At 40.8% G+C, this 204,799-nt stretch overlaps 1 protein-coding gene across 7 annotated transcripts; it reads left to right on the top strand.

Moving 5' to 3' along the window:
• The first annotated feature begins 20,204 nt into the window (after window positions 1-20,204).
• Window positions 20,205-201,075, top strand: DYNC1I1 (dynein cytoplasmic 1 intermediate chain 1). Of its 7 annotated transcripts, none has more exons than XM_090142776.1 (17): window positions 20,205-20,425; window positions 35,614-35,728; window positions 37,582-37,696; window positions 40,365-40,506; window positions 57,142-57,201; window positions 61,569-61,684; window positions 117,882-117,971; window positions 125,695-125,857; window positions 126,986-127,085; window positions 131,513-131,638; window positions 151,474-151,620; window positions 155,829-155,942; window positions 158,705-158,838; window positions 160,851-160,995; window positions 175,799-175,939; window positions 181,499-181,624; window positions 200,171-201,075. In XM_090142776.1, the coding sequence occupies exons 2-17, from the start codon at window positions 35,621-35,623 to the stop codon at window positions 200,279-200,281; spliced, it is 1,938 nt and encodes a 645-aa protein (XP_089998902.1). In that variant the 5' UTR covers window positions 20,205-20,425; window positions 35,614-35,620; the 3' UTR covers window positions 200,282-201,075. The 7 variants fall into 7 exon arrangements, with proteins under 7 accessions (XP_089998902.1, XP_089998901.1, XP_089998903.1 ...); XM_090142775.1 differs by having other exon boundaries at window positions 35,611-35,728; XM_090142778.1 differs by having other exon boundaries at window positions 20,206-20,425; window positions 35,611-35,728; window positions 40,449-40,506.
• The last annotated feature ends 3,724 nt before the right edge of the window (window positions 201,076-204,799 follow it).

Genomic DNA, 204,799 nt, shown 5'->3' with positions numbered 1-204,799 from the left:
GTCATTATTAAAATATATTTAAATAAGTTTGAATACTTGGTGATTTTCTCATTCCTAGAAAGATCATAAGCTTACTCTCTGGTTCATTCAATACTGGGGAAGAGTTATGAATTTTTCATAACCCTCTGTGTCCCATGCCAGACACTCTGTTGTGAAAGCTTCAGAACCTGATCCTTATTTGCAGCTGCCCATATGCTGAAACTTAAGAAACAGCAGAAAGGAAGCTATCAAGAAATGCATGTATAGTTCCAGCAAGATCAGAGCAATAATTTGAGTAAGATATGCTGATACTGTAAGCGTGCTTCTACACTGAAGTAAATGAGAATAACTGCATTTATTTCTACAGGTGTTTTAGGCTGTCTTAGAGTAGAGCATGCACATAAAGTGATGTAAGTGTGAGTCTTCTCTCATTCATGGGAACATAGAGTCTTTAAGTTGTACATATTAAATCAAGAAGTAAAATCCTTGCTGGATTAAAGAATCAAAATTGGAATGTGACTTTACCGAAGGTGACCTTTTTGAACGGCTTGAAAACAATCAGATTGTGTAAAAGTGAACTAATGGAATCACTTCTATCACATTTCCCATTGAAAAAAATCTTAGTCAAACCCTCAGTACATTTTTTACTCTTGTGAAATACGGTATGTGTAACATGATCTGCACTTTCCATGAGAACAGCTCAGATCGGAGAACTGCATTTTCCAAAGCAGTCTGTAATTTTGTGTGACTCAGCTGTGGCTGCCTAACAAGGGCCACGAGACCCCTCAGCTCTAGAGTCTCAGGTCAGATTGGTGAATGCATTTCACCTTGGAAAATTATGTGCTAGGCTTGACCAACATCCTCAATTTCATTGCATTTTGAAAACGTGGGATACATTTCTACCCCAAGTCACGTGTGCAGATGAATTGCAGCATTCTGACTCCCAGTTTTCTTTTTCTAATAAAAAAAGGGGGGTGTGTTCCACGTTTATCCATTCCTAGAGGAATCTGTCTGATACTATACTTTTGAAACATCCAGATAATTCCAGCCCTTTATAGTCAGTTCATGTTTCAAATCTTGTGCCAAATGCTCGAAGGCCTCGGAGTAGAGAAGACCCAGAGGGAACATATAAAATTATATAGGAAAGGCACCAATTCACTTTTGCAGAGCAGTAATTTGGTTTGGTTTAGTAACCTGTGAAGTGGTTCACTAAAATGATGAACTTTAAGGAAACTATAAAGAGTGTGATTATTGATATCGGCTGTAGGTGACCTTTATGTGCTGAAAAGATCATGAGGTAGTCAAGACAAAAAAATTACAGCTTCTCTTTCTTCTTCTCTTTAATGGTCTGAAATTGAAAAATTGGATCTATTGAACCCCAGTTAAAAGTTAGGACAGCCAAATAAAACAAGGCTACAACCTGCAACTTGCAGTTTTCCAAGTGTGTTATTTGTACACCTTAGAGACTAAATGCTTCTGCTCATGGAGCCACAATTCACCACCCTCATCTGAACACAAATCACTTCAGGTTATTTCCATCCATCCACTCTGCCATTAACTTTCTCCTCTGGTGTAAAGAAACACATTCCATCATTTCAAAGGAATCAATAAAGGCAAGGATACAGATCACACAAAGCATTGTCTCTTGCTCTTTTCCTAGCACTGTGATAAGAACTTTTGCCTTGCTGTCTTTTTTATGTCTTTCTGGATACATTTTTATTTTTTTTTTACTGCTTTTATTAAAGTAATCTGAATACCTGTCAGCATTGTCAAATTTATTCTTGTATTGATCAGCTTGCAGGACATGTTAACATTTCAGCATCACATATCCAGCGTCCCATCGGTACATAGCAGGTACCATTTCAGATTCATTAGCTATGCAGGTGACATTTGGACTCTCCTTAGGAGCTTCTCTCACAGTCTGACACAGTTAACATGCTGACTGCTGCAGCACTGAGGGTGGCATTTTGAGTGTCACTCATGATCTTGATAAGGGACCAAAAATGCAGTAGCATGCCTTTGGAAATACTCCATGACCCGACAGTGCCTCTGTATCTTAGATGCTGGGAACTGGTGGAGAGAGTCCAGATCTGAGTTAGAATAGCATCATCTTTCTTGATTTAAATGACCCCATAACAATTCCCCTGCAATCACGTCAGTTGAATTATTTTTTCCACAGCTCCTATCTTGTCCTGTCCTACTATTCTGGTTTCAACAAACATGTTTTCCAGAAGTACACTATATAATTACCTTAGTCTTCCAATTCTTTCCATTAGGAAAGTGACTAGTTTGTACACTTCCAAAAACAAACTTTTATGTCTCAGTTATAGTTTACAACACAGCCAAAAAGTTGAATTTTTTGGTTCCAATAGAAATGTATGGAGAGTCAGATCCCAGCTGCTGTGTGTTTGTACTACATAGCCCTGATGTAGCCTATAAGAAAGTCTTAGTGCTTATAGTACAGATTTGCTCTGACCAGAACTGCGCTGTCACCAGCAGTGTTCAACCCAGACTTACAAATTCTTTGCTGAGTATAGGGACACCCGATAGCTGTGTATCTGAAAATAAGTTAAGGAGAATTTATTTACTGGAAAGGACAGGCTTGGTGTACTCGCTATCTACTGCACTGCTGTGCAGCTGCTGCAATGTTCTGTACTAGTCAGAGTTCAGATAATGACTGACGCATTCATGTATGAGTAAAGCGTATGATTTTCAACTGGATGGCATGAAATCTTGCCAGCTGCAAATAGTATTAAGTACGATATATAGGCATTGCAACACGTTGGATCACAGGGGATCACTGGGACATCCCTGAAAAAATGGGTTATCATCTCAGCAGGAGGAGTTGTTTATCTGTTATTTCCAGTTACTAGGTGGTGCGTCAACGACTGTGAATGAAGTCCTAACCCAAAGTTCACTGCATTCAGTGAAGTGTTTCCAATTATTTCACCTGAAGTCTTCAGTGAGAACTGGATCAAACGCCTCTTGAACATGAGAGGGTAAAATGACTTGGGAAAGGAAAAAGATAGGCTTAGGTTTCGTTTTGTTTTGCTTTCTTTATAAGAAAATATAAAGATTTTGGTATTTAATTTGCCTTTTCTTCAGCTTCGTATATCAAACATAGACTAATTCCATGAGTTGAAAATTATTTCCTTATGACTGTCTAACATGAGGAAAGCAGTGACCTGGGCTGCCTTTACAGTGAAAGAAAATAAGATGGACATTAATGTGCTAGCTTTAAAATCCCTTTCTGTATATGCTTTGTTCTTTATGCCTAAAATAAGAAACTCTTTGTGTTTTTTGTAATACTTTATTTAAGAAGTCCAAAGATTCAAGTCCATTAAGGTATCTCTCTTTGTGAGAGCCACAGTAAGAGAAAGCTCTGGACAAACAACTATTTCTGTTTGACTACTTGGATAGGTGGTAATAGGGTGGCTTTGCGTTTGAGAAAAGGTCTAGAGAAGGAAGGACTGGGCTTGGAAAGCACTGGAGGAATGTTTCATATGAACCTCTGCGTCAGAGACTTTTCAGATTGAGCAGTCCATAATTCAAATTTATTTCAGGAAGTGCAGCGAGTTGTGTTCTGAGGAGCATCTCCTGATGCTTCCAGGCATAAAGATAGCAGTGATACCTGCGGTATGGTCCCCAGCTACAGCGTAGCTCTTGGGGTCAGGTCTTTCATAAAATCACAATTCCTATTTCCAGGATGGCTGGAAGAGTAAAACTTCCATGCCAAGGACTGACCAGCAGAAAAGCCATTTTACTGCTCATGTTGCTGAGACCATTAAATACAGTTTGTTCCCTAATATTACAGGACAAATTAGAGATTTTTTTTTGCACTTGTTTAGAAATTCTGAATTAAAATACTCCAGCTGCCCCTCCTAAACTTGCTGCTACAGTGTATCTTTTTCAGTTTCTTCAACTGATGGATAGAGTGCATACCTTCCTTCATAACATTTTTCTGTGCTTAAAGATGATCTTCCAGTTGATTTTTATAGAGAAGCTTCTACAAATATGATTACAAAGAAGCTTCTGAACTGCTTTGGAAATGACAGATTTGTGTCTGAACATAACTTGTCCAAGGGATGGGATGGAAAAGGGCAAGGGAAAGGCAAGGCAAAAGGCAAGGAAAGGCAAGGAAAGGAGAGGAAAAAGGAAAGAAAAAAGGAAAGGAGAAATGGAAATAGAGAATCATATGTGATCTTCCTTACATATTTTGGTCTTGTTTATCTGAAGAACTGAGGAGAAAGTTCTTTTTAATGCCGTGAATCTGGTTCAAAACCTTTCAGAGCTTAAAAAAGAGCTTAATAAATATTTACATGTGTTTTAATTTTATTTTTCCATAAAAGAAGCAGTTAAAATGAAGGAGGTAAAATAATTATTTTTACTTATGCTCATTTTTCTTTTTACACCAGGGAGCCTTGTTTTAAAACACATTTTGAGTTGCATTTTTTTTCTCTTAATTCCACAAAAAAAAAAAAAAAAAAAATCCTTTGTCTCATGATGGAACATGTCTTATGGCTCTTCCTTGTCTGGTTTTTTTGTTTTTTTTTTCAGAATAAAAATATCTGCCTGAAATGTTGCATGCAGAGACACTGCTGAGGGTGAGTGTAACCTCCAGGGTGAGACACTGCTGCCACCTATGTTTATTTGCTCTCCAGCAGTTCCAGACCTTTCCTGAGCCTTCTTTCAGAGAAAATTTACCATCGCCTATTAATGTTACAGTCAGTGAAATTAAAAAATAATAATGTTAACACACACACAAAAAAAAATTCTCCTATGGATCAGCAAGTATTTGCATGCAACCTGTTTGTCCATATCAGGTGAACAGAGAGGCTATTCTCCAAAAGAGTTACTGCTCTGGGAACAGGGAGCATCCTCCTGCCCAGGGAGTTGGTGGGATCACTGTCCCTGGAGGCATTCAAGAAACATGTGGGTGTGGTACTGAGAGATGTGGGTTAGTGTACATGGTGGGAATGGGTTGACTGACAGACTGCATGATCTTAGGGATCTTTTCCAATCTTAAGGAGTCTATGTTTCTATATTTTGCCTCTACAAAGAACCTCAAACCAGTCAAGACCAAGCAAGCCAAGACTGTAATTCAATCACAAAATTTCATCATTCTTTATACAGTACTTGTGTTGACTCCTCTAGCATATCATATTCTTCCAGTGGGCAGAGAAACAAACCATCTTCCTGATTTGGAAAACAAAAGTTTTTGTGTCAGAAAGGAAGATGACAAGCAAGTACATAAGATCTTCATAATTGGGGCCAGATTTGAACTACGTGGGATAAACACTGGATTTCTGATGATTTCTATAGGACAGTTTGGTAGGCTCCACTATATGAATATAACATAACATAACATGATAAGCAGCATCTAGAAGAATAACCTAAACAAACAAAATCAAACAACAACAAAAAAACCCTCAGATCTGGAAAGTTTGAGCTTCTATGGGCTGTGAGCAAGCTTTGATGTAGACGGATAGTTTCTCCAGCTCAGGTTCTGTGCTGCTAAAAAAAGGCAAATATGTTTCCCCGCCTGTTCTGAGAACTGCAGTATTTCTGAGGATATCAGTTTTCTGCAAGTATTAAGCTCACAGAATATTGGTGTGAACTGACCCTAATTCTGTAAGGACTTTCATTGCAATTCTACACCAGCAATGCAATGGGGCTGGGACAATAAGCACAATAGTATATTATTATCTAGTTTCCACACAAACAGGCTGTGAGCGTTTGAACTAAATATAGGCTGCGTTACAGCCTGGATTACATCTGCTGCATGACATGAACCCAAAGCTACTAGCTCAGATACATGGAAAGTATTTAGCTTAAGGACAGTATGAAAGAGAGAAACATACAGTTCAGACAATCCGTTTCTGTTGGTAGCATGGTGGTTCTAGGTGTTAATCCTTTAAAAATGTCCTACTGAGGAAAAATCTGAATCAATAAAATTTTGTTGCATTCCTATTTTACACAGAGAGATGGTATTTAAATATCGCCCTGCAACTGAACACAATAAAATATAAAATAATCTTTACTAACATTTCATGAACCTTTCCCCTCCCTATGCCTGAAATCCTTGAGGATGCCTTGTTTTTCCCATTGGCACAGTGTCAGCATCTCCCTAATCCGTCACCCTTTTCTCACCTCAGAAAGAAGCAGTTCCCATATCTGTGTTTGTCAGGGAGCTTGGCATGCCTGCATGTCACAGTGTCCCCATACACCACAGCTTATGTTTTGTTTGGTACTCACGCAGAAATGCTAAGAGAAAACATTACCTATGTGCATGCCAACAGATACATATCTAGGATTTTAAAAAGTCATTGTGAGATCTAGACTAGGCCTCTGGTCAAACTGCATCTTCTTTTCTCTCTTAAGACAGTGAAATTCTATAACATTTTGAGGGACAACGCTCCTGAATTGAAAATCAAACCTTCCATGGGAATTCAATATGATTTCTCTGAAATTATTCTATGCATTTCCTACCTAAATTTTTCAAATCTGTACCAGATCTCGCTAACTGGAAGTCTATCCTTTTGTTTAAACAGACACCAGCTAAGCATTTAGTAGGGGATAGTACTGCCACTAACTTCTACATAGGCACCTTATCCAAAAAGAGAAGGACATGTTGTTAGTACTGACAAACGTGTTTTATATGCCCAACTTTCTGGAAGCATAACTTAAAGCATTTTAAACAAACAACTAATCCTGCTTTCAAAATGTTGACTTCCAGAGTTAAATGAGCAATGAAACACTATCGTAGACCCACATTTAGGGGGCTGAAAATACTTGTTAGGGAAGCTGCTGCTTGTTCCTCTTGACCCAGAAAACTGAGCTTCTGCTAAGTGCATTTTAGTGGAAATCATTCCTGAAATGTGGAAAATCTTGGTATGCACTCTGCAGGTATGGTGTAGCTGTTGCAGTCACATGTGTGTTGTAGCCTTTCTTGGTAAATAATCAGAGAGAAATCGTGGAATTTGACTACCTCCTGAAGTGAAATTAGTTGCATTTTAATAAAAAAAGAAGTAAAATTTTGAGGAAAACTATTGTACAGACAGAAAAAGGGTTTGAAACTACTGCAGTAGAAAAATTCTATCTCCTGTTCCACAAGACACCCCACACTCAGCCCTGTGTGGCAGTGCATGATATCGTGACAGCTAACCCAGCCTTTGTGGAACTGCCTGAGCTCAGGTCTGCTGCTTGCTGAGATCCTTATTATTCTTGATTTATGCTGACCCTTCATGTTGCCCGGTTGCTTTCAGCTGTACTAAACACTCTGGTTTCCAGATTTTGTTTCCAGTGCTTATATTTGGTCATTGGATCGTCCTTTGGTGTTCACTAAAGAATTTATTTTTTTTTTAAGTTTCTCAGAATTTTATTTGTTGATTTCTGAGTAGAAATAACAAATAAATTGTCAGGAAAAGTCTTCAAGCTGCTTTAGTAGTCCCTTAGTTTTCTAGTTTGTAAATTCCTGCATTGTGTGTCACAAAATACACAAAAAGCAGCTTATCATATCATTGTTATGTATGAACAAGAGGCAGCTCTACATTGTGTGAGGAAGATGACTTGCAGGTGATTTTATTTCAAACTCTGGAGAAAGAATCTTTCTTTTCCCTGAACATTTTGTCCAGTGCTTCCCTTATTAGTTGCAGACCAGCTCATGTTTCTGATGGTGGCAGCAATGATTTAAAATAAACCAAGAATCCTTCGCTACAGCCCACATAATATTAAAAATATAGTAGAAGGGCTCCAGCTGCAAGTCCCTTCACCCACACCCAAAGAGGTATTAACCTTCAAGTAATTTGGCAAATGGAATCTGAGATAGTTCTGGAGCTCTATATGTAGGACAAATTCAGATGGCAACATCTGCAAGAAAATAATGATAATAGTTAGTATGTTAAATATCCATCTGTAGAAATCATCTCTTAAATTCTAAAGGTATAGTAAATTTTACATCCTTTTACTTGCTAGGAAGGTCACTTAGCTGTTGTGCAGTGCATAGTCCTGATGTATCCATGTGGTCAGTTTTCTTACATATAATAAAACAAATGGGAAAATTTAGGAGGCACATTTGGTAGTCATTATGAATAAATAGTACTTACTTTTGAAGAATTATAATCTAACAGATAGTGTCAAATAAGATATTTATGACAGTGGCACCACATCATATAGATAGACAGGTGTATGCATCAAGTTCTTCTCTTCTGTATTGTCAAAATACTATCAAATAGGCTTTTGAAAAAGCCTGAAAATTACCTATGACAAATACGATCAAGTGTGCAGAATCATTACAGTATTCTTCAAAGGGAAGAAAAACACTAGACAGAATCACAGCATTTCAGCACGGCTGAGGAGGGCAGGAGCTCTGGGCCCATGTGGCTCACCCCCTGCTCAGCAGGGACTCCCCGAGCAGGATGCCCAGGCCCATGTTCAGGTGGCTTCTGAAGGTCTCCGACGGGATCCCACAGCCTGTGGGTACTTTCTGTGCCACCCACACAGCACAGCAGTGCTCCTGGTGTTCAGAGGGACCTCCTGTGTTCCACTTGGTGCCCAGTGCCTCTTGTCCCGGCACTGGGCACCAATGAACAGAGCCTGGCTCCATCCTCTTTACACCCTCCCCTCAGGTATTCATACACATCAGTCAGATCCCCTCAGATCCTTTCCTTCCCCGGGCTGAACAGCTCCTGCTCTCTCATCGTCTCCTCACAGCACGGATGTTCCAATCCCTCCATCATCCTTGCAGCCCTTCATTAGGACTCTCTCCAGTAAATCTTAGTCTGTCTTGTACTGAGGAGCCCACAACTAGATACAGCACTTCACATGAAGCCCCACCAGTGCTGAATAGAATGATCACCTCCCTCAGTCTGCTGGCAAAATTCCTCCCAATACAGCCCAGGATACCATTAACCTTCTTTGCAGCAAGGACACACTGCATCATGTTGAACCCTATATCCATCAGCACCCCATGTTCCTTTTTGCTCTCCAGCCCAGTGAGTCCTGATGCTGCGGTGGGTCCATCAATCTGTGTCTCAGACTGCCCAGGTCCCTCTGGGTGGCAGCACGGCCCTCTGGGTGTATCCCCATTGTTCCCAGTTCTGCCACCTCTGAACTTGCTGAGGTCTGTCTTCCATATCACTAATGAAGATGTTTAACAGGGCAAAACTCTCCTGCTAGGCCTTATACCACCAACCACCATCTGAACAAATGAGCTTAGCCAGTTTTAAATCTACCCCACTGGCCAACATGAGGCTCTTCTGGGAGACAGCATCAAAGAACTTTCTGTAGTCCAGGTTGGCAATACCCACTGCTCTCCCTTCATTTTATAGATTTTCTAGGAAGCTCCCAAGTATGACTGATACGAACAAGTGTATAATTCTTACAGAATCATTTACAATTCCATTGCAGTTTTAAAGGCTTTAAAAGACAGATGTGAGGTAGCAGACAATATTATTAATAAATTTTTGAAGGTTTTTAGTAGAAATTTAAATCAGCTAACTCCTTGCCCTGGCAAAGCAAATCGTTCTGCCGCCTAGTGGCAGTAGCTCACTATGTAGCAGTAATTAAGTGTTACACTTCAGAATTCTCACACTTCTATTATTTTCTCATAGTCATTTATTTTTCATGCATTAGAACTTCTTTCTAGTAAAAGAAGATTAATCGATGTCAGAGACTTAATGGACGTTCTTATATATAGCAAGAAGCCTGACTGAATAGGAAAATCAAGAGTATTGAATAACTGTATTTTACTAGAAGTGCAGCAGTCCCATCAAATCAGCAGTATTTGAACACACAATAATAAAGAGGAAAAAGTACTGCTCTACTGGTTTTGTAATCGTTTATAGCTGGTTTTCTTATCTCCTGTTTTAGACACAAAACTCAGTTAAACAAGAATTTAAATTGACAAAAAATAAAAAATGACTGGTGACTGTTCCAATCCTTTTGTTCCATCATGTATATGCACTGATCTGGAATATATCCATGCTGCTCACTGAAATTTTTTGCAGCCTGTTTCACAGCTCACCAGAGGTTTGGGGACAAGGATAGATATTCCCTGGATATGAAGCAAGCAGATAACAATCAAAATGTGCACTATAAAAGAGCTGCCTCAGCATACTTTGAAATTCATTGAAATGATGTTTACTGCATACACAGAGATGTGTAGGCAAACAGGAAAGATATGATATGAAGCCTATATTAATAAAGCAGAATATTAGATGCCTTTTTTTTAGGAGAGACATCAAGAAAGTACATGCACAGATGAACCAGTGGAAAGCAGAGTATGTGGGCACCCCCAGAAGAGATTTTTATTTGCTGGAGAAAGATGAATGTATATTGTCTAGTGACTAGTGGTGATTATGCAGGAGCAGGCTGGTAGAACTGAGGTGGGTAGAGGTGAATCTCTCACGACACGTATTTATGTGATCTTTTACAATAGACAGAGTTGATGTGCAGCTCATCTGATTAAAAGATGTCATCTGCATTTAGGCTACAGGCATCTCCCAGCACCAAGGACTGCACTCACTCATGCAGCAGCTATCCAGCTGCTCTGCTTGCTCAGAGGGAGGCCTGGAGGCTCTGAAGGAGGCAAGTAGAGCTGGGCAGTGCTGCAGCCTCCCTGAACTATTTGCCAAGGCCCCTCAGCCTCTCCCACCGTATCACTGCCCATGCTGTTCTTCAACAGATGAGACCCCCATGTAACACAGTGTCCAGGAGATGCCAGCAGCACTGCATGGATGAAGGACAGCTGTGCTTCTAGGGACTGTTGGTCTCCAGCCTCTAGTGCATTTGTAAACCTCAGTGTTCTGCAGCTTCCATGAGTGGCAAGGAGGAGCAACTTGTCTTGGGAATGGGTGGGGTAGGGTGGGCTCACAGTAAGGCACCTTGGGAAACAACGCAGCAGTGTCAGGACAACACTGACAGATTTTCTGGCTGACACAGTGTTTCATGGACAACAAATCTGATCCTCAATCGAGGTTAAGAGATTGTCCCTCCCAGCTGGCATCACGCAGCCAATGAGACCCACAGCAGCTCTGCACCACCCTGCTGGATGATGCTGAACAGCCCTGCTGTAAGTAGGTCAGACATTCACACATGGAATCAGCACTTGTCTTAGTCACTCTGAAGCATGCCTTCTGCTCCCACCACTAGGATAAAACACTTTTTGGAGGGCAACAGCATGGTGTGCGGCCTCTGAGATGACACAACCCTGACAAGAACTCCCTTTCCTCCTCTATAGTGGGCATTGTGAACAGATAGACTGAGGATTGTCACATTCCCTACATTATGTTCATACTCCTGCAGGGAACGTGGGTTCATGGGGTTCCTGCTGTGCACTGGCCTGCATGAAACAAGTTACTCAATACAACCAGACTGTACAGTTTTCCTTTCTCTGCATGCTCTGTTGTCAGATGTCTCACGGGCCACATGGGAATATGGTCTGGGGTTGGGCACTTCCTTGATTTGGCTATCAGGGAACCTCACCACCCGCTAACTGTCCAAGAAGTAACAGAGTTATATGTACAGTTCTCCACCTCCCTAATACTCATCCCTCCCTATTCTCCACTGTAGCCCATCTCTCCTAGAAGCAGCTTTCTAGCAGAGAGAACTCTTCCTTAAAGATGACTTTCGTCTTAACTTCTCAGTCAGCATCTCCAGTTTTGTTTTCTGAAGATGCCCAGTGTACTCCAGGAAACAGAGGCCAGCAGCTATTCTTCACAAAGCTGTGTGGGATCAATCTGGCACTACAGAGCACTACTGCAGCAGATATCTGCGACAGATATCTTTCTGTCCATCTATCCAGGATTACTATCCCAGGATCCGTCCAGTAATAAACTTTGTTTACCTGCTGCGTGGAAGGAAAGTCCCTTCATAGTCCTTGCTACATTTGATGACCACAGTTCCAGAGGTAAGACAAGCTGCCACCCCCTGGGGCCATGAATTTCATGCTGATATCTCCATTTTCTTGGGTGGAAACACAGATACAATTCTTTCCTCCTTCTGTCACTGATTTGACATCATCTGGGCCGTGCTAGAGGGATGCCTCAACCTGACATCACAACAGCTTCATCTTTGACTGTCACTGTCTCTCCTTTCACTGCTCAGAGAATGATTGCACTGTGACTGCTGACATTTATTCACAGAATGATTGCTGTCTCTGCTGCTTCAGGGTGGCTTTTTCCACCCACAGTCATAGGAGAAAAAGGAGGGGTGCACCAATCCCTTTCACACCCTTCTCACTTTCCAGCCCTACTGTTCTTGGACCCTTGCATAAATCTTGCAGAGCCACGTGTTCTGACCCCGTCCAGTCCTAAAGTTCATCTGGGGCCTTAACTCACCTTAATCCCTATTTACTTTAAAAAATATTAGTTTCATACCAATCTAGTGTATGATGTCCTAAACAGCCCTGCTTCCTCCATCTCTTCTGTGGTGTTCACAGACCTCTAGGCTAAGCAGAGTGGAGCAGGAGTTTTTATTACCAGTGGACAAAATTCATTTTTGCCCCAAGGATGTTATTCTAGAGATGCTTTTTTGTTGCAGACATAGCTGGGTTATGCTTGAGGTGGATGGACAGGCAGCCCTTGAGAATGGCACCAGGCATGAAATGCCTACATCACAAGGGGTGGCTTAGAGGATACTTGTCAGTTATATTTGTGTACATGAGGGAGATATAGGCATCCCTCAGACCAAAAAATGTCTGAACAGACATCTCAATGCACATCAAGAACAGACATCTCAATGCAGGAGATGGATGTGCAGTACAGTTGTGGGGAAGAAGCCAAGTGTAAGAATTGCCATGTACTACAATGTCTATAACAGCGCTAGAAGCCTGCCTACTTTCAGATCCGCAATTTGAGGGATCCCAAATCACCTCCCCTTTTTATGCTACTGACATGCAACTCTCTGCTTGGATGTGTATTAGGATAGGTAGGTTATTAATTCTGGCTACATGAGGCAGCCACCGAATCCCAGCCTGATGTGCATAAGTGATTTGATTTTGCAAAGACCTGGGTATGAAGGCCACTTGCCTGCTGAATGTTAATTTGCACTGTGTTGGTGGAACAATGTGTGCTGCCCTATCTTTTCCCTGAGGCTTCCTTACTAAGATGGTTACTGTGTCTGAAAGCTCATCATATTCAGTAGTAATTTTCCCCAGCTCCTCCACTATTTATTTTTAGAATTAAGTAAGAAAAAAATATCCATCTACAATCCTAGATACTGACAGCAATTTGGGATCAGAAGCAATGCAGAAATAATCATGCTCACACACAGCAACATTAAATTCCCTTAACCAAGCAGCAATTCAAAGCAGCACAACAAGCTCCACCCCAGAACTGTTTTATCATCCATCCGCTTTTAAGAAGATTAAGTTGTTATATTTCTCTGCCGCTTTCATCTTCCCTCTGTGAGTGCCATCCAGGCCTCCAGGCAAGCATAGCTGCTTATCCTCATCTGGAGACTTCAAGTCAGGGAAAACAAGAGAGAAAGCAAAAAATGCAGACCTACTTGTCAACATGCTGCAGGTATGGATTAGAAGAGCTATACATAAAAGACATATTTTAATGCTATATATAGCAAAAACTCAGGGCGCCTCTTGAAAACTTTTGTCAGGCACTAAAACATTGATAGCCAGTTCTAAAGAGATCCTGATCACCTCTATAGTTAGTCCCTATTATTGTCTCTGTAGATGGGATATTAATGCTAGAATTTCTGATTAACTTACACCAATAGTCAGTCCAATTCGTGGTTAAAGCACAGTGGAGAGGCCAGTAATGTCTTGGGCAGAAGTACGAAAAATAACAAGTATTTCAAAGAGACATTTTAGATAAACACTTTTTTTTAGGATCTTCTCTCCAGAATGCATTTCTGCTTCCTTCAATCACAAGAATTATCTGCCATAAGTTTCAGTTTGTTGTCAAAAATACCATTTACCAGGTTTCGTACCTTCTAATACATCTCCAAGATATGTTAAATTCATGGAGCACCTTGTATGTACAGCAGATTTTAACTTGGACTGGTAAGGCTAAGCTTTAAGTTAATATTTAGTATATCTCTGGAATTGTACACAGAAATGTCGTACCCTTTCATATCTGTATCAGTGCAAGCTGTCATTTTAATCAAAAAGGACTGGATTTTAAACCAGGTAATGTGGGGAAATTAGTCAGGATTTGCAAAAAGAACTGAACTACTGTAGAGATCTATGAGCTGCAAATGCTTCTGTAAATTCAGCCATTTTTCCTCCTTCCTTTGACCAAGTTCTTGAGTCATAAGGAACTTGACACAGACCCAAGTGGACTTATCCATTTAGTTCTTTGGTTTGGTTTGTGTTGTTTTTTGGGGCACTTCAGCCTATTTCACTTTTGAGTCCTTTATACAAGCTCTATAGAACTCTCCTTTTGCAGCTCCCTCAGCAGTTCAGAGCACAAACTGTAACACAGCACTGCAAAACCCTTCCAGTCTGAAGTCCTTCCTCTAGAGGCCACTGAGTTCCACTCAGGAAAGTGTCGTTCAGAAACTCCCAGTTCCTTCCCAAAGTGCCTGGTTTACTGCTAAGTTTCCAAACTCTTCCCAGCACACAAAAACTTTTCAAATAAAATGAACAATTTGCATTACATAGCAAGCATTTGCAATTTGAAAAGGCAGTAATTAAATTTTCAGGCATTTCTTCCTTGTGTACCATTTCCATGCCTCAGTTAAAAGTGCAAAAACAGAAGCCTGGGTAATGCTGTGTTTGAATGGGCAAAGCCTCAAACAGGAAGCCATGTCCACGATTCCTATTTCAGATGTGCTGTACTGCTCAGTTTTAGGATGACATGAAAAAGAATTTCTTGGAGAATTATGGTTATCTTTTATGGAAAGAGTAAATTCCATAGGATGAATTTTACCTTGAGAACCAGGTTTAATCCACAGTCACACTGCTTGGCATTTTTCAGTTAAGTTTCTTTCATTAATTTGCGGAAATTTAGATCTAACTTCCACTTAATTGCTGTTTTAGTTGATGCTTATTATCACTTCACGTTTATAGTACAGTTTACCAAGTCTTTTCAATCACAGTTGACAGATGAATCTGCTACCTTCTCTATAGGTAGGTAGACTGAAGAATTTATAGTTTCACATAAAGAGCAAATATAGGGCATATATCAATCACAGTGTATGGTTAACATTATGAATGCAGCTTGCTTTTCTATTTTTTGAAGGTAGAATGGAAAGAAGAGCACTCATATGCAGGTTTACTCTGTAGGAAATGCTGCTCTTTCTGAGCATAGATATTTTTCCCTCCTGCAAGTGTCATTCTTTGTGTTCTTAGCTCTCCTTCATTTCCTGTTCTGTTGCTCAAAGAGCAGTAAAAATAAAATGATTTGTTGCAGCCTTGCTATTCCTGCACTAGACACCCAATGCATCTCATGGTCCACTGCAATCAGGTTGATTTGCAAATCCTGAAACCAGCGCCTTATCTTTCAAGTCCCTCAGCTATGTGCACGTACAGATGGGTGCCCAAAGTCCAACTTTGTTAAAACTGTTATTACCTGTCCTTCTAACTAATCTCTTTGGTGACAGAGCTGTAGGAAAGTGAGGAACGAAATACAAAAAGAGGCTTAGAAAATATTCTGTCACAAAAATCATTGTTTCTAACCAATATGTAACTCACTCATCTACCAGAAATATCCTTGTACCTTCTACTTGTGTACCACATTTCACAATTTTGCCATTCCTTTCTGAGGGAAAATTTGTTCTTTTTAAGAAAGTTAAGGTTTTTTTTCATCTTTGCACATGTATTTGAGCAAAGATCTAGGAAATGGGAATCTATCAATTGCAAATCAACTGTTAGAGGAACTATTACTGACTTTGTGCCAGATATCTTTGGATTCATTGTTTGTGTACTAGAGCCTATTGTGAATATTCAGACTATCGCATCTTGCAGAAATTTCAGCCCAAGACTCAGTGATCTGCCTGGAGAACTAAGTGCTTTTAGCAAACAGTCAAGAAAAGCTCTCCAATGCCCTCTCTTTAAACTACTTTTTCATACTAACCAACTGCCCATGCATTTCTTGAAAGACCAGCAACCAGATCATCTGTGAAAAGATTTCTAAAGCCATGTGTAATAGTGCCCTACAGAGACGTTAGTGCCATAACAATAAACCTGACTTTAGAAGTGATATTCTACATTTTTTCTGAAGGGTGCTTTGATTTTTTTCTTTCTGTCTTTTGATCCTTTGTTTAATCCATTGCCTTTGAAAAGCTGCAAGGCATTTTTTAACATCCTCAATTATCTGCAGAGGTCTATCATGCAAAGCGTCTGAAAAGTAGGTAGCATCATTTGCATTAAGCTCTGCAAATATTGGCTTTGAAATTAATTTTTAATCTTCCTGTGGCACAAATTTCCAAAAGGGTTTGCCTACCTCTGTTATACTCTGTTACTGCACTTTGTGAAGCAGGAGTTGTTGGTGCCTAAGGGAGGGAAATACAATGCACTGATAATCGTTTGTCTCACGTTACACCATAAATGGTTACTGGCTGTCAGAGCAACTTAAGCCAATCTTCATTAGTATCTTACATGTGAATAACTCTAAATAAAGTAACTTCAAAACAAAATGGTGTCAATTTGTTTCCCTTGGACATTTCAAGTCTAGTAACCAAATATATTACACAAAATGTTCACAGAAGCCTCTAAAATTTACTTGTGTTTCTGTAAGTTGGAAGAGGGGAAACAGGCAAATAATGTGCTTTTGTAATTTTATGGATAGACTTTTTTCCCATGCAATCAGTAGGCTGTGATGAGTTCCAAACTTCCCCTTAATTTCCAGTTTCTCTTTAGATGATGCCATGTTTAGTGTGTATGTGTACAACTGACCTTTGCTGGCAAGAAAGCTGCTTGTCAGATGTGCGTAATTGCTAATTATTTTGCTCTCTGTTGATCTAATTATGTAGTCTGAAGCTGAAATACTAGCTTACAAATTCACAGAGCAAGAACTTCAAATTTAAAGTTTTAAAAATAATTTTAACTTTGTCCTACTGCACATTCACCTGGTAATTAAGCCTGATACGTAATCACGTAACGCCTGCTGGCAACATATAATGAGTTGGATAATATTATGGATTTGTGTTTGATGAGAAAATGTAAAATTAATACATGTCCTGTGGTGCACTGAAATGACTGAATGTTTTTCATGAAGTATTGTTAAAAAGACATCATTGATTATGATGATTTTTTGTTAAAAAAAATTATCTTCTAGAGATGTAAAGATTTTATCCCATTTTGTAAAATTAGTAATGATACAAATTACTTCCCTAGAAAAAGAAATAAACAAAAATGACAAGAGCTTATGCTGTGGAAAATTACGGAAGACAGTGGTGGGAATGAGGTCAAAGAGAACAGAGCATTGCTTGTAGGGAAATTAGATATTCCTTCAGATAATTATTTAATGGGACTAACTGCATATTTTTCTCATGTTCCCAAATTCTGCCAATTCTGGGATCACCTATTAGAAATACAGAGCTAGACTTGCTTCCCTCCAAATCTCCTCACAGTAGATAATTTTGAAGAGAAGCCTTGTATTTTTTTTGTGCTACAGGGGCCACTAACACTCTTTTGTACACGATCTCCCACCACTCAATGAGCTTTTGTCTGGACCTATCATTGTGTTTCATGAGCGTTGGTTTGTTTTCACTTTTCCTTTGACATTGCCATTTTGATGTTCCATTTCTATACTTGAAAAACATTGGACCACCCCAGCAAATATTGCCACTTTTAACTAGTATCAAAACTGTGTCCCATTGGACAGGGTTTTACAGTGTGTTTTAAATAAATTCCTATGTGAGCTGTTAATAGAACATAAAATGCTATTATTTTTAACAAAAACGTGGGACTCAACAGCTTTACAGACCTATTTATGATGTACAAATAGTACTTAATAATGCTATTTTAATGGCTACTAATAGCTACTATGGATGTTTAACATGAAATAGTTGAGAAAATGCTACAACAGTATAGGTTTTTGACCTGCATAGTCAAAAGGGCAGAGTTAAGAGACGCTGTACTCATTCACACTCAGTAAATACTTGATATTTTCATATTGCACGACAGCATTCTGTACCATATGATGCCATGTTGTATGTATATGATACCAAGATATCTTTGTCACATATGTAAGATATCATGTTAACATAGTAAATCCTCATCAGACCTCATCAGGAACCAATCTGATTTGGAGATCAGGAGTACTAAATGAATCCAAAGCCCTCTTAGAAACCAGACAGGAATAATTTAAATGACAGCTAAGTTTGAAGTGTATCTGCAAAAGACATACAATCCCCCAAAAAGCTCAGACAAATCTGAGGAGATTTATGTTCAAGTTAAAACCAAGGCCAAGGCTTTTGTGAGCAACCAGCAGTTTCTGAATTTGGATTGAGGATCTGATTTTGGAAGGGCTTTACTTTCAGAAACAGCTAAACTGCCCCAAATGTGCATTTAAAAACTTTCCACATGCCCCAGGCTGTACAAGCTGAAGATGATGTTTTTTAATGAATCTTACAGGAGAACAAGACAGGAATCTTCTCTGCTTCAGCTCCAATTACACTGAGAAACAATTATTTCACCACCATGTCTTCATCCTCAGTCGATGCCATTGTTCTCCAAGGCTCTTCATTTCCTGGCCAGGTGCAGTCCATCTGGGTCTGACACGAACAGGATGAGATGCAAATCCTTGATGGTTTTCCACTAGCCTGAATATACCACACACTTCTCAGGACAGGCCCTGGACCTGGAATGACAGAGGCTGGTTTTGGCACATCCCGCTAAAACAAACAAGTGGTGACCCTCAGGGGTCAGTACTGCAACCAGTGCTTTTTAACATCTTTATCAATGACATTGGCTGTGGGATCAAATACATCCTCTGCAGTTTGCAGATGACATCAGGCTGTGTGGTACAGTCGACATGCCTGAGGGATGGGATGCCATTCAGAGACCTAAACAGCTGAGCAGCAGGCCCAGGTGAATCTCATGAGGTTCATCAAATCCCAGTGCAAGTCTTACACCTGTGTTGTGGCAATCTGCACTACCAGTACAATCTGGGGAATGTTAGGAGTTACCAGTACAGCCCTGCTGAAAAGGCCTTAGGGGTACTGATGGGTTGTAGCTGGGTATGAGCCAGCAGCGTACCCTTGTAGCCTAGAAAGGCAACTGTATCCTGGGCTGCATCAAAAGAATAGTGGTCAGCAGGGCAAGGGAGATGATCCTGCCTCTCTGCTGTGTGTTGGTGAGGGCTCATCTGGAGTGCTACATCCACATGTGGAGTCCTCAATAGAGGAGAGATGTGGGCTTGTTGGAGCATCTCCAGAGAAGGCCACAAAAATGATCCAAGGGATGGAGCACCTCCCATATGAAGACAGGCTAAGAGAGCTGGGGCTGTTCAGCCTGGAGAAGAAAAGGCTCCCAAGAGACCTGAGGGTGGCCTTTCAGTATCTAAAGGAGAGCTGTAAGAAAGAAGGGGGCGGACTCTTTAGCAGGGTCTGTGGTGATAGGACAAAGGGATATACAGATTGGATATAGGGAAGAAGTTTGTTGTAATAAGGGTGGTGAGGCACTGGCACAGGTTGCCCAGAGAGGTTATGGAGCCCCAACCCTGAAGACCTTCAAGATTAGGCTGTATGGGATTCTGAGAAACGTGATGAAGTTGTAAGATGTCCTTGTTTGCTGAAGGGGTGCTGGACTAGATGACTTTTAAATGTGCCTTCCAACTCAAAGGTTTCTATGATTCTGTTGATATGGTCATAATAGGGTTGATAGCCAGGCCACCATGGAGCTGATGCCAAGGTGGTAGAGGGGGTGGTGGAGTAAGCAGGCACGGGGCGATATCTAGATTACTTTAAGGGTGATGGATAAGCTGTGGTAGAGCTGCTGGCTAAGTTGGTGTAAGGGATACATGAAGGCAGCAATGGGGGGTGACAGCTGGGCTGTGCAGGAGGTGATGGCGAGGCACTTGCAGGTGTGATAACAAGGCTGCCACGGAGCTGGTGGCTGAGCTGTGACGGGCCGAAGGCTGCGCCAGTGTGGGAGGTGACAGTGAGGGGACCTCGGAGCAGCTGAGGGGGCTTCTAGAGTGGGGAACCTCCGAGCGGGCCCTGGGCCCCCACCCCGCGCCGCCACCTGCCCCACGGCCCCTCCCCGCCCGCCCCCCGGGGCTGCCGAGCGGCGGCGGTGGGGGGTGTCGCTGCCGGGGGCGCGCGGGAGGAGGAAGAGGAGGAGGGGGCGGGAGGAGGAAGGCGGCAGCTCTCGGGAGGAGCCTGTCCAGCGTGAGACAGCACATTCAGCCGGCGGCGGCGGTCCAGCCGCAGCTACGGGCGGCACCGCGCACCGCCGCGGCGGCAGCGGCCATTTGGGCTGCGGGGTTCGGTGAGAGCTGCGCGGCAACGGGAGCCGCTCCGCATCACTCGGGCGCCGGCGGAGGTAAGGCACCGCGGGGCCCGGCGGGGGCCGCGTTGCGGCGGCGGTATGCGGGGCTCCGCCGGCAGCCGGAGGACGCCGGGGTGCCGCCTTCCCGCCGGGGTGCCGGGCAGCCGCTGCGGAACGCTCTCGGCCCCGGCGGAGGATGGGCGAGGTGGGGCCGGGGCAGCGGGCAGCACAGCGACCCGCCGCACCTGCTCGGGTCCCAGCCCCGGCCCGCGGTGAGTGCGGCCGCCGGGTGCCTGCTCTGAGCCTCAGCGCCGCGGAGGTTAACGCAGAGGGAGGAAAAGCAAAGTTTTCCGTCTTTAATTTGTTTTTAGCACTGCGTGAGCAACAGAGGGTTTGTTAAAGTCCACAGCGATAGTAGATGGAGAATGAGATCTTTTCCAGTTCCAGAGACGATTGGCAGACAGGGCCAGAGGATGATCAGTGAAAGGCCTTTTTTGCAGGCGGTCAACTATACAGTGTCAAAAGGGTGTGATTAGAGTTACGTCTCCTGGAATGCCCCAGGTCAGCAGATAGCCGAAGGCCCCATTGCATCTCCTAGACAAAGCCCCTCTCTCGTTAACGGGAGCAAAGCAAGTTTCTGCAGTGATGTTGACATTAGCAAAAAGAAAAAAAAAAATCAGCTGTGAATACACATAAAATAAAGCTTATTATCAGACTGAGCAATGCAATCTCCTAATACAGCAGGCATGAAATGCAAAGACCTGACGTGAAGTTGGCACATGGCTCTGGCACTGTGCCTCTTAATTCACCCTGACACGCTGGGTTTTGTTCGCTCCTCGCTTCCGTGTAAAGACATTGAATTGCCTTTGAAATTACTCTAAATGTTATGAAGCACAGTGCTGAAAAATCAGTTTCCAAATGGAAATGCAAAGCCCAGCGTGTGCATCTGTCTCCTGGTAGATGGTGTTATCAGAGCCTCTGGGAGGAGTTTCACTGCTGTTGCTATGATGTGCTTTGGTGAAGTGCCTCACTTGTTCTCACTGTGTTAATGGGATGAAGTTGTGTTTTCCTTTCTGATTCAGTTATGTTTCTCTTATTACTTTCTTTACACTTATGAGGACTTCTCTAGCAGGACTCTCATGCTTGGAATGAATTTCATCCACCCTCACTGTGATTTCCTTATAATTCTTAGCAAGAATGTCTTTCTTCAGTGCAACTGTATTAATTCCCTGCCCTGGGGCTGCACCCAGGTCTCTACCTCCAGGAGCACTCTATGTATGTCATCATCATTAGCTGCTCTGTGATGTTTTCCTTGAAACATCAATTAGTAATCTATGACAATATAAATGTATTGCCCCTTCCACTCCTCCTTCCCTGTACACAGACTGCTATGAGCACTGTGGCTTGCTATCCCCTTCCTTGTTATTCAAAAGACTTCTGAGGACCTTGTGTTATAGCACAAGGAAGAGATTGCTTAAATTGCTCTCCATGTCTCTTCTCCACCATAGCATACCTTAAACAAGCATTACCTGCAGCTCTTCCTATGTACAGTTCAAGAGAAGAATCGTCCTTCAAGGAGCAGCAGTAAAGCATGCCCTGCACACGCAGTGATTACCAAAAATCTGGTTACTCAAATAGCATTCAGGCAAACACTTTTTTTGCATCCTGCAGGTTTTACAAATCTGATCTGCCAACTCTTTCCATAGAAGTAAATTTTCTGTAGAAGTAAAGGCAGCTTGGTGCGTTTCATTGTGATAGCCTTTCTGTAGTTGGTTGGTTGTTAGGTTCTTTTCATTGAAATATACTTGTTTGTTTTCCAGTCTGTGTTTTTCCAGCTTCTGGTTCCTATTTATGTCATCTCTCACAGATAAAAGCCTTGGTTGAGCAGGTGCCTTTTGTGTTGGTATTCAAGGTGATGAACCAGGAACTCAGCTGCTTTGATGGAAGTGATGCAGAGTGCCTTGGTGGAGGTCTCACTACTACAGTGTGCTGAGCAATGGGTGGAAAAGGAGAAAGATAAGGGAGCAAAACTGGGAAAAAAAAAAAAAGATAAGAGCGTAGAGGGAAAGGGTGTATATGCCATTTATTTATTTATTTATTTATTTTTGGAGCTTCATCAACTTACAGTGATGACTCAATACTCTATATAATATACTCTAGGACTGCTCAGGCTCATAAACTGATGCTGTGTCTCTAGAGCCTTGTTGAGTTCCTTCAGCATGGTCTGACTAACAGCAGAGATGGTAATTGGGATCTTTCAGAGCCTCATGCTCTGCCAAAGCAAGCTGCTACTTGGAGGTGGTGGTGGACTCTTCACCCTAAGATCCTCTCTGTATATCCCTGGGCTTTAACTTCCAGAGAAATTTAAGAGAAGTCCCCATTTAGGTACGTGGCAGTATTGGCTTCTGCAAAGTTATGGTCTCATGCTTTTTTGCAGCCACAACCAGCCATTATTGCCTTAGTGCATTGCTCATCTGATATTTTTGTATTTTCACTAAATAAAAAAAAAAAAAGCCACAATGACCATAGATTTACTTTGTGTATATATAAACTTCTGTGTATATAAAAGGGACATTTTCCAGGAAGAGTACTGGTAGAGTGTGCTAGCAAAGTGCATCTTGTACATATGTTAGCAAAGCTGTGCTAAGATTAGCCAGTGTAGCTTATTTTAGTTCATTGGAGCAACGCAAGTGACACAGGTGAATATATGCTTATATGTCTATAAGGGAGTTTGCTATCCAGATGAGAGATTGTGTGGTCATCTGCATGGCTGACCTATATAGGCAGGAAGAAATGGTAATGGAGAAATGACACAGCTTAAAAACAGAAAATTTCAAAAATCTGGGGGAAAAAAAGTGTCTGCAAATCTGCAAAGGTTGCCTGAGGGAGACACTGGCTCTGTCTGAGTCTCATATAGACACAATATGTCCCTTTCACTATTTGGTAATTATCCATCTAAAACCATGCAAGCTCTTTTTACTCAGACATGACATTGGAAGCTGTTGTTCGCGTGGCCATCTGTGAGCACTCAAAATAAGGCAGTATGCAGCATACATGAGCCTGCTCCTCCAACACTGTTCATTTTAGGTGCCATAAGCTTGCCAACTTTTCTGAGAAATGGCTACTTCCAGGCAGATGGCAGGAATGTCAGGAAGCTGGAAGCAGACTGACATGTAGATCTCATGGAGATGAGGCATCTCTCACCATGTTCAGCCCTTCTTGTTCACTGCTTTGAGGCAGAAGCATTGTGGTGAGTGTGTGGCAGTGCCCCACGGCAGCAGAAGGCACAGAGCTGGAGGTGTTCAGTGGACTGGGTCCTATCAGGAGCATCTCTGTGATTACCTTGGGGGTGAGTCTGGCCTCCAGAGTGAGGCCAGGAATCAGCAGTGCACCTTGTTTGAAGGCCATGAAGTATCTCCATGCTCTTACTGAAGTCAGCAAGAGTGATTGCACTGACTTAATGGTCATTGGAAGAGGTCTTGTGTAACTGCTGCTTCCACCCATATGCAAATAACTGTGTTACCAATGAATGGGCACTGCTCAGATGACTCTTGTGATTCTTGGCTGTTAATCTTAGAGTAAAAGGACATGTTTTCATGTTTAACTTGCTGCCATGTCTGTGGTTCAGCTTGCCTGATTTCAAGAGTGTGGTATACTGTCTCAAGGTGCAAACATCCCTTACGGACCTGGTTCAATTCTGTGCTGCACCTTCCCTGGGAGCTGTCTGACTGTCCCCATTTGGCCCTAGAATAATTAATGAGTAATTCAGCAGAGAGAGAGGGCTCATTTACTGCCACTGAGCAGAAAACAATTACACGGGCAATCTCTGAAGGATATAGGTTTTCTTTTCCATTGATATCTTTTCCTCTTTACATTTCTTTGCCCTCTTGCTAATACTGCTTTCCTCCTCACTGGTCTTCCCTTCTCTTTTGTCATCTCTCCCTGGGAGAGAACTGGTTTTAGTTCCTCATCCTTTCTTCCTTCTTTCTATGGTGTAGTACGAGTAATTCCAAATCCTGCTCGTCAATTATTCATTTTTCAGTTCAGTCCAGAAAGACATGGTGTGTTTTGTGCCCAAACAATGGGGAGTTACAGTACTAGAAAACAGTTCAATGTGATTAAATATATAAATAAGTGTAAAAGAGGATATATTCATTATCTATGTATCTCCAAATCGTCAAGCCTGTTGTAATGCACAACTGTAATATTTTTCAGGCTGAATTTTACAGCAAAATCTATCTCCCAAACAAATGCTATGTGAGTATTGAGAATGACTCACTGGAGGTCCTAGACCACCTGCTGGGAAAATATGGATCTCTCTTGCTTTAAACTGTTTGGCCCTTCCTCTCTGTATCCATTAACACAGATCTTAGCTTTTAAAGTGTATAGAAAGTGGTATTAAATCCGTACCATTCAAGGCATGTCCTTGTTTCATGTTTTGCACGTTAGGCCACCACTGTTAGGATCAGAGTGGTTACCAGGTCAGTTGGTAATTGGGGCAAAGACACATCAAATGATTGCTATTGTATATTTTGAGGAAACTAAAATATGTAGCAAAATAGAGTCACAATAAAAAAAAAAAAAAAAAAAAAGAAACCTGGGCTGCTATCTGGTGTGGCCCCTTGTATTTGATACTGTCCATATTGCTTTAAAGACTGTTCCATTGACTGAGCGCTTCAAAGGTTTTCTTCTCTGATTCTCACAGCACAGACAAAGTTGGGGGATTATCTCAACTCCTGTGACTAGTTTCATAATGTGTTTGTCTACTCTTGAAATAATACAAGAGAATCACCGTTTTCATTAATCATGTTATTCAAAGTCGTATGACATTATGGGTTTTCTTGTGAATTTGTTTCTCGTTACATTTTGAGCAGTTGCTGAACCAGAAAGTGTTTTGTATTATAATCCTAAAGGATTTCAGATCTCCATTTGCCCCTAAATGAATTCCTTTTACTTTGCCCTTTTTTGAGCTCCGGGTACCCATAAAGCTTTGTTACAAGCATAGCAGTTTGTTACAGACTATCAACTTCTGCCTGTCTTCATTGCCTGGGAAAACAAATTACTTCTGGAAAAATCTGTGAAAAGATATTTCATGTTCTGTGTGAGCATGGGTGCAAGCTGTGTGGTGCATTAAACAATGAATGGCTTAAAAATCTATAACCTTTTGGAATGAAGTAAGAAATTTGACCTAAATCATACCCCCTAGTGTGCAGTTGGCTATTCATGTACGTAATCTGCTGCGCTTGGCACAGCCTGTGAATGTTGTATTCCTGCCTTTCAGCATCTCCATAGTAGTAATAATAATACAAAAAAATTGTGCTGATGGGGTAGGAGGGTATTGTGCTGGAGACAAAAAAAAAAAGAAAAAAAAAAAACAGTTATGCCTTTCTCTGTTTGTACTGAAAGAGCCTGTGGGAAAACTGTCCCATTATTTCCCACAATATTTTTCTTTTTTCACAAAAAAAATTGATTAATAGCAAAAAAAAAAAAAAAAAAGGCAAGCCTGATTTGTCAGCCTGCATGGGACTCCTCAAATATATTAACCGTACCCTGTGCAAATTCAGTACTTTTTAGCTGATAATTATAAGATGCTGCTCTTTAGGTCTTTTCTCATACATTCAAAGTTAAAACTCAAAAGACAGCAGTAGATTATGTTCAGCTTTACTGTTAATGTTCCCCACGCCTCCCACAGCAGCCCTTTATGTATGAGGCTGTTTGTTGTTTACTCGCATTGTATCAATTAATCAGAGGACAGGGAAGTAAAGACTATCAGACAGTGACTGTGAAATATGAATCTTTTCAAACAAAGTTGTAATATAGTTTAATACTAGGATTAGTCAATACAGGTATTGACTTTAAAGTTGTCACCATCTGATGTGGCAAATCCAGGCATGGCAACCAGGCTGATTGCGACTGCTCTGCACACCAGCAGTAGTCCTGTATTTTCAAAGGCATTAGTAAAACTGGATGTGTTTTCCAAAAATATCTACTGAAGCACTGAGCTACTGAATTCTTCCTTTGAAGATAACTGGTGGCAACTGGTGCATGGGAGAGAGGAGTTGATTTGCAGCCAGCCTTGCCTTGGTAGGAAGCTTGGATTTAAGTGCAGGCATACAGTATCTTGAACCTGGGTTGTTTACCTGAGTTCCTCAAATTCAAAGTTGTTACAGTGCCTGAGCACCAGGTAAATCAAGACTGACAAAACAGTGAAGGAACAAATTCCACGCTGCAATCCTCAAAATTTGTTAGATGTCACCTAGCTCTAGAAGTAGATGGAGTCTTTAATAACTCCTCAGATCTCCTCTTCTGGATATGTTCTTATCCTCGAACCCCCAGACTCTGCAGGCTGAGTATCTGCAGGCTGAGTATCTGCAGGCTGAGTATCTGCAGGCTGAGTATCTGCAGGCTGAGTATCTGCAGGCTGAGTATCTGCAGGCTGAGTATCTGCTATCTTCCTCTCATTGACTCATTTCTTGAGCCCATTTATCAGACTGTGCTCCATGTGGAACTCCAGCCCATGGCACATGCTCCCTCTTTCAGTATGCCCTAGTTATAGGGAGATACACCCAAAGGAGTGTCAGGTAATTTTTGCTTAAAAAGGTTGTTGCCTACATCTGTCCTCTAATCAGCAAGCTATATGCCTTCTTCAGAAGGTGAACTCTGAAGCTGCTCCATATACGTGTTCAGGATTATTTGGACCTGAAAACACCTGTGGGGAAAAAGAGAAATGACTCTTCACTTCCTTGCATCATGCACCCAGCAAGAGAAGACTTGGCCTTCAGATACTAAATATAGTGTTGTACTTCAAACTAAACAGTCACTGGGTATGATATAAACTTACCCTGAAACAAAGACTAGAACCCTGGGGCCTCAGTTAGGGGCTAATATTTGCTCTCTTGTATCTGCTCCTTCTGCTGAAAATAAGCTACTAGAAAGTATCTTCAGTGGCTGAGAAGGCACTCTCCATACCTGTAGCAGCCTACAGCTGCCCTAGGAGGTGACTTTTGGTCTTCTCAAGGGAAACAAACAAATAAGCAACAAAAGATGGATTCTCCTGAAAATAAACTTTTCCTGCTTTTGGGTTGTATTGCTTCAATCACTGAGAAGATACAGAGGTTGGCAGACTCTTTCTTGTCAATGTTTTCTAAAACAGAGGGGTAATCTTTCTCACCTTTGTGAAAGAAGCTTTTGTCTTCTATTGGGAAGGGTTTGTGCACCAAGCATGCTGAGTGTAGGCAGGTGTCCTCTGGCAGGGCTGAGTAATGAGGCATGGAGTGTCCAACCATCTTCATGCTGCCAGGATAGCTTGCTCATCGAGATGACTTCTCAGTCCAGGCCATCTGTAAGAAGCTGGGGTGAAGAAGGGATCTTTATGGGATCAGATGCCCTAAAATGGCCTTGTTGAGCATTGTAGTTAACAAGCCCTTGAGAGGCTTTAGCCCCTTGGCCTTAATTTGCCTTAGTTCTTCCTAGGTAAAACTGGAATGACTCATCCTTCCTCCACTGCACTCATTGAATTAAAACTTCCTCAGGACTGGAAGTATCTCTTCCTATTTGTCTCTGTGGCACTGAGTGCAGCATCCCTTTCAACTTGGCTGAATCTTTTAAGCACTCCTATCATAGTGAATATCACAAAATAATATTTCTCTGGTTTAATATCATGTTGTATATTCTTCGGGTCAAATATATTAAAATACATTGACTGTTTTCAGGTCTGAACCTTAAATTTCAAAGTTTTCTTACTGTCAGTGACCTCAAAGAGGGTCTAAGCCTTCCCAGTGCTGGACTTGGTTCTCTTTGCAGTTCTTATAAGTCTTTTGAAATATGCTGTTATATATCTGCATTTATACCCTTTTCTTTTTATCTTAGCCTATCATTTTCCCATGTATCAACAGGGATGACTGGCTAAGACTAGCTCTGGTCATTCATGTTGCTATGTTACTACAGTCGGAGAAGTGACACTGGCAAGTACATGAGGAGTAGAGTGCTGTTCCTTCCACTTTGTTTCCCTAGAAATGATGACAAGTCGTGTGAAATAGACTACGTATTTCTTACAGCCAGAGCTATTCCCTAAGTCTAAATCTTTCTAAAGATTTAGGTGTATTGCTTTCAGAGATTAAATTGGTGCATAGTATTGTTAACATAATTATATACTCACAAACATCACCTGCAAAGCAAAGTGTTTTAAGAAAGAGCTGATACCTGGGTAAGTCTTCCAGAAAACCTGCATGTCAGCAGCATCCCTTCATCTTTGATATCTATCTGGCCGTTGTCATAACGGGGTCCAGGAGCAGAGACTAGAATGTGTATTTTTCATGTCTAGGTAAATGGCTTTAAGTATCAGGTTGCTGGACATAAACCACTGGGATTATTTCAAGAGGAGGGTAGAAATGTCAGAGAAGTCACTTCTATTTCCATTTCTTGCTCCTGTTTTACTTCCATTGCTCAATAAGGAGTAAAAGTATGTGTTTTAATATCTGAAATGTTTGCTGGAAGGAGAAAATGAATCATCGTTCCGCTCCAGGAGAGACTAACAGACATCTTGAAGTGCAGCTCTACATTAGGTGTTGCAATCCTCCTGGGAGGCACTTTGGTGCCGTTATGATGAAGATTTGTGTAGAACCAAATATTCTTTAGAGGCTGTGACAAAATGGAGAGATATTAGCAGCCAGTATCATTGAAATATGAGTGTTATATAAAAAGACATACAAAATGAATTGAAATTACTAACATGAAATACGGGGCTTTTCTTCTTTTAAATCTAGGCAAGTGATCTTCAGCCTGTGGATGAGAATTTTGTCATCTCTCTCATACATCTCTAAAATCATACCAATTTATCACTTGTGTTTGGTTTTCTTTGAATATCAAGAAATTTCTTGAAGCACCTTGCCAAGTTCTCCAGTTTCTTTCTGAAGTTAGCTGGGAAATTTGCAAAAGATAGCATGGGACAGTTAACATACAACCGAACAATAGAAGATAACAAAAGCTGATAGAGGGGAAAATGACCAAAAATTCCCCGAAGTCTTGTATTCCACAAGATCAAAATGTTGCCATGCATGCAGCTGATGGTTTTATTTAAAAACTTTACTCTTTGTAACTAGGGCTCTATTGCTGAGTTGGATTCTGGGAGGTACAAATCAGTATATGTTGGATTATTGAGGATCATTTCCCAGCACACCTGAGACTGTTGTAACTGTGCTTTTAATGTTTATTGAGGGAAGATATAAGATTTTTAAAGATGTTTTTTACAGTCTAGTTTTCTTTGAGGTGGTATATCCAGTGAGTTCCATGGTACTCAATGAAAAGGGAGGATATTTAATGGCAGCTGTGAAGCCACTTTATTACATCTTAGTAGGTAGTCCTAACAGTGACTTGTTAGGTGGGATTCTTTACAATTCTAGCTGGAATGCTGTGTGTTTCTTACGTACCTGCAGAAGTTGCCAGCAACTACTTCTCTTCAGAAGAGATGACTCTTCCATGGAACTGCGCTTGTTGGAATTGGAAAGGTCATGGTAAATTTAGGAGGATAAGGAGGCACGAGAAGGAGGTGATGAGCAGATGATGTTTCATGGCCACTAAGGCCTGTGCCTGAAGAATAGGCAATAGAAGAGCTTTGCTTATATGCTGCTGTGTAGAGACCCCATAATTCTGCTGTAACGGAGTTCTTTTTGTAGAAAGGCCATTGTGGAAGAACAGGAGCAAGAAAATTAAATGGTAATAGATTATAAGGGAAGTGTAATTAAGCAGCTGTGGGCACATATCTTATATTCTGTCAGCTTCAAAATAAATAGGCTGGAGATACACTGACCTGTTGCATAGCAACCAGGAGGAAGCACAGTACCAAAGCTCTGGATGCTGTAATTGCAAACCTTTACAGAACAAAGTACAAGACCTTTGCCCACCTGCTAAAAACCCATGGAAAAGCTGAAGGATAAAAATGGTACATTCCCTGAAACCTAACACTTTACAGCCACTTTTATTTATGGATAAATACACAGATATAGCACTAAAAGCATGTAGTGCTTTTCCTCAAGGTTATGTAGAAAAAAAAATCTTCAATTTTACTTAGAGTTTCTCTGGATTCATCATATAGGACACTTCTAAAAATACTGCAAGTGCTGAGATTTTGCATCTGCAAATATTTGCCCATTGTTGTGATCTTGTAAACATTGGAATGTCTATCTAACAAAAATATTTGGGTTATGTGACTGATGTTAAGTAGAAATTGTAATGCATGGTGAAATAGGTGCTCTTGTATTTACTTAAAAACTGCTGTCAGGAAAATATTTCTCACCCCTCTTGCCCGTTTGAAGCATGTTTCAAACATTATTTTCAAATGAATACCATTGATTAGAATGCATTTATGCTAGAGTAGCAGCTCCCTCTGGTTTCTTGCAGACCAAAGAAGTTGATCTGCTTTGTACAATTGAATACATATTTTCCACTTGTAAAAGTAACATTTAGATCCCATGGGAATGTTTTCTACTGTAAAAATGTATAGTACTCATAACTGTAGGAAATGTGTTTGTTTCTACAGAAGAGAAATGAATGTGGTCCATGCAGGATAGAAATGAGTAATTTCTTCCAGTAGAAAGCTCCATTTTTAATAGTTTCAATAGCAACAGTACTCCTACTCTACAAAGCTGTTCTTTAAAACCTTTCTGTTCTTTAAAATTAACTGGGTAATACATCTTATTGTGCAACATACTTTATCTTTCATATGACAGATATTTTGCAGTTTTGGACTTAAGAGTAACTGGCTTTTTATTAGGCATTTAAGTGTGAAGCATCTGCAGGTACTGTAGCTTGCTTATTTATTTTAGAAAAGCGTGTTAATCAATCAGTTATGATTAGTTGTATGTGCTTACCAATGCCATAGGTAACAATGTTTGATTAACCTCTTTGATAATCAGAATGGAGATAATCACAGAGAGAAAAGACTTTTAGGCTCATGAAATGGTGAATATTGTTCTGCAGTGCAGCCTTCTGAATGAACAGTGTGTAAAAATCCTCTTAGTGCCAAAAAGCAATAAAGTCTGTAGGCTTTTTCATCTATTAGCTTGGGAAACTGAAGTTTCTTTTCAGATGAGCTTGGCAATGACATACAGATGAGATGCTCTAGGAAAAAGGTACCGGCTTTAAGAGAAGGGAGATGTAATACTTGTTTTCTTTTTCTGCTGATAAAAATTTTCACTGTCCTCATCTTTGACTTCTTTTTCACTCTATTCGTTGTGTTCTCAGTACATTTGGTCCAAACTACAGACCGAGTATAGTTGGCAAGCCCATGAATTTGTTCCTCTGTATTCATATGTTAGCTCTGCAGTTATAGTAAACTTCTTCAGATCCTGTGGCTGTTCTTGTGTTAAGTGTTCATAGAAACGGTTCATAAAACATACCAGCTCAAATACTATGATTAAAGATTATTAATAAAAACCCTGTTGTTTGCTGTAGAACTGTAATGGCTACTGGCTTGTACCCGTACAAGGCTTTACATGGCTTTTAGTCAGCTCAAGTGTAGAACACTGTTATTTGCACCGTCCATGTTTACATGCTTACTTCTGTCACAGAGGAAATAGTCATGAGATGTTACCACCTGTGTGAGAAGTGGATGGAGTCATTCTGTGTATGTTCTGTATAGCAAAGAAGTTTACACAAACACCATTATTATTTAAGATTAACGTAATTGGCCTTCAAAAGCTCTTATTACATGTACGACAGGGTAGCAAGAACTGCTGGGAGGATAGAAGGAACAGGATTCTTCTCAACCACTTTGAAACATTTACAATGGGGTTTTCTAAACTTAACTACTAACCAAGGGCCCTTTATCACCACTGGGAGGAAACTGTTGGCTTTTGGGCCTCATTTAGAAATCTGCTTTAGGCAAAGCAGAATCATATTCTAGGATGCCTGGTTTCTCTTTTTCATCCTTGCACTGATAGTAAGGATACCTCTATATCTATGCTGTGGCCATGCAGATGTAGCAAGAGGAGCACGATGGGTGGTGAAGGCCAAGAACGCTGTTCTCAAAGCCTCAGCATTGCATTTGCATGTGCCTGGGTGCTGTCCCAATGAGGGGTCGGGTGGCCCTGTCATATGTAAGTGCAATTGCCTTTATTTCCTTGCCTGAGAGAAAACTCTGGGGCACACATGATGAATGCAGGGAAAACAGACATTTTGAAATACAACAGCCAGGTTTCATTAAAAATCATACCAGGAGGAGCAGACTGCTTTCTCCAGTGGCTCAAAGAAAGGATAATTCCCTTTGGGTGTGGGAAGTGCAGGCAAGTGCTCTGTACAAGGCAGCTCACATCCAGCCACAAATGTGTCTCAGCACTTGGGCTGTAAGCTGGTAGAACTCTGCATTAGGAACTGTGTCTTTTGACACAGTTACCTGGGCCACATAAAATAAAACTGGATCAAAGATTATGTGCTTCCCTCAAGGAGGGGAGCCCTGGGCTGCTGCACTGCCGTGAGAATTATTTCTACAGTTAATGCAGTGCTTGGAGTGTTCGATCCTGTGTGTTCCTACTCAGATAGATGGTTTAATGGCTTTGCTACAAAATGTGCTCCTTACTGTTTCCCTCTGACCAGCTGGGGAAGCTGAGGTCATCCATAAGCCTAGGCTGTGGTTTTGCACCACAGAGAATATGAAAAGCAAATCCTTTTTTACCGCTTGCCTTCCTCTCTCTTCCTGTGGCATGCCTTTTGGCACACAGAATGACAATTATTAGGAATTTATTCCTAGTAATGAATACAGAGTGCTAACTCTGTAGTTGATGCCAAGCAGAGCAATGAGTGCATCGGCATGCTGCCTCCGTGCTAACTGCTGCCTTGCTGACATCTGAGAAAGGTGGTTCCATATGCGTGGTGCTCCATTCTGCTGAAACTGTACATTTGGCAAGCTGGCAAGTTTGGAGGTTGATAAGCTGCTTGGGGCAGCTAAGGAATGGCTGCAGACAGGAAGAAAGTATCTGGAGATGAATTTCTTTCTATAACTCAAAACCGGCAGCGTTCTTTGAAAGAAATTTAATACATCATCTTTGTTGTATGTAAGCTCTGTTTTGTTAAAAATAGGGCAAACTTATAATAGAATTTGATCACCCTGACTGGAGCATTGTGAAGAAGGGGCCAGGCACTAAGTAGCTGATGCCTAAATCAGGGGAAAAGCTAGCTTCCCTGACATTAGGGGAATGAATTTTTAAAAGCTATTCATTGATATCTGACAAACAGCTTGAAAGGGATGCCAAACCCTCCGGGTCTCTGCTAGGAGCTTTAAAATATATTTGCATATTTTCTGCATAGAAACAGGGTTTCATTCTCTGTTGCTAAACTGCAGAACTAAAAGGATGTGAAAACTCTATCTAGTCCAAAGGGCTTGGAGGGGAAACTTCATAATCGGAATTCAAATGCGCACGACAGATTAGGAAAATGACTTCAAATGGGATTTCAACAATATCCAGGAGACACCCATAAATCCTGAGCAGGCTGCTAGGCAAAATACTGCTTGCACCGTTATTAAAAAACTCAGTTTCTTCTCCTGGCATTTATCACCTGCAAAATAGCTTGCTGATGTCAAGTGATCAGATTAGAGTTGGTGACGGTGCTGCCGCTTAGTTTTATCCATATCAAATACAAGTTTTCTGAAAATGTTGATCTCTCTTTCTCAGATTCAAAACAATATCTGAAATATCATTGTGAATAGAATCAGTGGTAGAGGAATAAAAAAAATGGTGGTCCTCTGCGTACAGCTAGTGCACCCAGTGTGTGTACAGCTAGAGCACTCCATGGTCCAGCTTGTTGGTGCTTTGATGTTCATCTTGGCTGTGCCATTTACTGTGCTGTAGGTTGAAACAGATGGCCCTGGGATGGGAACGGAAAGCAGGTCCCTTGTGGGAATGAGCAGCGAGCTGCAGTGGATGTAGAACCTGTGGTGACGTCTGTAGGATGGATGCAATTCTTGCTGATAGGCTTCAGTTGGGTGTTGGACTGTGGAGTGGTGTGTTTGGCACACAGTTAACCCTTTGGCATCCCTCACGCTGCTCTTATGCCTGCTGTTTGCATTCAGTGTTTTCCTCATTCCACATTTTATCTGTCTTTTCTGTTAGAGGAAAATACTTGTCAAGAGAACAAATCATTTGGGGCCAAGACTGCACTTAAAATGCAGGTGGTGTTTTGTTGTCAGTGTCCTTCGTATCACAGGCTAATTATGCTTTTGTCATTTGAAGAGAAGGAAGCTTATGACTGCAGAGCAATTGACGACGAGTGAAAGTCCCACATCATTTTTACTGTATGGGTTTACTTTCTGGTTGTCATCCCACCAAGGCAGCAACGTGGATGGAGTTCTTATTAGTATTAATGGAAAGCTGCCATTTAATTTCCCATGTGTCGAGCAAGCAATAGGCTTCCATTGCATATATGTGATATTGCCATCAACATGATTGATTTGAGTGAGATAATTCTCACATCCAGTGGTGGATGTGGTCAAGGGCGGAGTTAACTCTTTCCGTGAATGCCTGTAATAGTCAGGACTGCCTTTGAAGTAACTGCTAAGAAGAAAATCAGTGTTCATACAGTTTAGATGACAGCCTGTAATGATTATGATATAGAACAATTACAGTATCTGTAATTCAGATTGTGAATTTTTGCAGTGTTGGTGAGGCTCAAGGACTCTAGTAAAGGATTGGTATCGTATGTATCCCGCGGCTGCAAAGGGGCTGGTGGCCTGTGCCTGGCTGTACATGGGATAGGAGGGGGTGCTGGGATGGCAGCCTCTCAAGACTTGCGCAGAAGCAAAGCTACCAGGTTTCCAGTTTTTGCCAGTTAAACTCCTAGCTGTCTAAGATACACAGGGCTGCTTGGGGCTGAGATCATTCAAGTACATCTTCTTCTACTGTGGATCTGTAACTTACGGTCTGGCAGAGATGCTGAAGCTGATGAAAGTTGAAGGACATCAGCTTCAGTGCATTAAAAGTATTAAAGCATTGTTTTGAACTTTGCTCCAAAAAGGAGGCTTTCTAATAAAGACAATTTTGAAATATATTCCATGATTGGAGATATTCTGATCTAATTTCTTGAAGTTTAAAACAAATATCCTGCCTCTTCCAAGGGCAGCAATTATGTAGGAGGATATTTGTAGCAATTTTATAAGCATTATTTTTTATATCATTGGGTTCTGTTTTCAGTAAATAGGGAAAACTTTTAATTCTCTTTTCAACCTGGTTTCCCTGTTTTGTTTCCAGCAGAATCAAAATGTCGGACAAAAGTGATTTAAAAGCAGAACTTGAGCGCAAAAAGCAGCGCTTGGCTCAGATAAGAGAAGAAAAGAAACGGAAGGAAGAAGAAAGGAAGAAGAAAGAGGTAAATATGCAGGAGTGCCTTTTAAATAGCTCATACCTGCAGAAGGGTCTCGCTGAGGTTTTGACATCTCAGTATTGTATACTTCAAGGTAACTGTCATGTGGGATGAGATCTCCAAAGCCACATCAATCTAACCTTAAAATCAAAATGCTTATTTTTAGCCAAGAAAGTTGGGGTGAGGGAATTGCTTTTAAAACCAACATGCTGTCAGATGACAACAGTTGAGACAACATGATGTGTATGTGTGTGTAGAAAGAAGAATTGATTTGCCACAATGATTTTTGCTGGGCTTTCCTTCAATGGAAAGGGAGTGGAGAGTGCAGAAAGACAGAAAAAGGTCTTGGGTTTTTTCGAGCTATTACAATCTAAATATGTATTTTCTTCTCTGAAGACCAGCTTGATTACTGGCTAAGGTAACAGATTTACAATTATTATTCTCCAGTAAAGTAAAACATAATTGCAATTGCATTTTCATCTTCTGGCATGGGTGCATCTTTCAGTTCTGTTAAAGTTTGATTGACATATTAGTTTATTTGTCCTTGACAATATGCATTAGATTTTTCATTAAGGGATTTGTACTTCTTTTTATTCATTCACTTAGTGGAACAGAGGTGAGAATTGACAGGGAGTGGATATTCATTTTCATGCAAAGTCAGAGAAGCATTAAGTGATTATGTTTCCTTTCCTTCAAATGTCAACACTTACTATTGTTTAAAGCACCTGTTATCCTTTACTAATAACTGGTTTCCTTTTAAACTGACACTTTAATATTGCACATGAATTTCACAGAATTACTGTGGAAATGTGATGTGATCCAAGAAATCCATGTTTCAGTTTTGGTCGTTGTTTTTTGTCTTTTTTCATCTGAGACATTTTTGTGCAATTACCAGCACATATCCCAGTGAGGCTCCTAGAGTCACTGTGTGAGTCCTCTATAAGCAAAACTTTAGATGTTAGTATTTTCAGTGTTCAGCACTAGCCTGTTAATGAATTAAAGAGATAGGAGGCAAGCCAGTGGCTAGAGGAAGCTACTGAGTTCTTTTCTTTGTCTCCTGCCTGATTTTACATCTTGTGGAGATCCTGTTGTGGTTGGAATGTTCCACTGTCCCCAGAAGCCAGCTCTAGCCACTGAGTCTAACCTGTGGAAGCTCCAAGAAGCGTCCTGCACAGATGCCTTCCAACCAGTACCATTCTGTGATTCTCTGAAGGTGTAGTTGTTTAAGCAAAGAGGAAGGCATCTGGTGGACCATTAATTTTGGCTGTCGGTGTCAGGGGCTGCCAAAATACTGTTTCAGCTGTTAGTCCTCTTCTTTGCTCCTATTTGATGCTGAAGTTCTAAGACAGTATTTTCACTGCCTGCAAGTGCTTAGGACCTAATGTAGGCCCTCAGTCTACATCACCAAAGTCCAATGGAGTGTTATTTCTTGATCCCTGAGGAAGTAGGGATGGGGTCATTTTTAATCAGGGTCATGATATCTGTTATTTTATGGTCAGTGTCCGTGTTAGCTGAATAAGTCAGCACACCAGCATTTTCAGTCTGTCAGGTTGTGGTACGTGGAGTCAGAAAAATGCTTTGGCTTTCATTTTTCTGCAGAGTAGCTGCATCTGATATGTGAGAGACAAAAGATGTCCATTAGTGTTCCGTAAAATATACTTGCAAAGATCAGTTTTCTCATGTAGTCAGGGGAAAGTATTGTAACTAACATATAAACAGTATAAATTAGCTACCTAAACGTTCTAAGTGAATTTTGAAGTTTTCCTAATCAATAATGCATGTAAATATTCTTCACACGCTTAATTGCTAGAGCTGATTATATGTAGACAAATTTTTATTTATTTATTTTTTTAATTGAGGCTGATCTACAGCAAAAGAAGGAGCCAGCTCAAGAAGATTCTGACCTAGACCGCAAGAGAAGAGAGACAGAAGCTTTGTTGCAGAGCATTGGCATATCCCCAGAACCACCTCTAGGTATTTAAGAGAAGCATACTGTAAAGCATTCAACTCTGCCACAATGAATGCATTCTTTCTATTAAAGCATGCTTTGCTTTTTTTGATTTTTGGCTGTATTAGTGAAGTGAACTCTTCTGTTTGAATGCCTACCATACCATTTGCATATACCAGCTCATGGCATTTTGAGTACTTACCATTGCCAAAAACATCTGTTTCATTTCTAGAATAAATTTTTGCATTGCAGGTTGATTTTGCATACCAGTAATGATTTCTTTTCTGATGGACTATTACGTCTTCTCTCACACCTGATGACCCACAAATAATATATAAATAATAAAATATATATAAATAAATGCTGCACCTCGTTAGCCCCAATCTTTGTTTCATAAATGCAAGCATTTGCTAAGGAAGGTGGAGCATAGTTATGTGGGGACTCCTGTTTATTTTCATTAAAATTCAAGCAAAATGGAGAGAGAAAATAAAAAGGCAAATCACAATGATCAGAAAGCTTATCAACAGATTATTTTTGTGTTTTTTTGGACCTGGTTGTTCTGGTATTTAAATTATAGAATCTGGAGTCCTCAGTTTAAGAAAAATACATGGGAAAATAGAATCTGAAAATACTTGATTAAGTTCTATCTGATGTATTAGTTGGCCCTAAAGTGAGAAATTTCCTTCCTTGCTTCCTTCCTTTTTTCCCTTTTTCTCTCCTCCCTGCCTTGCCCTGCCCTGCCCCTCTTCCTCTCACTTTCTCATTCCTTCTCTTTCAAGTGCTTTCCTCTCCTTTGAATACAGAATCACTCTAATTGTTTTAGCTGAAATACTGGCATCTCTGGAGGTACCAGGCTTTGTCATTAAGTTCTTTGGCATTGAATCTAGGATTTTACCCCTAGATATTCTTGCCTGTAATATTTAGGGAAAAGAAAAGAAAGCAGAAGCCTTGGTTTCAGAAAACACTTGCATAGTTCCTTATGAAAGTAGATGGTGACATTCTGAATCATGAATTGAGGAATTCAGTCCCTACCTTGCATCAACCGACATTTTCTGGGTCAAGTTACCATTTTAATAAGTTATAATCTACTGATCGGAACTTTTAAACCCACTTCTCAGAAAATATGTCTGCCGAGTAACTGTTGGGTTATTTTAACGTATCATAAAATATGCTTTGTAAATAATCTAGTGGTGTATATACAAATACATCACTTCAGTACATTTTTAATATTTGTGCGTTTAGAATATTCATATTTATCTTAAAAAACGTGGATACATTTCCTTATATAATAAATGAACACTTATTGATGTTACAAAACAATAGTTCTTATCCTAGTTAACTATTTTCTTTGTGCTATCGAAAGAACATTAAAATTCACATATAAGATGATCTTAATTAAGCAGTAGTATTCTGTCCTCCTTAATTCCCTTTTGCATACATTGACTATTAGTATACAAAGGAAAGCTTAATTCTGCCTTCACATATGATGCCCCGATCCCACTGCGAACATGGAATACATAAACTGCCATGCCATACCTGTAACCTGCCAAAGGGCTGTCATGAAGATGAATTCACTTTCCATGCTGCATTCATTTCTGTGACAGCCTCTAGTATGAATCTGCATGAAATGTTTGACCACATGGAAAATCCAAGTCTCTTGACAGGTCTGTCATTATACATTATAGAGCGTAACAAAATAGTTTAAAGTTTCACTCAGTTAAATCCATAAAAAGAAATGCACATGATTTAAACCAAATGGGAAACCTCACTGTTGCATTAGAACTCCTTTTTGTGTTTTATTCAGTGTGGCTGCTTTGAAGAATACTTGTGCTAAATCTTGACTGGAGCCATTCCTGCACTTCAGATGTTTTTGAGAAACCATTTTAAAAGAAATCAAGATATTTCTACTTTTTTATTTGTTATTCCTTGCTGAAGAGCTTAAACTTGGGCTGACCTTGAGCTGTGATCTTCCTTTCCTGTTAAAGGAAACAAAGCTGGATTTGCATGAATATGCTTCAAAAGCCCCAGCAAACCAAAGGGAAAATCATTTCAAGAGAGTGCAAATAGTATCTAAGCCAAGGGAAATATTTCCTTGAGTGTGGAAATCGTGTCTCATCCAAAATGGCAATCTAATACAACTTAAATTATTTAAGAAAAGATGTTTGCTAAGCAAATTAATGTGTATTCTCACCATCTTTGGGAAATGATTTTAACTTAGCTGGATTTCCTTATTTAACTTTTATTTTGGATGCCATTTCTGCACTGCAGTCTTAGAACATATCTAATGAGCAGTGGCTTTTAATTTAAATGGAAAAATTGAGAAGTTTGCTTGCTGTTTTGCCTCCTTGGCTACCAGAAGAGTTCACTTAGATTTCTGACAAGACAAGCCCCTGGTATTTCTTCATACATTTAAAATCTTTTGCAAGTCAGCTTTAAAATACAGCCAAGAAAAAACTTCTGTTTCTGCAGATATCTCCGCCACTGATCAGTTATGGAATCATATTGGGCTTTTAGTCCTGTCTAAATTCATGTCAGTTTTAACACTTCCAGAAGACTTAAAATTCACTTGACTCTCTTCCTTTTCTTTTTCTTTCCTTTCCTTATTTGCTTTCACCATTTCAAACTCTCCTAATCATTCATCCACTGTCATTTTGGTCCATTGGTTTTGATTTGTCTGACACTGCTCTTCATCAGTGCAGTCGCTGCATGTGTTAACATGGGATACCTGTTATTTTCATTATTTAGTCCCAACCCCTATGTCTCCCTCTTCGAAATCAGTGAGCACACCCAGTGATGCAGGCAGCCAGGACTCTGGAGATCTGGGACCCATTGGAAGGTAAGACAATGGTTTTGAATAAATGTGTTTGTTTGCTTCACTTTTACTTCCCCATTTTTCCTTCTGCTTCCATAAATGAGAACGTGCTCTATCTGAAGTGTGCTTTTGTTTGTGCGTTTTCCACTGTGTGTCACCATCCAGTCAGACTGGTCTCAGATGTGAGGTAGATAAGCACACACAGCAAGCCGGTGATAAGTGATAGGTGCCAGAAGACATGTACTGGAAACAAGAACTGAACTGATGTGTCTAAAGAAGCCCACAGAAATCTGTCATTCTTTGTGGATATATGCTAAAGATAGAGGAAGTGCCCAGTTGTAGACCCTGTTATTCATGTGAGTAATCTTTGTGCATACAACCAATCCCTTGTGAAGTCTTGTTAACTGTTCACATTTTACACCAGGTCGTCTTGGGTTCTTGTACTGCTGCTCATTGTTGTGTGTGGCACTGACAGCGGTGGGGTAGGGCTTGTAAAGAAGCAGGCTGAAACCCCCCAGCACCTCTTGGCAATCCTCTCTTGGAAACTGTAGTTATCAGATTGTTTTGTGTAAGGTGGGAGGGAAGCAGCTCTCTTCTTTGAAAAGGATGGTGTGTGTGTAAGGGATGGGCACAGGGGCAATCTTCTTATCTTGGTTGATATGACTGAAATTGGAAATGCAAGTGGCAATCTATGAATAATTTCTAGTTTGGAGTAAAAAAGTAATGAAGATGCTGCTAAAAAAGAAAGGAGGATGCTGGTGGTCACAGAGGATATGTTCAAGTAAGACGAGTTCCAAGCAATTATACTGTGTGTTTTGAAAAATGTAAAACACAGGTCGTAATAGCTCTTTTTGTATTAAACTGTCTCAAAATAAAACCAACTCATCCAAATCTGTGAGTTAAAACCTCTGCTAATAGCATGAAAACTCACTGATTTCTCTCTGCAGTATACAGTTTTCAGTACTCTGCTTTTACATGCATAGTCAGGTGCCATACTTCTACATACATAACCAGTAATGTTACAGAGCTCAGATTACTAGATTTAATTCCACACCAGCCTTCTGGTTTAAAAAAAAACACAGTTTGGTAAGCTGAAAGTACATTGTATTCCCCTTCAGCCCAATGCAGACACCGTCCATTGAGATGAGGAAGTTGCACAACTGCTGCTGAAAGCTGCTCACAGCTGCTCAGTCCTCCAGAAGGGGATGGAGGTTGTTAAGTAGGAAAGCTCTAGCCTATAAAATATGGCAGTTCAAAACGTGTAAAATAGTGTAATGCTACATTTATAAATAAAAGCTGACTCCAGTAAGCAAGAATACTTTGAGGAGATCAAAAATTGTTTTTAAGCAAAGTGTAGACTGCTGTTCAGGATAAAGTTACTTTCTGCAGCCCTAGATGCAGCTGTGACAATGCTAACTGGACATTTCTAAGTTCCTCATGATGTGGTAATGGTGTATTTTTTTTGATGTTAAGACAGTGAAACGTATTTGAAGGAATTTATTTTAACATGGTCTACACTACCACTTCAAATCTCTGCCATCAACAAGCAACGACAGCATATGATCACATTTCTCTAGAGAAGAGAATTGAATTTGTTCTCATCTTCAGAGGTCATGATGTACTATGTTATAAGCTATCCTTCTGGATAATTTTCTGGATTGTTGTGGTCATACTAGGAATTCAGTGCTAATCCCAGGGTCTTGTTTGCTGTTCATGGCTTTGCTTGCCATCCTCTCTGTTCAAAGTGTTGTGTTTTGCATCAGGTTGGCCATGGGTATTTGCCTGGCATGACTGACTTGTGGTAATGGCAATTCCACAAGCTACTGTCCATGTCTCGGGAAGTCTCTGTAACTGGTGGATAGTACTGGATGGTTGTTTGTCATTGGGTGCAGAAGATGTACTCAGTGTGTGTTCGGGTGCATCAGTACACTCAGGCATGCATGCGTGTTAGAGTTGTCCAACTTGAAGAGGAAAATGTTAACAGAGCTGTCATCACAGGATGTAAGCAGGATAAAATCATCTTTGCTGTATTCTGCCAGAGGAATGCCTAGACATTATTTCTGATTTATTTTGATTATGTGCAAATGCCTGTTTATCTGTATAAGGAAGGTTATTCTTCCTTTTATGTGTCCCTCCATTTTGCTGTCTCTGTAAAGAGGGTACATTGGCCATGTCATCTCTTATGCCTTAGTTCTAGAGGAGATTCGAGTAGGATATTGGGAAAAATTTCTTTTCAGAAAGAGTGTTGTGACACTAGAAGAGGCTGCCCAGTGAAATGGCAGGGTCACTGTGCCTGGAGGTGTTCAAGAAGCATGTAGATGTTGCACTGAGGGACGTGGTTTAGTGGGCAGTATTGGTGGTATGTGGACAGTTGGACTGGATGATTGTAGAAGTCTTTTCCAACGTTAATTAATGATACTATGGCTAAAGGACTGTTTAACACAAATAGCTACCCTAAATGAAGAATCACAACCAAACCATGAACTCCACCTTTCTCTAGTGTGACCAACCTTCCATGGAAGTGTCATTTGGGAGTGTGTAGATTTGGAACTGAGCGTCGTGGTCAGTGGGCATGGTGGGGATTGGTTATAGTTGGACTAGATGATCTTAGTGGTCTTTTCCAGCCTAAATTATTCTATGATTTTAAGCATGTGAGATCTCCCCCTTTTTATCATTCTGCTGTAAATTGGCTGTGCAACTGTAGACTGAGCATAGACTCAGGAGGAGAGCAGATTAATTCTAGAGCTGCTAATGCTCAGTCTCAGAGATCACAGCTCGTCTGTTGCTGTTGCTGCTGACACTGCTGCAGGAAGAACTGGCACATACAGGCTGGCAGAACAGAGCTACGAAAGGCTGGAGGCAGACTGATTATTTATTAATGAAGAGATTTCCAGAAGAAAATGTGGATATTTAAGTAATATTTTTTTAAAAAATCTGTAAAGTCGTAGGTTTTGGTTTGGTACGGAAGATAATGCCTTTGAGAGTAGCCCTGCTGAGAGCTTTGAGGAAAGCAAGAGATGTTTTTATGTGAAGCACTGGTTCCTGGTGCAGAACTAGGCTGTGTTCACACTTTGATGGCATATGATAGTAATCAGACTGAACCTATTGGTCCTAGTATCACAAGTATACCTGAGGTTTGTTTTGATTGGCAAACACCTGTGATTTCTTACAGACCAATAAGCACTGTGGAGCTAAATCTAGAAATCCAAATTTCTGACATCTGCTTTTTAGGAAGTTAGTTGATAAGTAGTGAGAGTTCAGGCAGATGGTGCTAAGTAGTTGTTGTCCTGGTACCACGGATCTAATTCTCCCCTAGTTAAGAAAATGAGAACTAGCTGGTAACTTGCTTTCTATGTATAGAAATGATATGAGGAGCAGAAGGGCTCGTGTAGGCAGTGCTTAACAGACAGCAAATGGTTTGGCATTGGAGCTGGCCAAATATAAAACAAGGAAAACTGTAAAATTTTAATGACAAGACAAATTAATCACTAAAGCAATTTACTTAAATACTCTATTGGATGTTGTATCACTGGGCATTTCTCATTCAGGATAATGTGCCTGGCCGACAGGCAGATAATAGCTCTAACAGTAATTCATTCAGAAGAGCCGTACAGCTTTTTGTTGCACAGGAAGAAAAGCCGCGTGGTCACAATGGTCCCTTTTGGTATAAGTTCTATACACTGGTAGTGCTGCCATCCAGCAGCACCATTGTCCATTATCTCCAACATAATAGCTAGAGCAGTGCTGCTTTTTCCCTGATGCCATTAAGCTTATTAGGATAACGTGTGGGGCGGGCTGTGTAATAACACTAAATTATGGAACCATTTCTGTCCTGTGTAGTACAGGTTTTTGTGTGTTTTTTTTTTTTTTTTTCTGCTTGATCTTCAGTACCACATGGCTATTTGTCATAGCCTTTTCACCAAAGATGACGTTAGGTTTCGGGAGCGTTCCAACTTCTGGTACGTGACAAGACATTATGATAGCAACAGTAAGAATGTACAGATGTTAGATAAATAATGCTTGAAACTGCTGGCAGTTTTCTTTGAATGCGTCCATTTGGACAGGGCAGCTGATATTTTTGTTTATCATTTTTTGGTTGTGGTGGGGATAAATTCCAAGTAGGCAGAAATGTGTTATAAAATCACTGAATATCCCAAGAGATTGGCATCGAGTCCAACTCCTGTCCCCACACAGGAGCACCCCAGAATCAGACTGTATGTCTGAGAGCACTGTCGAAACACTCCTTGAATTCTGACAGCTTGGAGTTGTGACCCTTGAAGTCGTGCAGCCCATTCCGTGCCCACCGCCCTCTGGTGCAGACCCTTTCCCTGACCCCCAGCTGCCCCTCCCCTGACACAGCTCCGTGCCATTCCCTTGGGCCCTGTTGCTGTCACACAGTGCAGAGCTCAGCGCTGTGAGGAGCTGCAGCTGCCATGAGGCCTCCCCTCAGCCTCCTCTGCTCTGGGCTGAGCAAACCGAGGGACCTCAGCTGCTTCTCATATGTCTTCCCCTCCAGACCCTTCACCATCATTGTACTTTGATTCTGGATCCATACCTGTAAAACTTAAAAAATAGATTATGCATGTACTGCTCTTAGTTACTAGGCTGCTCTGAACAATTCATCAGAGCCCAGTTGTTGCACAGAGAGCAGCTTGCCTGTTTCCACATATTTGCACAGGGTTGACTGTGTTGCTGTGCTGCATAGATAGGAGTATTACATCACAGCCTGAACTCTGGATAGATAAGTTATTAATTCACAGGACTTTCTGTTATGGCATGTTCAGACATGACTCATTTACCACAAGACAGCATTGTCGGATCCCATTGAGATTCTGTTATAATACAGTATACTATGCTTAGCATGGTCAGAGTGAGTATTTTGTTCACGTTCTTTTGCTAATGGTCAGGTTATATAGCTGTGCATACCAGAAATGGAGTTTTTGGCTAACTATGAGGGCTGCTCTGACAGTGATGTCTCCTTTTTCATTATGCTATGCCACAACATCAGAGGTGGATGTTGGTGGTTGGGCAGTAGAGGTTGAACCTTCCTACCAATATCCCATTACATTTTGTTGCCGTGTGACAGATGGTAGCAGAGGGACAGTCTGACACAATGGCATCTGAGATGGAAATGTATGTGAAGCAAAGTGTGGAATTGAATTTCTCTATGCAGAAAAAATGACACCCAGTGACATTCGTTGATGGTTGCAGAATGTTTATGGACACTAAATGTGTCGTTTGCTTCATGAACGTGAGCATAGTGAGGTGGTGGTTCACCTCCACTGGTGCAGATGCCTATAAGTGCAGCACACAGGTCCTTGTTCATTTGCAAAATGCATAGCAATTTGTGGTGACTACATTGAAAAATAGTGTTTTGTAGCTGAGAATTTGCTCTCTCAATTAGTGTTATTATGCTGTTTGTTGTAGTTTTCATGGAAATAAATAGGAGGAATTACTTTTGGAGTGACCTACATATGTATTCCTGTGTCACCTGTAGGGTGTGTGTGTGCTCACCCTAGTGTATTGCACATGTGGATGAGTTCTATTTGTGGACCAAAGTGTGACTTAGCTGTGTGGTCCATTTTTCCTTCTCTACTTCACTACATCGCCCAGTTGGATTCATTACCATACAATGGTAGGTTTGTACAGTACCCTCTTACTGTTGAACTGGGTTTTGTGTATGTGTGCAAGTGCAGTGAAATTGCATGCATGTAACACTTCCCCATGTACATTTTGCAGTGAAACATGAGAATCTCATTAGGCTGTGTATAAGGTTTCCCTCCTTCCATCTGCTCAGTAAAATGCAAAAGGCTGAGCTGGCTGGGATGTGTATAGGTTAATGATTGCCTTTCTTTCTGTAACAACTTCATCTGTGCTCTTTTGATTTCTAACTTGCATACATTGCTGCGTGTACATTTAGATACCTGATTGTTTCATGGGCTACACTAAAGACAAAGATGACAGAAAGTATTCTTAGTCTTCTGGTAGTTGCTGTCAGAGAGTGGTTATGTCAGTGTGGTGTTTTGTCTGCTGTAATGTAGTGCAAGCATCCAGGTACATTATTTCATAGTATTTCTCTCTCAGTCCATTGGTTTTGGTATTTTTGTCTGGCTACAGCTACTCATACTGTTGGATTAGGGGACTCTATTACACTTAGTTTAAATGAGTCTTACCTGAATTATGCTATTGTTCCATTGATACCACAGTTTTTGAGATGTGTTTGATGGACTAAAGTTGTTTGGCTTCCATCAGTGAATGGATCTTATTTGAAGTAAAGCTTTGCAGGGTCAGTCCTTATTTAGATAAAGCCATATGTGAATATTTAATGAAAGTTACTATGAAATGAATTTTAAGTTCAATATTGCATAGCAAAAGAAAGCAAAAATAGAAGAGAAATCGGGTTTTTCAAAGCGATTTTGAAGCAGTAACATTTCTTGTAGAAGCAGAGGCATTTCTTGTAGAAGCTTGACTGCTATGGAATCTTGACTGCCTCATCATTACTGCAGATTTTTATTTTTAAGTAAAAAGTTGCAGCCATCCTAGAAATAGAACAGCTGTTGGTAATGCTGGATGGCTTTTCTCTGAGGAGCAGTGTCACCTTTGGTTTTGGCTGCTGGCATGCTTTTTTGTCCACTCTGTCAGTTCATCTTGCAGTTACTGTGACCTCTGAATGCTTTCCCAAGTTGAGTTCAGAGAACACTGTAGCAGCTGTCACATCAGCTTACACATGTTCTTACTGATAGCGAATCAGAAACACATCTTCTGCTCTCTTACGCTCTTTGGAAGTTCAGAAAACATTTTTCTCCATTTGTGTACCTTTTCATCAGATGTGATTTTGAATTGTTCCCATCTGCTTTTGAGCCTTTTGGGTATAAAAACAAATTCACAGTGATATGTTTTCTTTCATTGGGTTGATGTCCACACTCAGTTTGCATTGTCCCACTGCAGGGAGAGCAGAAGCCCTTTTGCTGTGTAGTATGTTCACTCATTTTTGTATAGTTATTAGACGATCTGCTTTTTATGCAGTGCCTCAACATTGGGCTTGTCCTACATTGTTGGAAATGCAGATGTGAAGCACAAACTTTTTCTTTCTCGTATAACACACTCAAAGGGAAAGATGTAGCTCTGGAGCATCTGGGCACTGAGTCAGAGTGTGGCATTTAAGTAATGTATTTACCCTTTTACAGCTGTGTGTGTAAATCTTGCTCACTGTCTGTCACGCCAAAAGAAGGTATACCCAGTTAAGAGATGTCTCCAAATGTCACCGAAGTCTTTATGTTGTGCTTTCCAGGCTTTTTGCCTGAGGAAAAAAAATCAGACCTGGCAACTCAGCTGTTATTTCCACTATTTCGTTTTTAAGCAGCACCTTACCTACACAGTAACACGCTGACAAGTGGAAGAAAGGGTATCAGAATGCCACCTTCCTTTTAAAATATCTCCTTTGCTGTTTAATTAAATGCATACAAGGGCAGAGGAGGAGGTTAGATCCTGCTCTCAATTTCAGTTATACAGGAAGGTTAAATTATTGCAGTAGATCATCTTTTACTGTCCATGCAGCATATTTCCTCACTTTAGGCAAAGGGAGGCACAGAGCAATGTAAAGACTCTAAGAGAACTTCAGGAAAGACCAAGGGAAAATACATGCTTCACTTGAATGGTGTTTTGTTCAGAAAGGAAGGATTTTAACCCTAGGGACTGTAGTGTGCTGCAGACGTGAGTGTCACAGTGAGGAGTTGAGAAGAAGGTTTGCTTGGTGGCTGGAGGCATACAAAATAATCCTGGGGCGTGCTGAGTTTGCCCCTCTGGTTTTGATGGGTTTGGGATGGTATGGTAAATCTCTCAGGCTTCCCATCCCCCACTCACTTATGGGATGGTGGGTCTGTGCACGAGGCTGGAGGAAGGTGGATTTCCCACAGTCTGTTCTCTCCTTTTGTGCCTCTACAAGAACGACCGTGGTTCTCCTCCTTTACATTCAATGTATATTTAGCACAAGATATTTGAAGCCTCTTTGTGTCATATATATTTTTTTAGCCTCTAAACATAAGCAGACACCTTAGGGACTGATACTTGGCAGTTGCTTTCAAGTGTCTTTACATCTGACCTAGAAAGCAGGGAATGTTTTTCAGTGCATGCCGATTACAAAGTCCATATTAATTAGAATCATCTGCAATGCTTTTACCATGTGAGCCTGTGGCATCATTAAGGAGTTTCGTGCTTTCATTCCTAAAGGATGGATAGTGTTCAGTTCTCCAGATCTTTGATTATTTTTTTCATTAGCAAGCATCTCCATGCTATAAATTAAAGGAAAGACTGCCATTCCCAGGGTACTTCATAAAATGCCTTGGAAACCTGAGCCGCAGCTGCACCCTGAAGAAAATAACATTAATGCATAAAGCCCCTCTTAGCCGTTTAGGTTATCAGCCCAGTTGTAGGTATTTTTCTGCATTTTTTTCCAGACATATCATGAATATATTTAGTCAGACAATGAGATGATTTGAGGTTTAAAACACCAGTGCCCTTAAAACAAGTCAAGTCAGTTTATTCTCCTTTAAGAACAACTAACTTGGTAAGGGCAGCTCAAATTCAAGAGAAGTTCTCTTGCTTAGAATCTCTTCCTGATTTAATTAAATTTTGTGAGATCTCCTCTTATGTTGAACTGTTTAACGTAGTTAAACTGGTGCCATTTTTTTGCAAGTAGATGTTTTCTGCCTCACTTGAATATTGTTCATACCCGTAGGTACACTGTCACAAAAAAAAAATCTTGTGTAGGAAGGACAGCACCAACTTCTCTCCCAGCTTGCAATTAGTGAATTGTTGCTCTGCTGTGAATAAGCTGCTGGAAATTTTCAGCTTCTTCTTCAGTTGTGAAGACAATATTGCAGGTTCCAGCCTTGCTTTTATCCGTTTGACTCATTGGAAGGCCTATGGATTGCCTTTATTAGACTTGACTAATAAATGTAGCCTTGTCTCTTATGGGACTCCTTCCAACCCCCGTAAGTTTTTTTGGTTTTTGGACATCGGATCAAAGCGTCCCGACATGAGTGCTGAAGTTCCTTCAAATTGTCTACAGGACCTGATGACATTTTGGATCATCCGAATTCTGTTTTGTCACTCAGGCTTTCTCTTGGTTTAAAAAATACAAGATTAAAAATGTAATTTCTTTAAAGAATTTTCAAACTGCTTCAGGATTTCCTGCAAGAACAAAGCAACCTGTGCCTCCCTCCTCCTGAACATGGTTTTTATTAATGCACTTTAAAGATGGCAGTTTACACTCTCCAGCACTTACAGTAAATCTGTGTGGTTGCAGAGGCTGAGCAGAAGCTTCTAACTGTGTTGACCTTCTGTCCTCTCAGAGACTGCCTGCTGTTCCCAGTGACCTTCTGGTAAACCAGTGTAGATTCCCAGACTAAGATCCCTGTAGCTATAGCATATAAACTGTGAGAAGGACAAGGTTCATTACATTGCCAGAACGTCATATTCTATGATGTAGACCTGAAATAAGGACAGCTTTAAATATAAGAAATAAGTTCAGCGGATTGGATGAATTTTACTGCTGATTTAATTAGTGTTATTCTGTGAATCAATAAGGTGTTCATTCCATTATATATCAGTCCTATAAAAACCACGTCAAGAATTTTTCAGTCCAATTTAAATTTCAAATTGATTTTGAAAATTATGAAATACATTTAGCAACAGGGCCTTGATTTAAGAAAATTTTTGAATATACAATTTTTAAAATGCTACCCCATGATTTTTAGAAATATACCTTTAAAAAAAAAAGAGAGTATTTTAAACTTATGCCTTTCTGAAAAATGCTATTATGGTTGCCAGGCATCTGAAAGACAGTGCTGTGCTCTGAGGGAGGTCATCATTGCTCTTTTTATTGGTGAAGACTGGAAGTCAGAGGTGTCAGCCTGCTTGGAAACGTAACTTTAAACCCAAGTATCCAGCTCTGCTCCAGCAGTGGTGCCAAACCACTTGTTCTCTGAATGTTTGATGGCATTTTATTTTATGATTACCAGCTACAAAAACATCACCCACAGTGATGTCAGACTGTTCTGCTGCACAAGTGAGAGTCTTGTTGAGAGGCACAAATCCTCCCTAAAGGCTGATAACCATCTTGCTTATAATGTGCTTCAGAAAACAAGTAGCACAAGGAAGGTATTTTCTTTTTTGCCAATCCTTTCAAAGTGGAACAGATCTGCTGAACAGAGCACAGATGGCTTCTGAATAGTGGCTTAAATGCAAAGCACCAATTGAGGCAAGTGATACTTTTCCATCTTTGAGTAATGCCTTTGAATCTTCTTGTTCTATTTTGTTTTGGAAACACGTTTTAAATGTATGACCAATATCAGAAAGTGAAAATTACAGAGGAGAAGATTGAGATTACAAAAATCTACAAAAAACAAACCACTTGTCTATACACATATATATTTTCAAATGTCTGCTGTAACTTCTTGCAATTTCTATTTCAGATTTTCTAATTAATCAATGTTAAAATAGGAGCATTGGAGAAACTGATTTCGACTCAACAAATTAGGTAGAACTCTTAAAAATTTTATAGCTAATTATCTGCACTTTTTTTTTTTTTTTTTCCTTTTTGTCTGCTTTTTTCCTAATTCACTTCTTATGTAAGTCAGAATAAAAGCAAACCAGAACCAAATGGAGCATTGCAGGCTTTCAAGTAGCAGCTCTCCTGTCACTGCAGAGGCAGATAGCTCTGTTCTGGCTCTGCACTGTGGGGAGATGAAGGGGAAAGCAAGGAATCACACAACCACAGTGGCTGAGGTTGGAAGGTGCCATGGGAGTCTGTCTGGTTGAACCTCTCCACTCAAAGTGGGCTTCCCTAGAACAAGTCGTTCAGGCCCTGTCCAGCTGGACTTTGACTATCTAAAATGAAGGGATTGTTTCCTCACCACAGTGAGGTGAGGCTGGCTGGCTTGGAAATGCCCAGACCCTCCTTTGAACCCAAGTTAGATGTATTCATGGTGCCACTACCAGTGGCCAGAAGGTTATCTTCTTGATAACAGATTGGCAGAGTCACACAGGCAAGGTACCCAGATCTCTCCAGTATGGGAGTGTCATGTAGATGATTGGGTGGGTTGGTAACCAACCCAAGTTAGTTGATTTTTTTTTCCCCCAAAATTCTCTGTGGACAGCCACCTTTGACACCTATTCACAGCTGGAGACTGAGAACTCCTGTGTGGAGCAATCCCTGCCTTCCTGTTCTAATGCAGAGAGCCAATGATGACTTGCTTCTGTACCAGAGTACTTCCAAGGTGCCTGAAGTATAAGCTTGGCTGCTACCTTGGACAGGGGAAGGGGCAGTAGTCATTTTTTTGTAACATTTGTAGAATTTTAGAAGCATTTTACTCTGGCGCAAAACAGAGGTTCTTTGAGGCTTTGTATGTTTTGTATGTTGTGTCTCCCTCTTCATTAATTAGTTAATTAATTAATTTATTTATTTATTTTGGCAGTGGTTAAACAGTTTGTGTTCTGTTTAATGGGATTGGCCTTTGAGCTCTGAAAACTTCAACACACTAAATCTGTGGAGTCATGATACACTCCTTCACTGTATTTTTGGTCCAGAAGAGCATAGTTAGTTCCCACGCAAGGGATAATTTTAGGATGTTTCTGTTACCACGAGAGAAGATGCTGGATTTGGAGTGTCAGGTTGTTTCATTAGAGACACATATAAATAACTCTGTTCAGTGGATACCTCAGAACAGTGTCAGTGTGGTTTTTCTCTTGATCTGGAAAGAACAGCAGCTTGTGGTGACAGGAGATGACACAATGTGGTGTTTGCTTTCCTCCGGTTCTGCCTGAAAGAGTGATTTGCAAAGCAGCAGAAAGGTTTCTACCCTGCGAGAGGCCCCTTGGAAAAAAGCTTTGCTGTTATTTCTGTGAGTAGCCTTTTTCAAAGCATGAATTTTCAGGCCTGGTTGCTCTTGACCTGAGAAGGGAAAGTAGGGGAGAAAAGAAGTCGTGTGGAACACATGTTCTGGAGCATCCGCAACAGATGAGGGAGGATTTGATTTCAGTTTCAAGGAGGAAGAGTTGAAACAAAGCCACCAGCATGTTGGATTAGGGCACTTAGCAGAGCTGAGCTCTGCCACAGTCTGACCATGATCCAGGATATTTAATATCCTTTTTTGATAGTATTTTAGTAGGTATGTTTGTTGGCACTGGTGTCTAACTTGTTGTAGGTACTATCACCAAAGTTTTCATTATCAGCTGAGAAGTCTTCATGAATTTCAGAGAGCTTTAGATGACAGAATTTATGCTTCATTCATGCATTATGAGACTGGGATTTTTCTAAAAGAGTTCAAATATTTTCTTTGTAGTTTGTTTATTTTGGGTTTTTTTCTGCACTTTTAATTGATACAAACAGCATAATGCAATTAGAATAAAATCGTCTGTAAGTTTCTGCAGGGCACCGTAACACATGGCAGAGTGCCTGCTTTCCTTTCTAATTATAGTACAAAAAGGGAATCCTTCTGTTTGAATTCCTTTTCTTCCTCCCTTAAATTTTGAAATAGTCCCTGTCCTCTCGGAGTTCTGCTCTAAATATCTTTCCAATGCTGTCGATGTGAATTCAGAGTACAAAAGTTAACAAATTGCTTTACCATCTGATCTTTTCATAGATGTGTGATGTCTTGGTCTCTTTCTCCCCTTGGTTTTTTTCTGCAGGTTATTCCCCCACTTGCTTGAGAGAAAGAAAATGCACTGTATCAAAATGAACTGGTGGTACCCTTTCAGTACAAATGGCTGAAATAGCACCAGCATTTAAGATTGCTTTGCTAAACTCCTAAATTGTTGAGATCATAACACACAGCAAATAAGGAATAGTTACAGAGAGGTATCTAAAGAAAAAATATGAAAGCAGATCATTTTAAAGAGAGGTGATAACTCTTGTACTTTGTCTACTTAGTGCAAGATCTACAAGTTCTCATTCCCTTCATGCTGCTTTAGACCAATCTGTTAATTGGTAGTAGTTACAGTTTTTTTTATCCTACAATCACTCAAGGGCAGCCGTTTTTCACCAGACGTGTATAAGGAAGATTGATAGCAGGGCTATTGTTTATCTCTGTGTGGGAGACTCATATAGCAACCAGCTTTGAAACAATGTTGGGTAGTTCTCATTAAAAGAATGTCTGTGCTTTCTGGGTGATGGAACAGCCTGATCCGGCTTAGTCCTGACTGGATCTCATGCTCAGTGAGTTCCCATCTGTGGAGTTTCCAGAGACTCTTCCCATGCTGTGTGCACTCACTTCACCCGCAGGAGGCTCAACTCACATGGTCTGTAGGAGATTTATGGATAGACTGCAGTGTGGGAGGGAGTACTGCTTTTTCCTCTCTGTCTGATGCTGAGAGGCTCTTTTCCCCATTAAAATGTTGTGACGACATGCTTTAGGTTTCATTTACATGGATCTGTGCCAAAGTCTATTCAGGGGGGCTTTCCCCAATCTGCAGTCTCTGAAAAGTCCAGAATGAAAGCACCCGTGTGCGGCTGCTGAGCTACTGGTCACACAGGCCCACGTACTTGTCTTTGGGGTCTGCTGCATTACTCCCTCTGTCCCTCTCTTTCGTTCTCTTGAAGTGCCAAAGCCAATTTCAGTTTTCTTTTATGAGGAAGGAAGACAAAGGGAACAACATGAAATGCTTTTCTTCATGAAAAAATCTCTTGGGAAAGAACTTGTGCACTAGATTTGAAAAAGATTGGCACTGATTTTTCACTGCAATCCAGTGGCATTTCACAATCCCCTCTGAGAACTGTCTGCAGGAGAACAAGCGTAATGGTAATGCTCATCCCAACAATCAGGGAATGTCATGCAGCATGCCTTCCTGTCACAAACAGATTGGCTGTAATTTCTTAGTTTGGATGATAGAATAGATTAGTGAACATCATGTTTGGGTTACGAGTTCATTAAGAATCTGTTTATTTCTTCTTTAGTGTTACTGCTGTAGGAGCTGGCTAAATTATTATGTTTTCACTGTTCACTCCCTTTTGTTTTCCTCTGCAGGCACTCTTCAGGTAGCAGGAAGAGGCAAAGGGCAAACCAGTATTGTCCTTTGAAATGTGTAGTAGCTTCCTTTGCTCACCACTCTCCCTGGGGTGTGTGTAGCCATTTGTGTTGTGTCTCCTAGGTGGGCAAGACTGGAGGCTGAAGGTCTGCTACCTCCAGCCTTGTTGTCTGCAATAAACAGTGGCCAGCTGAGTTTGAGAATACAACACACCAGATTGCTCCCTTCTGTATTTTTGAAGCCTTTGCAAGTGGTAGCATGGTTATGCTGAATAAACAATTACCATTTGGAGCACAAATCTAAGAATTTTTTTTTACAGATGCACTCAAACTGCTGAAATACAGGTATATTCAGGAAACAAGCAGAATTGTCATTTAAAGTATACATCAATATCATGAATGTCTCCATGCCATAATCCAGATTATTACATTATAAGAGATGTTGCCTTCACTACGTGTATGATCTGCATATAACAAACAGTGGCCAAAAAGTGGCTGTGGGGTTGAATTAACTTTTTAACATGGAGAATTCCATCAGTAGGTATTGCTTTTCTCATATCTTGAGGATTTGAGTGCTGACTTGATTGTGTGAGATCTCTAAACCAGCTCAGTATGAGATAAATATGTCCTCTTGTAACTTGGTCTGGATTCTCAGAATTGCTCAGAATTGGAATATAAGGGTTGTATCTCTTTAGAGACCTGTTGTTCCTGTTTTAATCAGATGACAATACAGTTTTTCTTTTGGAATAGTCTTTAACTCTTGGGAAATTTTGTATGTTTGGAAATAAATGGAGAGGAAAAATATCTGAAATGAGTTATGTATGTTTTCTTGTAAGTGTTTTGAAAATCCAGATGTGTGTGAACAAGTAGCCCCTGGGTAGATATTACAGTGGGAATGGGCATATGCATAGCAAGTCCTCTTAGACATTAAGGACCTTGGTTCCATCAAGTCATTTTCCCACAGATAGCCTTTTAATAGTGTATAGGTAATACATTAACCACTGATGCTTTTGCTTTGCATCTGCCTTCAGATCCTTGTGCCCACTTTCATTTCTGTTGTACTTGAGCCACAGTCAAGTAATGGGAAAAAAAAAAAGTCTGTTCTTTCTTACTGTATTGTATTATCTCTGACCATTTTGTAATACTGTTTCATTTTGGAGGAGCCTTTCTGTATCACTGTAGTCTTTTGAACCAGTACACATCACTACAGATCAAAAGAACTTGAAGCAATGCACCCTTGCATTGCTTGGGAAAGCAGGTTCGCATGAAAGTTCTTCATTCTTTTTGTACATGCAGGGTGTCTAGAGAGATTTATCATTGACATTGGTAATAGTTTACTGAACATAAGACAGTGTAATTATATGGCTTTAAGAAATCTATTTCTAGTCAATTAAATAACTTGTTAGTTTATGTGAGTGATTCATTGTCAGAATTTGCTATCGTTGCAGAAAGGTTTGTGTAAATTGAGCATGGTTGGTTACGTGGCTGTTCTTGGCTGAGTGCGGTCAAAGTATATTCTCTGTATGCTCGAAACTTGTATTCAAAAGAAATGAGTGGAGTTTTAAATTTTGAGGACTGATGTTATCTAACGTGCCTGTATGATTTATTTGTTTTAGTGGAAGAGTGCTTTCCTTTGCTTTAGCCTCTACTAGCAAGAACATTGCATAATTCAGTGCTCATATCAAAGGAAAAGGTGTTCAGGAGCCAACCTTGTACTTCTGATGCTGTCGTGGATTCTGACAGCTCTCTTCTGTATTAGATGTGGCTTCATTAGGGAGGAAGAATAAAGTAAAATCAAGAAATGGGCAGGCATTTTGAAAAATGTTGATTTGAACGTATCAATTTTTGCATTTCTAAACCAGGGGATTGGAAATATTTAATAGGACTCCATAAAGGCCCTGTGAGCGTTTGCAGAGTTTAAGAGTTGTAGCTTGACAAGTTGCATTGCATTGCAAGGAACAACATCTTTGCTGGAGACCGCATCTCTGGAGCACTCATATTATGTGTGTTAGATCCATGTGACAGTAGGCTGTGAAGACACTGTTAAAAGCAGATTTCCCCAGAAGTTCTGCTCCCCTCTCCTCCATAATTTTTATCTGGGTTAAGAGAAGAGGAATTTGTTGATTTATCCCAGGTGCCTCCAGAATGTGGCAAAGCTGGTGTCAGCATGTTCTTTGTTGTAGGATGTTTGTGCCCGGAGCACTTTTTACAGGTTGTTTTCCAGTCCTAGGACTATAAGAAGGGCTAGACTACTACTTCTCAGTGGATTTTATGGCAAATCCATCTTATCATATAAACATGATCACAGTTAATTTTGCAAATTGTAAAATTGAAAATTTGTAAATTGTGCATACTGAGTGCATCAACCATAGTTAGAGGGTTAGAAATCTTTTAGGAAGAACAAAATCGTTAACCTATATCTGAGAGGAAACCCAGCTTCTCTTTGTTTACTGATAATATGCAATTTTAATAAGTTGCCTGCCCCGTCACAGGCTGACATCAAACCTTGCACTTAGAGATTGAATGTACAACATACAGCATGTAAGTAATGAGATGCGGTTTTGTTCATCCTTTCAGTTAATTCTATGTGTTCTTTTTTTTCCCCCTTGTGCTGCACGGCTGATTACCACCCTAGGACCTTGCAATGGGACACAGACCCCTCAGTGCTGCAGCTCCAGTCAGACTCTGAACTTGGGTATATGTCTGCTCTTTATGTTATTCATTTATCATTTCTTTGCAAGAGTTACGTTGCAAATGCTTCCCAGATGAGCTGTTTGTATGTGATTTTTATTTGCTTTGTTGACTCAGAAAGACCATAATTTAAGTTTCCTTTTTTCAGTTTCATCAATAAGAAGCTTCAGTAAAGCCATCTTTGTGGAAAAAAACTACTATTTAAAGAAGCTTGTGAAAGATAAGCTGCTATTTCTGTTGCCCGAAACACAATACAAATAACTATTTCATTACAGATGAAATGTTATTATTGTGGCACTTTAATGTGCATGTACAGTTACACTGGTCTTGTTTGTACCTATTGATTCAGACTTCTCTTTCTGAATCATTTGCAAGGTACTTTTCCCCCTTCCTTCTTGTTTTTGTTGTAGTTACGTTCCACATGCAATAACCCACATGAAATAACAATTTCCCCCTTTTCCATAGGAGCTGTCTATGCATTAATAATTGTATACTTAAGTACAATCATAGTCCACTAATTGCCATTTAAGTTGAGTTCAGGTCAGTCAAGCATTACCTAATTATACTAGGGCTAAAATTAATATTCTCCAGTTTGACATGGAACTTCTCTATCTTAACCATCTGAAAAAGTTGTTTAGGTAGCAGAATATAACTAGTGTAATTAAGAAGAGTACCAAATATGTTTATATTTTAAAAGGTCACTATATTAAGGAACAGAAGTTCACGTTTGTCATGAATGTAGTTTAGCATCATCAAGGGAAGTCTGACAGCATGAAGAGGTTCTCTCTTATCTCCCTGCGATCAATCAAGGAAAATCAGAAACAATGGCTTTTCTAAACATTATCTCCAGATACAACATCAGCACCGTGTTATTGCTGAAGCTCCAAGTACATAGTCATGGCTTGGTAACTACAACAAAAAAATGCTTTAATAATTTACTGAATTCTTTGTGGCCATTGAAGTTATCAGAGTGCGTTGGCAAATGAAAATGCTGCTCACTACCATCTCAGACTGAATTTTACAGTCTCTTCTAAATGAGAAAATTGGGTGCTGTATTTTCAATGTAAGAGGCAGCAAAAGGAGAGAAAATAAATAGTAAAGGAAAAATAGCAAGACCTGAAGACATGAAATGCCCACCTGCAGTGATATTTAGGATAAATTGTTCCTCTGAAAAGGAAAGGTAACTGTCCTTCAAGTTCTTCAGAACTTGACTCATAAGCAAAACCAAATCTCTGCACTGAATAAATTTTTCTGTCTATGAACTGATGGGCTTTCCTGTCTGAGTTTCCAAGCAAGTATCTTATTCTTCTGAAGTTCTTTTTGTTTTTTCCCCAGCAGTTCAGGTGAAATTCATTCACCATTCTCCAGGCTTCAAGAAAAGAAAACAGTTTTCCTTTAACGATTAATTGACAGTGCTCCCACCTGCAGTTAGAGATGTTAGTGCTATGTACCAGGAATGGAAAGTGTCTAGAGCGCTTAATAAATAGGCTTTCTCTACATCCAGAACGGTTAGGAATGCATTTATTTCCACCTGAGTGTGATATCAGGTAGATCTAACTTCTACAACATCACCTGGGTCATACAAAAGGGGAAGGGTTTCCTCACATCAAAACAGCTTTAGAAACTTTTTTGAAATCTCAGCTGCCCTTCCCCAGAAGCTGGGATTGAAAGATGAGCACTCTCAGAAGCAAAGGTCCTCAAATGGCTGTGCAAGGCAAGGTGGTTTGATTCTCATAAAGATAAGCCTGTGCATAGCTGCAAGTCTTCAGTCTTTTAGGAGCAGTAAAGACAGAAAAGGAGAATGCCAATGAGTGAGCCCATGAGTATGTTTCGTAAGTCCTTTGTCTTCTACAAGACAGAGTTAGACAGAGGACCATGTATTTCTCTGCTATATGGCTATGAGGCTAGATAAAAACACCATCGCAAAAGAAATCCTGCAGTCAGTATGCAAATAATGTGTGTAGCTAAACACTTCACATCTTTCTTCTCCTACAGACAGAGGAATCAATTTTAATGCATAGGCTTTAATTACTGTCTTCCTACTGACATCCCATAGGCAGTTTCGAAAAGAATCCATCAAAGTTTATGTGCTCTAGAAGCTGCATATCCAATAAATTGTAAATGAAAAGAATGATGAGTGTCTCAGAGTGTATGGGAAATGAGACATTTTAGTGCTGCCCTAAAAGGAATTAGACCAGAGTATTATAGCCCATATTTGGCAGAGTCCATGTACTGAAAGGATGTTCCAGTTCTCCCTAAGAGCTTGGGACCAAGGGTTAGGTTGGCTTTTCATCACATAAGGGCCATTACAGGTTGATTAGCAGGGTAAAAAAAAGGAAGACCATATTCCTTCAAAGGAAGACTTCACAGTCTTAAGCAGTTAGAGTGACATTATGCATTTAGACAGCCATCAGCAGTTCCTGAATAATAAATGTTTTAGGTGAAAAATTAAACATATCTCTCAGCACAGTGTTCTGGGTGGTAGCTCACTTCTTAGCAGTCTAGACAGGAGCTAACCCAACAAGCAGTTAAATCCACCTCTACATGAGGACTGATATTCCCCCATCCCTAACCAGCGAATAAGATATGGAATGATTTCAGGTGAAACTGTTGTTAGAATCGGGCGAGGTTCTAATTAGCTCTAGATTAGACACATGATTAATTAGAGCTGATACTTAACAGAAGCTCTTACAGTGAAGGAGGCTTAAGAATCTCAGTAAAAGGAATCAGACTGAGTCGATGGAGGACCGATTGTGAAGGAAAATCTTTCAAACTTGATGTCAAAGGATGGAAAAGCATGTAAGATTTTTCTGGGGAAGATATTTATTAAAGCTTAAATTCATGCATACTCTCATTTAAAGCAGCTACACGTGTACTACTGAAGCTTTTGTTAGCCGTTACAGGTTCTTAAAGTGTATCACAAGCTACAGAAGTTTTTCTGCCTCCCATAGAGAGTTTTCAGGGAATCCATGCTCTTATTCATGTTGGCAGAGTTAGAGGTGTTTGTTAGAGGATGGTGAAAAGAAGAGGTTCAGAGATGTAACAACCATTACTGCTCTAGCGGTCTGTTATGTGACGTGGTTGATTCATACTGATTCCCCACTGAATCATATTGCATTCAGCTTAATAAAAACTCAGCCAGTAAAACCAATTAGAAATATATATAGCTGATTCAGCCTTAACAAGCATAAGAGTTCAGTAGGTGTCATCCAATGATGACAATTTTTTTTCAATACTCATTTTCTTTCCGACATCACTGTTAACTGAATATCTTAACCACTGTAAATGAATGAGATAAAAAATAAGTTTGAACCTTGTTCTTCTGACAGTCAGGAAGACAGAGAGGAAATGGATAATGCATATGAATTTTCTGCTTTTCCAAATTGCTCTCCTTAACAATGTGGCAGTTCAGAAACATTATGTCTGAATTTATTTCCTGTAAATGTGTAAGCACTCTTGCACGTGTTGATCTAGGCATCTGGGCTTATTTAGCTCATCCATTTATTATTTGCATATATATATATTTGTCTGCTGAAAGTTGGTGGTTTTTTCCCAGTATAAAAAAAAAAAAAATTGACATCTTTGTTTATTTGCTTATTCTTCATTCACTACAGTCAAATAATATTCAGGAAACAAATTGATAATTTTTTTTTCCCTCCTCTTTTGGCTGAACTGTGTACAACTAAATGTGTTTGTGATCGTGCACAGCCATCTCTCTGTTTTCCCTTACCCAGTTACATTGTTGGTTGGCTCTACTGATTTAGTTCACATGGCTCATTTAAAGTTAGGGGAGTAGTACAAAGAGAAGGCTCTATCTGTTCCAGGTGTGTCTCAGGGCTCTACTTTAACCCTTGCATTAGGACTCTAATGATCATGAACCTACAGCAAGTCCACTGCTATTAACCCCTGTGGAAGGGAGGATCTCTTTATGGAAATTATGCACCCTGCTCTCTTACAGTCCAGCGTATTTTACACCCACTGTGCCTCTTGCGCTGTTGATTATCTCAGGCTGAGGAGTGAATCTCTTGAACAGGCTGAATGTTGTAGTAATAACTGTGTGAAGGAGGAGGCAGGTTTATTGCGTGCTGTGAGGGACGCAAGCAGGTCGTACCTTGCTCCTATTTACGGTTCCTCTCAGCAGCATAACCTAGACCCAGACAGGTTTTAGTAACTATATTTTATTATGGCAAATGATTCCTGAATTAATTTTCTTCACTGTAATTAGGTTCTTTTCATACATAGTGTGTTGTGTTTCATCTTAGCAAACATTGAAGTATTTTTTAATCCTGTTCATAAGAGCAAACACTTTTGCTCCCGCTACTGACTTACACCTAACATAACTAACCTTTTATGTCCTGTGTTCCATCTTAGACGCAGACTGCACAAACTAGGGGTGTCAAAGATTACCCAGGTTGATTTCTTACCTCGGGAGGTGGTGTCCTACTCCAAGGAGACCCAGACACCTCTTGCAACACATCAATCTGAAGGTAAGATACCTTTTTTTCAAAAGCATTTACATAAAAAATAAATGTTCAAGTAAGACTTTAAGAATGTAAGAAAATTAATGCTAAATCATAATATAACCACTTACCCACGTATTTTCTGCAAGCCAGGTATTGTTTACGTGATTAATGGCTGTACTGGTGAGAATAATTATAATAATGACTTTAAATTCAGGTGGAACCAAACTGCTTTTGCCTCACAATGGATAGTATAATGAGAACATATTTTAAAATAAATCATTATGAATATAATTAAAACTGTGCTTTATCCCAATTTTCTTGCATTCTCAAGGAAGTTATTCATTCCATGCTTTGTAAAGAGGCAGTGATGGAAAGTTGCCCTTCTGTATTTGGCCAGTGTAATTGTGTCACCCTCCAGAAGATGAATCTTAGAAGTTAGTTTCACTTCATGCACTGAAAAAGGAGGCTTACATACTTTCATGTGGACAGTCCCATTTTTTTTTCTGCTTACAGTTGTGCTATCTGTACTCATGGAGCTGTTTGTTAGCTGTTTGGCTTTCCTGTTGATAAACAACATGGAGGTTAGGGATGAATAGAGCATTTATCTAACTGTACTTTGCAACTAAACTTGCTAGTGTTGGACTACTGAAAACTGATTGCATATGAATTGAAACCATTTAAAGTGAATATAAATAAATGAGCCTGATATAATTCTCACATTATTACTATCAGGTAAAAGAAGAAAAACTGTTGATGGTCTTGGTTATAATTTTTGCTTAAGTTAATCAGATAAGACACTGTAGTGATAAACATAGTCAACTTTTCTTCTGCAACTGGATTGCCAGTTTTGCCCTTAAGATTCCTGAGCTAGATAAAAAATGTACTTTTTCAGATCATGAGTTTACGTTAGTCATCTGTTGACTGATATGGTGCCTTCATGCATAAACAACCCAGTTCATTGGTTGCAGCTTCTTGAGCAGCATCTCATGACAGTTTTGCTTATCAGAGGGAAAGGCTGTCTCAGAAGCCTCCCTTGTTCAGTTTGGCTTAGCTCATCTCTCCTTGTCAATCTGAGAGCTGCTGAAGCCTGGAGTGAATGGGACTTGTCAACTGAGGCCACGCTTTCCCGACTTGAGAAAAACAGATTCTCAACTCTGGGAGTCATTGGGAGATAAGATGGAGGTGATACCCTTGTTTCCTAATGCAGTACCTTTATCCTGAACAAAAGCTTATGGGTACAGGGAGTTGAAGACATGCCCTTGTGTTGTACCTCTCCCAGGCCTGCTACTTCAGTCCTCAGTACCTGACCTGACAGGTTGATGTCTCTTAAGTATAGAATGAGTTCACAGAATCATAGAAGATCTTCCTGGCTAGCAAAACCTTTTTTCCCAGGAGATCTTCAGTTATTTTGAAATCCTTCTGTTGGTTGGACAAGAGGCCAACCTCCTGCCCAAGAGAAAAAGACAGTACATTGCTATGAGAAGTCAAATGGTGATAGATGGTTTTGGTGATTAGATTTATGCCTTTCTTGTGTTCTATTATATCACAGTCAAGTAGAAACATTCAAACGTTCAAAGCAAAAATATCACCCAACCACTTCTCTCATGTGAGTGGGTGAGGAAGTTGATCTTATTTTCTTTTCAGTCTGCTGCTAGGGAGTTCTGCATGCATGAATTGGCATGAATATCACCATGCATTATTAAAGGAGAGTCAGGAAAGTTTGATTATTCAGTTGAAATGCTACTTAATTGGAAATTTGCTAGAGGATAAATAAGCTTTGTGATTTTGGTCTACTTAGTCCAATGGAAATCAGTTCTTAGGTTTTCAGTCTCCTAAACCTCTTTATGAATGCTGAGCCCTACATGCTGTCACTCTAAACGTGAACAGCAAACAGAGCAGTTCCTCAGCAGAGCAGTTTTGAGAAGTCTCTATGCTGTTCCTATGCATTCATGTGATAAAATATAGCCATTATCTTATCAACAGAATGGTTCAGCCATTGCTGTAGTTACATGCTCAGTTATTTGGTATCTGAAGCCTTAAAGTTTGAGAAAAAGAAAAACAAACCTCTTATTTACTAAGACATGTCTGACTTCAGCTTTCAGAATTCACTCTTTCACTGCCTGTCTCGGACTCTGGAAATCATGCTGTATTTTAGAATGAGTCTGTCATACATTTGATTCTGGCTTGAAAGAAGAGAACTAACAAAGGTACAGCTGGATGGAAAAATCTTGCCTGTATGATAAGTCACCAGGTTATTTTTAAAATGTTAATGTCAGGTTTCTGCACCTTATTTTTCAAAGAAAGAAAGAAACTCTGAAGTGTCTTAGACATACGTGGGGCTGAATGGATGTAGGCCTGTGTCGTAATGGCTGCTCCTCACCAATCTTTATAAAGCTGGTACAGGAAAGAAGGAAAGCTTCACTGTGATAAGTACAGTGTGGTGCCAGAGAGCCAGATGCTCTAAGCACTGTAGTCTCAGCTTGTCAGCTGCTAATTTTAGAAGAAATAATGTGGCATTATTCTTCACTGTGTAAAAACAGATTAACTCCTCTTTTCAGAACAGGTAATTTTCTTTATTTCTGAGGAATAATGACATGTCATTTTTCCCGCCCACTCTATTATTTAGAGAGATGTGTATATGCATCATTCAACCCTTTGATCACAAGTACCTAATTCTTTTGCTTTATTTAGGTCACAGTAAGCTTCAGCCTTTTCTTTTCTTCCTTGTAGGATGACTTCAAAAACACCCAGATCTTGGCTCTGGAGCCTGAGAAAAAAAAGCACTCCTTACTTTCCCCTCCTCCTTTTGTAATTGGATTTGAATTTAGGTATTTGTAGATGGAGACATTTCACTTGTGCTGCCTTTTCCATTCTGGAGTCAATTAAGATGTAGACTATGCCAGATATTGTCTGAGAGGTCTCTGGGACACATTCCTTCACCCTGCAGAGGCGTTCACATTGTGCCAGAATGGCAGCCTTCAATGGCTGGACCCTCCATATCATATCACTGCAGAGCTGCCCTTTGTGAAGGCACACCTGGAAGAAAGCAGCAACAGAAGAGCTGTGTTCTGACTGCTGCCCAGGGTGAATCTCTCACTGGTTTGAAGGAGCTTTGTGTGTTTGCCTGGAAGCTAATTTTTCAGATAGTAAAACACTCAAGCTCTGCTGCGTGCCTATCTCAGCTCCAATCCAATTTTCCTACTCTCTGATGGGCCAGGAGATGTAGTCTCTGAGGGAAACTGTGCACTGTCCCCACATGAGAGGTACTCCTCTCACCTGCCTCCCATCTCAAAACAAGGTCGGGAAGCACAAAGATTTGTATAGCTGGCCAGTATCAGGAATGCAGTTATTCTTCTTTCATTGAGTTGAAACTACTTCTTCATCAGCTAAATGGGATGTTTTCAATTTCCTGACTTCCTGGACTATCAATGAAAGTAGATTTGTCTGAAATGCATTTCTAGTAAAGGCTAGATCCCTTATAAAGGGGAATGAAGTTTGAATTTCTAGTACAGTGGATCTCCTTTTTGCTTTGCATCTTTAACAAGTGCTTGTCCGTGTGAGAAAAGCTGATGTGTTACCATACCCACTTCATGAGCAAGATAACCTCATCTTATGTCACAAAAGCTTGCCCAGTTCTGGCAAAGAACACAATTCAGACCTTTGCTCCAGCTGTTTATCTGTTGTATTCAAATAATGAGGATATTTTGGTTGCAAAGGAAAAAATAAAATAAACTCTCTATTCTGTTCGAACATAGACCAGTATGAAGTGTCAAAGCAGGGGAAATTTCAGAGGCTGGGTTAGTTTCTGCATCTCTTTAACACTGTAATTTCCTGAACTTACATTCCAGAAAGCTGTTCTTTTTAAAGCTCTGAAGGATGAGAAAGGGAATCTGCTCACAGTCTAAGGTTCAAGGACTGAGACGTGTGAATTTAGATATTTATGTGGGAATATGACTGGTAGGATGGAACCAAAAATCTCTTTAGAACCCAACGACTGCTTTGACTAGGTCTTCATCGATGAGCATAATAGCAGAGAGCTACGTGGAGCCATGTTAGTGTAGATTTCTCATTTCCACTCACTGTTGAATAAATTACATATCACTAGAAGTGTCATACACTGATACTATATGAGGGCTTTGTCCTATTTTGAGTTTTGGAAATCAGACCAAGAATGACTTTGGACTGACATGCCGAGTTGCTGAAAAAATGAATCTGGGAGTTGGGCTGAGATTCCCAGGTTTAAGTAGCATGGAACTTTGACTGTGTCTGTCCCATAAGGCCGTGTGCGGCAGACTGTGCGCCATGCATGCTGCACCAGTGACTAGCTCAGCTCTAGCTTTGTGAATGCATGCTGGACTTAATAAGTGCCAGTCTCAGAACTGAAGAAGATCATACCTGAGCCTCCCATGCCCAAGCTTTCTCGAGCTCGCAGATCAGCAGCTAGGGGTTAAGTTAAAGAGCTTACTTTGTCTTTTCCCTTCTAGAGAATCTTACAGCTCAGTCCTGTCTGAAGAGTGCAAGGCAAGTCTGTACCCAAGAGCAGCTTTGAACTCCAAATTTAATGTGAAATACAGACGCATTTCTGCATTGCCATACATACAGCATGTGTGTCAGGATTGATGAAAATATGCATAATGGAAAGGCACTGGACGTATCAGGGAAAAAATCAGAGACCCTCTGTTGTAAACAAAAGAGGGTATTGGAAAACAGAGCAGTACTGGGACAGAAATAACTACTTAAAAAAAAAAATAGGCAACTTGAAAATGAATGAATGCTACAATTGAGTGTCTGGTTTTAAAGAGACAGAACCTGATTATTGTACTAATGGACTCTGATTTTATAAGAAAAATATTATGATCTATTGTAGGCCATATCATATGTCACTGGTGGTTTTAGCTAAGTATTAACATCTAGTTTGCTTTTTCTTCTCAAACCTCAGTCCATCAGAGTCATACTGTGGATCTCAATAGCTGACCTAAACACCCTAATTCAAAACTGCTTTGTTTGATTAAATCAACAAAGCTTATTTTGTACTGTTGTGCCAGACAGTACAAGATTGGCTGTGATTAAAAAGAGGCAAAGCAAAGATTTCAGGCATTGTGCTGTACAGCAGTCTTTCAGTTTCTCTTTCATTCTGTCATGACTGCATCCCCTTTTCTAGACAATAAGATTTCAAAGGTGGGACTATTTTTTTTTTTGGATTTAAATTAGTCATGAAGTCTTTCAAAGGCATTCAGGCAGCTCCCTCTGGTGGTGCAATGATGAACCAACGCACCGAGCCTGAGGGATGCTGGAGGAGAAGGGGTACCAGTGTTGCTGGTGCAGAAAAAAACATCTGCCTCATGTTTGAGGCAAGAATTATATTTATTAGAAGGTGCATGAGTGTAACTGAAAAGCTGCATGACTGTGAGTGATGATGAACAGAATGTGAGAACAGACCAAATTATTGTATTGTATACAACAGCCACATTAGGTTAGGTAGGACCTACCAGGTGTGGCGGGTCTGTGTGCTACTCCTAGCAAGCCACAGACAGTATGTGAATATCTCTAAAGCATTTCTTCTACCAGCAGCTCAGCGGAATTTTCTGTAGTAGAGAAATAAAGTAGGGCTTGGCTTTGGAAAATGTTTCTATGTCTATTCCTGTGCAGAATAATATACTTGACACTGACAAAGATTTCTTCTGGGAGGAAGAATGAAGAGGATGGGATCATTTTCAGGCTTGGCATTTAGTAGCAAGAGGAAGCATCAGATATTTAATCTCTTAAAATATACAATACATGGGCTAAAATAGGATGTTGGTAAGACAGTCCCAGTCCTTTTGCAAAAGCTGACCTGTTGCATGCATGGTCTATTGCTATCTTTATTAGCGATAGTTGTGCAGTATTTGCTTTCATTCCCTGTATCTTCTCCCCTGTCCTCTCTAAAGAGTTCTTGAGAAGGGTATTTCTCACACTCAGAGTGGTTTTCAGTAGAGAACCCTCTTAATGCTGAACTGTTTTGATCAGGCAGATTGGAGAATTTATTAAGCATTAGTAATTCTCTGGGAGGGAGCTATCTAGTAAGAAGTGATTTAACAGAGACAAGATTGGTTCTGGCTACACACAGTAGGAGGTTTGTGAAGGGAAAGCTCTTTTAGGGATCTAAGACTTCTTCCTGGATCATCTCATTGCATGGGGACACAAGGGTTATTTGACTCTTTGCAGCTCCTCCACAAAACCTGGAGTCAGGAACCAGTTGAGAGATTATTACTTCTTTGGAGGGGACAGTTGTGTGACTGTAACACTGTTTCTGAAAGAAATACTGCTACATAGTCACTACAGGTTGCATGGATCCTGCTCTGACACCCTAAGATCCTGCTTGATCTTAAAGGATGATGCATGCTGTGTATGCTTTTGAGCAATTGGATCCCATCATCTGTACAAGAGATGGGAGGCTACTGTATCCTAGAATAAAGCAGAAATACTTTAGTCAGTCCCCTTGTGCAGAACACAGTCTGCTCCCTTAGCTTCAGTGGAAAGTGTGTAATTTAATGAGATTCTGGTACATCTGGCGTCACTTGGTGGAAAATGAGCTCTGCTTTTAGCAGTCTTGACCTTAAACTCCTTTAACTAGCTGCAAGTCATCTCTCTGTGCCTTTGACCCATCTTTTTGTCCTGACATCTGAAACTAGCAGTAATCCATGAATTCAGAGAGAAGCCCAGTAACACCTGTATGCAAATTGCATCTTTTGTTGGCTGAAAAGGAAAACTTTCCTCTAAGTCTATCTTCTCTGGAAAAGATCCTGGCTGTGTTTTACATGTAAACAGCTGCTGATTTGTTAGGTGTTCTCCTCAAGCAACCAATTAGTTTTAAACTTATTTGCAAATATATAACTATCAATATATTAGAATTGAGAGCTCTAAATGGGAGAACAGAAGGAAACTATCCCACTAATGAACAGCACCAAGATTTGTGGAGTCAACAGTCAGTGAAAACACAGAAGATGCTTTTTCTCTATTTGCCATTTTCACATGTTTCTAGTTCTCACTTTACCATATTTCTGATTTTAGTAGTATTAGACTTTGCTTTAAATTAAGTGTGTTTACTGTTAAGATTGTAAGTTATGTATGTGGAAAATATAAAAGTGGGGGGAAAGTTGGGTTAATAGGGCTTCCAATATAACAGCGAAGACACAGGTTTTCATTTTCTTCAGAAACAAAGTGTGCTTATTTCTACCATCCCTATAATTCTTTCTTTAGCATAATGGATTGATGGCTATTCAGTATATACAAGGAAATTAATACCGGGCACCTTCTATTGCATGTTCACTGAGCTTTGGCAAACCCTGGACCAATTCCACTGGAATTAAAGACAAGATTAAGAAAAATGTGCATTGCAGAAGTAGCAGTTATTAATCCTCAGTGCTCTAATTAGCACTTAATCTTTCTAATCCCATAAGTAGATACAAAATCATTGCTGAAATAGACACAGGCTGTAATGTAGAAAGCCCTTGATTAGTAGTGTAAAAAAGAGGTACTGAAAAAAAAAAGCACTGTTCTGTTACTTCACACTACTCAGTTTGTTTCTTGGCACTTGTGGGTCAAAGGAACGAAAAAGATTCACGTGCCAAAATCCCCTCCTCTATTTTAACCCATGCTACTAATGCACTGGATCAAAAATTATGCAGCTGAAAATTCTTCTGTTCATCGGCTTTTCGTCTTCAATTCTATAGCCAAGCCACAGCTTAAAAAGCTGGCCGATTGTGCCCCTTTATAGTTCTCCTTAATTGGCTCATTTCCATAGGAGAGGCCACCTGCCCTGGATAGAATGTCAGCTGCTTGCTTTCAGACTAACCAGAGAGGGAGCCAAGTGGCTGGGTTGGGTGAAATGAAGAGGGTTTGCCACGCACCACGTTATTACCCGCCATAAAGATAAATGGGGATGCACTCCAAGCTGGGTTTTTGCTCACTAAGTGCATCTTCACACCTGGGTAGAACCCTCCAAGGGCAGCTCTGGGTCTCCCTTCTCCCTCCCAAAAACTTCTTTCAGGGCCACGCAAAGCCATGCTTTATTTATTGTGATGACAACTTGTGGATCTTTTCTGTAGTATCTGAGAATTCCTCCTTCAAAGTCAGCAGTCAGCAGATCCTTTCCTGAGAATCCTTTGACTTTCTCACTCTCAAGAGTTACTATGAAGACTGAAGAGACTTATAAAGAAATGGATGTGTCAGTGAAGTCTCAGTGTGAATTCTCACTGGTCACTGTTTATAGAAGATGAAATTCTCTTTTGTTGCAATACAATAGACTGTCTCCACAAATAACATCACTTTTTAACCAGACGCTAGCTGTTGCTTCCTCATCTATCTTAAATAAACTTAACATAAATTCACATTAAGCCAGAATTAATTGAGATGTATGTCCTAACCATTTTCCTCTGAAAGAGTGCTTCCTTCTTCCTGCAATTTAGTGTTCTACTGAAGACCCATAGAAAGTGAATAAATAATGATTATTTTTCTAAAATGCTTGGCATTCAAGCTATGAAGCTTCACAGTTATTTAAAGTCTACAATTGCATTGTTGCTGTGGATACTTTTTTCTTTTCCTCACCGCACTTGTCATGTAATGCTTACCACTTCAGAGCTCAAAATGGGTTCAGTTCCTCTAAGCTTGGCAGGAGCAAACCCTTGCACTTATGAAAAGCACCACTGGTCTTAGTGGTAACTGTTGGGTTTTGAGGACTCTTGCAAATCTCATTACTTGATTTTGAGCTGAACTTTTCAGAAGGTCTGGCCCCCAGCTGTGGATCTCAAGAATTTTTTAAATTTTATCCCTTTGTCATGGTTATTTCTTCTTTCATTTCTAGTTACCTCTATCCAGACAGTCAGGTCCTACTCTTCTTCTCCTAGGCACCAGTTATTCAGCCATAACATGCTTAAAACAACCACTCATCTGCTATGAGACTCAGAAGACACTGAAGATTTTGCCTTGTGGTCTTCCCTATGCTTTCTGGAGCTAGAAAATTTGGTGATAGATTCCATTCTTTGTAGGACTTGCATTGCTGAGGGTGCTGAGAAGTAATAGAAGCTTGCTTGCATCTGTGGTAGCAGCTTGCCTTTTTATCAGATCAGCTATACAGGCCTTGTTTGTGGTGATCAGTCTAGAATTGGCCTGTGCCAAATAGTATGGACTGGGTCATTATATCCTATATTAAAAGCTTAGAATCTTTTGGAGCAGTCACTTATTGCTTCTCAGCAGGCAATCTCATCATCTTGTATAATGAACTGTTCCTGCAAGTGTGAGACATACTTGGTGGGATCATTTGGTTGGATGATTCAGGCCAAGAAAGGGGAACCCAACACAACTTGATGAGGTAGGGCCTCAATCCAGACTGTCCTTCAGTCTTTGCTCAGATTTCCAGGCCAGTGAAACTACTTGGATTAGTTCAGATGTGAACTGGGCGGGATATAATGAGTGTAATTCATAGTGGTCAGGAATAAGAGTTTATTCTTGTTTGCATTTTACCTTTTGCTAGATCAAGTAATGTGGAAAGCTTGGATTTAGGGCTGAGCATTTCAACAGGTAGGTAGAATTCCTACAAGTTAGGCACTGAAGTGTTTGCATACATTTTAAGAATGTAGGAATTTCTGCTTACACCAAGGTACAATAGATTTATGTCTAAGTCTTGATGCAGTCATGAAAAAATGGCCAGTGGAAAAAGGGAACTTACATTTTCAAGGATGGAATTACACTATAGTATGCAGGCACCAGTGCATTGTTGATAATGTGTGCTTGGGAGGCATTGGTCACGTGATCCTGGGTTAAAACATTGTGGAGTGAACAGGAGATGAATCAGGCAATCTTTGTCCTTTCATCTCTCTAGTTTATGGACTGAACTGTGTTAAAAAGTTAAAGATACATTTATGTAGTTATTTAAGTATTTACCAGTAATTGTATCTACAGATACAGTACTTAGATTCTTACCTATTTATCTGTATTATATCTATAGATTACAGATACTTGATGATGGATTTAAAGGTGACCACTACAAGATCTCACCACCTGATGGTCTTGGGGAAAGCAATGCAGTAAATGTCAGGAGTCTTATCTTTGTTACAATCTATCAGATCAAATCACAAACTGAGTTACTGTCACCAGAGAGACATACATATATATATCTCTGTATTTACCTGTAGCAGAAACCACTAACAATTTAAACACGAACAAAGTAAATTTGGGGCAGTCGAATTTACTGTGATATTTTGCTATCGCACAGCTACGTGGTCTGGCAGCATGAGAGATACTCATATCCAAGCTAACCGGTTACATCCTTGTGCTGTGTTGCCGTGTAATCATATGTAATGGCTCCACCTTTAGGTGCCTGGCCTATTTGTGTAGCAGGTCTGTGGTCAGAAGAGTGAGATAGACCCTTCTAGAAGGCCTTTATCCTAACAGCCATCATATTTACCATAACACTGAAAGAATTACCTTCCATTTGTGCCTTTCTCCTTTGCTTACAGAAATTATCCAATACATTTCAATGCCGAGCTTCTTGTTTAGATGGCTGAAGTTAGACAATTCGCACCGTTTTGCAATGACAGTGTGGACAAATGCATTATGCCGTGTTTTTTATCAACTGCTGAAACAGTTCTGGGACTATTATTACTGTTATTTGTTTTCTTCATCTCCTTTGTCTCTTACCCTTGAAGTTTGTATCTATGTGAAAGGGAGGTAGGAAAGCAGGTGTCTCATTTTCCTTTGAAACCTGTGTGATTGAGGACAGTACTTCTACAGCTGATATTTAAGCAGCTGGAATGAGAAAAAACAGAAAAATGACTTTGCTCTTTTGTTTCTTTGACTATATAGTACTCCATTACTAGTCAGAATTCTTTACTGTGTGGGCTCAGTACTTACTGTAGCACATGTTATGCACTAACATTTTGGTCTACCGAGCTGGTATTTGTATTGGATAAGTGCTCAAATGCATCTTTTCACATCTCACTTGAGGCTTATGTCTTACAGTAATGGCAGAACTAAAGTCGCTCAAATTTTTTTTATCTAAAGAGCACTGAACATCAGGTGGATACAGGTCTAAGTCTAAGACTTATAGCACCACAACTACGAAATGGAATAAAGAACTACAGGCCCGTTTGCTGAAGTGTAGGATGGAGAATATACACACAACTGCTCTTTCCCTACTTTTGACAGTAATACATATGTTGTGTTACTGCTCATGTGACCCATTGTATTTCTTGTACTTTGACAAAGTACAAAAAACACAGACCCTCCCTTATGTATTAGCTATGCAGTGAGCATGTTTTCATACCTAATTACTGAATTAGTTAGTTCTGGTTTGCAGTTATCTTTAATACGTCTGGATGAGGAATGGTTAGTAAAAGTAACTTTGCAGTTTCACAGTTCATCAGCCTGAGATAATTTAGTAACAAAGACTTGTGTTGCAATCAGGGAGAGGACTCCCACTGACTTCAGTGGTACCAGGACTAAAATGAAGTGCTTGCCATGAGCCTAAATAGCTGACATTGTCACTAACTCATCATGTGAAGCCCTTCAGTACATTGTGGAATCATTTTATTTGGATTTGATTAAACATAAAAGTATTTTGCAAGGCTTTCCAGATTTGAAAAACAAAGTCATTTACATAAGAGCTAAGCGGCCACATAGCTATCCTCTTCTACCCTAGTTAATACCCCTAATCGTGCAAATATTTATGCATGGTTTTAGTTCTGTACTCATGATTATTCCCTCTGGAATATATGATTTTTTGATAGGCATGTGTACGTTTGCAGGAGGAGATCTGGTGCTGCAACATTCATTTATTGTATATGGCTTTGGTGATAGACTGTAAATATTGAAGGATAGTGTGTGTGTATACATTCCGGTCTTTTCAGGGAAAAATATCTTTCTCACTTATATTTTCAGGTTGATTCATTTTGCCAACTGCTAAAAATGTGCCTTTTATTATTAACACCTTTTATCAATCCAGTGAACAATAGAAACAGCAACTGTGCTCCAAGACCAGCCACATCTTGCAATAATTTATAAATGCTCCATATTAAAAATAATACACTTATTCAAACTTTTTCAAAATGTCCCAGTGTGAGTTAATGCTTTTGTATTATTATTAGTTTTGACAAACCTGATTGTGTGTTGGCCATTGTTAAAGGGATCTATCTGCCCCCACACCCACTGAGAGACAAAGAATTTTTAATGAATTTAATTAAAACTTTATGTGGTTTATGGTGTTCACCTCCAGCTGGTATGCCATTCTTCTCTGGTGAATGAAGTTTCCTCTAATGCGTAATGATGTGTTTTATATGAGGGATGTTTGAACCCCCTTCCTAGTAGCCCTGAGGTAGTTTCCATTGTATGACACAGTGGTGAAGTATTTAAAAGCAGGTCTCTTAAACTTAAGTGAATTATGTATATGGTTAAAATGCACATGCATGAATGCATAGATATGAATCTTAAAATAAGTTCCAGAATCTTTTTTTTTTTTTTTTTTTTTCCAGAAATAGTCCTCATGGGCTAGCTTACATGACCCATGCTGCTAAGCACTTGCCTGTACAAATGGTACATTGACATGAAAGGGTCTTGTTATTTGTCTGCTTGTTTTGGGAGTAGGAGATTTAATGAAGTGGTCCTCTTTTGTCAACACAGTGAAGACTGACATCTGTACCAGGCACAAGGTCCTGCTGTTGATGGGCACTCTTGGTCTCCTGTAATAAAAATGAGCAACAGTAACACGAAGATAGTCCTGTTAGCAAATATTTCAGTGCATTTTATGAGATATATTGAGGCACTGCAAGCTGGGTCACTCCCATTGCTAGTTGAAGTTAGTGGAGGAATTTTAGTCTTCTGAATCTCTCATGCTGGTGGAAGTTTTGTGCAGGTGCTCTAAGAAAGGCAGTGACCTGCCAGCCTTCCTACGAGCTGTTCAATGTTTTTTCTTCTGAGAAGCAAGGTCTTACTAAAGAAGGTACAATGTTGATTTGTTTTAGGCACTTGCTTTTCAAAATCTTGAGTCTGGGTGTGGCCAAACTGAAATACAAAGCTGTCTTTCTGTGGTTCTTTGGAGACTCAGATCTTAGTTGTGCAAGAATCTTGAACAAGTTCTCCAGGGAATGAATGAATGAAACAAGATGTCTTCAACTAAAGGACTTAAGAAAAACTCACACTCTACAGGGAGTAGCATGATCCCTGGAGAAGTCTTGTTATCTGAGTCTATAAACTTTCAGTGGTTTTGCTGGGACAGGAAAAACTTGGATCATTATGAAAAGAAGTCTTCATAAGGGATGCTTCTTGTTCTCATGATTGTGATGAATTTGACAGGAAGCTGGTTACAAAATCACCAAATGCCAGCATCCTCCTTTTATATTGTTGACCAACTCAATATTTTGTTGGGGGTAGTCCTCCATATGACCTCATTGGAAGGTGATTAAGAGAGAGGCTTTCAGGGAGTTGAAACTTCAGCGTATCAGCTGGAAAAACGATTATTAGTGATTGTCAAGAGATACAACCTGCTTCTTGCAGGGAGGAATTTCAGGTTTTGAATAAATCTATGATCTTTTATACAGTTTTCCAAGGACTACACGATAGCGATAACAAGTGTAAATCAGCAAATGCTCATCCAATAGAGTGTAAAGGATGGAAAAATAGCAAAAGGAAAGTGGACGTTGTGCTGAAAACCACAAAGACATTTTTGCATCCTATGAACCAGCAGTGTGCCCTTGTGGCCAAGAAGGCCAATGGTATCCTGCTCCTGGATTGCATTAGGAAGAACACTGCCAGTACCTTGGGTGAGGTTATCCTAGCTCTCTGTTCTGCCCTGGTGAGGCCTCACATGGAGCCCTGGGTCCAATTCTGAGCTCTACAGTACAGGAGAGGCATGAAGCTACTGAGCAAGTACATTGAAGAGCTACTAAAATGATGAAGGGACTGGAGCATCTCCCTATCAGTAAAGGTTGAGAGAGCTGGGCCTGTTCAACGGATAAAAGAGATGGTTGTGGGGGGATCTGATCAATGTGTAAAAATACCTGAAGGGAAGTTGTTAAGAGGATGGGGCCAAACTCAGTGAACACAACCTGAAACACAGAAATTTCCAACAGAACATGAGGAAAATCTTCTTTACTGTGAGGATGACAGAGCACTGGAACAGGCTGCCCAGAAATACTGTAGTCTCCTTCCCGAGAGGTAGTCAAAAGCCACCTGGGCACAATCCTTGGTAATGTGTTCTAGGGTACCCTGCTTGCATATGGAGATTGGAATAAATGATCTCCAGAGATCCCTTCCAACCTCAACCATTCTATGATTCAGTATTTTCTTAAGAAATTAAGAGAATATTTCTGGAGGTGGCTATGTGAAAGGATGTGAGAAGCTGACATCCTGCACTGTAAGAAGTCTGACCATGGACTAATGAGTCATTTTGTTGCATTCCTTCTGATTCCAGATGCTCTGATTGTCATCTCCACTGCAGTTTTTAAATAAAGTAAAGGAATAGTAAACTTGACCTCGTCAGCAGTAACATACTCTTCAGAGGAAGTAAAGCTTCTGTCAGTCAACACAGAGAGCTCTTGGACTGAATGAGCCAGCAGCTGAGCATGTGAAGATGTTCTGTCTTTAGGGGACTAATAAATGTATCAGGGTGAAGCTCATTTGGGTCTGTTGTCAGCTGGTGGATTAGACATTGTGCAGAGGCAGTGTACATCAAAGCAGCCCTGGTTTAAGCTGGGAGTGAAGATACCAGTTTCAGCAGAGCTGGATGAAAGGAAGGTCACACAGGTATGAGGTCATCAGGCAACATGGGGGTGTGCACTTCACGTCACAGCCAGTGCATCAGAGGCTCTATAACTCACCTCTTGGTAAATCAGTGCATCTATTTGCCTTTGGTTAACATTATCAAAAGCTCAGGCTTTGAAGCTCCTATTATATTCCTCTTCTCTCCAACTCTATAACAGTACTATGTTTATCTCGAACTTTTTGTTCCTTGAGTTACTTTTGACAAGCAGCATTAGGAATGGAGTAAAAGAAAACCTGAGGTGGACTGTGTCATGTCCTGCTGTCTTTGTGCCCAGTTCTCCCAACTGCAACACAATACTCTTTCAAAGAAAGCAGGCCACTGGGTGATGAGGCATGGAGGGAAAAAGTGGCTTGGCAGGTAGTCAAGGTGCAACCAAGGTACTCTCCCAGGGATGTGCCACAGGGTGTCCTTCTGGGAGGACTCAGGTCTAAGTCTGGGTGACCTGAGTGGGAAAACTGCATGATTAGGGCCAGTGCTGGTATTTGGAAGCAAATCTGTACATAAATTTGTCCTGGAGACGGGGCAAAACTGGGAAGTAGAAGCAGGAAATGTGTGCAGCTCAGTCTTTTACCCAGTTCAGTGGGCTTTTGAAAGGCAAAGTGATTTAGTGCTAGATAGGGTATTAGGAGGTATTTTACATGCCTGTCTGCATATAAAACTGCCAATTTATCTTTCTTTGCCTTTTTGTCATTTTGCAATTGAAATAGTGCACAATCATTGGAAAAAGATATCTGTATGCACAGACATAGACTGACATGTCATTTTACTGTAATTTACGGTGCATTTGATGAGAAGTAATTAGTAAGATATACTATCAATATCCCTTAAATATTCTTGGATTATATTAGAATAGAAAGATAATTTTTATAAAGTTAGAAAATAATACAAATAACAGACTTTCAACAGTAATGAACATTTAAAAATTCTGTTTCTATTTTACTTTGTCTCTGACTCAAGGCCAGATTGTCCATGTGTGGAATGTCCTTAAAAGCATAAGGAAATTATACCACATTTTCTTCAGAAGAAGTATGGTTTTGGCTTCTGTGCCTTCTTTAAATGCTTGAAAATACCTGGATCAAAGCCCACAGAATCTCTCCTGAGGAGAGATTTTAGTGTGGATAATTATGCGGGAAACTATGAGCACTTTTATGTTTTAGCTTCATTTACTATTTAAGTAGAAGTTAAAATGAAATAAGTAGATGTATCATGTCTTATCTTGACAGAATTTTTTTCTTTGTTTTGGAATCCAATTTTTATACAGTCTCTGAAGACGTACTGAAAAATTTTGCATAGAATCAGTTTAAATCTTTCCTCCAGTATTCTTCTGTATTGAAAAATATTCTCTTTGAAAAGAAAAACTTTATACAAAGCTTGCCAGTATTGTGCAAATGACACACTTTTTGGTGACCTTTGCTAAATCTGCTTCAGTATATCAGTCACTTGTGGTTGGGTGTTTTTTCTGCCGTTTAGAACATGCTCTCCTATGTGATCAGCAAAACTCACAAGCACCTCCTTTTCCAAGGGCAAATTTTCCTTTCCTAAATTCACCCACCCATTTGAATGATTTTCAGCTCTAAGCCCTTTAAGGCTTTTGGTCATTTCAGTGAAGGGGGACCACTCATGTTACTTGGGGCAGCAAGCTATGTACAGCAGAGGGTGTAATCCGCTTGTAGAGGGTATAAATCAATCAGCTGTGTAGGATGTGAGTCAATCACTGCTTTAGCAGTTCAGCATTCTTCATCCATTGCATTGCTTTGGATGGCACTTGCTATCTGACTAACCTTTTGTAGGCATGTGTCACGTACCAGCGGTAGCCATTCCATCCTTGCGTTCTATGACAGAGAGCTACTACAGAACCCTCACTGGCTAAGCGAGGTCAAGGTTTTACCCTACAGAGGTTTTTCCCTCTATAGCCAGGTTGCTTTAGTGTTGTGTCGGACTATAAATCACATTCCCGTTAGCTTTAACACCCTTTTGCACTCCCAGGACTGCATAAAACAGCATCCTTGTACCTGTAAGTGAAACCAGAATAATTTGCATGCGTTTGAATGATTTGCCCTGCATTGATAGCCCTTTTTCAGCAGCTGTGTCTAAGACCTGCTCTCCCTACCCACCACAGCCCTGCCATCCCATTCCCAGGCAGGCTTAATTAGGTTCTGCTGTAAGAAGTCTAGCCTAGAGTTCCTTCGTGCTGGATGTGGAGACAAAGAAAAGCACCCAGCCGTACAGCTGAAGGACGGTTCGGTGGGCGCTCAGTCTGCACCATCCACTAGCAGCCTGAGATCAAACAGCTCGTCAGCTTTCCTCCCCATACGCCACTGATTCAGCGCAGCGGTCATAATTTACAGCACGGATTAATGAAAAAAGGCAACGTTTGTGTATTGATTAAAGTGCTGATGGTTCTGCAGCCTGGGGCTGGCTCGGGAAACGGCGGTCTCTTTGCCTTGCTGCTGGGATCTCCCGCGTTATTGAGGTGGACATACGTGCACTTTGTATCATTAGTCGGTGGCGTGTTCAGTAGCTGTTATAAATATGCTTGTTTTGGGTCAGGATTTAAAGAAAAAAGCAGTCTCTCTGATTTGTTGTAATGACGGTGTGCTGTCTGCACCGTGTCATTTTCTTTACCCTTGTAGTGGGATAACATACAATTAGGGACTGATGTCAGCCTGTAAAATTTTGGTGTAAAATTTTGGTCACACCAAAATACCATACTTCTTAAGAAAGCTGGCAGACGTGTCCTTTGGCAGCAGCTGCTTGCCATGTGATTTAAAACTTCCTGTCACTATAATTGATGTGTTTTTATTCTTTCCACTTCCTGAAGCCTGATCAGAATTAAAATTGCTGTTGGAATTTCCTGTCAAAGCAACTCATTTATTCGCTGAGCAGTGCACTGACAGTACTTTGATTGGACATTGCCTTCAGCTATTCTCGGGCAGAGAGATTGCTGTGAATTATACTCCTCGCACAGGTCTGACTTCCATGCATGCCACATCTGCGAATATATACAGATTGTCCATCATGTGGTAACCTTGTCCTAATGAAAACTCCACATGTAAAATGTTAATGATTTGAATATCAAACTTGGCCACCTGCTGGGGCCCTGGCTTTTGTGTTTATTTAGGAAACCCCACTGAGTTTTCAACTGATTGTCTCACCATAACTTTCGTGTTGCCTACCAAAAGCAGCTCTGCTGTATTTCTACACTAAGAAGAAGCGACACCCTTTTCTGGCTTTCCTTTAAGAAAGCTAATGTTTGTTTGGGTTTTTCTTTCAGTTTCTGCTTCGGTATGCTATCTGCATTCCTTCCCAGAGATGGCTGTGTTATGCTGCCATACAGTTGTCCTCAGCCCTACTTTCCAGTTTGCCCAAGTGCTTTGGGATCGCTCAGGATGAAAGATGCTCTGTAGATGCACGTTGTTATTATTTGCAGCAGGACTGCGATGTGATGGTGATTCTGCCCATTAGGTGAATAAGCCATTAAATTCACTGATGGGTGAATTTTTCATTTACCCCATTTGTGATTTCATTTTCCTGTTAGAGTTGCTAGAGAATTATAGGTTATTTTGGGAAGCTGAATAATGGATAAGTATTGGATTGTTCTGCAGTTATAACTGACACAAAGTCATTGTCACCTCAGAGTAAAATAGATATAATGATACTTACTTAACTGCCTTTGTAAAGTGTTTTGATAACCGAGGTTGAAAGGTACTTACAACCTTGCAAAGTATTACTATTATTATTAGGGGCAAGGCATTATTGTTAAAGTTTTAACCTACCTTAGTTTGAGAAGGTGGCAAGAGTCTGAATATTCATGTGCAAGCTCTTTCTTCATCCAGATGGGGTGCATGTACTTGTCCAGTGTTTTAAGAAGAAGACTGTGGCTGCTTGGCTGGTGACTGGGGTGTGGAATGGTGTCTGGATGTGGTGTGCACTGTACTTGCAGCCTGTGCAGGCAAATCCCACTGGACTAGTCAGAGACTTAAGCTACAGTTGGGTATTTCTAAAATCTACCATTTTCCCCACATTAAAAATGTTGCCCTGATAATTTACTTGTCTTATATTCATTATGTAATCTTTGTGGTCAGGAATGTGGACCTAGCACAGAGGCAAGCAAGCAGCATGTTCCCTCCAAGCCTCAGCAGAGCCTGCAGGAGTAGAAGAACAGTATCCCTGTGCTGTCCAGCTGGAGAAATGGGGACAGGGATATAGGTGTTTTTCTAGGAGATAGGAGAGCGTGGTTACAAAATAGGAGATGTGGAAGGGAGTAGGTTATAGAGGAACAGAGCCAAAATACTCGGAAGCCTGTATTTTACTGGAGGAAACCAAAAGTAAAATCCTATTTGGGGAAAAATATGGCATCTACTCTCAGGGTTAAGATGAGGCTAACGACTGCCGATGACTCATTTTAATGCAGGAGTTAAAAAAGACTCAAGCTATTTAAAGATTGGTCTTTGGGGAAGAACTGGATAGATGAACCCTCACACTGAATTTAGAATTACAGAGATCCACCTACATGCACCAGGAATCAGGGCAGCAGGAGTTCCATAGACCAGTGCTTGAAGGAAGGAGGCAGAGCCAGGACATCTGAGCAAGGCAGGGGGTAACAGCATGTTGGAACAGTTTCAATAGGCCGCTTGCTTACCCTAAGTGACGCCTCTTTCTGTTTGAGAAGCTACAAAATGAGGCTGCACTTTGCAAGATGCTTAAGAAAAGAGGCTCATCACTGTGTGGCATTCCATCTGCAGGGCATGGGATGGACAAGTGGTAGTCAGAGTGAGTTTGCATCTTTTGAGCTGGGTTGGGTCTGGTTATTTTGTTCAGGAGGAAGGCCAGGATCAAGAGTGAAGTAAAATATAAAACACAAACAAATAAACTCAGTGTGCTGCTCCTTCAGATGCCACGTCAGCCCAGCTGTAAATGCCCAGTGTAGGAACAAGCCAAACCAACAACGCCGAAGGCTCCAGGAAAGACATAATGCTGACATGACAGTAACCAGTTCCCAAACTGATTTCAATACTAGATAAGTATTGGTTTCAGCCCTAAATGATATTCTCAAGTAATTGTCCAATGCCCAGTTGGGCTGGAACGGTGCTCCTTTGGAACCAGCTCAGGCCAACTATTACTACTTGGGAGTGTGTGGCCAAGAACAGGCTTATGTGCTGGAGCCTGAAATGCCATTAAAGAGGCTGTAGTCAGGAGGACAAAATGCCTTGTGTGTTTAGTCTAATACACCATGGGACTTGTTTGCTACAGTTACAGTATTAAAGCTGTAATTATAGTCAGTGAACCGCAGATGTACTGTAGCCATAGGGTTTAAACGGGGTGTTATTGCAGTGGAAACCACCCCCAGTAGGTTATAAGTTCAAAGGGTCATTTCTCCTCTCTGTTTAATCAGATACTCAAGCCTGCAGACTTCTTCGTAATCATCAGGTATTTAACATCTCGACCTGTTTCTTTTTATTTTTTTTGTTTCTGTTTCAAAATAAATATAGCTTAATGCTTGCATATGACTTTGGTTTAAATATTTAGTGTGAATATCATGTGGTGGTTAGATGGAGGTATGCCACCCTGCTGCAACATTGAGCCATAGTTCTCAGCAAATAATGGTGTAGATCCGTTTACTTGAGTGGAGATTGAAAATCATCGCAGAAGATGTGGACTTTGGTGCAGGAAAAAAAGAGAAGTAATCTCTTTGAGACTGTGTAAGTACAGCATATTAGGAGATGGTATAAAACAATGTCTTTTTAAACCTTAAAACAAAGAAACTGAGGATGTCTGATCCTGCTGTTGACACTGCATGGTGGCAGTCTGTATAGAAACAGTCTGAACATGAACACAAGTGCTGTGCTGGCAGGCATAGGTGTCAAATATAGATTTGAAGTGACTGAGCAAAAATGTCAAAATTCATATTCCTTTTGCTCACTGTGCTTGACAGACAAAATTTCATATTGAACCTAGAAGAGATGATAGCTGAATATTGACTTTCCATTTTAGAGTGAACATAACCTTTTTTTTTTTTTTTTTTTTGTCTGATTAAGCAGGACTGTAATGGTTACCATGTAGGAAAATATAGGTAATATTAACCTGAAATATGTCTGTCTAGGGATCCATTCATTTCCCCAAAATAGCCAGTTTCTATTTATATACGAATGTCTGTATGTTTATATATATTTAAATGCCCCATTTGCTACACTGGTTTTAGCTTCTTGTTAGCATCACTTCTTGTTAGCATGATGTTCTACAGCACGGGGCAGCTGGAAAAGTGAAACATGTGTTCAAGAATTTATGCAGTGTCTTTGCTTTCTTTCATTAAGAGAACTAACAATAATAGGTGCATATTATAAGTTAGCAGTGTTAAGCAGTATGTTATAGCCATGTCTGACAGACGTGTTGTTTGCATTCATATTTTATATTGGTGGAACTGTAGCTTTTTTATCAACGTGACATTTTTCAAATGTAATATTTATACCTCTTCTTCCATACAGAGGAAACTTAGTCATCTGAAAACACGATAGGCTTTAAATCCACTTGTCTCCTTTTCAATAAGAAAATCCTCCAAATTATTTCCCCAACAAAATGCATAAGTCAGCATGTTCTTATTCCAGGCCCTCTATTAATTGACGAGAGAAAAATTTCTCACCTCGTGCTAACAATAACCCATCTTATTTTAACATGACTGAAACCTCCTCTGTGCGATCCCATGCTTGTTGCCCTTAGCAGTTTCTTTCGGGCTGTGTATAGCCTCAGTTTGTATGTGCTGTCTATGCCAGCGTCAGAGGGAGCTGGGCAGGCAGAGCACTGTTTTCTCAGCAGAGTATCCTTGCATAAATTGTCTGACTGTGGTCTCTGTGGACCTCAGTGACAGCTAGAACTGCAAAATCTTTTCTTACCTATGTGTACCCTGGAGAGATTGTGATAACGAGCTCCAAAATCTAATTACACTTTATGTGAAATAAGTATATATGTAGCATGAGAAGACATCTCTGGCACTTAAATAAATAAATGAACAAATAGGTAATAGATCAGCTGAAGATCATGCCCTCCAAGAAATACATGTTGTGTTGAATGATGTCCTGCTGTAGTACGTGGTCAACAGTACAATATACAGGAGATATTGGTAACATAAACGACAGTCTGCGTCAAGTTTGAGATCCACCCAGTGCAGCGCCTTTATTTTCAGCAGCATTCAGGACTTGGTATTTCAGAGGAAGGTTTCAGAATCTCAGAGCAGCAAAGGTGGATAATGCTTCTCTCTTTTCATCACACTGAGAAAGATCTGTTCGTAAGTTGAGATTGCTGTAAAAGCTGAAGCATAAGGTTTCATTTTTGTTCCAATACTCTTCCTTTTAGCATTAACTATTCCAACCTTGGATATTACTGCTCTTTCAGTACATGCCTCCACTCTCGTAAGACCATAACCCCAGCAACATCCTGTCATAATGAGCTGCAAGGTTCAATTACACCGTATTTGACAGTGGTATTTCCCCCTCTTAAGCTTGGATTTGCTGCTGTTCAGTTTCAGACTATTCTCTTGCTCTTGTTTAGTGCAATAAGAGTTTAAAACTGAAGCTTGGCAGCTGTGTGTTGCTGTTGCATATACACCAGTACCTCAAACTTGCCCAGGTCTTCAGCTGGCCATCCAAATGCTGTGAGCTTTTGTCGTGCTCACCAGTTTACCAAATCCAAAACTGCAAGAGACAAAAAGCCTCACTTGTAAGTGAGAACAATGATGCAGGTAGCATTCACTGATGAGTGGTTATTTAGGTAAAGGCGCTCTCCTGGCCTTGTGCTGTGTGTTCTTAGTGAAGGCTTGCACAGAAACCAGAGCCAGAGGTTTCTGCTCTGCTCTCTGCGGCTCCTTTGGGGTCTCCAGCGGCAACCCCATCACTGAACACCTATCTGACCCAGCGTCAGCTGTGAGGTGCCTCCTTTGTGTTAGTTATGGGGATACCTTGGGAGAGCAGCAACATGTGCATCTAAAGTGGTATTAGCTGCCTTCAGGAGATGCCTGTTGCGGTCTCTTAATTGCTGTGAGAGCCCACACAGGTTAAAGTTAGGTAGGAGAACCCCTTCTGCCCATATCAGTGGTCTGTTAGAATGAGGCGGTGGTCGTTGGCCCGCTGATACAGTCACGTATCACACGTTGTCTGGCAGGCTCAGCAGCAGACAAAGTATTTGAAAGATGCTTTGGGAAAGAGAAGGAACATATCCAAACAGATGACTATTTGCTTAGTAATCGATTTCCAGTGGTCAAAAGTTCTCTTCCACATTTAGATGATGAAAGTAATGCTAGACAGCTCCCTGATTACTTCCTATTTCACACAACTGCAGGTTGCAGAACATTTCTCTTTTTGCTGTGCTTATGTTTCCTCCAGCTTTCAATACAAGGTCGTAATACAGAAATAATTCCATGCATTTCAGACAGTCATTAGCGTGTAATTCTGAATCTATTTTAGAAGAATTAACTTGTGCGTGCCTGATGATGAGCTGATGGGATAATTAGATTTCTTCTCTACATTGGCAAGTTTTCTGAAGTATTAAAAGGGAAATCTGTGACTGTGTGTATTCCAGAATTCTGCTAAGTGCTTAAACAAAAAATTATTTAAACAAGTCTGTTAAAGAAACATGAAAAGATGCAAACAAAATGCACAACATAGCTTGTCTTGTTTTTGTGTGGTCCAGGCAAGCCATGCATTATAATGGAAAAGGTATGAGCATGCAAACAGGTGGGGTAGACAGTTACGTTACCCTAAAGGAGGTAGATAAATACAATAGATCTGTGCAATAACAGTAATTACTGCACTTGGAAAAAGAAAGAAAAATGAAAATTAGTGAGCAGGATCTAGCAAAAAAAAGAAAGAAAAAAAAAAAAGCAGTGACTGGTGGCTGTATAACTTTATACATTGTTTGTGTCATATCCTTTTGGATCTGCTTTGGAGTTATATTTTTCCATGCTGTATTCTCTGCATTGCTGAACTATATGCGTTAATTTGCCTTTCATCTGCTTTGCACATCTCATTTCAGCACAGGAATCTTGACCCCAGTGTTAACACACCAGTTCTGGGTGTGAAAAGGCATCAATAAATTAATAAAGCTAATTTTTGTGTTCAACCTGAAGAGAGTTTAGGGACACCTCAGTACAGAAAGGACAGGCCCAAAGCTGGAGCGGGTCCAAAGAAGGGCAATGAGGCTTGTGAATGGCTTGGAGAATATGCCCTGTGAGGAGAGATTGAAGGAACTGGGGCTGGGAAAAAGGAGGCTGAGGGGAGACCTTATTGCTCTCTTCCAATATCTGACAGGTGCTTACAGTGAGAGCGGGGTTGGTCTCTTCTCACTGGCGACAGGTGACAGGATGAGGGGAAATGGCCTGAAGTTGCACCAGGGTAAGTTTAGGTTGGATGTTAGGTAGCACTTCTTTACAGAAAGAGTTGTTAAGCACTGGAATAGGGTCCCCAGGAAGGTGGTTGAGTTACCATTCCTGGATGTGTTTAAGATCTATTTGGATGTGGTGCTCAGGGACATGATTTAGGGGAGGTTTGTTAGAGTTAGGGTGGTATGGTTAGGTTGTGGTTGGACTCGATGATCTTGAAGGTCTTTTCCAAACTGAGTGATTCTATGATTCTGAGCTCAGTGTTTAATCCTTATCACATCATCCCTATTCTTTCTAAGCCCTCTGTACTATTTTATCCTGGTTGTTGTTTTTTTGTTTGTTTGTTTGTTTTCCCCTGTTGTTAGACCCTTATTCATAAGGGCACTGAGTGCATTTTTATGGAGTTCAGCAGTCATCTCCCTTGCGTTGCTCACTTGGGTCTATGGGATGTACATTTATCCCAGTGACAGTGATGTGCAGTGTGGTTTCAGGAAATCATAATGATCTAATGGCTTTGACACAAGCGCGTGCTGGAAGGGCTGCTCCTGGCACATGGCTCGGCCAGCAGCCTTTGCCATCTGACCATTGCACCTGGCCAGGTGACAATGAAATATAATTCTGTCTGCTGAGAGCATGAAGCTAAAAAAGGACACACGGGGGTCACTTAGTGCTCTACTGAATAATGTGCGGTTGTAGGAGTACCACAGATATGCAGAGTATAGAAGAGGAAATAGGAAGAAAGCACCCTGGGAGGGGAACCTAGGGTTTGGCTGGCATCCTGCTAGGGCTTGGCAGATTTTGAGACGTGAAATACATGAAATGGGCACTGTGAATTCTACCTTTTGAATATATAAGTTGATTGTAATCATTGTAAAAAAAAAAAAAAAAAGAAAAGAAAAAAAAAAAGATAGAGTCCTTATCCATCCAACTTTATAAGTGTCTGCTCTGCTAATTGGGGCTGTTGGGAGTGAGGAGAGCCTTATGCCATCCTTGTACCCTGCAGCGAGAGCTCTAGGAGCTCAGCTTTGCACTGGGAAGGAATGCAGGGCTGGGAGAAAGTTATTTGCCGAGATGAATTGTTGTAGCTGTTTCCAGCCAGAACCTGGCCTTCTTTCCTGCCTGTAAAATAAAAACAGCTGAATTAGTTTTTGGATATGAATTCCTTTGGCACATTAAAAATCTTAGCCGTCGCAAGCCAGCCATTCTTCTGAGCCCATTATGGAGATACACCAGAGGAGAAGGTACAATAGATTGATGCTGCACTCCCCCGGCTAGTTCTCTGGGAGATACTATTAACTACAACAATTCAGCGCAGCCCTGGGGCTCCTCTAAGCCATGATACATTCCCACTGGTTGTGAGGCTTGGGAAGGAGGGAGGGCAGTTGAGTGATTGAAAGGTGTTGGAGCACAGGCCTAGGACCTGAGCCAACATTACTGCAGCCAGGGGAAGTCTTTCCATTGACTTCAAAAGGTTTTGACTCAAGCCCTAAGGACGAAGGAATTGAAGTCTGACTGGTTAAATTATAATACCAAAAGGTTTTAGCTTCTCTGACAGGGGTAAATTTCATCCCTCCTTTGCTGTGAGACAGAAAGAAATGTGTGAAATGTGCCAGCTGTACCAGAGATGCCATTCTGCTGAAACTACCAGCTGACAGGCTTTCCTATCTGTTATTCTGTGATATTGTATATGATCATATATGCTTTTGTGCAAAGCAAAGTATTTTCATGAAGCAAACTCTTGTCTTGTTTTCTGGGAAAAAGAGAGCTTGGTAGTCTATTCATAGGTGTGATTGGGTGAATGTAATCTCTTGTAAATGCAGAAAAATAAACTTGAAATTGTGTTGAGAACTTGATAAAGGGAAGTTCAGCTTAGTGCCATTATGAAGAGTCAGAGTTTTGTGGAGATGGTATTGATTTGTTTTCATATATACTAAAAATTACAGCTGCATGTAAGAGCCAGTTTGACTTTCAGTGACCCTCGGGAATTGTCTCTTTCTCTGCAGAATAAAAGCCTGGGAGTCTCTTGCAATCATGTTGTCTCTTTTGTAGACTTCATAAGAGTTAGGTTATATTTCTTTACCTGCAAGAAAAAAAAAAAAAAGAGTAAATCATGTTAAGTGAATTTGCATTAAAGAAATGGTATATTTAAGAAAATCTCTCTGGATAAATATGAAAAGTATTTATAGGATCTTTTGTAGTTGTTACTTTTTTTCTTCTCACTTAATAGTTAGAAAGTCCTTTATTTTAACAGTGTTGTAAGTAATTTGTACATCTACAAAACAATGAAGTTTGGGTTTTTTTGAGTCACAGAGAACTTAGTGTAGAGCTGTGATAAGCACAACATTTATAAGGGAAAAAAATGTCTTCAGTAGTGAAATACTACAATGCATAAAATGAAAGTTACAGATTTGTTTCAAACAGTTGCAGTGTTTTTGCATTAGGAGTTAGGTTCTTTTGTTTTTTTTTGTTTTTTTTTTTAATAGATTAATTTATTGTAACCTGAATGAAGAGTTTCCTGTATATGACACTCAAGGATGTGTGATATATTTAAGTAAGCTATTTTTTTTTTTAACAGATTTTTTTTTTTAATTGACTGAATTGGTATATTTTGAAAACAAAAACATGTTAAACCAATCAGTTACATGCAACTGAATCCTGTATACTGAATGCTACCAGCAGAAACCTCACACAACACTGGGGCACCGGTTTAAATGTTTCTTGTGGGCTGATGCACAGTTTGGCATGTTGGGCATATGCCTTTGAGATGGACTTTTCATCAGGGTGAGTGACATCTCATCTCTTTGTAATGTACTCCGTGCAAAATCAGCAAAATAGCAGTCTTCAGTTTCACCAGCTATATACTTTCCAGGCAAAATGGTGTATTTGCACAGAGACACAAAGCTAAAGAACAGAAAACCACAAACATCTTGATAAGTATACAGACATGCGTTCTCCTGGGACTTGGCTAAAATGTGGAAGAATCTTGAACTATTGAGGTGGTATAAAAGCTGAAATTTAAACCTCTGCCATTGTATTTTATAGTAACAACATTACTAATAGCCCGTGTCTGTGCCTTCAGGTGGTGAGTAACAGTGTGTTTGCAGTGGCTGGTGTTCTTCTCCTTGCTTTTTTAGCATGGAAGCTGCAGTGCTGTAAGTCAAGTGAAGTAATATGAGCTGCTAGCAGAATTGTGCCCTCCAGTTTCCTTTTTCCCATCTAGACCATATTGTCTTTGATTGTATCGCTGGAACAGTAAAAGATACTGATTTGCAGTAATGCACATAGGTTTGCCTAGACAACTACATGGAAGCAGCCAGTAGAGTGTGCTGCTCTCTTATGATGAAACGAAAAAATCCCAACTTGTTGTTTTGCCTAAAACTCCTCTAAATATATATATTTTTTGTTATTCCTTAATATAATCTTCCCATGTTAGATTTGATATCCCTTTACTCTTGCCTTTTCTGGAGAAGCATTCACAAAAGCAGCAGGTAGACCAATACTTAGGCATATAAAAGGCTGTGAACCCAAAGCCAGCGGTACAGTATATGACAGCAATGGAGTCAAATTATCTCATTTTTCCTTTAGACTGAAGTTCCTATTCTGAGTCTCATTCACAAAGTGTTTACGTTTCCCCTTTTTCAGCTGACCTTACCAGCTATCCTCTGACCCCGTGTTATGATCTCAAAACATCTGTGAAACCCTGGCAACTTCAGCATCTGGGGGAAGGATATGAAGGGGGGATTGAGGTTGTACAGAATCTTTCAGCGCCTTTTGCTTTGGTTACACAGACATCACAGTATTTTCATGCCAGAGCTTGCAAAAGAATATTTAAAGTAGTTTAATGAATTGTTTCTGAGAGGCTTTGTGACACTATTATATTATCTTTTACGATGTTGTCATAAGTTTGATTTTTGTTAACTTTTTTACAAGTAATTCATTAGAAGCAGCTCTCGCCTATCTGTCGAAACTTTTCCCTGCATGGCAATTTCCCACCAAGTGGGGACAGAAGTGATGAGCATCCTTTGCAGCTGCTGGGTGCTGCTTTTGGCTGGGCGATCAGTTGGCACAGGATGTGTTGTGACAGGATGACAAACGTTGTGCATTGGCAGATGAACCTGTGCCTTCCACCACGCGTGCTGCTCTTGGGCAACGAGTTCAAAAGGGAAAAAAACATGAGTCATGCCTCAGAATGGATGGGGCTTGCTGTTCGCTATCAGAGAATCATAGAATCATAAAATGGCCTGGATTGAAAAGGACCTCAAGGAGCATCTAGTTTCAACCCCCCTGCCATGGGCAGGGTTGCCAACCACTAGACCAGGCTGCCCAGAGCCACATCCAGCCTTGAAATGGCTATAAATGGAATTAGCCTCTATCTTTAATGCAGAGAATGGGAGAAAAGATTGGAATAGCTCCTTATCTTTTTTTTTTTTTTTTTCCCCCGATAAAAATCAATAAGCAAACCAGAGGAAGGCCTGTATCTTCCTATTTTCCATAGTACCCATTTTGCAGTTCAGCTTGTTTTCAGACTTTTGTGCAATGAGAAAGGATCTCTCCAGATTATTATTTTGGCCTTGTACTGAAAAATATTGTCATTCAAAATAAGCCAGTACCATTCATACAATCTTAATTATTTAATTGGAGAAATGAAACTTGAAAAATAAAACTCAATCCATCAGAAGAAATTTGATTTCAATTTTAAAAAGTTGAGATTTCTGGAGAAAGTGACCTTAATTAAAAAGATGGACTGAACAGGTAAAACTGTGAGTGTGTGAGATCAAAAGAGAGTGGTACTGAGATGTAGGCAGCTCTCTGGCTTGTATAAACAAGTGTTCCTGTTGTTACTACCTCTGCTGCAGCTGCAGGCACCAGAACGATCACAGAAAACACTATGGAAAAGGGCAGGTTTAGCAAATGCTTGAGATGACTGAGGGAAGATCACAGCTCTCTTAATGACATTTGTTTAACTTTTACAAGCATATATTTAACAGGATACAAGTAAACTGACTTAAGTTATGATGGGGCCTGTAGGGACCTTGGCGCATCAGTGCCAGAGATGTTGCAGTGAGAATCCATACTGTGCATGTGGGTGCCATTTCTAGTCATGTATGCCATCTGTGGGAAGTGCACCACGGATGTGGAGATGGGATTTCATACTGCTTTTGTTTGGGATACGCTAAGAATTGGCTACATGATGCTTTTGCAGCATTGCTGTGTATGTGTAGGATAAGTTCATTGCGCTCAAAGTATGTAGTGTTCAGGAGGCACAATAAGCTGTGTTGTGCTTACAAATATTTAAGTTAATGGAAAATGTAAAAGAGCATAATCTGGTAGGTGGCTAAATAAAGGTAGAGTGTAGCGCTGTAAGAATTAGTCAGAGAGAGCATCTCGAATCCTGGCATTATTCTGTGGAGAGGGAGGAAAAGTAAAGAAAATATGCTTTGTGTGCTTGTCCTTTGCCTGCCTGATGTAATTATGAGGCAAAAATGTAACAGTATAAGGCAAAACACGGTGTGTCTGCAGTATGTACAGCCTATTGCATACTTGCAGTGGAGCTTCTGCTCCATTCCTCATGTCCTGCTACAGCTCATGCAGTAGGTGCGTGATTTTTAATAGCAGCACATCAGTTGCGTAAAGACTTGGATTATGCCGTAGTTATCAGCATGCTGTAGTTGTTGCTGTATTTCTTCAAAAGTTTGTGAGAACAAATGCTCCTGTGATCTGTGCTTCTAATAACACCTGCTATCTTCTTCCCTTGGCACTTTGTCCTTCCCTTTCGTATGGCTTGCTCTTGTTTAAAAGCACAGTTTCTCTTTCGTTTGTTGCTAGAGCCTAGGGTTGCATCTCACTGTCTGGATGGCAGACAGAGCTTCCAGAGGATAATCTGAAGCATCAGACTGAATATCCAGATGTTGACAAAACAGCCACCTATGACAGGCAGAGGAAGCACATCAAGTGCAGAGCACGGCCCTTGCCAGAGCAGTGAGACTGGGCAAGCAGGAGCACTCCAGAACTGGGAGAGAGAAGGGCTGTGGTATGTGTCTGGCACATGGGAAAGTGACTGAGCATGGGTCACGTGTTGGGGGCTCTGATTTTCCAAAGTCGAAGCTCTGCTCCCTCCCCCTGCTGTCATGTCTGTGTGGTCAGGTATGGCACACGTGGTTAATGTTGGATAGTCTTCAGCGTCAGCCCAAGACTCAAAGTCTGTGTCTCTGTGTGCACAGCAAAACACCTCGACCTCACAGCTCTTGTAAACATCTCTTATTTATGCACACACACATTTACACACTCCCAGTGTGTAAGTTATGTCCGTGTGAACCCCAGTGTTTGCATGAGGGATGGTGTGCAAAAACTACCCACAGAATGGCGTGCGTCTAAACCGCGCTGTCCTGAGTCTTTGCAAGTGTGGTATTTGCTGTTACAGAGCTGTATTTTGTCCTCAGAAATAAGTGCAAAAATTGCATGATGGCCGTGGGATCGAGGTTTTCTAATAAGAGAATACATTTTTTGACCCTTAGGAGAATTTAACCTGGACACTTTTTGAGAAAACTTTCAAGCTTGGTATAAAAAGATTTCTGACAGCTATCCAGAAGGATTTACCTTGGTTTCCCAGTGCAGACAATTTACATTTTAACTACCATGTGGTTATGGTTGTTTTTTTTTTTTTTTTTTTTTTTTTTTTTTTTCCCCAGGTTTAATCATTAAACACAGAAAATCTTAATTTCATCTAATGCAATCAAAGAATTTTGTACAGTAGCAATTAAAAGTATAAAACTAGCTTTCGAGCTACAGCAAATTAAACAGCTGCATTGGAGTATTTTTAGAAGTCATCCCAATCAAAATGCACAAAGGGCTTTTATTTGTTGTTAGGAGTATCTCCCGGCTGTAGCTCTGGTTTCGGTAATTCAGCAGCCTTACTAAATATACACATGTACTTTTAAAAAAATCAGTTTCTGATAAGGAAGAAACTGTATATTTTCTACCAGGCAACGTAGGTGAAAAAGTTCAGAGGGCTCATGCTGGCTCAGTTGCTTTTGCAGAAGGGGAGTTTTCAGTTATAGTTGAACTGTTTAAATAAGGAAACCAAGTGCTACTTTGTTGTTTCTGTTACATTTACTCTACTACATGTGTGGCATTGAGTTTTCCATATTGTAAATGCCACACATGAAGTCAGAGGACCTTGTTTCTCATCATTCCTTCCTCCTGCCACTTTGTGGCAGTAGGTCTTTCTATTATATATATATATATATATAAAGAATATATATAAATTTTATAATGAAGTGCCCAAACTTTTTTTTTTTGGGGGGGGGGGGGGGAGGGATTATTCAGCCAACAGGCCTACATAAAGCAGCTATATAATTAACCAAGTGATAGTTCTAAGCTTCAGGTACCAACATGTTCGACACCCCAACTCTGTTTAGAGATTGAAAGAATAAATTTGGAGGAATTTTAGGAGCCTGTGCAGTTCTGAGTTACACTGTGGGAACTTGCCTGCATCCCCCTGCTCCAGGAGATTTAAGAGCCCCCAGTCTTGTTATGCAGTGCTACCTTGTGAGTAAGTCACACGTTTGGCTTTTTGCCTTGGCTTCCTGAAGCCTTTTGACCTGGTGTTTGAGGACAGACTGTAGGGAACAAACTTACATATGGATGGTGTGGCTCCAAGGCACTGCACAGCTCTTTCCTGTAGGCATGAGCAGTGGAAGGAGTTTTGGAGTTGAAAGGAGAAAGGAGGGGTGGGAAGTGCAGAGTGCACAAGCAGCTCCATCAGCATCTGTGCTCACGGACAAACTTGCCTCCCATAGCTTGCTGCAGCTGTGAGCTGGTATCCCAGTTGCTCTGCAACCTGAGCCTGGTCTCCAGAGTTATCTTGAAACTGCTGTAGATCAAGCAAAACCATGTGAGGCATGATGTGTGAAGTAGTCAGAAGCTGTCCAGTTCTATCTCTAGCTTCTTCATATATATTCCCCCCCCCCCCCAAAAAAAAAAAAAGAGTAAAATAAGCAATCATTCTAGGCATCTGTTGGAATAGAGATCCTGATTTGTCTGCTTAACACTAGGGGAACCTGGATCTGTGTGGGGCTTTTTGTTTGTTTGCTTGTTTTGTTTGTTTTTTGTTTTTTATTTTTCTGTTTTTTCTATGTATTGTTGGTCCCATGCTCACAAACTGCATCCTCAGCCATTCTTCTAGCTTCTTCCATCTTTCTCTCTTCCACCCTTTCATTCATCTGACTTATGGGCATTCTTGTTGTTTTATAGATCATCTCTGGTTAAACAAAGCTGTTCTCCCTCCCCTAGTGATTCAGTTTGTTGTCTCTCATGAAATGCTTTAGCTTAGAGTTAATGAACTTTCACTAGCGCTCTGTCCTGTTACTCGCTGCCAGGAAGCATCAATCAGTATCACAACAGTAAGTGCTAGTTTAGTGTGGATGACATCCTTAGAAGGAGGGGTTCAGCTGAGGAGGTGAAGGGAAGTGGCTATTTAGAGCTCAAGACATCAATTAAATTACTCAGTGCTAAAGTCACTGTCTTGTTCTCCAGTGATGTTCATGTCATGCTGCTGTGCGGGGAGGTGGTGATGCATCATTGCACTCTGGTGCTTTGTGATGGTGTATCAGTGCTGGAGATATTTTGGGATGGTGCCAGTATTCTCTTAGCTTTGCAGGCACGAGATGCTATAATGAACAAGAGAAATAATTACCAAAAACCCCTCCCCCTGCACTCGGAGCCAGGACTGGAACTCAAGCTTTCATTTGTTTCCCTGGGGGGGTTGGGGGCAACCTCATCACTGCTACCAGATCTGCGTGCTTTGGCTGGAGAACATGTTTTGTACATCTTTATGCTTCAGGAAGTGACATTATGTTTTTCATTGCACTTTTAAAACCTCCCAGCCTCTGCTATAAATAAACAAATCTGGTGTTGCTTCTTGTTGTGAGCTGCTGCTACCAAGCTGAGGGCCCTGCAGTTCTTGGTTTAAATCCCTGGCCTCTGACTTGAACAGAAGGGATGGGATGTCATTAGCAGCTTGTCTGAGAAAGTTCTGTAGAGGAAGTATTTTCTCAGAAGGTGTTTGGAAGCAGTAGTGAGTATCACAGAATTAGGGAAATACAGACATTCAAAACAGGGCATAGCAATTTGAAGAAGGGATGGGCACGTGAGCTCCCAGTTTTCTTCACAAGTTGACTTCCTCCATTCCCACTGTCTGGCATGGTAAGCCTAGAAATGTTAGCAAAGCTGCCCTTGCATGCCTTGGTAGGAAAAACATCTGTTGCTGTCAGCCAGTACTGGCCTGAATGCCATATGATGTATGGTGTTCACCTGAATTCACGTCATGAAACATTTGTCTTGCACAAGCCTGATGCTGTTTTGCAGACTCATGCTTTCGGGAACTGTAGCATGCACTGAAAGCCATTTTGCTATTAACTGTTGGCATGAAAATACCTACCTAAGCATATGAAATGTATGATTGCAGTGGCATTAATTAAAAATACTTATCAGTCTAACCTGTTGCCAGTGCCTGAAGAGGTTTCTAAGGGATTTCACTAGCAGCACTGTAAATTATTTGTCAGTGAATGATGAAAACACTGGGTTGTTTATACTTCAGGGATATCCTCTTAATAAGCAACTGCCTGCCTGCCACCCCGCTATGTTTTTCCCTTTCAGAAAGGTGTCCTGAGGTGGGGGTCCATTGCAGGAGTCATAGTATCATGTTTATATTTCAGAAAGCAAGCCGAAAGCCTTCGACTTGGTCTCCAGCTGAGAGAAGCACACATTTAGGAATTACAACACTGGTATTGGCTATCTGGTGCTTTAGGAAGTGGCTGAGAGCTGGCAGTCAATTAAAACTGGGCTGGAGTTCAATATCAGAGCTATGCTGCCTGTTTTTGTAGAACGTGTTTGAATCCTGGGCTATGCTGCAATATGGTTTTGATGTAGGAGTATGTGAAAAGGAAATGTAACCCTTAGGAAGCTGTCTCCATTTTCTGGTACAAACAGGTTGTTCTATGTAACTCTGGTTCAAGACTCTGTTTGGGCTAGAAAATTGCACACCACATACTCTGATTCAGATTCTGATTCCACTTTTTCTGGTGTGAACATGGGATAAATCTGCTAATTTCACTGGTTTGAGCAAGGAGCTGCGCAGTGTGAGTGGCAGTGTGTATCCCGTCTGCCTGCCTCTAGAAGACGGATGTGCTGCTCAGTGGCAGAAATTAGAGATCATACCTCTGTCAGACCAGGCAAGATGCAGTTCTTGTATTCTAGAAAGGAAAGTGCTGTGAAAGATCAAACCAATCATAGCAAACCTCTTTGCCCAGCATTTTTAAGAAGCTGGTTTGTTCAGCTGAATTCACAGCTGCTTTTTATATAAGGACCCTGACTTTTTCTTTTCCTGTGACACCTTTCAGAGGTTAGGACGTTATCCTTTAGTTGCACAGATGAGAACACTAAAAATAATTTATCTTGTCTGTTCTCTATGAATGAGTCACCCAGATTTGTTCGTGCCATTGCATTTGGTATTTGCTGGAATCTTCTTGCTCCTGTCAGATAAAGAATATTATATTCTTATTCCAGAGACACCTTTTTTTCCTTTCCCTCTCTCTCTGTCTCTCTCTCTCTCTTTTTTTTTTTTTTTTTTTTTTTCCCCAGCGTGATTTGGGTCTTGTAATAAAAGCATTTGGGAGCATTTGTAGCACTGTTGTGTATGCATGAAAAATACCACCTCCTGGCCCCATGAGTTGGAGAACAAGTTTCGAAAAGGAATATTTGCCCTGAGGGCCTTCCCCAAAGACACTGAAACTAATTAAAAGGCTCCCATTAACTTCAAGAAGTTTTGGAAGCGATTGCTGGTGTTTTTGTTTTCTGAGAGCTGACTGTAACCACAGTTTTCAGACCACGGTGTGAGGCAGCTCGGCTCCGATGGCATTCCCAGCAACTGATGCCCCTTGGAACAGGCCGCAAATGTGTAAAACAGATTCGTCTGTTTACAAAACCATCCTCAGATGAAACCACTTAAACTCGCTTTAAAAAGAAAGGAAATAATCGTTCCATTTGCTTGAAGGGTTAATTATGCTGGTGAACTAGGCTGTGTAATAAGGAAAGGATCCAGCGATCTTAGACCTAGAAGTGAAGTCATGCCCCTTACCAGTAGAGAAAAGAATGGTAATTGCCTGCTGTGAGTATGAACATATTTTGCTGGCTAGCAAAGAAATGGCATTGACAACTGGCAAATCAACTCTTCTGAGGAAAAATGTATTTTTGAGGCAGGCACCTAGCCAGCATTTTCATTCGGGAAGTCTCATAAGTGGAATCAAAACTCTTGTGGAGGTAACATGAAACTGTGCGTTAGAAGATTGTTTTTTTTAATCCCACATTTAATTCTGTCAACATTTCATGCTGGAATAAGAAAAATATTCCTTAGATTGGTTTTAGTCAATTCCCCTCATCCTTTTTTTTTTTCCCCTCAGTTCCTTTCTTCACCCTCCCCAAGATTTCTTTCAGCAATGTACTTGTTTAGAAAGAGGTCTTGGGGAGGATGGCAATACGCTTTCCTCTCAGGTGTGCCCTGAGAGCAGTGCCACATGCTTTGAAATTGGCCCAGATTTGGAGATGAGTGTCCAGAAGACTTTGAGTTCACACAGTTTGGATGGTCAGGGTTTGCCCCAAATCTGGGGAAGAGCTGCACATTTGGTGCACCCCTGACACGTGCATCATCTGCAGCCCTTCCAACTTACACAGCGATAACAGCTTTGCACTGAAATAAGAATTGCTAAAACTGGTCCACTATGATGGAGCAAGTCCTGTTTACTGCATCGGTGGGCAGCAGGAGCAGTAGTTGGTTGTTCAGTTATAATTACAGACAGAGTGCTAGGGTCATCTCTGTTAATTAATTTATGGTTTTTTTAGATCGCAGCAGACTTTCAGCTGATTTTCTACAAGCCGTAGGGTGGCTGTAGTGAGACCTGTTTGGTATTGAGGTCTTCAGAATATCTTCTTTGCAATGTAGATTCATACCTAATTTTAACCTAATTAAAAATGGTGCACTTCTGGAATATTAACCCTCTGCTTTTGTGCTTAAGGACTTACAAAGAACTCATAAATCAGAGCATAGGCACTTAAACAAATAGCCTGGTTACCCAAAGTGCTGAGCATTCAGCCTTTCTGGTTGATTTTCTGGGGTTTGGCCTAAAAAAGGGCTGTAGAGCTGAGCTCCCATTCTTTCCTTTCCTCCCACACTTTTTAGTGGTTTAAGCTGTGTTCCTCTCTACAGAGCTTCATTTTGCAGTCGTGTCTGCTGTGTTTCCTGTAGATCCCTTCCAAATGAATTGCTAAATGCACACGGAGTCTGAAATCACAGGTGTCCTGATAAAGCTTCATTTTAGCAAAATTCATTGACAACCCAGTTTTCAGTTAAACTTCTGTTTCTCTTTTGCCTTTCCTGCTCACTTAAGTGTATATATATATATCTCTTCAGTGTATATATAGCTTGCTGTTAGTGTATGCTTTTGATCTATTAGCTGTTAGGTTGAAGTCATCTCCTTGTTTTGTATACTGCAGTGGACAGTTGTTGGTTAGCAATTCCTTCTTGAAAGTCCTTCATTAAACAGAATTTAATTCACTGAAAGGAAAACTCCCTAAGATCCTTTCTTTGTATCAGACCTATCCCCAGTTGTTACTCTTCCTAATAACTTGAACAGTGGAATAAATGCTCTGTTCTTTAAGATTTAGCTTGGAAAGTCCAATGTGTGCAGTCTTCTGATCTTCACTGATGTTGTTTGGTGTGACTCTTTATCATGAAGAACCTTAATTTCAGGGAAATAAATATCTGAAGCCATGAATTTCTAACAAAGCATTCTTTTTCTGTGTGTGTGGTTTTAAGAAACTTTGCAAATGAGCATTCTTGTTGCCAGAAAATCGGTTTGTTCAGGCTTTGCTATTTGTTACCAAACAAGTAGCATGACAAACTACAAATGTGCAACACAAACTTGTGTAAGAGTGGAAGAGTTTTTGGAACAGAAGCTATAGAAGTTATTAAGTAGCCTTATTTACGGGTGAGCTTTTTGAAAAGACTTGTAGGCAGGAAATACGTTTTATTTTCTCTAGAAGTGCTCTGCTGTTCTTTTAGACGCTTTTGTTCTGGCAATTTTCAAATGGCGCTGAAGTGGCAAAACAAAAAACAAAATCAAAATTCCCGAAATTCTTAGTAGAGTAAAAAAAATCTCAGATGATTGTTATGTGCCTGGAAGAAAAATAATATTTTAGTAGTCTGTCTGAATTTCCTCTTAACAAAGATGAAAGTTATTTTAGATGAAACTCTGCTTCAAATGGATTGAGAATTCTTTGCCCTGCATTGTTTGATAGCACTGCCAACAAAGTGTACTTGATGGAAGTAAATGCTAAAGATAAAATATATTTGTCATTAACTCTGGGAAATATTTTTTGTCTTTTTACAAAAGCATCTATAATAACTGTAATGGGATTGAAAAGTGAGGGGCATACAGAAGTCTTCTATTGAGTAAGAGACACAGTGCACCTGCCCACCATTTTATTTGGCCTGAGTATAAATAGAAGGCTTTGGACCAGGTTGCCATTAATCTCTCATCTTTCATTATTATTCAGTAATTTAATCCACAAAATACTCAAAGTGGTATATTATGACCCTTTGATTTCTAAAAGATTTTCCTCGCAGATCTTTTACTCCCTGTCTGTTTATTGCATTCCTGTGCACACAGAAAGTCTGGGTCTGCTAGCGAGGCCAGAGCAAAGTTTTCTGAACAGAAAATGCTTCACTCTGACTTTTGAATTGTAAAGTATTTCTGAGGAGAAGCTGGGTCCTTTCAGACATCAGAGGAGAACTGAGAGTGAGCTGACTTGCAGAAGCAAGGCTGGCTTTGTGCCTGAACTTACACTCACTGAATTGATGGGAGAGGTGTGAAGTAGAGCCTTACTTGTGGTGCTTAAAAACATTCTCTGAATGGAAATGAAATGTAGAAGGAGGCTTTAGATGTGTTTCATTATTGTAAGCTCTGGAAGATCTTGCAGCATTAAAAGAATCGCCCTTTCCACTCTCCCCCTACTAGATACAAACAGCTGCCACGCTGGTCAGAGGATGTTGGTCTATTAAAAAAAAAAGTTAGACAAACTTCAGCTAGAAACACCATGAAGTTAATTGTTTATTCAGAAATGTGTTTAGTGTTTTATTATTAAGTGCTGGTAATAGGAATGTTCAAATAAAAAATCCCACACGTTCATCTTCTGTCCAAATTTCAAACAACTCATATTTTTGAAGACCCAGTTAACTTCATTTTCAGTCAGTTTTCACAGAATGGTTGAGGTTGGATGAGAGCTCTGGAGGTCACCTCCTCATCATTTTCCTCTAATACTTTTTGGGCTTAAATGAAGCCATGAAACAAAAATGAGGGCAAACAGCAAAATGCTTTTTCTGACCTGAATGAAACCTGAATAATGTGGAAATATGAGAGTGACAAGGTTAGGTTTCTTTTGGTGAAATTTCCAGAAAAAAAAAAAAAACATATTGGAATGGTTTCTCCTCTAAACTTGGGAGAAACATCTGAACTCTGGGATATTCATCAAAACCAGACGTAAAAAAAAAAAAAAAAAAAAAAAGGCATTAAAATGAAGTGAATGTTTATGAAGGAGGCGAGATTGACATCTGTGGAGATCAAACATTACTGCTTATGCACAGAGCTGTTGGCTGTGTGGGTTCACACACAGGAGCCTGCCAATGCTCTCTGGTCCGAGCTGGACTGAGGCAGTGTTTTTCCTCAAGTGAACTGCACGCCTTGCATCCACAACCTCATAATTCTTCCATTCCACTGAAAGATCACTCCAAAAAAAATTCAGTATTCCCTTTATAAAGTATTATAAATATCTCACTGGTGAGTTTTATCATTGTTATTAGCAATAGTTGTGATTTCGTTATCAATATTCATTCCCATTCACTTGAGTCTTTCCCAAAATAGGTTATTGAGTGTAATTCATCCCTGAGTTCCAGTGGTACAGTGCATGCAGTGGATGAATATGTGAAACTCTCAGCATGACCTTTCATGATCTATACCCATGACTACTTCTCAAATATATAGTTGATTCTTGAAGACCCTCCAAAAATAACAGTCCCTACCAGTGAAAGCATATATGCACCTTAACTTTCATAGGGAAACTTTATTTCTAAGAATTAGACTAATTCAAGACCTTACTGTCTTTGTGAGACGACCAACTCATGCGTCAGGTGGTGAAAACACCTGTCACATAGGCTTAAGAGAGACTAACTTCTACATCCCGTTTTATTGCAGGCCTATACTGGAAATAGATTATGGACCTCTTCAATAATTGCCTCCTTTTGTTTGTTTTTAGTTAACAGGAAAAAAAAAAAAGCATTCTAAACTAAGTTCAAAAGGAACTTGGTCATCTCTATTTCCCCATCCAGGAGAAAAGGGGTAAAATCTGTTTTGAGTTCAGCTATCAATCTAGACGTAAATTAAATTAAATACGAAAATGTTTGAAAGCCGAGTTGTATTTCATTCCAACTGCACTGCTGATTTAAATGGGGGTGGTAGAACAGGGAGAGGACTTAAATATTCAGCATTTTTATGATTAAGTATCCCTTGTGCCCCCACCACACCTCCTCTGGAAACAAAACACAAAGCGTGTTCGGAACGGCTTGTTACTGCTTCACTTCAAGGCTCTGATGCCTGTTCTTTTAAAGAATAGCCCAAAGCCAAATGCCAAAGTGAAATGCTGAGCTACATTGGTGCGTGTTAGCACTGTGTGTTTGAACGTGCAAGTGTATGCTTGCACATGCACGAGACATTGTACAGGTTTTTCACGAGAGACAGAAATCATGCTCTATATAATTTGCAGTGGACTTCCAAGGCAAAAGAAGGAAAAGAAAAAGAAGTTTCCTGAATTATAAAGTGACACTGGAAGAAAATGCTCTTTGGATGATCAGCAGGGAGAAGGAGAATAATGCCATTTAGAGTTTTCAAGGGATAGGGTAAAAAAGTAAGTCTGGCCTTCCATGAATAGGACAGGGAGGGAAATATATCTCTGGCATTTATTTCATGTTAGGACTTTTTACCCTTTAAGTGGTCTGTGTCATTTGTGCAGAATATTCTTTGGTTCTAATAGTGGTAGGCAGGCTCAGCGGGATGACTGCTACACCAGTTGGAATAGAAGAATGTTGTGCTGTGATAAATCCACATGTAACAGAAAGAAATAGTATGAATGAATATGTTCATTTTCAGAATACCCAGGAAGTCTGGCGTTAAACAGCAAAGCTGCCATTGTCCCAGTGTAGTCTTCTAGCAGTGGTACTGGTTCAAAACCTGGGAAATCTTTTTTGCTTCCTTTTGATTCTTGATGCTTAAGACCTTGATTCAGTCACACAACCTCCTGTGTAAGACATCGGATCAAAATACAGAGCCCAGTTTTCAATTCTCATCTCTGACACTTGGGCTGTGTCTTTCTGTTGTCATGAGGGTGCACAGTTTGAGCCAGTACTCAAGCCTGAAAGCCTTGATTGTCCACACTGGTTAACTGTTAGCTTGCAGTCTAACGCAAGTCAAGTGGAAATGGTGAACAAAAGCCAATTTAGGCTAAATGCTGAGCTGTGGACTAACTTGTACCAGGGGTCCAGAGAGAGTTGCAAACACTGCAGAGGGAAACTAGAGTAGCGGGACTGCTTATGTTCCATCAATGAATGTGCCATCTCCATGATATTTGTAAAGAGCTCCTGAGAGCATTACCCAGTGAAAATGTCTGCTAGATTAACCTACACTAATTTTTCATCCACTTCTATGGAATGACATGTATTTTTACCACTAATCCTGCTGCATCTTTAAATGATACATATTTTACAATGTAATTAAGAAACCCTTCCTTTTGCACAATTGTCAGCTCGCACTTTTTCCACTTTGCTAATGCCTTCAATGCACAAAAGCCATGAAGAAAATCTTTCCGTGACATGATGGCATTACCAGCTCTTTTCAAGTGGGAGGACTGTACTCCTACACAGCAGATTTTCCCTGTGTTGTGGTATTCATGCAGCAAAGAGCTGTACTTCTGAAGGGTTTCTTGTTTAAGCTCTTTCATGCTTCTTGCCTTGGAGACTTCTTTTAGACTTGTAGCCAAGAGGAGGTCAGGAAGTGCTCCGTGCTGCAGCTTCTTTTTCTGTATATGTTTCTATGTGGTTCTCCACAGATCCATGGAACACATTCCCCTCCATCTCTCTCCCTTTCAGAATAGTTTATATTTCATTATTTGCAGATGGAAAAATAACAACTTGACAAACAGAGGAGGATCTTTTTATTTAAATCATCATCCTCTTTCAGGCTTTCATGTAACGTAGCACTGCGAAACTGAGAATGCTATAATCAATCAGATTTTATTTGTCCAGGGCAGGAAAAAGGAACTTCTGTTCACATTGCTATGTGAGATTATTTTTAGCTGTCAGTTCTGCTGATGGAATATGCCCATCTTCATGACTTACAGATTAAACCAAATGACTGATGCATTTACTGCCTTTGATTTTGGGGCACTGAGTTTGGCTTTAAAAAGTCTGTATTTTCATCTCTTTGGTACTTATTTTTCATTGTGAAGCATACAGAGTAACAACCAGGGATAAATGAAATCTTGAAAAAACCACCAGGAATTCAGCAGCCCGAACCACCCCATCTAGCCCAAGACACACAAGCTCCATTCCCCACTTGTGTTTATTTTTTCCTACCATGATTTACAGCCAAAACACACTAACTGTGCTTGCTCTTCATATCCTAGTCACAAAACCAGGAAAGATTCTTTGAACTGAGCAGCACTGTTAGGTCTTTGTCTCTTGCAGTTTCAGATTCAGATAATCCTGAGCACAAAGTTAATCAAGCTTCATGAAGATCTGGGTGTGATCGTGGGCACTTTAGTAGGAGCTCTGAAAAGGGGTGGAATTTGAGGGAAATGTCCTGCCCTCTGTTTGTGCTTTTTCTCTCATGTTTCTTCCCCTGTTATTCAATTTCAGCGTGGCAGGGAAAATGAAGCTCTGAGGGAGGCCGTTAACCAGAACTGATTCAAAGTCTGTCAGTGACAGATGTAAAACCAAGTAGTGGGGAAGGATGAGTTGAGGATGAGGCCTGCCTTGGAAGTGGCTCAGGGAACCAGAGGTGCCACAGCCGACATTTCATAGCTGTCCCTCTGTTCTTGCAATTCTTCTCCACTGGGGCTGGTCTGCCCATGTGCGAGAACAGTACTTCCACTTTCTTCCCTGTGTCTGTGGCACCACTGGTGCTATCTTACTCAACTGACTTTTCTTTCTCTGCCTGTATCCAGCCTGTCCTGTAACTCTGTAATCAAGAGCTGAATTTATATTTGATAGCTGCCTTGCATCTGTGGGGTTGGCAGAGCTGAGCTTATGGGCTATTAATTCAAGAGGATATTCTGCTTTTCTGTACTACTGGCCCTTCACTGGTTTGCTGCTGTGTTTTCTATTTGTGTCCATAGCAGGAGATGTAGTGCACCCAGAGGTCTCTTGCCACATCCCAGTTTTGTAGCATAGTGGCTGGGCTCTGACATGACTTGTGTTTGCGAAAGCCAGCAGTAATTTCACAGCAGCACATGCTGTCATGAGGCTGTATTAAAAGCCAGGAACAAACCCATAAACTTTGCTGTACCCTATGCTATTTGAATAGGTGTTTTTTCACAAGTTGATGTCATGAAATCAAAACAGAATGCTTCATTTTTGTCTGTGTTTTGCTTTGAATCATGGTTGTTACTGCAGTATAACAGAGTTCTGCTGTTATCTTCCACCTTCTCCCTCCAAAAATCAACCCATAAAAAGCTGTCTGGATTTTAGCCACCTGGTTATAGTTAGTTTCTTATTTTAAAATAGCTTTCAAAATAGATCAGATATTACACTGTTAAAAACAATTTTCCCTGTAGGTATTGAATATCAGACAGGGCTTGTAGTAATAACTGATAGGTATCTAGAATAATCTTCAGTACGGACTGAGACTACAAAGATCTGTCAATCACTGCATTTAACTTTAAACACAGATGATTTGAATTCATGTTAGCAGCATGAGGAAGTCAAAAAGATGGAATGGTGCTGTCAGAGAAAAGATGATAGGATTACCTCTGCTGTTAGCCTTTCCTGCTACTTGTTTGAGATACTAAATCAAGGTGAAGTTTATGAAAAGGGTTATAGCGGTGGTTTCTAACTCTTCGTTCCTGCTGGGATTTTCCTATTATAAATCTGCTGTCAGAAATAAGTGCTTTACTCGTGACTTAATTTTATGCAGGCACAAACACCTTGGTTCAACACGTTTTGCCAGAGACAGTTTTGACTGTCTTAATGCAACAGAGTCCTCATTAACTGGACCTGTGAAAAAGAAAAATGCACACATGCTCTTTTGTCGTTGGTCATTCATGAACAGCCCGCTGAAAACTGAAATGAAACATAAATCCTGAGGTGGTGCAGAGCTGGTGTGGAGACATGAATGTTTGAATCGCACAGCTTATGTGAATTATCCTTCTTGAAGAACATTACACTCCACCTTTTGAATGAATTTTCATTAATGTGGTGGAAAAGCTCACAGTTTCTATTTGTTCTGCTGTGACTGCTGAATTTAGCATTATCCCCAGTGTCTAACCCCAAAGCAAATACCTACACTGTGCTGATTTTTCCTTTTTTATCCAGCTGTATAACAGTACAGCAACTAAAACAATGGTTTCAGAGAAGCTTATCAGACTTTGACTTGCATAGGTGATTCTCCTTTCACCATGTAAGGGCCATAGGTACAGATTTGTGTTTGGTTGTATTTTACTGGCTTCCTAATGCATTTGTCTCTTCATTTGGAATTCTGCATACCAAAGAAAAAAAAGAAAAAAAAAAGAAAAAAAAAAAGAGGCAAGATCAGGAGTGATAAATGCCCATTTTGTACATTCCCTGCTAATTTGGGGAGGGTCTGATGTACTGGGCTGTGTTTCGTATGTGCTCCGTGTAGATTTGTCAACTGTGTCAGTTATCATCTTCTCAGGAAAATGTGAATTTTGCTTGGAGCCACTTAGTAATGGAACTTTGTCCCATCTAAAAGAAATGATCAATCTCAATTTGTAGGAGAGGGAATCTCAGATCAGAGGAGGAGAGGCTCACCATAGTATTGTGTTCCCAGTGTGTGATTCTGAGTTGCTCTAATATCAGATTTAAAAAACCTAACTCAGCTAAGACTGTATCACTTAGGTACCACTTGGAGCTGGGAATCCATTCTTCATGCAGTGTTGTGAAATGTGACATTTCAAAATAGAATTTTGTTTCAGTGTGAAGGAGTATACTCAAACTCCACCTTAAATAAAATTTTGCCTTATTTTCCAGTCTGGTCAGTAGCACTGTGTTTTAACAAAAATGATATCTCTTAGTTTTGATTTCTTCATCTCATATTTTAAAATACACTGTAAGTACAAAGTGAGAGGTGCTTTTTAATGGAAAACCCCCAACATTTCTATTCATAAACTGCCAAAACACATCATTCTGATACTTCTAGCACCGTCTCTTCAGCTTACTTTTTTTAATCTCTCCCCTTTTATGAAAATGGTGGCTACATTTTGCAGAAGACTAAGGTTTTGTGAATCTGCATCTTTTTGATGGCTGCAGCGCTTCTGGGTTTCATGATAGGCTGTAGATAGAATAGTCAACTCATGAATTACAACGTGCTTTGAATTATCTCTGCCAAATGCTTCACTTGCGGTGAATTCATTGGCATGTATGCACATTGTGTTTCCTCAGATGAGGATGACAACCTTGTTGCAGACTGGCTTGTGGCATCCCCACTTAACACATGTAAACTTTGCAGCTGTGATTTGTCTTGCAGCTGAAGGGACATAGGAGCTGAATCCAGCTGCTTCTTTCTTTTGTTTTTGGTTTTTTTTTTCCTTTTTTTTTTTCCTTCCTAAGTGTATGCAGAGAAGCCTCTCTAAGTGAAGGACTGTGAGGCAGTATAGCCCAGTTTACTGTATTTAATTTATGGTTTGCATTTTGGGGTAGTCCTGTGTGGTGGCAGGAGGTAGACTTGGTGGTCCTTCTGAATCACTTCCAATTCAGGATGTTCTTTGATTATCTCCATTTTCATGTGGTTCTCTTAATACCCTTGTCTGTGGCTGAGTGCTGCTGCAAGCTGTCTTTACATTGTTTGGAGAGAAAAGGGAGTATTTTGCCTTAGAGACAGCCTGTTGTACGGTACTTCAACAAATCTATTTTCTGAAGTGTGAAAGATATCAAGTAGCCGCAGACATGATTTTCCTGGTGAATCGGAACTGTAAACTGTAGACAAGGAAGCAAATTGCAGTGCCCAGCTGCAGTTTCATCTTGCCCTCATTCCAAGTGCAGATTAAGTCTGCCTGCTCAGTTCTGATAAAACTGGACACACATAGAAAAGCACCCCTGGCCCTCCAAGCTGAGGTAGCTTTTCTAACCATAGCAATCTGGGACTTGTGGAGGTTGAGAGCTGTTTTTTGCATTTTTAAAATAAGCATATTAAGACCCAAGTTCTCTAAAGACCTTGAAGTGTTCACTTGGGAATCCAAATCAGAAGAACCTGTGTCAAACAGGTACCTGCAGCTGGGGATGTCTGTCTGCATGCGCCACCTGTGCAATTGCAAGTAGGGGATTTTTGGTGCCAGTCTTAGGAAGATTGATGCCATGGAAGCTGGAGAAAGGCTGGGAGGAAGGAAAAGGCCTTCCTCTGTGGGGGCTGGAGGTTCTGAAGCATGAGCCCCACCAGAAAGAGGGCTGGGAATGGCCAGAGCCACTGCCATGCTATAGAGAGGGGGAGGGAGGTAACTAAGGTTTGGGAGGGGGTGCAACAGGCCCAGGGAAGCTGGCTGTGTGGCGAGCAGCTCTTTGACTGAGGGAGGCCCAGCAGCCTCCACAGCAGCTGTGATCCCTCACTCCAGGGAGGTGGTGTCTGGCCAGGAGCTGGGAGACCAGAATTTTATTCCACCATCTGCAGTTGTTTCAGGAGAGGCTTTGGGCACCCTGATTTCCCCACTGCTGGAAGGTGTTGCCTGCTGGCAGCCCTTGGTATCCCTGAAACTGAGATAGCAGGAGAGGAAGACTGTGCGCAAAGAAAGAGTGAAATTAAAACGTGGCAAGTTCAAAACTGTCAGAGGGATTTCCTTTTTCACACAGGCTGATGCAAATCAGGGCTAACACCAGTGACTATGGTGAAACGGCATCAGTGGGAAACTGAATTAAGCGGAGTCTGCTTAGTGCCTGTTGTAATAATAACACAAGTCATTGTGCCTTCACCCAGCTGCTCTTCTGTAGTTTAACTTTTTAATAAAAAAGATTTTTGGCTTTTTAAAGAGAAATGTTGGTATGAACCTTTGCTCATGTAAAATGCTTTTGCCGTATGACTAATGGCTATTTTTAAAGTGCTGAGCAAAGTGTATATGTGTTTGTGTCAGGGAGACAAAGAAGGAGTTTTTGTGTATTTGCTGTGGTAGTTGTTTATGAATATAGTTGTTTTTTTCAATTATCCTTGTAATACATCAGCATTCTTGTCTCCACTTCTCTCTGTTGAGGTTTGTGTATAAATGCAAAGACTTCTGCTCTCAGATGTTGCAGTTAGTTACAGGAGAAAATTCTATACTTTAAGCACTGATTTTTTTTTTTATTTGTTAAGTGTCCTAGAAAAGAGAAAGCAAGAGAGATGTGTGGAAAAGCTGAAGTAAAACCATGGCCATGCAAACTATGTAGCCATACAACTAATTTTAGGGTTTGGAGCCAAAATGTTACCTCATATACAAAAAAAATAAAGGGAGAAGCTCTTAAAGGCCTACCCTGTTTGAGAGCCCATACCAATGCCTAGAGGAGAAGTTAAGCTCAGCGCCTGCTGGAGCATCTGACCTAACTTGTATTAGTGTGGCCTCACTGACCAAAGCAGAATATGGAAGCAGAGAATTAATTTACTCCACAATGGCAAGATTTTGTAATCCTGCTCAAGCAGAAGCATAATGGGAAAATATGAGAGATGACTTGCGGAGTCTGTGAAGTCTTAGCCTCTGCGTCAGCAGTAAAAATCCCATAGGTTTCACTTGGTCTGCCATGTAGTTAAGGTTTTAAGCAGCTAGTGTCCAGCTGAGGTAACGATCTTCTGTGGCCGACCTGCAAATCAGGCACCTTGCGAATGCCAGATACATCATCTGCACGTGTGTGCTTGTGTAGTATGAAAGCGGCTTTTGTTTTACAATTGCTGCTAGTGCCATAGGTTGTGGGGACTGGTTTTCATTAACGTACTTAGGCTTTTGTGCTTTAACACTATTACATGATCTGAGGGTTTGAAAATGACTTAAGCAGGCCCAATCCACAAGATCTGCCACGTGTCTGGGTGCCCTTCCCCAGGGCAGGAGTCCTTTCGTGCTGCTGGCATGGCATGATTTCTGCCAGCAACACCGTGAGGAACAAACAACCTCCTACAGGTTTCAGAGGTTGTGAAAACCCGCATGATTTAGCAAATCCCTCTTTATCCACACAAATGAAGTGTCCCTATTGCTTTTTTTTCCTAATGGATAACGCAATTGGAGCAATACTCCAGTAGGATATTTTAAATTTATACTGTTTGGTTTGGGAGCTAGCAGTCTGTAAATGCTGCTGTAAGCTTCTGCTGCTCTACCATTATTTCATGTTGGCATTTTTATTTGAAGACCCAACCATGGCCAAGAAAAGGAAACTTCTGTACTTTTCTTTTTGTGCTACATCTTCCAACTGGAATATTTTCAAGCACAATAGAATTGAACATGAACTCTGGGGAGGGAGGAAGAGGAAGAAAGCTTGAAGAGGTGATAACTCCAATGGTCTCTCTGCAGTTTAGTTCTCTGGGGACTGAAAAATGCTTTCAATCAGTGTGATGTTGCAACAGTCCAAAAGAGGAGAGAAAAATCCATGTCTGGTCTAGACCGACCAGAAACTAAAAACAAGGGACACTTTGAATTCTGAGACTTTCACCACAACTGAAAACTGTGAGCAGGCCAAGTAACTGGAAAATCAGTTTCTTGGTTTAGAAAAATGCTTCCCTGAAGAATCAGAGGCAGCTTTCCATTTTAATTAGAAAAGAAATGATTACGTTCTGAGGCACTGATTCTAATACTTGAACCAGTGTGAAGGTTTGCAATCAGAGATGTAAAGAGATTTGGATAGTTTACTATCAAGATTTGTGAAATGCTATGATAAAACAAAATTCTGTGACGTTTCCTTGTCATTTGGCTGTGATGGTCTATCATTTGTCACAAAATGGAAAAATAAGATCTGTCTTTGCAATGTACCAAAAAGAAGTCTGACTGCAAACACAAGTCGGGAAGAGGCACAGGAGCTGGAGCTGAGTGGTGAAACCCTAGACCAGGAGATGGTTATGAGAAATCATATATGAGGAGACCTGAGAATTCCCCAACCAGGAGTAATTGAATGCAGTAATTGTTAAGGAGAGCTTTAAAAAGAAAGGTTGAGTAAAAACTACTTATGGAGTACTTGTTTTAAGAGGGAAGTGTAGTAAATTTCAGGACAAATTTTTAAGTGGCAACCATACAGACACAGCCTATGCTCTAGGCAAAATAAATTTTCTGAGCTAAATTACTCCTCTCAGCCTGTCAGGCCACGGTGTTTGTTTTCTGTGTGAAATACATATTTCCTGCATTGCACTGGTACAAGAACAGCTGAAGCCTGAGAGGAGGACTCTAGGGAACTAGTTGTAATGCCCAGTAGTATCACCTGCTTCTTATGGGACAGTGGGTGAACCTTTGCTGAGATTGGCACTGCAGTAGAAGGGATGAGATCAGAAAACCCTTTTGGGATGTGGCAGACTGATACATAAGTAGAATTTAATTTTGCAAGAAACAGTAAGACTTATAGTTTTTCCTATTAGTCCTGCACTTTTAAAACTGGGGTGTTATGCCTAGTGTGCTAACAATAGAAGATGTTAGGCTAAATGTATTAATTCCAGAGAAAAATTGTGCTCCAATCTTCTGTGTTACAGTGATATATAAATGCCCAGCATTATGAATTATATATATAACACATACTTTGTGGTTACATTTTGATACAGTGTTTTCTTCAAGGAGATTAAGTCAATATACTTGAATCTGGTAAAAGAATTATTGCTCACATACCTGTGTGTGTGTGTGTGTGTGTGTATATATATATATATATATATATACAGCCTTAATATATGCAGCCTCTCTTTTACCAAAAAAAAAAAAGCAACATACCACAACAAGATGAAAGAAGATAATCAAGGGAGTTGGAAGATGCTAACCAGTCCATATAGTGCTGTGATTTATTCTTGCTGTTGCAGAACTATGATCAAAAAGGATACAGGTAGACTTTTTTTTTTTTTTTTTTTTTTTTTCCCCAGACAATTAAAGAACAGTATAGACGGAAACCAAAGGAGGAATGTCACATGCTTCTATTCATATCCTTTAGGTTTCATGGCAATATGGTAGTTCCAGACATACATTCATCCAATCTTGCCCTTCTTCTAAAATTATCTTTTCATATGGCAGATATAATGCCAATAGAAAACACAACTGTCTGTACAAGTTCATAAGGACAAGATAACATGGGAGTATGGCACATCAGGGACAGGGAATTCTGAAAATAGACCTGGTACTTTTTAATGTTCTTTTTATGCAGTTCGAAGTTTTTATGGAAACTGGGCAGAGATACCTTGCATGTGTATGGTTTTTCATGCTTTGTGCTCACAAGCTCAGACTCGCATGAAATTCTAATCGGAAATTTGTTGCATGTTGCACAGAGCTTGGGTTAAGATCTCTTCACCTCTGCTTTTTCAGCATTCATCAGTAAGTAATCTTCCTTGTTTTGGCTAACTGAAATACATTTTAGGAGGTAGCTTTCTGTTGCCAAGAAGAGCCTGCATGCAAGAATGTTTCCATCTGGGATGACTAACATGTGCCCAGTGTACGTCCAGTCTCACATCCCACTCTGCAAACAGAATCCACTGATGAATTAATTCTCTTCGTGCTTCAAAGGGCAGTCAGAAGATGAAAGTGAAAAACTGGACATGTTTCAAAAAATCACATTATATTAAAATAGGCCATTCAGACAGATTGCAAATCATAGATTTTCAAAAATGTGAAATGTCAAGCAGTCCTATTTTTAAAAAGTATGTGTTTCCTTACTTGTTGCATATTTTGCTAGTGTTGGAAAGTATGTTGTCAGTGAGGAAAGACAGTGTTTTAACTTTTTCTCTGGATGATGCCGACAATATTCAACTTGATCTAGGCTTATATCAGTGTAAACATGATGCATTTGTCCTTGCTCACTGTAATTCTTTCAAATCAGAAACAGCAAAATGAATTTGAACAGCTGTAAATATAAAAGTGATGCAACTTTTCTAGTATTTCACAGTTGCAAAATCAAGTCTGCTTCTTGTGAAGACACTTGGTTTTACTGAATGTCTCATATTCACAACCAAGCCTTCTCACGCACTGAGGGAGTACTGATGCTGATGTAAAACCCCATATAATAACCTGCTGACTTCTCATATATCTATGACTTAGACAATAAAATATATGATTCTGGTGCTAATTTAATTGCTATTTTGAAGATATACCTTTAGTAAAAGTCTTGTTTTTAAAAACAGATCTATCACTCTAATTCAGCATATCTGTCAATACTTAAAACAATAAACAGAAGTTGCAACTATCTCAGAGGTGCAGGTCTGAGGAGATAGAAGTCCTCATTCCAAGAAGAATGCACTGCATGCTTCTTGCTGTTTAAATGGTAACACATATATTAACAAAGCAGATGCTTGTAATTACAGAAATTCTAAAAAAAAAAAAAAAAAAAAAAAAGCTGTTTAGTAAACTATTTGTTTAGTAAACTATTTGAGCAGAACCTGTGCTAACTGCCTAAAAGTGGTAATCCAAAATTCAGGCAACCAACAAAGATAAAATATTCACCCAAGCAAAACAATATTCATCTCAAGAATTAAACCCATAAACCAATGTCATATGAAGTCTTAGATGTAATTACTGTATTCTAGCTTGCCCTGAACGTGCCTAGTATGTTTTTATAAGCTGTAAAAATAAATACAGTGATTTAAAACACTGGAAAGCCCAAGCAGTGATAAATCCAGCTCTGTATAAATGTAAGGCATGACTTCCTGAGATATCTGTGCTCTCTGTGAACATTTGGCCCAGTTCAGCACATCTGAGCTTTTCCTCTGCAGGTGCCAGTGAGTTAGCCACATGTTTGCAGGGCTTGCCCCTCCTTTTTCTGGGGCTGCAAAATGGTGATCCATCCTTGCAGAGTTTGGCCAAGCAAAAGACCAAACTCACTGAAGCTAGGCAGCATTTGAAAACTAGTAGTTTACATGCAGATTAAACAAAACCAGGTTTGTAGAGAGAAGTCGTACTTTCTTATTAGAGCAGCTTCTATAGGTGGGAAAAAAGGCAAGCTTTTAGACATGTGAGACCACCTTCTGGCCTGTAACAGAATGTTCAAAGCAAGAATGTTCAAAGCTAAGTACAAGTTGAAATCAATTGCTCTGTTTTTACTTCATTATGTTAAACAGAGCACTGTTAGGACTGACTGGCCAGCTCCTAGAGCCCAGAGAGTCATCAGGCTCTGAGTTAGGAAGAAACTGTATTTGGTCCAGTGATGTCGGTCTGTATTAAACCCACATATGGCTCCACCAGTTTCAGCAGACAAACATTTTGTTTAACCGAAGCACTTAGTGATCATTTTGATTGAGAAATGGTTTATTTACAGTAAAAGGCAGGGTGGCCTTCGTGGGTAGGATTCTAAGCTGAAACTCTGAAGTCAGCCTTTCCTCTCTACCCAGCTGTTGGTCTGCAGAGCGATCTACAGAGAGAGTGGGCCTATGCGTCAGCCTCAGCACGGTAAATGGGGATAATAAGCTGGCCTCCTTGCAAAGTCCTTTGAGATCTACAAAGAAGTGTTACACAGCAGCCATACGCTTCTTTATTACTAGCTCTTTTTCATGTGGTTCCTTTAATAGACATTTGGGTTCTGATTTAGATCGTCTGAACAGAGTGTAGTACTACTGGTCTAAGTAGCAACTCTGTTTGCCAAATATGACTGGGAGACTCTTACTACTGCTATGTAAGCTGTTGAAAAGTCATTTCTCTGAACTTCCCCATGTCAGATACGCTCTTACACAGGGAAAGGCTATTTGTATTCAGAACAACAGAGCTGTCTTCATCTCCCTGCACAATTTCTGCCATGGCATATGCGGGCTAACTGGTGTATGTGGAAACAGCTGAGCATGTAGACACTCACAGGCTCTTCAGTAAATGTACGCTCACTGTTATCTTTCTCTCATTAAGTAAAAGAGAGGAAAATGAATGCCAAAGCATTTCCCATTCTGTGAAGTATATGAATGTGCACAGTCAATTGCACATATGCCTGACTATCCTTATGCACAGTCACAGATGTATGTACTATGAACATGTACAAGCATGCATATATCAACATTAAATAGTGAATGATACATATTTAGAGGGAAAAAAAAAACCAACAAAAAACAAGCAATGGCAAATAAACATTCAGGTTGCAAAGCCAAGTAACATTGAATATTCTGGAAAGCAGGTTCCCTGGGCATCCTTAGTTAGCCCTTTTGAATGACTGTGGTGATACAGTTTTTATTATATGATAACACATGGTGATTTTTTTTCCTTAAGAGATTCCTGTTTCTGCCAATCAGTGGAAAGTCAGTTTTTTAACATTTCTAGTTCTTGTTTTCTTCCACTCAGTGTTCTGGCCTCAGATCTCATGTCCAAATGTTAGACTGAACACAGAGAACATTGATTGCCTTCCAACCTTTGTTTCTCTAATGCACCCTGTTCAATATTACCATAGTCATGCAAAAATGCTGAAGCACAGAGAGAAGGGGCAAAAATGTCTGAATGACAACAATTAGTCAAAACTGAAAGTGAGAGATCTGGAAGCTTTTGCATGCATAGCATTTCCATAGCACTTTCCATTCAAAGCACAGGCTCACTTGACTTCAGCTTCCCTTCATTTCAGACCCCACGTGTCTCCTGTGAGCACCCAGAAAATGAGGCCAAGCACTCAAGAGGGAGGAAATTCCAGAATGATGTCATCATGCCTACACGTGGGGAGCGGAGGGATCTAATCGTGCCCAGGCAATCCAAATTCTGGCATTGCTAGCATTTTAGCATTTGGCTCACAACCATATCATTCTTTTAGCTGAATCTTTTCTTTTGAATATGCATACATTTCTCCGTAAATAAATAAGGACATCTGAACTGTATCAAACCTGCTATAAGCTTTTGCACAGTCTTCCCAGTAAAACTAATATATTGATGTGTGTGCTTTTGGACGAAAAGGCATGGCATGTGTTGTAATAACCTTTGGTTCTTCTTCCTGCTGCAATTAGATCTGGGGAAATCTAGGGAAACTTGGTTTAGATTGTTCCCAGAAGGGGAAGGAAAGGGAGTAAAGATCTACCTTAATAGGTGCTGAAGTATCACTCCAGCCCCTGCTCCAGCTGTGCCATAGTCTTTAGTCCTCTGTTTTAGAAGTAGGAACAGCAGTGGACAGGCAAACAATTTGGCACACAAAATCAGGGAGGTCAAGGACTTCTGCGGGACAGGAATATATTTACTTCATTACAGTCTGAAAACTTGCTACAAAAGAGATTCTCGGGTTTCACATTTGCAACATTGTCCCTATGCCTTAGTAAATTACAAGGCAAGTGTTGAAGAGTGTAGCATGCTGCCTTCAAAATCACGATTTTCAGTTAAGTGTTAGGGTTTTTTTTGTTGTTTGCTTTCTACATGTTTTCTCAAACCATTCACCTTTTGAAACTTCCCTGTGCAAGCAGACAGGTTGGAAACAGGTTAAAAATGGAAGCTGAAATCCATATATAAACAACTAGCCCCAAGAGCTGGTGCTCTAGGGAATGAAAACTTGTAAAGCAGGACTCACAAAACTCCTGTGGGAGTTGGCTTCATTAGGTATCTACCATAAGTGTGTCTGTGTGCATATATCTGTACACTGTTCTGATCCTATCTGTGTGCATGCGTACCTGAGGTTAGCACAGTATTCCCTTCTTGCCCTGCTGGTCCCTGCTCTCTCTTCTCACACTTCTCATCTGTTCTTTGAAACTGGGAATGTCTCTTTCTCCTCTGTGCATCCTCATCTCTGCTAGGCTGAGAATAGACGGACCTTTTTACCCCTCTGTGTGTACCCGTGGTGAAATACACTCTCTGACCCTCTGCTGGTGCTGTGGGATGCTAGCTGCCTTTCAGACAGTGGGCAGAGCAGTGTATGTGCTCTGTTGACTTAAATGCCCTGGCGTGCTCGCTAAAACCTCTTTCAAGGAATAGATAGGGTACCTAGGGAAATGTGATTGCCAAGTGAGGCATCAAAGTGAGCGCACGTTGTACCTATTCCCTCCTTTTCTCTGAGCTTTCCATCTTTTCCTCACTAGTGGTAGGGGGAGTAATGACAGATCTTATACTAAGATTTCATTATTTTCCCAAAAGGGAAAAGCATACTGCCCGTGCTGAGACACTTCCTTGGTTTTGTGGCTAAGTCATGCTCTGTAGCTAAGATGTCAGCTAGCAGCCAACACTCTGTAAGCTTCAAGGGGGAGCTTCCAGGTAGGCAAAGTGATGGGAATAGAATGGTGCCTATTAGGGTATTGAAAACAAAATGTAGCTGTGTGTTACTGTTGGCTGAAAGCAACCTGTCAGCAGCAGCATCTCTGTGAGAAGCTGGGGCTGATCATAGTCAGCCTGCACAGGAGAAGGTGCCAGTAGTCGAGCAGCTCGAGCATCATGACAATGTCCCTTGCTGCTGCCAGACATTCACTGCTAATGTGCTGGTGTTAGAGCAGCGAGTGGGCCTGCAGAAGGCAGTGTCCTGATGGGCCATATGGTGACATGTGGGTTGATCAGAAAGCCCCAAAGGACCTACCACAATTTTGTTGATGGCTGAATGCCTCAGGCCAGGAGAATGTTGTTCTGTCACACAGTGGACCCACCCAGTGCACCGGTACTTACTGTGCTTTGATGGTATGTCTTTGCTCCAGAACCCTTCCCTGCACAGCCTAATTGTTAATTTCTGTAACTCCCGCTTTTAGTATCACCTCTATTGTCAGTGTTAGTAGTTCACTGAACCTGTGTTTGTACCCTCTGGACAATGTGAGTGGGCTGAATGCAGGGCCTGGGTTCTGGGGAGTGTATTGCATTGCTCTAGCTGGAGAGAAGTAAGGAGGTCTGTCTTTCCAGCTCTACTGCATTATGTTTTGGTTCGGGCAGTCAGAACTGCTGTAACTTCAGACAGGCATAAAGAAAGGAATGGTTTGCCCTTCTGAATAAAACAAGAACATATGAATGTGGGGAGAGAGAAGAAGGGAGAGAGGCATTTGCATAGGTCAGGAAAGGTCATTAAAACATCTGGCAGTACTAACTGACATGTGTCAAATTTTAGTGTTCATTAAATTCATATTAATGCAAGAATGGCTCTTAAGCTCCAAATGCTGCTTTTGGTTGCTGTGTTCCCCTCGTTGACGGTGATGACTTTTCAGAATTGTGCCATGCTTATTTGCTTACTAGTGGCATCTGACCTGAGGTCAGACTTCTATTTAACCCCTTCCTGTAGGTCAAAAGATAAATTAATCTGCTGAGAATTGAATTGGAAATGAGGTGTCTGGATAACAGGTGTCCCAACTTTGGAATAGCTGCCAGGCTGAAACATGTTTGCATCTGTTCTCATGCCATCCGAGAAGTCATCTCTGAGGTCAAGGAGATATTCAGATGTCATCTGAGATGGGAAGTTGCCACAGGGAGCACAAGTGGCAGGTGCCCTGTATTAGGAGATTGTCTTGCAGTCTGGGGGTTTGTTTCCGAGAGGGACACTTTGAATATGAAGTAAATGTTTTCACTTGTGCTTTACCTCTATTTAGTAATAGATGACGATTTTAAAAAAGACAGATATATTATGTCCTTTTCCCTTAAAGTGGAAAATCTCGCAATTTCTTTTCATTGCTTTTTTTCAGAGGATGAAGATGATGAAGAAATGGTGGAACCAAAAGCACAGGATGACTTGGAGACGGAAAATCAAGACCAGAAGCAGGAAACAAAAGAAGGTACTTTAACAAACAAAAATAATTTGTTACAGTTTTAAAGGACTTGATCCAGCACGTAGTTATTCCACAGGTACTTCTGTTATAGGGAACAATGCAAGAATGAAATGGTCACAAGTTCTTTTGATTCAGGGCTTCACTAATGGTATAAAAGCAAAAAACTGTATCCCAGTGACCCAGCATAAGATTTCTGCTGTTCAGAAGAAGCAACATGTCCTCATAATTTGGAAACCAAAGATTTTTGGATTCCAGGACTGGTGCTTACTTGTCCTCTGGTTTAAACAGCCTACTTAAGTGAAAGATTTAAAATGTGAATGCCGGGCATTCCAGCAGCTCCAGAGAGCTGGTTGATCTTCAAAGGTACTTAGAGCCCATAACTGTCTGTCTGCTTGAGAGGGGCAAAATTAAACCTGGTGGGGCCAGACATCTTCCAGCAGAATGCCATTTCAATGGAAAATGTAGACAGTCAAAACATTTTATGGGAGCTTTCCCCAGGGAACTTAAGGCCAAAACTGAAGCCACACAGTCCCAGGTCTTCTATATCTTTGGACTGAGACATTCTCAATTCTTAAAAGGAGCAGAAATTCAGGTTACAGCCTCTTTCTTGTACAAGCCTGTGTCGAAGTAGTTTATGTCAGCACTGGACACACTAGATGCTCCTGGTGCCTCCCATTTACTTTGACCCATTCTATGAGAAGGATGTGAAGTTTCTTTGGTCTTCCTCATTTGGGAATTTACTGGAGTATTGACTGTTTTGCATGGAATTTGGGAAAAGGGCTGAAATACCAGCAAATTCAGTATGAGAGGAAACTAGTTTTTTGTCCAACACTTCTTAGCTTTTTATAGCCAGGTTTGCTCATTGTACAGTACACCTTATTGAAAGGTAACTTACTTCCTCAGGTAGGGCCTAAGTCACTTCATGCGGTAGTGATCATTATCAGGATGATTCTGCAACCTCGGTTTTGTTTTTCACAAGACGGATTCATTATAGAAAAAATGTGGAATTAGTTTACAGAAGCCCATGAAATCACTGATTGTGACTGTGAATAAGCAGTGGGTGCTTCTTTCTCATCCAGGGGAGCCGACATGACTAATGTCAGTGTCAGAAAAACCAGAATCTGGTGCATAGTGACTGCCTTTTACGCGGGAGTGCGTTGCAGTACTAACCATACTGTTCTGAGTATGAATTAATTTTTCTTCCGTCTTAAGAAGCATCATGGAAATCATCTGCTCCTAAATCCTACAGTCCCCATTGTTCGTTTGGTTCTTGGAGAAAAGAGAACGGAGGACCTCATTCCTTCCCCTTCACATCCTTCTGCTTCACTCACTGCCCCCAGTCACCGCTGGCACAGGCAGAAGAGAGCAGCAGTGACAGCAGAAACAGGAGTCACAAAAGAGTCTGCAAAGACACGAACAAGAGACACAGCAGCAGAGAAAAAACGACTTTTTCAAAAAATTATCCTTCCTCCTAAAACTGTAGGATAAACTTACACATGAGTTCAAGCAATCAGTGGCCTAGCACAGTATCTCTTTTCCTAATGACAACAGGAAGCCATAAAAGCTTATATCACTGCAGTTATGCACTGTCCTTTGTTGCTGAATGGTGCTATAGGATTCAGCTAACAATTGATCCCATCCCCATCTATTTCCACATAAAAATAATGCTAGCTGGAGAGAAAGCACAAATTCTTGTATGAAGAAAAGAAAAAAGAATCTAAATACACTGTAGAATTAATTTGTTCTACTTTTTGCTGGACTTTCAAGCAAGTCTTTTTATGAACTTTGCTGACCAAGCACCATCTCCAACATCTTCTAATTCTTTCAGTCTTGGGGACATGCTCCCCTTCCCTACCTAGAAGACCATGGGAATGATAGCTGAGCAGAATTAGTTCAGCACCAGTCCCTCACACACAAACTGCAGAACGCAAAAGCAAGGCACAGCTTGTTTAGCAGAACCGGCTCTGTGAGGTGCTAACAATTGACTGAGTTCAAGGAGGAAGAAAAGATGTTCATTGCCTGATAGAAAGTGAACTTGACCCGCAGTATGTGTCATGACAGAGATTAAATAGTGGCATGTTGATGGCTAGCATTAAATGCTGTGAGTCAAATGAAGCAATCATCCCCAGTCGACAGCGAATAGAGTCCCATTTTTATTGTTTGGTGTAGCTCTTTCCCTTTTGGCTTCAGCCCTTTTGCCAACAAATTCCTGTTTTCCTCTCTGTTGTAATCACCCTTCTCATGTTCTGAGCAACATTCAGAGTTTGAAGCCATCGTTTGTGTTTCATGGAAGTGATTAAAACCATGTTACAAGTCAAACAGGAGTTAAGAACATTTCCTGTCGGTAGTGCACTCTGTGCGCCTACTCAGAATTAATAGCTTTTCTGCAAATTAGCACATAATGGGTTAAAAGCATGTTTATGTTGGCATTAAGTACTCTGGCTTCTTTTCCTCTGCAAGGCAAGACAATATTTTGCAAACTTTTTAAAGAATCTCTAATAGATATTATAGTGGCGCCATTCACACTGCTATATAGTAGTTAAGGCTGTGTCAGCACTTCCATTATGAATCCTGTTTTTCAGGGATTTATAACCCAGCCGTAAAAATTTGCTCTGGGCTGAAATTTGGTTTCAGCTCAGGGAGCACATTTTTAACAGATTAAAAAAATCAGCATGGCCTTTTTTGAGTTATAGGAGTGTAAAAAAAAAAAAAAAAGCATGGGAGAGGGAAGTGTTCGGAGAGAGAAGCAGACAATTCTTTCATGAACATAACTCAAAAATAGGTCCGTATGAAAAATAATGATTGGATCCAGTCCCTTTCCCCAAGCCAACAGGACAGGAGCGCTCTATTTTTATTATGGTATTTCAAGAGGAAATATGATTTTTTTTTCCTCTCTGTGGCTTATAGGTAGTTCAATTTAATTCTACAGACATTTATTACACAGTTAATTTCCTCATCTTTCCCCCGCACTCCTCAGAGTTGCTTTGCAGGGTTGGGTGGGACAGTGCAGCAGACCCCTGAGCAGGGCAGAGCCCAGTGCTGGACATGTCCCAGTGTCGCTGCAAGGCACACGAGACACCTGCCCATCTGGCATGACCCCTCCATTACCCTGGGGCAAGGAGGGCAGAGCAGTAGACCCACAGGATGGGGGTGGGAGGTGGGGACCTGACTGCTGAGCTGCTGAAAGCATATGAAGACCCCATGTTTCTTCCACATGACTGCCGGCTGTCATCCATGTCTCACGCTGTGCTGGGAAGAGCCAAGTGTGGGATACCTGCGGGGGAACTGGGCTGGGCCTTGCCTGTTCCCAGCCTCTCCTGACCACATAAACAAGAGCTTGGTCCCAAATTGTGGCATCGGGTGGGATGGGGCTTTCCACCACCAGAGAGCTCTGGAGCTCCACCTCAGGCGCCTCTTTGTGTCAGGAGAAACCACATGAACAGCAGGATGGGCTGGGTCTTGAAAGTGGGCCTCAACCTGCATTTATCTGAAGCCCTGGATGTATCCACAGAAACCGGCATGAAAGGCTGTGAAGGGGGAAGCTGGGATCTGCAGCTTCAAAGACCCACCGTGCCCTCCCTGGACGTGGGCACAGGACCATGTACCTGTGGTGTGCTCATGGTGCAGGTGGGGGGACAGTCCAGCTCTCACCGGACCCAGCATCAGGAGGAGAGAGGCGGGACAGGCTGGTGGCTTGGTCCTGCAGTCTTACTGGTGTGTACAAGAGCCTGCAATTCCACAGTTTCTCTGCCATCAATCCCACAGCTAGGGCAGGGGCATTCGTCTTTCCTGGTAGCTCAGCTCAAGAACACAGGGCGTGCTCAACGACACACACCCTCAAGCCCCTGCAGTGGGAGCAGCCCTGCCCAGCAGAGCTCTGAATTCAAGGCTTCAGACACTGCTTTTCCAGCACTGAAAAATTCCAAAATGCACCTCAAAATTTCCCATACAGCAATTGCACTGCGCAGGGACTTGTGTTTTAAACCTAATGTAACTCACACATGGCATCCATCAAACTTGGACATGGCATATATCAAGTCTAACATGAAAGTGAGACACCAGTAAAACAGGAGGCTTGCAAGGAGACAGAGACCAAGAGCTGAAGAGAGCTGCCCAGCACCTTGTGGTTCTCACACCTTACATTTTTGCTGCGCTCAGTAGTCAGCACATCTGAAGTCTACATGGATTTAAATGTGCACTGAAAGAAGTAACGCAGCTCTTAAAAGGGTTTTGCTAATCTCCTTCTGTCTCTCGTTATATCTCTGTTCTCATAACGAGGCTGCTTCCTGCTGTACTGTTTTTATTAGTTCACCCTTTCTTTCATTCCCTTACGCTTGCTGGTCTTATTTTCTTTTTTGCTCTTAGTGGATTTCACTTATTTTGCCAGGTTTTTACAATTGCTTACATTGCAGAAGAATATTCTACTATTGAACTTATTTAAATATGGATCTTTCTCTGGTTTTTAAATATCTTCTTGGTTCCCTCACAGGACTCAAACCATGCTTTATAATACTTGTGAATTTGATCCTGTTATCACAACTCTTTATTTACAACTGTCCTGCTACTCTCAGATAAGTACGAGACTGGAGCATTTTTTAGCTTAGATCCTAGCAATGTAGGGAAATGCTTTTGTATCAGCTTTTTTTCCAAGTGGGGGGCTTCCTTTTTGGTAGCATTCATTGCTCATCAGGCAATGAGCACATAACTTCCAGCACTGGGAAGCAAAGCGTCGTGCTGGGCTTTGTTAGACGTGGAGGGTTAGATGTGTGTTTGGTTTTAACTCCAGGTAGAGAAGATACTTGATGGAAAATGCTGAATTCTTCCCTAGAATTTCAGGAGATACTGTCACATCACATATGTCTCTGTAACAAAACAAAACAAGAAATACTTTGATCAGCTACTTACGTTTCTCATAGTTTTCCTTGAAGAGAGTCTGTCTCTCTTGAAAGCTGAGATCAAAGTAACCAAAAGCGTCCAGATAGGAAGAGAAATTGCAGAAAATTACATAGATTCTTTTTATTTTATTCAAGGTAATGGACAGACAGTAACAAGGAGAAAATGGAAGCAGCTCTGTAAGATAAATGGTTAGAAAATCTTTAGAAAATCTTCATATTTGAGAGAACAAGCTCGTATGGTGTTTTTTTTTGTTTGTTTGTTTTTTTCTTTTGTTTGTTTGTTTGGTTTTTTATTTTTTATTTTTATTTTTTGCTTCTACTCCATGTATTCACAGTAGTTCAGAAGTGTTTTATACTGGAAAAAGTAAAGATGTTAACATTCTTGCAAGGAGAGATTGCTTGCTCAAATAAAACTTCAGAGGCAGACGAATGAAAGAAGAAAATAAGGTTAAAATATGAAGCTTAATATCGCCAGGGGGCATCTGGTGTGTCAGTCGGGTGGATGAGGTAAGCTGATTTATGCCCTACAAACTTTAGCCAAGGTGTTTCTGATGCCGAAGAGGGTTTAATAAATAGACTGGTGGCCTCCCACAGATAGCTGCTAACTGCAAGGGAGATTTTGCTGAGGTAGAACTGCAATCATTTGTGTCTCCATTGCTTGTGAACACCCCACAGCTCCCAAGCTGTTTAGTTTTTGCTTATCTCCTTTCTACTGATCTTTTGTTGTATTTTCTTTGTCAGTCCAGTCTCCTATAATAAATTTATATCTCCAACCTGTACAGACTATTTGATTTAGCGAATAATCTTCAGCACTTGGAGCAGTTTAAAATGAGTTTTCTAGTTGCATTTGCAGTTATTTGCTCCTCTTTTATGTGATTTTGCTGCATTGTCATGCTTGTTGCCTTTGATTCTCGGAAAGCAATGCTTTAGTGGTGACAGTGGGATGTTGCCTCATTACAGGCTTCCTTGCCAGATAAGTTCCCCTAGTGCCAATTACTATTTGGTAGTGCATGCTGCAATAGGTCAACCTGTACTTTTTGCTAGTCAGTCTTTTTTCACATGCACTGCTTCTGTCTGAAGCACTTAGAGACAAATTGTGCTCCCGCCTTGGTAATAGTTGCTCTGCTGTGCAGGGGGACTGTGGAGGAACAGAGATTGTCCCTGGATGTGTGGAGCTCTGCAGGCACCACAAACCTGGTGGCAGGAGGCAGAGGGCCAAGGCCATAGGAGACCATCGGGGCTCAAGTTTTAACTTCTTAGCTGCTTCATCTCCTGAGTGCGAAATTGCTTCTCTACCTTTCACATTTTTCTTTCCCTCTATATTTAGACTTAGATTTTTTCTTTTAGAGTGAAAGCTTTGAGCAGGTTAGGCAAACCTAATTGTGATGATAACAGCCTCTCCTAAGCACAGAGAGTGCTCTAGAAGCAAATACTTTGCAAACTGGGGAGCTGAGCACTGCACAAGTGCTGGCCATGGTGTTTCCCCTGCCTTCTGTGCCTCCAGATCCATCCTTGCCCCAGGGGCTGACGGTGGAGTTGTATCCAGGCAAACACCTGCAACTGCCTCTTAGGACAGCTGTCAGCAAAAAACCCAGCATGAGCCATGGGGCATGGGATGGTGAGCAAGGGCTACATCTCTTTCTGTAACTGTAAAACTGCCTGTTTGTGTCTGTAATCCTGAATTTGGAACAGTGTTCTCTGTTAGCATAACTCCTGTGGTGCCAACAGAGCTTTCCAAGCTGGGAATTTGACACAGTTGCAAAGTTGGTGTAACTGTACAGATGCTAATGGCATTTTTTGAAATATAAGTGATTCTGAAATACGACTAAAATGCTTGTTTAAAATCACATGCTGGCAAAGGCATAACTGACACAAAACTTTGCTATATTATCACTACGACCCTGCTGGTGTAATTGAGAACAGAATTTTGCACCGCAGCAATAACAGCATCCAACTTTCTTTCCTCAAATGCTCACGTTTTAACTGTAATTTACCAACAGGTCATTAAACTGACGGAGAAGTGAAACTGGTGCTTCCTGAAATTTTCAGATGAAGGGTCATGCTGGGAATAGCCTTCTGAAATGAAAGAGTTGGTATCTCTGCCAAAAGGAAAGGAGCAGCTCCACGTTGCAGGGACCGGGCTGTCCTGCCTGAGGTGACTCCTACCAGTCCCAGGCAGCCCTGGCCAAGGCACAGTGTATGTGTTGCTCTGGCTCTTAGGATTCCCTTGCAAGGAATAAATATGCCTGAGAGAAAATGGAGTTTGGTCCGTCACTTTAGATTTTGCTGCCTCAGAGAGCATCTTTAGTTATTTACTTCATTGCTTCACAAAAGCCCAAAGACAAAATTTATCAGTGATACCAAGAAGAAATTGGAAGAAGGGAAGGGAGAGATTATGAGAGCCCTTTTAATACAAAGAACTGTACTATAAGTTGAGCAGATTATTTTATCTTTGGCTCCTCTGACAGATCCCCTGTTACATAAGTGTTCTGCTTTTTCAAGCTAGGTATTGCCTAAATGTCAGTCAGAGCAATTTCCTGAAATAGGAACACTGTGTTTATTTTATCTGAGGCTTTAAGTATTTTCCATTTCAGAATGATAAATATGTAAGATATAGGATCTCTTCTGTGTAAGTGCTACTTTCTGGTAACACACAGGAGCATGTTTAGATCTACTAAAAAATTAGTAGTCGTGATTTTAAGAGTAAAGCTTCGATTTTTGCCCTGATGGTGCTACAGCAAGCTTTCATGTCTAAAGAAATTCAGTGAAGATGTTGATTCATTTGGAAAGGAGTGAAATGTCATACTTCTAACTACATCTTTTAATTTTCCAAGCTCCTCCCAGAGAATTGACAGAAGAAGAAAAACAGCAAGTTCTCCATTCAGAAGAATTCCTGATATTTTTTGACCGGACAATACGTGTAATTGAGCGAGCTTTGGCTGAAGATTCAGACATATTCTTTGACTACAGTGGCAGAGACGTAGAAGAGAAAGATGGGTCAGTTTTGATTTTGCTTACTTTTTTATAATAATATATTATATAAAGAATACCAATGCCTGGAAGCAGTAATTTTGAAACTAAACTAAATACTTATGTAGTTAAGAAAGGGTTAAAACCTCCCCTTGAAGTCTTAGGTCAGTTTATTAGTCTAAATTATTTTGTAAAAGAGTTTCAAACCTTATTGCTGTTTTTGTTTTTTGTTTTTTTCCTTTAAAGTATTACTCAGATTGTTGTTGGTCTTTTTCAGTTTTTGGATGAGAGAATCATTGAATAATAATTGAAACATAGAAATGTACACACGGATATGTAGATGTGCATGAGTACTTTAAGAGGCATACATCTGTATGCTTTAATCCTGGTATTTCTGCAGATACTGCTGCCTCAGTAACCAATTGCACTGTGCTGTGTGCTGTGCGCTGTGCGGGTGAAAATCACAGTCTCCCAAAGTGTCTGCAATCTAAACACATAAGACAGAAGGTGACACACTGCATGTTCAGCACTGGATAAGGAGTGCAAGAAGCAACACTTGCTAATGTGACAGGAAGTATTTAGGTTTCAGCAGCTGTGTATCCACTGAAGCTTCCTGGCAAATCAGGTGATGTGCTGTGCTGAAGTTATAGGTGACTGCTCCAGAGCATCACCCCATGACAACTGAATGCAGTGGTGTGGCAGTGGTGCACCAGCACTGAGCTTCAGCCAGTCACAGTGGTGCCAGAAGGCATCTGTCATCTCCATGACTGAGAGGAGGTAGTGTAACTTGAAGATTTTGGGAGTCAAAAAGAAGAGAAATTTGGTTGTAGCTTGGACATGAAGGTTCGGAAAAGGAGATGCTGAATGCCAGGATCAGACTTGGTCCTGTGAGAAAGGTAGTAGTGGTGTCCCAAAAGAGCCAACTAGAGAAGTCAGGAAGGCAATGGAAATTAAGAAATCTGGTTTGGTCAAATATGTATAAAATTTGTTCCATGGTGCAAAGTCATTACTCCTTCAAGACTGTTGGTGAAAGCAATTAACTCAAGGTGGCAAACTGTTCCAGAGGTCTGAGAAAAAGTCGTTGGAAACTTCTGCACTGATTTTAAGAGCCTTTTACTGTTACTTCAAGAAGTGTCATTTTGTTTGAATTCACAGAGATGTTCAAGCAGGAGCCAACCTTTCTTTTAACCGTCAGTTCTACGATGAGCACTGGTCAAAGCATCGTGTTGTTACCTGTATGGATTGGTCTCTGCAGGTAAGATGTGAAGCTGGAAGATATGCTTCTGTATGACTTCTAGCTTCTCCCTAAAAAAATATGGTCAGCATCATTTTTACAGAGTGAGTAAATGTGTGTTTCTCCATGATGAAGATTAGCAGGCACCAGTGAATTTGTCATTTTTCTTTTCCTATATATGCTGCTTAATCTTCAAAGTCTGGATTTTATATTAAAACTATAGGTTAAAAAACCTACCTACTCCCCTTTTTTTCTCCCCTCTCTAGTCCTTCATCACATGGAATTCCTTTTAGGACAAACGCATTAAAATTATATTAATGAAAAATAACAAAATAATTAACATTTCATTTTAATGAGCAGTTATAAATAATAATATAGAATCATAGATTCTATATATTAAAATGAAAACAAGAATACAATTTTTTTGTTGTTATTTTTATTTTTATTTTTTTAATGTACTAAAACTCAAAGTGTAGAAGTGTCTGAGCAATTTGAAAAGATCAAAAAGAGATCTCTGAAAATTTTGGATCCTCTCTTCAAGTTATGAAAGAGAAGACTGCAGCCGCCCAGGGCACATGCTAAAGTAATGTGCCTGGAAGGTATCCAAGATATGTGCACCGCAAAGCGCTGTCATATTGCAAGCTAAAACTGACTGGAGAGCTGCTTCAGCTTCACCAAACCAATACAGCCACATCAGCAAGGCAAAGAAACCAGGTTAATGAGTTACTCTGTTGGAGAGCTGGGATTAGTATGCACACATCATCAAGGGTCCTGTCAAATTTTTTGGTCCCAGTTTCACTCCAGCTGCCCTCTCCTCTGTGCTTCAGCTCCTTTTAGCCTGATCCTAAGTGTCAGCCTGGAGTGGAGAAAAGGAGCTGGTTTTCTGGGGGAGGGAATCAAGGAGTCTGCTTCAGGGTCCATGGTACAGATATAATGAAATTGCTCCAGGAGGACATAGAGTTGTTCCTGTGGTGTGTTTTTACTGGGGCGAGGATAAGTAGCACAGAACACGGTGGTTCTTGTATCCAGCCCTATTGCCTTCCCCTCAAAATGGCCACAGGACTGCTTCCATCACTCTGAGTGCTTCTCCAGGAGGGTGGCACATGTTGCACGAAGGCCATACTGGCCTGACTGGGGCTGGGGCTGTGCTCACAGCAGCCCACTGCAACCTGCTCCATGTGTGCAAAGGCTGCTTGTGACACCCACCTCATGCCCTGTGTGCAAAATGAAGGATGTATCCCTTTGCTATTGTACAAAATGTCAGCTTAAGAGCAGGTACGCACTGGTGTGATGTGGGTGGCCTATAAGCACATATGGATTTCCACAGAAATCAAATATAAGCCTGAGGAAACACTTATCTTAGGTTGTTCACTTGTTCAGGGGCTGGAAATTACATGGAATTCTTATCTGATATTTTCCTAACAGGCAGCTCTGACTGTATTCCCAGGGCAGCAAGAAAAAAGCCGCCTCAGAAGAGCACTGCCAAATGTAATTGCTCAGCCCCTGGGGCGCACAGACATGTTCTGCTTCCCACCTCTTTGTTCCAGGGTGGCCCCTCCTGCCTTCCCCTACGTTAACTCCTCATGCTCAACTCCCCGTCACCCTACAGGAGCTTCTGTGTGCCGAGGCTCCTCCACACTGTCTGTGGCCTGGGAGGAGGCACCAGGCCTCGCTGACTTGCCCCGAGGTGTGCATTGCAGCTGAGGCTGGAGACAGCTGGAGACCTTTCGCCTGACCACTAGCTTTGCTTCTCACACACACTGCAGACCATGGTGGTGTCCAGTGTGCCAAAGGACAGCTCAAATAGTCATGGGAACTGTGGAATACGTTGCTCAATGTTCTATGATAGAAGTGTTGCTGCAAAACATCCTGGGGGTGAATAAAAGCTTAATCAAACAAAGGGACTTGATGCATTGATGAAACAAGTTATTCTGTTCCTAGTCACATGTAAAATATGTGATCATTCATACCACGAGCTCCTTGATTCTCTTTGGAGCAAAGGGAAGATTGACTCAATCCTTCATCAAAGCACTGAGGGAAAAGCTCAGAAGAGTGAATGTAAACAGAGCATGGGATCACCTTGCTTTGTCTGTGAGGAGGTAACAGCTTGCCTGAAGCCAGGAAAGCTACAGCTGCAGGGTTGTTGCTGTGTCCTCTTGACTGTCAGGCTGCGGCCCTGAATGCTTTTTCACACTGCAGCATTTCCATGGGGGAATTTCCTGGGACAGACGGATGCTCAGTGAGGACTGAACAGCTGTAAATGCAAGTTGGTAGAACAGACTGATGGATTTGTGGTGGTGCATTTGGCTCTATTCTTGCAGAATCAAAAAGCCTCTTCTTGGCACTGCTCATCTGGATGTGACTCTGGTGTCTGTGCAAACCTGAAACTGTATTTCCAGACTGTTGCATAAACTTTGATTGCAAAACGTACATATAGACCAGCAAGGCGTGAGTCAGTGTTTGTTTATGCCCAGATGCACTGTCAACCAGAACATGCTCACTAAACTCCAGAAGCATGAACAAACCCCATACTGGTACCTGTGACTGTTCATGACCTGTCTCCTAGTGGCGATTCTGCCTGCTGAGGTAACTGCCCCTTCAATAGCATGGGCTCAGCCGCTGGCCCAACTGGTACCTGACTTGCTCGGTAAAAATGAGACACGCTGGCAAAAGCCTTCTGCACGTGCTGCTTCCTTGGACCAGGGCCAATATGGGATGAAAAGGTTCAAAGGAGAAGCTAAACTCGCTGTTCAGCAGTGGTTATAATCTCTGTCATGAGAGAGAAAAGAGAGATCTCAGAAGGCATTGAGCAGAGGAAGGCAGACTGATGCAGCTGTGTCCCTAGAGGCTGTGTGGAATCAAACCACCTTTGGATGTCTGAGTTCTGGAGGAGGAAGACGTCGTTGCTCTGGTGCATGTTCTAAGTCTCGTAGAAGAAGTTTGGGTGCCCTTACAAGCAGTGCCACCAGCCAGGCTCTGGTGGAACATAGGTGCCCCCCCCCATCAGAGCCACCTTCTTCCAAAAAGGGGAAGGGATAGCTGTGGTGACCACACACCATTGTTGGTCCTTCCACCCATGATTCCAGGATCTGGCTCAGATCTCTTACATGAAATGATAGTTTGAATAGAACAATCATCAGCTCCATGATATATTATCCATGGAAATGTAGCCAAAGTGGGAAAGAAGAGTTGCTGATGACAAAAGTTACAGCTGTATGCATTATTTCTTCCAAATGAATTTTGGGATCAGACGGCATCAAGCCACACTAGTAATGATAGAAAAGAGTGTTTGTAATTTTTAAAATGCCTGGTGTGGACCAAATTCATAGCTCCCAGCAGCATCGCTGGCAGTTCCTTTGTCCCGCTTCCTTTACACGTACCAGCTGTGCTCTTCCCCTATGAAGTGGTGAATAGTTTGGCAGGAACTTACCTGGGAAAGACAGTGACAATGACTTGCAATTACCATTGGGAAATTTTGAGGGAAAGCATTCCTAGTTTACAAGAGGAGGATGTGGGTCCAACAAACTGGTGCTGCTAGATCATTGGTCTGCCAGAGTCTGTGTGTTCTTCTCCAGATGTACCATAAAGTCCATTACCCTATCTGGACTATTTAGAGGGAAGGACAGAGGTTACAGAGGTACTGGGTGTCAGAAATACAGGAAATATATGATAGTATGTATAGGTATGCATATGTATATATATACATACGGGGCAAATACATATGTGTGTGGTGCATATCTACTTATATACATCAGTGGATAATGCATGCACTAGAAAATATGAATCTATTTCAGAGTGCTCATTGGAATAGTCTTACTGAGTCAGTGGAATTGGATGTCACCCTGAGCTTTAGCAGATGACCTCACCGTCTTGCAAAAGTGAGCAAAATTTGTTTGCTATTTGAATCATCTGAAAGAGCTTTCAAGTTGTTTCTATGTATAAGTGAATAGGAAGAGTGCATACTGAAATTAGAAGGAATAGTTTTGTGAGATGTTGAGGAATTGTGAGTTTCAAAATAAGTGCTATCTTCACAATGATTTTACCATCAAAATCAATTAAGGCAATGATTCTGAAGAAATGGTTAAGCAAATACATTACAATTGCTCAAACTTTCAGATTTTTCCTTTTAACTGTATTCTTTGCTTTACTTCCCTTTATGAAATATCCTGTTAGTTGTCTTTTCTGAGAATTATATGCAGAAAATAACATTGCCTTTGCGATATGTGAGAATAACCAATACAGAGCAAGGAGCAGGGGCTTTAAGGACATCAGGGACAAGTAAAATATAAAACCAAAATGTAGCTAAATACTGAGGTTGAACTAGCATGTATTATAATTAAAACCAGATATTCCATATGTAGAGTGAGATTATTTCTCTCTCATCTGATTTTGCATGCCTTCTTCATCATCCAGTTCATTTCATTCTCTCTCTTTTTTTTTTTTCCTAGTACCCTGAGTTGATGGTTGCATCTTATAACAATAATGAAGATGCTCCACATGAGCCTGATGGGGTAGCCCTGGTATGGAACATGAAGTTCAAGAAAACCACACCAGAATATGTTTTCCATTGTCAGGTAAGACAGAGGAAGCCATTAATTTCATGGTAGACAAAACAGAGTTTACTACATGGTGCATCTGCTCAGTATTTATATGAAGCAGTTGAGGTTAAAAATAAGCATTTTTGGAAAAAGTACAAGCAGCAGTCCAATGTTTTGAGAAGGAATCCAGCCTTCTTGTACAATACTGCAAGCTTGTCAGGGACTGCGTGTCATTCTTGGTCTATTTAAAACACTTCCTAAGAGATTTAGTTTATAAAGCCCTTGCACTTATGAAGTAACTGTGGTGTACCACTTCCTCATCCAAACAGCAACATATGCTTTCCCACCCACGTTAGCTTCCTCACATCCTTTGCACTCCAAGCTGCCTATCCTTGCCTTGGCTATGCTCAGCATCATGTTCTGCCTTTAAAATTCTTAAGTACGGTGTGCATTTCTGGGCATGCATCTTACAGCTTGATAAAAACTTTCTTGATTACAAGGATTACGCCACCAATTCCCATTTGACGGTCCCCTATGCTAGATAACCAATATTTCACTTCACTCAATGCTACTTTATGACCACGCTGTTTTGGAAGTCTATGAGCAATTCAAAAATAGCTGGATGTTTTATTTCCATAGGTCTATTTACTCTTCTTTTCCCACTGCTTTTCTGTGTGAAGTGGCACAGCCTCATATTGACAGAAATGTCAGTTGACATTGGCTCTCTCTCCATCAAACTGTCCAAATTGTGGAACAGGACTTGGGCCAAATTTCCAACCTCTTTATTAATATCCTTTCGTGGTAATTAAATACAGGACAGTGGCGTTCAGAAAGCCATATGGAAAAGTTTCAGCAAGTAAAACTTAACAATCAGAGATTAGTAAAATGCAGATTATTCTGCGGTAAAAATTGTTTTTCTTGGAAGGATATGTATTACCTGGCTAATTGTGTAAGCTAAGTGTCATTTTACATTCAGGGACCAAACATCTTTTTGAACTAAGTTTCTGTTTGGACTTTGGTACATTATCAGATGTAGCATAGTGGGAGGGAGTTGCTGGAATTGAAGTTAGTGCTTCAACCCGATTAAGTAACCTTTAATTCTGGGCATGTTTTTCTAATTTGCTATACTGAAAAACAACTTCACAAGGAGTCTAGGCCTGCTCAGAAAATATGCCATATAGATTCATATATATGTATTTGTATGTGTGTGTGTGTGTGTGTTACCTTTGAAATGAGAACTTGCATTTTTTCTGGATATCATATTCAGCAGACTGATGTGTTGTTTCAGAATGCTTAAGATCTTAGCTTAGATCCTGTGCTCAAATTCTTCTAGGATGTACAGGCATCCTGATGTTTTAAACAAAATATTCAAGAGAAGAGACTGCCCATTACAGTTTTGGGTAGAATAATCTTTGAACTAGGCTGATTTTGTGAGTTAATTGCTAGATTCAGAGTAGACCTACTGAGTGCACAAAGAGAGATTGATTAGAGGCATAACAATGGTTCTGTTAGTTAAAAAAAGTGTCTAGTTTTAAAAGTCAGTACTCTTAAACGAGGAGAGGTATGACTCAATAAATTGAAAGCACTGAGACAGGCTATATTTTCCATTAGAAAAACATACGTAGGCAAAGTAATTGCTGAAGATTTGGCCTGGGTGGGCTTCTGTCTGATTCCCCCATTAAGTTGCATGTTTCACTTTTTAGTACGGGAGCCTTAAAGCCTGTGTATTTTGAGAAACACATGTGGTACTATGCTTTCACATACATCCTGGATTAATCATATTTCAGTGAAATTAAATCAGTTCTTGTATTTGTGGAAAATATTTATTTTCTTGGTCAAACTGTCCACAGGTAATTTGCATTATGCATTTGTTAGGAGTTGGAATCATGTTCGGCTTCTGATATGTGGAATATCCTTTGCATCTTACACTGGACAAGGAGACCCACATTATATAAAGAGGGAAGCAAAAAGTATGAGACTTGAGGCCTTGATTGAGATGGAAGATGAGAAAAAATATTTTCTTACCTCAAAGTCTGGAATTCACATATTCAGTTAATGTAAACCTACTGTATTATTACTTAGCCTCATAACATTTATATTACTATTTTGCAAAAGAAATATTCCCTGATTCAGTCATTTATCTAGGTCTTCTGTGAGACATGCACAATTTTTCTTCAGGAACACATGGCGTTATAACAGTCCATCCTGGCGGCTAGAAATGAACACACCTTGGGTTAGCAAGCTATGACAAACATACATCACTTTGAGCTTATTTTTCCAGTAGATCTCTATTTACTTTTTCAAAGAGTTTCTATTGAAACATGGTCTTGATACACACTATCTGATTGTGACTAATCTTTTGCCTTTCAATTTTTGAACTCAGTGAGATACAAACATGTAGAAACTCATTTCAGATGTGACAGTAGAGGAACTCCTGCAGGACCCCTCTTTGAAGCCGTAGACATCAATGGTTTATGAAGCCATTTCTCGACAAGAAATTCCACCTCAAGTGTTCTGGTGGCATCAGTAGACACAGATATGCGAAACATCCCTGGACAGTTAAAGAGTTGTTTAAACTTCAGTAGGTAGAACTTTCTATAATTTGACTTCTTTTGCATATTTAGTGAATTTCTGAAACTAAGTACCATGGGTTTTTTTGCCTTTCCTGGTATATTACAAAGATTTAAATGAAATGATTGCCAAGGAATTTCTTCACTTTCTTCAAGTTCTCCCGACTTTTTTGTAATCTTCTGTAGAATCACAGAAATTGTCACAGTCAGACCAAAGGGCAGTCTTTCCCAGAGCCTTTGTCGAAAGTTGCCAGAAGCTATGGGCTTCAGTTGAAGTTATCTGTCAGTCATGGCAGACAGTGATGCCACAATCTACTGGTGATGAACTTTTTTCCCAACTCCACTCGGAAAAGCATTTGATTTCAGTCCTCAAATGGGGATGATGTATTCACTAAATGTTTATTCCAGCTGTTGTCACAAATTATGTTACTGTTAAGAAATTCTTGCACAATTTAATCTCACATTAGGTTGTTGGCTCATTAATACAGTGTAGGTGATAGAAAAATTCAAAGCTCTACAGTATGCTATGCTAGAAGTACTGCGTTCAGTTTTAGTTAATATGTATCAAGGGACCAATGGGACTTGTTTATCCTACTCACTGATTCATGTGAATTGTCATATAAAATCCTATCAAATCCTTTCTACACAAAGCAATCCTACTGGTTTCTACTTTTTCCTCCTGTGGAATACTTCTTTTCTTCTACTGTTACTGCCCTTGTTTAGATTTGTGTATTTCTCTTTTACTCAGTAATGTATTTTAGCTGGGAGTCCCACGGATTTTTTCCTCTATAGCTCATCATACATCTCTTTACCACAAAACTAGAAATGGGAAAGCAAGGAAGAGTGAGGGATTGGTACTTTGTTCATTTGTTTTCCTATGCAAGCAAAAAATATTGTCTCAAAAGCATAATCAAAGTGGAAGGGTGATATTATTTGCCAAAGGAATGAATGTCCAATGCTTTCCTTGGGTACTGAGGAATAAATTGAGCGTATCTTTAATACTGTAGCCTGCAGACTGGGAATTTCCTTGTAGGGAAAAGTCAGGAATGTCCTCTTCCCCCATGCTGGAGCATCACAAACTCTTGGTGTAATGCAGTGCATTCCAAAGGCAAAAACCAAGACTTTCAGAAGTACTTTATGAGGCCCTGTGAATGAGTCAGCCCTGGTTGGGTTGGTTTGGCAGTATCCAGAGAGGGAATGATTTCCAGCAAAGACATGGAAATCACATTGACTCTCCCCCAGTTTGGTGAGAGAATTTTAAGCAGTTTACACTATTCCTCTCAGCTACTGGTAGTCTGCATTTAGATGGGGGTGAGAAAAATGAAAATAGTATAGCAGAATTATTGATGATATGATATTGAGCTCAACATGAGCTCAATCCTATACTGATTTATGCTGTGCATGAGGCTGGCTTTGGATGTGATCATTTCTGTACTATTGATAAGAGGAGGAGCATCGTATTATTTCTCAGTCTTACTCTCTTAGAAAATGCTTATATGTCTCTTATATGTCTTTTCTCTGAACAACAGCAAGAAAAAAATCTACCTTACCCTGCATTAATTATGAGGATTACCTGTAGTAAATTGCCCAGTTTTTATATAGTACAGTCATCTCTGCCCATAACGTTGCTCATGTTTCCAGGTAGGCTGATTTAAGCTTCCTAAGCCAAAGTGACCTAAAGAAGTATCTGAAATTTTGCATCAATATCTCTGATGGAGTAAGGTAAATGAGAACTCCAATTGTCTTTGCTCTAAACAGGCTACTTGAAGTCTGATCTTTTGTACTCTCCCTCTTATCAGAGACTATAAGCATATGTACAGTACTGCTTTTATACCAGATTTTCTAGCTTTTAGATTAGAGCTGATCTGCAGGGATGGAAGGCAAGAAGGGAAGCAATAATCAGTGTCTAGGGGACTTGAGGATGCTACAAAATATTTCCTTTCTTGTGGAGCTGAAGTGAGGTTATTGAATTTGGCTGAGGTATCAGGATGTGAGCTTCAAACATCTGTTACTTCATGAAAGGAAAGGTAGAGAAACGTAGCTATAGATGCTAGTGTTGTGCAAATAAACTGCTTTCAATCTTAGTCTCTGATTTGGAAGACTCTGCTTTGAGTTTGGAAGCTTTGATGAGTTCTGCTTTCTTACAACCAAAGCAGCAGCAGTAACTACAATAAAAAAACAGCTACATTGGTTTATTCTAGATTATTGGACTAGATGGTCTTGCAGGTCATTTTCAACCTTGCAATTCTATGATTCTATGATTTCCTCATATATTAATTTTCTTTTTCAAAATGTCTCAACAGGTAGTGGAAAGTACAAAGCTGACACTTAGAAGTAACTCCATTCAGTGTACTTTTAAGGAAGGAGAGCATATATGAAGTAGCTTTTTCATTTGAGGAAGCAGGAAGCATTTTTGAGTTCTATGAAGAAATCAGATCAACTTTTAGCATAATCACAAAAATATTTCAGCAGTATATCTCTTTTAATAGCTGCAGCTATTTCTGTCCTTTTCCTAAAATGCCATGCAGTCAAATTTACTTGGTTGGTTCCATCTCACTGCTAAGCTGTCAGGATTTTTATTATTTTTTTTAAAATTTTGTGGGATATGGGGCTTGTGTTTTCTATTTTAATTTCAAGAAAAGCTGTCCATGCTTGGAAAATATTGGTGGATTGGGTACAGAAATCAGCCACTCAGCTGCACCACAAAATGTTTCATTCTCCCCTATCTTTTTTGTAGTGGCTTCTATACGCTGTCATTAAGCTATGTGTTTGACCACTCTTCATTGCTTATGCTAGTGTGGTCTTTCCCTTTTAAACTGAATGGATGGAGTCAGAAACGCGTAGCTTAGAATTAGATGCACTGAGGTAAGTGAAGGGTTGTATTTAGTGGCAGATATTGGCCAGAGTTGCCTTTTTTTTCTCTGATTTGGTTCCTTTGTTGTTGTCTGCTCTTTCAAAATCAACATAAAATCCTTCAGATGTCCTTTTTGCTCCAGCACCCTGTCTCCTAAAGGTGCTGAGTGCCCAGATCCATGAGACTCATGTATGGAGAAAGCTGCAGTAACAGCATGTATGACTAATATCCTCCTTTTCCTCTTGTCCTTGAGTTTCCGTCTCTCTGGAGGCCAAAACAGAGGTCCCTCCACAACTTTGAAGTAATAGAAGCATTACAAAAAATTTAGTTGTTAAGAAAGTATACTTGGAAGACTTGAAAAAAATAAGCAATTTTTGGTGATAATTGGTGTTTTTCCACATGGACCTCCTCATTTTGTTCCTGCTAAGTTTCATGTAGGATTCAATTCTTCAGAGACAAAAGAAATGATGGACCCTAAGCTCCCTTCAAACTTTCCAGAGTTTCCCAAATGAAATCAAGCAAGCCAAAGAAAACCAGCAGCATTTCCAGCCCCAGAGATGAACTGCACTGTTCCTGAGTTTCTTATGAGAGAGGACATATGTGGTCTGTCCTTAAAATGCTTTAAATCTCAAAGATGTGGTTCTGAGAAGGTGGCAAATGTCTCCCTCCAAGAAAGGTCTACAGAAGAGAGCTAGGTTGTTGAATTACCACTGAAATTTGGTGCGCATTAGGAGAATGAGAAATAAAAGAGAGGTTCAGACTCCACTTAAGGAAAAACTTTTTTCAATGTGAGGACAGTAAAGCATTGAAGCAAGCTGTCCAAAGAGGTTGAGCAGCCCCCACCATTGTCATTTCAAGCTGGAAGAAGCCCTAAACAGCTTAGTCTGATTTCACAGTTGTCCCTGCTTTGAGCAGGAGGTTGGATTAGAGATCTCCTGAGGTCTTATATAACCAAATTATCTTGTGATCCTAAACATGAAGTTCTCTGGTAAGTGGACCTCTGAATGTCTGACTGTGAAGATGTTGGGTCAGCTCTCATACTGGAAATGCTTTGAGGCCCAAGGACCCAAATTTGTTGGAGAATTTCTGTAATTTCAAAATTACAGAAATCAAAAATTCTGTAATATCAAAACACTGAAAAAAATGGAATCAGGCGTTTTCATAAATATAAAGATTGTTTTGTTTTCATTCCTGTTTCTGTCCTCTGTGCACCATTGGTAAGATGATCTTTGTAGAGCTGAGTAGAGCTTTTCTTTACGTGTTCTGCAGGACACAGTGTTGGTACTACACTCATGTTTATATAGTCATTTGCACACTGTAATAATCCATGGAGATGCAAAGGTGTACAGTTTTGTATTTAAATTTGGGGGAATTTCTAACTGCTACTAGGGAAGAGCAGTTTCAAATATGGGTTGTGATAGAAGGATACGTTTATTCTTGTTCTTATGCTAAAACTTTTTTTTTTTTCCCACTGTACTGTCTTGTTTGTCCAGATTGGAACACAGAAACACAGCACATGGTTTGTGCTGTGAGGATTTCAGTAAACAAGGGCCCATGTCTTTCCTCTCAGGTTTTGTTTTTAGACTCTTCCTCCTGCCCTCAGCTGATTGGAGTTTGTGCCACTTCTAGCCTTTGGTGATTAAAAATAACTATTGTTTGGCCTATGATTACTGCTCCAGTACTTGTGGAGAGATTGTGTGTGAGTCAGTAGAAGTTACACCCACGCATCCAGAAGATGAATGTAGTCTTTGGAAAATGCTTTTCACGCTTCTAGGTGAGAGGAGAGACTGTCTTCAGCAGTGATGTAGAGGAGACAAAGGACCCAATAGACAAGAGACAGTTTCTTGGATGCTACTGAGCTCAGAGTCATTACTGGAGGAGGACAAAAAAAGGCACTGGGAATGTGTAAATGTACTTTCCAGTTTGGGTGCCACAGTGTCTTATGCAGTCTTGAGATCACCAGTAATAAATGCCCCATCCTACTTTATTGAAAAAATGCCACAGGTGTTAATGTGGTTGCTAGCATCTGCAGCTCAAGAAAAAGTATGCCACTTTTTCCACATAGTGGAAGTTTTCCACATAGCCTTTTAATTCAAATCTCTCCTAAAACTGACTTTATTTTAACACAAAACCAAATAGTGATATTTTTCATAGTAAGGGTGAGGAGAAGCTAACCATCAGTGTTTAGACAGAAGGGATGCAAACTGGATGCATGGAGTTGTGTGCATTCCCTGAAATTCACCTTTAACTTTCCTCCCCCTTAGCAAAGCTGTTTTTTTTCCATGATGACTTTGATCTATTGTTATCTTGTGCATAACCCTGAAAAGTAACACTCCCATCAAAGCCAAGGTGTACATTATAACAGCATAATTGTATGCCATATCCCATCGATCAGTGAAATGACTGCTCATACAAAAGGTGGGTGCAATTTCCCGATTAGTAATTAACATTCTGAATTACCTGAGAACTGTTTATACGTAGAATGTCTGCTAGCAACAGAATGTTTCCATGCTTAGCAGAATCCTTACCACAGATTATCTTCCTCATTTGAAACTAAGATTTTAATTATGAATCAAAGAATTAGGAAATTACACTTTTTTTTAATAGAGGATTTTAGGCAGTTCCTACTTCTCAGGTTTTTTTTGGAGAGAATAGAGTGTCATATGATTAAATTATATGCTGTCATTACTAGCTATAGCATTATGCTTTTGGTATATTTTAAAACAGTGATTTGTAATGTATCTGTACTTAAATATGCTGTTTGGTTTCTTGGAGTTCATGCATTCTTCCTTTCAGACCAAATATAAAGAACATGCTGGCCATTCTTGATATGACAGGTGCAGATTTTTTATGTGTGTGATATGCAGGCTCTTGTTCATCACTGGTGAAAATGCATAGCTAATGGTGGTGACCGTGTTGAAAAATAGCGGTTTGTGGCTGAGTTTTTGCTCTAAAAAACAGGGCTATACTGCTCGTGGAATCTGTTGTAGTTTCCATGGAAACAAATAGGAGGCATTACTTTTGGAGTGACCTGTACACTTTTCTGAATTACTGGTATGTAATATGCAATGTTCAATTTGCAGAAAACCTAACCTTTGGGTTTGCAGTTAGACATGTAGTATTTTTAAACTTCAGCTAAGGAAGAAAAAAAAAATCTCAGTCAAAAACTGTATTTCATAAGAGAAAATTGTAGTGATATTGACGATTTGCCAAAACCTCAACCAGTGACAAAATCCACAGTGTCCTGAAAGAGATGCCTTTGCAAAACCATGCCTTTGCAGATGGCTTAGATTACTGATACTTCTAAACACATTACATTATTCATCCCACTTAAAATTTTGCGAAACTCTGTTGATAAAAAGTGCAAATTTGTCTTACTATCCCAAAATCACAGGAAAAAAATATCACCAAATTCCCGCAATTGTTCCTGAAGGTTTTTTATAGGCTAATAGCTGTTGACATGGTTACATCTTAACGTGACCCTGCATAAAATATTTTAAGAAAAAGAGAGGAAGGAAGGGAAAAAAAACCCATAACTTTCCTTTGTCGATGTGAGTATTACATTTTAAAGTTTTTCTCATATATCTGAAACTCCCAGCATTAAAAGGCTTTAGAGTGCAGAAGAAATGTAGGATCAGATGGGAAATCAGTAAGTCATAGGGATCCTTCCACATCATTTTTTTCATAAAGGATATAAAATAACATGCAATTCCCTATTGGCGCTGAAAATGATAGATAAACAGCCGTAGGCATGGCTTTTCTGTTTCGGCTCTGCAACAGATCGCAGTGCAAGCTACTTGCAATGGAGAGTACATTTGGTCCGAATTCAAGAAAATTATTTCACCTCATGATTTTTGTCTCTGTGGGAGCTCTGTGTGAGGAGTGAAGCCTCTTTCTCTGTTACCTGGCACAAAATATAAAACAGTTACTCTTTTAAAGTGCTGTAAAAGGCCCCACAAACCAACGAATCCATCATTTCAGCCTGGGATTTGACTGTCCTCTGCCTTAGGTCTAAAATCAAGCTTTCCGCCCTCTGCCCCCACGGCTGGGTGACTGACAAGTAGTTCCCTGAAAAGAACTTTTGTATTCAGGCAACATTGATTTAATGATGATTAACACTCCATGCTTCCCACAAAGGGAAAGTAAAAGCACGTGCTGACTGCCTGAGACACTGATATTACCCTTGGAAGACTTTTCATGTGGGGGAGAGAGTCTTCTGGAAACTAGCAAAAAGGGCAGTCTCTGTCTGCTCCCATAACAATTCTCCTTGCATAAGCACTACTCTGTATAATGATGCTATATTTGCTTTTGCTAAAATGATTATAAAAAGTAAACTTTTCTTAGTAACAAGTGCCTGTGTGAAGTAATTTTTGTGATTTATTATATGCTTCAGCCAGATAGCAGGACCTTGCATGTGAGCAAGTGGGATATGAAATTTCAGGAAACTCAGGTTTGTTTAGAGAAAGTGGTATTACAAATAGGGCATGTAATGGGAAGTAGTCTTTTATTTCTGCCTGATCTCAGCTGCTTCCTAATGCTCTATGACTGCAAAGCATACTCATATCAGAATCAGTACAGTAATATACCATATGAGACAGGAAGAGTGCAAAAGCAACTATTCTTGAATTGATTCTTAAATACAGGCTTGCCTATGGTTCTGCATATCTACTAGATAGCTGTTTATCTGTGCCTCTCCATCTCTCAATCCTCGTATCTATGTGCAATGTTTAATTAATTTTCAATTATTTCCAATTATGTAGTGACACTACTTATAAATGATACAGAAGTGAAAGTGATAGATTTGGGCAAACATAATAGCCTGTCAGTCTTCACTAGAAGCTACAATTAAGTCAAAAAGATAAGAAGAGATTACTGTAATTATTTTGACAGTGAACTGATAGAAGTTTGCCCAAGTGACACAGACTACAGAGTACAAAATGCCAGTTGCTTAGGAATAAGTAGCATAAGATGTACTGTTGTCCCTTTGCTCCCTTACTACTTCCTGCTGAAGTTACCCCATAGTTTTATTCTGGGGAAAAAAAAAACAAACAAGTGACTGATCTCCAGGGTCAGGTAAAGCTCTACTCAGTCAAATACTTGTAGTATCCTTAATAAGTAAGAAGGGTCCAGTAAACAGAGATTTGTTCAATTTTGGGCAAGAGAGACATGGACACACTGGAGCAAGTCCAGGAGATGGTTATTAAGATAATGAAGGGACAGGAACATCTCGGATGTGAGGAGAGGCTGAGAGACCTCAGGCTGTTCATCCTGGCGAAAGGAAGGCTTGGGGGAATCTGCTTAATTTGTCTATCTGATGGGGGAGTAAGGAGGATGGCTCTTCTCAGTGGTACCCAGTGTCAGAACAAGAGGCAGGAGGCACAACTCAAAATAAAAGAAATTGTGTTAAGAAAAATCTCCTTTACTGTGAGGGTGAGTGAGCACTGGCACAGATTGCCTGGAGAGGTCACAGAGTCTCCATTCACCCAAAGCTTAAGCAACCTGCACTAGGTGACCCTGCTCTGAGCAAGGGTTTGGGATAGATAATTTCCAGAGATGCCCGCCAGCCTTTGAAGTCGAGTGATTCTGTCTCTGATATCTTATGCTCCCTTTCCCTTCTGTGTAACTGACATTGTGCAGAAGTCAGTTGGGCCTTGTGTGTCTCTAATTCTACAGATTCTTCTAGGATCAGCTGAATGTGAGGGCCTCCTTCCTTCCTCCTTAAGGGAGGTCAGTAGCTCTCTGAAGTCCTTAATCAAGAAAGGCTGTTTAGGAAAGCACTTACCAATTTGCTTGGCTATCAGTGGAGTCACTGAAGTCACAAGATATTTGAAGTGTTGTCTACAAATAATTTCATGAATAAACATCCTTCTGATACAAGATGGACTTAAACTTATTTCTTCAGCTGGGGCCCTGAAATTTTCTTAATCTGCTATGTTCAACTTCTGACTGCGCTCATGGCCTGTGCTTTATCGAGGGTGGGGAAGGCAGTCGGACTGAGTGCTACTCTTGAGATTAATTTGCAACTCTCTTAAAAGCAGCTGTGACCATGATGCCCAGCTTCACAGGCTGAGTTGTAGATAATTGTTCTTGCAGCACTTGTGCTAGCTTCTAATTCATCTCTGGCTGTGCGTAGTTTGATTGATCGAATGCGTGGTTTGGGGAACTGCTGCCATAGAAACATGACATCACAGCTCAAGAACAACTCATGTTTCTATTCCTGTTCTCTGTGGCTGGAATTTGCTGTCTCTGCATGCTCTGTAAAACCCAACTCTGGTATTTCCAGAACTTGCCATCAAGTGATCATTTGTTTTGCTTTCTCTGTGAGGAAGAGAGTCAGGAATAAGTTAAGGTATGATGTGACAGACATCAATAGATGTTTTCTTTGCTACAGTTGTATCAGAGGTCAGTGACTTAAGATACAGTCTGGTCCCATGGAAGATGGGTGGGCATCTTTCCATTTTGTATTACTTTTTCTTTTAATAAAAATTACAGTAGACCATATGTTGGAGGATGTTTGAAGTGTCTATCCATTCTGGTAGGTAGACATAGAGGATGGACTTGAATAAGTTATGTGAGCAAGTGTTCTTCAGGCAAAACAATGCCAACATAGGGCTGAACCTAACCTACGTTAAGCCATCCATGCCACTGAGATTATGGCAAAGCACAGGAATAGATGATGCTTATCCAGTGACACCTAATTTTCAGCTAGTGGAATTTCTGGAAATGGGCATTCTGGTACACACACATGTCTGCAGAACAACAGGATGCCAGGTAAACTATGCCCATGTGCTTTTCAAACCCTCTCTTTTATTTTGTAGTATTGAAAATACTGTCCCACTGCAAAGCCTCTGGAATGCAAAGGGCTATGATGATGAATATTGACCAAAACATGTTGAACTGAACTCTTCTTTTTTTTTCTTTTTTTTACAATGGACTCTTTTTTTTACATCAGCTCTATTTTGCCATCCGCACGCATGAATAATAATGCACGGAAATATAAAACATTCTTTAAAGCTATGCAGATGGAGATGGCTTTTGAAAACTTGTCCTATACTAAATTCACTGCCTTTTTCAGAACCTTCTGGCACTGAATGTTGCAATTGTTGCCCTGCTTGCCAAAAGAAGCTCTAAAGAGAATGAAAAAGGATCTGGGAAGTATTTGTTTTCTTTCCTTATTATATTATCAGCATGTACTTACAGTAGATTTAATATATTCACAACATGCTGTGCATAGGATATAGTTTTCAAGGCATTGCATAGCATTATGAGTATTTGCTACAGCAGTTGCTGGTGCCATAATAGAACTATCTATAACATTCTCAAAAATCATGTCCTTAAGCATATTTGACTCTGGGGGGAATGGAGAATTAAGCATTTCAATGGAGTTGAAAATGAAATGTATAATATTTTGTTTCTCACTTATTGTCCCTTTATGGATTATTGCAGACAGTTCACTATAACTTATTTTACTGATTTTCTGAACGCAGATGAAATCTGAAGCCAACTAAACTAACATACGGATTTCATTGACACATCCATGGGAGGGTGGTCACAACAGAGAAAGGTGGAATTTATGGTTTGGTTGTGATTCTTCATTTAGGGTAGCTATTTGTGTTAAACAATCCTTTGGTCATAGAATCATAGAATCATTGATGTTGCAAAACACTTCTAGGATCATCCCGTCCAACTGACCATGTACCACCAACCAATATAGCCCACTAAATCATGTCCCCCAGTGCAACATCTCCATGCTTTTGAACACATCCAGGGATGGTGACTCCACCACCTCCCTGGGCAGGCTGTTCTAGTGTCTGAATAATATTCAGCATCTAGTCCAATGAGCCCTTTACTGATAAAAGAGGACTGGTGATTACAATTGATCTTACTTCCCGTTGAAAGGAAAACCAACAGGATTTGCCAGGGCACTTTGCACCATGTAAGTACCTTCATCTCACCAACAATCTGGTAAGCGGATGGACACATTTTGTGTCTGAAATGCTTTATCAAACAAAAGTCAAAGTGAGTAACAATACATGTATGCAGAATGTTAAGGAGTTTTCATTGCTATAAAATTATTCAAGCTGCAATTCAGCAAAGATTTTATTTTTAAAATCTCTTGACATTTCCCATGGTATGAAAATTTCTGTTCTGTTTGTCTCATGTACGTGATTACTTATTTCTAAAGAATTTCTCATAGTGAATGGAAAAATTCTGCTACCAGTCCCATATTTTCAGAAATTGAACATTCTTTAGATCTACTTTAAATCTACTTCTTATCAAGTGGCATTTCAGACCTGCGTGCCAAGAAAATTTTTTCACGTAATATTATCATATGGTAGATTCTAGAGACCTTAGCTAGGTTGGGATGACTCTGAAATAAATTTGTTAGAAACAATTCCTAACAAAGCAGTCACAGACTTTTCACTTAAGGCTTGCGAATAATTTCATCAAAATAATTAAGAGTCAAAATATCATGATCTAAGTGAATCAGGCAAGACAAGGAAGTGATTTCTTCCCCATTTAATGTGCAAGCAAACAGATGTTAAGGATTTGACCGAGCAATTTGATAAGCAGAAAGGTTCTAGTCAGAGAGAAAACACACAGACTTGGATACTTAGCATGTAAGCAGTTGGATAGAAAGAAAATTTGATTTTGATGTGTTCTTGTTATGAAATTGCTCGTCATTTCTCCTGGGTTTAATTCTTTCATCCTCGATCGAATGAAGTATGATATTCTGCAAGGGCTGTGTTCTCAGGCTTTCATGTCTGTAGTAATTCAGGATTTCCAAACTGATCTGTGCTTACAGTCATGGATAAATGCAGGCAGAATTTCCTGATACCACACTTGAGAAGCGTCATACTTATCTATATTTTCAGTACAGCAAAGAGTTTTGCTGCTTTTCTGAGTCATCACAAAACCACTGAATGAATAGTGTTAGCAAATACACTTTCCAAAAGAGCTGAAGGAGAGTTTCCCTTTTGGCAAGGAAGCTTGTGGACTTTCTTCTAATTATTTTATTCTTGTAGTGACACGGACTGAACTTGCAGTTACAAAGATGAAAGCAAAAGATTCAGCTTTCTGCACTGCTGTAAGGCAAGCGTGAGGCTGGATGCTGCCTTCCTGCAGACTTGAGCAGAGTGCTCTGCTGCAATGCTGAGATGTCAGCACTGAGGTTAGATGTCAGACTTACCTACCCTGTAAACTCAACTAAGAAGGAACTGTGTTTCCTGACATACACTTTTCCTTCTTTTTAAGGACTTAGTACTTTTTCAATAAAAATAAATTTAATTTGTGGCTACATTTCAGCTCCATTGGTTTGATGGCATAAGTGGAGCAATACCAGCTTTGGATTTAGAGCAGTCGTGTGGCTGCGTCTCTCTCTGAAGCTTTCATGTGGTCTGGTGAGACATTCTTAGAATCCCCAAACATTTTTGAAGATCCTAAGCTGGAGACATTCACAATTCTTCCCTCCCTTTCTACCATTAATCCTTCATGTTTTAACAAGCACTGAAGTTAATACAGCCTACACTCTTTCCTGTCACACTGGGCCCCCCTCCCTCCTTTCTTTCCCTTGAATAAAGCAATCTGTTCTTTCCAGTCCATACTCTTGTAAATCAAAGGGATAGATGTCAACACACACCATAACCAAGTATAAACTTCCTTTTTTTAATTAAACAGGATTTTGACATTTGGTTTCAAGAAGTGTTTCTTTGGTTTTATTTTTTTTTTTTTTTAATATGTGAGGGATGTCAACTGCTTCTATTTTATTTTCAGTAGAAGCTGAATTTTGAATGGTACCGTAGATAATTTCTTGCACAAAATCTTTCAGTTGCTATTTTGTGGTTCAATAGGAAATAATAGGAAAATAATACAGAATGTCTTGTAGTTTTAGAGCTTTACAGTTTAGGCTAACATTTCTGCTGTAGGTTTCCATACATGGAAATCATCTTCTAGGTACCATTTCAAACTTAATTGTGAAAAAAATGTATTTTTGTTGTTACACTCTCTGCCATTTATTTACTATTGCATAACTACTAATCATACTTAGACATTTGTGTGAAACAGAAATATCCAGAATTATATCTGCTAACGCTAACAACAAACAAGATGCTTGGAAGGAACATACTCTCTACTCTCTGTGTACAAATCCATGTATCTTAGCAGCCAGGGCAAAGTCAACAAGTGGAACCAGTGTTCTGATCTGATACCTCTGCTTTTCCATGTTGATTCTCAGCCATTAATCTGACAAGAATAAAGGACTTTATTTAGTATCTCAGTTCTCTTTCACATGTATTTGCTCAGGTAGAAAATATATACAGGACTTTCCTGAGTGCCTGCTGCAGTATAACTTAGTATTTTGGAGGCTAGAAATGCCTGTGAACTCCTCCGATCACTTCTTCCCACTGACAGAGTATTGTTTGGGGATCCATCTGGTGTCAAGTGCAGGCATATGGCACCAGTATGGCAATGCTGCCTACGGGGGTGGTTTCCTGCAGAAGAGGTCTCGCTGTTGCTGGCTATTTAAAGTCATTATTGTTTAGCACCCAGGTCTTTGTGAACTTGTTCAACTGGTGGCTGGGCGGAGTGCCATCTGAATCTACGGACATGAGCACAGACAGCTGAGTCTCTGGGGCCTTGCACACATCAGATGTGGGTACTGAGGTCAGGCTTCTCAGTAAGGAAAATCTAAATGAGTGTCTGTCCTAAGCTTGTGTATCTGTGGTTGAAGGGATATGCCATCATTAATTCAAATCTGGGCTGGATTAAGCTTCTAAAATAAAAAACAGCTCTGCCAACCACTTGAAGAGGGCTTGGGGCCTGTTTAAATTGAGTGCATTGGCATGGATGGAGGGGATGATGGCGGCTGAACAGAGCCATTAGCCTGTCCCCTCTACAGCACTTCTTTCCACACAGGGCAAGGCAGCCATGAGCACAGGTCACCAGAACTGCAGGCGTCTTGAAGGGCTGGACATTTATTTTTCTCTTTGCTGAGACAAGAGCAGAGCCAAGTTTTGCTTTGTTTCTGAAATTACGGTTTCAAATCTCAGTGTGATTCACGGCACAGAGAATTTGGAAAAATGCAGGTGACCAAGCACTGGGGGTTTGCTTGTCTCCTAAAGGTGCTGACAACTTGCAGACACAGGTGTACTGTGGTGCCTAGGAAAAGATGACACTTTTGTCCCCTATTCTACACTGTGGCACAAAACTCCCCAGGAAATTTCCTTGTGACATAAAATTTATCTATGCACTGTGGCCATGTACTGTGAAATTACGTACTTCTGTCCTCTGTGCATGAAGCATAGAGCAGGTAAAATATAGCCAATAGAAAGACTGGGAGGCTTTACTATCATTACTGGAAAGGGCTGTGAGGTTTCCCTATAAAGATGCAGGAGAAGCACAAAGAAAGATAGGCAGTTGTTTTAAAACCCACCCATGTGCTGGTTCCTGCCCCTTTGAAGTCAGTGGCAAAATATTTTAAGCGAGCAAGACTGCTTGAATTTGCAACCAAGATTCAGCCCGGAGGCAGAAGAGGCTTAAGGGAATGCTTTCTGTTGCTCTCCTTGAGCACAGAGCTGTTCAGACAGACTGGAGACCTGTCCGCTGCTTTTTCCTATTAAGGCTAAGAAATTAATGCTTTTAAAGTTCTTAAATGAATGGGCTGGATCTTACAGCCCTTACTCATCTGAGTACTGACATTAACTTTAAGAAAACAATCACTTTATTAAATGCTATGGAGTGGAGTCCTGAAATTGTTAAATTCTAATATTTTACAGAAGTTCTTCCTCAGTAGAAAAATAATATCGACATAATTAAAAGAATGTGAATATTTCATCAGTTGAAGAATGCAAGTTACTTTGGAATGACACGTAAAACTTGGAGCAGTGCAGAGGGCCCAAGTCCATGTCATGTCTGTAGGTTATTTTTGAACTTTATGAAAAACACACTTTAGCAGTTTATATCCTGACCATTCAGCTGTATTCTGGGATTCTGAACTCAAAAACATTCTAACCATGAAAACATGGCATTTAAAAATACTGTCCACTTGGCTTCTTTGCCCAGCTTCAGAGTCTCCCAAGTTTGTTTCAGACAAACTGAGAACTTTGTTGTGGAATGACTGTTTGAATTGGGGTTTCTTAAAATACATATGGAGCCTTGTAGCTGCTGTGGGGTGTACACAGCGGTGTAGCTGTACTATTTTAAAATCATCTGGTTATTTGACTTCATGTAAGAATATCTGTCAGCTTAGTTTTAAGGAATGAGCAGGGTTGATTAAAACAACTCATGAAGCCATTAAACAAAGAGATAAAATGTAGAACATGTGCTGTAGGGTCATTTTAATTATAACGTATGGGGGATCTGTGGAAACCGGATGGCAGCTGCGTTGTAGCTGAGTTTTAAATCTCTTAGTAGCACCAAAGTACTGTTACTCAAAGATATTTTTTTCTTATCTATAAAATACATCCCTTGGAAATGATACTTGGGAACTAGCATTCTTATGACCATAGTGTGATTACTGTTCTTAAGTGCTTAGATAGATAAAGGCTGAAATAAACAATTATATGTGGTCACTAGATATTAGACTATATAACATCACATAAATGTATGAAAAGCTTTAGTAGAGAAAGGGAACAGAGATGCCAAATGAATACCCCTGAAAATTCAGAGAGAATAGGAAAGAAAAAGGTAGTAGCAACTTATTTCATCATCCTGGCAATTTTATTATTTTTGGCCTTATTGGGTCAAAAATACAGGGTTGAATATATTGCTGTATGATGTAAGTATTTCTACTAGGTTATTTTAGCAAAAAAAAAAATCTGGCTTGAAACAACGGATATCAGCCAGCCACATGAATTCAGTAAAAGCTATTTAAACAGCACATTTTCCTTTATTCTTATTAACCTAGTTATAAACATCAAGAGTTGGCATAATTAATCCCAATCCTATTGGAAAGGTTATTAAATCTCCACTGTATGAGCTGAAACCAGTCTCTAGCTACTAGATATCATGACAAGGCATAGTAAGGCAAAATGACCACACATCTGCCCACGTCAAAGTTTTTATAACTCCAGCCGTCCCTGCCAGAGACAGAATCCTCAGCTAGGTAGACACTGGGTCTAGTTCAGTTTGGCAGCTCCTGTATTCTCAGTTCAACAAAGTTTACTTAAATGCCTGCAATGTTTTTTTAATGCAGCTGAAATATATTAATATAGTTAACCCTTTGTCACTGAATTCAGTCGATTCACATATAGGTATATCACCATTTCAAAAGGTCCAGTCATTAAACTACAACAAAGGCTGTTACCAAAACTGGTTGGAAATGATTGGAAAATGAGATTTTAAGAATGTGCCCATTAACAGCGAAGTTAACTTTCTGCAGTTGCCATAGAAGTTAAAATCTTTCTCTGTGGTTTGTAAGCATCGCTAAAACTGCCATGGAAAAATGACATTTGCTTCTGTTTGCAAACTGCCTTTATTAGTATGTGAATTATCAAGAAATCATGCAAATACTGTAACTTTTGCTTTCCAGTTTGCATGAAATAGAGAAAACATCCAGGATCAATTACATAAAAATGGGAAAGAATTCCTTGAAAAGAGAATGGAGGACCTGAAGGAATTACAGATTGTTGCTCTTGGATGTAGCTCATTGGCAATTAAAGGTTCTGGAGATTGTTCCCTTGAGAACTTCAGATGTTGTATGTTATTTTAAAGAGACTTGAAGGAGGCAATTGGGGTAGATGCTCATCTCCATGCTGGCCTGTGGAATACTCTCCCAGATGGCCAAGACAAGTGTTATACCAGTTTGGCTCCTCAGCATCCCCAGTTTAAAGAAAATGTACAAACACAACCCAGCTGTCATTACAAAGATGAAGAAATGCCTCTGCTCAAACTATGTACAGCAAAGTGTGAGTCGCTCTGTTATCAGAAGAAGACCTTTCTGTGGCAGGGAAGTCAGTCATTGATTCAACAAGACATTGCTCACTGGGCAATGTTCTCACAGCAGCACACCTTATGGTACACTTTGTGTGGCCTCTCACAAAACTCATCTGAAATTATCCGAGAGTTAAATGTTAGGAAAGCAATATGGGAAGCAGTATCCCTGCTGGGAAGTAGTGGGCCAGGAGCCTCTCTTGGATTGAAGTCCTCATTTTTGAAAAGGAAATGTAGCACTTTCAGTTCAGTGTCATGGAGAGGTTCTTAGCATCATTCTGAGACTTATCTTATGGTTCATATTTTCCTTAGGACCAACGGAATTATTCATCTTAGGATCAGAATCAGCTCCTTGCGTGTGTCCTGTTGGCTTTAGCAGAATTACTGATGTTCAAGGAATGTGAATAAGGGTCATGCACTGATTCTAAAATTCAAAATACTAATTGCAGCAGGAGGAAAACTGAACATGACTGATGAAAGTAACCTCTCACTCTTCTTCTCTACCTGTTTTACTCCAGTCCTCTGTGATGTCTGTCTGTTTTGCCCGCTTTCACCCAAACCTGGTTGTTGGTGGAACATACTCTGGCCAAATTGTGTTGTGGGATAATCGCAGCCACAGACGAACTCCTGTTCAAAGAACTCCCTTATCTGCTGCTGCTCACACGGTAAGGACAAAAATCACTTCTTCCCTTTCCTTAGAAGAAATAATCAGCAGAGCAGCGAAGATGTGTAGTCATGTCTGCAGTGCTGGTTGCTACACAGATAAAACATAAATGTGGCCCTTAAAAAGAAAGAAGTGGATGACAGAGGTGTACAACTACCTCCTGTGTTAAGCCATCCCACTTGATATGGGCAGGTCGGGTGATTGTCCTCCTTTATGATGAAGATGACAGGAGCAGTTAAAACATTCAAATGAGGCACCTATGTGATTCTTGCTCTCCATTGCCTGCCCAAGTCAGGTTACTGTAGGGACTGTGTGTCTGCCAGTCAAACATGCAGGCAATTTGAATCATTTATTGTTGACTACTTGTGCAAGAGTTTGTCTCTTGAAACAGATTAAGCACCTGCAATGATCTAACAGAGTTCTGATAAGTAAACACTTGTGCTTTTAAGAGTGTGGGGCAACTGCTTTTGTTTTACAACAGAGAAATCCCTTTTCCAGCCTCCTATTCCAGACAAGACCATAAAGCAGAGCTTGTAGACTGAGGAGGAGTTTGTTTCAACAGGATGCTATGGAAATGCATTTCAATGACACACAAAGATATCTGCAGATATAATGATAATTGCACAGGGCTCTGGTGATGTCTAGGAGATAAAAAGGCAGAACAGTACAAAATATTTGAAAAGGAAGAGAGTTTCTCCATACTCTAAAGATTATGTCTGTGGTAGAAGATGTTCTTATATTGCAAAGTACCCATATTGTGCTAGAGGAAGAGATGAGCCTGGACTGCCTACAATCTGTAATAGGGCTGACCTTCACTCCACCCTGCTCTGAGCTGCTGAGCATTCTTCAGCTCTCCTCCTGGAGAGTTTAGGCTCAGAAAGCTTCTTCATATGAGCTGGAAGTTTTACTCTGTGGGTAGTAAGGGTAACTCAGTCTTGGGACTGAGTTTGGGGCCATTCCTGAGTGGGAAGTGGAAAACAGACGCTTAAAAGAGGAGAAAGATGTAATAAAATAAGAACACAGAAAAATTTTCAAGTTTCTTATGTTTCCTGAACATAACACAAAGTTAAGTTGTGTAGTCCTAAACTACACAAAGTCTGAAAGATACTAATCTTGTTCTTGCAGAAAGAGGGATCAGAAAACATGATTGGCCATTTGTACCTCCAGCATCTACATTTCTGTGATTCTTAGCTTTGGAATTTGCAGATCAAGATTCAGCTTTTATTTGACTATGACAACGTAATCCCTGGAGTTAAAAGACAATGTCTAAAGGCCATGTCATATGAATAAAGATTCAGTGCAGGGACACTATTATGAAAGCATGTTTCTCATATTAAAAAATGACAGGTGTGCACAGACATGCTTAGTGGGCCAGGCAGTACAAATATTGTTCCTTAAATTTCCACTATCATGAATGTTGATGTAATAATTTAATGATCTGTGCCATGGGTTGCAACTTCAACATTGCTTTTCATTTCCGTGATGTTTTTGCTCATTTTATCACCAGTAGTGGTGTTCAATTTGCATGAAAGGGAACAGTCTCTCCTGGAAGTGCAATTTAGAGATGTAGTAGACCAGAAAACTAATGGCAAGAAACTGACTATCACTGAAAATTGAACAACTGGGACTCAAAATCTAGTGGAAAAGAAAAGATTAGTGGGAAGTAATTTGTTTACATTCAAAAATGCCTAAGACAAAATTGTACCTCCTGGAATTATATATTAAAATAGTTTTATTATGTAGAACAACATATGAAGTTTTGCTTCTGACAAATAAAAATAAATGACTTTTTGTTGTGGATGTGCACTTTATATGCTGTTGCAGATTAGTATATATAAGTGTTTATACAGTCTAGCATGAGGAAGCATTATGTTTTTAAGGAGTTATCAGATTTTACAATAAAAGAGTACTTAATTTTTGCTCATATTGATGAATCACTTACCTAAACTGTAAATGAAGTCTTGGCTGCAAAAGGCTGGCTTGAAAGGTTTAACTCAACTCTAGTGTGGCAATATTACTTTAGCAATATTACTTACTAGCTAGTGTGTACTGCTAGCTAAGTGAGTTGAATAGTCAGTTTTAATTTGAACTTATGCAATATATGGGGGAAAAAAAAGGATTTTTTTTCTTTTTGTTCCCTCACTTTGCTTATTTGAAACAAAGAAAGTATGTTGTCATCACCAACTTAAACCTTCCTTAAGTTAAGTCTCACTGATTGCTGCTTGGATTCACCAGGAAAGAGAGTTCTACCCACAGCTTATTCACTAATTTCCTTTCACACCCACCACACATCTGCACTTGGGACAACAGGAAATTTTAATTAAGACAAAACCCTTTTGCATGATGATTTCATTTCCAAAATAAATAAAAGCAAGCTGGCAGCAACTCTTTGAAAGGAAGGAGCCTGTATAGACTTTCTGTTGCATATAGTTGGTTGTCTTTTCCATCCATTTTCCTTATGTCTTTTCATTTCTGCTGTGAGTTTTATTGTGCATGAAATTGATAGTTGGCAACCCTGATTAATGCCAGACCTGGCACACAGAGGTGCTGCTGGAAGGACATGGCTGCCTCTCTCCCTTCCCCCGAAATATTGTAGCTACTCCACTGGGTACATTAGCTCCCTGCCACCTACGTCCTCACCCCATTGGCCTACTGGAGGTTAAACACCCATTAAAAAATAGGACTGTGTTTATTTTGCACGTCATTATGTGCTAATCATATTTAGCAATGTGGTAATTAGCTCACCACTGAGGAGCATGAAGGTCCATTGCAAGAGGGTAATAGCATGAGAAACATGCTAGGGATAAACTGGGATCCTGCACATTATCTGATGTCCATGTGATGATTTGAGGGGGGGGGGGGAACAGCTCCTATGACAGTCTTGAGAGAGAGAAAAATCAGCATCAGAGTATACCTTGCAATTTAGTGCTCTCTGATGTGTACATGTGGCCTCTAAGCAAAAGCACCATTTTGGGAGTAGTTGCTAATGAGTCCATCTTTGGTGCTGTGTGCATGCACTGTATGTCCAAATTCCACCCTGTTTGCAATTACAGCCAGGGCATTTATTGGGCCTGTTGTGCTATCAAACCTGATAGCTAGCCAGTGCTAGCTCTGCCTTTCAGTACTCACTACATAGGTGAACTGCAGCTGGATCATCAAGGAATCTAAAACAACTGCCAGTTCTGTCATTCATTTCAGTAGGAGAAAATGCTAGTTTTCTACCCCTATGTGGAGTTGGATTAGAAACTGTAAGGCATCTCTTCTGAGCTTTGTCCTGATTTTAATTGAATAAGGAAATTATTCATGAAAAGTAATTTTTCTTCTTACAGACACAAGTCTCATCTGTGCAACAGGCAGGGAATTACAGTTTGTCTTTGGTTGACTTGTGTGTATGTCTTGCTCTAATTAAGCAGTATCACTTGTAGTGGTCAAAGAAAATAAAATCTCATTTCTCAGTCTGATTGATTATTCACTGTGGAAATTGCTGAACTTGAGCCATCCCTCATATGTCACCATCACATATCAGATGACACTTCAGGCTGAAAACGTTAGCAGGTTTCTTGGAAAATGAACAGATTGAATTTCATTACTGTATGCTAAGTGGAATTTATCTTTCATGGACTGATCATACTATGAGGAACTAGGTGTAACACCCTGAATTTAGTCACTCCACAATTATAATGACAAATCTAAAAAGGTGTATTGGCCAATACTGGAGAACAATGACGGACTAGTTTTCATTTTTATGTTGAAGTACATTTGCAAATATTTAGCATGCAAGCCAAATTCTGGAAGAGTTCAAGTTTTACACAGCTGTTTTCTTCAATAAAGTTTTCATTTTGATTCCATTTGGATGATTTGCCTCTTTCTGCCAGTTATTTTCAGTGCTGAAAGCCATCAGTAGAATGATACATGTCCCTGTGGGTGAAATCTCATCCCATAATTCAGTATTTTCACAGCATTACCTAGCTGAGTTATTTTATGATGAGGAAAATGAAACATTGAAAACACTTCCATGTCCATAACACGACTCTTAGAATTGAAATTTAAAAAAGAAGTTAAAGTCCTATATGGCAAGAGCCAGGTCCTGTATTTTCCAGACATTATGTGACTACTTAATCATTCTTTACAATAAGATATGAGATATTAGAAATGTGTTTTGAATATGTGAGAATGTCTCTCTGACTTCCAGTGTTAATGTGTTTCCAGCATCCGGTGTATTGTGTCAATGTAGTTGGAACACAGAATGCACACAATCTCATCACTGTCTCCACAGATGGCAAAATGTGCTCCTGGAGCCTCGACATGCTCTCAACTCCACAGGTGGGTTTGTTTTCACCTATACAGGAGAAAAATCACCTTCAGTACAAGAGGATACCTGCTTAATGGAATATAGCTCCTAAAAGCCAAAACCTCACATCTTATACAAACTAAAACCAGTGGATGCGCTTGAAAGAATACAGCTTGCTTCCAGCAGTCTCTGCTAAAAGCCAAAACCCATTTCCTTTACCACAAATCATATAATTATTATAATACTTTAATACATAGGTCAGTTTCAAGTGAAAATGAAATAATCCATTTTAAAGCATGGTAATTACAGAAGTTGCCTGTGGTATAAATTGTACTTACTCTACAGTGTTGTTTAACAAATATGGACTAGATTGCACTGCCTCTGAACACACCCTAGGCACTATGGGTTTCCAAGGCACAAAGTCTGAAAGCTTACTTTGTTGCCTGCTTTCAGTATTTAAAAGAAAAAAAAAAAAAACCAACAATGCAAATCAAAAATTTTAGAGCCAACTCCCCCCCCCCCCCCCCGTCTGGAATGTTTGTTGCTATTGTTTTCTCTTCCCCCTCCTACCCCCTCTTTGTATCAGAAATGAAAGGAAGTCCAGGAAAATTGTCCAAACCACTTGTGATTATAATAATGGAAACTAAACAAAGATTCTGGTGCTGAAGAGGCCCTATGGAAAGTGTTATCTTTCAGAGGAGTAGTACATTTGTACATTTTCTGTTCCAGCATATCACTGTTTTCTTTATAAATATCATAGGATCTGATCTTGTTTGAAAATGCTGACTAGGAACTCCTTTTAATGATTCCATTAATCATCCATTAATTATGCATTAATGTGCAATTACTCTTGAGTTATTTGCTTTTTAGTGTTGACACAAGACGTGGGACTCCTCTCCTCTTTAGCCATCTAAAGGTCCATGTCAAGTGCAAGCTAGTCATTTGAGTTTCTTTTACATTTAATGTAGAGAGAAACCAGCACTTCTAGAAGACAACTCAGCCCATCCCAGTGTGAAATATCACTTTAGATATTCTAGGGTACAGAACTGTACTTACCTCTTAGGATATAAGTTGCTTCTGGAACTCATCCATCTAATTCCCTACTCAGAGTGAAGCCATCTTCAAAGTTTGATCATGTTCCTCGTGTTCCTCATAGACATTATGGGTCTGGTTGTTATGTCCTGGTACTATGAAAAACTGCTGCAGTTCTGGAAAAGAAGGGGCATCTAAATTGGCGCAGACATCTGTGTTTAGGAACTTGAATCCTTTGCCCCATTTCTCACTTAAATGTAGAGAAGAGAAATCCTTGTGTGTTTACATACTGGAATACTGAATTTTCAAGCAGAGATTTGTGAACATTTCAGTTTCAGAACTTCATCATTCAGATGGAATTTCTCAGATTCAAAACTAGCTTTCAGCAAGGATGGGAACACACCCCGTGTTACACTGAAATTCAGTGCATGGCTCACGGTGATCTTAAAAAGAAGGACATGGGGCTTGATGTCAAGCTGCATATCTTAGCTTTACATTGAGTGGAGCAATATTGCTGATTTGCATTGGTTTGAAACTTTCCAAAGACACAGATCCAGAGCACTCATGTACAGCCATGGTGTAGGCTCTGGAGGAGATTCCACCGCAATATCTGGCCATAACCAAAGACACTAAACAATGATCTTACCCCGGAAGATTTCTGTAGAAATATATGGTCCGCAGGTGCTCTGCCAATGCATTTTCCAGGTCTTATTTTTCCCTTTTAATAGAAGCAAATATATGTGAAAGTAAAATATAAATCAAGCAAAAGTATTTCTCTATGGATTTGCAGCCCTCTCCTCCCATAAGGACACCCACTTTCTTCAGCTACAGCAAAAACCCCTCCTGATAAAAATGCTATAATCTTTAGCCCAAGAAGAATAGCAGCTTAGGCGTTTAAATGTAGAAAGCACACACACTTATACAGATGAAAATGAAAATTATTAAATCATTCAGGCCCTTTGTGGGATTCTTGGGTTACACCATTTAGGCTGCACAACCAGAAAGTTTAGAGTTGTGCAAAATCTGCTCGAAACATATGCATCTTGCAGCCGCCACAAACTGCTCATGCTGGTTGTATTTGAAATATACAAAAATGAGTATGCTGATTTACTTTGAAATATGGCTAGAAAATGAAATTATGCTTGCTGGTTTGTAGCTTGATGGTGGGATCCAGAGAAAATATTTATGATTAGCTCAGAAAATCTCTGAAGAACACTGTTTAGAATAGCAGTAGTGATATGACGCTGACTTCTGAATTTTGTTCTGCATAGGGACAAATGTCACTGTCTGATAAATGCCTCAGGTGCATGTGATATTACATGTGTTTCCTGACAAACAACTGATTTTAAAAAATGTTTGTAAGAAGAAGGGTATTTTTTATTAGAGCCTGGGGCTGGCAAGTATAGCCATTAAGGTATTATCTTTAGTTTCTGCACCATTAGATTTTAAATTCTCACCTGTCATCTCTGCCTGATTTAAGATGATGTTCCAGAGACCAGTGCCTTGCAGCCGCTCTGAAACATCTGACACAGCATCAGGGATGGCAGGAGCAGTGCATCCTGGTTGTGACATTGCATCTTCTTCTATTGTCCATCACAAAACCCTTAATTCTATGACTGGATTAGATGATTCCTTCTTCTTTTCTTGGTACTCTGTGTAACATTTAAAAATGAATTAGCAAAACAAACAAAACAACAACAACAACAAAACGACCCAAACAGAAGGACTGCTGCAGAGTAATAACAAAGACCTGTTTTGATAGGAGAGCATGGAGCTGGTGTACAACAAGTCCAAACCAGTGGCGGTTACAGGAATGGCTTTCCCAACCGGAGATGTCAATAACTTTGTTGTTGGCAGTGAAGAGGGAACAGTCTACACAGCCTGTCGTCATGGAAGGTGATTTTAAGCTTTTTGTACTTCTGTAACATTGTCTGTGCTGGCATGAGGTAGCCATGTGTGTGGAGTGTGTTTAGTTTTTTTCCCTTGGATGAGCAGCATCTGTGCTGGGACAGGACTAGGATGGGAGCAGCCCAGCTTCATGCGTCTGTGTTACTGCCACGCATTGCGTGCTTGGCCCACCTCTCTGTGTAGTCTGTGGGGAGCACCAACTGCTGGAAGGGTTGACTTCTCTTGCCTTTTTGAGACATCCGCTTGAAGAAGAGATGACTGGCACCTTGGAAATGCCTTTTTCTCAGCCGTGATTATAACGGAAGCCTAGAGTGCTGACTGAGGTGTAGATGTGTCAAGGCAGGTTGTATCAGGCCCTAGGAGACAGTTTTGTTGCACGGTAATCAAACTTATACCACTTGTAAGAAATGGTAATCTCCTTTATTTTTTACCATTTTCAGTTTCATCTTCAATCTCCACAGGCAGATTGCAAAGAAAAGAAGGATGCCACAGATATGTCTGTGTGTGAGAAGGAGAGCATATGAAGCCCCGATGCATGGGCAGAGCTTGTCTGGCTTACCCACGCAGGCTATTAGTACAAGACCTGATGAAATGACCTGGGAAAAGCTTAGTTGGACAAATACTTTCAAGTAGCATTTGGAATGATAGTTGAAACACTGTTTTTCCAAGTGTAAGATGCACCTCCTAATGACAAGGGTCTGACTGCTATGTGGTTAAACGCTGATCTTTCCACTTCTAAAGCTAGGAAAATGCAAATTCACTTCCATAATTTAAACAGGTTCCTTATTTTTCACCCTGTAAACTTTCTAAGGCTGCAGTTAAGAGCAAGGAACTCTCACCACAGGCCTCTGCAGAGATCAATTCCTTGTGTTTGGTACAGTAATCTGCAGGGTGCTTGTGTGCTCTCAGCTTCTGGTAGCAGTTTCATCCTCTGGGATGCTTGAGTGGCTTCTGTAAAGAGCAGGCTATTTCAGTGATAGATCTAAAGCTGACCTCCCACTTCAGTAGTCTTCAGATTCATGTTACCACAGTCCGTTTTCAGGGACAAAATATACATTGACAATGGTTTAACAGTGTTTTAAGATTGTAAGGCTTCTATTACACATTCTTAATATTGTACAGTCACAGTTTTACATATATTTTCTTCAAAATGATTTTTATTTAAAATGTTTTTTTACTTTACTCTGCTGACTACATTGCAATACTGTGTCTGTTCAGGCATTATGCTGGTAGGCTGTGTGGTGGCTGCTGGCCTGAATTAGTTTTTGGCTGCTGGGATAAATGGAGCATGCCCAAGGGCATTTCTCACTTCTGATCTTTCAGATGTGCCTGGTTTGTTCCTCACAAAAGAAAGACAACGGATTTGGCATCATTTGCTTACAGGATGAGCAAAGCTGCCCACTTTCTTACCCAGATTTGTTCTTTTCTTTCCTATTCTAGCCCCACTCTGATGAAATGCATATCTTCCTATCTTCAGAATGACTGCAATACCTGCTCGTGTGAGCAGTCCCTTCACATTTTGTGAAAAAGGATTTGCTTCCTTAGGGACATGACTGACTGCTGTGCAAAGTTATTTTAAATATTTGAGAGAAAAAGAATTGCAAATGATATGTCATTAGCAACTTCGCATTTTCATTTTAATGGTTATTCCTCGTAATAATAGTGTACTCAGATGTATACGATGTAGTATAATTATAATTTCTAATTACTTTATAATTATACATACGTGTTATTTCAAGCTACAGTAGTAGACAGTGTATGTAGAAGTCAGTAATGCGGGTCTTCAGAAGGAAGAGGAGCTGTCTCCCTGTGCTGGATCCTGAGCACTAAATGTGCCCGCAGCAGTGAGCTGCTGCAGGAAAGGCCTTGCTGAAGGGAAAGAACTTTGCAGGTTAAATGGAGCCTTAGCAGGAAACAGGATTCTAAGAGTAAAAGAAAATGATGTTAAAACACCACATGTTAACTCACATTCTGAATGTAAATGTCTCTTCTTCCTGCAGTAAAGCCGGCATTGGTGAAATTTTTGAAGGCCACCAAGGACCTGTCACAGGAATCAATTGCCACATGGCAGTGGGCTCAATTGACTTTTCCCATCTCTTTGTCACATCATCATTTGACTGGACAGTGAAGCTGTGGACCACAAAGGTGAGAAAATCAAGCTGGAATGTGATTGGTAATGCTACTTGTGAAAATGCCATTGTCAGAAATGTTTCACTTAGAACTGATTCACTGAAAGTCTGTGCTTAGAAGAAGTGTAGCATTAAAATTGTAAGTGAAATGCATACCCAGTGTAATTATGTCAGCCATCTTTGCCAAGGAGCCTACGCTATAAAGGTAGTTTCAGCTGGCTTGCTCTTCAGTATTAACCTCAGTGTTGAGCAGTTTCACTAGGAAAGGAGAATAGGATGTATCGTAGTAGCAGTCTCAAACAGTTCATCTAGCACTCCTTGTGCAGGCTGAATTGCAAGGCTAATACGGTGCTCCATGACAACACAACAGCAGGAACACTTTCTTCTGATGAAGCAACAGGGAGGCACGTGTACGACAGTGCAATCAATATCCTTCAAGAAAATCATTGCTGTAGGAGGCTATGGTAGCTAGAAAATATAACACATCCCTGTGACATTAGACACCAATGGCTAGGAGCGGGGAGGAAATACACGCTGCTACATTCATGACTTTTGTGAATCTCTTGCTGACTGCTCTGTGAATGTGTCTATGTCACCTCTTACCTGGTGAACAGTGGAAATGAGTACCCAGGCTTGTAGAGCTTTGAATACTCACACTCCATCTAAGTATGTGTAAATATAGGCTAATGACATAGTGACTAAAAACTGCAGGACAGTTTAAACAGATCAACCTCACTGTGCAGCCTGAGTGGAATAACAGAAGCGAAATACCTAACATTTAAGTCATCTAAACAGTTACTTTTGTCATACATCAGAACAGAGAACTGCATTTCAAACACCGGGCTTCTGTCTTCATCATTTCTTTATGTCTGCGTTTGGTTCACATCTTGAGCTGTATCCAACAGAGCTCCAGTGCTGGAAGTTGACCCCAATCAGGAAATATCTCTGTGTGTGTTCCTCAAAGGCATCAGGGCTTGGAGATGCTGCAACAGATGCACAGCAAATGTAAACACAAAATTGATCAGAAGGAATCATGTGGCTGCCTTGTTCTGGAAACAGAAGCATGGTTACCTAGATGATAACTTGAATCAGCCTCTGTGGTGGCTTGAAAATGCATTTGTTAATAGCTTGATCCAGTGCGTATGCTAATTAATAGGTACGTTTGCATGATGAGCAATGATCACAGCTGACAGTTTTCTTTGAGCATTACAGGTTTTGAGCATTGCATACTTGATGAGAGGAGGGTACATGATTTACCTGATTCTCACCAGAAACAGCATTGAATCCAGCCTTAACCTATGCAAAAGTGATAGTGAAGGCTGGTTATGGGCAGGCTGGGATGAATCTGGGATCAGTCCTAGGTGGTAAATATTAGAGAAGGCTGCAGGATAATTCAGTGATAGAGAGCTTCCTCAGGCTGATGAGTCTGGTGTCTGAGATGAGGGTATGCTGTGCAGTGGCAATGGTGGCAAGAGTGTATCAGATGGCTGAAGCTGAAGTAAGAGGAAAAGAATTTGTGGGTACTGGGTAGAAAATGAAATGTAGGTACTGAAATACCTGCATTCCAAATATACATGTCCAGAAAAGTTTGGCATAAGTATCAGACCCTCAGCTTGAGGCTGAATATTTCACTAAGGATCTCATCCTTCTGCAGTGTAGAGGAAATTATATTAAGCTATGAGAAGGCATGGTTTTTTATTTTGAATGCCTGGGTTTTTGGAAGTTCATGACAACATTAACACAGCATATTTTGGACATAAAGACACTGCAGTTAGCAGTACATAGTAATCCTTGTGGAATACTTCATTGCCAAAACGGTTAGGTCAGATGCTGTTCAATTCAGTCACTTTTCAAAGAACTAAGCAATTTAAATTTTTAATACCTCATCTGGCAAGATGGACTTCCTGAGAAAGCTACTTGACCTAGCTGATGGGAGCAGGGATGTGCATGTGACACCCTGCGGCACAGCTATGAGCTGGAAACAATATTGCTGTACTGGATCCATTGGTTTCTCCTGGAGCAGATCTGAGCAGCAATAGCAACTCTAGGCTGCTGCACTGCTAGCCTCTGTGTTGTGCAGAACTACTCTGAGGTTCTGGACAATTTTGTGAAATGTAATGTTTTCATTTTCTTCCAATCTGTCTATTGTAGAAATTTCTTTCCATATTATCTCTTGACTGTAGTGAGAACATACTTTGGGCTCTCTTTGTTCCATTCCCATAGACAGGAGCCAGTCCATCACTAGATATTGAGCAAATACCTCAACATTTTTGATTATCTGAAAAAAATAGCCTATTAATATGAAAATTTGAGTGATATGGCTGGTTTATGAGAGTTTATTCAGACTTCTTTATTATTACTATTATGCCTTTGATTTCTTATTTGCAAATGTAATCCCTCTATCAGCATACAAAGCTGTATCGCTTTCTGGCTCCTACCAGTGATGTCTACCTAATCCTGTGCACATTGTCCTCTTCTGTTGTGGAATTCAATTCCTTTCTGTTTCACAGGTTCAGAGTCAATGTCCAATTGAAAAGTGAACCGTAAAAGCTCTGTGTTTATATTGCCTATTGAGTGGTGTAGCACCCTGGGGTGCTTACAAGAAAGGCACTTTCATAGCAGGCATTTGACTGACAGATTGAAAGCCCTGCCTCCCTTAAAAACTCTGCATTGACATTTTATAATCTGTTCTTGCAGTTAACACATTTTTCATCCCAACACAGTTCAACCAGGTGACTGAGAGTAAGGTTTCTACTGAAGAATGAAGGTATGGTAGATAACACTAATAAAGGGTTCCCATTATCACTCATCATATTAGCCAATAATTAGATCCTTGGGTAAATAGTAAGCAACCAGAAGCAGTAGAAAAACAAAAATGTAATTTGCGAAGATAGCCACTTGATAGCCAGGGCATTACCTGGTTCCTGATGAAGTCAATAGAACTTTCAGTTTGAATTCGTGCTACACCACATAAGCAAGTCTTGATGCAGAGCCATCAAAGGAAAGTCCTGATGGGAGATGTCTGTGGAGCTCTTCCCTACAATGCTTTGAAGAGGTAAAGTGCTAAGTGGAAATACTAAGTGTTGCTAATTAATTAAGCACTAATCCTCATGAACAAATAGCATGAGGTTAAATAATGAAATGTAAGTATTATTACAGCAATTGCTGTGCAGAGTGGGAATTTTTAGATATTGTGTCAAGGGACAGGAGGTAGCTTGGAACTGTTAAAGCATAGCAAAACAAGCAAGTTTCAGTTAGTGCTTAGAAAATGGCACATTTGCTACTGAGAGAGTTAAATAACAGTCCAGTTAAAGAGATAGCTTGTGTTAGTTTTTCCATCCTTCACATATCTCTTTTATCCTTCCATTGATGGTAGATACTAATGACTGAGTTTTTCTCCTCTCACATCTAATATCTAAGCCATGCTCAGATGGACAGCTAACTAAAAGACAGATTGGAATTACAGTAACAGTACTGCTGTATCCCTATCCAAGCTTCCCTTTTTCTTGCCTAATGTTAAGAAATGATGGCGAGTGCCATAATCAGGCAGACAGAGATGAGCAGACTGGTAGTAGAACCACTGCAAAACCACCAGCAAGGACTAGTTGAGTCAGAAGGCTTGTGTGCTTTCCTATACTACTTTTGTGTCCCTTCTCAGTTTTGCCTGACTGGCATGTGCATCAGTGGTAACACCCTTCCTAGTCTCTCCCCTTTGTCTTCTCGTTCGTAAGCTCCTCTCTTTTGGTGTCTTCTGTCCCAGTCTGCAGTCTGTTGTGCTTTTTGAGAAACCATATTTTTGAGAAACCAAATTCATGTTTCTGGTCTATGTACTTTATGTAAATTTCTGTATCTTCTCTAACTTTTCTGTTCACTCATTATCGTGGTATGAATCAGTCCTCCTGACACTTGGAATAAATGATTCTAACTTGTACCTTCATACCTTCCTACCAGCATCAGGCTTCAAATACCATTGCTCTTAATTTGATCGTTTAACACCATTTCCTTGGAGGTCAAGCAGAAACCTCTCACTAGAATGTAAAGAAGCAAGTGTGGTTTTGTTGTGAAAGATAAGTAGGAATTTTACCTCTAACTCCTAACCTTTCCCTAAAAAGCCTGGCTAATAGGAACTGTTGGGATCAGCTTGATAGAACTTACTGTGACGAACAATAGTGCAGCAGAATGAATCAGCGCATTACATGACTGTGTGGATTAGTCACTAAGAAAACAATTCACTCACAAACAGGCAATTTTTGAGCTTTACAGGGTCAAGTTGTCACTTTTTGAAGATTAAGAGTTACTATTTTTTGCATTACAAATACCACATATCAAGGTATCTGGATCCTGGATCAGATATTTTCTAGTATAATTTCAATTGCATTCAGTGTGCATGTTTTGTGTTACAGATAGCACTGCCTGAAGTTAAAGATCCATGTAGAGATATCATCGAATACTGTTCACGATAAAAGGACAGTAAACTTAGTGAACTATTGCAACAACTTGGTATATTCTTCCTCATGAAAATTGTTTTAACCGTAATTGAAAATGGTGGAATTCATGACTTGATACAGTCAAGTTCCATGGTGATTAGAATGGATCGCTGATTAGAGACACTAATGTCAGTGGTTAACAGTAAGGGTTATTTCCTCATCTTAGGGAAGATGTTCCTCTTCCACTGAATGTGCAATTATTTACAAAGAGCTCCATGAGAATGTTCTGTAAGACCGTGGTTTGGCACCGAGCCATGCTGCAAAGGACTGCCTGAGTAAGGTTGAACATGTGTCTTCCCTAAGGGAAGGAAGTGCTGTGATGATCTTCCCATTTTGCTCAGAGCTGTATCTTGTGTCTATGAACAACTTCGGATTCATTGAAAGTAGGATCTTCTTGGAGTAAAGCTTTGATTTTAATGTGCTGACGCTTCCTGATGAAAACCAGTTCTGTCCAGCTGGGGCCAGCCCTGCTTCTTCAGTTTGTAACAGGAGCAGAGTGGTTTCTGCCAGCAGGATGGACTGGTGAAATGCAGAGGCTTCATAAAGGACCCGTTTGGTGGCCTCAAAGTGGGTGCTCCTATGTAGAACTAGGGAAGGCTGAGGGAGGGCGGAAGCATGCTTGAATAGAACTCTTATGTACCAGTCATTCATATTTTTTGCTTAATCCAAAGCAAAAATATTTTGACATTCTTTCAGACATTATTCATGTACCTTATCTTGTAAACACTTAAGTGCAGTTTTGAGATGGACCTGGTAAAATTTATAAAGTATAATTACTTTCAGTCTTGAGTGCATCCACTCTAAACTTTCCAAAATTTGTTGGGTGGTGTTTAGTCTTCTCACATTAGCACATGAGGCACATTAGATCTGCCTTACTGCATATGAATCCATTACTACTTAGAACTTCCATACTTCGGTTTCTCATTTAGCAGTGCATACATTTTAGATACCTCTCTTGGAAGTACCATAACTTCTCTCTACAGAGAAGCCAAGATCTGGTAGTTATAGATAACCAATTTGTGGAGATTTTGATGGCTTTCTTGCATTTGGACAGCTTTGGGTCTTATTTAAACTGCAGAGTTTGTCTTCTTAGCTTCTCACAAACCACCATCAGGATGGAATCAGCCTCTCTATCCCTTGCCACACACGCACAACTACACCTTGCATCAGAAAAGCTAAAATGCAAGCTGAAGAAAGCCAGGGTATGCTCTGATAAGATGCGAAACCAAACTACAGGGGTATTAGGACCTCTGGCTTTCTGCACCATTCACTTTGCTGAATCTGGATGTAATCTAAGTCTGTCTTTGGTGCCATCTCTCTCATTTGGTCCATCTCAAAAGGAGCCAAAGAGTTTAGGGTGGCATATAACTAACATCAAGAAGAAAAAGAGGAAAAGAAATAGTGCACTAAAACTTTAGTCTATTCTGGGAATAGGTAGACTGAATATAGACTCTTTTCCCTCTTACTCCTCCCACTCTCCCATTTGTTTTATGTGAGGCTCAAATGTTTAGCTCAGTGGACTCTTTAGCCCCTCTTATTTTGGACATGTGGCTGGAACAGTCCCCCACATGTTGGATTACAACTTGGAGCCTCTTCTTGAATGTGCTCATAAGGCCATCACCTGCCTTTGACAACACTACATTTCCAGTGCAGGCTTTTCTCTTTGATAAAAGCAATTTAAATGACTAATCTGATTAATCACAGTCCAAATGCTAATTTTATCTGATTAGAGGGGAAAACAAAGGGTAATAAAATAGCATGCTAAATTTCATGGCAATGGTCTCTCTGTGGTGTGAGTTCAGAATTTTGAGTTTTGTCCAAAAACAAGGCAATGAATGAATTTGCTTCAGAGCTCGCTTTCTGTCAAAAGGCCAAGCTGACTTGGGGAAGAGGGTGGGGTTGCCTGTTCAGACAGGATTTTTTTAGTTTTTGCCCTTTACCTCTGGAGCCAGAGGTCTGGCTCTCATCCAGCTGCACAAAAAAAGATTATGGTCTTTTCTAGGTAATTTTAAAGAGTAAAACCAAAGTGAAGTCAGGTGGTTTGAAATCAGCCCCAAGTTCTTCACATTAAATACTTCTCATGATTTTGGTATTCAGTGTAGCCATATTTGAAAAGTGATAGGAAAATACTCTTCAGCTGGCTGACATATTTCATTTGCTCATGCCAGCCATGCCTCTTCTTTGTGAAACATTTTGTGATGAATGGCACACACACACAAAAAAGTCATCTAAAATACCAAGGCTGTTTTTCCTGGGCTAAGCTTTATTTCAGAAAGCCCTAACATAAATCCAGCTGCAGCCAGTGAAAGCATTATTTGCAAACGGAAAGTAGAATTTGATTTCAGGAGTTCATATAATCTGTACAAAACAAAGTCATGATTTCTTTTTCCCTGAAATCAAAATGCAAGCCTCCCACTGACTGTTCTGTTGCAGAATTATATTGAAGGATCAGGCTCACATGCAGCAGCAAACCATTTCAGGAGAATTATCAACATATAAAAGCCAGGATTTTTTCACTAATGGAAATTTTCTCCCACCTGCTTCATGCAGCAGTCCTTTCTCTGCTATGTGAGAGACTTTTGTTATCAGGAAAAAAGGGGACTGTATTCAAAATCCTACAACATGGAGTTCTCTTCAGTAACAATTAGCCTCAAAATCATTGCTTGCTGACCCATGAAAGCTCTGCAGGCATCCTGGTGGTGGCAGCCACAAATACTAATCTGGACTGTTCGGCAGACGGTGCTGTCACTTCAGGCCACGTTGGCTGCTCTGCAGCATTCCCCCTGCTCCTGCCTGTTTTTCCCGGCAGCTGGAACACTGAAATTAAAACAACAGGGTTGCTTGGAAGCCTAACGATTCTGAGTCCACATGCAATGCTAGGTCAGGTACCCTATGATGGAGCAGCATTTTCCATTAAAAAGAAAAATTCAATTTTCCAGGGCCTTGTACTGAAGGTTTCAGTCAGATTCACGGGGGTTGGATCACAGCAGTAACAATCCCCTGGAAATGCAGCTCCATCATCCCACTCTATTCCTTGCCCTTATCACAAAGCCATTTTCCTGTGCCCAGCTGGAGCGGCGGTGACACTGCAGCATAGGCCAGGCTGTGAGCTTGTTGGAGGAACAGGGACTGCAAACTGAGCAGGCAGACAGCCATCACAGCACAGTGCCACTGCAGAAGAGCCTGTTTAGCCCTGTAGTTTAACCAGGGAAGACAGAGGGAGCAGAGAAATGGGAGGAGAGGAAGGAGAAGGATCTCAAGATGTCGGAGTTTCTAAATGCTGGGTGAGAGAGCTACCTAGTTTAACATCAGTAACCTGAGGCCTGGAGCAGAGAGACAGTTCCGTTGGCTCAGGCAGGAGCAGGCTGTAACACGGGTGCCTCTGCCTGTCCTGCCCAACAGGAGAGCACTGGCAGTGATCTGGCTGTCCCCGAAGGACCCCATCACCACCAGTGCTGTTTCCTGAATATGGTATATAAACTGGGAGTGACGACAGGAAAATACCAAATCTGCTCTTCTTCAGCATTTCACATAAGCTCTGACAAAAGCTTGGTGACTGTTCCTTCTGTCGGGTTAGCAAAACCATACCTGCCTCATACATCTCAGCAAGTCCCTCAAGTGCTTTGCTGAAAAAAATCCAGAAAATATGTTTAGTAATATAAAGGCAGGAGTAGAAGCTCCAGAAGCTGTGAATCAGTTTGCCAAGCACAGACAGTAACATCTTTTATAGTGCTTAGAGCTTCTTAGAAGAAGAAATTGAGCTGTCTTCTGAAGTAGGTAGAAATCCCAACACAAGTTAGTAGCATTAGATGAAGTGCTGGCTTGCTTAAAGCATGCTTTAAATAAAAGGTGGAAAATTTGATTAACATTTAGTGATGAAGTCAGCAGCCTGAGGAAATACACAACAAATGGCAAATACCTGTACAGGTTTCTCCACTGTTTTTCTCCACACAGCACCCAGCTTGAAGTGGGCAAGTGGAGCAGGAGGTATTAACCTCAAGCACTGGAAGGGTGTAGGCACAATTCTTGCAAGTGTGGATGGAGTCAAGGGGGCTCCAGACTGGGAATAAAGTTGGGTTTCTAAAATGCAGAAACAAGCACACACCAGTGTAGCCAGTAAGATCTTGCGAGAAAAGTGAGCTGGGGAGCACTGTCCTCCATGGTGCCTCGCCATAACCCAGTCTACTTACTACCCTCCTCATACAAATTACCCTCTTCTTTTCACAGCATTGCAAAGTTTATCCGTGGCAAGCAGGTATCAATTCATTTAATTTTACATTAGACATCAACTAATACACATATATATCGAGTTCACTGAGAGTAGTTCCTCAGCTAATGGTATAGAGGAATACCATACTTCATGCTTTCTTTCTTGAGAAAATAAAAAGGTCTTTTTCCATTGAATAAGTGGAAAGGCAGGACAGAAGACAGCTAGGAGACTGGAGGGAACTGTTGTCTAGCAGCATGGCCTGAAAGTGCTGCGTTTCTGCAGAAGACTTAATTGAGGAGGATTAACCAAATCAGCAGTTTACCTGTCAGTGTAACTTCCAGGCCATCTCCACAGCTGAAAGTTCTTCTATCTGGCTTTCTGTTTCTCCTGCAAATCAGGTGATGTCTGGCTTTCCAAGTTCTATTATGCTTTTTCTCCATGCCACAGTATTAGACGTTAAAATCAGTTCTCATTAAAACCGCCTGTGCCAATCATCAAAACTTTCTTATTTTGCTTCCTTCTTGTATGTTCACCCGTGACGCTTTGACTTTGAAGGAAACCACAAAAATGTAATCATCATGGTATCTCCAGACTTGGTCTGCTCTCTTACTCTCTTCCCTTTCAGTCTCACCCTTGTCCCCTCCTCCATTTATAATAACTTCCACATGTTTATGCAAAAATATTGGACTTTTTTATTATTTACAATTAAGAGAGTCAACAGTTTCAGCATCTCTGCAAGAATATCAATTTCTAAATGTGAAAAGTGTTCTGCCTTAAGTGTCATCAACTTTTAGCACTAGTACTACAGTACTTAAAGCAGAGCTCAGAAGAGTGTAGTGATCGTTTCCACAGTTGTTTCTTCCCCACCCTTTAACACTGCTGAATCTAAAAATGAAACCTGTTCCTTAGTCCAAAAGTGCAGTTTAGACTTGATTTAGTGACCTCTGACAGTGAGGTGGCACTGTGTGAGGCTGTGTAAATGGGCGCAGGTGCCACCATCTCAGAAATGGAAGAAAAGCAGCATACACAGGGAGTCAGTCTTGTAAGGCAGTGGTTAGCTCTCTTCCCCCCCTGCTCTCATTGGGAGGTCAGGATTTTGAAGAATTTTCTTCCTTACATTGTAAACATGAGAAGTGCAGTGCTTCTAACAGCAAAATTTGCAGACCTGAGGAGTAACAGCACAGTAAATGGCTGTGTTTCCATTTAGTTCAACAGGGCCAGGAAACCAATCCCATCTTGAAGAGTAATTATTTTACTAACCACGGACTTTGCATTCAGCATCATTAATCAAAGCAAAGGGACCTTCATTGTTCAACAACTTGCCTTAAAGGTACTGAATCATAAGATTTAAAAATACTTAGTGGTAGTATCTCTAGAGCACAGTACACCAATCATTGTCCTTATCTACTGGAAGACACTAAGCTATGGATCACACATTACAATACTGAATGTACCTAGGTCACAGCCCAGTGAAGTGTCCAGGGAGCCTCAGAGGCTCAAATGTAATTCAGGACTGCTGACAGGAATTTAACAAAAGGTAAAGGAGAAATTACTCAATGTCGCTCAGTTTAGTGCACCTCAGCTGAACAGCAAAATTGGGTGGCTGAAGCTGAAGAGCATAAACATCCCCCATTTTCTTCTCCATTGTCGTCCTTGAAGGTCTGGCTCTGCCTGGGAAAGGTGGGGCAAGACTGCAAGTTGTGAGTTGTATAGTGTTGGGGTCTGTGGGATAATGATAGCCTCTGGGGAGAATGCAGACAGAGCTGAGCCATCAGGGATGTACCTGTAACTAGCAACTCTGATTTATGGCTGCTAGTGCTAGCTCTTCTAAAGCAATTTAACAGTTCCTGGGAATACTGAATCTTCTAAAAGGTAGCACAGTCTGAACTAAATCAAGTCCCATAAGTGTCCTGTGAAAACAGGAGCTATTGTATTGACTAAAATTATCATTAACTGTCAGAAAACAGATTTGGGAGAAACATGGCAGCCCAGAACAGGCAAAATTCCCATCAAGATCAATCAGTCAGAATAAAAATTGTAGCCTCTGACTCCATGGTGAATCAGATGGGCTTTCAGGAGTAGCAGAGCCTTACACTCAGCTGAGGACTTACTCCTCCATCACAAGATGAATGCTCAAGTAACCCCAAACTCCTAGCAGCTGGAGACCTAGGAAGGAGACTGCTGAAACAGGAAAGGTCAAGGCCAGGGTACAGCTGTTTCAAGGCGTGTTCATCTCAAAATTCCCAGCACCTTTTAGTTATCACTTACTCTGTCTGCATCTTTTGGGTTGGGCTGGCTAACCAGCAGCATCGGAAGGAAAAGATGAGCCTGGATTTAGCAGAGTAGTGCGGTGTCTCTCTTAGGACAGAGAGGGCTGGGCTTAGAACTTTAGGTGTATGAAAAGCATGGAAGAGCTCAGATTCTAACCTGAGTAGAAGTCCACAGCCTGTGTTTATCTTGATTCCTTTTGTATCTAGTCAGTTTGGCACCTTAACGCTTACTATAAAGAAGGACAGCAGAGCTTCACTTCCCAGTGTGAAGGCTCCAGGGAGACCTTACTGCAGCCTTTCAGTACTTAAAAGGTTCTTGTAAGAAAGATGGAGAGAAACTTTTTACAAGGGCATTTAGTGATATGACAAGGGGGAATGGCTTTAAACTTAAAGAAGAGAGGCTTAGATTGGACATTCAAAGGAAGGTGAGGCACTGGCACTGCTGCCCAGAAAGCTGTGGGTGCCCCATCCCTGGGTGTGCTCAGGGCAGGGCTGGATGGGGCCCTGGGCAGCTGAGCTGCTGGGGGGCAGCCCTGTCAGCATCAGGGGATTGGAGCTGGGTGGATTTTGAGCTCCCTTTCAATTCAAGCCCTTCTTTGATTCTCATGTGTCACCTATGCTGGAAGAGATGTCTTCTCTTAACACCATTTTGTAGGTTTTTGTTTAGTTTTCTTTTTCAGTGAACAAATACAAGTTGCCACCATAAGGGCCATAAGGTTTGTTCAGGGGGCAGCCACAGCAGCAGCCACTCTGCTCAGGAACACTCTGGGACTGCTTCTTCCAAGTGCCCATAAACCAGAGTTTGAGCCTTAAAAACACCACACCACCTGGTTTGGAAAGTGTCTGTGCCAAACACTCATGAATCTGTCATATTTGCTGCACATGTAGAAAAATCAAATTTGCTTATATCAGCTTGCAATACTGCACCACATTCGTGGCTGTAGTTAATCAGTGTAGGGCAGAACTAAGGATTTTGCCTAAACAGGAGAAAATTGAGTGAGAATTAAAATGGGAGACAGCGCTCAGTATGGTGTTACCATAGATCTGAAGGTACAGTTAGAGAAGTACCTTTAGGTGGAGCTGACACCCACAGAAATTGTGCCAATGTGTAAAACGCTGCTTTCATGAAGCAGGCAAAGCTAATTGCTTTTTCCAAGGCTTTTTAAGAAGTCAGATGCTAGTTAAAATCCGTGGATATGTATACATTCCTTTATATGGATAATTAGCTACTTTATGTGTGGCGCCTCCTGGATTAAAGAAAATTCTTGTATGCAAATAAGTAATAGGACAAACTGGTCAAAATTACACATGGAAAAAAATATCTCCGTTATATAAATATCTATTATTTATTTAAGCAAGTTTCTCATTTCTTAGACAAGTGCTAATTCCAAGACAGCTCCCATGTATTTAAGATGTTCACTCCTAATTGTTCTTTTAAATAATGCCTGTATACAAACACTGAAGATGAACAATAGATTTTGACTATTTGCTTAAAGAAATGAGATAAAAACACACTTTAGAAATGGCTTTTTCCACTAAATGCTCAATTCCCATCCTATTGAAATTGATGGCAAATCTGCACTGATTCAGCAGGGGCCGCGTTTTCACTCCAAACTCAGTAATGAATAGATTTGATGCAAGTTACTCTGAAGATACTGCTTTAAACAGTTTCTTCTGTTCCATGGAGTAACAGAGTGGGTTGATATTTAAGAATGAAAGCTCATCAAGTTTAAATTCCAGTTGTTTTATAATAATAGCCACATGTTAGTTATAGATTATGTAAGTCTGAAGTTTTGGTAATTTAAAACTGCTTTAAAGTGACCTTTACATAGTTCCACATTTCAGCATTTTCTAGAAGTGGTTGGTATCAGTCCTTACTCATAAATCCTTACATTAAAGGAATCTGCAGGCCTGGGCCCTTCGTTAGCAGGCTTACAGTACGGAAGTCCTGCAAACATTTATATGCACGCTTAGTCTTACACATCGAGTCTTCACATTGAAATTGACATAACTGCCCTCAGTGGGCAAAATCAGGCAGGATGAAATATTAGTTTTTAAGAAAGGTCACTCTGGTTTTAATTACTGAGGACAGGATGCTAAGCAAGAGGGACCTCCAGCCTGGCCCAATGCAGTTGTTCTTACATTCTTCTTTATCTACAGGAAGGCATGATATGAGAAATATTTTTTTCCCACTGAAGGCTGGACAGGCTGGGAGGGCACACGCAGTGGCACTGTGAAGGCTGTATGCAGCCCAGCTTCATGCATCACCACTGCTTGCTGGTGCCATCCAATGACATTAAATTGCTGTACATGCAGCACATTTTCCATGTCTAAGAAAAATATCAGCCATCTAGAAGCTGGCTGTAGAGGTTCACTCTGAAACTTCCCATGAAATACTTCTGCCTCTTCAAAAGCTTCGTCTTCATGTGGCCCTGCAAATGCTTTGCTACAGGCATGCAAGTAATCCCATTTAGACGTGTAAGGAACTGGGTTGGCGCTGGTAATGCACTAAGCAGACACACGTGTGGGAATCGGAGCTTGTTTAGGTAACAAAGTATTCCTGTGATTTATTTTTTTTCTTTCTTTTCCAAAACCCCAGCTTTGGAAAAGAGGTTCAAGCGTTACGTAAATATGAGCTAATGACCTCAAGCTCTAATTCTCTTTATGGTCACCTAAAACAAAACGTTTGGTACTCTTAGGAAACGCATAAAAACCATCAGGCCGGCTACGAAAACGTGGGGTCTGATCCTCTCATTGTTCGAACCGTCTTTCGTTAGTTCGTGTGTCAGAAAAACCGCCCTGTGGAAGGAAGCCAATCCCTGCTCCGAACGCGTCGCTGCGCTGCGCGGGACTGACACAAAACCGGCAGGCTGCAGCCACAGGGCGAACTGGTTTGTTGTTCGCAATTAACGATACGCGAAGGAAAAGCGATATAATAATTAGAGCCAGTCGCTTTACTTTCGGGAAAAAAATACAGCAGTGGGAAAAAACACCGCGCAGTCCAGTCGTGCCTCTGTGCTACTTATTGTTTTCTGCGCGCAAGGACGGAGGCGAGTGGCGGAAGGGCCGCGTTGAGCCGGGCGGTGCGCGCCGCTCCCGCTGGCAGAGCCGCCCCGAAGCGCTGCCCGCCTGAGCCCGGAGCCGGGGGACCTCAGCGAGGGGAAGCCCCGTTGTTTGCATTTCTGTCGCGAACACCGAGAACACTTGATTTCTTTTATCTCTCGAGTTTTCATTATCATTTAAATTTCATTTTCCATTAATTGATCAGGGATTAGCGAAGCCATTAGGCGAGAACGAGACGAGCCAGACGCGATGAATAATTCATGACGGACGATTACATTTTGTTACCGCCGTACTTTCCAACTTCCCTCCGACTCGCGGGCTGCCGGGGGCGGCCGGACCCCGCACGGCGCCCCGGCTCCGGGGTGCGGCCCCACGCCGCCGCCGCCGCTAGGTGGCAGCAGCCGCCCACGGAGCGCGGAGGGCCGGGGCGCCGGGCGGTCTCCCGACGCTTATCGCCGCGGCCGGGAGCGCGGTCGGCACGGGGTGGTGGTGTTGCTGTTGCTGCCGCTGCCTCCCGCCGCCCTCGTTCGCCCACCCCCCGGGTAGCGCGGCCCGCAGCGGGCGCTTCCCCCCCCCCCCATCCCGACCGGCGGCCCGCGCCGGGCATCTCATTTATCCCAGCGGACAGTGGTTGCCCCATTAAAGCGCGGTCCCGCCCTTCGCGAGGAGCTTTAATCTGGGGAAGTTTTATGACACTTTGTAAATGTGCAAAGTTTTTAATTAGACTCGCCAGACAGCCCGGGGCGGCACTAGCGCCACGAAGTCTTCATGCTTCTCTCTGCTTTACAGCACAACAAGCCGCTCTACTCCTTTGAAGACAATGCCGACTATGTCTACGATGTCATGTGGTCGCCAGTGCATCCCGCGCTCTTCGCCTGCGTGGACGGGATGGGGCGCCTGGATCTGTGGAACCTGAATAACGACACCGAGGTGAGGGCCGGGGGCGGCGGGGCGGGCTCTCACCCGCGCGGGGCGACGGCGCCGCCGAGCAGCCGCGGGCACCTCGGGCCCCGGGGCGACCGGCAGGACCGGGCACGGCAGGGCGAGGCGAGGCGGGGCCCCCGCTCCCCCCCCCGCCGCGAGGCTGCTCCGCTACCTGCGGGCTGGGGGAGGGCCGGCGGCGGCGGGCGGCGCGCGGCTGGGGAGGGCTCTGCCCCGCGCGTCCCTGCCCCGAGCGCCGCCGGGACCGCGGCCGCCGAGCGCCCCGCCTCGCCCCCAGCGCCCCGCGGAGCACGGGGGAACGCGGCTGGCCCGCGGCTTCCTGCCCTCACCTGCTTTCTTTTGCAAAGTTTGCAACGTTTGCCGTGAAACCGAAGCGCGCAGACGCAAACGAAAACGCAGGTTTTCTTATCGTCGCTGCTAACTGCAGAGCGGGGGAGAGAATGTCACGCCTTCACCTTTCTCTGATGAGAAGGGGTTCGTCGCGCAGCTGTTGGCAGAGGCAGGACGGCCGGTTCCGTACAGTTCTTTGCAAAGATCGAGACTAGCAAGTCTCGTATTTTCACTGAGTCGTTTCCTAGCCGTGCTGAACACCCATCCCCACGTCCTCTTGTTATTTCAGATCAAAAACAAACAAACAAAATGCTACAGGTGTGTATTGAAAATATTTGGTCTGGATCTGCCTGTTCCCTAAAGACGGTTGTGAAAAGAGCCACCGTGTCACCCAGAGACTTAGATGACCATCAGTTAGTATTCAGAACAAGAAGGGAAATATTTTTCCAGAGCTGTAGTCTTATGTACTTCTGATTTAATGGCATGTAAGAACTGAGGAAACTTACTATTCAACAGTCCTTTCATTTCCAAAAGAGAGGAGAAGACTGGAATCAGCTGGCAGTATTTCATGACACATACCCTGTTTTCTATAATATTGTTTTTTTTCTGTCTTTGTGTGTTTTTAAGATTAGATTGTTCATTAATCCATCTTTCATATAAACATGATATACATTTCCACCAGAGCAAAGAACAGGCGGAGTTTATGGCTCCCAGTGACTGGCGCTCGCCATAAATAAGCACGGACAGGTAAGAGGAACCAGCGCTGCGCCGACGAGGGGAGCAGCAAGGCCTTTTGAAGTGCTCGAGCAGGAAGCAGCACAGCCTCCTTAATTAGAGCGCATACAGCTGGAGGACATACAGGAGGAGTCTCCTCAGAATTTATTTTGGGAAGGGAGGGACGTATCCTTCAGGTGTTCTCATTAATGCAGGCTTAAACACAGAGCATAAAACCAAGTATTTTATAAAGAAAAAAAAACACCAAACCTTTCCCCCCAAATAGCAAGGCTGGAATCATGCTCTGCTTGAAATCAACTGATGTTTTGCCATTTAATTCAATGAGACCATAATTTTTATTTTTTTTTTTTTTAAAAAAAGCACAGACCGCTTGATCCCATTCCCATCAATAATAAGGTTGTACGTAGAAAAGTGCTGGTGTGTTTTCAGCATGTTTACATATAAATACATAGGAACATCAGCAAAGAAATAGAAATTAATTTCAAGCTCTATCCTGCTTCTCTTCTGTATGCAAGGCTACCCCTGAGTCCACAAATGATTTCCACTGTGAGGCTGAAATCAGCTATCCTGTGAGGCTCAGGCTGAAATTATTTCTCTGGGTTCAGAGCTTTGTGTTTTTTTATGAGAATTGAATTTGTGCCTCTGGAGGAAGAAATGCCACTGGGTTTCCTTACTGAGCACTGGTGAAGCAAATTAAAAAAGCTCTTGAAATGGTAACAGTGGCAGAACGTGAATAGGTGTGAGGTTCTGTTCTGCAGAGGAGCAGCACCACGCAACTGCAAGCGGTTCTTTGAACACTGTAACTGAAAGTGATCACTGCTTGCTTTTACCTCTATCTGGTAGGTCATCACAATTAGTTTATAATATTCAAGGTTTCTCTGATGACTGATGCAGTGTCACTGTGCTCTGCTGCTTGATGAGAAGAACCCTGTGAACGCTTTTGCATCAGGAAACCCTGAAACACCTATTTTTGAGTTTGTTCCTACTTTTAGATGCCAGACCTGTGATGTCAAAGCATTTGTGAAGACGGTAGGAAACGGGAACTATATTAATGTGTTTAGCTGCTAACCATCGATAAAAATCTCTTTGTAAGACTGAGATACGATTGTTATTAGTGGTACCTCATTTTGTTTAATTTGGGAAATACGCCACGTTATTATTTAGGTGTTATTTTTTTAAGTCAATTAAGGAAATACCTGGGTTTAGTTACAGTACGTTACCTTCATGTTTTTGATCTGTAATGCAGCTTTACACTAGTGTTGCTCCCCAGATTTATTAAGCACTTTTCTCCCACGAACTAGATGCATCTGATCAAAATAAATGTGACCGTGCTGCAAATTTAATCAGTCCTGTTGTTCTCAAAATCGCAGTTGAGAATAACCAGGATATTCGTATGCTGCGTTTTTAATCTGCGGATACCAGAAATGATTTTTGTAGCAGCAGTGCAAATCATCACTTTTGATTTTTATTTGACGAATTAATATAAAAGACTTTAAAAGAAAAAAAATGCTTTGTATCTTCATTCTTTTGCAAACTGAATAATGCTATTTCAGCGATCGGAATGCGAGGTTTTTAGATAGCTTCAGGATAGTAAATGTTGCTGTCATACCTACATGTCCATACCATTTCTTTTTTTCATCAAGGTTGGAGAAGGTCGTTAGGCTGCTGATGAGTCTTGTTTGCCTATAAACTGGTATTAAATTGATCTATAGAATTGCTTAGTTCTCTGTGATATTACTTTGAAATGCATTCTTGCACGCCATACCTTAGCTTTGAAAGTGTGAAGTTGGTGTCTATTTCTAGGAGCAGATGGAAAATATATTTACAAGCAGGTTTTTATGTTATATAAGCAATATATTTTTTTAAAGTACACTCTTAGAATGCAGGTTCCCCTGACCACATCTTTCTTAATCTGTTACCTGTTAAATTCTTGCCTCAAAATTGTTAAAAATCTGACAAGGATCAACTTCACTGAATTTATGAAATATTTTAAATGTGACTTTAGAAACACAGTGCCATCATAAAATAAATTTGTATCTTTAAAATCTAAAATAGCCACGTGCAATTTAACCTATCACTATTCACTATTTTAAGATATGATGGCTGAACTGTATTTTCTCTCTATCACTGAGGAAGAGGGTTTTTTATTTAGATTTTTGAAGACTATTTCATGATTGCTTCTTATTTTGTTGGATGGCTCTGTAGAATATTAATAGGACTTCACAGCACGATCAGATTTGATAAAAAAAAACAAAAAACAAAAAACAAAAAAACAGCCCATGGGTTGTGTCTTGTGTCTGTGGCATGCACACTGCTTCTTTTTATGTGGAACGCTGGAAGAATGCTGCATTAACAGGAACAGAGAAGTTCTAGAGCCATAGATTTCAGCCCCCTGAAAGATTTTTGTTAAAAAAGCAGTGTCCTAAATGCACACTGTGTAGTTCGTTCGCTTGAAAGAAATATCTTTGATCTGCAGTTTTCTGAGAAACACAGCCGGCTGGTGGGTTTGCGCTCTCAAAACGTGGTGTTTTGTCGTTGTTGGAAGAAACCCATTTCCAAATGTTACAAAATTAATTTTGGCTGGAATTATCTGAGCTTGTTTGTTGTTTTTTGTAGAAATCAGCGATCGCAGAGCAAAACATGCTTGTTTTAAATGTGATTTTGTTCCAGCTCGCACGTTGCCAGTGCCCATGGCAGGGCTGCTTGGGCTGGGCCCAGCCACGCTGCAGGGAGAGCAGGCTGGCAGTGTGCATACAAAAAACTGTATGTTTTCTTATTGTTGTCCAGCACTATTTCTACATCATCCTACAAACAAGGTCCTTTTTCATTTCTGACACAGGGCTTTGCAGCCCTTTATGGGGCAGGCGGCTGAGCTGAGAGGCACTGTGAGGTTCTGCAGGCCTTGGTTAGCTCGGTGAGGAGAAGTGGGGTCTCAGGGTGTAAAGGCACGAGACGAGCAGCATGCCAGTGTCCTGCTGCTGCTGCTGCTGCTGCAGGGACCATGTGGCCCCAGCAGAGCCTAAGGGAACCCGCAGAGGCTCAGCTCCTGGCCTTCCCTCAGCTTAAGTCACACTGAAGGCGTTGGAGCTGCAGGAGGGAGATTGGCAAGGAAGCCCAACAGTGTTTGTTTTAAAATCATTTTTCATGTGGATCGCTTTCATGTGGACCTTTCTCACAACTACAGTACGAAGCTACAGCCCAGGAACTGAGATGAACTCAAGAAATCTAATTTTATTTTTTGTTAATATTGTTGGTTTCTCAATTGTCAAGCATGTTTTAATGCCACCCTCATTCTGCTCATTTCCCCCTTCCTCCCACAAGCCACCTGCCCACGATAAAGACCCTGCTGATCCCTTCTGGCTCCTGTCCAGCTGCCTCTGCTTGCTTGGACTGTTCTTCAGCTCCACTTGCATGCCCTTGTCCCTGTCCCCACAGATTGATCTGCTAGAGCAGCCACTCTTGCAGCTGCTGTCCTCCCATTTGCTCTGACCTAAAAAGTGTAAAAGCCAGAAAGCCTTGCTCAGAGGCTGCCATGGTAAGCTGCAGGCTCCTTGCTCAGGCAGGTTCTCTTAAAAGAGCTGGATGGAGCATCAGAAGGCTTGCAGGTCATTGTCATTCATCTTTTGAGGTGACCTAAATCAATGGAATGATCTGTCTACGTAGGACTGACACCCACACAGTTCCTTCCTCCTGCAGCTCCTTTTGATGCCCTCATTCCTGAGTAGATTACAAATACTTCTCCTAAGACCGTGCTTGTTGCTCTATTCATCCCACATTAACCAGAATCCTTATGTATACTTGTAGATCACCTGTTCAGTTTGTTGGTTGACTTGGGGAAGGGAGGGAGTTTAGAAATTAAGCAGCATCCTTCCAGGTGTATTTAAACCGGAAGGCGGCTCCTGGGAATATAGGGATGTAAAAGAGGATTGTGGGAATATGTCGTAGGAGTTCCTAAATGTCAGCTCAGCTGTTCTTAGCCTCTGTTGTGTCCTCACCCTGCAGTGATTAGCTCAGGACTCTTAACCAGTTCCTGAGCTGCGGCCTCAGCACCCATCTATCTGCATGGACTCAAAGGGTGCGTCAGCATGAGTGCTGGGATTTGTCTGTGGCAGTCAGGGTATTGGGGCCATGCTGAATCAGAGTGGGACTGAAGCCAAGTCCTGCCCTCTGTTGATTCTTGATCATAAGTCAGTGAATTTAGAGAAAGAAGCAGATGCGGTTTTGCATGTCTCGTTTACTTCCCTTTACAGTGGAAAAGTCTTCCCTACTCATTCCAAGCAATTCCTTACTCTTTTTTTTTTTTTTTTTTTTTTTAGGCACATGTGATTGAAGAAACAATGAACTCTTTTCTTTTTTTTTTTTTTGTCCTCCCCTTGACAAAGGACTTGTGACTCACCCAGCTAAATGGGATGTTAACAACTGACCCCTGGGTTTGCAGGCAGAGTGATTTTATTGTCCTTTCTGTTCCTATTGTTTCAACAGGTTCCCACAGCCAGTGTGACAATAGAAGGAGCTTCTGCCCTCAACCGTGTCCGCTGGGCCCAGGCTGGGAAGGAGGTAGCAGTTGGTGATTCAGAAGGCCGCATATGGATCTATGACGTTGGAGAGGTATTAATTTTATTGTTTATAATGCTCAGCTTCTGTAGTGTACCACAGCAGAGTCTGAGAAAAGATCTTGCATTGTTAGGGGCATAGGCTGTCTCCACAGAATATGCCACCGGACTTTCAGTGGAATCCTGTTAGTTCTGGACTGCCAACAGTGTGTTAGTTGTAAAACAGCCCTGCTACCTTCACTAGTGAAACTATCAAAAGGGAAGTCTTTCTTTTTTTTTAATCTTCAGTATTTTTAATGTATATATTTTTAAATGTACAATTAGAAAAATAAATGAACACAAAGAGGAAGATACAGGTGCAGAAGGAATCTGTTGTTCCGAAGTTAGCTCTGTAGGATTTACCTTTTATTTTCCAACATCTCTTATCTCGTGATTGACTTATTGTTGGAGGCTTTTCTCAGCATGACATGCACAGATTTAGTCTGTTGTTTTAGTACTGAATAATGCTGGATATGTCTGAATATGTGCAAAGGTACTAATAGGAGAAAATGAGGTGTCATTGTGGAGGACGATAGCTGCATGTGTGTTGATGAGTATGTAGGTGCTGAGAAATAGTGAGATGTGTATTCTGTGTCTAAGGCTGCTCTCAGTTCACCCTACTACATATTATAAAAGCCATCTAAACTGCAGAATGTTTGGCACTGATGGAATCTACCTCTGTTTTGATGAATAAGGTATAAAGTGTTCTGTCAGCATTACAATTCCTTGGAACAGTTAAGGGTGAATCTCTGAGCAATCGGCTTTTATGTAGAGAATTTGTTTTCCGTCATTATCTGTGATAGGATACTGAGATAGCCATCTCTACACAGTAGGGAAACATTATGGAATACATACAGAATTATCTGTAACTCTCATAAAGTGATTTTATGGCCCATAGCAAAATTGCTTGTGCATGACTCATATTTTTGGATTGCATTCACTTGTGAGGGAGTTGCCTTTCCTCACAAATGTTTGCTGAAACTTATTGCTGTATTAGCATAATTTTTAAATTGTCTATGGTTACTGCATTCAGACTTCCACTACAACACTGGCAGGTCAGGCTGTTTTTATTTATTTTTCACTGTGCGTGACTGTTCTGAAAAGGTATTTTTTTCTGTCTTTCAAGTGCTACAACAGGCTATGGAAATGTCTCTGATGACAGTGCAATCTGATCTTCTCTGAGAGTCTAGACGGGCTGCAGAAATATCTTTTTTTGCATATCATACACCAAACCATTCGTAGAGTTGTTTATCCCCTCAAGCTCACCCAGGAGAAAATAGATTTACTGTTATTGTGCAGAAGAAGTAATATTTAAGTTTTTGGCCTTTTCCTCTGTATAATCAGAATTCAGCTTGCAAAATGAGTCATAGTGACCAAGCTCAGATCTAAAAGAAAGATAGCTTTCTATTACTTGAAAAGGAAGAAGAAAATAGCATGAGTCTAGATCAGTTAGAATTAAGAGTAATGTGTTCTGTTATGGATCTTGCATGCTCTGCTAATGTGGAGCCCCAGAGTCTCCATCTCAGCTCCATATATACTCACACATACGGATGGATGTCCATCCACATAGCAGGTCATGGGTCAGTGTCACTCCTCCTTTTTTGTAGTGAAGTATTCATTAATTTGTTGCATATTTCATTTTGGCAGTATCAGTGTGCAATAATTCCTGCTTCAGATGTTACCAGGGCTGTTGTGTTGTTAGTGACTTTTTCTGATTTTAAAAAGAAGGATGTTCAACTATTCTCCCACATAACTCTTGTTGCTATAAAGCCTTAAGTAAGGTGCAGAAATATTTTGCAGTTTGAGAGTGTGGAACTGAGGACTATTGCATTGAATAGAAGCCTCTTCACTTATTTAACCCTCTGTGTGAGTTCATAAAGAGCTCTGATGAGTTATTTCATGGTTAGCTGTCATCAGCAAGAAGCACAGTGAATTCATAACAAGTCTTGTACTTTTGGCAATGTCTGACAGAAATATGACAGCCGTATAAGCTCCTTTTTTACTTCATTGTGCAGGCACCGGTCAGTTTCTTCACTCAGGTGAAGAATCCTCCTTTGGCTTCCTTTTTGTACAAGTTTGATTCAGATACAACCGTGCTGGTCCAGTAGTTAAGAAGGGGCAGTCGTACTCCCCCTGTCAGCCAGTCATCCTTAGCATATCCTGTGCTGGTAGTAGTAATATTTGTGAACCCACATAGTTATGAGGGAACTAAATCAGCAGAGAAGAGTGGATTTGTGTTGTTTTGTGGAGGTGTTTTGTTCTGTGGACTAATATGAGAGCACATAAAGCATCAATGACGGTGCAAGGAAAGCGATGCAAGCATGTGGCTGGGAGCTGGACTGTTCAGCACCTGGAAGCGCCGAGATCTCGTATTTGGCTTGGATAAATCATATAGCCTGATGCTCAGCTGGGGCAGCTGACCTTTCAGCTCTAGTGTTTGACCTATGTGCTCCAGCACTGACTTTTGAAAAGACCCCATCTGTGAAAGAACTCATCCCTGCCTGGCTGATAACTCAGTGGCATCCAGTTATTTGAAGGCGCGTTTCAATTTAGGAAGGTGAGTGTGGTTACTTGCATTAGAAAGTCAGCAGGTCACTTTACAAAAGACCTCAAATACTCTCGCCAAAACCATTAATGCTCCACTTCTATGGCACATTTTTAAAACTCTTCTCATGGCTGATCCAAATACCACATCACATGCACTGTCAGTTCATAAAACTTTGGCTCTATCAAAAAGATCTGGATAGACAAGTTACTGTGTTTTATTATAATACAACCTCTGAATTTCACGTTACTGTATAAGCAGATTTTCTTACCTGCTTGAGCAGAGTTGACTCAAGGTATTTTAATCCAAACTGAAAACATCAGGCAATTAAGGAACAAATTTAAATGATAGGAATTTTTACTTTGGTAAAGTCATCACAGTTTTAAAGACCTAGAGACCAGTGAAGATTACCACTATTAACCTATGCAGAGTAAAACAAACCTCATATGGCCTAAAGTGAAAATGTAAGACTCAAAGCTTAACTTCGCATCATTTGTGGAGGCAAGGACTTTGAAATCAGGGCTGCTTTGCTTTGATTGTGTAGGATTTGGCCCCTTTTTAACGTGTTACGAGGTTAAAGTCTTCACGACACAAGAAATGGCAGAATGAAGACCGTGGCAGAGTCCATGATCAGGGAGTTAAAAATAATGGTGACATTTTCAGTTAGGCTATATATGTTATCTCCTTAGAGTATGTACTTTTAGTTGTTTGATTTCGGCATCGTGTCTGAAAATAACTGAACACATTTATTTTCACAGTGAGGGGTCTATTTTCTCCTCAATGCGTGTGCTTTATGCCCATTAGCATTAATGGGAGTTATACACACACTTCCAGGGGAGAGGAGACTTAAATAGTCCATATAGATGTGCTCTTGTGGATCGGTAACCGCTGATTTAAAGACACTGAATTATAAAATAAAAACCGAAACGAACAACAAAAAAATATAATTCTTTCACTGTGATGTGATCTTAAACCTAAATAACAAGAGAGTGTAACCAGTTACTGTTAATGCACTTTACTCTTGACAGATCTAAATATACAAACCTTGGCTGTTCTAGAAGCTGAGATGCTATTATGGAGCTTGTATGTAAAATGCATTTTGGCTTATTTGGTCTTTTGGCTTATTTTCTGGGCAGCAAGTTTTCTGTATGGTAAAAGTTGATTTTAACAGAACATGGGCCACTGACTGTAGATTCATTCACGTGTCTGGATGATTGATAGTTAGAGCTAACTACTGTCTCTTTTGTACATATATTTTCTCGACAGCTTGCTCCCGTTTTGCATGCTTCAGTGATGTTACACAGTTGCCGCTGTCATAAATATTCTCTAACAACCATGTTTGTTGCTTACCTGGCTTACTGAGAATACCATTTGCACCTTTGATTGTGAAAGAAGTGGCTTCTTATTCACCCTCCATTCTTTCTTGTTTTTCCCATTAATCTCTTACAGGTTGTATTTTGTTTGCTTTGTGAATGAATAGATAAAAACAGTAAATCAGTGATTTACTATTTGATTGTAATAGAATATAAAGAAAGTTTTCAGCACAGTATTGGAGAGTCTAAAATTGTAATCAACAGGAGTTTATTACTGTACATTATTCTGTTAAATTATTTGCAGGACAAACTTGCATCTGTTCCGTGGTGTTTTAGATGGTTAGTTTTAGTCGTGCTTTTAAAGGATGATGAGTTTGGTGAAACTGGAGAAAAATAATAATAAAAAAAAAAGGTCTTTCCCGGGACCATCCTGGAAAGCTGGTTCTGCCAAAAAAAGCAGTTAAGTGGGACTGTCCAAACAGTTATCACCTCTGATGTTTCTTGCAGTGAAATCGGCATCGTATTGACCTGACTCCGTTACCTGACTCTGTTAGGTTCACAGTTCATGTCTCCATAAGCCCCGTTAGGGCTGTTTGCACACTTCCCTATTTGCTCTATAACGGATGTTAGTCCCGTATCTCATTTTCAAAAGACATGACCAGTGAAGGAGGAGCTGGCAACTGCCTAAAAGGCTGATGCAGTGGTGCCGTAAGGAATATCCTGTTGATTCTTGTAAAATAATTTGCTTTGATTTTAGCTGCCTTCAGCAGCTGTTCTGAGATGCTGATGGCTCAAGACAGAGAGAAACGCGCATTCATGACCAACTCTCACAATTTCAGAATGGCTATTTAGTCAATTATTTTTCTGCTAGAATAGGGAAGGGTTGGCACTTTGTACTCCTATCTTCAGATATTTCGCTATAGATTTCGTACAGGAAACATACCCAGTGTCTCTTTCATGCAGTTAAACTGCTGTAGCCTGGAGAGAGAAATATGAAACTAGGCTTTCTGTCATGTATTTATCCAGGTAGATTTTCCAGTAGGTTTACTTTTGCCATTCTAAAGCTCTTCTAGAGTGCGTATCGAGTTAGGAAATGTTTTTACCACAAAAGCAAAGCTGAGACTTGACATAAAATGTTTTATTTTAAAATCTGTGTTGAGTTACAAGTATTCTTGGAACACGGAGAAGCAGCTCACGTACACATCGTGAAGGCAAATTTGAGCAATAATAAGGGGTTGTGCTTACAACCAACTACTTTTCAAAAGCATACAAAGATCAAGTAAGATACAATAGTTAAAACAACAAACACAATCCAGGCATAAAGGGTGATTAAATAGATTTTGAGGCAGAGCCTGAATTTCACCGTTGATATTTTTGCTATAAAGGCTGCAACATTGGCCTCAGAGGATTTTAAAAGCATGTTTTAACAAAGCAGAATCTCTTAAGAGTTGTTGGAAAATACAGAGAACCAGGGTTTTGATTTGCTTCCCCTCCATCCCTAGTTTTATAATGTTCAATCTTGAGAGACTTTTAAAACTGGAAGCTCACAGAGATGACATAGAAAAAGGCAATGAGAGCATATTAGAAACTCCAGCTTTTTATTGAAATAGTAACTGAAATATTGAACAGAACAAGCTCTTTGGTCCTCATCAGTTGAATTTAGACTGATATAGCCAGTATTCACAAAGGGATTTTTGAAGTAGGTTAAATAAGAACTGCCTAATGAAAAAAATGCACTAGTTTGAAATCAGTCAATTTAATTACTGTGTTTTATGAAGGCCATTACCCATTGCTGATTACTAGGGTGATAAAATCTTTAAGCTTTGGTAGCCTCCATAGGGGGTGAGCCGATCTAAGTAGAGCAAAGTCCAGTCATTATCACCCTAAATACTTGTGTTTCTCATTACAATATTCATTACTTTAGGTTACTGTGAATGCTTTGAGGTCTTTATGTAAGCACTGGTTTCTTCTCCTGTAGATAAATAATGTTGTTTGTACTGATAAGTTTAAATCAAACATTTAAATACTGGTGCAGTAAAAAAAAAAAGGCTATGTCCCAATATATAAATGCATACATTTATGGCTGTGAGTAGCCATATATATATTCATCTTCATGACCGTGTGCTTATTTCTGTAGTCTACTACTAGTTGGATAGGAAACGAAGACAGATATCTGTTGTCTTGTTTTTTTTTCAGTCTGTTTTGGTACTTAAATGAGCTTCTTCACAGCAGACTGGAATGGGGTTTAACGTCCCTACTAACAATCTATTAGGGTAGTGTTTTTCAAGAGGAAATTTGAGCTATGAAGTAACTGAACTGACTTACCCAAGACCAGCAGATGAGGGCTGCAGCTGTTTGTCTCCATGCCAGCCTAGGGCCTCTAGCTTCCCTTTCCCTGCTGCCGTTTGCAGGTCATGGTGTGTTGCTGCCCCTCTAAATCTTTGTTGTGGCCTGCTGGCTGACACAGCAGCTTCATGAAACCAGTGCCACTCAGAAGAGTACTTCAACATTGTTTCCCCTCTGCTTTAAAAATACCTGTATTTTAAAAGACCGTTTGAAACATACCCATCAGTGAGAGGTGTAGGTCTGGGCTGCTGGGAGGTGAGCCCAGCCTGCAGAAGGAGACTGAAGAACTTGGTGTAACTATCTGGGGAGGTTTGAGCCTGGAGAAATACGTATGGTTCATGTATTTTTAGGAGCCAGAGATTACTGCCAGAAAGCGAGAACGTGTGAAGCTGAGAGCAAGGCTGTCACTGGAGCACATAACTGCAAGTTGGCCATGTCTTAAGTCTATTAAGAATATTTCTAACTACCATGAGGATGAAGTTCCGAATAAGCAGGGACAGTGGGAACAGACAGCTTCGCAGTGCTTTTATGTGATTTAGCAGTAGGTCAAACCTGGCATACAGGATCACTTTGCCTGCCTGATGTATACTTGTTCTTAGTAAAGACAGCGTTTCTTCTGGTTTGCTGTAAATGAGTAATTGAGTAAATGAGTTGTAAATAGATGGGAATGGAGTTTCACCTTCATTTTAGTACTGGAAGATTACTCCTTAAAACTAAAGAAGAAAGTACAAGATTTTTGCCAAAGATATCATCTGTCTTATTTGTTGATTACACAATAGGGTCAAGTAGGTATGAGTGAATCCAGGGGAAAAAGGGGTCTAGATATTCACCCTAAGACTTAAATTGATTCTTTGTCTGTACCTTAAGATAATATCTTACTATCTCCTCAAAGGATTTCACAGGGTAAAAAGATATAGATTTCCAATATGGTACAGATATCTTTTATAAGAATTCCTCCAGCCCTTGTCAGATGAAGTAAAAAGCTTAAAATCAACTAACCAACAAAAATCTGGCTCCAGTCCTTTTTATTCATCTGCACACTACTTTTAAAGCCAGCGTATGTTTCCTTTTCCCTTGCAAAGGCCCAGATTCTCCCCCTGCAGAGAGGATCAGAGAGAACAAGCCACATGTGACAGTAGTTAATCATGTAGCTTAATGCACTATTAGAAGGCACTCAGATAACGAAGCGATGAGAGCAGCAGAAGAGAAGCTGTAAGAGATCATTCCCTTTGCACAAAAAGCCTGCAGGAATAGGAGAAGGGAGAGTGGTATGTAATCTTCCTACAGGTATTTTCCTGCTGGAAAACAGCGTAGAGGTCAAGAGAAAGAAGAAAAGGATCTATCTGATTGTATGAATCTGTCCACTACACATTAGTGGTGGCTTCACTAGTAGCTCCTCAGTTATTGCTTCTCCTGAAAACCTTTGAATAAGCTCAGTGGAAAAGATAATCAGGGCCCAGGTTTTTTGTGGTAGATGTCCTTGAGGCAGTGCAGACAGCGAATGCTTAAGCTCCTCTGCCTTGTTCTGAACCTGCACCCTGGAAAACTGATGGGGAATGAGCTGAAGAAAATGCATGCCAATAGTTTCATGGAATGTTTATTTTTAAATATCTAGTTAGTCATTTGTGTAATATTTTCTCTGAAAAGTTCTTACCCCCTTTCTGATATGAGTCTGGAAAATATTCATAGCTTCAAGTAACGTGGAGTGTGGAAGGGAAAAAGTAACAAATGCAAAATTCAGTTTAAACTCAGTCTGCCTTCAGTAATTTGCAAGTTTAATTGAAATGCATGTGCTATCATTGTGTTGTTAAACACTTATGAAACAAGAGCCATTTCTAGAATTAATTTTCTTTATGATTTTTCTGTGGTTTCAACCATTCACATCCAATAGCAGATTTCATTTTGGGATCCTTAATTATGTCTTTAATTTTTTTATGGTTTGCAAAATGGTATGTGTTTAAAACATGAAAAGCTATATAATTAATGACTTGGAAGGTAATGGTTACACTAAAATACCAAGTGAGGAAAGCTGTTCCCTAATACATTGTATTCAGTAGCTAAAATTCCATATGCAGTTTTTAATTTCAATGTAAAATATATCTTTGAGTGGTTATGTCTGAAATGAAGAAAAAACAGTGCCATTTCATGGATGAGCTTCTGCAGGTAATGGAATGCATGCAAAACAAAAGGGAAAGCAGCAATCCTCGTGGAAACAAACAGTAACAAAAGAAAAGGAGCAGTTCATACTGCTCTTCTGATGGGAGTTCTTTGGCCATCTGGGAGCCAAAAAGCAGTGGAAACAAACTAAGCTGAAGACACTGCAGTGTTTCCTCTCTGAGGCAGTGCTCCTTCATTCATCTGGGCTTCCATGAAGACACCTTTACCAGTGCAGTAACCTGACAGGCTGAAGCTCTTGTAGTTCAAGTAAAAATGATCCATATAGTTGTCAGTTTAAAAAAAAAAAAAAAAGTGGATATCGGAAAGAACAACAGATTGAAAACTCTCTACGTTCCAGTTTTGACCATTTGGCATTTTTACATTCTTACAGAATGCCGTGGTAAGAACAGATCGTAGAATCTTAGAATGGTTTGGATTGGAAGGGACCTTTAAGATCATCTGGTTCTTACCTCCCTGCTATAGGCAGGGACACCTCTCTCTAGACCAGGTTGCTCAAAGCCCCATCCAGCCTGGCCTTGAATGCTTCCAGGGAGGGGGCATCCACAACCTCACTGGGCAACCTGTTCCAGTGTCTCACCACCCTCACACTAAAGAATTTCTTCCTAATATCTACTCTAAATCTACCCTCTTCCAGTTTAAAGCCATTTCCCCTCACCCTGTCACTAGATGCCCTTATGAAAAGTCCCTCCCCAGCTTTTCTGTAGGCCCCCTTCAGGTACTGGAAGGCCACTATCAGGTCACCCCGTACCATTCTCTTTTCCAGGGAAGAGCCCCAGCTCTCTCAGCCTGACCCCTAGGGGAGGTGCTCCAGCCCTCTGATTATCTTTGTTGCCCTCCTCTGGACCTGCTCCAGCAGCTCCATGTCCTTCTTGTGCTGGGGGCCCCAGAACTGAACACAGTACTCCAGGTGGGGTTTCATGAGAGCAGAGTGGAGGAGCAGAATCCCTTCCCTTGACGTGCTGCTCGTGCTTCACTTCATGTAACCCAGGATACGGTTGGCCTTCTGGGCTGCAAGCCCATCAAATACATTTTTCTCCAATTTGGCGACTAGGATGTTGTGCTGGACAGTGCCAAATGCTTTGCACAAGTCCAGGTAGATGATATAAGTTGCTCTTCCTTTATCCACTGATACTGTAAATCATAAAAGGCCACCAAGTCTGTGAGTCGTTATTTGCCCTTGCTGAAGCCATGTTGGTTACCACCAGTCACCTCATCTTTATTTTCGATGCGCATTAGTAGGTCCTTCAGGAGGAGCTGCTCCATGATCTGGCCAGGGACAGAGGTGAGACTAACTGTCTTGTAGTCTCTTGGATCTTCTTTTTTTTTCCCTTCTTGAAAATGAGGTCCCCTTATCTAGTCAGTAGGAATAATATAGTTCTGGTCTCTTCTAACCCAAGGTAATATACTTTGGTAGAGCAGGAATTATGTGATCACTTAATTCAAAACTCAGGCCAAAAAAAATTACAGGAGTTTTCCATGACTTTTCTCTGACTTCCATATCTCAAGACTAGGATCCTTATGGGAGATGAATGATGGGATGTGTTCCTCCTTCTCTTAACTCTGAATATTATTGCTGCATAGGACACCGCCCCTTTCATAGAAAAGCGGTTAGCTTTTCTGAAGCACAGCAGATGCTCTTTCTTCTCTTGTAGCTATTGAACTATGCTAGATCTCTCTTATTTCCAAGGATCTAAAGAGGTCAGTAGTTGCTGCCATTGGAAATATCACAAGGAGATCCGTAGAAGAGGACCACCACAAAATGCCTGGGAAAGGTGCTGAAGTATGACATGTAAATTCTTAAGAATAGTCTATAAACTGAGAGTTTAAAGTTTCTTATTTTAAAACTACGAGGTGATGTAGGGAAACAAAAGCAGCTGAAATTTCACCTTTGTCATCTCTTTCAAGAATCTTGTGGTTACTCAATGTTTTGTCTTCTGTAGTCAATACCAAATGCAGCATGTTGATACACTAATTGAGGGGAGAAAAATCTGTTTGATTGTTTGGATATCAGTCTTTCTAGTTAGTTTGGGAGAGTCTGAGCCAACTCTGATATTACAGGCTGAAATGTAGTGTTGTCTACAATTAAAGATACTTTCCACTTTCTTGCTTTCTTTTTCATAAGCCCTATCAAGTTCTAATCCTTCAGGCTGAAATTTTCTGAAATTGCTGTTTGCTTCCAGCACAAGTTCTGTGGGTTGTTTTTTTTAAAAAAACTTTTTTTTTTTTTTTTTTTTTTTTTGGATAAAGATTAAAGACAGTGTCATAAAGCAAAATGAATAACATGCTTAAATCAAGGGAGTCAACCCTAACTCTTGACATTTCCTATCTTTGAAGTGTTAAGAGTCTGCAGTCATAATGTTCTGTTAACATGCATTTGTGTGTCATGTATGTATAATTTACAGACTACATTTTAGTCTGTTCTCCCGATAGCCTGGCATCAAGATGACTGCTAGAGACAAAGAGGACTGACTTTAGAGAAGAATTAATAGACATTCAAACACTTGAATTCGTATGCAGAAACTTTAGGCAGTGCATCTTTTCTCATTACATGTAAGTTATTAAAATAACACCGTTGTTTGTTTTGTATTCAAAACAGAGTTTACCATTAAATATGTAACAATTTAGCAGCTGCTGTTCCCCTTGGAAGGAAAACTTGAATTTTGCTGAAAATCTGTTCTGTTTCTGTTAGAAATTAAGCTTTTTTTCATATAAACTAATATTTTGTCTTTTTACTGTGGCAGTGCTAGTTAAATCAGACTATGGTGAATTGCAAAGAAATAAATCACAACAGACATTAATCTAGATGAGGGCTAAGTAATTAACTCCATAGAAGCTTGGTGTATACTGTGTCTGTGACACTAGACTGACTGCTGTGCATAGAATAAATGCAGTATTTAGGCTGCCTATGGGATTCCACCCCTTCAATTAAGTAAACAAATATATAGAGAGCTACTCTGGAGTGTATCCTTTGTGGTCTAAACACTGTATCTTATTAAAATCATCTGCATGCAGTATGTGGGGTTTGAGTTCCTGCCAGTGGTTTCATCCATTGTTAACGGTGATGCTCGGCTCTCCCAAGAGTTAAATACAGTGGTACCATAGTTATGTGGAAAGGGTGCTCTTGGTTACTTTGGTGGCCATTTCCTTGCGCATTACCTCCCACTTTGTTTCCATCCATGTGTGTGGCATAGGGTGTTGCCTGGAAAAATATAGGCTTTTTCAGGAAAAAAGAAATCCATATAGATTGAGAAAAATGTCAGAGACATTCTGGAATGGATTCTGTGGGCCAAGAGCAGGGCCAGAATAGGTGCGTGCCTGCCGACTTTGTGTGTGTGCCTATCAAGGTACTTCACATTTACATCTGTATATCTGTTTTCACCTCGGTGTCAGTGATAAAACATCTGTTGAACACTGGAAGATTAGATCACGTGTTTAAAGGAGAACTGCTATTCCCATTTCTGATCTGTACGCATTATGATCCTCATCCTGCAGGTCCTTATTTTTACCCAGAGAATTACACTGATCATCTGTCCTGCTTTGCAGAAAAGACTGAGCTACAACTATTGCAGTAATTGTATTTTACCATCATACAAACATTTTTACCTACAGTGTCATAAATACATTCAGGCATTGTTAATCCACTGCATAAAGTATTTGCAAGATTTCTTTTCAATCCAGTGTAATTTTAGAGGGTGATATGGATGATACAGGCTGACAAAATTCTGCTAGGGAAAATGGCAAAAATGATATTCTCCTGAAGCTGCATTTATTTGATGACGCTATTAAATTGAAAGAATATAAAAATGGTGATAAGCCACACACAGAGATAAATTAGTGTGAATTTTAAGATTTCAGTCATTAAAATTAATTTACTCGCTAGAAAACTTGCTGTTTTTCACAAACTCAATATTCTCATGTTTTAATTAGCTAGCTCTTCAAAGAGTGATTAAACAGCCTTTGTCAAAAAATATAATAGCAACAGAACATTTCAGAGATGAGAGGAGCATTAATTTTCATATAGTTTTTGTTCTCCTCGTTTAACATAAGATTTTCTTGCTCGTGCAGCTCTGCCAAAGAGGAGACGAGTGAATAGGATTCTGTGTAAGGCCAGCCTTTACCTCCAGAGAGCAGAAAGCATGAATGCACTGAATGAAGGATACATATTAATCAGAAAGCTCCTGATCTCTAGGAGCATGGTGACTAGCTATAAAAACCCGTCACGTAACTTAGGTCAGAATAGGGTTTTCTGTATGCAAAACCAAGAAAATAAAGCACTGTACTTATATAAATCGTTGGAATGGGTCACAGATTTTTGACTTGGGAGCCTCTATCACCCTTGAAGTGTTGCTTGGACCACCGTGCAGGCTCGTCTGCAAACGTCTAATTGAAAACAGTGTGTGGCTGCAGACCACATACATTTGGCAGATTGCTCCGAGCCGTGGTGTAACGGTTCATTTTCAGATTCTCCTTTTACACCTGTGTTCATGAAACGTGTGTGTTAGAGGTGATTATAGATCGTTTGGGTTGGAAAAATGCACTCCTCCAAATTAACCCAGGAGTCAGAGACAATGTTGAGAAAGGTCTTCCACTGCTATTTTTCCTTTGAGCTATCAGAACTCCAGGTAAAGGTGAAAAAAATGTAATTATTAACCTAGCGCTCTGGATTGCACAATACTTTCACCGGTAATCAGCACTGCAGTTTGTGAACCGGTATCACAATGACAGCTAAATTGACCATGAGGTACAGTCATTAAAAAGAAATACAATAGGTTGAATATGGACTACTGTGTTCCCTTTGAGAGTTTGGGAAGCTGGCTTCTCCAAAGTGAGGCTGCTGCCCTTGAAATTGCTGTTGCATTTTCTCCTTCTCAGGAGGGTCCGCAGCCCTCGCAGAACAGTGGTGCTGGACAAGAGCATGGAGGGATGAAGGCAGAAAGAGTTGTCCATTCCCATCCCATAGATTTAGAGGCTCCAGGAAATGCACTGAGCCAGGAATAAAGTGAAATATCCTCAATGAATAATTCATGCCCTGGAAAGTGGTTTTTCAGGGAAACTGAAGCTATACAGAGATTTGGACAAATTGAGCTGAAACACTTTCAGCAATAAAAAAGATGGATAGGAGGGGAGTGCACTGAAAAACTTGAAATATGGTGCAGTATCTTATTTCAACTTCCTGGATATTCAGGGTTGGATGTTTTTTTGGTTGGTCTAGAAAAGATTTTTTTTTTTAATAGACATAAATTATAAGAGATGTTACAAGAAAGTGTTTAATGATCTGAAAATGAAATTAAATTTATGCTGATTTGTGTCTTCAGGCACTGTTTTTCTGTTGTTTTTCTGCTTGCCTGGGGAACCTAGTACTAGCAAGCACAGCTGGCAGTGTTGACAGGTGTCTCTTCTTAAGCACAAATAACCCTTCCCTGAGTTCTGCATTAAGATTTTAAGGGTAGTAATGTTCAGGGAAGTTCCTAAAAGCATGGTTTCTGTAGAAACACAGGGACATAAAGCTCGTGTTTGGATGATGTCTGGTGTATGGATTGGAAGCTCTGCACTCTGAGGATACCTCTGCCTTGACAAGAAGCTGGAGAAGGCTGTTTCTGGTGAAACCCCTGTTTGTGCTGCTACCTGTGACTAGCTTGCCTTGGGAGCCTCAGGAAGAGAGAGAACTCCCATATTCTCTTATCAGAATGCATATATGCCATCTTCTTGGTCAGTACTAGCGTCAAGGAGAGCACGTTTGTGATTCAGGGCTGGAGATCTAGCAGGTAAGCGATGTGCGCGGCTGGAGCTCAGGTAGCACAGAATGGCCTTAGAAGTTTCATATATCCAAAGGCTCCTGCCCCTCCGCTCCCTGTGAGGAGCTGCAGGCTCCCATGAGGCCTCTCCTCAGCCTCTTCTCCTCTGAGCTGAACAAACCAAGACACCTCAGTCTCTCTTCATATGCCTTGCTTGCCTAGACCCTGCTCAATCTTCATAACTTCCTTTAGATGATCTTTACTATAAGGTTTTATGTCCTCGTATTGTGGTGCCCAAAACTGTACACAGTTGCTTCTAAGCATTGTTGTTCTAAGTCTGCTGTAACTCTGTGGCTCTGGAGAGGTGAAAAGAAAAAATCAACCTTCTGTAACTGGCCTGTGCAACCCAACCAGATAAATCCCGTCAGCTCAACACATTATCACCAAAATTGAAGAGGTTGAGATTAATACCAGAGACCAGAGGCTTCTGACTTACCAGAATGCAGCCACCTTTGGCTGTTGGGAAGGAGACAAATGAGAATGGGGAGATCTCCTTGTATATTCATATAAGCCTTATGTCAGTGCATCCCATCATCTCACTTTCTAAGCACTTTGTATTCCATTCTGTCCAGTCAGTGGTTGCCTTCCTATAGTTTCTGTGCGTGTGGCAGACCCAGGGAAGCACAAGCTGGGTAAGGTTCACGTGGGTACGATGTTATTTGTCCCTAATAAGATAACCTGGTAACTGTAGCACGCTACAAGAATAGTTAGGAATCTACTTGGTGTTACTGTCTGGAACGCAGCCTGAGCTTGCTGAAATTGCCAGTCCACCACTCCAGTATTTGGCAGTAGCTGTGGCTGCTGCGTTCTGGTCCTTGTGTGCAGTGCGAGGGGCTGCACTGAGCTCCCTTTGCATGGGAGTCTCAGGTTGCTGGCTGGGAGGTGCTGCCCAGGGAGTGCTTCCTTTTCAGCAGTGGTGTTTGTGCTGCTCCGTTCCATCAGAAGCTTTACTGACACTTTTTCTCACCAAAATCATAGTAATGGTGGTGGTGGACAAATTAACTCTGAGAGTTTGCATGACATAAATCAGCTTTTGAATATCATCGAGAAGCAGTTTGTGAACTAGTTGAAATGATAAAATGTTATGTGTGTATGATGCTTAGTATGTTATAGGTTACTGATCATTTATCAAACTGTTACAGATATTCATTTTATAGATAGAAGTGCTTTTGGAAGATATTCCATGGATTTTAAATGAGGAGAGGGTTCTCACAAGGTTAGAGTGATAGAAAGAAAATGCTGATTGTTGAGAAATGAAAGAACCTCAGTTGTCCCAAGTTAAGTAGCTTCACCCTATAAAAAATGAATCAGCATTTTAGCATCTTGCTAAAATGTTTTCTTGCATTACCTGTGTCCAGCTGAGCACACGTAACTTCTGCACAAGCAGGAGCAGGTTTGTGTGGATGCATAAACTTGTAGTCACACTTGCAGCCTGAACTCTTCTGATATTTTAAAAGCTGGATAGAAGACCAAACAACTCCTAACATCTGAACAGACAAAGTTTGGCTTAAGTCACCACATTGCTTTGGTAATACTGGTTTTCCTCATTAGAATTGCTATCTGATGCAACCTAAATACACTGTGGTATTTAAGCTAAAGCGGTGTGAGTAATTCAGTTAATTAATTAGCTGCAGGTAGCGCTTACGTTCCCTTGTGCAGGGATCAAAGCAGAACACTTAATAACATTTATTTTCTTGTTCTGCTCCATAGCATGGTGTCAGTTCATTCAAATAACCTTATGACCCAAATGTTAATATAAGTTATTATATTACCTTATGCTTTGGTGAATATTTCCGCTCTGTGTAGTGATTATGACTGCTGGAACTCAACACATGCTGCTTTGGAGTAACTGAAAGTGGACAGAGAAATGCCGTATGAGTAAGAAATACCTAAACAGCTCTAAGTCCCTACCCTTCTCCTACACATTTATTTTCTTCCACCCTTGCCCTGGGATTTGCAGTACAACCACTGCATCAGGAAAGCTGAAATGGAGAGTTTGGCCCACGGAGGGACACGAGCCTTCAGCAGTTATCAGTGTGAGTATGCCGGCTGAAGGAACTTTAATTGACAATGACTGGGAGCATTAATTCATACAAGAATTTGGAGTTTGTGGATGCTTTCATTTTTGTTTGTGGTCTTTTGTCTTATAACTTGTGTGGTTCAGCATTAGGGACTTCATAGAAAGAAGAATAAAAGTTGTTTTCCCTTGACTTGACTGCATCCCTGAGGGATTTAGATTAGAGAGGTTTGTTCTACTACCAGACTATTAGTAGAACTCTCCCTTTGTTGAAGGCATGATGCAATGTGTGAGATTAAATAAGGTAAAAAAAACCCAAAGATTTAAGTAATTAGATTGCATGTGGACCCTGAATGTTTTCATCTGTGTGCTAACGGTCTTCACTTAAATTACTGTTTTGTGATTTGAAGCATTAAAAAAGGCCTGAGCCCTTCTGAAGCTGTTAGTTAGCCATACTGCATATCTACGTTTGCAGGGAGGATGTTCAGTTTTCAGTTTGTTGTCATTTGGGCTTTGATTTATTTGTCTGTGGCCGTGCTGTGGTGTAAAGGGAATTAAATTATCGCAATGTAATAAATACATTGCTTTTTTTTTTTCTTTTGATGTATTATCATCTTGAGCCACTTAATACAATGTAAAGCCATTTGGGATTTAAAAAGACAACAAGAAATGAGGCTTTATTAAATTCACAGAATCTTTTGCCTAATATATCGTTCCACTTTAACGATTTCACTACTTGACATAACTGAGGCTTATTTAATGTTTTCATTCAGTTTGACAAATGATAGTGCTATGCACATCATGAGAAAGAAAGTCTTTTAGAACACCAGCAACGGTAACATAGAATGTGATGCACAGATGGCTTTGGCTTCATCTGTAATGGAAGGATCTTTGCATTGTCTCTCAGCTTACTCTGCAGGCGTTTGTGTAGGCGTGTGTGTGACCAAACCTTTGCTATGGGCGCTTGTGTGTTGGTGAAGTGACCTTCATCTTGATGTTAATGTTTCCTTCTGCTGAATGTTCTTCAAAGAACAGAGCTTTCTTTCAACTGAAGACCACAGCAGATCCATATCTGTGTGTGTGTGAAGGGGACTGGGCTGGCTCCCATGGTTTGCTCCTGGAACTCTGGTCTCCATTCCAAAAGTCAAAGAGAAAAATGCAGAAGTGGAAGATGGAGGCATATTGAGGGCTGGTAGCTTTCACACAGGTGGTGTTTTTTTGGTCTGCAACCTCAGTAAATATTGAGCTGTACTATATTCAGTATTTCAGTAGGCAAAACAAAGCTACTGTATGCCAGCCCTTCATATAACATGGCTGAGTCATTGGTATATGCCCTCTATGTGGGAAACTTTAAAACATATGCTAGATCATTGCCTGGAATATTGGCTGCAGAGGCAAAACTAGATGCATAGTAGTTGAAAATCTCATTGACTTCATTGAGATATAAGGAGGTATTGCAAATACCCATCCATGCAATCAACTCTGAACTTGCAACAGTGTACACACAGGGTTAACGTTAGGCTTTTATGCAAGTTCTTGCCCAAATTGGGCTTCCCTGTTTGTGAAAATCACTTTTGCTCAGTCTCCAGCCATATGGACTGCTGTAGGGAAGGAAGGGAGTGAGGACGACTTGCTTGTGTTCCAGTTTGGACCATCTCAGTTTGCGTTGTCTTCCAGAAATTGCAGTGTTGGATCCAGCTAGAAATGACCACTATTTTGCCATATCACCACTGCGTTTTATCACGAAGTTCTGCTGTGGGTTACAGGCTCCTCTTGAAGCCTGATGTTCAAGAGCTCTTCACCAGAAACATCAGTGCTATTGAATGGAAACGGATCTTACAAGTCAATTTCAAAACAGATGCCGGCAGGGCAGTCTCCAGTTGGTTTAACATTCCCCTTATAGTGCATGTTTCCTCATGGTAAATTCCTTAACATAGAGGAGGGTAACTAAGATAACAGAATATATTTATTTTACTAAGAGCTTTAATGAACTTCAGGAACATGGTTTCAGTACAACGTTGTAAAAGCACTGTTACCTTGTACCCACTGACCTCGGTCCTGCAAACAATTACTCTTGGCCACGTGTGTGCAGTGAAACACACGTGCATGTGTCATAGAGATCGAGCTTGTCGTAGTTTGGAAAATCAGAAAGATTAACAAAAGGCCTCTGCAACAATGCTTAAGCAAAGAACTTCTCCCCAGAATCCTGCAGAGAGATGAGCTTTTCTCTCTGCCGCCGGAGCTGGGTGGAGAACGGTGGCGTTGTGCCGGGATGGGGCAGCACTGCAGGCTGACATGGATGGCCATGGGCTGTGGCAGGAGCCGTGCCTCGGCCCGGGGCTGTCATCCCTGTCCTGTCTCTCCGCAGCTGGCGGTCCCGCACAACGACGAATGGACGCGCTTCGCTCGGACCCTGGTGGAGATCCGTGCCAACCGGGCCGACAGTGAGGAGGAGGGGGCGGTGGAGCTGGCGGCATAGAGAAGAGGAGGAGCGGCCTTCCCTGCCGAGCCCGTCGTGCTGTGGCTGCCGATGCCAGCGTGCGTGCCAGTATTGCTCAGAGCATTCCATATTAATCACACGGCTTTACACGGGGCTGAAAAAATCCAGAGCATTTTCGTACTTTATATTTCTGTCTGAAAAGTAAGAAAGAAAAGACAAATCAACCCTTTATGGGTTTAGTTGTTGCCTTTTAACTACTTAGTAGCTGTATTTAATGGGTAGGAACCCCTGGTTAAACTTGTGCTCACATTGCCCTTCTGGCGTAGTCCTATTAAATCCATATGAAGCCAGATATGATTATGTGCAGATGTGGTGTGCTTCACTGTATGGGACTGGGCCAAAGGCTTTAGATGTGGTGTTTCACATGGTGACTTACATTATGAATGGATGTACTATACGAAAGTTGCTGCTCCTTATTTATTGCGGTGTGCTGCATGGAACATATTTATTTGAAAGCATTAAAATAAACGATCCTAAAGCATGTGCATAATGAGAGAACTGCATTGTCTGTGTGCTGCTGTAGAGGTTACATTAAAGTCCGCGTAACAATTACAGTACATCAGTTGTGCTTAAGATGTAAGATCTATAAAGGTTGGTTTGAGTGGATGGAGTGCGTTTCCTTTCCTTTTTTTAAGATGCCCATTATTTCTAGGCACTTTAACAATATTTCAAATACAGTTGGTCACTGATACTTGTCATGCAAGTTAACACTAACAGTCTGACAAAGGGTTGTGGTTCCCGAGTATGACACTAGTGTTGCCAATAAAATGTATCCAGCCAGTTCTGTCGCAGTGTGGTTAATCCTTCCCTGCCAGCAGCGCTCAGCACATTCATTACTGGGCACTGGGAAATGGGGCTTTGCCGGCTTGCAGAGCACTACTGCAGCTGCTGTGTGAGCACACTGAAGTGCAGGGCTGGCCAGCTATGGCCTTGCTGCAGCGGATTCTCTGCAGCTGTTACAGAATAAATTAATCCATGCCAGCTTCTAGGTTTGGTCTCCTCCCTACCCCTATGGTGCATGGTTACCTGCACACAGCACAGCACTGCTGTGTGAACGAGAAGATAAAGGAATAAGGAAAAAAGGTCTTCTCCAGCTGTCTTGACTCAGGTCTGGGTAGGAGACAAGGGAACATTCTCCTTTACAAGAAATTCATGGCTGGAGCACAAGGCAGCAGGGCACAGGCTGAGGGATGGGGCAGGCTGTTGGCAGCACAGCACTGCAGTGACACCTGTGTGTGACTGGGTCTCAGCGTCCCCTGGGCAGACAGGTGAGCCATGACAGCAGGAAGCACTGGAAATCAGGCAGTAACGATTCTGTGTGTTCCCATGGAAGCACATCTCCATGCAGTTAAGGTCGAGACTATATTGGCTAATGCCATCTAGGGCCAGTCACATTCTGAACCATGGGCTGGGTTCCTCACAGGGGGATGTCACATCCCTATGCCTGCAGACACAGGACCTGAGTGCACAGTGGCTTCGGCTATCAGAGTCTGGGGGCACACACACACGCATGCATGTGTCCATCAGAGCCTGTTACAGGCCAAAGGCACTCTGCCCATCACTCTCACAGAGTAAACCCATCACCCTCGCACAGTAAACCCACACCCAAGTGTGTGTACCCAAAACGGGTGCAGTGGGAAAGGGCTCAACCATGGTCTGTTTCCTGTTCACTGTAAGCAGTGCAATGATAGCAGCAAATTTGCTTTCGTTGTTTCCACATTACCTTCAGTTTTTTGAATCAAAGTGAGGGGCAGTTCTGTACTAACATGCAGAAGAACTTCCTTATGGTAAGGGTGATGGAGCACTGGAACAGGCTGTCCATAGAGCGGCTGTGGAGTCCCCTTCTATGGAGATATTCAAGACCCATCTGGATGCCTACCTGTGCGACCTATCATAGGGTACGTGTATGAGCAGGGGGTTGGACTCGATGATCTCTTTTGGTTCCTTCCAATCCCATGATTCTATGAAGTGCACACTGCCCACACTGCCTCTGTGCGTTCTTAGCTCATCAAGTGGCCTTAAGAAGCACCTCAGAAGCACTGCACATTTGCACAGAGCAAAGCCCCGAAGGGCTGACAGCACATGCAGCAGAAGCTTGGACAACCTTGAGCATGAGAAGCATCCAAGGCCTGAGTGTCACAGCAGTGCTGGTGTTGCCACTCGTGTGCGGCAGAGGCACTGAGTAGCACACCACGCTCGGGAATGGCGCTGTGCTCAGCCATCACCCAGTGCACAGCAGAGGTGGCCCAGGTGGCCTGTCTCCTCCTAAGTCAGATGCAGAGCAGTTTGTCAGGTACCCTATTTTTAGCAGGTTTAGAGAAACCTGCTCAAGTTATTTAAGAATTCTGTGGTATATATGGTCATGAAAGCATCTCCACTGTCGGTCTTAAGTAACTTAAACCAACCCCCTTCCTCAGTGACACAGGCAGAAAATCCCTCAGCTCCTGCTGGGCACACAAACAGGAACAGAAGTGGCTGCCTGAGATGCCCCCAATAGGGAACATCATCAGTATTAGAGCAACTCTCTTTTTGACTGACTCAGTGGGACTTGGCTGGGCTGCAGGAAGCAAACAAGGTTACCTTTTACCCTATTCCTTCCAACACTTTGCGTAACTCACCCAGAAACTCAAAGACAGCAAACATCTCAACATCATCCCTGGGGCCTTATGTTCTTAGGGCAATCTGACAATTTCTTGGCCTGTAAGCTTTTCAGAACTTTTGCATCCTTTTGTGTCTGGAGGAAGCTGACAGCACACACAACCAGAGGATCTCTGGACAGAACTGCACTGAGTATCATGAGCTGGGCCACGCATAGGGGAGGCCATCACAGGCTCTTCACCATTCTGTCTCTGCTAACAGAGACGTGTCCTGGCTGCAACAGTCCAAGACATCCCATCCCCAGGCTGCATCAGAAGTGAGTGGCTGCCACCTGGATGTGCACACATATAGGCAGGCACTGACCCAAAAGCACAAAAGGAACAGAAGTCTTGCGAGAGCTGCTGCTTTCCCGTGGAAATTCTTGACAAGATAAGTCAGGCAAAAGCAAGGGATTAAATGGAAAAACAACTCCTAAATTGCCAAAAAAATCTCCAGTGTCAAACACAAGCAGCTCCCAGTGAAAAAGTAACTTTTGTGACAGGACTTAACCAAAAACCATGACAGTTAATTTTGGAGAAATACAAGAGGCGGGCTTTTTACCCATTTTTTAAACAAAGGAACTGTCATTTTAGAAGACTTGAATAGACGAGGCCGAGAGGTTGCAGCCAACAGCTGCCCTGTGCTCTCTGCACAGTGCAGCCCAACTCGGAGGTACAGCTGTTGGTAAGTATCATCTTCCCCTCACCCTCAGGAGTACGAACACTGCAGGCTGCTCTTCTCATACCTTATCGCACTGATAATTTTGAAATACAATTTAGTTCAAGTAAATAATTTTTATGACAACCCAAACACAAATGCAATATAGCAATTTCAGTATTTCAACAAATAGCAATAAAACACAGTATTACCCACCTAATTCTTCTGCAAAGATACTGCATCCATGCATTTTCTCAGTTTACAATCTGTGCTGAAGCCAACACCTCCCATCTTTCAAAAGAAGACAAGCATTCTTCTTCTGTAAACACTAAATTCTTGTCTTAAGAGGTAGCACAGAAGACACCCAACAATAACTTCTATTGCTCCAGAACTCAGAATAACACAAGTCTAGTGGCCTCTATGACAGAGTTATAGCATTGGTGGAAAAGAGAAGAGCAACTGACATCATCTATCTGGACTTGTGCAAAGAAAGCATTTGATACTGTATTGGATAACATCCTTGTCTCTAAATTGAAGATATGTGGCTTTGACAGATGGATCATTTTGTAAGTAAGGAATTTGCTGGATGTCGCACTCAGAGCTGTGTGACCTCCTCAGGGGTTGGTATTGGGATCTGCATGGCTTAACATCTGTGTCTGTGACACAACAGCAGGATTGAGTACACCTGCAGTGAGTTCGCAGATGACAGCGAGATGCATGGTGCAGTCGACAGGCTGGAGGGCAAGAATACTATCCAGATGCACCTGGACAGGCTCGAGAAGTGGGCGTGTGCAAACCTCATGAAGTTCAACAAGGCTCAGTGCAAAGTCTTGCACCTGAGTTGCATCAATCCCAAACACGAATACAGAATGGGAGGAGAATGGACTGAGAGAGGCCAGGAGAAGAAGGATTTAGAAGTGTTGGCTGATAGGAAGCTCAACATGACCTGGCAATGTGCACTTACAAGCCAAGAAAGCCAAGTACATCCTGGGATGCATCAAAAGAAGTGTAACTATAAGGGCACGAGAAGTGAGTGTCCCCTCTCTGCTCCACTTCCCATAAGGCCCCACCTACAGCACTGCGTTCAGCTCTGAGGCCATAGCCTACAGACATGGAGCTGCTGGAGCTCAGAACCTCTTGAGGAAGTCAGGAGAATGATCAGAGGGCTGGAGCAGCTTACCTATGAAGACAGGCTGAGGGAGA

The sequence above is a fragment of the Phasianus colchicus genome, chromosome 6 (genome assembly GCF_987193195.1).
Source record: "Phasianus colchicus chromosome 6, bPhaCol1.hap1.1, whole genome shotgun sequence".
NCBI classification, from domain to species: domain Eukaryota; kingdom Metazoa; phylum Chordata; class Aves; order Galliformes; family Phasianidae; genus Phasianus; species Phasianus colchicus.
Note: the sequence above shows the minus strand (reverse complement) of the source record. Positions and strands in the feature narration are given on the sequence as shown.

Coding starts and splice junctions, on each gene's coding strand:
- DYNC1I1 (XM_090142776.1), top strand. CDS start 35,621: ATGTCGGACAAAAGTGATTTAAAAGCAGAACTTGAGCGCAAAAAGCAG. Junction 40,507..57,141: donor GATCTGGGACCCATTGGAAG/GTAAGACAATGG, acceptor TTACCACCCTAG/GACCTTGCAATGGGACACAG. Junction 158,839..160,850: donor ACAGCCTGTCGTCATGGAAG/GTGATTTTAAGC, acceptor TTCTTCCTGCAG/TAAAGCCGGCATTGGTGAAA.